At 42.1% G+C, this 288,358-nt stretch overlaps 3 protein-coding genes across 11 annotated transcripts; 2 read left to right on the top strand and 1 right to left on the bottom strand.

Annotated features, from left to right (window-relative positions):
* Positions 1-743: 743 nt before the first annotated feature.
* On the top strand, positions 744-55,675 carry AMN1 (antagonist of mitotic exit network 1 homolog). Of its 5 annotated transcripts, none has more exons than XM_077827737.1 (9): positions 748-996; positions 12,301-12,433; positions 15,352-15,484; positions 21,441-21,585; positions 35,302-35,519; positions 46,745-46,801; positions 49,936-50,008; positions 52,575-52,686; positions 55,381-55,675. In XM_077827737.1, the coding sequence occupies exons 3-9, from the start codon at positions 15,443-15,445 to the stop codon at positions 55,427-55,429; spliced, it is 696 nt and encodes a 231-aa protein (XP_077683863.1). In that variant the 5' UTR covers positions 748-996; positions 12,301-12,433; positions 15,352-15,442; the 3' UTR covers positions 55,430-55,675. The 5 variants fall into 5 exon arrangements, with proteins under 5 accessions (XP_077683835.1, XP_077683845.1, XP_077683863.1 ...); XM_077827745.1 differs by lacking the exons at positions 748-996; positions 12,301-12,433 and adding exons at positions 8,470-12,005; positions 16,060-16,243; XM_077827709.1 differs by lacking the exon at positions 12,301-12,433 and having other exon boundaries at positions 744-996.
* On the bottom strand, positions 52,680-81,655 carry ETFBKMT (electron transfer flavoprotein subunit beta lysine methyltransferase). Of its 4 annotated transcripts, XR_013347268.1 has the most exons (6): positions 81,517-81,655; positions 78,752-78,894; positions 76,287-76,745; positions 70,615-70,745; positions 66,666-67,326; positions 52,680-52,803 (listed from the first exon to the last, which is right to left on the bottom strand). XR_013347268.1 is itself a non-coding variant. In XM_077827759.1 (5 exons), the coding sequence occupies exons 3-5, from the start codon at positions 76,604-76,606 to the stop codon at positions 66,983-66,985; spliced, it is 795 nt and encodes a 264-aa protein (XP_077683885.1). In that variant the 5' UTR covers positions 76,607-76,745; positions 78,752-78,894; positions 81,517-81,655; the 3' UTR covers positions 59,607-66,982. The 4 variants fall into 4 exon arrangements, 3 of the variants coding, with proteins under 3 accessions (XP_077683885.1, XP_077683898.1, XP_077683907.1); XM_077827759.1 differs by lacking the exon at positions 52,680-52,803 and having other exon boundaries at positions 59,607-67,326; XM_077827772.1 differs by lacking the exon at positions 52,680-52,803 and having other exon boundaries at positions 59,607-67,326; positions 78,787-78,894.
* A 28,840-nt stretch (positions 81,656-110,495) lies between these two features.
* Positions 110,496-280,686, top strand: DENND5B (DENN domain containing 5B). 2 transcript variants are annotated; one of them, XM_077807514.1, is made up of 22 exons: positions 110,506-110,617; positions 183,587-183,652; positions 197,836-197,945; positions 206,329-206,995; positions 214,724-214,911; positions 220,413-220,949; positions 222,425-222,656; positions 226,011-226,161; positions 237,149-237,242; positions 240,835-240,966; positions 245,892-246,044; positions 246,548-246,626; positions 250,677-250,758; positions 259,261-259,389; positions 260,363-260,484; positions 263,647-263,792; positions 267,530-267,648; positions 274,986-275,173; positions 276,505-276,587; positions 276,742-276,868; positions 278,831-279,005; positions 280,181-280,686. In XM_077807514.1, the coding sequence occupies exons 1-22, from the start codon at positions 110,506-110,508 to the stop codon at positions 280,362-280,364; spliced, it is 3,876 nt and encodes a 1,291-aa protein (XP_077663640.1). In that variant the 3' UTR covers positions 280,365-280,686. The 2 variants fall into 2 exon arrangements, with proteins under 2 accessions (XP_077663641.1, XP_077663640.1); XM_077807515.1 differs by lacking the exon at positions 183,587-183,652 and having other exon boundaries at positions 110,496-110,617.
* The last annotated feature ends 7,672 nt before the right edge of the window (positions 280,687-288,358 follow it).

Here is a 288,358-nt window from a genome sequence, read left to right as displayed (position 1 = left end):
GGCTCATTACAAAAGCAGCTTTACCTCTCCTGGAATTGACACCTCCCCATCTATTGTTGGGAGTGGACTACATCCACCCTGATCGAATTGGCCCTGTCACCACTGGTTCTCCATTTGTGAGGTAACTCCCTTCCCTTCATGTGTCAGTATATTTCTGTCTGCATCTGTAATTTTCACTCCATGTATCTGAAGAGGTGGGTTTTTTACCCACAAAAGCTTATGCTCAAATAAATCTGTTAGTCTTTAAGGTGCCACCGGACTCCTTGTTGTTTTTTAAAAAAACAACAGGAACCCAAACCTATGTATTAGTTATTATGGAATCCCTGTTGCATGGAGGTTTTTAGGAACAGGTTAGACAGACACCTCACAGGGATGGCCGAGGTTTATGAGCCTACATTAGCGCAGGGGGCTGGATTTGATGATCTCTCAAAGGTGCCTTCCAGAGCCACATTTCTATGACTCTATTATTTCTACAAATCTCATTATTTCTAAACCAAGCTCATGATTTTGGGGGGCTTGGCTCATTGTTTCTGACCCCTGGGGGTTGGCAATATTGGACTGAGCACCAGCTGTGGGTCTGAGCCTGGCTTTCCCCAGAGCTCTGGGAAAACCTCTGCTCTCAGGAGCCCTCCTGCCATTCAGGGAAGAAGCAGCTCCCTAACAAGACTACATTTCCCATCATCCCTCAGCACCCCTAAGGGGATCGCTACAAACTCCTCGCCTTCTTGCGAAACGGGGAGCCGCGATTTCACAGCGAGGCAATGACCGCACGGAAAGCCCTGCGCGCTGGGGGCCTCGGTAGCTCGCCACCCGCTGGAGACGTGAGGCGAGGGAGTGAAAAGCGGCTCGGTTCGGCCCTGTGCGTCTTACGGAAATGGCGGATGGTCCCTAAAGAGCGGCTGGGCTGCAGAGCCGGGAGCGAGCGGCCTGGGCCATGAATGCTCCGGGCGGGGGCTGGGACGGGGCCTGCGGGGGCGTCCGGCTCCTCCTGGACCTGTGAGTGGCTCGGACCGCGGCCCCTCCCCGCGTTCTTCCCCCTCCCCCCGCGCTCCTTATGGCCCCGGTCCCCCCGCGCGTTCTCCCCCCCTTATTGCTCCCCTCCGTGCGTTATAACCACCCCCAGTTCTTATTGCCCCCCCGTCTGTTATACCTCCCACCTCCTCCCTGCCCCTGGGCCCCTGTGTTCTACCCCCCTTATTGCCTTCGGCCCCTTGTGTGTTATGCCTCCATCACCTTCATTTCCCCACTCCTTAATCCCCCCTGCCCCTTATTGCCCCCCAGTCTGTAACCCCCCCAGCCTCTTCATATCCCCTGCACTTTATATCCCCAGACCCTTAATGCTCCCCTGCATGTTATAACTACCCCCAGCTCTTATTGCCCCGGACCTCTTGCATGTTATACCTTCCCTAGCCCCTTATTGCCCTCCCCCATGTTATATGCCTCCGCCCTTATTGTCTCCCAGTGACCTAGCATTGTCCACACCCAGGCGTCGGTCGGTTGAACTGTGTTGCTTGAGGGATGGATTTTCATACCCCAGAGCGACATAGATCAACCTAGTGTCCTAGTGTAGACCAACCCTTAGTTACATACCATACCTTATCCAGTCATGCTTGTAGTGACAGCAGTAAGATAGTTTCAATATTTTTTGTTAATGCATCTGTTTGCAAGATCCAATCACGCAGCCCTTCATACAATTCCCTTTCTTAGATGGTAAAACTACTACTGCCAGGTCTGCATTATATCTAACTGTGGCTTCCCAAACAGTAATTTTCCACTTCACTTTTGTCCTAGCCACAGAGCCTTATGGGACTCTGATTCAGTTTGGACAACACCAGTAATACCCCCATCACTACCCTGCTTTTTAACCCCTCTGCCCTCATACCCATCCCCCCATTAAATCTCTACTACCATGCATAGTGGTAACCCTCTTTTCCCCCCACCTTAATCTGTCCATCTGTTCCCCACTATCCCCCATCTTCCTCTTTGGTGTTTGCACCCTGATGACTCAAACTGTTTGGATTTTAAACCTCCGATACATCTGGTACCTATTGCTCAATGGGGTGAAGCTGGTTTTAGTAAGTTTGGAAGGAAAAACTATATAAGGAGTAAACTTGCTGAGTGAACATAGCATAACATCTTGCACTTGCTCAATATGTTAGCATTATTACCAGTTCAGCATACTGAGCACTGGTCTACTCTTGAAACTTTTGCCAGTACAGTGATGTTGCTTAGGGATGAGATATATATATATTTTGACATTTTTGTCCTGGTAAAAGCCTAATATAGATACAGTTATACCATCGAAAAAAGTGTTTTTGCTGGTATAGCATATTTTGTTTGGGGAACTGATATAAGCAATACCAGCAAAAGCACACTCTTGTGGGTATAAGCTATGTCCATGCTATGAGGACTTGCTGATACAGCTCTTCCAACAAGGCCTGTCTAGTATAGGCAAAGGCTTAGGCTTGGTCTACGCTACACAGTTTTGTCGGCAAAAGAATAGAGGTGTACACACTACAATGCTCCTCCTGCTGACAAAACTCTCCTGCTTTGCCGACAAAATGAAACCACCTTGACAAGAGGCATAGAGCTTTTTGCGGCAAAGTTAGATCAACAATGCATCAGTGTAGATGCTGCGGTTTGTTACACTGCAGTAACTGACCTCCAGGAGGTATCCCACAATATCCACTGTGACTGCTCTACTCACTGTTTTGAACTCTGCTGCCCTGCGTCCAGCTACATGGGCATGCGCCCCTCCCATTTCAAAGCCCCAGGAAGCTCTGAAACTGCTCAGTGTGGAAAGCTCATATAGGACCACAACAACAGGCAGGGCAGGCTGCTGTTACAGGGGTTGGGGGGAAGACTGCTGTGGTGTGCGTAACTGGGGAGGGAGGCAGGGGCTGATGTCAGGGCTTCCCCTTCCCACTGCCGGCGTACCAATCTCTACTGAGCTGGGATGTGGGGACAGGGGAACACCAGCTACCTGTGCACCAGCTTCTGCCTCAGAATTGGTTACTTCTGCTTGCAGTCTGAACTTAAAGAGACAGCATGCCGACACAGTCACTCTCCCCCAACACACACACACACTGTCTTTCTCTCTTACATACACACTCCCCCAACACACACACACTCGTGTCTGTCTCTGTCTCTCTCACTGTTGAGCAATTTCAGTTTTGTTATATTACTGAGTGCTACTTTAAAAAGTGATTTAAAATGTGTTACTTTTTCGGTGCACACAGCAATCATTACAAGGTTCATAGCATGGTGCAAACAAACAATGCCAGGCTCAGCACACTATAGCCACATGCATTACTGTGGCTCAGAGTTAATATGCTCCTTCAAGGCATCCCGCAGCCACATAGTGCCCCCCCGCCCAAGTTGGGCTCCTCTTATAGCTTGTAAGTGTTTATAATGCACAGCCAATACTGAACAGCAGTGTGGGATCCATGCTTTCTGACAGAGATGGCTGGGTTGCAGGTTACCAGGGCAGTTGAAAAGCATCTGGCAATCTAGTAGAATGACCATGGAATAATGGGATTGAGAACCCTTCATCATGTGATGTACCTGCCCCCACGGGGCATTGCAAACCCTTCCGAAAGCACCCTGTGGCCAGTTGAACAGTGAGATAGTGCAAGAGCTGCTTGTGCGGGTGCGCTCCACTGACACAAGGAGTATAGTGTGGACATGCTACAGCAGTGGCTGTATGTCAACATAACTTGCATTGACAAAACTCTGCAGAGTAGATGAGGCCTAAGTGTAGATGCTCAGGCTGTCTGCACTTAAAATGCTTGTGGCATGGCTTCAGAATAGACACTTACTACCGTGACAGGAAGGGTTCTCCCATTGCTGTGGTAAATCCATCTCCCTGAGATGCAGTAGCTACATCGGTGGAAGAATTCTTCCGTTGACCTACCACTGTGTACATTAGGACTTAGGTTGACTTAACTACATTGCTCAGGGGCATCAATTTTTTTTCCCCTGGCTGTTCCTGGAACTCCAGTGTTCCCTGCACCAGCATAAATTGTTGATTCAGTAGACCTCAATGTTCATTATAAAGAAAGGCCACAGCTGGGTTTTGTGGCAAAGGCTTGGCTAGGTTTATTGTCAACAAAGCACCATCTTAGCATCCCGTATAGCAGGTTACGAGTGTGCTAACACATGTATGCTAGTGATAAGGTATCAGCTCAATCAACATAGCATTATCCCTTAGGCTAATACAGAGCTACACTTCCCATTACTCTCCTGTTATGCATTGATACAAACAAGTTACATATTACATTCCAGACGTTATTAGTTACCATCCTTGTACGCGATAATTTGAACAAAATCTCCTCATCCATTATCCCAGTGGTTCTCATATTTATTTGATTGTGGCCCCCTTCTTTGTATCTTTAGTAGTTTATGTCTCTCAAAGTATTTTGAAGATGAAAAATGCTATAGAAATGCTGGGTATTACTACTGGCCGCATCTAGTAAAAAAATAAACCTTTGCCATTGGCAGCTCTGACAATTGTCATCATGTTCCCTCCCAGTCTAGGGAAAGCGGGCTCCTTGTCCTACAGCATGAATGATTCAGTAATGTGGAAGATTAAAACATTTAAAGATTGTAATGAAAGGTGTTTCATGATTCAGAGTTTGAGAGGAAAAAGTTCTTGTACCTCTGCTTCCTTTTCATGTTGTTATTTATATCTTTTTTTACACTGTTATCTAAAGGACTTGGTATAAAAGATCAAAATGTTTTCATATATGAAAACAATTAAAAAACATAAATAGGTCCTGTTTCCTTCTCATGTTGCTCACTTTTTGTTTCTGGTAAGATTTCAGATGTAGATGGGCCCCAGCTCTCACCACAGCCCGGGCACACCTTGTTGCCTCCAAGAGCTATACACAATGCAATTGTATTCCTCCCTTCTTCAAATAATCCAGTATCCTTCAAAGAGGCTTTCCCCCCATCCTATTACTGTAGCTGATGTTTCTCAAAACATGCAAGAAGAACATTGCGGTGCAGTATGTCATTGTGCATAACAAGTCGGCAGGCCAAATTCTTTTTGTCAGCTGTACAAATACTTCAAAAAGAAAAGGAGTACTTGTGGCACCTTAGAGACTAACCAATTTATTTGAGCATCTCACGAAAGCTTACGCTCAGATAAATTGGTTAGTCTCTAAGGTGCCACAAGTACTCGTTTTCTTTTTTCGAATACAGACTGACACGGCTGTTACTCTGAAACCTGTAAATATGGATAGAAATTGTAATATAATTGATGCCACTTCAGATGTGTTTATTTGACTGTGCAGTGTCTAGAAGGACGACTTAATGTGTGGTTTCAGAGTAGCAACCGTGTTAGTCTGTCTCTGCAAAAAGAAAAGGAGGACTTGTGGCACCTTAGAGACTAACCAATTTATTTGAGCATAAGCTTTCATCCGATGAAGTGGGCTGTAGTTCACGAAAGCTTATGCTCAAATAAATTGGTTAGTCTCTAAGGTGCCACAAATACTCCTTTTCTTTTTACTTAATGTGTGTGTATTTGATTGTGTATTCTCAAATTTCTGCATCCTGATTATGCAACTGTCACATCAGAACAGATCCAGTGAGATTTGCTTGTATGCAGAGGGTTTATCATGAAGCTCAAGTTTTCTGTTGTGGTGGTGGTTCAGTTTTTTAAGAAACCAGGAAAATTAAGTGCAGGAAATTACATTAATTCAGCTTTGCAAAAATCAATTTGCTCTTATCTTGTGCAAGAAAATATGTTTAATGGGGAGGTAAAATATCTTTTATTATTTATTATTTTATTTATTATAACTTTTGCTGTAGTTTAGGGAGCATGAGGAGATTTTAATTTGGAGCTGGTAATTTTCATGAAAGCTGAGTTAGTGCAGTCTCATTAAGGCTTCTGTCCTGTAAACACTTAAGACCTGATCCTACAGTTACTCCTCAGGGCATTCTGCACCAAATAATTAAAAATTATGTGCACAATATTTTAAAATTCTGCAATATTTTATTTGTCAAATAAATGTGGAGGCTCCAGCATGGCATTGGGGAGCACAGGCCACTGGCTGCACAGAGGTGGGAGATCACTGTGTAGCTCTCCCCCAGGACACGGACTCAGTGGTGAGGCTGCACCCAACCCTGACACAACGCAAGGATCAGGCCTGCCCCAGAAACACCCCAGGGCCCTGCCGTTCCATGCCAGGTCCACCAGGTGTGAGCAGGCAAGATCCAAGTGTGGGGGGGATCCATTGTTTGTTGAGAGGGTTCTTTGTGGTACAATATGGGTGTGGGTGGCTCAGTGGTGGATCTGGGTGCGGGGGGGATCTGGATGCACAGGGTCTTGTTGGGGGGTCCTGGGTGCAACAATAATGGGACACTGTAGGGGGGTCCAGGTGAAGGTGGTTGGGGCTCAGCAGGGGGTGTCTGGGTGTGGGGGGGATAGAGCTCGGCAGAGGGGCCTGGGTGTGGAGGGCTCAGTGCAGGGAAGTCCAGATACTGGGTGAAGGATACCCAAAACATACTGCTGGGGCGGGTCTTATGACCACTCTTGTGGCTTCCTTTTGCTTCCCTGTCAAGAACGTCATTTTTCTGCAGGGAAGCAAAGAAATCTTCGTGGGACACAAATTCTGCACATATGCAATGGTGCAGAATTCCCCTGGAACTATACAGTAAGCTCTATCTGTATGTCTACACTACAAATAAACACCTACAGCTGGTCCATGTCAGCTGACTCAGGCTCGTTGGGCTTGGGCTAACGGACTGTTTAATTTCAATTTAGGCATTCAGGCTTGGGCTGGAGCCTGGACTCGAGCTGGAGTCGAGGATCTAGGACCCTGTAACATGGAAGGTTCCTAGAGCTGAGACAGCAGCCTGAGCTGCAACAACTATACCACAGCTAAACAGCCCCTTTGCCCACACCCTACTAGCCTGAGTCAGCTGGCACAGGCCAGCCATGGGTTCTTAATTGCAGTGTAGACATGGGCAGACTTCTAGAGCCAAGGATCTTCACAGGTGCTGGGGTCTGTGTGCGTGGAGCTTGTTGTAGGTTCAAAACCTTAAAAAGGTGATTAAGTTTTCTCATGCATAATGAGTCTGAGGTAAGGTGTCTGAGTTAATTCAAGTGAATTTCATAGCCTGAGAGCCATGGAGACTGAAACCTTCTATTAATCTGTAAAACAGGAATAGGTAATAGCAGAGCAGTTTCCTCTCCACAGTCCTGTCTATGTCCCTCACTCCTGATGAGGGTAATATTGTCTCTCACTGTTGATGGCTCATTGAATCCTTGGCTTCTCTGCTGTGACTGCTAACGAGACTGTCAGTTAAGTTCCACATATGCTGGTGATATTTGTAATGTGGATAATTGTTCAATGGTAACCAGACTGTAATCACCAAAAAACTATTAGAAGATGACTTTTTTGATCACTGCTACTAGCAACGTGGGCTTGATAGCAATTGATGACCTAAGGGTGACCTAAGGTATTCCATTTTCACTTTTGGAGTAATCAGACTACTTGGAAAAAGGCAGCAGAGTCTAGAGAGGAATGAATATAGGGATAGTCAAGTACCTCTGAGTTCTTTCTAACACTGGCTCTGATTCCAAATGATAACAGGATTTCCTCATAGATGACGTTAGTAAATACGTTGTCTTATCATTTCATGTCCTTGAGCATTTGTCCTGTGTAGCAACAATAGATATATAATTGCACTCAAAATTTATAATTATCTTGCCAGGGATCCTGATTACTTGTTTGAGACTGAAGATTGACTTGACAACAAATTTTGTGGATAATGTTCACTGAATTTTGAAAATTATATATTTAAACCTATCATTCTGTTTCCTTGGAAACTTAAATGTTTATTGTGCCTAGATATCACGTTTTGTGTTATGGGAGCTGGCCATTTCCAGGGAGTCAGGGACTAGTCTACCTGTGACAGGCTCCGCTAAGGAGAGTGAGCCAACCCAGATCCACCTGTCAGTAGTTAATTACCTAGGTGGCTGGGCTGCAGTTAATTAGCTATAGAACACAGGGCCTCATAGAGACTTATGAGGGCTCAGGCAGGGAGCCCCAGAATACTTAGAGAGGATGCTCCTGAGGAAAGAGACTTGTCAGGAGAGCTGGTTAGAGAGCTCACCAGAAAAGGGAATCTAGGGGAGGTGTTGCTGGGGCAGGGAGCAGGTTCCAAAAGGACTATGAGTTGCAAAGTCCTAGAAAGGCTTAGTCCTAGCAGAAGGACCTTTCCAGACAGTGACAAGAGATCCTGATCCCAGAAGAATAATACGCCACTCCAGAGAATAGCTGCAATGGTTTGACCCCTTTAGGGACCCTGAGTCTAGGGAAGGAACCCTACTCTTGGGTGTTGGCAGTAGGCCTGACTCCAGAATGGGTGTCCCAATAATGAGGTGAAGAGCCTGGGCAGAGGAGACAGGTGGACTTAGATGGGGAATACAAACTAATATTAACTTGCTCCTTTTATCTAGGATGCTGGGTCTGAAGACTTGCTTGCAGGTGTGTTCGGCCTTGGATTAAATAAATGACATCCCTGAAGGGGCACTGTTTGCTGTAGACAAGCCTAATTGAATTGTGTGTTAGAAGCCTGGCTGGAATGGTGCAAGAAGAGATGAGGGAGAAGAATAGCTGAAAAAAATGTAATGAGGGATTTTATAGTTTATCAGGTCATTGCAGTTGTAGAGAGTGTCATAGGAAAATGAGGGGAAAGGTTAATATTTTTACACAACTGTAGTTGTTGCCATTTTTATTCCTGACTCGTTCAAGTTCGTTTGGAAACCAAATATGGAAGAGGAGCACCTAAGTATATGTCACATGTAGGCAATGTGTATCCAAAAAGCCACAGGTCTTATCTTACTGACCATAACCACTGTTATAGGAAGCATCAGACAGCAACTCAGTGGAAGTAACAGTAAGAAATTAGCAAAGAGGAGCAGATACTTCAGTTTTTGCAACTTCTCCATACAGAATAATAGTATCTTCACTCTTTATTAAGAAGTTTATAAAAATATGGCAATTACTATATGTATTATTGTATCAGAGCTCCCCTCACTCCAAAAGAGGAGAGCAAATTGGCTATCAAAGAGATAGGGGAGAGAGAGAGTAATGAGAGATAATAATGAGGTCATGGTAACAATATTCTCTGTGAAACTCCAAGCTATGTTTTTGTCTTTGTGGTGTTCCTCTTAGCTGAAGTAGAACACAACTATCCCTGTAAAACACTTCCGTTAGAAAAAACAAACAAAGAAACTAATATTTAAAAGGATAGAGCCCAAGGGAAGATCAGGAATTTGAAGAATGTACAGGATAGAATAAGGTGGTGATGTGTTGCCAAAATTTTTAACAAGGGTGAAGGAATATTGATAATGCAAGATGGAACCTGATGTAAAAATAAGAAAGTAGGTAGTTGTTAAGTAAAATTGGTTATAATTAGCTTTGCTGCTGTTTGGCAAATTAAAGTTGTTTTTATAAGATTAAAGGAAGAGAGGGCGGATGTATCTGAGACAAGTGGAACATTGATTCATACATAGGTAGGGAATATGAAAGGGGAATTTGAACAATGAGTTTTTGCTTAAAGGGCCCATTTGACAGCCAAGACCATGGGACACCTCCTGGATGATGTGGTAGGTCCTCCTTCTAGCTCTGCTATAAGTAGCTAACAGTAAAAACCTTATACCCTTATTTTATAATCTTATATAGTAAAAATCTTAAATTAATCAAACTGTACCGTAGAATCTCTATGGATAGAAATTCCATGCTTGAATAATGAGTATAGCAGAAGGAATATACTATCAACTATCTGACAAGGATGGTGATTGTGAAATGCTCACAGAGATGGGAGAGGCTACAAAAATAGAAAAATCAATAATAACGTGGGATTTCAACTATCCCCATATTGACCAGCTGCATGTCACCTCAGGACAGGGTGCAGAGACAAATTTCTAGACACCATAAATGACTGCTTCTTGGAGCAGCTAGTCCTGGGCTCCACCAGAGGAGAGGCAGTTCTTGATTTTACCCCCTAAATGGAGCACAGGATCTGGTTCAAGAGGTGAATATATCTGAACTAGCTTGATAACAGCAACCATAATGTAATTAAATTTAACATCCTTTTTGGGGAGGAAATACCCAAGAAGCCCACCACAGTAGCATTTAACTTCAAAAAAGGGAACTACACAAAAAGATCGTGAATCAGACGAGCATCCAACCTGGTAGTTTATTTGTTCAGATATTTGGAGAATAAAAAATTAATTTGTAGGGCTGTTGCGCGATTAAAAACAATTGCACAATTTAAAAAAATTAATCATGTGATTAATCACACTGTTAAACAACAATAGAATACCATTTCTTTTAAATATTTTTGGATGTTTACTAAATTTTCAAATATTAATTTCAATTACAACACAGAATACAATGTATACAGTGCTCACTTTATATTTATATTTTATTACAAATATTTGCACTATAAAAAACAAAAGAAATAGTATTTTTCAATTCACCTAATAGAAGTACTTTAGGGCAATCTCTTTATCATGAAATTTAACTTACAAACGTAGAATTATGTACAAAAAATATTTGTATTCAAAAATAAAACAACGCAAAACTTTAGAGCCTATAAGTCCACTCAGTCCTACTTCTTGGTCAGCCAATCACTCAGACAAAAACAGGTTGGTTACAATTTGCAGGAGGTAATGCTGCCTTAGAATTCAGACATACTCTTTGTTGAAGATAAAGATTCTAAAGAATAGTTAATATATAAATGAATCAAATATACAGAAAGAAAGAACTAATAAAGCATTAATATTTACTAACAGGTACTAATGCTGGAGAACCAGGAACTCCTCCTAATAATAGGTCACCCACCACTCTTTTTCTTTCTCCCCCATATTCTTAAGCCTCCACCTGTGACCTGAAACAAGTTTGTGCTTCAGATTCTTATCTATGAAATGGGGGTATTGACTTTGACTTCATGGTGTGCTGTCATTACTGAGTTGATCTGGTTGAAAATCTTTGTTAGAACAGTTTTGTCACTGATTGGCCAGCAGCTAAACATTTTCTTGGAACATATGGATTTTGTCAGAATTTTAGACAGTAAATTAGGGTTGAAACATTTAATTTTATCATTTCAACTTTTGCTACTTATAATAATCAAAATGGAAAAGATGAAACAATGTTTTGATAAGATCAAAACATTTCATGAACAACTCTGAGATTTTGACTTTTTGGCTCAATTTGGCAATAAATGAAATTTCAAAATCTCAGAATTTCGTGCGGGATGGAAATTCCATTTTATTTTATTTTATTGGCCAGTTAGATTCACCCCTGGTTTACAGTGGCACACTGGACCTGAGAGGAGGAGTTGTGGTGATGCAGGTTGCTTACAACCTCTACTTCACTTGGGGTTTGCAGTCACCTGCTATATTCCAATCATCGGGTGCTGCTAGCTCTGGAGATGTGTAAATCTGGCCAAGATGGTCCAGAGATGTGTAAATCTGCACATGCGTAGGCCTGGTCTACACTGGGGGGGGATCGATCTAAGTTACGCAACTTCAGCTATGTGAATAACGTAGCTGAAGTTGACGTACATAGATCTACTTACCGTGGTGTCTTCACTGCAGTAAGTCGATGGCTGATGCTCTCCTGTCGACTCCGCTTGCGCCTCGCGCCCTGGTGGAGTACTGGACTTAACGGGAGAGCACTAGACTAGACACGATTAATCGACCCCTGCTGAATCAATTGCTGCATGTCGATCCAGCGGGTAATGTAGACAAGCCCCTAGCCTCTGCTGAATGGATTCTTAAAGGGCCTTGACTGCAATTTAAAATAACCTCTGGGAAGTTGGTGTGCAAATGCTGCCTGAACTGAACCAGGTGTGAAGCACTTCCTCAGGTGTAGGACATGTGCTTGAAAGTCTCCCCCTCCGTCTGCAAAATGAAGTTTTTACAGTTTCATGTACAGTTGATCTGGAACAGCATCACCGAAGTATTCCCTCTGGACACCATTCTAAAGGTATCTGGATAAGTGTTATCTGTTTGTTTTCTCTATGTGAGGGGATTGTTTTAAGAGAATTTTCCAGAAGATCCATTTCATTTGGAGACTCTTATCTTGCTGCATGTTTGAACTAAACTTGTCTTATTTAAAAGAGGGAGAAGTGATCCGGCCAAAATATAGGAGCCTTCCTGGTTTAAGATACTATTGAATTTTGCGCACTTGAGTATTTAATTCTGCTGCAAGTGTACATTTATTAATAAAGATGTGTTACACATTTTTGGATTTGATTGTTCTCTGGTCCTTCTATTCCAAGGAAGTATTTACCTGTGTGAATATATGGGATTAATTTGCACAAGCACCATTATTCCTCATCCAGCATTATTTCATAGATGTTTCAAAAAGCAAAATACAAGTCTACTCTGATTAAGACATGGATCTGGAGCAAGGTAAATTCATAAGTATTTGAGAACCCATGAAATTTATAACAGTAAATCTCTCAAAACAGAAAGCTACTGTGAGACATGGGTGGTGGGAAAGGTAGGGAGCAGTGAATTTACAACATAGAGAAAAATATCTCAAACGAGACATGTTGATACTGTTACTAGTACAAATATGCACTACCATGTGCTGCCTTCAGATTAAGAACAGCCAGCTGCAAGGACAAAACTGTTTCTTCAGGCCGGAATAATAAATCTGAAAAGTATGCATCATGAATAATATCCCCTTTGCACTTCTATCTAATGGAAAAGGACTACATCAAGAGCAACATCCGTTATATTTTCAGGCCTCTAAGTGGGCATTGCAGAGTAGAAGTTTTTTTTTTTTTTTTTAAAAAAAGGCTGTAAAAAGATCCCTTTTAATATTTTAAATTAGTGCTGTCAAGCGATTAAAAAAAATTAATCACGATTAATTGCATGATTAAACAATTAATCAAGATTAATCATGTGATTAATTGCATTGTTGAACAATAATAGAATACAATTTATTTAAATATTTTTGGATGTTTTCTACATTATCGAATATATTGATTTCAATTACAACACAGAATACAAAGTGTACAGTGCTCACTTTATATTTTGAAGGGTTCATGCACCTGGAAACATTCAGGGCACACCCTGAGTGTTGTGTGGGAGCAGTGCACACACTGCTCCTTCCAAGGACATGGACCATGGGAAGTCGCCCAGAGGACATGAACCGTGGGAAGCTTCCTTGGACTGGGCTCAAGGCCTGAGAGCAAGGAGTGTAGTAGATAGAAGCTGGTAAATAAGAATATTAATCAAAGTCATATTATTCCTTTTGTTGTTTCCTTTTGCGGTTGGAGTATGTAATGCGCATGAGTGGAGAAAGAATAAAGGAGAGGCTGGAAAGCCGACACAGCAGACCTTCCCGCTTGCTTGCTAAAAGCTTTGTTTGTCTTGCATTTGAACCACAACAATATTTATTTTTTATTACAAATATTTGCACTATAAAAAACAAAAGAAATAGTATTTTTCAATTCACCTAATAGAAGTACTTTAGGGCAATCTCTTTATCATGAAATTTAACTTACAAATGTAGAATTATGTTAAAAAACATAACTGCATTCAAAAATAAAAACAACGCAAAACTTTAGAACCTATAAGTCCACTCAGTCCTACTTCTTGGTCAGCCAATCACTCGACAAACAAGGTTGGTTACAATTTGCAGGAGGTAATGCTGCCTTAGAATTCAGACATACTCTTTGTTGAAGATAAAGATTCTAAAGAATAGTTAATATATAAATGAATCAAATATACAGAAAGAAAGAACTAATAAAGCATTAATATTTACTAACAGGTACTAACGCTGGAGAACCAGGAACTCCTCCTAATAATAGGTCACCCACCACTCTTTTTCTTTCTCCCCCATATTCTTATGCCTCCACCTGTGACCTGAAACAAGTTTGTGCTTCAGATTGTTATCTATAAGTCCACTCAATCTTATTTCTTGTTCAGCCAGTCGCTCAGACAAACAAGTTTGTTCACATTTGCAGGAGATAAGGCTGCCCACTTCTTGTTCACAATGTCACCTGAAAGTGAAAACAGGTGTTCTCATGGCACTGTTGTAGCCGACATTGCAAGATATTTACTTGCCAGATGCGCTAAAGATTCATATGTCCATTCATGCTTCAATTACCCTTCCAGAGGACATGCGTCCATGTTGATGATGGGTTCTGCTCAATAACAATCCAAAGCAGTGCGGACTGACACATGTTCATTTTCATTATCTGAGTCAGACGCCATCAGCAGAAGATTGATTTTTTTCCCCCTTTTGTGGTTTGGGTTCTGTAGTTTCTGCATCAAAGTGTTGCTCTTTTAAGACTTCTGAAACCATTTTCAATATCTCATGTCTGTCAGATTTTGGAAGGCATTTCAGATTCTTAAACCTTGGGTCGAGTGCTGTAGCTATCTCTAGAAATCTCACATTGCTATCTTCTTTGCATTTTGTCAAATCTGCAACGAAAGTGTTCTTAAAATGAACATGTGCTGAGTCATCATCCAAGACTGCTATAACATGAAATGTATGGCAGAATGCAGGTAAAACAGAGAAGGGGACGTAACAATTTTCCGCCAAAGACTTCAGTCACAAATGTAATTAAAGTATTATTTTTTTAATGAGTATCATCAGCATGGAAGCATGTCCTCTGGAATGGTGGCCGAAGCATGAAGGGACATATGAATGTTTACAGTATCTGGCACGTAAATACCTTGCAATACCGGCTATAACAGTGCCATGGAAACTCCTGTTCTCACTTTTAGGTGACATTGTAAGTAAAAAGTGGGCAGCCTTATCTTCTGTAAATGTAAACAAACTTATTTGTCTTAGCGATTGGCTGAATGAGAAGTAGGACTGAGTAGACTTGTAGGCTCTGAAGTTTTGCATTGTTTTGGTTTTGAGTGCAGTTATGTAACAAAAAAATTCTACATTTGTAAGTTGCACTTTCACGACAAAGAGATTGCACTACAGTACTTATGTGAGGTGAATTGAAAAATACTGTGTCTTTTATCATTTTTACAGTGCAAACATTTGTAATAAAAAATAATAGTATACAGTGAGCACTGTACACTTTGTATTCTGTGTTGTAATTGAAATCAATATATATGAAAATGTAGAAAAGCATCCAAAAATATTTAATAAATTTCAATGGGTATTCTATTGTTTAACAATGCAATTAAAACTGCCATTAATTGCGATTAATATTTTTAATCGCGATTCACTTTTTTAGTTAATCCCATGAGTTAACTGCGATTAATCGACTGTTTTAAATTAATGACTGTATTTAATTCAGGGTAGTACCAGTACATTGTGTCTCTGTGTGACTGAATTTAACTTACATTTATTTCAGGTGTCTTCAGTGTTTGACAAAGAACATTTCCAGATATGTTGCTGATATTAAGCCTTTACCTCCCAACATAAAAGATAAACTGATCAAATTAATGAGTATGCAAGGGCGGATAACTGATTCAAATATCAGTGAGGTAAGAACCTATTCAAAATTCACTTTTGCCTGTCTCTTCACATTCATGCCAGTTTATTACACAGCAAAATATTAAATAATGAGCTCAACTAAAATTATGTATACAGTTCAACAAGTGAGCCCAGGGCCTCGTACTATGTAAACTTCGCCTCATTGCTTCCTCCTAATTACTTCTCTTCCTATTTTATATCATGCCATGCCTAATCTTGATTGAGGGGGTTGTGTCTTTTATCTGTGTGTAAAGCTCCATAAATGCCTACAACCCTGCATAAAAATCAAGAAGATGAATATGGACACAAGTCAATGAAAAAGTTTTCTAGTTGACCTGTATATCATCCTGTTTTGGATCAGTTTAATCTGAGGGGATACTGTTGTTCATTGTACACACTTGAGTATAAGATGCTGTGCAATTTTTGAGGCGATTCAGAAATAGTAGCACTTTGCACTTCATGTTGCTATCGGTTTCTAATTAAGTTATCTAACTTACATAAATAAGTGTGTAACATGCAAATTAATCTCAGTTGCAAACTCAATGGCCTAATAGCCAAGCAGCATTGTTTTTAAACCTTTCTGCAGAATATCCCCAGCAGGAGTCGTGTTGGATTGCGTCTATTTCCTGAGGCTGTTGCACAGAATGCTTCCTTTACAATACAGCAGGATCAGCAGATTGACTCTTAGTGTTGGACCACACTGCTGTTTCTTCTGGTAGCAATGGGAAAGCACTATGACAGGAGCGGTTGCCAAAATGGGCTTCTACAAGGTGGTATTTAAATAATGTAAGGTTCTCAAGGAAAATCTGAGATTCTTATAATCTTAGGTGGGCTTTAGGTCTATGATTTAGGATAAAATTCCATTAAATCTTCAGTTCTTTGAAATATGATGGTGAGGTGAGGGCTATGAGCTCAGTGATTCAAAATTCTCTCATCCCAATTGCTCATTAATGCTTGTCAGTGTTCCGGGATGAAATATATTACTGACTTGGCCTCAGTTGTAAATTGAGATGTTTTGACATTTGTATCCTTTTATATCAACTCAGTCTCGAAGGGAGGTGTAAGAATTATGGAAAACGAAAGGTTGACCTTGGTGAAATAGGAATGAACAACTCCCCAGTTCATTCTTGCTTTGATCTGTGACTCATGACGGGCAAATACTATCAGTCCCTGAAAGTCAGAATAATGAGACTATGAGGTGAAGGGCAGCGCACCAGAATTGTTGGGAAAAACCGAACAACAAAAACTTCACCTTTAACACACAATATTTCTTGAACTGTAATAAAAAAGAGAGAAAAAATTAAAATTGAGTCAATCTTATACATTGTTGCTTTTAACATGCCCGTTGAATTGCTTTGAGCCATGCAAGGGTCATTTTTGTAGTGAACAAACATTTCTAAGCATCATAAGTGCTTTGCATAATTTTTTCATATGTGATCTGTGCATAAATTTGAGTAAAAGCAGTTTACTAAAACTCCAAGCTCCCTCTTTTTTTTTACCCCCATATTCTCTAACACAGTGTCTCCTTCTTTGCCTCTTTCTGGTCTCAGCCTTAATCTGCTTTCAATAGCTTATCACTGCCTTCTCTTGGAATCTCTTTTCTCCTTATACTTTCAGTACTCCCGTTCTCTTCCTTCAGCAGTTCCTGTTTCCCTTTCCTGCTCTGTTAATATCCCCAGGGTTCTGTCTTTGGTCCTATCCTCCTTGTCATGTAAAGTGCACATTAACCTTCAATGCTGACAGCTTCTGAATCTACCATTCCCGTCTGGTTTCAGAGTAGCAGCCATGTTAGTCTGTATCCGCAAAAAGAAAAGGAGTACTTGTGGCACCTTAGAGACTAACAAATTTATTTGAGCATAAGCTTTCGTGAGCTACAGCTCACTTCATCGGATGCATGCAGTGGAAAATACAGTGGGGAGATTTTATATACACAGAGAACATGAAACAATGGGTGTTACCATACAGACTGTAACAAGAGTGATCAGGTGAGGTGAGCTATTACCAGCAGGAGAGAGGAGGGGGGAAGGGGGAACCTTCTGTAGTGATAATCAAGGTGAGCCATTTCCAGCAGTTGACAAGAACGTCTGAGGAAGGGGGGTGGGAATAAACATGGGGAAATAGTTTTACTTTGTGTAATGACCTATCCACTCCCAGTCTTTATTCAAGCCTAAGTTAATTGTATCCAGTTTGCAAATTAATTCCAATTCAGCAGTCTCTCATTGGAGTCTGGTTTTGAAGTTTTTTTGTTGAAGAATTGCGACTTTTAGGTCTGTAATCGAGTGACCAGAGAGATTGAAGTGTTCTCTGCCTGGTTTTTGAACGTTCTAATTCTTGACGTCTGATTTGTGTCCATTTATTCTTTTACATAGAGACTGTCCAGTTTGACCAATGTACATGGCAGAGGGGCATTGCTGGCACATGATGGCATATATCACATTGGTAGATGTGCAGGTGAACGAGCCTCTGATAGTGTGGCTGATGTGATTCGGCCCTATGATGGTGTCCCCTGAATAGATATGTGGACACAGTTGGCAACAGGCTTTGTTGCAAAGATAGGTTCCTGGGTTAGTGTTTTTGTTGTGTGGTTGCTGCTGAGTATTTGCTTCAGGTTTGGGGGGCTGTCTGTAAGCAAGGACTGACCTGTCTCCCAAGATCTGTGAGAGTGATGGGTCGTCCTTTAGGATAGGTTGTAGATCCTTGATGATGGTTTTAGTTGGGGGCTGAAGGTGATGGCTAATGGCGTTTTGTTATTTTCTTTGTTGGGTCTGTCCTGTAGAGTTAACTTCTGGGTACTCTTCTGGCTCTGTCAATCTGTTTCTTCACTTCAGCAGGTGGTTATTGTAGTTGAGTGTTGTATCTTTGATGGTCTATCTCTTCTTGGATATCCAAATGCCAGTTCAAATTCCCCCAACCCCTCGCTCTCCATCCTCTATTATTCTTCTCATATCTTTCTCACTCTGATAATTCCAGTATTTCCCCATTACCCAGACTCACAACTATGGCTTATATTTGACTCCTCATTTTCTCCTTTCCCCACATCCAGGATGTCACAAAATCCTGCCTTTTCTTAATTTACAACATTTCTATGAGCTGTTCTCCCTTCTTCACTTCTACTTCTACATTTTTTTGCCCATAACTTGATCATCTTTTTTCTTCACTCCTATATCCCCCTTTCTGCCTGTTGCCTTGCTCCCCTATAGCCCATCCAAAATGTTGCTGCTCAGCATCTTCTCCCACCCCCACTCCTTTGCTGGCTTCTCATCTTCTCCATCAAGTTTAGACTTCTTGTCCTTGCATTTACAGCCCTTCAGTTTCACTTCTGTGTATTTTTCTATTCCATCTCTTTTCTCTCCGCTCTTCCTCAAGATTGGCTAACATTACCCCCATTGTGTCATCCTTCTGCTCTTGATTTAATCCGTCCATGTTGCCGCCTATGCTTGGAACAGTCTCTCATGTCATGTATGCCAATCTCTTCTTTCAGTCCCACCTTTACAATACACTTCTGTGAAGCCTTTTAGTGTTGCTTTATAAAATTAAAAATTTGTATTGCCTCAGGAATTAATCTTCATCTAGTGTATTATGTGGCTGAACTGTTTCTATCTAGCTTAGACCATAAACTGCCTGAAGGGAAAAGTGGTCCCTGCCTCGTGCATTGTATGGTGCTGAGCACACTCATATTCAGTAAATATTACCTAGTAAAGCTGAGTGGAAAGCAGAAACTGATATTATTTGGTTACATTTAAACATGCTTTACATGCAGAAATTTTCACAAAAACAGCCCACAATGACTTTTTGGTTTTCATTATCTCTTATGTGAATTGAAATGTCACCTATTGCATTTATCACTTCTCCAAAAATATGTCTATACATGTCTGTACCTGCAGTGCAGTAAAGGTTTCTTGGAAAAACTATAGTTTGTAGTGCAAAGCTATAAAGTTTGTTTCAAGCAGCAAAATAAATAATGCAACCAAAGAGGGATGGGGGCGGCTGGGGACAGAAAGGGGAGAGATACTTTAGGTACGATTCAGAAATCTTAATGATATAAGACTTCAATGCGAGTTAGGTAAGAGATTGTTCATACTGCTAATGTATGAAGAACTGAAAAAGTAAATGAAAATTGTTAACAATTTGTTGCCACATTTAGTAAAGTTTGAACTTGATAATCAAAGAGAGCTGAGGATCAGTCAGCTTGAATGGATTTTTTTAGATAATTAGTTAGCACATAACAGAGTAAGTTACCACAGTCTGTGAGAACCAATCCAGTGACAGGTAGACTGCGCTCTTTGTCTGCTTCTAAATTTGGATGAGGGCTTAACATGCTTATAGAGGAGCTGGGTATAGTTTCAGTCTCAGTATTTGCATACTTTTATTTTACAGACAGACATTATTTTCAGCACATTTTCCAATAAATTTCTCATTATACAATCCGATATCTGTTATTTAAACTTACATCTTTTCGTAAATCCATCAAATTTTGCTAATGTAAGCACCCACACTTCTTTTTTTAGTACAGTATGTTGTTAAAAGTACTTATTCCTTCTAACAGGCTAGCACTGTCTTGTCTTAGCGTGACTCCCAAGGCATCATGGAGAGGTATGGCTCAGGGGCAAGGGGTATAAAGTCTGGTTCAGAGGTCAACAAAACTACAGTAGTGGTATGATTATAGGTGTTGAAATCTAAAACCCAGTTTCGCCTGGTGGCCAACTAATAAAGTGTATCCTGGCCATGTCTGGGAATCAGAATTTGCTTATGTAATACCAGAGTTATCATACATGTCTGTGCCTTATCACTACAGATTGAAGAAAGAATAAGTTGATGGAAAAGTTGGGTAATCCTTCTTTTTTTCTTTTTCCAGTTTGAGTATTGGTCTGGATTACATCTCACCGTAGGTGCTGATTGTGTGTGTGGTGAGGACATTCTGATTGGAAGACCGGTGGTGTATCTTGTTAGATAGTACAGGTTGAACCTCTCTTGTCTGGCACTCTGGTCTGGCAACATCCGTGGTCTGGCATGATTTTATTTTTATTTTTATTTTATGTTTTTTATGTTTTATCTCCTTATTTCCTTGTGCCAGTACAGTAAAATTGTGTTACAACACTAACACTTTGTTATGAAGAGAGCCGGTAAGCCTTGGCTAGCGGCATTGCCAGCGTTGTTCTTTTTATTTGCCTCGGCAAGATAAAAATAAAGAGACCCGCTCACTACTATATTGACCTCCCGTGGTTCGGCAAATTCTCTGGTTCGGTACTGGTCAGGTCCCGAGGGAGCCGGACTAGAGAGGTTCAACCTGTAGTGATGTTCTGTGGGGAGTGAAATTTAAAAAGGTGGTATATGTAGCACCCCTCCCCCACATGAAGCTGATGTTAAAGTATCAGACCTTCCATTGCCTTGGATCTTATTTTTATAAGACCTCTGCTTGGGGCCCCACAAGAAAGCCAACCTACAGTCCTGTGGGATTGAGGAGGCTTAGTTAATGGGGAATGAATGCCTTTTGGTCCTCAAAATGTTAGCGGTTGTGTGTGTTTCTGAATGCATGTGAGTCTGCGTGCAAGAGAGTAAGACAGCAAGATCAAATGGGGTCAAGTATTTTGAGATTTTATTGGCATCTGTTAGACAAAGGGACTTGTGTGTCTGGGAGCCAAAGAGTGGAAACGTTGTAGCTGGTTGTTGCCAGAAGTGCCTGTAATGGGCTTTTGTGTGTGATTAGATTAATTTCTTATTTGAATGATAAGAATTGATCATACATAGAAACTGGAATGCTCTCTAACCCCAGGAGGTTGTTCGTCACCTCAGAGTTGTGTACATTCTGTAGAGAGGATTTCATTCCCCAGGCTGTTAACCTGGCACCTTTCAAAAGAACATTTTTAAAAGTCATATGTAATTTCTAACGCAGTAATCACAGATTCAATGTGCATATTTGTGCTACACCATGTATAATTTGATGGAAATACTGTGCTTGCATTACAGGTACTGCACCCAGCGGTGGAGACGCTAGATCTTAGAGACTGTGATATTTCAGATACTGCCCTGCTGCAACTTTGTAATTGCAAGCAACTGAAAAAAATTAACTTAAATTCTTGTAAAGAAAACAGACTAGCCATCACTTCAGAAGGTATGTTTCCTGTACAGATAGAATTTGAATCTACCTTCTATTTTCTTTCTTTTCGTTGGGAGAGTTGGAGTAAATTGTGAAAGCAATTAGAGTATATATGATATTAAATACACACGTTGGCGAAGTCATTTTAATCAATTACACACAGAAACACTACACTCCTCAGGAATTTGTTTAAGTTCATGTTGCTTGGTTAAAGTAAATTCTTAGTCGAGCTAGTAAAAAAAAATTTTAGCAGACTCTTTCCATCAGAAAATGCCGTTTTGTCAAAATCCAAATATTTTGCTGAAAGTGTCGATTTCAAAAAACTATTCCATAGAAAAGCGTTGAACTGTTTTGACTATCATTTTATATCCATAACATAAAAATGTTTAATTTTGACTTCTTTGTTGTATTTAAACTTTTATTTTATCATATTTGTATTGGTTTGACATTATCAAAATGATTCAGTTTCCTAAAAAAAAAATAAATTGTTTTTCTGTAAATTTCAAAATTTCAACCTTTTATTACAATTTAAAATGAAAACACATTTTGAAATGTCAGAATTCCCTGCAGAATTGAAATTTTGTTTTCTGACCAGCTCTAATATTTAAAAATTTTTATAAAGTGGTAAGGTGAAATTCTGGTTCCACCAGTCAGTGGCAAAACCCCCGTTGTCTTCAATGGAGTCAGGATTTTACCTGTATATTGCATTAATCAAAAAAGAATTTGAAGATAAATAAGAAATTATAGAATCTGATACACCAGATACTTTCTTTTGCCTATAGTCTCCCTCTGGTTCATATGACAGAAAGTCCAGTAACCACAGCTGCCTGTTTTTCAGTTTATTTAGAAAATATGGTTGCCCTAAGTTGCTTCCAGATAAGGTTATTAGCAGTTTCTCTTACTACTTGCTTTCTTGTTTTCCTGGATTTCAGCTACAGAAGAATCTGGCATCCTCCACATGTTTTTGTTTTCATAAGAGACTTTTATCAGAGGATGTGTTCCTGTCCAGGTTGTTCTTCTGCTTTTAGATTCTTTGTTGTCTGAAAGCCCAGTATAAACTGTATAACATTTTATTTAAGTTTAAAATGTAGCATTACTTAACATTTATGAACTAATAACCATAGAATTGTAGCCCAGCAATTGCTTCTGCATAATGGGTCCCTGTGTCTATGTGGGCCCCAGCATCTATTATGGCTAAGCCCTACCAAATAACATCACAATTTTGTACTTTGGTTGATGTATTGCAGGGTGACCCTGTAACAATTGATGAGTAAGTGATGTTTTTTTGAGTTTGAATTCATTCAGTAATTAAAGAGACCTCATATAACTCAGCTTGATTGAGTTAATAACAGTTGTTAGTCATTGCAAAACAGAAAGGTGTACCTTACCAAAATCTGGAAGACGAAGCCCTGTAGCCGATTACAGTCCGATTTTTTTATACTGTCTGGTTCTGTTATGTGCCTACAGCTTTGCATACTTGATAATGTGCTCTTCAGCCTAGCAGAAAAAGGTATAACATGATTCAATGGCTGGAAGCCAAAGCTAGACAAATTCAGTCTGGAAATAAGGTGTAAAATTTTAACAGTGAGGATACTTAACAATTGGAACTACATGCTCACAGTCCCTTCTGGCTTTGGAATCTATGAATGTTGTTTCTACCTTAGCTGTTTACATTCTTATTATTTCCACTTTTCAACATATAATTTTCATTATGTTTAGTAAATTATACTGTTTACTTGTGTCCTTTTGGTGGTCACATTACATTTTGTTAACTCAAACATTGGTTTGTACAATGTTTATAAAATTGCTTCCTAAAAATATTCTATTCTGCACATAACTATTCTTACAAAAATATTGCAAAGGCATAGGCAACACATTTTGGGGGGGGGCATGTGGAGTCACATCCCCCTCCCCCAGATTTCTGCCAGGGTGGGAGTTGGGCTGAGCGCGACTGAGAGGGATGTGCCTGGGAAAGGCACCGACAACATGCACTCCCTTTGAGCCCTGGTAGGTGGCACCCAGAGAAGGGAAGCAAGATCAGGCTGGCAACAGGCTCAACGGTAGAGCTGCCTGAGGTGCCGGCGAGGCTGCAGATGGGGGCTCAGGGCAATGGCGTGGGGAGGGGAGCAGTGGGGCCAGAGGGGCTGGGAAGCCCAGAGGAGGCAATGGAGGCCTGGGGCAGTGGGAGGTGGGGTGTGGAGCCCAGGGGAGGAGGCAGCAGGGGCCAGGGGTGGGGGCCGGGGGGGGCACCTGGGGGAGGCAGCAGGGCCAGGGGCAATAGTGAGGCGGGAATACAAGTGCAGTTCCCCTGAAACTCTACAATGATATTTTATTTCATTTTTTCCAAAGTACTTAAATGTTCTTATGTCCAAGGACTCTAGCCGTTGCCTGAACATAAGCGCCGACTCCATGGGTGCTCCAGGGAAAAAATTAGTGGGTGCTCTGCACCCACCGGCAGCCAAGCCACATACTGCCCCTCCTCCAACTCCACTGTCTCCTTCCTTGGGTTGCTTCCCTGCAGCCCCAGCACCTCCTCTGTCCTGAAGAAGTGGGGTTTTTACCCACAAAAGCTTTTGCCCAAATAAATGTGTTAGTCTTTAAGGTGCCACTGGACTCCTCATTATTTTTGTGGATACGGACTAACAGGGCTACCCCTCTGATGCTTGGTCCTCTGCCCTTGTATCAGGACCTCAGTTTAGTAGCTGTCAGCCTGGAGCTTTCTCATACTCTGCTGACCCTGCCCAACATTGCTCTGTCCATGGTGCTCCAGCCCTCTAAGCAGCCAGTCCACCTCCCTGAACTCCAGGGAGTGACTGCCTCTGCTCTGCTCAGCAGCCCCTTCTTATATGAGCCAGCCTGGCCCTGATTGGTTCTTCCAATAAACTTTCCCCTAATTGGCTGGCACTACAAGCCTTTTCTTTATCTGCTGCCTCCTGTGTAGCCTCCCTTACCTACCAGTGAGAGGCAGCCGCCCCATCACAGTCTGGATTCCAGATACATTCATTCTATTTCAATGTTAAAAAGAGTATTAGCCTTAACAAAATGAAAACGTATATAAAGAGCAGATATTAACAATATACAATTTAAAAACAAACAAAAAAAAAACTAAACCAAATTTCCTGTAGATGGGGGGAATGATGTGAAGTTGGAAATGGGCATAGGGTGGTCAGACCTAGATTGATGAGTTTTTTTGTTTTTTTTTTTAATTATAAAGAATCTGGAGTTCATGGGTAATGGATCCTGCTTTTTCAAGGTATCCCAGAAATTTAGTCCAGACTATGATAGATTTTTTGCATATATTTCATTCCCCCAAGAACACACTTTCTCTATTGCCACATTATTCCAAATTGTGAGAGGTCCAAAACGGAAAAGAGTTGTACTTTTCCACTTAAAGGTAAATTTTCCACACTCAGATGTTCAGTGAGAGTCAAGACAAGGACTAAGCAAAGAGGCAGAGGACAATATTTAAAAAAAAAAAGTTTTAGGACTTTTATATCGATTATCTTCGTGATATGTGGTTTGAACTGTTGAACAAAAAGGATGGAAATTGGGTTTCAACCACCACAGTTGAGACAAAAAGAAAAGGAGTACTTGTGGCACCTTAGAGACTAACCAATTTATTTGCCACAAGTACTCCTTTTCTTTTTGCGAATACAGACTAACACGGCTGTTACTCTGAAACAGTTGAGACAACAATTCATCGTGACCACAGCAATTAGGAGACAAGACTGGATTAAATGCATGAAGTCAGTTCGGGGAAGACTGATATCCAAGGTTTTAATCTGGTTATCAGTAATAGAATTAGAAATAGAACATGTCTTCCTAAATATTTTAAAAGAAATTGTATCTGTTTCAGTGCCTATAACTATGGGCTTTTAGATATATGTATAATTGATTTATAGTACTAGTACTCTTCTGCCTTCACTTTCCCCAACATGTTCTACTGTCAAGTGGCAATGGAATGGCCCCCTGCTCAGCGAAGCAGCCTCCTTAAATAAAGTCTCTTCACCTCAAATACACCAAGAAATCGGTTATCTACAGCCAGGCACTCTGGTACCATGGAATATGCTCCTAGGAGAAAGTCCAGTATACACACCTTAACACACTTTAAAACTGCCTTCACCAAACAAGGACGCTCAACCAGAGAGGTAGATCACATCATGGAAAGGGTCATCTAAATACCCCAAGAGAATCTGCTTCAGTACAGAAATAAATCCCTCATCAGCTGCACAACCTTAGTTGTCATCTACCACCCAGCACTGGAACCCGGACAGGGCATCATTAAACAATTACAGCCCATACTTGATGGGGACCACAACCTGAAAGAAATCCTTCCTGAACCCCCTTTTCTGGCAGTCAGAAAATACCCCAGCTACTACTCCATGCTCATCAGCAGAAGCAAGCTACCCACAAACAAGGACACGCCAATCAAAGCAGCACCAGACCCTGCCAGAATAATATATGCAAAACGTGTGTAGACAAATCTCTACTGCTAAGATGGTCAACACCCTCCACAACACACCATGCAAGATCTAGGAGTCCTACATATGCCTGCCACATGGGGTGGTGCACGAAATGCTCCAGTAATAACTATGTGGCTGAAACAAGACAATCAATACAGTCGTGACTGGACTCACACAGGGAAATGATAAAAGACAACCGCACCCTACTACCTGTGGATGAACACACTTTTCACTTTGTAGCTGACCCCTCACTCCTCATTTTCAAAGGACATTTGCAAAAATTGAGCCTGGGAGCTTACATTCATAACTTTGCGAGACCCTAAGAACCATGAACTGAACAGGGACACGGGATGTATGGCTTATTTCAACCATCTGTAACCTACTAACACTCCCCCATGGCTGGAGGGATGTAAATGGGCCACTTCGCCTTGAGTGGTCCCTTGAAATATGTGCTAATTATGGACGCTAAACGATCTGTTCCACGTTGTATTTTAGCTCTGACATTCTGAGTACGTTTCCCAGACCTGAAGAAGAGCTCTGTAAGCTCAAAAGCTTGTCTTTCTCACCAACAGAATTTGGTTCAATAAAAGATATTACCTCACCCATTATTTCCCTCTCCTCTCTTCAGTCAGGTTGTCAAATGTAGACTCTGCATCCCTCCCAGCCATGTGTTTATGCAGGGGAATGCTAGCCCATTCCTCCTTAGACTAGTTTCTGAATAAATTCCATTCAAAGTCAAAGGCTCTGTTGGTAGAAAACCCATTGTTCCAGCTGGGAAGAGTCATTTTGTATTGATTGGTGTTAATGGCTTGCTCCTTCTTAGCCCTCTCCTCCCATCCCTTAGGATGATCACACAGGATCCAGAATAGACTGACCCTCCCAACACCACCTAGATGTTTTAAACCAAGATGGAGGTGACAATGCAAAGTGGAGATTACAGTCACATGATGACACTCTCAAAACATGTCCCAGACAACTCCCCTCCCCCAGCTGTGTCACTAAACTAATTGGTTTCAGAGTAGCAGCCGTGTTAGACTGTATCCTCAAAAAGAAAAGGAGTACTTGTGGCACCTTAGAGACGAACAAATTTATTTGAGCATAAGCTTTCGTGGGCTAAAACCCACTTCATCGGATGCATTGAATGCATTGGATGAAGTGAGCTGTAGCTCATGAAAGCTTATGCTCAAATAAATTTGTTCGTCTCTAAGGTGCCATAGGTACTCCTTTTCTTTAAACTAATTGGCTTATGTTACATTCAGTGAGATCAGCAAGGAGAGCTTTTGCACAGCCAGAGACTTTCTGTGATCATGGTGGCTAAATGGAGTGAATAGGGAGAGGCATTGGGGAAGATGGATGCTTTATTTCTTGATTTTTACACTTAAGTTGCCATAGAATCATAGAACCATAGAGTTAGAAGGGGCCACAAGACTCCTCTAGTCCAGTCCCCTGCCAAGATGGAGAATTTGTTGTGTTTAAAACATCCAAGACAGATGGCTATCAAGCCTCTTTTTGAAAACCTCCAGTGAAGGAGATTCCACAACTTTCTTGGCAGTTTGTTCCATTGTCCTACTTTTCTTACTCTTAGGAAGTTTTTTCTAACATTTAATATAAATCTGCTATGCAGTAGTTTGAACGCAGCTTTTCAAGTATTTGAAGACCACAATGTGAGGGAAAATCTAGTTGGCCTAAACTTCTAGGCCTAAAACTTTGGTCAAGCTAACCGTGTATATGAAGCATAAGAGAAGAGTGAGGAAAATTCCATTGAGGGGCAATTGCAAAACAGCACAGCTTATGAAATGTAACCATAACCGCTAGAAGTTAGAAAAACCGTTTATCACAAAGGAAACACCTGTCAATAAAAGGAAAAGCTTGTTTTTCCTAGACTCCCAAGTAAGGCAAAGCTACTGTTGAAGCTTAAACTATATGCCAAATAAGGAACATGCTGTTGAAGGAAGTGGGTTTGGGAAATTGTGGTATATAAGCTTATATTCAGCCATATAAGCTCTTGTATTTCTGTTTACAGGAGAGTAGCTCTGGCTGACTCTCCCTGTATGCGCATGCTTGAATAAAGCTGGCGTCAGGCTTGTTCTGAACCAAACACAGTGTGTTTTTAATTTTCCACCACAACTATCATATCCCCTCTTAATCTCCTCTTTTCCAAATGAAACATACCCAATTCCTTCAGCCTTTGCTCATATGGCTTGCATTCCATCCCTTTAATCATCCTTGTCGCTTGCCTCTGGATCCTTTCCAGTTTCTCTACATCCTTTCTATACAGCGGTGACCAAAATTGGACACACTACTCCAGCACTGAATAGAGCAGTACTATCACCTCCTATGACTTGCATTATATGCCTCTGTTCAGTGATGAGCTGCCAAAATCTTAACAATGGGTTCCATCCTCACCCCAAGAGGGTGTCGTTGCCCACCCCCACCCCCTGGGACTCCTGCCCCATCCAACCCCCCCGCTTTCCTTGACGACCCCCCAGGATCCCTGCCCCATCCACCCTCCCCCCCGACTGCCCACAGAACCAGGCAGGAGAGTCTCGTGGGCCACCGTAGTGGGTGCCAACCCCACCCCTAAGAGCCAGAGGCACTTGCCAGGGGGCGAGGGGGGGGAGTCCCGGCGGTGCTTACCTAGGGCAGATCCCAGGAAGCATCCGGCGGGTCCCTCTGGCTCCTAGGGGTGGGGGAGCGTAGCTGAGCGGGAGTAGGGGGAGCGGCTGCTCCCCCCCACTGATCACATCAAAAGTGGCGCCTTAGGTGCCAACTCCCTGGGTACTCTGGGGCTGGAGCACCCACGGGGAAAATTTGGTGGGTGCAGAGCGCCCACCGGCAGCTCTCTGCCCCGCGCCCGGCCCCAGCTCACCTCCGCTCCACTTCCGCCTCCTCCCCCCCCCGCTTTCCGTGAATCCGCTGTTGAGCGGGAAGCTGGGGAAGGCTGAGAAGCAGGCAGCGTCTTCCAGCTCAGGCCGAGGGTGGCGGAGGTGAGCTAGGGCGGGGAGCGGTTCCCCTGCGCACCCCCCCCCCCCGGGTTACTTGCTGTGGCGCGGGTGGCCCTCCTCATGCCCCCCCGCCTGAGCTCACCTCCGCTCTGCCTCCCTGGGCCTGAGCCTGAAGCCGCTGCTTGCTTCTCAGCCCACCCCGGCTTCCCGCGCGAACAGCTGATTCGCGGGAAGCCTGTGGGGGTGGAGAAGCAGAGCGGGGCGGCGTGTTCAGGGGAGGAGGTGGAGGTGGAGGCGGAGCGGAGGTGAGGTGGGCTGGGGGTGGGGGTGGGGCGGGGAGCTGTCCGTGGGTGCTCTGCACCCACCAAATTTCCCCTTGGGTGCTCCAGGGCTGGAGCACCCATGGAGTTGGCGCCTAAGGCGCCACTTTGGGCCGGTTAAATTTAGAAGCCCTTTTAGAACCGGTTGTCCCTCGCAGAACAACCGGTTCTAAAAGGGCTTCTAAATTTAACAACCGGTTCTAGCGAACCGGCTCCAGCTCACCACTGCCTCTGTTAATGCAACCTAAAATAGTATTTGCTTTTTTTGCAACAGCATCAGATTGTTGATTCATGTTGAGCTTGTGATCCACCACAACTCCCAAATCCTTTTCAGCAGTGCTGCTGCTAAGCCAGTTATCCCCCATTCTGTGTCTGTGCATTTGGTTTTTCTTCCCTAATTGTAGCACCTTACATTTTTGTGTTTGTAGAATTTCATTTTGTTGTCGGTAGCCGAGTTCTCCAATTTAGCAAGATCCCTTTGAATTTTAGTTCTGTCCTCCAAAGTGTTTGCAGCTTTGTGTCATGCAGATCTGATCAGGATGCTCTCTTTTCCTACATCCAGGTCATTAATAAAGATGTTAAATAACACCGGATCCAGAACAGATCCCTGTGGAACTCCACTTGAGACCTTTCAATATAATGTCATTCCATTAATAGCTACCCTTTGTTTGCAGTTGTTTAACCAATTTTGTATTCACTTACTGGTAGTGTAGTTCTACCAAGCCTGTATTTCTCCAGCTTACTTGTGAGCATGTCATGTGGGACTGTGTTAAAAGCCTTGCTAAAGTTCAGGTATATTATGTCCACCTTATTTCCCCTATCCACCAAACCAGTTATCTTGTCAAAGAAGGAAATCAAGCTTGTTTTGCACGATTTGTTGTTAGTAAATCCGTGCTGGCTGCTAGTGATCACCCCTTAATCTCCAAATATTTGCAAATTGAATGTTTATATAGTGCTCTAGTAGTTTCCCAGGCAGTGAGGTCAGGTGGACTGGTCTGTAGTTCCCCGGAACCTCCTTTTCCCCCTTTTTAGAGAAGGGTACTAAAGTTAGTCCTTCTCTAGTCTTCCGGAACCTCATCTGTCATCCATGAGTTTTCAGTTATTATTGCCAGTGGTTCCAAGATTTCTTCAGCTAATTCCTCCAGCGCTTGGGGGAATAGCATCCACCCCTGCTGATTGAATTAATTCAAATTATTCAGAAGATCTCTGATGTGTTTTTTACTTATCCTGATCTGCATCCCTTCCCCTTCATTCATCTCTGGTCACATGTTATTTTTTGTGTGAAGACTGAAGCAAAGTACTCATTGAGCAGCTCCACCATCTTATCATCTTCTGTTTCCAGCTCACCTTCTCCATTGAGCAGCGGACACATGCCATCTCTGATCTTTCTTTATTGCCTGGAACCCCTTCTGGTTTGTGTCTAACATTTCTTCTTTGAGTGCTTGCTCATGTCCATGCCATATTAGGTGTCTGTGCTTGCCACATGCACTGGTGCTGGAAGATTTTCCCCTTAGCAGTGTCTGTAGGGGACTGGCTCTGGTGCCCTCTGGAGTGGTGCCCGCATGGCGCAGTATAAGGGGCTCCGCTGGCTCCCCCCACCCTCAGTTCTTTCTTGCCACCAGTGACGGAGCTGGAACGTCCGCTGCTTCGGCTAGTGTTGTTTTGTTCTCTGTTCTTGCAAACTTTGAAAATCTGTAAAATGGTTGTGTGTATAGTTTCTTAGTTAAACCCTTAGTAGTAGTTCTCAACTCTTCGTTAGTCCCAAATGGGACTCAGCTGGGGGACAGGGCATGCCCCGGTCCCCAGGCTTTACACCCTGCTATCGCTGTAAACAACCTGTGCCCGTCAGCGATCCACATGCCAGCTGCCTGAGGTGCTTAGACGAGGGGCACATGTGCCATATCTGCAAATGACACGTGCTGTGACTGAAAACCCTTTAAACCTAGGACGAAGAAGGAGCGCGAAACTCACTGAAGGGCGCTCCTAATGGAGTTGGCACTCACTCCGGCACCAGAGCAGTGGTCTGACTCTGCACTGAGCACTGTGGCCTCCATGCGCAGTGCTCCACCAGCGCTGTCCGTGGGCCAGCACTGGTCTTCCTCCATGGCTCTGGTCATGAAGGCGAAGAAGAATGTGACGGGATGCTCTCCCACCTCCCTCAAAGGAAAGAGAGGGAAGGGGGCGAGCCACGACCCATGCCGGGCAGCTCAACGCAGCCTTCAGGAAGTTGGGCCTCATCTCAAGTCGAGCGGTGCAGCCCATCCTGTACTTTGCCTGCAACTCCAGATAGTGGTGCGGGTCATGACCACCTTCAGATAGCATCGACACTTGAAGCGCTTCAGGCAACTCAGGTGATCCTGACACTCCCAGTGCCGCCCTTATTGGCTCCCGTGGTACCTTGGTCTCGGGGAAAACCCACTTTGGGACCTCTGTGTGTGTGTCCATAGGCACTGACTCCATGGGGCTTCGGGGTTGGAGAACCCACAGGGAAAAATTAGTGGGTGCTCTGCACCCACTGACAGCCAAGCTCCCCTCACCCCGTGCCCCACCTCCTTCTCCTCCCCTGAGTGTGCCGTTTCCCTGCTCCTCCGCCTACCTCCCAGCACTTCCCGCCTGGTGTTAGCATGCTCCAGGTGGGAGTGGGAGGAGCAGGAATGTGGCATGCTCAGGGGAGGAAGTGGGGAAGAGGCGGGCCCGGGGCAGGGATTTGGGGAAGGAGTTGGAATAGAGGCAGGGAGGGGTGGAGTTGGGGCAGGGACTTTGGGGAAGGGGTTGGAATGGGGGCAGGGAAGGGGGTGGGAAGAGGTGGGGTAGGGGTGGGGCCTCATGGAAGAGGTGGAGTGCGGGCGGGGCTGGAGGCGGCGGGTGGGGGTTTGAGCACCCAGGGGAAAGCGGGGAAGACGGCGCCTGTGTGTGTGTTCCAGCCTCAGTGGCACCGTTCCCCATCAAGAGAGACGTCCCACCAGCGCTTGCCTTTGTGAAGCTGTCACACCGCGGGACAAAAGAGGCAGGCTCAGCGGAGCCCCCTTTGGTCCTTGCACCAGGGGCATCGATTGAAGGACTTGAGCCATTCCTCACCAGTAGATTGGCGCAGACCCTCTGGGGCATGTGCCACCTGGCAAGATCTGTGGAATGGTCCCCGACCAACTGCAAGGGCCCGGTACTGATCACAGGACCGATCGGGGAGCAGAGCCCGCCAATTGCCCGATCGTCATTACCCGTCTCCTAGGAGGAGATTGCCTTTCTCAGGACATTCCTCCTGACAGCCAGCCTGTAATGGCTCCCGGTCCCGTTTGACATCCCGGTACCGGTTGAGCAGCGTGAGGCATGGATTGCCAGGTGTCTGACGCAGATCCACCGAATGCCATTGGTCTCCGAAACCCTGACCAATGCACCCGACTCGCTCAGACAGGTCAGCTTCGGATTGAAGCGACAGGCACCAGTTGGACAAGAGCCACCGTTCTGCTCGTTTCTGGTTGCCCGGTACTGACCGCTCAACTTACAGCTCCAGCATGGAGCAATGTTCACTGACTGCGGGACAAGCCCTGGTACCTATGGTGATGCCAGCATCGATGGCACCGAAACTGGTTTCATAGCGATAGCAAAGTTGCCGGCACCATGGTACCTGTGGAATCCTTGGGGATTCACTGAACCATCCCAGGCTGCCCAATCGGTGTCAGGAGCCTCGGAGAAACCAGTGGCCTCAGTATTCTGTCCCTCTTCGGTGCTCGAGGCTTCAGGGGTAAACCCCGCAAGTCCAGGAGGACCCGGGGGAGGAAGGTGCTGGACCACCAGTGAACGTGGAGGTTCCCACGGCACTGTGATAGCCTCGTCTGGCGACAACAAGGACGATCATGGGCCCCTTTACCCGGTTCCTCAGGATGACACCAAAGCGCACCAGGAACTTTTGAAGAGGGTCGCTTCCAACCTGGGGCTTCAGGCAGAGGAACTGGAAGAGCCTTCGGACTCTGTTTGATGTCCTCGGCTCCTGCCAGGGTGGTCCTACCCCTTCATGAAGGGGTTTCCAAAATCACTAATGCCCTGTGGCAGACCCCCTCTTCCTTGGCCCCTATCTCTAACAGGGCCGAACGCAAGTACTTTGTGCCAACCAAGGGGCATGAGTACTTATACTCCCACGCTGCCCCCAATTCTCTTGTGTTAGAGGCGGTTAACCACAAAGAGAGGCAAAGACAACCCGGGGCCACCCCCAAAAATAAAGACTCGAGGAGGCTGGATCTCTTTGGATGTAAGATTTATTCATCTTCCAGCCTTCAGCTGAGAGTGGCCAACCACCAAGCCCTTCTTGGCCGGTATGACTTCAATATGTGGCAAGCCATGGCCAAGTTTGAAGAGTCGCTCCCTGAGGCTTCCAAAAAGGAGTTCCGAACAGTCCTCGATGAGGGCACAACTGTGGCCAGGGCAGCCCTCCAGGCAGCTTCGGACGCTGCTGATGCTACTGTTCTTACTCCAGCTTCCGCTATCTCCATGCGGCCAGCCTCCTGGCTGCTCCTTTCTGGCTTTTCCTCTAAGGCTCAGCAGTCAATGCAGGATTTGCCCTTTGACAGCTGAGCCCTATTTGCGGAGCAAACAGACAGCCAGTTGCATGGCCTCAAGGACGCCCGCACCGCTCTGGGTCTTTTTACGTCCCAGCCTCGGTGCATAAGCAGTTCAAACCACAGCAGCCTCAGGGCCAGGGGAGCCAGCCTCGCCAGGACCAGCTCCACAAACGAGCCAAGGGCTACAAGCACCGTCTAAGCCAACCTGCTCAACCTGTGCCAAATAAGGGGCCAAATGGTCATTTTAAGCGTGCGCCCAAGGGCGACCTACCAGACTATTCCCACAATCCATCTGTCCCAGTGTTCTTAAACCACCTTTCCCTTTTCCTCCCTGCTTCGACCACTGTAACCTTGGACCGATGGGTCCTCAGCACAGTGGACCAGGGTTATACCCTCCTTTCTACCATTCCCCACACCCGCCTTCCCCATCCTTCTTCAGGGACCCCTCTCACAAGAGTCTCCCTGCACAGGAGGTAAAGGGTTTGCTACAGCTGGGTATGGTGTAAGAAGTTCCTTTCGAGTACAGCAACAAGGGGTTCTTCCCCAGTACTTTTTAATACCAAAGGCCACGGGTGGTCTACGGCCCATCCTGGACCCGCGAGACCTCAACAAGTACCTCCTGAGGTCTGTTCCAACCCTAAACTTCTATGATTCTATGGCTTCAACCATCCATTGTTTTATGAATTACAAAAGTATCTGTAACTGAGTCATTATGACAGAAATCATCTGTTAGAGTAATTCCTGATAAGCTAAAAGTATCTCTTGATAGATCATTATCTTATTAATCATAGAAAACAACTGCAACATATTGGTTACCAGTAGTCTCTTTCTGGGCATATGGACTAGATCATTTAAAGTTCAGTTTAGGTTCTGCTTGAATACAAAAAATTATAAATACAAGGCATGCTGGGACTTTGGTTCACCTACAAAGAATAAAAAGAGTTATGGTAGTTTGGTTCATTTACTAAGAAGTTAAATCAGTATAACCAGTTTTAAACCAATATAAGAGAGGTCAAACTCAAAAGTTGCAGTGGTTTAACTAAACTGATTTGCTAAACTAGTGCAACTTCTGTGCATACACATGCCCTTAGCTAAACCAATTTAACCCCAAGGTTATCTGATTGAATTGTGTGTGTGTGTGCTGGGGGCTTGCAGAGATTTAACCACTTACAAATCAGTTCAGTTAAATCAGTGCAACTTTGCGAATGTAAACTAAGCCAAAAGCCCACACAGACACTAGGGGAAATAGGTAAACCAACTGTATGCAAAATAAATAAATTGGAAAATATTCTCTACTTGTGTTATTTGTAAAAAAAAAAAAAAGCTCAGGCAGAATGTGACTTTTGAATTGACAGACTCATTTTTATAAAGAAGTGTTACACAATAAAATATTTTTATAGATTAAAGCTTATTTACATAAGAATGACTTGCTTTATTTCTTCAATAGGAGTCAGAGCTCTGGCCTTGTCTTGCCCTTATTTACGTGAAGCTTCATTTAAGAGATGCTGCAATGTATCAGACAATGGAGTTCTTGCTCTGGCGCTCAACTGCCATCTTCTACAAATAGTTAACCTAGGCAGCTGCTCAGGCATCACCGATGCATCCCTGCATGCGCTTGGACAGAACTGCAGATTTCTACATAGTGTGGATTTTTCATCGACTCAGGTAACTAAAACGGCACCGATAAAAATGTCAATGACAGTGATATAAATAAAATGAAGAGGTGAGTTTTATTAATTGCATTTTAATTTAGCTGTGTTTTAGCAGGTTTTTAAGATTCAAAATGCCAAAGGCACATATAGTTCCAGACACTCTTTCCCAATGAAATGGTATTAAACATGTCCTGTCTTCTGATAATGTAAACGTATTCTCTACAAGTGAGAGTTACTCATAATGATATCGAACCTGGAGCACAGATGCATTTTTTTTTTTTTATTAAAGCCTGTCAGGTATTCGAGTTTTCTTACTGTGCTGTTGGTGTTACTCTGTGCCATAGGAATATAACCTTACACCGGTTAGAAGGACTAATTGGTCTGTGTGGGGGATAACATGCTGAATTGTATGAGTCATACAACCAGTAAAAGCATAAGACAAACTATAAACACCTGATGATAACTAATTTTTCACTTCTCAAGGTTCAGTCACTCTTGAAAGAAAGAGTTGAATGTGCAAAACAAAAGGTCTGAGTGCATTGTACTCTGAGTCCTCTGCTAAATTTATGCATTATTAATAATATGATCAAGACAACACTTAATCTGTGCCAGGGCTTGCCCAGGGCTCAGCACCTCTTGGCTTGGCAGCTCATAGCCCCGGCACTTCTAGGCTTGCTGCGTCAGTTATGAAAGTAAAAAAAATTGCTTGAACCTCGGCACCTCTTTCATTACAAATTAAGCACTGGATTAAGCTGGGATTTTGGTCCTGTTTTGTGACTTTTTTTCTTCAAAATAATAAGTGTCCTGGCATTTTATGTTCCATGTAAAGCTAGTGGTTTTTTTCTTTTTCCTTTTTGAGAAGCTTCTTAGTGTTCTGAATCGTACAAGGCGTAGTGGAAGGCACTGTCTCAGACCCACAGAGTTAACTCTCTAATTTAGACAGACCTCATAGTTGAAATGGTTCCTTTGGTGATTTTTTTCATTTAAAGGCTTGTGAAAGAAGTATGTGTTAAGAGACAGGATTTGAAGGAGAAGAGGGTAGTTGACTGCTGCACAAGGAGGAGAAAATTGCCAATCAGAGCGGGGAGCATGGAAGAATACATGAAAACCAGAGTGGGAGAAGGAGTGGTTGGGGTGGTGCCTTGAATGGACTTGCAGGAGAGAGGTGGGGATGAGGAAGAAATAAGAGCAGAGCTGTATGCAGGAACAGTGGAGAGCAGAGGTTTGCAAACTACAATGGGGCTCAGCTCTCATGTGCGGCAAGGGATGTCTCAGTTCCCTGATTTCCTGTCCTTCGCCCTCTGCTGGAGCAAAGAGGAGAGAGCATCTCCTGGTCTGGCAACTAGACCAGTCCACCACGGGCCTTAATTTGATTGGGCATGGCGCAGCTGCCAATCGGGGGGAGGGAGTAGAGGGGGAAACCACTGCTTCCTTCCCTCCCTCCCTCCCTCCCTCTCTCTGAGAGAATCACCATACGAAAATAATTGGGTGAAGGGAGGAGAATACACTGTGATGTCTGGGGGGTGGAGTGGGAAGCCTACACTGGGGCTGCCTCAGAGACCAGGGGAAGGAGAGTGGTGACAGTTGACCCTTTGTCTAAACTTAACAAAAATTCATATGCTAGTGTGCTTAAGATAGTGGTAATAATTAAAGCTGTAATGCAATTAGGGGTATACAAAACATATTTTATTTGAATAGCTTTTGCAAAACAAGTCCAAAATAGTAGGTTGGGGGGGGGAGAGGGGATTTTTGGTCTGTGTAACAGCATTGATTTATTGAGACCATTGGGAAGTATATTGATGGGGCCAAGTGGGTTGTCTCTTTGCAGGAGAGGGAAGGAGCCTGCACTGAGAGCAGGAGGACGTTTGCCAGACCTGTGGGGAAGGGAGGTGGAGGCATGGTAGTCTGCACTGGAGAAAACCCATGCTAGGTAAGGCCTGGGAGGCCTGGGCATGCTTCTGATAGAGCAGCAGAGCAAGTCTCGTCAGCCTGAGAGAGAAAGAGAACATGGAGTGAGGAGAGGGGGCTAGGAGGAGGGAGAGCTGCTGCCAAGGCACCCTGCAGCCTCAGAAAGAGCAGTGGATGGAGGGATTCTGTGTTTTGGGGGAAGGAATTATTTGCTAGATCTGACTGAAAGGTGAGGCAAGGAGCCTGCAGTGGTTTTGCAGTGCAAGTTGCCATGTGATTTCCATTCCAAGTGGAGGGTGGGGAAGCCTTGTTACATCTAGATCATATTATACAAGTCAGATTATTGGTGTTCTAGTTGGCTGCTCACATTTAGGTTTGGAACATGTGAATTTCAGTTTGTGTTTTCTCAGTAAACTATGGGGAGGCACAATTGGTTTTTGTTTTTCCTTAGCTTAAGGAGACTCACTATGACAAAGTTTGAGAACCCATAGTGTAGAGCAAAGCCATGGACCAGAGTCTTGAAAGTGAGGGAAAGTCACTGAAGGATTTAAAACAGGGGAGTGACAGTCTGGGCAATGAAAGGGAGAGAGAGCTGCTTTTTGCTGCAGCATTTGTTGTGCAGACTGAGGGTGAAAACTGGAAATCTGAGTACAAGAAGTTGCAAGAGATGAGCAAACCGTGGACAGGGTTTTAGTGGAAGGAATGGACAAGAAAGGTTGGAGAGATTGTGGAGGAAGAACCAACAGGGTTTCTCAACAGCCTGGATTTGGAGGGAGAAGAAAAGAGAGGAGTCAGACATGACAGCAAGGTTTCAAGCCTTAGTGACTGGGGAATAGTGGAACTATGGTCTGTGATAGGGCATGATGCAGGGGGCAGAGAAAGATAAGGAATTCAGTCAACACTGATGTAAGGATTTCTTTATGTTGAGTATAAGCAAGTCATGGAGTTGAAATCTGAAGGCAGGTCTACACTACAGGGCTAAGTTGACCTAACTTACACAGCTCCAGCTAAGTGAATAACTGGAGTCGACGTAGCTTCAGTCGACTTATTGCGGTGTCTACACTGTGCTGCGGCGGAAGAAACTCTCCCATTGACTTACCTTATGCTTCTCTAGCTAAGTGAATAACTGGAGTCGACGGGAGTGCGATCGGTGGTTGATTTAGCGGGTCTTCACTAGACCCGCTAAATCATCCCCCGGTGGATCGATTGCCATACATCGATCCCCCAGTAAGTGGAGACAAGCCCGGAGATTTGAGACTAAACACAACAGGTTTTTATTTTAAATACCCTTCTTATCTCCTTCAATTTCACCAGAAGCAGAAAATCAGAAATCCTTCTGAACTTCTCTTCTAGTATCTTTATTAATACTGTTAGTACCTGTTAGTAGATATTAACCATTTTAGTCCCCTTTTCCTTTTTGTGTTTTTAATTCTTGACATATTAACTATTCTCCCAAAATCTTTATGGTATTAGCAAAAAGTGTGTTTGAACAATAAGGCCAGAGTGTCGGTTTATAACCTGAGAGTAACCCATGTTTAGGAATTTCACATGATTATTAGACTGCACTTCGTTAAGACTGGTGCCTCCAAGTTTGTGGTAAAATAGATGTCCAGGGAAGAGGTACCCTCAAACTAGTAAAAGTGTCAACAGAAATAGAGAGAGAGAGAAGGTGGGTGAGGTAATATCTTTCATTGGACCAACTTCTGTTGGTGAGAAAGACCAGCTTTTCTTCAGGTGTGGGAAACGTTTCTCCTCATCTCTCTAATATTCTGGGACTGACATGGCTACAACTCCTCTTCCTCTTTAACATTCATTGACTCCATATAAGGAAACAATTAGCTTTTGTTTATCACGCGTCAAAACTGTTAAAGAGGATAGTTCTTGGGAATGGTTTTGATAACTTTTCAAATAATATAGACACTGTCAGATCTGAAATTCTTTCACAAGCTTTCAAAGTGCTGAATCATTTCTTGGTTTGTCTTCACATACAGCTCTTTAGAAGAAGATGCTACTATACCAATGGGAGTCGGTGTAATTAATCTACCTCCTCAAGAGGCAATAGCTATGTCGAGGAAAGACGCTCTCCTGTCAGCATAGCACTGTGTACATGGGAGGTTAAGTTGGTATAACTACATTGTTCAGGATGTGGATTTTTCACACCCCTGAGCAACATAGTTATACTGATATGTCTGAAGTGTAAACCTGGCCTCAATCTTGGGAAAGCTGTGATTGGAAAAAATTTGTCAGTGGAGCTCCCTCACAAATGCTGTTGCTATGAAAGCTAGGGATTTGTGCTTTCTCTGGCTTCTGTTCAAGTTTCTACCAAGCAAAGTTAGTTCAAAAAGGCTAACAAGCCTGCAGTTGCATGGGACCGTGAGTCAGAGACAAGTTGAAATATGACGCTGTTTGTGTTCCAGTGCTGTGTGATATTAAGTAGGAGCTGAGTCCTACTGATTGAGAGATGTCTGGAGATAATAATTTGTCCCCTCAGGTATAAGGAGAATTACCAGCAATTTTCCCACCATTGGTCTAGCATAAGTGCAGCTCCATTTGTTGCTTAGTGATGGAAGCACTAACAAAGACTAGAACTACTAGTGCAGGAAGTGAAAACAGATAATATAGGGGTAACAGAAACAGGGTGGAATAGTAACCATGACTGGAGTATATAGGTATTGAAGTGTATGTGCTGTTCAGGAAAGACAGAAGTGAAGGTAAAGGTGGTGGAGTATCTTTGTATATTAATGATGAGGTAGACTGTAAAGAAAGAAGAAGCAATGGAATGGATAAAAAGGAACTCTATTTGGGTCAAAATTACTTTGGGGAAGACAGGTAACAGAGGCTGCACTGGGATAGTGCTTGTGGTCTGCTAGAGGCCCCCAGGATCCAATATGGATATGAAGAGAGACCTATTTAATATTTTAATGAAATAAATACAACTGGGAATTGTGTGATTATGGGAGATTAATTTCTCAGATATAGATTGGAGGACAAGTGCTACTACTAATGGTAGGGCCCAGATAGTCCTGCATGTGATAGCTGACAGATTTCTTCACCACATAGTCACTGAACCTATTTTAGATTTAGTATTGGTAAGTAGTGAGGACCTCATAAAAGATGGGACACTAGATGGGAAAAGCTCCAAGTTACTACAGAGAATTCTTTCCCAGGTTTTGGCTTCGACCCTGGGCAGTGGGACTCGGGCTTCAGCCCCAGGCCCCAGCAAGTCTAAGCCAGCCCTGGCAACCCCATTCAAAGCAGGTTGCAACCCATTTTGGGGTCCCGACCCATGGTTTGAGAACCACTGGACTAGATTATCACTATGGTCCCTTCTGATCTTAAAGTCTATGAGACTGGCTGGAGGTGTTGTTTTTACCACTGTCATCTAACCATGTATAAACTCCTTCACAAGAAACTGACTTCTACCTTTGCTATGCCAATGGTGAGAGAAATGCTGAATGTTACCAGTATAGATACAGCCTTAACATTGTCCCTGGCTGGAGCACATTACTGGTTGTTTCCTCCTTTTAGCAGGAAACCTATATGTGCTAACTCCTTAGCACTCTTTTCCCAAAACATCAGGTCTGGCTACCCCAAAATGCACACTTCCCATAATAGTAAGATTGCTCCCTTTCCCAGCCCAAGTTAGCATAGTAGAGAAGTTTCTTTCTCCAGCAAAATCAGGGAAGATTGGAGTTGACATTTATGATATTTCTAAGATAAAAAATAATTCCCTCATTTTAAAAACTGAATTCTTTCAAGTCTTCTGTAAAATTCATAAAGAATCAAAAAAGGCACAAGCCCAATTTTAAAAAAATCTTGCAGGTCACCCTTAAGAGCTATGGCCTACTATATTATTAGTTTTTTTATAAGCTTAATTCTTTTCCTTTGCTGTCCCCTCAGAGAACTAAAGGTATTCTTCAGTCCTCATATTGTGTATTTGCTGCCTACCGTGTTATACATTGTGGGTAAGATTGTTTAAGCCCTTATATGGGGCATGTAGGGAGGGAGAGCATAATAAGACATACCTACACGCAGCCTTCTGGACAAGAGGAGCTGGGACAAACTTAAAGGATGGTTCAGGATGTAAAGTTCCCATGTATGTGATGCCACTTGGATAGGCTCAGGGAGACACAGTCCCACCCCAAACTCTGCGTGGAGTTGGATGTTTCTGAATCCCTCCTATGCAGGCCAAAGACTAAAGGCCACAGTTTTGCCCGGTGTTATATGGGAAGTTTTTCTTTTCTTCTGGTGGGGTGGCTCACACATGAGCTATCTGTGTTGCCCTTGTGCCAGATTGCTTGGTTTCAGTTAGCTTTATATTTGTGTTGATGTGTCTTCATTTATTATTTTAATCATAGAATCATAGAACTGGAAGGGACCTCGAGAGGTCATCTAGTCCAGTCCCCTGCACTCACAGCAGGACTAAGTATTATCTAGACCATCCCTGACAAGTGTTTATCTAACTTGCTCTTAAAAATCTCCAATGGTGGAGATTCCACAACCTCCCCGGGCAATTTATTCCAGTGTTTAACCACCCTGACAGTTAGGAAGTTTTTCCTAATGTCCAACCTAAACCTCCCATGCTGCAATTTAAGCCCATTGCTTCTTGTCCTCTCCTCAGAGGTTAAGAACAATTTTTCTCCCTCCTCCTCATAACAACCTTTTATGTACTTGAAGACTATTATCATGTCTCCTCTCAGTCTTCTCTTTTCCAGACTAAACAGACCCAGTTTTTCCAATCTTAGAATCCATAGAATCATAGAATATCAGGGTTGGAAGGGACCCCTGAAGGTCATCTAGTCCAACCCCCTGCTCGAAGCAGGACCAATTCCCAGTTAAATCATCCCAGCCAGGGCTTTGTCAAGCCTGACCTTAAAAACTTCCAAGGAAGGAGATTCCACCACCTCCCTAGGCAACGCATTCCAGTGTTTCACCACCCTCTTAGTGAAAAAGTTTTTCCTAATATCCAATCTAAACCTCCCCCACTGCAACTTGAGGCCATTACTCCTTGTTCTGTCATCTGCTACCATTGAGAACAGTCTAGAGCCATCCTCTTTGGAACCCCCTTTCAGGTAGTTGAAAGCAGCTATCAAATCCCCCCTCATTCTTCTCTTCTGCAGGCTAAACAATCCCAGCTCCCTCAGCCTCTCCTCATAAGTCATGTGTTCTAGACCCCTAATCATTTTTGTTGCCCTTCGCTGGACTCTCTCCAATTTATCCACATCCTTCTTGTAGTGTGGGGCCCAAAACTGGACACAGTACTCCAGATGAGGCCTCACCAATGTCGAATAGAGGGGGACGATCACGTCCCTCGATCTGCTCGCTATGCCCCTACTTATACATCCCAAAATGCCATTGGCCTTCTTGGCAACAAGGGCACACTGCTGACTCATATCCAGCTTCTCGTCCACTGTCACCCCTAGGTCCTTTTCCGCAGAACTGCTGCCTAGCCATTCGGTCCCTAGTCTGTAGCGGTGCATTGGATTCTTCCGTCCTAAGTGCAGGACCCTGCACTTATCCTTGTTGAACCTCATCAGATTTCTTTTGGCCCAATCCTCCAATTTGTCTAGGTCCTTCTGTATCCTATCCCTCCCCTCCAGCGTATCTACCACTCCTCCCAGTTTAGTATCGTCCGCAAATTTGCTGAGAGTGCAATCCACACCATCCTCCAGATCATTTATGAAGATATTGAACAAAACCGGCCCCAGGACTGACCCCTGGGGCACTCCACTTGACACCGGCTGACAACTAGACATGGAGCCATTGATCACTACCCGTTGAGCCCGACAATCTAGCCAGCTTTCTACCCACCCTATAGTGCATTCATCCAGCCCATACTTCCTTAACTTGCTGACAAGAATACTGTGGGAGACCGTGTCAAAAGCTTTGACACAAAATCTTCCTTCATAGGTCATGTTTTGTAGACCTTTAATCATTTTTGTTGCTCTTCTTTGGACTTTCTCCAATTTGTCCACATCTTTCCTGAAATGTCATGCCCAGAACTGGATACAATACTCCAGTTGAGGCCTAATCAGTGCGGAATAGAGCGGAAGAATTACTTCTCGTGTCTTGCTTACAACACTCCTGCTAATAATCCCAGAATGATGTTTGCTTTTTTTGCAACAGTGTTACGCTGTTCACCCATATTTAGCTTGTGGTCCACTATGACCTCCAGATCCCTTTTCGCAGTACTCCTTCCTGGGCAGTCATTTTCCATTTTGTATGTGTACAACTGATTGTTCCTTCCTTCCTAAGTGGAGTACTTTGCATTTGTCCTTATTGAATTTCATCCTGTTTACTTCAAACCATTTCTCCAGTTTGTCCAGATGACTTTGAATTATAATCCTATCCTCCAAAGCAGTTGCAACCCTTCCCAGCTTGGTATACTCCACAAACTTTATAAGTGTACTCTCTATGCCATTATCTAAATAATTGACACAGATATTGAACAGAACTGGACCCAGAACTGATCCTTGCGGGACCCCACTCGTTATGCCCTTCCAGCATGACTGTGAACCACTGGTAACTACTCTCTGGGAACGGTTTTCCAACCAGTTATGCACCCACCTTATAGTAGCTCCATCTAGGTTGCATTTCCCTAGTTTCTTTATGAGAAGTCATGCGAGACAGTATCAAAAGCCTTACTAAAGTCTAGATATACCACATCTATCGCTTCACCCCTGTCCACACGGCTTGTTACCCTGTCAAGGAAAGCTATCCGGTTGGTTTGACAAGATTTGTTCTTGACAAATCCATACCAACTGTTACTTATCACCTTATTATCTTCTATTATCTGCAAATTGATTGCTTAATTATTTGCTCCATTATCTAACCAGGTACAGCTGACTGGTCTGTAATTCCCCAGGTTATCCTTATTTCCCTTTTTATAGATTGCCAGTATATTTGCCCTTTTCCACTCTTCTCTCCAGTCTTCCATAACTTTTCAAAGATAATCGCTAATGGCTCAGATATCTCTTCAGTCAACTCCTTGAGTATTTTAGGATGCATTTCATCAGGCCGTGGTGACTTGAAGACATATAACTTGTCTAAGTAATTTTTAATTTGTTCTTTCCCTAATGTTTTGTATTCGTTTCATTGTATGGCAGTTTTATGTCTGTTGATTTATGTGCCATATAAATGTTTCAAAGAAATGATATCACACTTTGAGAGTCTAACGGACAAATTGTGTGGTCTTTACTATTTCCTTCCTTAGGCAAGACTTTCACTAAAAATAAATTCTCATACTGCGAAAGCAGCTAAATGTCAGCTGAGCTAGATTTATTGTTTTAAATGGCAAAACAACTAGTGTTATTTGTAGACAAGCAAAAAAGAACAAATTCATTTAACATACACAGAATATAACATTATTGAATAATTCCATGAGAAAAATTCACGGTGTTATAAATTGGGTTAAGCCTAATTTAAACTTGGTGGGTCTTACCCCTGCACTTCCTTTAAGATAGTTGAAACAGTTCAGCTCCTTGATGAAATAATAGCAGTCCCTGCCCAAAACAAAGGTACATGGAAGGCCACTGAACAGTGTTGGCATTGTTAGCCTAGTAGCCTTGCTAGGTAATCTCTGAGTGTGAAGAGAGTGGGTGAGAGACAAGCAGAGAGGCACACAGAAACAAAGGAGGAAGCTCCAGATGCAGTATGGAAAAAACCCACTATGTGGCCTGAGAGAAGCATGGAAGGGTGCCTTTGGGTTGGATGCTGGCTACATGAAGTTGGGGGCTGTGAGCAAGGAAATAACCTCCTGGTGTTTGTTTCCTCTTGTGTTCAGGGAAACAGGACTTTGTACAGTTTTTTGTAAATAAGCAAAATTGCATTAAAGTAGTACCTGGCTCCATCACCAAGATATCCTCCCAACAGAAACAATCGACAAGATCCCATATTTTTGGCTAGTCAGTTGAGTGAAATGGGGGTAACATTAGGTTAATTGGGAATCAACAAAGCAAAATTTACCATTTTTATAAATATCTCTTTATCTCACTTCTGGTTTATGATGAAATATACATACTACTCAAAGCGCATTTCTGTGGTTCTTGTGGTTTGTTGTCATCAAAACATTCTGATTTAAATAAGTCAAGTGCAGCCGATATGGTTTTGTGGGCTGTCTTTTTCCTCTGTATTGTATAAATAGGTTAATTACATTGATTGAATGTATTACATTTTGCAAACTTCAAATTCTCATTAAAATTCTGAAGATTTACATTACACTGTCTTTCTTGTAAATGTCTGCTTATCTGGATGTAAAGAACTACATGGGCATGTATGTTTGCATTGGAAACATTTTCAAACCAGTTATAAAACTGATTAAAATTACAATGTACTCCTGGTTTGGGCAGCTGAAGGCAGCCTGACCCATTTTAAAAGATTGTTGTATGCAGTGTTGTAGCTGTGTTGGACCCATGATATTAGAGAGACAAGGTGGATCTTTTATTGGACCAACTTCTGTTGGTGAAACAGACAAACTTTCAAACCTAGAAGAGCTTTGTGTAGCTTGAAAACTTGTCTCTCTCACCAACAGAAGTTGGTCCAATAAAAGACGTTACCTCACCCACCTTGTCCCCCCATTTTAAAAGAGCCAGTTTCAAAACCGCAGTGGGCCAAATTCACCTTTGGTGTAAATGTCAGTGAAGTCATGCCTACTTAAACTAGCCTTGAATTTGGCTCTGTATTTTTAAAAAGCGTGCATGTCATTTGAATTTTGTGTTTAGTTCAAGACTAGCAGAAATCAAATTTTAAGCCAAGAGAAGACTGCAAAAATGTGCCTGGACTACCCTTTGTCAGAAAACTCAGCCATTGGTAGAAACCGGCATGACATGTTTCAACCCCTTGTGTTAAAAATGCCCGTGCTCCAGCTATACGAGCGCTCCTGTTGTTGCTACTTCTGGTAGAACTGCATTGGTGGCAGTTCAATAGCTGACGATTTCTGAACAGAAAGCTCGTGTAGACACAGCCCAAGTGTGGCAGCCATACCTGGATCAGACAGCAAGAACATGCTACAACAGGACGCCTATGTCGTCTAGATTTGAAACTACTAAGTAGAGTAAACATATATATTTGTATGACTCTCCCGTGTCAGTTCAGAGGAGAACTAAACGATTTTAGTGGCTTCCGGGTAGTCTAAAGCACGGGGCATGTAAAAAGTGTGTAAGTTTAATGACTGGAAATACGTTCCCTGCTTCTCTGGGATCAGTTGCATTACCGCACTGGATGCGTCATCGCACCCTCTCTGGTTGTCCTTCCAAAATTACTGCTTTTTAAAAAGATATGTACATGCTGTTCTTTAATCCAATATGCCAATAACCGATTTTTTTTTTCTAGGTGACTGATAATGGTGTCATAGCACTAGTTAGTGGGATGTGTTCGAAGAATTTAAAGGTAACTCATCTAACCTATTCCAAGCACAAAGCAATGTTAAAAGCAAATATGGTACATTTGTACATTTTTAAAATTCCAGAGGAAAAATCTTATTTATATTATCAAGTTACTCATTTACATTTACATGTACAATTACCACGACTGTGGGCATGAATCAAGTATTAGGCAGCCTTCGGGTCACCAGCTTTTGTCAGAGACATAGTTTGAGTGCTATATTTGGGGGGGTGGGGGCAAACACACATGCGTGGTTCACTGACTGACTCCCCCCGCCTGAAGTGATACCTGGGTTGCCAGTGCTGGGGGGGACAGGACGGCTTAACAGGGGAGCCCCAGCAGCTGCTGGCAGCCACTCTGGCACCGGCTGCTGCCGTGATGTCACTGCCCTGGTGCTGCTTTCCGTGAAGAGCAGCCCAAAGTGGAATAAAAAAAGCAAGTCATACAGCAAAAATTGTTCTTAAAGACTAAGGCCTTTTCTACAGTGGTCGTTTTTACATCAGTGTAGCTGCAGTAAGGTGCAATCTTCAGCAACACAAGGGTCAGCAGAGCAGGAAGAGTTGAGGCCTGGTTGAATTCATAGGAATGCATTCAAAACTTAAAAATCAGTTTCTTCTTTATAATTAACAACTCTAAGAGGCTATGTCACAGGGTGGCTGGCCCTTTAGGGGGAGTTGGGCCTAGCCTCATTTGTGACTGTTCAAGGGGAAAGACCCGTCGGCCGCAGCAGCCTGCTTTGGTTAGGAGGATAGCTTTGTGTGGGTGTTACCTTGTGAGTTTTACGTCTGAAGAATAAAACTGTGCCCTGAAAGAAGGGCCCGAACAGACTTTGGAGGTAGCGTTAGTCCTTTCTGATGTTGCCTGTTTGAATTTGAATAATGATAATAGGAGATGCCAAATAATTAGCTTAATTGGAATATATTTAATCAGAGATTATAGAATAGAGAGTAATACAGCAGAACTCAGATGAATGTATATGTCCTGTTGTCTGGAGTGGCTCACAACTGTGAGTGCCTACCTCAGGGCAGACTGTCAAAAGCAGGGCAGACACCCCAGTCTGGTGGTATGTTTTATAATTAATTTCACCAACCCAGTGAAATCCCTGAGTACTACAATAGTCTTATATACTATGTTGCCACCCAGGCAAGCTGGACTATGTGATAAATGGTTACTTACACCTAACATCACAAATATTCCAGGTTACTTGCAGTCCCAAGAGTCCTGAGTTGCATCCTAGATCTCACACCAAAGACAACACTGGTAGCCAGTTCTAAAGGTTTATTAGCTAAGAAAAAGAAAATAGAGTTATTGAAAGGTTAAAGCAGGCAAAATATATGTACAGGTGAGTCACAGTCTATCATTTCAAATGGTAGCTGAGATGTAATAATCTGCCAGTTTCCCAAAAGTCTTTTAGGGCTACCCAGAATAATTCTGGGGATCTCTGTCTTCTTGTTCCGTTATTCTGCCCTGTTTGAATCCAAACATTCCAGAGATGAAGGAATTTCCTTTATATCCAGATTTATATTCGTTCTCCTAGAACAATCTGACAGGATAGCTACCCTGTGCCGTGATTTCTTCTTAGATAGCAGTGAGAGAGGAATGCTTTTAGAGTCTTTGAACTCTGAATGCCCTCACAATAACCAATTGCTTTGAAGTGCGGAGATGCATTACCTTTCTGATAAAGAGTACTTTATTTGCATTACACAAGGCTTTTTCCATGTTTGGATTATTTAGATATTGGGGGTCATATACAATGCAAAAAGTTAAGATACGGGTACATGAAAACAGTACATACAGAATCTCATTAATTTTATGAAGTTTAAACACCAAACATATTCACTGACATTTAACAGCCTCCTTTGATTATCTGCTAATACACAAGTGGATTGGCCTAACTTCCTGTTTTCAGCTGAGCCAACAGTTCTGACCAAAGCTGGAGTCAGCCTCATATTGTACTTTACCAAACCGATCTGACAACCGAAGAAGTGCGTGCAGCACAATTCACTCCAAATTCAACTGCCTCAAAACTCTTTTCCTGTGAAGGGGTTTGAACAAAGAAATTATTTTCTCATGATTAAAAGAAAAGGAGGACTTGTGGCACCTTAGAGACTAACCAATTTATTTGAGCATGAGCTTTCGTGAACTACAGCTCACTTCATCAGATGCATACCGTGGAAACTGCAGCAGACTTTATATATACACAGAGAATATGAAACAATACCTCCTCCCACCCCACTGTCCTATTCTCTGTGTATATATAAAGTCTGCTGCAGTTTCCACGGTATGCATCTGATGAAGTGAGCTGTAGCTCACGAAAGCTCATGCTCAAATAAATTGGTCAGTCTCTAAGGTGCCACAAGTACTCCTTTTCTTTTTGCGAATACAGACTAACACGGCTGTTACTCTGAAATTTCTCATGATTGATTTAACTGAGAGTTCTCTCTTAGGTGTCTCTATTTACTTAATTGTAGAAGACATCTGTAACTAATACATTATTACCAAAACTATCCATGTAAACAAATGACTCTTATTGACTTGGAAATCAATCCGTGGTTCATTATCCCATCAATTAGAGAAAATGTGGCTGATAAGGGGACCTTGTTGATCATCAGACCAGCATCTGTCAACCACAGCACACATCTTTAGTAATAGGTAAGGCTGCGAGTCTGTCTTGGAGGTCAAGGAAGTCACGGATTCCGTGACTTTCTGGGACCTCTCTGACTTCTGCAGTCACAGTGTGGCTGACGCCAGGGCTGTCCTAGCAGCTGGGGCAGCCCTGGGGTCAGCCGCACTGGCTGCTGCTTGGGTGGCCCCAGGCAGCTTGCCCCGGGAGATGCCAGAGTAGCCGCGACACCCCGGGCTGCCCCCTCAACCCCCGGAACAGCCATGGCATGCCCCTCCCCTCCCCCAAGCAGCAGCAGCGCCCTGGAGTCCCCATCCCAAAAGCCGCAGCAGCACCCCGGCGCCCCTAAGATTTAGTCAGGGGTGTTTATAGTACACGTCCTGGACAGGTCACAGGCTATGAATTTTTGTTTATTGCCCGTGACCTGTCCATGAGTTTTACTAAAAATACCCGTGACTAAAACATAGTCTTAGTAATAGGCAACCTTTGTTAATCACCGGTGTTTCATTAATCACAGAACACGTGTGATCATCATTTTTTGCCAATTACCAGTGTTCCCTCTTTGGACATCTGGACACAATTCTTCACAGGTCAGTAGATTCTGAATAGAGAATAAGATTATACGAATTCCTTTATTGACTATGTATATTTCCTCATTTAATTACTGTGACGTTTTGGGGATCGCCCAGACCAGTAAGAGGTTATGTCACTGCCTGCCCTGTAACTTTGAGTGTCCTAATGCTGTGCTGCTATGTCACAGAGCCCGGACACCAGTATCCAGCCCACACGCATACAGGTCTCACGCTGCCTTCCACCAGCCTAGTTACCCCAGGCAGGGTGATCCAAACAGCCTGTCCAGTCCCAAGCCTCCCCAAATCCATCCATCCCAAGTTCTCAACTACCAGGCACTCGGACTTTTCCCCTCTGGTTAGTCACCCCCAAAGGTGTGAAACCAGCCCTGCAGACACCAGCTTGCTTTGGCACATACATTCCATACAGTTTGCACACCAGAGACCTGTTTGAGATAAAAACAAACAGTTCATTTAATAGAAAAAATCACAGATTAAAACATGAAACAGCAAGGGAAACAAATATAAAAGAGCAGAAAACAAACATAAAATGCAACTTTAAGCTTTACACTTTTAAATTACATTAATAATTCCTTTTCTAATACAAGTTACCTATTGGCTTTGAACAGTTTTTCATTATACCTCCTAACTGTCGGGAGGATCCAGCGTTTTACAGACAGCTTCCAGCCTACATGCTGTCCCTCAATTTCTGGATACTCTTCTGTTCAAATCCCTTCCACTTTTAATGGCTTGCAGGGTTTTTTCCTTCAACCACTATAGATACTCAAAGTGGGGAAAACTCCCTCCTTTCTTAGGCCTAGTCTACACTCGGAAGTTACATCTGATATAGTGAAAAATCCAACTGTAGGTCAACAGAAGGTGGATTACCTATGCCCACGGGAGGTGGATTAACTATTCCAATGGGAGAAGCCCTCCCGTCAGCGTAGGTAGTATCTACATTGAAGTGTGACCACAGTGCTGTAGCATTTTAAGTGTAAACATGTTATGCTTAAACAGAGCAGACAAGATCTTTTTTATAGGGGAAATGGCAACACGCCGCATTTATTGAGAATACAGCAATTAGCATATGCTTTTTAGTCTGAGTCCTGCCAGTTGCTGTTTATAGTTACCAGTTCAGAGTCTGGATCAATCTAGTGGCCAGCCAGATTGGTCGCAGAGGGGAGCCGGGCTCTGTTGGTCACGATCTGATGCTTTTGGAGTAGTGGCAAGATGAACCCAAAGTCCCATGGGAAAGCACTCTGTTTTTATAGTCCTTTTGTAGTTGAAATTTATGGATTTTGCTGTGTCAGTTTGTGACCAGTTACTTCTTAATTGGTGTTATTTGTTGATGGCCCAAAACACCTCAGAGAGGGTCATTCTGTCTGGTTTTGATTTAATTAATTATTTTGTGTTTTAAGGGTGCCAGCCTTTACCCCAGAATCGTCAGTCTGCCCCTCCTCAACCATGGATGTGCGTTGATGGTTCTCTGGCGTCTTTGAGTTTCTTCAGTCTCTTTAGTTTCTTCACTTTTTCTTCCTGGGCCATCTGGCTTCAAAAATGGCCTTTACACTTTATTTTTCCCTGATGCATACATTCCTTATTCACACAAACAGTTCTTTGCAGAGACCTTCAAAAGGTAACAAATAGCAGTGTTTTATGTTGAACAAGAAAGGCATTATAAATTAGACCTTACTAAATTTTGTAACTGTCCTTTCCCACACTGGGGCTTGGGCTTGCAAAATTCCTCTAATTTAATTAACATAGACACAGACAAAATCCTGTCTGTTACTTACAAGGCATAAAAATAAAATGGCTAATACTAGTATCCACTATCCTATTCATTTATTCTAATATCTTAATTCTTACTATAAAACATACACTGTATATAGCCAAAACATAAACAATTTTATAGCACGGTGCCCATGGTACAACAAACATACCCTTAGTTTTCCAAGACTGGGGTTTCTTTTCAGTTTCAGGTTGTTTCAGTGTTTTCCCATTAACTTGAATAGCCCATCATTTGTCTTTTGCTGGGTTGTACAATATTTGGTGCTTGGAGCTAGTCTCATCTGGCAGGGAAGCCCCTCCCTGTCTGACTTGCCTCACGATGAGGTGGCACTGAACGTTGCAGCACAACTTATTAACTCAGTTTTTATATGTACACAACTACATAGCCACAGTCTGTATACATACCTCATAAGGATCATCAAGTTCAAAACATTATAAGCTTTCATAAAAGACCTTGCTCAATACAAGTCTACAGCACAATAATACAGTGTGCGATTAGTTGGTTCAAGTGCTCTTTTTTGGAGTTTAAACCTTCTGTTCTTCTCTTGGGGTGTCTGGATCCTGACTGTCATAGTTACCCACTAAGGTTCAACCTAAGTACCAAGAATTTCTTATAAATCTTTGTGCATATATGTTTGTTCAGAAATCTTTGTGCACAAAAAAGGACTTCATTTTCATAGTTAGTTTACAGAGCTGGATATTTAACCTAATAATCACCATCTGTGCGGATCTATAAAATTAGAATGGACAGCATAAAAGTTGTGCTTTAGAAGTTACCAGGTTTTTGTTCTCATAATAGGAAATCCACATGGAACGCTGTGTGACTCTGACAGATGTAGCTGTGGAAGCTGTCCTTACCTGCTGTCCGGCGATATATATTCTGCTGTTTCATGGATGCCCACTGATAACAGGTTAGTCAAATCAAGCAGGTAGCCAGCAAAGTATTCACTCCAAAGTCAGCCCAACATATGACACAAGGAGCGTGCCTTTTTTCTGTCTTGAAAGCACTTACCAAGTTGTGGATGCTCCTGAAAACAAATAACAAATGATTATTAATGATAGTGATGTAAATATACAAGGGTTTTTCCAAAACAGCAAGGCAATGTTCCTGCCTGTGAGACTTGGCAGTTGAACAAAGACAAAACCAAGACACAACAGGTCAGGCACATGTTGGTGTAGCCACAGCATTGGTGGAGAGATTGCAAAAGTAGTAGGTTTTAAAGAGCCGTTCTGCTCTGAAAATTTACTGTGCAAAATCGATACCTTATTTAAAAGGCTTTCATGTTTAATGAGTTTCTCTTTGATTTGTTTTAGCTTTGTTTCCAGTCCTTATATGTAGCTGAAACTGTATTGGTGTCAATAGCGGTTGATATCCCCCTAGTGACTTTTTTTGATCCCCAAGCAGGCCAGGGAATAGGACATCAGGTTTTCTGATTCCCAATCAAGTCCACTATTCACCTGACTATGCCACCTCCCATTTGTTCTTAGTTTTCATATGTGACCTATCTGGTGTGTCCATGTACCACCCACCTCACACAGTGGTTGGCTCTGTAGAAACTGGTAAGTAAATACATTGCGCAGAACCAGATTCTAATTTCACACAGATGCAAATCAGGAGGAACTCCACTGAAGTTGTGCTAGTTTGAGAGGAGATTCAGGCTGCTTAAGAGGACTGTTGCAGCTGCTTTGGGAACCTGTAACTTTGTCTTTCCTGAGTCTTTTGTGATTATGAAAAGGCCAGTTTTTAACTGTGCATTAATATAGTGGCTTTGCATTTGGTAAAACTAATATCAAGAATAAACACTTAGTAAGCTATGAATAAACTCAGTTGGAATTGATGATGCAGGCAGGGGTGCATTGGGGAGTGAGCAGCCCCTCTTCTTGTCCCCTGACTGGAGCTGGAAATTTGGCCCAGCCACACATCTGTCATGACCAAGGAGAGGTGGCTAGACCAAATCTGAGTATCACTGTGGCCTCATGTGTCTGCTTTTCATCCCCCACATCCCACCCACCACCACCTTTGCAGTCCTTCCAGCACCCATGGGCACTGGGAACCCCCAGTCCCGTGAAGGGTAGGCAGATTGGATCTGGGCTTTTGGGGAAGTGGAGATGCAGAAGGAGGAAGGGATCCGGGGCTCTCAGACCTCTGGCCCCTGCTGGAGCTGGTGCTCCTCAGCCTGATCACCTCTCTGAGTAAGAGCTCAGTGCTGGGTGTGAGGCAGGGAGAGCTCAGCCTGGTGTGGGAGCAGCAGGGGGGCAGTGTGTGGAGCTGGGTGCAGGGCTGGGGAGGGAGAGCTTTGGGCATCTTCCTTAGGAAAAGTATGGTTGCACTCCTGGGTGCAAGAGTAATTGGTCATTCCAGCAATGTGAACTGAATTGAGTCAATGAAAAGATGGAAAAAGCAGTTTTCTTTGGGGATCAGACGCAAAGTATCTTAGCCCCCATTCAGGAAAGCGCTTAAACAGATGCTTTAAAATTAAACACCGGCTTAAGTGTTCTCTTTTATCGAGGCCTTAGTTAGGATTTACCCTGGAGGTGGTTCAGCTGGATTCAATTTGTAATTGTTTTGTTGGTCCTTTCATTTTCTTCTTGAGTTTCTACCTTAAAAATTAGAAGGTGGTGCTCTTTTCTTAGTGCTATGTGGCCTTCTGGTTATCATGGGATTGTTACTTTCTCCATTGTATGGTGCCTGGAACAATGAAGCCCTAACCTGCTAGCACAATATGAATGTTAAATAGTGATACAATGTTGGCCTTAGCCCAGGAATTACTTAAACTTTAAACATAGAAAAAAGCAGATCTTTTTTTTATTAGTGCACCAGAAAAGCCTTTTAAGGTGCTAAGGTTATCATCTTTGCCTATCATTCTGATCGTGTCATTCACACCCCTATCCTCTTCAATCTTCCACTGGTTTTCCTTTTTCCTCTGCATCAAGCTCAAGCTTCTTGTCTTCACCTTCAAAGCTCTTCTCAACTCTGCTCCTCACTACTTACCCAGAATTTTCTTTTATCGCTCTGCCCTCTCCTCTCCACCACAGATGATAGCCTGCTCTGCCCATTGGTTCATTCCTCCCATAACCAACTTCACACCTTCTGCCATGCTGCCCTTTGTATGTGGGATGCTATTCTTGAATTGATCTGTAGGCCACTACCCTCTTCTCTTTCAAACCACCTCAAGACCCACAGCTATTCAGATGCCTACCAAAAAAAAAAGGCCAACTAGTACTGAATAGGTTGAGGGGTAGTTGAGTGTATTTATTAAATAATAAAGGAAAAAAACCCTACCTTGCCAACATCTGTCCTTGTAATCTAGTGTCTGGTTCTTGATGGTGCTTTATTATTATTAGGTATAAAGAAGAAACTGCACAATTTTGAACGATTACAGATATAAAAGTATCTGAAATGTGATTTTTTTTCAAAGGTCCATTCCCAGAATATGGAGCAAACAAAAAAAAATCCATATTTTGTGCTAATGGCAAATTAAACAAATATGAAGAAATAAATTATTCCTGTATCTTGTTGTATTACAAAATTCTTTTGTTTGCACAGTATCTGTATACATTATAAACAATTAATAACGTTTGTTTTTCTTGTGCTTTTTTTACAGATCGTTCCCGAGAAGCCTTGGAGCAATTAGTTGGACCAAACAAAATTAAGCAAGTGACATGGACTGTTTATTGATTTGTATATAAAGTTTCCAGATGGTACAGCTTTTTCAGGAAACAACCATCTCTGGGGAACAGCTTTCTCTCTGGTATCCACTGTCTAGTAATACCAGATTCCTTCATTCTTTGTTTCTACTAGAGCTCTCTGTCAGCATCCAAGTCCTTTCATGTCTTAGGTGTGCCTGTCAATACCCTGTGAAATGATATTTCCTGTAATTAAAGCAACGGCTCTCTTTACATCACAAGTCTGATCATCTTTTTGGGTGAAAAACACAGTTCACACCAATTTAACGAGAATAATTAATTTTGAAGCTTTATGAAAAAATTTAGGGCAGTATATTAGCGCCTTAATTATAGCACAAAGCATATGTAAAACAGATAAAGCAGGAGAGGATCAGAGAGTGCTCAGTTCCCTAGTCCTAGTGCAGAGGTCTCCAAACTACGGCCCATGGGCTGGATCTGGCCCGGGGCTTCCGTTTGTCCGGCCCTCCAACCAACAGGGGCGGAGCAAACAGCTGAGTAGGCAGGGGGAGGAGCCGCCGGCAGCAGCTCATGCTGGGTGGCAGCACAGCTGAGCTGTGCAGAGGGGTGAGTGCCCCTGGGAGCCAGTGTCCCCACGAAAGGGGAGACAACTTGGGGAGAGTTGGTGCTGCAGCCGAGCAGGCACGGACCCCTGCCTTAGAGTAAAAATACAAGCCAGATGCTTAATTACATCTCCAATAAATGGAGGAAAGAAGATGGAAATTAACAATTTCATAATGGTTACATTTTAACTACAGCACTAATAGAACCAAACAGTCCCAACCAGCTGAGTAGAGTAGTGTTGTATTTTTAACGATTTTGCATATAATTTGCATATATTTAATGTCTTTCACAGTCGCTTCAGCCCGCGAAGCCCCTTCAAAAATCTAATATGGCCCTCATCTCATAAAGTTTGGAGACCCCTGTCCTCGTGCATAGTCGGCTGTTTCTTTCATCACCAGGGCTAGACAAGTTTGGCCTTTTGGGAAGGGTTCTGTGTTGCTCCAATCATTCTTAACACTTCACATCCTTTTATACGCTTACATAACCCCTACATCACGCATGCCCATATCTAATCACTCTTTTCCTTTGTCCATATTTAATATATTTCATGCTATGTACATGCTTCATTTTATACAAAACACCGTTCTAATTGGTTCCTTCAAATCAATCACATGCAGTTCATGCTTAATAAACACCTTATCTTGCCCATTCACGTTATTCAGATGTTTCCTGTTAATCTCAATGTATCTGTTCTTGTGCCCTGGATGATTTGGGTGCACAACAGTTTGTTTTTCTCAAGCATCCTATTATTTGATATTTTGCAAGCATCCATTTTTCTTTACTTTTAGTTAAAAGACACATTGACAATTTTAAACCAGATAGTACACTAACATTAAACAACTAAATTATCCACTCTTAATAAAGGCCACACAACTTAACATTATTATTACATATTATTCTTAAACCTTGCCAAGAGGTTGGTCCACTTAACAATAGATCTTATCTTAGTAATAGGCCCTTTGTCCTAGTGGTCAGCAGGTTTGGGCTTGGCCTTAACTCTTACTTAATATATGTAGTTAATATGACGTTACAATGTTTTGATTCTCCAACAGTATTTCATTAAGAAAATAGTTTAAAATTATTGTTATTTGTATTACAGTAATGCCTTGGGGCCCCAGGCAATAATCAGTAATGCCTAGCATCCCATTACACTAGATATTGTACAGACATGGTAAAAAGGCAGTTCCTACCCTGGAGAGCTTGCCGGCAAACACTTAACTTTCATTTGAAATCCCAAGCATAAAGTTAAGCACGTGCATAAGTGTTTGCAGGATTGGGACCTAAATCTATTACTAGATACAGCAGGTGGATAGAACAGGTGACTGTAGGTAGGGTGACCAGATGTCCAGATTTTATAGGGACAGTCCCGATTTTTGGGGCTTTTTCTTATATAGGCTCCTATTATCCCTCACCCCCTGTCCCGATTTTCCACACTTGCTGGCTGGTCATCCCAACAGTAGGGGACAGAAACAGTAAAACAAGCATGTTCTGCCTAACAAACAGTAGTCGCAGTTTGCCGCCTGCGTAGCTGCCGTTTTCCACAGGCCCAGCTATGTTCACCTTGAGGTGTTATTCCTTAAGATACGTTTAATGCTGCTCTTTTTGGCATTGATTTGAGCTTATTTGGTTTTTATACGCCCCAAAGCACAGCACGTATGCTGTTAAATGCGACGTTGGCTTGAATCAAGAATAACTCCACTGAGGCTCAATGGAGTTACTCGGTTAAAAACTTGGTGAGAGGTCAGGATCGGGCTCCGGTCGTACGTGTGTTTGAATAAAATGTGTTGCCCTGTCAAAGTAGTATCCTCAGGACCGGGGGGTGTCCTCGAAAGAGACTTTGCTCATCTCGGCGTGCAGGCATTTGTACACAGTACAAGTTGACAAGATATCGCCAAGTCAAATACTAGAGGTAGATGATAGAAGACCATAACAGATCTGCATGCAAAATTTAAAAGCAAATATAAGCTGCATCTTCCTTTAACATGACACCATGCCCCACTATGAGAACAAAGAATGGTGAATAATTTCAAACAAACCTATTGTGAGATTCGCAGCATTTCTGTCCCACTGGAAAGGAATGTTTTCACCCCCTTTGCAGATTGCTCCTCCTCTGTTTGAAGCTTTGAGGAGCTCCCATCTTTGGTGGCTTTTCACTGCCATCCTGGGGTTCTGTATAACAGCTTTCTTCCCTGGCTCAGTAGCTGGAAGAATAGCAGCCTCACAGCAGTTAGTGCTCCTTACTGCAGCTGCTCATTCTTCTAGGGAGCACTACTTTATGCAAGCAGAGATGGACCAATCCTTGTGCCTTACTGGTTCTCATGCCTGCTGAGCCTCTAAATCAGTGGTGGGCAACCTGCGGCCCATGGGCCGCACGCAGCCCGCTGGCAGGCCGCAAGACAGTTTGTTTACATTGACCATCCGCAGGCACGGCCACCCGCAGCTCCCAGTGGCTGCAGTTCACTGCTCTAAAATGCTGCAACCTAATCGGTTGCAGCAGTCACACAGGATGTATTGCAAGGCAATTCTAGTGCACATCCCTCCCCATCAGGGAGTATGGTGCCCAGATCGATGCCAGGAATCCCATGTGGCAGGGCAATAAACTATCAGTAGGCCCCAAAATAGGAAGAAACTCATTTTCAAGGTTGGATACTTAAATTCATGTGCCTATAGGGCCCTAAATGTAGATTCAGATGTCGAAGCACTTAGCTAGAGTGGAGATTTGCCCCAATTATAGCCATCCTGGTCCAGCCAAGGGTATAGCTGCCCGAGTGCAAATAGCGGCTTTACCTGCTTACACTAGTAGGGGGGTTTGCACCTGTGCAGCTATGCCAATGGCTGTAATCAGAGCAACTCCCCACTGTACACAAGGCCTTAGTGCTGATTTTGGTGAATAAATAGGGATTTAGGCGACAAACTTTGAAAATTGTTCCCTCAGTTACATATAAGCGAGTTATTGAACTGAACATGGTCTTCCATAACCTGTGTAACTAACACATTGCACAGGAACAGAGATCAGCGATTACACTATAAAATACTTGTGTATACAAATGTTGGTGTTTTGGGGCGGGGGGGAGGGGATGGAAACCTAGCCTACTGTCTGCACTTATATGAAGATTTAGTTTAATTCTTCATATTCTATTTTGTCCCTAGTTGTTGTTACTTATGATAAGTTGTGTTGGGTTATGCACTTTGGAGAGGAGCACTGCAAAAAAAAATTGTGTTGTATTGAAAACTAAATCCTTTAAATTAGATGGGCTGGATAAGTATTTTTTCAAAGTTTGCTTAAGTGTATTGACATTTTTGTATACTTCCAAGCAGTTGAAAGCAGTTCAGAATCATAGAAATGTAGGGCTGCAAGGGAGGGACCTTCAGAGTTCATCAAGTCCAGCCCCTTGTGCTGTAGCAGGACCAAATAAACACCATCCCTGACAGGGGTTTGTCCTGTTACCCAGGGTTCTTTCAACCCAAAGCTCTTGGTAACTTTTACTGTGTGTGAGGTGGTGTCAGGAAATAAATCAAGGGAGACATGGCCGTCCGATCGATAGATGGCTGGCACAAACAGGACAACAAAAGAGTGCTTTCACTTAAAGCTAAACTTTACTTAGTCTCAAGCACTTACACATGTGCACAACAGGTTAGTAAAACATCCCCAACCCTTGAGGGTGGCTCTCGAGTGACACAGCGGCAGGCTTCTGTTGGCCAAATCTTCCGTCTGCTGGTGGGGACCGCAAGATGTATCCAGAGGGAGAGTCCAAAAGAGTCCAACTACCTCAAACTTTTCGCCTTATTTCATTAGTAATAGAACGACATGTCCCTTAAAAGAAACTTAAGTAAGCAGTTTCAGTGGTCAGCAAGAGGTTTCCTTCTGATTATTGATTAACCAGGTGTGGGTTTTTCCAGAGTTTGCAGCCTTGAAGCCCTAATAGACATGGGGCACATCCTGCTTTTCTAAAATGCATGTATCAGCAACTTCAACACAATTCTTATCAGGAAGGACGCAGGGTCAAGCTGCCCTTTCTGTGGCACCCAAAACTCCCTCCCCTCCTGGCTTGGTTGGGCTGAGACTGCTGAATGGCCAATTTGCAGCCTGCTGACTTGGCTGCTTTTAGCAATAAGCCACAGTGGTTTCGGGCACTTTACTGGTTTGCTGACATCTCCCCATACAGTCCAACCTGTTTATAAAAACCTCCAGTGATGGGAATTCCACAACTCGTCTTGGAAGCACGTTCCAGAGCTTAACTACCCTTATAGTTAGAAAGTTTTTCCTAACATCTAACCTAAATCTGCCTGGCTGCAGATTAAGCCCATTATATCTTGTCTTGCCTTCAGAGGACGTAGAGAACAATTGATTATTGTCCTCTTTATAGCAGCCCTTAACATATTTGGAGAATGCTATCACGTTGCCCCCTCAGTCTTCTTTTCTCAAGACTAAGCGTGGCCAGTTTTTTCATCCATTTGTCATAAACCTTCTATCATTTTTGTTACTCTGCTCTGGACTCTCTCCAATTTGTCCAGATCTTTTGTGACGTGCGGCGCCCAGAATTGGACAGAATTGCTCCAGCTGAGATCTCACCAGTGCTGAGTAGAGCAGGCCAATTACCTACCGCGTCTTACATATAACACTCCTGTTGATACACCCCAGAATTATACCAGCCTTTTTGGCAGCTGCATCAGATTGTTGACTCCCATTCAATTTGTGATCCTCTATAACCCCAGAAGTTAAAATCGCCCATTACCACCAGGTCTTGAGTTTTGGATATTTCTCTTGTTTGTTCTAGATCTGCCTCATCCACCTCCTCTTCCTCATTTGGTAGTCTATTGACAACCCTACCATGACATCTATTTTTTAACCTCTATTTTTACCTCTTTTATTTTTAACCAGAAACTCTCAACGGGTCTGCCCCTCACCTTCTTCTGGACCTCAGAACAAGTGTATACGTTCTTGATGTATAATGCTACACCTGCTCCCTTTTTTACTCCGCCTGTCCTTATTGAACAAGCTCTACCCCGCTATACCAATATTCCAGTCATGAGATTTATCCCACTGAGTCTCTGTGATGCCAATTAAGTCATAATTTAGCTTATGTACGCTAATACTTCCAGTTCTTCCCATTTATTCTCCATACTCCTTGCACTGGTGTGTGGACATCTGAGATGCTGAGCAGCTTCCCCCACTGATTTCCTTCTTGTTGCTCCTATGGCCCTATTGTAATTTTCCATGTCCCACCAACAACTAACCTCCATTAACATCACTTTTTTATATTTACTTGTGGGCTTTGAACCTAGTTTAAAGCTCTCACTTGGTTGGTGAGTCAGTGCACAAAGATGCTCTTCCCTTTCTTGGTCAGGTGGCCCCCTGTTTCTTCCCAGAACAGCATTGCATGGTTGAGGAAGCCATAGCCCTCCTTTTGACACTATCTACAGAGCCATGCATTCATCTTCAGGATGTGTGTGCCCTTCCCTGGGCCCTTACCCTCATCTGGGAGGACAGACAAGAATACAGCCTACACCCTTGATCCCTTCTGTCTAGCTCCCAAAGCCCTGTAGTCTCTGCTGATCTGCTCAGGGACAGACCTGGCAGTATTATTAGTACCCAGGTGGATGAGCAGCAGCGGGTAGCAATGGGTGAGCCACAGCAACCTTTCCATAATATCTCAGACACAGGCTCCTGGCAGGCAGCACACCTCCCAGAACAGTGTGTCAGGTTGGCAGATGCTCCCACCGCAGACAGCATGGTTATCAAAATGACAAATATTTTCACCGCTTTTTTTAAACTTGCAGTAATCACTGTGTGGGAGCTTGAAACAGAAGGTCCATTTCCTGCTCCGATCATTGTTCCTCCACTGTATTTGCACAATAGTTTTATTATCGTACGGTTGCTCAATAGCGCTAGGCTTTCTTTGAAAATATCAGATTCCCCTTCGAGCGAGTATGTCCACTGACTCTTACTCACTGATCGGGTCCCGTCCTTGGAGACGCTTAGGGGCTAGTCTACACTAGTGTGCTATACCAGCCACTGTAGCGCATCTGGTGAAGACATGCTATGCTGATGGGAGAACACGCTCCTGTGGGCATAATTATTCCACCTCAAGGAGAGGTAGAAGCTATGTCGGCGGGAGGGTGTCTTCCATGGCTATGGCACAGTGTGGACACCACTTTACGTTGGTATAACGGGTGTCACTCAGGGGCACTCGCTTTTTACACCCCTGAGCAACTTAAGTTACATCTACTTAAGCGGTAGAGTAGACAAACCCCTAGAGCTGTCAGGAAGGGGTGTAGCCTATAGGTTTAAGCCGCTGACTTGCTTTATAGGGTTAATTTGCTGGCTTGCTTTATTATATTTTGCCTTCATTTACTAGCTTGATTATTTTATTTTATTTGGCTTGTATTTTTGTATTGAATTAGTCTGTTTGTCTGTAATGCAAGGAACTTGCAGGCCTGTATCCTGCATGATTATCTTAAGGAAGTTAACATAAGTATGGTTAAGTAGGCTTGTGACCTTTGGCATATATAACTGGCCTAACAGTCACCCTTTGAGATTTTGGGGAACTAGACGTGTTTACCTAAGAAAGTCGAGGCTTAACAGTGATCACAGAGTGTGGCGGTTCAATGATGAGACAGAACACAGCTTTATGCAAGCAAGCAGGCTGGTCAGCTGAAATGGGCTGCTGCCCCCCAGCTTTCCACGTTCCCCTTTTATTATATTTCTCCCCCCTATGCATTATGTACTTCTACCGCAAAAAGACACACAAAGGAATGTATGACGTTGATTAATATACTTGTTTACCAACTTTTATCTACTACAATCCTGGTTCTCAGGCCTTGAGCCCAGGCTAAAAAAGCTTCCCACGGTCACTGTCTTTTAATCAACTTCTCATGGTTCATATCTAGTCCTTGTCCTTGGATAGAGCAATGTGTGCATTGCTTCTACAAAACAGTCAGGGTGTGCCCTGACTGTTTCCAGGTGGAATAACTAAACATGAACCCTTCAACAGAGTACACTGCAGAAACACAGAAGTAACAAACAAAAATCAGTTCAGGCAAGATGTAACAGGTTTTGAGAATGAGCACATTTGACCTGTGATTGCAGAGCCATTGGCCATTATCTTTGAAAACTTGTGGTGATCGGGGGAAGTCCCGGACGACTGGAAAAAGGCTAATGTAGTGCCAATCTTTAAAAAAGGGAAGAAGGAGGATCCTGGGAACTACAGGCCAGTCAGCCTCACCTCAGTCCCCAGAAAAATCATGGAGCAGGTCCTCAAGGAATCAATCCTGAAGCACTTACACGAGAGGAAAGTGATCAGGAACAGTCAGCATGGATTCACCAAGGGAAGGTCATGCCTGACTAATCTAATCACCTTCTATGATGAGATTACTGGTTCTGTGGATGAAGGGAAAGCAGTGGATGTATTGTTTCTTGACTTTAGCAAAGCTTTTGACACAGTCTCCCACAGTATTCTTGCCAGCAAATTAAAGAAGTATGGGCTGGACGAATGCACTATAAGGTGGGTAGAAAGTTGGCTAGATTGTCGGGCTCAACGGGTAGTGATCAATGGCTCCATGTCTAGTTGGAAGTGCCCCAAGAGTCGGTCCTGGGGCCGGTTTTGTTCAATATCTTCATAAATGATCTGGAGGATGGTGTGGATTGCACTCTCAGCAAATTTGCGGATGATACTAAACTAGGAGGAGTGATAGATACAGTGGCAGGTAGGGATAGGATACAGAGGGACCTAGACAAATTGGAGGATTGGGCCAAAAGAAATCTGATGAGGTTCAACAAGGATAAGTGCAGAGTCCTGCACTTAGGACGGAAGAATCCAATGCACCGTTACAGACTAGGGACCGAATGGCTAGGCAACAGTTCTGCGGAAAAGGACCTAGGGGTGACAGTGGACGAGAAGCTGGATATGAGTCAACAGTGTGCCCTTGTTGCCAAGAAGGCCAATGGCATTTTGGGATGTATAAGTAGGGACATAGCCAGCAGATCGAGGGAAGTGATCGTTCCCCTCTATTCGACATTGGTGAGTCCTCATCTGGAGTACTGTGTCCAGTTTTGGGCCCCACACTACAAGAAGGATGTGGAGAAATTGGAGAGAGTCCAGCGAAGGGCAACAAAAATGATTAGGGGTCTGGAACATATGACTTATGAGGAGAGGCTGTGGGAACTGGGATTGTTTAGTCTGCAGAAGAGAAGAACGAGGGAGGATTTGATAGCTGCTTTCAACTACCTGAGAGGTGGTTCCAAAGAGGATGGTTCTAGACTATTCTCAGTGGTAGAAGATGACAGGACAAGGAGTAAGAGTCTCAAGTTGCAGTGGGGGAGGTTTAGGTTGGATATTAGGAAAAACTTTTTCACTAGGAGGGTGGTGAAACACTGGAATGCGTTACCTAGGGAGGTGGTGGAATCTCCTTCCTTAGAAGTTTTTAAGGTCAGGCTTGACAAAGCCCTGGCTGGGATGATTTAATTGGGGATTGGTCCTGCTTTGAGCAGGGGGTTGGACTAGATGACCTCCTGAGGTCCCTTCCAACCCTGATATTCTATGATTCTATGACCCTTCCGCTCTATTACTCACCATCAATCTTGAGCATTCAGGAACCTGGAACATCAGACTCAGTTGGCATGCCAGGGATGAGGCTGGTCCTTCGTCTCTTACCACCAGGTCCCCAAGGAAGGGTGTGAGTATGCTAATCTAGGAACTTCTGCAAGGTACTCCCAGAAACGTACTATTTCCTTTTGGTTCTGTGGCTTGGAACTTTGATAACCTTTTCACTTATTTTAATAAAAGTCTCTAAGGCTGTTTTGTCCTCAGTGTGAGTGTTCTTGCCATGCACCCCAAGGTTTAAGGCCCCCAAAGGGTCCTTACAAGATATAGAACGCAGTGTAGCCTGATTCTAGAACAAGAACCTTCCTATCTTCTGGTCAGATCAATTGGAGAGCCTATAACAATCTACTAATCTCTAAAAATCAGGCAACAGGGGCCAGACATGGTCCTGGAACCAGCCCCTTCATCTCTGGCCAGAAGTTCCTGCCTCTGCAGGATCTATGCAAGGCAGCACTTGTATGCTGACAAAGTGATTCTTCTGACATAAGAATTTGCCAGCTCTTCACTCATAAGAGAAGGAACACAGAAGTTCTTACCAGGTGCAGAATTATCACTTTAAATTTGGCAAAATCAAGTAGCTGCAGACTTCAAAGGCCCAATCTAGAGAGGCAGGCTGGGAAAAAAGTTCCTAGGAAAGAAGTGTCATGCCAAGACCCAGCAAGATTAAAAGTCACAGCTTATAAAATGGTGGCTTGTCCTGGCAACGAGTGTTGGGCAACAAAGAAGAAATGCGAATGCTGAGAAGGATGAGTGGGGAGGAGCAAGAAAGACCATGTGAGGAATGTGTATGCAGGCTCAAAGCAATATCCATACATGAGAAAATGAGGTGGGGGGGTGCAGGCACAGTAGGTTTGGTCTCGCAAAGTGCAGCTGTGACAATGACATAGGTGAGAGAGTCCAAGAGATCAAGACTGAAAGACAAAGACTGAGGCCGCCCCAAGAAGCAGTGGTGGCTGTCATAAAGGAAGACTGGATAGCATGTAGTATGATACAGGACATGGTACTGAACAGAGCACTTCAGAGGGAGAGGACTCATAAAGCAGACCCCATTTGATGGGATTAATGCAAGGAAGTAGTAGTGATGTCATGCCTAAAGCCACTTTACCACAGGTCAATGGGAGAGCTCATTTAAAAGAGGAACACAATTTACCAACGCTCCCAAGACATGGTGTTCCCATTTTTTCTACTTTCACCCTAAGCACAATCCAGAAGACGTGTGTAACGAGGCCGGTCTTCTCTCCAGCTTGTTTAGGATCCACTGCCATGCCCACAGGCTCTTTTGGGGCAGTTTTATTGACCAAACTTAAAACAAAAAACAAGCAAGCCCAATTCCTCAATTCACCCTGAGCTACAATCCCCAGGGGACTTTTCCCCTTCACTGCTCAGGCTTTCACTGTCTCTCCTGCCAGGGGACTCTGATAGTCTTGCTGCTTCCTGCAGCTTTTAGCTCTGACTCACCTGGTGTCTCTCTTTCTCAGGCCCAAGTGCCTTCTTTTAAAGCCTAATATGGGCCAGTTGATGCAGTACAGATGCACTGGTCTTAAAAGGGCTAGTGCCACACTGTTTGGACGTCTGCAGAGCTATTAACACATACATCAACAGGACTACGCTATTTTTATTCTCGTGAATACATCCTAGTTGCAGAGAATAGAAAGCTCACAAGAATGCTATATCCACCTGGATATGTATAACCGGATTACACACAGGAAGGAGATTTAAATCCCCCAGAGCAACTGCAGGCACATGCTGCTGGATAAAACTGTGACTTCTTGGGACAAAATAGCCTCATAATTAGCAAAGGAAATTTGTGAAGCAGCCAGATAGTTCAACACACTTATCTTCACTAACAAATTGCCACAAGTCCTCCTTTTCTTTTTGCGAATACGGACTAACACGGCTGCTACTCTGAAACTTATCTTCACTAGACATTGAAAACTATATTCTTATCAACTGGTGCAGCAGTGAGCAGGAACATTCTGTGGCAGCCCACTAAGCTGCATGCCGCTACACTGAATTTCTATTATCCTCTCCCCATTTACCTTTATTTTCTTTGGTTACATCCTGTTCAGCCTTTGAAAACGCACACTTAGCTTCCATTGGCTTCAATGGGGCAGGGCGGGGGGCATCTGCATGTCTAAGAGTGGAATTTGCCTGTAAGGCTTCTCTCAAACGATGGGCCAAATTCTCAGCTGCAGTGAATTGGTATAACTGTGTGGCCTTCAGTGGTGCTACAGCAGTTTACACCAGCGGAGGATCTGCCCAAATGTTCCATTTTCGTCCTTTATAAACACAGAACAGATTTCTTTTTTTAAAGGCCATACTTCTTCTAAATCCAGTTTTTGAAGAAACCGAGAGGTCAGGGCTGGTAACTCCAGACAATGCTTGAGGTTAATCCATTGTTTTCTTGCCTAGTGGATTCAGGAAGTGAATATTCTACCACTTGGTGCAATTGACTGTGAATGCGGTGGCCTAAAAACTGAGGCCTCCCAGGGTCACCAATTAGCACTTTAGTTCCATGAATACTGATGCATTTCCTCAACCAGTGATGAAGACTGTTTGCAAGTTGTTCATCATAAAACATATCCCCCAAAACAATGAGGTCCCAGTGGTCCAGCTCTGTATCAATGATGTTCTTAGTTAGAATAGGAAAGGGGTTCACATTGTTCAGCTCACAATTTAATACCATGGCCATTCCTGCAACTGAGAACAAGCACAAAGTACATGAGAAGTGATTTAGAATTCTATACTTAAATGCCATCTGTAGTGGTAAACTCTTCTAATATTTTCACAAATTCTTTGTTTGGATAATCTCTTAAATATCAATGTTATTCTACTAGGTATCTATATAGCCTTCATTAAGGTAGTAATTTAGTACCTCCCAACCACTGGTGAATTTGATTCTCATACCATCCCTGTTAGGTATTATCCCCATTTTACAGATTGGAACTGAGGCACAGCGCAGATGAAGTGACTTGCCCAAGGTCACACAGGAAACTGTGGCAGAGCCACGACTTGAACTCACTTGTGCAAGTCCCAGTTCAGTGCCTTTGCCACGAGACAATACCTTCTCCCCAGTCAACCAAGAATGTTAAATAAATTAATAAGAATAAATCAAATATAAAGGGTGCCAAGGGGAAAACAAGTAAAAATAAGACATGTAAATTGCTGTTAGCCACATAATCAGAAAATAATTATTAAAACATGTAAACATGGGACAAATCATTCTTGGTGTAACTTCCCAGAAATCAGAGTTTACCCCAGGGATAGAGACAGTATCAATGTGGTTTATTCAAAAATAAAATCCATAAAATAAATCTCATTAGTCTCTTTCCCTAAGTAAGGCAACTAAAAACACAGGCCAGTTGTCAAAATTTTGGGTGTGCAACCCCTTAGAAAATCAGGTCACTCACTTAGGTGCTGAATAAAGTGCATAAAAGTTAGGAATCAGGAGCTAAATGCTCAAAGGTGACTGGGCCCAATTTCAGAAGATGGGTACTCAGATCAGTCCTTTAAGGTGTCTCGAATTGGGCACCCCAAAACTGAGACACTCAAAATCAATCACTTTGAAAATAAATCAAGCCTTAAAGTATAAAAATGTTGTTCTACATTTTCTATGTAAAATGTGTTAATTTTTAAATTCCTCTAGAAGTTGTGTGTGTTGGCGGGGAGGGGAGCATGCGTGTGTAATCTTGCTTTAACTTTAATTTCTTGATGATTAAACTTTTTTTTGTTACAAGTCCAAAGCAGTGTAATCTAGCAGAATGAAGAGTGTGGGGAACGCTTTGGTAGTCATAATCAGCAGTCATCTTTCAAATATTAACTTGGATTATTTGCACATACTTTAGAAATTGAGTCTGGCTTTCTTTGACCTAAGTATGAAAAGAACAAATTGTTAAGGACGAGACTTATCCCATCCTAGAGGTGATAAGCTGTTTCAAAACAGATACAAAAAATATTTGATTAAGATAATATAGAGATAAAAACTGAATAGACTGTTTTCAGTAGAATTCGGAGAGAACAGAACTATTTCTTTACCAAAATGTATCAGCAAAGAAAGGTTCATAAATGCAAGTTCACCAGTTGACTGACCTTCTAGGTGAAGTCATTTAGCCGCTAACCAATGGTGTATACTGAGTGTTACACAAGGCTGAGGTCAGATACAGCACTGCTGTGGTTAAAAAGCTGCATACACAAGTTACCAGGGGAACGCAGACATTTAGGCAAGATCGCCAGAAAACAGAAGCAGACACTTGCCAAGGTATGCGAGGCAGGCAGGGAGGATTTTTGACATCTCTTATAAAAGAAATCACCATCCAAGTATCTGTCAGGTTTGAAGGTGACTGTGAAAAATCTGAAATAACATACTAAGTCTGACTTTTTTATTGTTACAAGAGGCTTTGAGCAAATTCACAGGTCTAGTTTTGCATCAAGTTGTAATGCCGCAGAAGATATTAAAGGCATCACCAATTTTGACATGATCCAGGCTGTTAATGACTTATACTTGTTATCCCATGACAGATGGTAGCAAGGGCCATTGTGAAAAAATAATAGAGGTGTGTGTAAAATTACCGTGCACTCATACTTCCTTTTTGGCCAGAGAACTCCAAGAGCTTTACAAACATTAAGCCTCATGGCACCAGTCTGATAAATATTATCCCCATTTTTACATCCAGGGAAACTAGACACAGAGTAGTTAAGTGACTTGCCCAAGGTCAATGAGCAACTCAATGCAAGTGCTGGAAACAGAACCCAGTTCTCCTGCTAATCCTATGATCTATCGCGAGACAGGCTTCCACTGCAGTCCAGTTCCTAGTGACTTGGTGCCCACAACACAAAAAGCAACACTTAAATTGGCAGGCTTGGCAGAGAGGTCAAGGCCTGATTCAGCATAGAGACTAAACTACCCACTTCCCCTGGAGGGTCTTCTTGCTAGGGACAGTACATTAGAAAATGTGCTCTCCCATTCATTTCAATGGGCATGAGCACAGAGTGAGGTCCTACTTGGGCCATGTCCACACTACCACTTATGTCGGCAAAACTTGTTGCTCAGGGGTGTGACTATTCCACCCCCCTGAACGACATAAATTATGCCGGCATGAGTGGTAGTGTGCCCAGCGCTATGTTGGCGGGAGAAGCTATCGCCGCTCACTGGAGGTGATTTCAGGCTGCTGATGGGAGAGCTCTCAGCACAGAGCTCTCTATATGAGAGACCGTACAGGGGCGCAGCTGCACCGGTACAGCTGTGCCGCTGTAAGCTCTGTAGTGTAGACATGGCCTCAGTCACATGAGTAAGGATGGCAGAATCTAGTCCTTAATGTTTGCCAAAGATGCTAGACTGATAGTCAGGGCCTTCCCTAAGGGGGTGCGGGGCCCGGGGCGGAAGTGACGTCACTTCCGGGACCGACCATGCCGAGGGCAGGTAAGGGAGGCTGAGGGAGGCAGTGCCTCCCCAAACAGCCAGGCGTGGCCCAGCCTACACTCCGCCCTGCCAGGGTACTGCTTTGGTAGCACTCCTGGGCTCCAGCGGGCTGGGGCCATGGCGCCCGCCTTCCTGGGGGTGGGGAGGAGGCTCCGGCAGTGCCACACACTCTCCGTCCCGGCGCTCTGGGACTGGGGAGGCTGCAGTCGCACTGCCATGCACTCTTCCCCTCCCGGCGCGCTCTCCCTCGGGTGGAAGGGGCAGGGCTGAGGGTAGCCTCCCCCAGCCAGCGGTTCACCTGCCGCCCGTGCGGCACCGGCCAATTGCACCAGCCCACAGGGGCCCCGAAAGCATGGCGCCCGGAGCGGTCACCCCGATGCACCATCCCCCAGGAACGGCTCTGCCGATAGCGCTGTAAACTGAAGCACTGGGCAGGACCTGCGTAACGTTTTTGCTTCCTTCTAATTTTATTTGAAACCAGGAATTTCTCCGAACAACTGAAAGAAACGCTACTCCTCAAATGTGCTTGAAAAATGTCCTTTTGCAGGGCTTGGAAAGAAGTATCTTACTGGGGTCGATGTCATTAGCAAGGACCTGGGATGCACCGCTCATCACAGCAGCGATTGCTGTTGCTCCACATCCACTTCCGAGATCTAGTACTGATCCCATTCTGACAGCATCCGGGTTATCTAAGATATACCTGAGTATAAAATGAAAACTGGGTGAGAGTCCACTTCATAGATGTAATGATGCAGGATATTAATTCAGAAGATATTCCATGTAAGCCTTGCACGCAGTCTCTCCTGCAAACCAGCATGTCTGTGCTAACACCAAAAACCACCAGAGGGTGCATGCAGTGCGAAAACAGCAACAAGCTACATCCTTCATTCCAATCAATCAGATCATTCTCTCCGTTTCAAACATGGAATGAATGGGTTAAAATTGGATGGTGGCTATGAAACTTGACACTCAAAGCAGGAAATGGAACAACTGTAGCTGATAGTAGTGACATTAAAGTTACAACTATCAGTACAAATATGAATGTTTTAACAGCAATGTCTGGATAGTTTGATGCAGCACTCAGCCTCTGAGAGATGTAAATTCTATAACTTCAAAGCAACTCATGTCTTGCCACATGATTTATCTGACAACTTGCAACACGAGCTCCTTTTCTGGTTTTTAAAGAGCCACATGCTCATATTCCACTGAAATGCTACACCGGAGTGACTGGAAAAATAAGACGAATTAACAGTGAATGTGAGATTATGCTTGGCACCATGACAGCCAGAACCATTGTGCTGTGAAGAGTCAGCAAACAAAGACCTCTAACCTGGATCTGAGGAGGAAAAGCCTGAAGACTATATAAGAGCCAGGTATTATTATTATTATTTATTATTATTATTAAATACTGCGCGTCATTTTCTCCCCCATGTGTGGGGGTGGGATGAAAGTTGTCCTAGCTTCACAGGGGCTATGACAATATACAACAGATGAGACTCTTCACTATTCTGCCATGGGGAAGGGGTTTAACCAACCCTCCTCCCCTTATTCCATACAATGAGCAGGCAGCACGACCCTCCTAATGTGCAGATGTTCTGAGATCCACAGGGATATTCTGTAGCTTAGAGGGCACCAACAAAAAGAGCAATGGAATTTATGTGGTGGCCCAGTAGCACTATTTCCTGGCACCCCAGGCCAGATTAACCCATAGGCTAATAAGGCTATAGCCTTAGGCCCTCCTATTTTTAGGCCCTACTTTAGGCTCTCATTTTTAGGCCCTCCATTCCACACTGAAGTAACAGCTGAGCGACGGTAGCGGGGCCGTCAGAAATTTTTTCTCATTAGATATTGCTTTGTACAAATTAATCTATCAAGATTGTGAATTCAATTTACGGTGGTTGTGATTTTGTCTTTGTGGGCCGAGCAACATAGAACTTTGTACACAGTAGGCCTACACTGGACAATAGAAGCCATGTTGAAGAAAGGAGGATGGTAGAAATTGAAGGAGGCCAAAGACAGACGGCAAAGACAAGATGCAGTACTGAAAAGTTCTCCTTTGCTCCTAACGTTTTTTCCTCCTGCTAAGTCTGGTGGTGAGGAAGTCCAGGCGAATACCAGCCCACGTGACCCTGTTGCGCCTGCGTCTGATGAAAAGGAGCAGCCTCCTGTGACTTCTCTAGCTGCAGTCTCACCCCACTCCTCTCAAGACTTTCCCAGTGATAGTAAGACAAAAATATCCTTCTCCAACGATCCAGGCGCGTGGGACGTGACTTCTCAAGATCTCATTGCATATTGGACAGAGAAGGGCCCACAGAAATGCCAGAATCTAGATGCTGACTTGTCATTGACAAAGCAAGAGTACACCAATCAGAATTGTTACCTGACCAAGTCAATGTTTGAATATGTGAAGTCTAACAAACAGATTGGCAAACAAATGGCTCATCTATTCACCTTCTAAGAAGAAAGTGTACTGTTTTTATTGCAGCCTGTTTTCTCATACCAAAAAGTGGGGAATGTTCTGCAAAGGCTTCAATGATTGGAAGAATACTGCATACATTATCAATCATGCAATGAGTGAGCAGCATACATCGCCAGCAGCTACCATGCCCGAAAGAAAGTAAGTGGCAGAATTGATACACAAATGGAAAATCAGTTTTTGGAAGCTCGTGCTTATTGGAAGAATGTTCTCAGATGCGTCGTTAAAACCATAGTTTTTCATGCTGAGCATGGTCTGCCATTCCGTGGCTCAGATGAGACTGTTGGATTGAAACACAATGGCAATTATCTTGGCATTCTAGAGCTAATCTCTAAGTTCGACCCTTTCTTAGCTCAGCACATCAATGAAGATGCAAATTATGGAAAAGGCCATACATCATATCTATCAAAGACTATTCGTGATTAATTCATTGCGCTGCTGGCAAAGACACTATCAGTGATTATAGATGAGATCAAAGATGTGGAATATTTTTCAGTGTCTGTCGACTCAACACCGAATGTGTCACATGTAGATCAGCTGACTGTCATCTTGTGTTATGTGCTACCCAGCGGACCAGTTGAGCGTTTCATGACCTTCATAAACATCACCAGCTACACAGGGGAGAAACTTGTCTCGCACCTACTCAATTTCCTTACCAGAAATGGGATTGACATCCGCCTTTGTCGTGGCCAAAGCTATGACAATGCAAGTAATATGAGTGGCAAATATTCAGGGATGCACGCAAAGATAAAAGAGCACAGTGCTTTGGTTGATTACATACCTTGTGCTGCTCACTCACTCAGCCTTGTTGGCCAATCTGCCGTGGATTGTTGTGTTGAACCAGTTTCTTTTTTTGGATTTGTCCAAGAATTGTACAATCTTTTTTCTCTGCATCAACCAGTCGCTGGATGATTCTTAGAGATTCACTACCAAAGTGGTGCCCAAATCACTCTCAGGGACACGGTGGAGCGCTAACACTGAAGCTGAGAATGCAGTTGTTCTGGGATACCCCAACATCCTTGAAGCACTAGAGAGCATCGAGGAAGATGAATCTCAAAAATCAGCAATAAGAAAAGATGCGACGATCCTGAGTGATGCAATGCACCCTTTGGAAACTGCTATTTTGTGTGAGGTCTGGAATGATATACTTCAGCCATTCAGCAGGTGCAGTCTACGCTTGCAAAGTGCTCAAATTGACCTTTCCACTGCGGTAAACCTAATGAGGAGTCTTGGAACTGTTTTTCAACGAATGCAGGATAGTTTTGATGTGTATGAAATTCAGGGGGCTGCAAAGACTGCTAACCATGAGTAAGAGTCAGCCAAACGCCGCAAAAGACAGAAGACATGCGACGATGCAGCTTCCCACTCATTCAGTGACAAGGAGGCCTTCAGAGCTAATAACTTCATCACAATCACTGACAAACTGAAGAGTTCATTAGGACATTGGATCGAGGCTTACGAAAATATTGACAAAACTGTACTATAGTGTACTGACAAATTTTTTGCCTAACGTTTCAAGTTCTGAAGTCAGTGAAGGTTTCAGACGTCTGTGTCAGAAGGACCCAGACAATCTCCCTGTCGATTTTACTAAAGAATTTCTTCAATTTGTTGAATTCGCATCACTCTCAGATTTAGAGAGAAAAGATGATGAAAGCAAATTGTATTTGGATGTACTGAGTTATCACTGAAACCAATGTGACAGAATGTTTCTGAAATGTTGAAACGGCATTACGGCTGTATTTGTCATTAATGATCACTAACTGTAGTGGAGAAATGTTCCTTCTGTCTTCTAACCAGGGTCAAAAATGTCCTCCGATCCACCATGACTCAAGAGCATCTCAGTGCTTTGTCCCTCTTGAGCATTGAGAATGAAATCATCAGGTCTTTGAATTACAATGACATCATTCATGACTTTGCCACTGCTAAAGCTGGGGGGGGGGGTTGTTTGAAGAATTGAGCGTAGTTAGAGTAGAACAAACTTGTTAATTTTACATAAATAAATAAATATGTAAATATGTTTGTCGATAAATGTTTTATGACTTCATAATTGTTCTTGCAATATGTAATTCATACTTAGGCCCTTCCCTCCCATTAGTGTCAGGCCCCTCATAACCTTAATCCAGCCCTGCTGACACCCTTTCCTCTATGGCAGCCTTGCTCTCTCTCAGATGAACCCATAACTTATATATGGAGGGGGGGGCATAGAAAAGGAGGAGCGTGCAGCAGAACCCTGCTTGGATCTGAAGTAATGCAAGTAGAGAGGGTGATTGTGCCCAGAATATTTTTAAGTACCTTAATTCCAACTCAGTGTTTCTCAGATTGCCTGTAATATTGATGTTCGCTTTAGAAGTTCAGAAAACAGTTAGGGCCTAAATGCTAGCCCAGCGTGGAAATAGATTGCCTTAGTGCTGGAGACAGTTGTCTGCAAGGCTAGGTTAATAAGGTCTCTCAGGTTATATTGAAAAGGGTACTCTGAAACTTTGTCATCAGAGAGCTCAGATGTTGTGGGAAACAGACATTGTTGAAAGAGCATACAATTGCGGAAGCAGCATTTCCCCCCCCTACGCACCGTCCATTTTTCACTTTTTCAGATTATGCAATTCATTACTGAAGTTCTCAGGTCAGCAAAACAGCAAATCGTTGTTAAATCTGCTGGTGAAATGCCAGAGCATTAATTAATGTTGCTAACCAAATGGTTAGGTAGCAAAGGCACCATTTGATAACAAACCATGGAGATGAGATTAACTACAGAACCTAATTGACTTACTGTTTTTAGCAGCACTTTAATTGTGTTGAAGGTCCATCTAATCACCTCTCATAACTTAGCTGTGAGACTCATATTGTTTCCAACTTAAAAAAGCCTCTGATTTTTGCTTTCTTGCAGACAAAAATAAATAAAATGATAAAAATTTAAAGTATTAAAAACCCAACCCAACCCAACCCAACCCCAAATCAAACCTTTCCCTTTCAACTTAATGGGAGATGGCTGAAGGTTGGCTGTTTGCAGTAATGACTCATGACTTCTTAGGTAGGAGAAGATACTTCTGGGTGATATAAGAACATTAACAGCCCCTGGGAATCAGAGACAGCATCTGCATTTTGACTGCAAAATTGTCAGAAATAAAATATGGCATACAGTTTGTAAATGAGTGCAACACGGTCAGATAAATATAAAATAATCCTGTCTGTGTACATTCCCGCCCCCTTATTTAGGATTTTAGAACCAGTCTGGATATAGGTTAGGCCTTGTCTACACTCAAAGGTTGCACCAGCAGAATTCTACCCTTTTCAGTGGACACAGATATGCTTCCATGAGCATGTTTTGTCTCCTCCTGGAATAACCCTGAGTTATTGTGAACTAAGTATTCCCCTCTTGAAGTGACACTAAATGATGTGATTAAATACCTTGCAATATTTTTGTGGAAAATGCAAAACTTTCCCACACATCCAAATTCAGCCCTGGTGTAAACACATGCTACTCCATTGAAGTCAACAGATTTAACAGCCAACAGTTATTCTACATACAGCAGCTGCACAGACTTCATAGTCATCAGCAGAGATAGTACTTGGGACCTTCTATTCCAAAGCCACAGGCTTCTATCACTTGAGCTGAAGGAGAATCCGTGTTAGGTGTACTTGTACTAGGGCTTACAAACCCCTTTGGCTGCAGCCACTAGAGAGCAGTACTATCACAAGCAAATCTGGTATCCAATGCAGCATGGGGTGATAGTACATATTTACTCTAGTGGTCACTGGGCACTGTACCTGGACAGGGCTTGGCCTCCTGGCCAGTAGATTGCCCAGAAGGGGTCGCCATAGGGCCACAAGTCAGCTCTTTCCTGCCAGAATCTGCAGCGAGGCGTCAGAAGTCGCAGTCGTATCTCTGGTGTGAGGTGCCCACTGCTACTGACTTCAGTGTTCTCCTCCAGAAATGCTCTCATCTCAGGATCCAGGAAGCTTCCTGGAGTCCTGTGATAGCAGCATCTCCATACCAAAGAGGTGCTTCTGTTACTGCTCCTTGAAGCTTTTGTGAGGACATCCCTACTGACAAAGCCTATAAACCACTTCAAGTAGCAGAATACCATGCCTCCCCTTTGGTAAAAATCCTTCCTGATCTGAATTCAAAGCAGCTGCACAGCGAAGGTTGATCTTGTAAGTGTGTGAGGAGACGTGTTTGAAACCAACTCAGAAGCGGTCTCGTTTTGTAGCAATGGATGGCGATTCCTGAAAGCAAGAGCAACGTATTAATGATAAAATATCTATTTCAAGGTTAACAACCATCAATGCTGCAAGAGGCGGCAGCTGGATAGGAGTTGCTATACGTGGATGAAAGATCTCAAGTTTGTCAGGCTCATATTTCCCCATGTCACAGGTCTACAATGTAGTTCCAGAAAAGGCAAATCCTACACAGGGGTGGAGAACTTAGAGGACAGTGGGGTGGGTTTCTTTGGATGGAAAGCAACAGTTCATGTGACAGCTCATTACTCTAGTTCTGTTATGGCAGGAGGAGACAAAGTCAACCCAATGGGCCAAACCATGGCTCCACTAAAGTCCATGGCAAAACTCTTATTGACTTCAGTGGCCCTAAGGAAACATAAACATGCACTGAGCATAAATTACACCACATACTGTTACTGCTGGGCTTGCCGTTTAGATGGACTTGATTTCTAATTTCAACTTTAGGCCTTGGATGGCAACTGGTACTGGCATAGCTATGTCAGGCAGGGGTGTGAAGGTATAATCTCTGACCGACAGAGCTGTGCCAGCAAAAGTCCCTAGTGTAGACGCAGTTCTACCAATAAAACTGTGGTTTTGCCACCATAGCTTATTTTACTTGGAGGGGGCAAGTGGAGGGGGCTGCGTCCAGTATAGTATGCTAGAGTAGCTATACTGGCAGTGTGCTCTTAGCATAGACCTGGTCTAAGGCTCGGCTACTAATCTCACATTCTGCAGCAGGTATTCCCATAGGGAAGGCGAGAGAGTGAACATGAAATGGCACCTTTGCTACAAAACCGTGAAAAGGTTTGGGGAAGGGTATTACTTTGAATTGTGCTCTACTACAGTGTCTTTGGATACTTAAAATAAAATCCATGACGGGAGTGGTGGCGTTCAAGGGAATGAGCCATTAAAGTCATCAAATCAGGGAACTGCATATGGGGAAGTGTCTCAAACACTTCCAAGGACATACAATGTCCGTGATTGAATTGACAGATTTAAAGATTAAATACACACAGTTTTTAGCGTCTGCCTCCCTACTCCCCACAGATAAACACAACAGCAGGATGTTCACACCTATTGCTTTTCAGTGAATGTTCAATCTATGCAACTATGCACAGGCATGGCAGAGAGCCCACGTTGTTGTTATATGTGGCATGAACTTTAAAGTGGCTATAGAAATGCTAATTAAAGGTTCAATGGCTGCTTTGAATTTTGTTAAGATATTTATAGTGCAGTACTTAACTAATCTACTCTCCAGGGGTGAGTAAGAAGTATTCCCTGGCAAGTGGGGGGGCATTAAACCATCAATTTCTGGGGACTTTAAGCTTTCACTAAAACAAGAGCAGGTTCCAACCCATAGGGTTGTGGAGATAGCCATATGTGAGCTGAATGAAAACCACTGTAGTGCGGTCTGCAAAGGGAGGGCTTCAGCACTTGTGCTGAGGCTCGTAGCTTTACCAAGCAGCAGCAGAGTACAATGAACAACACTGCTGCCAATCAAAACACTGTGGGGGTAGCAGCAACACTGTCGTGACTCCAGTCAATTTCACACTGCCCCCAAGTGGGACAGATATGAACTACTCATTGGGAGGAGGACCCTAAAAAAGAGGCTGTGGCCCCAATTCATTGATGCTCCACAACCACCTTACACCAGCTCTGCCAGCAAAAAGGGGCCAAAAAGCTGCCTTTCTGTCCCCTATGGAATTTCAACAATGTAGAGGAAGTCCCTGGCAGGCGGAGAACAGGCATTAATTGACCCAAAATGTACACATAGGGCATGATTATCCATTTCTGCTACACCCAGAACACTATGTGTGCCCAGGGGTGCCACTGGAGTGCAAGACTGGGCCCTGAGTGCATCTTAATTCATGCCTTAAGCTTTTTTAACCTCCGGTCAAAATCAAATCAGGACACTAAGGAGAGCAATGACTATGCTATTATCACTTAGCTCACACCTCTGCTGAAAATTCTTGCTGCCTTTGAAGTTGATGGAAATCTAAAGTCTTTCTTACCTCTAATTTTTTTTCCAGGTGTAGGAACAACGCACCTTATTTTCCATTCAAGAAAGAGCTCTATTATTGAATCTCCTGTGGATTTCCACGTAAATGTTGCTTAAAATCCTGCACTGAGTGGGCTGTCAAACGGTGGGAACAATCTGAATGAGCGAGACATTTAAAATCTCTTAGTTTTAAAACTATCAGTGTAACACAGGCCAAAAGTTTAATCATTAAAGGGACATTGTTAACTTAAAACCTACATTCCTAAAATATGTTATACACATAGTATTGCAATTTACGGCTAATATTATTACAAGTGGGATGACCTGGTAACTATAGGCTAGTTAGTCTGACATCAACACCAGGCAGAATAATGGGAAAGCTGATACAGTATACAACCGATAAAGAATTAAAGGACAGGAATATAATCAGCACCAGTTAACATGCTTTTATGGAAAATAGGTCTTATCAAATTAACTGATTTTATTTTTTAAGAAGATTATGTCTGGATGATAAAGGTAACTATATAGGTATAATATACTTATACTTTTGTATAGCATTTGCTTAGTACTGCATGACATTCTGATTAAGAAAGAGCACTAAACAATATCCATAGAGAACACATTAAATGAATTAAGCACTGGCTAACTGACAATTCTCAAAAAGTAATTGTCAATGGGGAATCATTATTGAATGGGATGTTGCTAGTGAGGTTTCATAGGAATCAATAGTAGGCCCAATGCTATTCAACACTTTGCTCGATGATCTGGAATTAAATATAAAATCACTGCTGATAAAATTTGCAGATGACACAAAAATTAGTGGAGCACTAAATGATGACAACACGACAATTATACAGAGCCATCTGGATCACTTGATAACCTGGGATAAAATATGCTTTAATACAGTCAAATGCAAAGCTATGTATCTAGGAACAAGGAATACCGGCGATGCCTACAGAATGGGGGACTGTGTCCTGGAAAGCAGTAACTCTGAAAAGGATCATTGTAGGCTAGTAGTGGACAAGCCACTGAACATGAATGAGAAGCTGTGGTTAAAAACAGCTAATGCAATCCTTGGATGTATACATAGGGGAGTTCCAGTATTGCCAACCCCAAATTGTCAAATATCGTGAGCCAGGCTCACCAAAAATCATGAGATTGGCTTTAAAATAATGAGATTATGTAAAAATAATACATTTGATGTTGTTTTTATTTGCCTCCCGCTTTTTGAGCCTTTAGGATGCAGTGTACTGGGGTCACATTTTGAAGCTTTCTCCATAGCCACGAGGACTAGAAACGTCCTTTTCTTTAAGAATGAAGGCTGAAATCATCACATATCCACCTGAATCCAGAAGCTGGGGCTTTAAGGAAAACAATTATCATGAGACCCATGACAAAATCATGGGAATTGGCAACACTGGCCACTACTGAGATATAGGGAGGTAATTTTACCTCGGTATAGACAAGGAAGTAGTCAGAAGCAGGAAAGTGATTTTACTTCTGAATACAGCATAAGTAAGACACATACTGTGTACATGTCCAGTGTTCACATTTTAAAAAGAAGGTAACAAAATTGAAGAAGATTCCAAAAAGAGCTGCAAAAATAATTTGGGGGCTAGAGACTTAAATATCCCAACCCGTTAAGAATATCAAAAAGAAGATTGAGAAGTGAGTTGATTACTGTGTATAAATACCTTCATGGGGAGAAAATACCAGGTACCAAAGGGCTCTTTAAATCAAGCAGAGAAAGACATAACAAGAACCCATGGCTGGAAGCTGAAGCTAGGTAGATTCAAATGAGAAATTAGACACAAATTTTGAATAGTGTGTGTGATTAATCACTGGAACTAACTACCAATGAAAGTGGTGTATCCTCCATATCTTGATGTCTTCAGACCAAGACTGGATGCCCTTTTGGAAGATATTCTTTAGTCAAACATAACTTAAGCTTGAGACAGACACAAGTTATTGGGCTCAGGATAAGGGTAGCTGGGTAAGTGTTAATGGCTCATATACTGGAGGTCAGACTACATGACAATATGGTCCCTTCCGGCTCTAAATTCTATGAATCTATGAAGCTGAGAGACAGTACACAACTATGTGAAATTCTGTGGTCTGTGTTGTACAGATGGTCAGACTCACTAGATGATCTAATGGTCACTTCTGTCCTTAAAATCTTCGAATCTATCAAAAAGAGAGGACTTTTTTTTTTTTTCTCAGTTGGTTTGTATTTCAAGTCAGTGCATTTGACCGCACTTTGTTTTATGGTCAATTTCATGATTTCCCGTTTAGTCAGTTTTCCAAGTTGTATGGGTTTCTCCTACAGCAACAGGAGAGGGAAAATATCGGTTTCTAAATATAAGAAATGTGAGCGTAAAACCACATACGCTGACAGAAGGACTCAAATAGCACGACCTTTTTTTTTAACTGATTAGATTTCAAATTAATTGTGTTCTTCGGATAAAATTAATCCAAAAATAAGGGATTCTTAAAACTGCCTTAAAATTAATCCAAAAGATTGAGACTTGCCAGGTCTGTATCACTGACCATGTACCTCTCTTCCCAGCCTCTCTTAAAAGACTCACGGCTTCGAGAGCAGCGAGCCTGCTGCTCAGCAGAGCTTCGTACAGTCTTCTAACAGTTCCACCCCTGTCTTCGTGGGCCAGGGGAGTAGGGACTGAGCTAGTAAAAGCAGTCCTCCTTAGGAAGGTGCTGCTAACACTGTGCTAACGCTAGTGCAGAAAAGATTTTAACTTTTAATGTTTTTTAAAAGCCTACCTTTGTTATTACTGTGACAGCTTAAAGCTGGAGTCCGTCTGCCCAGTGAATCTGTCCTTCTCCATTTTGTTGTTGTTGTTGTTGTTTTGCAACTTGTGTTGTTGCTGTGGTTAGCAAATAGCATTTGCCTGGCTTTCTGTTTCCTGTTTCACGTGCACCAGCACGGTGAGATCATCAGGCTCGTGCTCTGCTCTGGAAGCCACGTGCATGATTTTTCCCTTACATCCCTTAAAGGGGGCAGTGTTTGATATAGTAGAACTGCTGCTGGATCTGCCTTGAGATGCCTGTGTAAAGGAAAAATCCTGCGATGGCAGGGAGACAGATCAGACAGGCCTCTTGCCATCTCTAAAGTTCTGTGATTCTTGGTGAGGTTAGATTGGGATTATATATAGGAATAGTCTGTCTAAAAATTGCATTTTTTAAAAAAGCCAGATGTTCTTCCTGATGTGAAAGAGAGCAACTGAGATTACAAAATCAGTAATAAGAAAAGGAGGACTTGTGGCACCTTAGAGACTAACAAATTTATTTGAGCATAAGCTTTCGTGAGCTACAGCTCACTTCATCGGATGCATGCAGTGGAAAATACAGCGGGGAGATTTTATATACATAGAGAACGTGAAACAATGGGTGTTACCATACAGACTGTAACAAGAGTGATCAGGTAAGGTGAGCTATTACCAGCAGGAGAGCCGGGGGGGGGGGGGGGACCTTTTGTAGTGATAATCAAGGTGGGCCAGTTCCAGCAGTTGACAATATTGCCGGCACCCAGTGCCGAGAGGCTGAACAACAGCTTGAGTTGGTTTGTTACCCGGTGTGCTACACCCAATAATCACAATGGGGTGGAGAAGCAGAAAAGTTTATTTGCAGCTGCAAAAAGGTACAGGGAGAATAAAATCTCAAATCCTGCACACCGAGCAGGAAGTTACACAGGCTTTTATACATCCTTTTTCCCAGCATACTTATCCAATAGCAAGCTGCCCCAAGTATCCATATAGCCAGCCAATCCAGTTCCCAGCTAGTTCCCTGATTCTCTGTATCATTTGTTAAACTATACATAAAGCTGCTTTATTCAGCACTGTTCTTCCATATCTGCCCTGTGTGGACTTGCTTAGTTTCAGGCAGTCTGACTCTGCAACATATTGTTGCAGATTCTCAGCATAACTGCTGTGTGTGCCTCCAGGCGGGGGGGCCAAGGACACTTGGGCCTAGTACGCAGAACTGCTGCAAGTGCCTCCAGGCAGGAGGGGGGGCCAAGGACACCTGGGCCTAGTGCGAGGGGGCTTCATCGACACTCGTGGTCTTCCATCCCCTCGAGTTACCTAGTGGCCATGCCCCAGTGTCCCCAACAACAACAACGTGTGAGGAACAGTGGGGGGGAGGGAATAAACATGGGGAAATAGTTTTACTTTGTGTAATGACACATCCACTCCCAGTCTTTATTCAAGCCTAAGTTAATTGTATCCAGGTTGCAAATTAATTCCAATTCAGCAGTCTCTCCTTGGAGTCTGGTTTTGAAGTTTCTTTGCTGAAGTCTCTCAACAAGCATTCTTACAACGACAATACCCACCTGCTGAAGTGAAGAAACAGATTGACAGAGCCAGAAGAGTACCCAGAAGTTACCTACTACAGGACAGGCCCAACAAAGAAAATAACAGAACGCCACTAGCCATCACTTTTAGCCCCCCACTAAAACCTCTCCAACGCATCATTAAGGATCTACAACCTATCCTGAAGGACGACCCATCACTCTCACAGATCTTGGGAGACAGGCCAGTCCTTGCTTACAGACAGCCCCCCAACCTGAAGCAAATACTCACCAGCAACCACACACCACACAACAAAAACACTAACCCAGGAACCTATCCTTGAAACAAAGCCCGTTGCCAACTGTGTCCACATATCTATTCAGGGGACACCATCATAGGGCCGAATCACATCAGCCACACTATCAGAGGCTCGTTCACCTGCACATCTACCAGTGTGATATATGCCATCATGTGCCAGCAATGCCTCTCTGCCATGTACATTGGCCAAACTGGACAGTCTCTATGTAAAAGAATAAATGGACACGAATCAGACGTCAAGAATTATAACATTCAAACCAGTCGGAGAACACTTCAATCTCTTTGGTCACTCGATTACAGACCTAAAAGTGGCAATTCTTCAAAAAACAAACAAACAAACAAACAAACAAAAAATTTCAAAACCAGACTCGAATGAGAGACTGCTGAATTGGAATTAATTTGCAAACTGGATACAATTAACTCAGGCTTGAATAAAGACTGGGAGTCGATGGGTCATTACACAAAGTAAAACTATTTCCCCACGTTTATTCCCCCACCCCGCTGTTCCTCACACGTTCTTGTCAACTGCTGGAACTGGCCCACCTTGATTATCACTACAAAAGGTCCCCCCCCTCCACCACCACCCCCCGGCTCTCCTGCTGGTAATAGCTCACCTTATCTGATCACTCTTGTTACAGTTTGTATGGTAACACCCATTGTTTCATGCTCTCTGAGTATATAAAATCTCCCCACTGTATTTTCCATTGCACGCATCTGATGAAGTGAGCTGTAGCTCATGAAAGCTTATGCTCAGATAAATTGGTTAGTCTCTAAGGTGCCACAAGTACTCCTTTTCTTTTTGCGGATACAGACTAACACGGCTGCTACTCTGAAACCTGTCAAAATAAGAAACAATCCTTGCAGTCTAATTTACTTTTCACTCTTTGTGTTTCGCTCAACCAGGACAGTGAACCTAAACTAGTCAGTTTCATTTTCGCGTCCTCATGTCCTAGCACAATGGTGCAATGTCTAGGGTGCCCATCTTTTGTTGGTTTTTTGAGACTGAAATTCTTATAATTCCATGGCCCTTCATACTTACTGATAACAAGCATTTCCCATACCAGTGTTCTAATTGGTTTTTAGTTCTGCATTTGAAAGTAAAGAACAAAATGAAACAAAAATAATTAGAGTGATCCAATTTATAGTTGATATGTTCCTGTAGGGAAAAAAAACATCAGTTATTAGTTATCTGTTATTTGGAAGAAATTCAGCATGTGAGATAAAAACAAAGATAGAATTTGGTAACTGAAAACCATATTATTTTGAGATTGTTTTGCTATGTGAATAGTGGCTTCTAAGAAGTAAAGCGCTAAACCTCCGATCCTGCACTCACTACAACAAAACTACTCACAGGGTGAAAACCTGGCCCCATCAAAGTTAATGGGGGTTTTGCCATTGACTTAAGGGGGGGCCAGGATTTCAACCACAGTGCATCAAGTTAAGCATGTGGATAAATTTTTACAAGATCAGGGCCTGAATCTTCAATGGCTGATACAGGCTTTAACCACACTAATGTCATTGAGTGTAATAGGAGTTATCAATCTAAATTCCATCAAAGTGGAGTGGAAAGTGTAACCTAAATTAATGCATATGAAATATCATTGTTTAATGATATTGTATTTATTTTTGCTACTATTACTATGTTCTTGTGTTTTATAAGATATCTATATTCATAAAACTCAAAATTATCAGCACCAAATTCAGTAAAATATAGTATAATTTTCTTAAAAATCTGACCATCTGTCATACAGATGTGAGATGAAACTTCTAACTTAAAAAAAAAAAAGATTTTGTAAAAACTCTTGCAAACTGGGGTAAACTAACCCTAAATTTAAAAATGTAAATAAAAGAAAACCAGATGGGAAATGGATTTACACCCTGTACCTATTTTTAACAATAGTGAAGTTTAGTTGTTTTTTTTTCTTTACTCACTCATAGAGCCTCTGTGAAATAAAGTTAACTCAGTCTAGATCAGGGTTTCCCAGCCTTAATGTAACAGCAGCCCCTTTCAAAGGGATTTACTGGGACCATTCCCTCCCCTTGCAAACAGATACTGTATCTGTCCCTCAAGCAAATTTATAATATGCTTCCCCATTTTCTACTGAATGCATCCGATGAAGTGAGCTGTAGCTCACGAAAGCTTAGGATCTAATAAATTTGTTAGTCTCTAAGGTGCCACAAGTGCTCCTTTTCTTTTTCCCTCTCACAGATTCCCCTCTGCTTTCAAACTCCGTCTCCTCCACCTGTGTGTTTCCCTCCCAATGGATTTCCTCTGCCCCACCACCAATTTCCCCTAAAATCCCCTCATCTGTCTTCTCCTGAGATCTGCTCTGTCCTCCCCAATCTCTCTCCCAGCACTGCCTTTGTGCTTTGAGACTGGGAAGAGGGTGGTGTCAGGAATAAGGGTCTGAAGCAGAGCCAGTCTCCAGGCATCCTAATAGGCACAGCTGGCCTGCAGTAGGCTGCCTGATTGGCTACATCCCCTGACTGCTGGGAAGAGTCAGCAGATCAACTTTTCAGCCCAATAGCAAGCTGGCAGCTGCTCATAGCATTTACCCATGTCTGTGATCTTGCCTGTGTGACTAGCCCTGCTTCACTCCAGATAACCTTGCTCTGACTCTTGATTTCTTACTCCAGTTCTGACTCTAGGCTCCCATTCCTGGCTACTGACTCCTGCTCTACCCACAAGGCCCAACTGCCCACATCTCAGTTACTAACAGGCAACAGGCCTCCTCTCTTCCTTCCCCAGTCAGTCCAGCCATGTGGTGGAGCGGCAGCTTCCATTTACCAATCCCCTTCTGTGCAACCCTAGGGTGAAAGTTGGACTCTTGTCTCTTGTTCCCCCTGCTGGCTGAATTTGGTGCTGCCTCCTTGTGTGGCTGATCAGCAACCCCCCCCCCCCCCACCCCCAGAGGAGAATGGAAGGAGTGGTGGTGCTGCAGCACATCAGGGCTCACTTGAGGCTGTGACCTGCCTTTTTCTACCTCCCTTCACACATGTGCATGCCCCGTGAAGCTCCCTGGTGATATGCTTTGGGAGTCTCAACTGACAACCTGGGAATCATTGGCCTACATCATAAACTGAGTTGCTGAGTACAAAAGCACAAAAAGTCTCTTGTTCTAGAATCCTTCTGACACTCAGTATGACATTTAGCAAACAGCCTTTTAAAGGGAGTCTTGCTTGTCCTCTGAAGTGACAACTATAAACCCCAAAGTTTTTAAAAGTAAGGCTGGTAATCGCACAATGTCCTAAACCTAGATCTGCCCGAATCTCTTAGGTTATGAGGCCATCTAGTGATCAGCTGGTTTAGTACAATTAAAGTGTCCTCTGATGTGAAAGCTTCTTACAGAGCTGGGAGTTTCATTTAGACATGGATGATCCTTTTGGATATTTTGGCAGAATGTGGCATGTCCTTACTGCACCTCACCTCTGTCTACTGTGCAGTGAAGCACAAAATGAGCAATTTACGATTGAGGCACTTCACTGTGGATGTACTTATACAGGCAGATTTCATCTTGCAGGTCTGTTACTAGATGTGGCAAGTTAAAAGATCCAACATTCACATTAAAGCAAGAGGTTTAGCTACACATGAGATATGATCTAAAAATTCCTAAATGCATCCTTATAAGGAATAATACATTCCTACACGATATTATTCATTCTACAGCTGAAATGAAACTGCGGCGTTTTGCGTCCAAACTGTTGAAGATGCTGCCTGACAATGCAGAAAGAAATTTGACAAGGAGATCTTGCCCATTTGCTCAAACAACAAGAATAAAACAAAAAGAATGAGACAACTTCTCAGGTACAATCATCCTAAACTTCTGACATGAGGCCGCTAAGCTTCTATTTGAACCTTGGTGAAATGTTTTAACATCTAACACGCACGCTTCAATAACACGTTGTGGGAATTCAAAAATTCTTCCACAGTCACTATCATCTCTGTGATTGGTTGACTGAGAAAAAAGAGGATTGATGACACAGCTTCACAATACTGTCCAGAACTCCCAGAAAGACTGTGTCTCTACATTTATAAATTTAGGCTTCTGATGTGATATAAATAAAACATCAAACACTAACACATAATTTTTAAAAAATATATAAAAATCATAAACTAACCAGCCGATGATCTCCAATAAAACTTCCCTAACGCATAAACATCATCCCCTATTAAATCTGTCCCACTCCAAAAGATCAAATAAACTGATTAGACTTTCAGGTCATGCTGAAAGACATTAGTCCTGGGTTATTTGGGACCAAGATAAGGAGCAGGTTTCAAAACTGATAGGCCCTCATTATCAGCCCCTTCTCACTTAAACTGAGATTTCATCTTGAGGGTCTCTGCTGATCACAGCTGTCACTGTATTTGTATTTAACTAATGTAACTATGCTGAAATTTGCACGAAGGATGAGGAGGACTTTGAGCAAAACATAGCACAAACTTTGTACACCAAGGGACGGTACCAAGAGACACTAAATTTACAAAAGCAATTGAAGGAGGTTTCAGAGGGATTTGTTGGATTACTGCCTGACGAGGAAATCTAGCTCAAGCTAATTAACAACAAAGAAATGGAACCACCATTAGGATGGAATAGTTCATTCCTTCTCTTTTAGAATTTAAAACTGATGTTCCAGTTTTGTATCTCAAATCTATGTTTGCAAAGAAGGTTATCACAGTTTATTGCATCAAAATAGTAAAAAATGATGGGAATAAAATCACAGGGGTCAGGAAATTTGAATTCAGAACGTTGCCAATTTTTAACAGACTTGCACTCTCATCCAGCCAGCTCCGAATAAGTCGACTGCGTTTTTAGCATATTAGGATCAGTTCAAATTTCATAGTTGGTTAGATGCTAAAAAAGCAGTAAATTTGCAAAACAATACTGGTAGCTAAAGGCAAATACAAAAGATCAGGGGGTAGACTAGGACTAGAGTCTTATGTTTTCTTTCATTTTACTTACAAAATTGCAAATTCCACACTTTAGACAATATGTGTCTTTCTGTGTTTTTGAGGAATTAATATACTGACATAGTGAACCACACAACACATGATTCATTTAATTTTGTGTTTCATTTCACAAAAGCTTTGTGTGTTGTCAGTATGCTTCATGCCCCCCTCCCCCAAGAAAATAACAAATGAGTTCTAAAAAGTAAAGGAGTCCTTGTGGCACCTTAGAGACTAACAAATTTATTTGAGCATAAACTTTCATGAGCTACAGCTCACTTCATCGGATGCATTCAGTGGAAAATACAGTGGGGAGATTTATATACACAGAGAACATGAAACAATGGGTGTTACCATACACACTGTAATGGGAGTGATCACTTAAGGTGAGCTATTACCAGCAGGAGAACTCCTTTTGTAGTGATAATCAAGGTGGGCCATTTCCAGCAGTTGACAAGAGTGTCTGAGGAACGGGGGGGGGGGGAATAAACATGGGGAAATAGTTTTACTTTGTGTAATGACCCATCCACTCCCAGTCTCTATTCAAGCCTAAGTTCATTGTATCCAGTTTGCAAATTAATTCCAATTCAGCAGTCTCTCACTGGAGTCTGTTTTTTCTAGTAGATTATGAACATTTGCCTGAAAGTCTGAAGCAGCAGGGAGGGAGGGAACTTTTAGGATATGACTACGCTGCTAAAAAACCCCACCTGTGGCAGTGTCTCAAAGCCCAGCTCTCTTGGGGCTCATGGCTCAGTGCTAAAAATAGCTGTGTACATGTTCCAGATCAGGTCCCAGAAGCCTGGTAGCGGGTGGGTTTCAGAACCGAAGCTCCAGCCCAAACGGGAATGTCTACACAGCTATTTTTAGCACTGTAGCGTGAATCCCACCAGCCCAGCTCTGTAGAACTAGGCTTGGAGATACTTCCGTGGCGTTGTTTTTTGCAGTGTAGCTGTACCCTCAGTGGGCACCAGCAGGGTCTACATGGGCCAATTAGTGCACAACATGTTGCTGTGCGTTAGAATTTACCTGTAGTGCTCATTCCTGCACCAGGTAGACCAGCTCTAAGGCACTGAGGAGCCTACATCTCACTGACAGTCAATGATATTTAGGCTCTTAAGCACTGAAGCCACTTTTTAAAATGGAACTTAGGTTCCTAAATCCCATGGGGGCTTTAGACCATTTTATCCACAGTCCCATTGAAACTTGTGGCAACTCGCCAGCATGATTTTTGCCTCCCCTTGGGCTGACCATGGAGAGAGGAGACCACAGAAAATGATCAATCCAGGCAGCCAGCAAGCACATCCCTGGTCAGCCAGACAAGGTGAGACCTGTGTCCTTTAAAAGAGGCTGCAAAACATACTCCAACCACTCCTACATGAATTTCTTGCAGGTGTGGACTCAAAGTGCTCTCAGCTGCAGCATGGGGCTGTGGCTGTCAAGGAAGCAGCTTCAGACTGAGGCTTAGCCACTTCCATGCCACATAGCTACTTGTACTACTATGTTGAGAGACATGCTGAGAGATTTCACTAGGAGAGTGAGCGCTAGGTTGCCATCTGGCTTCCCCTGAATGTACCTGTCCTAGCTGTATGGATTTCCCAGTCAGTCCTCCATTGACTCCATCTTGGTCTCCTGGGTCATTTGCAGAGGGTCCCCTTCCATCAGGCTCAGACTGGATGCAGGGGTGAAAGTAATTTAAAGGACTTACTGGTACGCAGGGCCGGGGCCCTGAGCAAGGGGGCGGGGCCTCAACCTGAAGAGGCAGGGCCTTTAAATCCCAGGGCCTTTTTAAATTGCTGGCCTGGGGAAGCTGCCCCCTGCTGGTACGGTTGGTTGTATACCAGCTTTTGCTGGTACACCATACTGGACTGGCTTACTTTCACCTCTGACTGGATGCCTATGTATCCAGGAGTTGCAGGGGCATTTAGTGTCACAGCAGTTTGCAGAAAGCAGCTGGTTGGGTGAATGGAGAAGCTGCAACTCCCCCCGCCCCCACCAGATGAACACCAGTGCCCTAAACAAAGCAGCTCCAGCTGGAGCAGCAACAGATGAAGTGGAGGGGGGCTCTGGAGCTGGGCCAGGGAACGGGGGAGAAGAGCCTGGGGAAAGAAGGAGGCCTTGCAGCTCAAACTGAGTGACAGGAGGTGGCTAGTGCAACGGCTTCTGTGTAAATAGTACAGTACAATGCTGTGGCTGCAGCCACACCAATGCTTCAGCAGCATGATCTGTCCACACTGCTTCTACAAGGGGAACTGTGCCCCTTAGGAGGCCTCTGAGGAAGGGAAAGCCTCTGGAACTTGGTGAAAGTGGGGTCTCCACGGGAAAGGAACATCTCACTGACATTGGAGCACCTCCAACTTGCCCTCCAGCCGTGGACTTGCCACCTGGCTTCCAGTTTACATCTGGCTGAAACGTTGTGAAATTTAGCCAAAAAACTTCACTATCTTTCAATCTGCTCTACTCCATGGTCTGTCACCAAGAGGTGCTCACATGGAGCACAGCCTGGCACTAACCATCCACAGACTATAGGTTCCCTTGGCCACATATGAATGGAGCCACAAACTGGCCTATACCAGCACCTGGTCTGCAGGAACAGGCCCACAACCACAAAGGATCCATATTCAGTGGTATACCTGCCAATGAGCCTGTAGTAAGGAATGCTTTCTAGGCCTTTGTGTTACAGATTTCCAGGCATGGCTTGTGCCTAGCAAGTTTTAAAATATTGTTGATTCTTTCTCCCGTTTCCAGACAGAACAGTTACCTCCAGCTGGCTCAGGAGGCAGAACGGAGCCTGAAGCAGTGTGGAAGACTCCATACACATCTTTGTGCAAAAGGGTTCATAGGGTTTGGGTTCATGTATGCTGTCCTTGACTCCAGGAACATGGCAAGCATCTCATGTTGTCTTTCAGAAGTTTTAACAATTCTGCACAAAAGCAGAGTTACTTCATAATTGGCCAGTGCCAGAGAAATACGTGGAATTTTTCAGTGCCTTTCTAGCTACATAGGGCCTGGCCCACAGTGGTCACCTGACCACTTGGTTTTTACCTTCACATCATAGGCTGGCAGCTATTCTGACCCTCACTGGGGCCTTCGGGCACAGAAAATGATAAAGGGTTGGGCCAGATGCAAGACAGGTGCCACCCAGTCAAAACAGAGTTACTAAGGTTACTAAGCCTTGCCCAAGGTGGCCAGTTCTAGTACAAAGTGTCTCCTTTGTAGGGCTGTGTTCACTGTTACACTGCTGGAGGCCTTTGAGGTGGGCAGTATAGCTGCAGGCCCATGAATCAGGGTTAGGCCATGACAGGGGCTCTGCTCTTGACTGATTTTCAGTGGAGTCCAGAAAGCATGGACTCTGATGATGCTACTCTAAAGATGGCAGAACGGCTCCATAGTGTCACCAAGCTAGCCTGCTTGGCAAATGCCTTGAAACTTATTTTCAATTCAACCAAGCATGAAAGGGCTGCTGTTCATGCACATAGACATGGGGGTAGCCTTCTAACTTGCTCTTAATTTTCAGTGGTATTTTGCAAACCATTGACTTTTCTGGGGGTTTCTCTCTCTCTCCTGCATGCACGCCCCCTCCAAAAATTAATTTAGCACCCATTACTCAAGGATAGGGGCAGCTCTCTCAGCCTTATTAGCCCGTTTCAATGATGCACATGTTCCATATCCAAGCTAATAGGAAGTGCTTTTCAGACTGCTGAAAGCTGATGTTCACCTAGACGGCATCTGACCGAAGCATCATATCTTATGTATGTGCCTCAAATGTTCCAGAAACTTTCATCCCAGAAGAAACCCTCCAGTTCAAGTATGGATATGTAGTCACAGTATTGTTTTCTGGACATAAAAACAGACAACTGAAAGGAAGAAGCGTTCTCAATGGAGGATTTGAATTCACACTCTACATCTTCCGATGTATGCACTGGGAATATTAGATGTCACTGGTGCACCATGTGAGGTTGCATTGCATCCGTCCAGGCTACAATGAGTGTGCCTGTCAGTGAAAACCAGCAAGGAATTGGAATGAGCATCCCTTGAGAAGATTCAGTGGGAGTGTCTCAACGGCTGTACTGGTATGCTCCAGCCTTCTTCCCTAGCAAGTACAGCCACATGCCAGAAATCCAGTGGCTACTGGGAAATGAAGCTATTTGCATTTGAGCATGGGTGGAAGGTTCTGGGCCATAAGAACATTATGTTAGAGTATCTCAAGCTCTTCCATCCCAAAGGCATGCATTTGTCAAAGACTGGTTCGGATTTGTTCAACCTCAACCTTCATTCGTGGTTTAAGGAATTCTTAGCAATTGGTTTGGGAGAGGATGCACTAGCTGACTCCTGCTAGGTGTAAACCTTGCAGATTGGCCTGCTTGGGCTACACTACAAAGTCATAGGCTTGGTCTACACTACAAAGTTAGGTCAATGTAAGTTGCCTTGTTTTGACCTATGCCTGCATATGTCTAAACTTAAATTTGTCTCCAGCCAATATAATAGACCTGTTACAGCAACACGGGAAAACCATCTCCCTGAATAGCGTAGAGCCATGGTCAACCTACTTTGGTCTACACAGTGTAAATGTAGACACTGCATGACCTATGTTGACCCTAAGAGTTCTTCAGCCATTGTCCCACAATGCCCCAGTCCCATGACAGTGACAGCTCTGCTCACAGTTTTAAACTCCAGTGCCTAGGGTCATAGAAGCCCCTCCCACCCCTACATGTTTTTGTAATGCCTTTTCCTGATTGCCCACCTTGGCAAGCACTCCTAGTAGTTGAGCCTGGTTGTGTGCAACTGCCCAGCCAACTATGCTGGCTCCATGCACCAAACATGCTCCTGCCTGGAGCAGACAGAAAGTACTGGATCTCCTGAGCCTGTGGGGAAAAAGAATCAGTGCAGGCATAGCTATGACCAGCTGTAGAAACAAGGACATCTATGAGCAGATTGCACAGGGGATGCAGGAAATGGGGTCCGACAGAGTTCAGCAGCAGTGTCACATGAAAGCAAAGGAATTTTGCCAGTGATATCACACGGCAAGAGAGGGCAACAAGAAATCTGGTGCTGAGCCGCAGACCTGCCGCTTTTACAGTGAACTGCACACCACACTTGGCGGCGACCCCACCAACACCCCACAGACAAGTGCGGATATCTACAAGGAGACCAAGACCGAGGCTCCTTGCTCTGAGCAGTGAGGAAGAGGAGGAAGGGGGAAATGCAGTGGGGGACTCCAACTGTGTTACAAACCAGGAGCTGTTTGAAACTCTGCAGGAGTCTAGCGAGTCCATCAAGCATGGATGAAACTGCTGATGAAAGAGCTTGGTTAAGGAAAGGAGCTTAGTTATGTACATGCATTTTTCCTTACAATGTTTTATTTGTTTTTCCTTCCTCCTTCCCCCGGGCATTTAAAGATGGTGCCTGGTCAATCTCCAAGTTTACAAGACAAAGGTATCAACCACACTGCTTTACTGGTATATTGTGAGAAACTAAAACGTTAGGAAGTAAATTCAAAACAAATTATTGACCCATTATGTTGGATCATATTAAAGAAGTTCTGTATTAAAATCACAAATGAGTTTGATTCCCCAGAGTTTAAATTCCAGGGTATTACTAATTAAGAGGTCTCTTGGTTTTTGGTACTGTTTCTCTCCCTCTATGTGTGAAACTTGCAAGCTGCTAATTGTGTTAGTACATTCTAAGACAGAGTTTATTCTCAAAGCAATTCACAGAGAGAGAGACTCAAAACAATACTCTAACAACAGAAACAGCACCCAGAGACTCCCCGCCCTTTTGTTGTATTAACAATTGTGATTAAAATAGAGATAGAGGATATATGTGGATGGATGCTTGGTGTGGATAATAACTGAATGATCAGGGAGGTGAGGTGCCAGCCTAAGAATCCAGTGTCCATCGGCTGAAGAAGGCATCAAGTGGAAATAACCAGAGGACCCCCCCGAAGGGCAGACTGGAATCCACCCAGCAGCCTCAAGAATGGGAGAACCAAAGAACAAGATAACATCTTGGAGCCGTCAGGAATGTGCTATCTGCTGATTGATTCAGCAACAGCATGATGAAGCAATTCCCATAGACTGGCATAGGAAGAAATTCCTATAAAAATAGACTCTAAAAAGTGAGAACTTTGGGGTCTGATTCTGCAAACCAACTTCCAGGAGCATCAGATGAGCATCTGACAAGGCCCTGCTCCCTCCTCATGTCCAGGCCACCTGGCCAGTGGCTTGGCATGAGCAACTCTAAGGCTGGTAACTATGATAACAACCTTGCAGAACGTGTGTGTGTGCGTGTGCGTGTGTGTGTGAATAAATATGAGATTGAATGGAATGTTATAACTATAACTAACTGCTTACTATGATTCTTTCTGTATTCACAATAAATGTGGTATTTTGCCTTTTTCCCTTTAATAAGATCCTGCTGGTTTTTATTTTATTGGTATAACAATAGTAGGGAAGTCCAGTTACATGATCTGCATCATTTTGATGTCCTGAGCTCAGGAAGAGGTAGAGTCAGCATTTGCTTTTCATTCCCTTGTTGGGTTAGGTGACGGAAGCAGAGGGGCATGTGGAGCACTTTGTTTATGTGAACAGGGATGTGCCTTTTATCCTCTTGAGACATCTCCATTCAACTTCCAAGGAGATACTCCACAATCCTCTCCTGAAGGTTTCTAGGGATGGCAGCCTCCTCTTTTAGGGTAGGACACTTTCCCATGCCACTCTGATGAGTTTGGCTGGCACCACTGCAGAAAATAGGCTAGCGCCACATGGGCCCAGGCAGCTTTGGTACACCAGTAGCAGCTGGATGCTCTGTGCTTTTGTGAACCCCCAGGAGTGAGAGATAAGCCAAAATCACCTCTGCCCGTGAACAATAGTGCCAGTATTCACTGCTATTGCCCTATATTTGTAGCCATGGATTAGGGGCCAGAATTTTACAGCTTCATGCAACAGAAAACCCTACCCAATCCCACCAGGCTGTGTTTACCAGGGTTGGAGCTGGAGTGTGTTGCTGTGCTGAGGTGCTCCAAAGCTGAAGTGTCAATAAGCATTTTTTGTTTAAAGTATTTAAGGGAGTACAGGCAGGGAATTTTGTAACTTACTTGTCCCTTTCCGCTGTGACTATAAATCCAGTGATAAGTCTGTCTGTTTTTAACAGAAGCTTCTGGCATGGTGGCCTTGCAGAGGGCCCCCTCCACACCCACAGAATGCTTGTTCCTGATGAGGATGAGGGAGGAGAAGTTCTAGGAGTTCCTACAACCCAATGAGAAAAACAGAAAGGACAGGTGAAAGGCCTGAGAGTCCCAGCAGCACAGGAGGGGGAAATGCACCAGGACGTAATGGGTCCTCTTAGGCAGCACACTCAAATGCTGCAGACCCTGACTGACATACAGGTCCAAAAATCCTAGACTGCCCACCTGTTGAAGTCCTTGGAGAACTCCATGCTTGCTGCTCTCTATATCACCTACAGCATCACAGACTGCATCCTTCCCCTACCCTCCATGCTGGGGTGGGAGAGGGGCAACAAGGAAAACCAGAGCTTCACATACATGGACCTGTGAAAACCACAGATTGGTGTGTGTGTAGCCACAACAGACTACATTGGACTACCTTTTTGTTTACACAACTGGACATCAATATTTACTTACTTTTCAATAGGAATGTTAGAAGGTCATGACGTTTCTATGTACATGTTTCTTTGCACTTTGATTTTGTGCACTGAATTTTTGTTCTCAGATATCTTTATTAGTTCACAACAAATATTACAGAATGCATAGCAGCAGCCACGAAATCAAATGGTACTTATAAATGCATACCAAGTACCACAGACTTCATAGCATCAGGAAAACACCCAGCCATCTTCATAAATGTAAAGCAAGTGACCCCACCCAATTCAGGGCAGGACGCAAAGCCCCAGGCCCAGCAGTATTTATATTTTGCAGCAGGCGCAACAGAATAGATAGAGCAGGGAAAAAACCCAAAATACGTAATTTAAATTACACAAGGTAGACACTATCTCCAGACAGAATGACGCTGGAATATGCTTTTGTAGAATGAAGTGTTGTTAACATCGCTTACTCACTAGATTAGATCTCAGCGAGAAAAACATCCCAATGGTTTTAGCTGCATATTGTGTACTGCATAATACATTTTGCATCTTCTGAGCCAAGAGCTGAAGCTTTCCTTGGTGCTGTCCAGATGGCCAATTCATGAGAGAGTGGAGGAAGGAGTAGACCGAGTTTAGCATTTCCTCATCGCCAATTGTCATAAATATAAAGGGAAGGGTAACCACCTTTCTGTATACAATGCTATAAAATCCCTCCTGGCCAGAGGCAACATCCTGTTACCTGTGAAGGGTTAAGAAGCTCAGCTAACCTGGCTGGCACCTGACCCAAAGGACCAATAAGGGGACAAGATACTTTCAAATCTTTGTGAGGGGAAGGCTTTTGTTTGTGCTCTTTATGTGGTTGTTCTCTCTTGGGACTGAGAGAGGCCAGACAGAAATCCATCTTCTCCAACCCATCCTAATCCAAGTCTCCAATATTGCAACCAGTATAGGTAAGCCAGGCAAGGCAGATTAGTTTATTTTTTGTTTTATGTGAATTTTCCCTGTGTTAAGAGGGAGGTTTATTCCTGTTTTCTGTAACGTTAAGGTTTTGCCCAGAGCGGGATCCTCTGTGTTTTGAATCTGAATACCCTGTGAAGTATTTTCCATCCTGATTTTACAGAGATGATTTTTACCTTTCTTTTTTAAATAAAATCCTTCTTTTAAGAACCTGACTGATTTTTCCATTGTTCCAAGATCCAGGGGTTTGGGTCTTTGATCATTTTGTAACCAATTGGTTAGGATATTATTCTCAAGCCTCCTCAGGAAAGGGGGTGTGTAGGGCTTGGGGGGATATTTTGGGGGGGAAGACGTCTCCAAGTGGTCTCTTTCCCTGTTCTTTGTTTAAAACGCTTGGTGGTGGCAGCATACTGTTCAAGGACAAGGCAAAGGTTGTACCTTGGGGAAGTTTTTAACCTAAGCTGGTAAGAATAAGCTTAGGGGGTCTTTCATGCAGGTCCCCACATCTGTACCCTAGAGTTCAGAGTGGGGAAGGAACCATCATTCTGGCACCAATGATAATCTGCCTGTTGGGGGAGAATGTCCCTGCATACAGCAAGCGCTCATGATGAGTACATACCGTGCTGATGCAGGCAGCCAAGTATGCACAAGCCCAAGTGATATGCCAACTTTGGTGGCTATACGCTGCTGTAGCTTGTGTCAGCCAAAGTTTGTAGTACAGACACGGCCACAATCCCTTTTTTGAAGGTCTGAGCTCTAAAGCACTGACTACTGATAACCCAATTCTGAAATCAGGGCATGAATTAAATAATCCAGTACAGAAAGTGGAGTGCAGTTTGAATTGCAATTGACAGTACTCTAGGAGAGAACACTAACCAGCAGGTATTTTCCGGCTAGTTCCCTACGAAGAGCATCCAGATGTCTTGGTATGGAATATGAATGGCTAACCTGATGGATGTTAAATTATTAGGCTATTGGCCAACAAACCATAGCTCTGATAGTAGAAGGGGGATGCGGTTGTAGAATTTATCTTGGGAGTTTTTTCTGGAAGGATTTGATGATATTCTTAAATTCCTGGGTGAATTGTGGTGTGGGGTCTTCTTTGAGTTCTTTATAGAAGGTGGTGTTGGAGAGTTGTCAATTGGCCTTGTTAACATAGTCATCACGAACCCATCCTAGGGACCTTCTACTTGCTTCCCAAGATGCACAAACACAGGAACCCATGATGACTCATCATATCTGGTCATAGCACTCTTACTGAAGGAATATCATTCAAGACTCACAAAAAAAAAAAAAATCCTCAAACCACTCATCGCACAAAGATTCAACTTCTTCCAGGACACAATTGACTTCCTCCAGAAACAACACAACATTAACAACCTTCCTCAGAATACCATCCAATCTCACCAAGCCCGTCAGGAGAAGCAAGTTTCTCACTAATCAGCACTCACTAACTCAAAACAGCAGCAGAGCCTGCCATAACAACTGATGCAAAACCTGCAGACATAACGCCACTGCTACCATGATCAGTACCCTACTGTCCCCGTCCCCCAAGATACCTTTCAAGATCTATGGGTCCTACACATGCCTACCACAATATGTGGTATACCTCATTCTGTGCACTAAATGCCCCAATAATAACAATGTGGGTAAAACCAGACAATCAATATACTCTCAAATGACATCACACCAGAAAATTATAAAAGACACACAAAAAAAACCCAACCAAAACCAAAAACCCAACTCTGTGGGCAAACACTTTCCACAACATGATCACTCTATATCTGACCTCTCAATCCTCGTCCTCAAAGAAACCTTTACAACCCCTTTAAAAGATGAGCCTGGGAGTTTATATTCCTAATTTTGCTAGGTTTCAGAGTAACAGCCGTGTTAGTCTGTATTCGCAAAAAGAAAAGGAGTATTGTGGCACCTTAGAGACTACCCAATTTATTTGAGCAGAAGCTTTCGTGAGCTACAGCTCACTTCATCGGATGCATACTGTGGAAAATACAGAAGAAGGTATAAAAACATCTTCTGTATTTTCCACAGTATGCATCCGATGAAGTGAGCTGTAGCTCACGAAAGCTTATGCTCAAATAAATTGGTTAGTCTCTAAGGTGCCACAAGTACTCCTTTTCTTTCTTCTAACTTTGCTAGACACTAAAAATCATGATCTTTCTGAAGACACTGAATGTATGGCTTTTTACAGCAATCTGTAACCCACTAACCTCTCCCTCCCTTTTTTGTCCTATGACTGCAGAGGTGTTAAAGGCCACTTGACTTTGAATGCTCACTTACAATATGTGAGAGACAAGGTGGGTGACGTAACTTTTATTGCACCACTTTCTGTTGGCCGGGGAGACAAGCTTTTAAGCTTTCACAGAGCTCTTCTTCAGGTCTTACAATATGTGTTAACTGCCTATGCTGAACAATCTGACAGTCTGAGTGCTTTTCCTAGAAATCCTTTTGTCTCTCTCACCAACAGAAGTTGGTTCAATAAAAGATATTACCTCATCCCCCTTGTCTCTCTAATATCCTGGTACTAACACGCCTACAACAACACTGCAAATAGCTATGACAGTACAGTCAGAATAGGATGTAGGGGCCCCAGAAATCTTTAATCTGCCAGGATTATCTCTAGGTTTATAACAGTGTTGTTACAGTGATGTGAATATGTGTTTGCCAATTATGGAACACAGAATAAACAATGGCCTTCTGCCATTTGATTAAAAATACCATGTTGAGTATTCATTCCACTATGTTGTTCAGAACTTTCATTCATCTCATTTTTGTGTATTTGCTATAGATTCTGGGACTCCTTAGCAAACCTCTTGTGCTTTTGTAACTGTGCTGTGTTGCATTGTAATGTAGATGCCCGGCACTTCTCCTTGAAATCAAAGTGCACCAGTGGGAAGCCTGATCACAAATGCTGAAATCACACTTCAGTTTAATTTGCATCCAGACAGAAGGCATTGAGGTGGTCAATTTTTAAAAGTGCCTAAGGAGAACTCCTGTGTGACTCACTGATTTATTTTGTCCAAACTACATGATAATATTCGGCTGAATGCTGCTCCCACTAAAGTCAGTGTATGCGGGATAGGAACTCTCTTTGGGGATAGCAACATGGAAAAAACATGTTTTAACCAGGTTGAAACACCATGTCTTTGCTCAGCTATACATGAAGGCTAGAATGAATTTTTTGATTTTTTAATTCCAGATATCCATATTGGCTGGCCTTATTATGTTAAACATTAGTTGTCCACAGCCAAATATAAATAGTCTGCACTTAAGCTTGGCTTAGAATACTCATTTTGATAGTGGGGATACTGCCATACTCTATTACTTCAATCTGAAAAAATATGCATGTCTTTGTTCCTGTGTCACAAGACTTCTGGCACATTACTGCTTTGGATCTTTCCCACAAAACCAATTCTGTGACATCAATGCTAGGAATGTCCTGAGGCCTTGATGTCAGAGCTGTAAATGGTTATCTGTTTCCACGCCTACACCGACAGTAGTATATGCTAGAAACAAGCCATAGGCAGTATACTCCTAACAGAAAACACGTGATCAGTTTCGGCCTAGATAGCCACTGGAGAGTCAGTATCATAACTAACAAACCTGAGCGCATCCTAAATCCAGCAAGAGTTTACCTTCATCAGCCGGGAGCAATGCTGAAGTGCTCCTGAGGGCCCACATTGAAATGACTCAGCAGTGTCTGCCAACACCAAGAAGAAAAGGAGTACTTGTGGCACCTTAGAGACTAACCAATTTATTTGAGCATGAGCTTTCGTGAGCTACAGCTCACTTCATCGGATGCTGTAGCTCACGAAAGCTCATGCTCAAATAAATTGGTTAGTCTCTAAGGTGCCACAAGTACTCCTTTTCTTTTTGCGAATACAGACTAACACGGCTGTTACTCTGAAACCTGCCAACACCAAGGTTTAACTCAGGGGTCAGCAACCTTTCAGACCAGCAGGACAGTGGGGTGGGAGGAGGTATTGTTTCATATTCTCTGTGTATATATAAAGTCTGCTGCAGTTTCCACGGTATGCATCCGATGAAGTGAGCTGTAGCTCACGAAAGCTCATGCTCAAATAAATTGGTTAGTCTCTAAGGTGCCACAAGTACTCCTTTTCTTTCAGAAGTGGTGTGCTGAGTGTTCATTTATTCACTCTAATTTAAGGTTTTGCGTGCCAGTAATACATTGTAACATTTTTAGAAGGTCTCTTTCTATAAGTCTATAATATATAACTGAACTATTGTTGTATGTAAAGTAAATAAGGTTTTTAAAATGTTTAAGAAGCTTCATTTAAAATTAAATGAAAATGCAGAGCCCCTCGGACCGGTGGCCAGGACCCGGGCAATGTGAGTCCTGCTGAAAATCAGCTCGTGTGCTGCCTTTAGCATGCGTGCCATAGGTTGTCTACCCCTGGTTTAACTTAATGCCAAGTAAAGGAAATGTCTGCATCATGGTAAGACAGCCGCAGGGTTCGCTTTACTAATAACTGTGCAGTGCACTTACACGGCACTTTAGCCGCAGATATCAAAGCAGTTTCAAAGGTGGATAAGCATCATTATCTTCATTTTACGGAAGGGGTAAGAACAAAGAGCTTAATGGCCTGATTTATGGGAGCTGAGCGTGCTCAATACTTCTGAAAATCAGGCCTAAGCAACTTGGCCAAGGTCACACAGCAAGTCAGTGACTCCGTCACACAGTGACGGACTCTCCACTGTGTGGGTGATTTTGGTTGATGCCCACAGAATAATGTCTCCATTGGTATGTGACAATGCTGGTGATCTGTCTAGTCAGGATACTTGCAGAGGGTTTGTCTCACCGGTGGTCGCAAAGGACTTTAAATCTCCCATGACCTGAGCATAGGATGAATACTCTACCTGTCCTAGAACAGCACTTTGGTCTCCATGATTTGGGCACCAACTCTATTGGCGAAGGCCATTGGTCTCACGTGGCTTCGCTCGTGAGTTCACTGTGTTCAACCGGATGGCCCAGTCCCCAGGCAGTGACAAGAACGCACTGCGCAGACATATCAGATTTCATTAATCCTCAGCACAAACAAAACCTATAAGTACTACTGCAGTAGCACAAATCATCCTAGCAGCAATCTCAGCTAAAGAACATCATGCAAATATTACTGGATGTGTCTGAAACAAACAAAATGCAATGAGTTCAAACTGGAACTGACTTTTATGAATTCGTCATACATGGAAAAAGCCACAGAAACTCTGGTAAGATCATTATAATGTAAGAGGTGACAATGGTAAATCACAGATAGAACAGTAATAATTTTTGAATGCATTATGTGTACCATTGCTCAATGAATAATTATGCCAGAGAAAAGCACTATGTTTCTGTTCAAGTTTAATCTTTTACAGCTATGAGGCTGGTACTGAAGATAAGACATTCACTTGATTGGTATTATAATTTGATTTAGTTCAGAAAATATGCCTGCAGTATCTTCTTTCTCAGTAATTGTGAATTTGTGCAAGGGGAAAATCTATTAGTTGTGTGTCTATTCCTACCAACTTGGCTTATTCAGTTTTAAACTCCAAAAGCATACTGAAGTCTCCAATCTATTATTTTTAAAAAGTATGTTTGTTTCATGCACTTTGCCAACTCTTCTTCTCTTGCTACTTAATTTGTCTCCTCCCACTTTTGCCTTTGTGTTTTTCTTCATCTTTCCCCCTGTGCCTAGAATGATCTTACTCTGTCTTCAAATCCCTCCTTAAAACCAACCCACTGCTTTCAGCTAGCTCTCCAGTCGACTCCTACACTAGTGTGATCTATTTAATTTTCTCATGATCAAATCTAAAAATCTGTTCTTTCAAGCTTTATACACATTTATTTGCATCTTATTTTCTGTTAGTGTTGTCCCTCCATCCCGTCCCTTATGGCACTATCTAAATATTTAGATAAAAATAATAAAGACTTTAAATGGAAAATCAATGTGGCCTTGGCAGATGCTGAAAATTCTATGCAAGAAATTCTGGACCAATGTGAGAGATTCAAGAGCAGTATTTCACGGGGAACAGATGTCTTTCATTGAAGGATTCTGAAGCAAATGAAGTATGAGACAGCAGAGTCACTGACAAGTATGTGCAATATATCCTTACAACAGAACATTTTAAAAACCTTTCTCTGAAGCACTGGCCACTGGCAGAAGTAGGATGCAGGGCTTGACAGAGCAATAGTCTGATTCTTTATGGCAAATCCTAAGAGGAAAAACTGAAAAGCGTTGTTAGCAGATGACCAGATTTTGAAAAGTAAGACTTGCTATGAGATTAAGGAAAGTGCAAGTAATGAAAGCAAGAAATGTTAATAACTTGAAACTGCTGAGAATTATCCATTGCGAGCAAACACAACTAACTGGAGAAAAGAGTAAACCTGCCCAGCCAAAATCTTCCCCTATGACGTCCCACAAATAAGAGAGGAACTGGTAGTGGGACAGAGCTGTCACTATAGGGATGTGGATTAGATGGGGGAGGGTTCCATATTCTGCCTTGGGCCTGGTTCTCTATTGCCTTTCCCTTTGTGTAGTCATTTATGCCCATACAAAGTGGGGATAAAATGCTACTAGTGATTTGATCGTGTTGTACAGCCACTGTGCACAGGTGTAAATGACAACAAATAGTGCAAGGCAATGGAGAGCCAGGCCCAGGGAAGAATACAGACAAGAAAAGCTGGGCATAAACTGAATCTCCAGGCCAGACACTGATGTGAAAAAAGCTATTGTCACAAGATCTAAGGAAAAGCGTCTGGTTATAATTAGTACCCTGCACATTGCTAGCTGTGCTTGCTACTGAATATTTTTCTCATCAAAGATCTTCCAAAAAACCTACAGACTCCTATCAGGAGCCAGGGTAAAGAACAACGAGTAAATCACGAAAGAAAGCAACTTGCTGTGTCTCAAACTAGACGAGTCTGGAGAGAATCAGACTGGATAAGAACAACTTATATGGGGGGATTTGGACAAGAAAAATCCTGCCCAGAGGGGGCCATGTCACTACTTGCTAGTTCACAGACACTTGACCCAGTGAAGTGCTTGTGAGGCAGCTGGGTCTGCTGGGGTTACTGAGGATGAATTGAGTGGTTTTGCAAGGGACAATGTGAGGCCTGGGGCTTCCTCTTTATTAAAAGAAGAAGTGAATACTCGGGTGAAACTCAGAAGGAAGTACCTGGCTCTTCTATTGGTTTTGTTGAAGCTATACTTACAACAACGGGAGGGAAGGTGTGAAGGAGGGCTGACCCTAAGGGTAGATCAGGAAGAGTACTGGTGACAGAAACCTGTGTGTGTCAAGAGAATGGGTTCGTTGGATATTTATAGTTACATTCTAAAGGGTTCTATTTTACAATTTTATATTTATTATTAGTGTGATTGAAATGTCTCTGTATATGAGTAGTATATTTGAATAAAAATTATTGCTCTGTGTAGGAGATGGCTAAAACACATCATTACAGAATTGCCCCTTACATAAGTGAAAAGTCAGAACTGAAAAGTTAAAGCTTTTGAGTACTTCTTTTGGGAGGGATCTAATTCATATAGCTTTAAATATCCTGTATTTACTGCTTTTCAGGGATGCTATATAATACACTCATCTCCAGCAGAGAAGCCTGCAACAAAGGAACAAGTATTAGTATTATCTCAATAAAAAACAGTTTGGTTTGGATGAAAGTGAGGGCCTGAGTGAACTCTAGGCATGTGATCTAGAGCTGAATGGTCAAACAGAAGTAAGTTAATAAACAAACCAAACTACATAAAGTAACTTAGCTCTTGGTGAGATGTAGGGAAAATAAAAAGCCACTCAGCTGATCCTACTTAGAACTGGCAAAAATCCTGATAAACTCCATGCTGCAGACAGAGAAATGACGCGCACACGAGCAGATTTTAATTTTTTTCTGTTTATAGAAAAAATATCTGTTGACAGTATATCAATGTAAGTAGCTTAAAAGCAAAAAAGGGTGAGCTGGAATGCCCACCATTGAGAGATACTTGTGGCACCTTAGAGACTAACCAATTTATTTGAGCATAAGCTTTCGTGAGCTACAGCTCACTTATGCTCAAATAAATTGGTTAGTCTCTAAGGTGCCACAAGTACTCCTTTTCTTTTTTGTGAATACAGACTAACACGGCTGTTACTCTGAAACCTGTCATTGAGAGATAGTTTGACACTGAGAGCAGATATAACTTGTGGTCATTAAAAAAGGCCACTGTAATTTGGGGCTGCTTACATACAAACATCAAATCACATCTCCACTTCTCCCTCTGCATATGGCTCTGGTGCTATCACACCTGCAATACTGAGTTCAGTTCTAGACACTTCATTATCAGAGAGAAATTGCTAAATTTGAGGGAGTTCAGAGAAAAGCACAGCAAATTATTAGGCAGTTGGAGGAGATGATTTATAAGGAAAGATTTAAATGTCTAAATGTAGAGAGCTTTTTTTTCTAAGTGAAAACTGAAAGGGGACATAGTGGTCAACAAATAATTGAAAGGTATAAACACCAGGATGGGAGAATATTTATGATGGTACAAGGACCATGAGTAATAATGGGATGAAATGAAGAAAGATAAATTATGTGTTGAGTATTGGGAGAAACTTCCTTACAAATAGATAGTTTAGATGGTGGAATGGTTGTCTAAGACACATTGTGGAAGCCTGACATTTTGAATATTATAAATTAGACACAATAAAACTCTAGAAAATACAGTGTAGGAAGCAGTCCTGCAAGGGTAAAGAGGGGGGCATATCACTACTGGATAATGGGTCCTTCAGTAGGTATTTTAATCTCTAATGTCTTTGAACCTCAGATTCCATCATCCAAAGTGGGTGAACCGAACAATTGACCTTCCTAAGATTTTTCAGCTATCATGTAATACTAAAACAAGGGGATTAAGGAAATGGGGTGAAAACCAGACTAAACTCATTCCTGGAACACGTCAGAATGACTATAAGCCTCACTGCCTTCACAGCAAAATATAAAACACTTCTTTATTCTCACTCTTCAGCAATAACAGTGCATGTAAACAAACCAAAAAATTCCCTCCTCCTAGATTCTATAGGCCAGATCCTCTGCTTTTGCAAATTGACATAACTATGTTGAAGTCAGTGGAGCTAAGTGATTAAAACGGGGTTAGGATCTGTTGCTATGCAGTGTTGCCAATCCCAAGCATTCAAAAATAATGAGTCAGGCTAAAAAAAAAAAAGTGAAATCCTGGCCCATTGAAGTCAATAGGAGTTTAAACAATCACTTCAATGGAGCCAAGATTTCATCCCATATGACTGCCTTAGAAAAATCATGAGATTTTTAAAATAGTACCATTTTTTATCCTTTTTATTTGCCTTCTGGTTTTTGAGCCTTTGGGGTTCACATGTTCAAGCTTGTCACCTCAACCATAAGGAATAAAAATGTATTTTTTTATATATTTGAATGAAAGATGAGCCTTTTACACAATCACAGGAATATAGGAACTGGGACTTTATGACAAAACAAAAAATTGTCTCATAAAATTTGTAAGGCATTCAAACAATACAGTGATGGGCATACTATAAAACCCTAGACAAGAAAGAGAAGTTAAATAAAAATGTAGGTTAAAATCAAATGTATCAATAAACCTTAATTGTCATTTATGATCAGTGCAATCCCACAGAGGGCATATCACCATTTTTAAATGCAGTCTTTTTCAGGTGTACATGAGTACACTATTATTCTACTATGATTGCAACCTCATAATTAATGTTGTTTCTAAATTTGTACACAAGAATTTTTGCTAGCATCCTACCTAAATTTAATTTGGATAACTACATTCTACTGGCATACAGTAAATTCCTCTTTTTTCCCATATGGATATGATATTCTTGCCTTCTTTTCTTATGCTGTTGCTTAACAACTGCTACAAACTGCCACCCTACAGATGAAGTGAGCTGTAGCTCACGAAAGCTTAACTCAAATAAATTTGTTAGTCTCTAAGGTGCCACAAGTACTCCTTTTCTTTTTGCGAATACAGACTAACACGGCTGCTACTCTGAAACCTATCTTTCAATGTTGACCTTAGTAATTCCTATATACTGTGCCACAAAGTGGGTGAGGTAATATCTTTTACTGGACCAACGTCTGTTGGTGAAAGACAGAAACTGTAGAGCTACTATTGAGGCCCAGTCTACACTACAGTTAGGTTGATGTAAGGCAGCTTACGTTGACCTACTTGTGTCAGTGTCTACACTACAGCCTTGCTCCCACCTATGTTAGTGCTCTATTACACCAACATAATAACGCTGCCTCAACGAGAGGCGTAGAGCTTATGTTGGTGTAGACACTGCATTACTTACATCTGCTGTTAGCTGTCATAGATCATAGAATATCAGGGTTGGAAGGGACCTCAGAAGGTCATCTAGTCCAACCCCCTGCTCAAAGCAGGGCCAATCCCCAATTTTTGCCCCAGATCTCAAATGGCCCCCTCAAGGATTGAACTCACAACCCTGGGTTTAGCAGGCCGATGCTCAACCCACTGAGCTATCCCTCCCCCTAAAACAACTGTCATACAGAATGGCCCCCTCAAGGATTGAACTCAAAACCCTGGGTTTAGCAGGCCAATGCTCAACCCACTGAGCTATCCCTCCCCCTCATTCTTGTCAATTTCATGGCTCCCTGCTAGAGCCCTGAAATTGACAAGAAAGACTGGTAGGCTACCTGCTGTGAACCCTAGGCCTGGCTCACAGCTCAGACTGTCACCCTGGGGACGGTGGGGGCTCCAGCTACAGCCCAGCTCTCCTTCAGGTTCCCGGCTCCCCCCTCCCAGCTGGGCTGCTGCCTGAGCTCCCTGCTAGGAGCCTGGCTGCCCCCAGTGGCTCCTGGTTCCCTGCTCCCTGCTGGGAGCCCTATAGCTGCCCAGGCTCCCAGCGGGAGTGGGGAACCAAGAGCCCAGGTGGCAGCTGGGCTCCTGAAGGGGAGTGGGGAGCCCGGGTGGTAGCGGGGAGCTGGCGGGCAGTCCAGTTCCCACCAGGGAGCTCCGCAGTGAGCTGAGAGCCCCGGCGGTAGCTGGTCTCCCAGTAGGGAGCAGAGCTGAGAGCCTAGACTGGGCTCCCAGCTGGGAGTGGAGCTGAGAGCCTGGGCAGCTTCTGGGCTCCCAGTGGGGAGCTCTGTGCGGAGCTGAGAACCCAGGCTCTCAGCCCCCAAAACTGCTCAAGTCGGTGGAAGCGCTCCTAGTGAGGACGCACACCACCGACAGAAGGAGGGCAGTGTGGATATGAAAACAGCAGTAATTACTGCAGTGGCTGTAAATTGACCTAATATAGGTCGACTTAAGTTGGTAGTATAGACATGCCTGCAGAGCTCTTCTTCAGGTCGGGGAGAGGTAGTCAGAGTGTCACAGCTAAATAGAAGGTGGAAAGATTGTTTAGCATGAGGAGTTAACACATATTGTAAGAGACCATTCAAAGTCAAGTGGCCTTTAACACCTCTGCAATCATAGGGCAAAAACGGGGGGGGGTGGGGTAGTGGGTCACAGATTGCTGTAAAAAGCCAATAATTCAGTATCTTTATTAAGACCATGATTTTTAGTGTTTAGCAAAGTTATGAATATAAGCTCCTAGGCTCATCTTTTGAAGGTGTTGTGCTGTTTTCCTTTGAGGACAAGGACTGAGAGAAGTGATTGTGTTGTAAAGTGTTTGCCCACAGGTGATATGGGTTTTTTTGTCCTTTATGAAAAGGAGTACTTGTGGCACCTTAGAGACTAACCAATTTATTTGAGCATAAGCTTCTGTGAGCTACAGCTCACTTCATCAGATGCATACTGTGGAAACTGCAGAAGACATTATATACACAGAGACCATGAAACAATACCTCCTCCCACCCCACTCTCCTGCTGGTAATAGCTTATCTAAAGTGATCACTCTCCTTACAATGTGTACGATAATCAAGTGGGGCCATTTCCAGCACAAATCCAGGTTTTCTCACCCTCCCCCCCCCCACAGAAACTCACTCTCCTGCTGGTAATAGCCCATTCAAAGTGACCACTCTCTTTACAATGTGTATGATAATCAAGGTGGGCCATTTCCAGCACAAATCCAGGTTTTCTCATCCCCCCCCCCTTTTTTTTTTCCAAAAACCACACACACAAACTCACTCTCCTGCTGGTAATAGCTTATCCAAAGTGACCACTCTCCTTACAATGTGTATGAAAATCAAGGTGGGCCATTTCCAGCACAAATCCACTATGGATGTAGAAGCCCTATGAGAGCCGACACAGCTTCTGCCTCTCGCAGGGGTGGTTTTATTATGCTGATGGGCAAGCTCTCTCTGGTCTGCACAGAGCAGGCGTTCTCAACATGCGGCCAGCGGGTCGCTTGCGGCCCAATCAGCACAGAGCTGTGGCCCACGAGACATCCTCAGGGCCACAGAGATAGTATTGTATGTGGCCCACAATAGTAAATTGGTTCAGAACCACTGGCATGGAGTGTCTTCCCCAGATGTGCTACGGCGGTGCAGCTGTACAAGTAGAAATTTTAAGGCTATGGCTACACGGGCAATTGAATGACAGAACTTTTGTCTTTCAGAGGGGTTTAAACCTCCTGCCGACAACACAAACACTGCTCCTTGGGGGTGGAAGTTTTTGTTGGAAGGAGTGAAGACAAACAAAGCGGCTACACTGCGCATTTTTAGCAGCACGGTTGTAGTGACGCAGCCCTGTCGCTAAAAGCTGTGTAGTGTAGACGTACCTCAGTGTACACCAGGCCTTTGGCTCCAAAATCAGTGAGCTGCTTTTTAAAACGTTGCCAAAGGTCTCAATGGGCTGAATGGGACAGCTGGCACCTCTGGAGCTGAGCGCACACCCCACGCTGCATTGGCTGCGGAGCTTACGGGATTGTTTTCCCTCCCAGGAGAGCCTGCCATAGGCTTTTTCTAAAACGAAAGCTGAGACTGTGGAGCACAACCGGGCAGCCAGAGGTGAGCTCCAGGACTAGGCCGTGAACTGGGCCGTGAGTCTAAACAAACCGTGCTCCGCCTTCACCTCTCCACGGCCTGCTCTGGAGTCCTGCTGGGAGAGACCGCAGCTCCTTGGGGGGGGGCTCACGTTGTCAACCGTGACCTGCGCAGAGACCTGCGCGCCGCGCCGCGCTGCAATACGGCAGCCTTGGGCTGGGGGGAGGGGGCCGAGTGTGCCGGGGCGGGAGGCTCCCCGGTACCCGCCCCTCACTGCCGTGCCGTGATTTAAATGTCCCGCTGTGCCCGCCCCTTCCCCTCGCTCTGACTGGCTGCGGCAGCAGGGCGGACGCTCAGCCCGGCCGGCGCTTGCTCCCCCCCCGCCCCAGCTCCGCTGACAGCGGCTGGGGGCATTGCACGCATTGCCACCGCCTGGGCGCTCGCTGCTGGCGGCGCGAGCCCTTCGCTGCGCTCTCGTGCCCGGCGGGGTCCTGCAGGAGCGCGAGCCGCGGCCCGAGAGAGGCCGGGAGCGGCGCGAGCCGCGGTTGCTGCGCGCCGCCCCCGCCCCCAGGCGCCGCCTCAAGGACCCGCGCGAGACCCTGCCGCTGGGGATGGAGACGCCGCTGCTGTGACCAGCCGCGGGAGCGCGAGATCCCGGCCCGGCCCCCGCGCGCCGGGGCTAGCGCAGAGCAGCAGCAGCAGGGATGAGCGGGAGCGCTGCCCCCGGGGCCGGCTCGGCGCCTTGCCGCTTCGCTCACTACTTCGTGCTGTGCGGGACCGACGCGGACAGCGGGCTGGAGCCCGACGAACTGGCCGGTAAGCCAGCGGGGGTGGGCGCTGCGCCGCAGCGGGCAGGGGCCGCCGGGTGGTTCCCGGGCTGCATTTCATTGCCCCTTCATGCCTGCTGCAGCCTTCTTCTGCCGTGTCCTCCCAGGCTGCGCCCTGGAGCCCCTTTCTCTGCAGCTCCCCCCCCCTTCCCCCCCCCCCCCCGGATGGCGGTAGCGTGTGTTTGCCCGCACTGTCATTGCGATGTGTTCTCCGCTCCGCAGCGTTAGCAGGCGGGAGTGCGTCGGGGGGGGGGCAACTGGGCGGGTGCGTTTGCGCGCTAACAGGTTAAGAGCGGCTATTAATATCCCGGCGAGAGCAGCGCACCCAGGGGATGCTGGTCCCGCGGGGCTGCCTGCCTGTGTCTGTGCACAAACCCCTACAGCAGGCCGGGGCACTCTCTGCCCTGCACCTCGAGGTGCACAGGCTGTGCGGCGTCTTCACTGCGTTCCTCGTCCGCTCCCGGGGAGTCGCTCGCAAGGGATTTGCCTAATAATCTGGGGGGAGGCTGCTTCTGAACTCAGATTTGGTAATGTCTCCTTGTATTGCTAGAACGCTCCCCACCCACCCAAGAAGCCTGAGTTCCAGCCACTAATTGCAGCACAAGAAACCCACTGGATGCAAAGCACGATTGCATTCACCCTTCTCTGAAAAGGCTTCTGGCTTCCCTCTGCCCACCGCCCCACTTTCAGTGGCAGTGCTTTATAGAAACCTGCTGCAGTGGCTAGGACTGGTTATGTCAGTGGGAGTAAGCAGATCACATTTAGATGTGCTGCTGTAATCTTATTACTGCTTGGACTTTATCCTTTAAGTTTAGCTGCATTTGCCTCATGCTTCAGAGGTTGCTGTGAAGATGTAATCAGTCAGAAACGTGTGCATTTCATGGTAACTTGGGCTCAAAGAGCAGGAAAAGCTACCTTTGGACCTTCTGGCACTATGAAACATCTGTTTCTGTCCCTGCCGCGGTTCTCCCTCTTGAAGGTTTGGGTTTTTCCACCATTAGTAGAAAATCAAAGTAAATTGTTTTGGAGGGTGTGAAGCACACTTGTATTTCACTGCAGGTCTGAGTTAGGAGGGGGTAAGAGAGGTAACTGTTGGAGGGGGTGTAACTCATGTAGAGGGATACAGGGAAAACTAAGAGGCCTTCTCCATGGTGGTGAACCAAGAATCTTGGGCTGCAGTTGTATTTTAAGTCCTCCAATGCATTCAGCTTCAAACAGAAAAGGAAACCTGTTTAAGAGGGTACTGTTAATTTACCTCAGTCCTCCTGTATCAAAAAGTTTTTCCTCTTCTCTCCTCCCCCTTTTCTTTTTTGGGGGAATGGGGGTGAGAAAGTGATTAAAAGTGTCTTTTTAAAAAGACACAACTTGTCCAGCCAGCGTGGAGGTGGTAAAATTGTATTAGAAACTGGTTTATGTGGAACCACTTTATATACTGTTTCCATACTCAATTTGACGGCCAGTGCAGAAATGATTAAAATGGGCTGTTTATCCATGAATCTTACTGATGAAAATCAAAAAGTCTGCATTTATTCACTGCTGGTCTGTATGTTTATAATGTACTGTGGCTGTGCTTCACCCAGTGTGGTGGGACTCCCTTAGGTGGATACTGCAAAAAGAGAATGTTTCAAATATAAAAATAACTGAATGTTCTATCAAATGTGACACCATCCCCCCTCCCATTTCCAATTTAAGTCAGGAATAAAAGAAAAAATCTAAGGGGATTGGAAATGTTGAATGGAGTAATAAAATGTTGGAGGGAGAGGGGGTTTGAAAGACTGGGTGCAATAAAGAATACTTTAATTACTCTGGCAGGATGTTCCCCACATTTTTCATAGAATCCAGGAGGGAATATCCCAGTGTAAAAGTGACAACATTTACTGCACATTTATAGAGACCCAAATTTTGACTTTCTGAAATAACTTTTGGAGATGAGGTTACTCATACTTGTTCTTAGCATTGAGTTGAATATCTTGGGAAGTTAATAGAAAATCCATGCAACTGTATTTCAGGATTGTACATTCAAATAAAGGCAGGTGAAGTTTAGGGAACAAATAATAAGAAAGAAAGTTATTAAAAATTGAATTTTAACTTTAAAAAAATACCAAAACATTAAACCAGCCACAGCTTTGTGTGAGGTTTAATTGCACATAGTCAAGAAATTCCACACTAGACCCCTAATTCTGCAAACCGTTATGCACATGTATAATTTGACTACTCTCATGAATAGTCCCCATTGCTGTCAATAGGACTATGTATTTGAGTAAAGTTACACATGTATGTAAACTTTTACAGGATCAGGGAGTAAGGTTGCTGTGGGAGGCTTATATCTGCCTGAAGGTAAGCGTGTGCTGCATATGGATTTTCATTATATCACAGATCTTGACATACTGGACAATAATAGAAAGAACTTCATTTTCTGAATTTTTTTAGTGAGACAATACAATTTGAATTTCATTCTCTTGATTAATGTATTTTAGACTAAGGTTCAAAATAATTGCATCTGTCCCTTTGTATTAATGTAAATTGTGTAATCACATAATGAAAGACCCTGTGTGCTGTGCACTAGGCGAATAGCTAAGGTAATGCTGGGACTGTTAATTTAGAATTTCTTGGTTTAAAGTTGAGACTTTAATTGCACACCTTTTGAACTTTTTGCTTTTATTGTGTAGCATTGCTGTCATTTGCACATCTAAATTCTGCTTGTTTCAGTAGAAAACTCCTGGTTTATGTGGCATCTCACCACTGAAGGTGAACCGTGTACTAAATCTCTGAGTTGCATAATATGACCTTTTAAGGTTTTAACATTTGTCATTTCTTATTCCTATTTCTGAAAATAACTTGCTAGCCAACACTGTCTTTGGAAGAGTTTATCACCACCTCAGGTAGGAATTAGCTGACTTACTATGTGAAACCGCTTAAGTAGAAATTGTAAGACAAAATGAGGACTGTTCGTGGGTGAATATAAATAACATACTGTACTTCTTTGAGGTTTCAGTTCATGTGTTAATTTAGTGTCTTCAGTTCACCAGTTCTAACACCACTAGTCAGACTTTTTTTTTTTTTTTTTTTTCAATAGGAAGAATTGGCATTGTCAGGTCAAGGACAAGATAAATATTTGAAACAAATATTTTAATACATCCCCTATGAGTTCTTCAGGAATATAGTTGAAAACCTGAACTCATAGGGGATGTATTAAAATATTTGTTTACAAATAAATGACTTGAAAACACTTTAAAAAATACTGTCTTTACCTCTTTTGATAAAACAGGCATTAGAATAACTCCAGTTTTAAAGTAGTCCAATTCCAACAATATTGCTTGAGTAGGTGCATTACTGGTACATTGCTGTTTAACTTAGTAACAAAATGTGTAATCATGAAAGTAATATACTTTAACTCAATAATTATGTTTACAGTAACACTGTAAAAACATCCAAGGACTCCTTTGCCCCCCACCCCTGGCATACCATACTAAACAAAATTGTATGGCTAAGCAATAGATGTGTTGCTTATTGTGCCAAACTTGTTTGTCTCACTGTTACCTTGACCTTCCTCTGCTTACTTGTTGCATCCACCTGTTTTCTCTTGTCATGTGCTTTGACTGTAAGTTCTTTGGTGTAGTGACTGTCTAGTACATCTGTGCATAGCGCCTAGCACAGTGTGTCCCAGATCCTCAGGACCTCTGAGTGCTGCAGCAATACAAAAAATGCTCTTATGTAAACTGATCGAGGTTCTTATTGGACCCTTTGCATCTATTATAAAGGTGTAATGAGAGCACAGTAGTAGGGATAATGTATCTTATTGCATTAAAATGTAAATTACTCTTCACATTTTTAATTAGATTTATGATATTGGAAAAATATTGCAAAGCCAGCAGCGTGGACATTAGTTTGATTATGGTCTGGGCAATGGTAATGGCTTCTTCCTTGGGTATGATTTAATGGCAAGTGAAGTGGCTTGTTGACTATTGTATGATGGAGATAGAGGGGCCTGAATAGCAACTTACTTTCTTCCTTGTTCATACAACATAAAATATGTGTGGACTGGCCTGGGGCTTTGAAGCAGTTAAAGAGAGAAATATATTCATCTCTATATGTATAGATTGTCATCTTCTGTGTGTATGTTTAAAAATTTTTTAAAAAATTAAATACTGGCGTAATGGGATTATGTAGCTTTGATCGGGTTCCTGTCTCTTTGTTAAGGACTGCAATAAACCATAGGCTTCCAGGAGAAGGACAGTTACTCTAGTGACAGGAAAACTGTCCCCCAATCCAGCAAAGTAATTAAGCACATACTTAACTTTAAGTATGTAAATCCCGTTGAAGTCACTATTCACATGCTGTTAAGCACATCTGTAAGTGCCTTGCTGAACTGTAGCCTTAATAGAATTGAGTTATAGTTGAGAACTCAAAATATGTCAGAAATTGGAAGAGGTTAGCTCTCCTGCTATGTCAGTAGTACTGTATTTTTTTCCCCCCGAACGACTTTTGAACGGAATTTAGAACAATTCCCCCCTCCCCATGAGACTCAATTGGGATCAGCAGTGAACCGCAGACACTTCACTAAGTCATGGGGCTTACAGACTAGTTGCCAAATGAGTCAGCATTCCAACATCATCTGGAATTACATGACCTATGTGTTCCCTTTAACTAGGGATAGCCTTTGTAGTATACATTGCCTGCATTTAAACCTAAATTGGTCTTGTGTGTGTGAATTACTTGTTGCTTAATTTTGTGGAGACAACCTAGTGACTTATTTTGTAAACAAGTGTTTATAAACAAGCTGTCTCGTAAATTAAATTTGCCATCGCAATGCAACAATGTCTTATTTTGCTTAGTTCCTCTCTGCTCTCTTTAGTATTAGTTCAGTTTGAGTGCTTCTTTATCAAATAGGAAATGGATCCAATGCCATAATATCCAATTAATATTTTTTATCATAAGGGTAATTCTTTGGCAGTTGAACTTACTGAAAATGTGTCTCTAATTACCTGGCCTTCAATGTGTTGAATACTGGAGGTGTTGCAATGTAGTATATATGTGGTTTCAAGCCAAGAAGCTACTTGGCACTAGTACAAAACTGGTTTTGAGGCTGGAAGAAAATCTCCTCGTATTCAGAGTTTCAGAGCTAAATACAAGATTAAAGAGAGAGTTTTAGCATAACACTGTTACTTCAATCTTGTATTTAGCTTTGACACTCAGAGTACCTTTTCCAGAGCTGAAGAAGAGCTTCTCGCTGAAGAAGAGCAAGACAAGCTCAAAAGCTTGTCTCTCTCATTAACAGAAGTTGGTCCAATATGAGATATTAGCCCATCCACCTTGTCTCTCAAGTATCACAATAAAACTTCAGAAAGGTTCCATTGTAAGCAAAAGAGTAGATTGTAAATAGGCCTGTCAAGCGATTTAAAAAATAAAATAATCATGCAATTAAAAAAATTAATTGCAGTTAATTGTGCTCTTAAATGGTATTCTATTATTGTTTAAATATTTTTGGATGTTTTCTACCTTTTCAAACATGTTTTCAATTACAACACAGAATACAAAAAGTGTACAGTGCTCACTTTATATTTTTGATTACAAATATTTGCACTATTAAAACAAAAGAAAGTATTTTTCAATTCACCTCCTACAAGTATTGTAGTGCAATCTCTTTACTGTGAAAGTGCAACTTACAAATGTGTGTGTGTGTGTGTGTGTGTATATATATATATTTTTTTGTTACATAACTGAAATCAAAAACAAAACTGTGAAACTTTAGAGCCTACAAGTCCATTCAGTCCTACTTCAGCCAATCGCTCAGATAAACAAGTTTGGTTACAATTTTCAGGAGATAATGCTGCCCTCTTCTTGTTTACAATATCACCTGAAAGTGAGAACAGGAGTGTGCATGGTACCATTGGAGCCGGCATGGTAAGATATTTACATGCCAGATGCACTAAGATTCATATGGGGGGGAGGGATAGCTCAGTGGTTTGAGCATTGGCTTGCTAAACCCAGGGTTGTGAGTTCAACCTTTGAGGGGGCCATTTAGGGATCTGGGGCAAAAATGGGGGATTGGTCCTGCTTTGAGCAGGGGGTTGGACTAGATGACCTCCTGAGGTCCCTTCCAACCCTGATATTCTATGATTCTATGTCCCATCATGCTTCAACCACCATTCCAGGGGACATGCTTCCATGCTGATGACAGGTTCTGCTCGATAACTATCCAAAGAAGTGCAGACCTTCACATGTTTATTTTCATCATCTGAGTCAGATGCCACCAGCAGAAGGTTGATTTTTTTTTTCTTTTCTTTTTTGGTGGTTCAGGTTCTGTTGATTCTGCATCATAGAGTTGCTCTTTTAAGACTTCTGAAAGCATGTGCCACACCTCGTCCCTCTCAGATTTTGGACGATCCTTCAGATTCTTAAACCTTGGGTTGAGTGCTGTAGTTACTTTTAGAAATCTCACATTGGTACCTTCTTGTTGTTTTGTTAAATCTGCTGTGAAAGTGTTCTTAAAACGAACAACATGTGCTATAACATGAAATGTATGCAGAACAGGACACCCAATTCTCCCCCAAGGAGTTCAGTCACAAATTTAAGTAACGCATTACTTTTTTAACGAGCATCATCAGTATGGAAGCATGTCCTCTGGAATGGTGGCCAAAGCTTGAAGGGGCATATGAATATTTAGTATATCTGGCATGTAAATACCTTGCAACACCAGCTCCAAAAGTGCTATGCAAACACCTGTTCTCACTTTCAGGTGACATTGTAAATAAGAAGCAGGCAGCAGTATCTCCCATAAATGTAAACAAACTTGTTTGTCTTAGCGATTGGCTGAAATAGGACTGAGTGGACTTGTAGGCTCTAAAGCAGGGGTGGCCAACCTATGGCTCTAGAGCCACATGTGGCTCTTCAGAAGTTAATATGCAGTTCCTTGTATAGGCACCGACTCCGGGGCCGGAGCTGCGGGTGTCAACTTTCCAATGTACCGGGGTGCTCACTGCTCAAGCCCTGGCTCTGCCACAGGCCCGGCCCTGCCTCCATCCCTTCCCGCCCTCTCCCCTGAGCCTGTTGTTCCCCTCACTCCTCACCCTACCCCCCAGAGCCTCCTGCATGCCACAGAACAGCTGATCGGGAGGTGCGGGGAAGGAGGAGGTGGTGCTGATCGGCGGGGCAGCCAATGGGTGGGAGGTGCTGGGAGCAGGGGGGTGGAGCTGATGCTGGGTTGCTGACGTATTACTGTGGCTCTTTGGCAATGTACATTGGTAAATTCTGGCTACTTCTCAGGCTCAGGTTGGCCATCCCTGCTCTGAAGTTTTACATCTGTTTTGTTTTTGAATGTGGTTATGTAACATATATTTATAAGTTGCACTTTCACAATAAAGAGATTTCACTGCAGTACTTGTATGAGGTGAATTGAAAAATACTATTTATAATTTTTACAGGGCAAATATTTGTAATAAAAAATAATATAAAGTGAGCACTGTATACTTCGTATTCTGGGTTGTAATAGAAATCAATATATTTGAAAATGTAGAAAAAATCCAAAATATTTAATTTCAATGGTATTCTATTGTTTAACAGTGTGATTAATTGTGATTAATTTTTTTGAGTTAATCACGTGAGTTAACTGTGATTAATCGACAGCCCTAATTATAAGGTGAGATATTTTAGTAAGGAAACTGCCTCAATGTCTTGTAGGAATAGATGTTCGATAAACAAATGGAAAATCTTCCTTTACTCTGTGGGTTGTAAATTGAGTAGAGGGCCATTAAAATTCTCACTTAGTTTCCCAGTTTAGACACAGCCTTACTGGCCCTACTATAACATAATTTCACCATTACAGTTATGTTGGTATAATTCCTCATGTGGACCCCCACGTTCAGAATAATAGTGGCCTTCTTTCAGTTTGGTTTGTTGAAGTATAATGATGATGATGCTGGTTAACTTCTTTGTGTAGACAAGACCATAACAAGGGATCTTGTCAGAGTTGCAGTTCCTGTTCCTGAATTTTTTTTTCTTGTTAGAATTGTAAATGAACACACAGTCCAAAGGCTTTCTTAATTCCAACTCTTTTTTTTTCTTTCTTAAAATAAAGATGCAGAGTCTGGGCCTTTGTAAATTTAACATGGAATTGTTAAGTTTAAACCATCATGATGTGACTTTGGAAAGGACAGAGTAGCTTGGTTACTGACAACATACAAGTCAATTAACTTTTTCTTGCATCTCAAGAGCGTGGGGTTGTGATGGAATTGTTTGGGGACTTGGAACTCCGTCAGAGCTCTTGGAAGTGATGGAGTTTTAACATCATCGCTTGAACAGAAGGGGACGCTTTCTCAAATGAAATGCTAGGAGAGAAGGTCTGCAAGAGGAGTAATGGGTGATCTCAACAGGTTTTATTGAGTGTCACACTGTCATAAATATAAAGGGAAGGGTAAACCCCTTTGAAATCCCTCCTGGCCAGGGGAAAGCTCCTCTCACCTGTAAAGGGTTAAGAAGCTAAAGGTAACCTCGCTGGCACCTGACCAAAATGACCAATGAGGAGACAAGATACTTTCAAAAGCTGGGAGGAGGGAGAGAAACAAAGGGTCTGTGTCTGTCTGTATGCTGGTCCTGGCCAGGGATAGACCAGGAATGGAGTCTTAGAACTTTTAGTAAGTAATCTAGCTAGGTATGTGTTATCCTTCTCCAGGTACCACTTCCCATCCCAGAAAGTTCCCCACCTACAAGGCAGGTGATGATACTGAGGCCTTCTTAGAAAACTTCGAAAGGGCCTGCCTTGGGTACAACATCTCTACTGACCAATACATGGTAGAGCTGAGGCTGCAGCTCAGTGGACCCTTAGCTGAGGTGGCAGCTGAAATGCCTAAAGAACACATGAACAAGTATGAACTGTTTAAATCCAAGGCGAGAGTCAGAATGGGGATAACCCCCGAGCAGTCTCGTCGGAGGTTCAGAGCCCTAAGGTGGAAACCAGACATGTCATTTACCTGACATGCCTACCACATTGTGAAACATTGGGATGCCTGGATATCAGGACCAAGTGTTGAATCTCCAGTAAATTTGCCCTTCCTAATGCAAATGGAACAATTCTTAGAGGGTGTTCCTGAGGAAATAGAAAGATACATCCTAGATGGGAAACCCAAAACTGTAATCGAGGCAGGAGAGATTGGAGCCAGATGGGTGGAGGTGGCAGAGAAGAAGAAAACTGGTCGCAGTTGGAGCGGAGACCAGAAGGGACCACCCCAGACCACACCCTTTTCCCGGGGGCCGCCCAAAGCCCCACCTACCTCCCAAAGAACCCTCCAGACCCCTTATCGTCCTGCCACCCCGTTCTCGAGCAACCCTCCTCGCCCCAGTGACCCGTCAGCTGGATGATGTTTTAAATGTAATGAGCTGGGGCATGTAAAGGCCAACTGCCCCAAGAACCCCAACAGATTACAGTTCATCGCACCGGAATCACACCAGAGGTCCACAGGCCCAGATACCTCCCAGATACCCTTGGAGCGGAGGGAAACTGTGAGTGTGGGCGGGAAGAAGGTCACCGCGTGGAGGGACACCGGAGCACAAGTGTCAGCTATCCATGCTTCCTTAGTGGACCCCAATTTAATCAACCCAGAGATCCAAGTGACGATTCAACCCTTCAAGTCCAACTCTTTCAATTTGCCTACAGCCAAGTTGCCTGTCCAGTACAAGGGCTGGTCAGGAACATGGACTTTTGCAGTCTATGATGATTATCCCATCCCCATGCTGTTGGGGGAAGACTTGGCCAATCATGTGAAGCAGGCCAAGAGGGTGGGAACGGTCACCCGCAGCCAGGCTAAAGAAGCTGTGAGGCCTAGCTCTGTTCCGGAAACTTCTATCAGGGCCCAGTCAGAGGTGATGGACCTGGACCCCAGGCCAATGCCTGCAACAGCAGTAGTGGATCCAGTCCCAGAGACCCAGACGGAACCAGTCCCAGAACCGGAACCAGCCGAACAACCAACACCAGACCCCGTGTCAGCACTGAATCCAGTACTTGCAACCTCAACACCAGAGGGCCCCACTGAACTGACAGCAGCCCCACTGAACTGGCAGCAGCCGATAACCCTACACAAGAGGCTCAGCCGGAGCCTGAATCCCAACATAGTGCACCAGCGGAGAGCGGTTCACAGTCAACAGAAACAGCTCCATCCCCTATATCGCTTCCAGAGGGACCAAGCCTAGGTCCACAATCCAATGAGGGACTGATGTCTCCCGCCTCAAGGGAACAGTTCCAGACCGAACAGGAAGCAGATGAAAGCCTCCAGAGAGCTTGGACGGTGGCACGGAGCAACCCACCGCCTCTCAGCTCTTCTAATCGATCCAGGTTTGTTGTAGAAAGAGGACTTTTATACAAGGAAACTCTTTCTGGTGGACACCAGGAAGACTGGCATCCTCAGAGACAGTTGGTAGTTCCAACTAAATACCGGGCCAAGCTCTTGAGCTTAGCCCACGATCACCCTAGTGGCCATGCTGGGGTGAACAGGACCAAAGACCGTTTGAGGGGGTCATTCCACTGGGAGGGAATGGGCAAGCATGTTTCTACCTATGTCCAGTCTTGTGAGGTGTGCCAAAGAGTGGGAAAACCCCAAGACCAGGTCAAAGCCCCTCTCCAGCCACTCCCCATCATTGAAGTTCCATTTCAACGAGTAGCTGTGGATATTCTGGGTCCTTTTCCGAAAAAGACACCCAGAGGAAAGCAGTACATACTGACTTTCATGGATTTTGCCACCCGATGGCCAGAAGCAGTAGCTCTAAGCAACACCAGGGCTAAAAGTGTGTGCCAGGCACTAGCAGACATTTTTGCCAGGGTAGGTTGGCCCTCCGACATCCTCACAGATGCAGGGACTAATTTCCTGGCAGGAACTATGAAAAACCTTTGGGAAGCTCATGGGGTAAATCACTTGGTTGCCACTCCTTACCACCATCAAACAAATGGCATGGTGGAGAAGTTTAATGGAACTTTGGGGGCCATGATACGTAAATTCGTAAATGAGCACTCCAATGATTGGGACCTAGTGTTGCAGCAGTTGCTCTTTGCCTACAGAGCTGTACCACATCCCAGTTTAGGGTTTTCCCCATTTGAACTTGTATATGGCCGTGAGGTTAAGGGGCCATTGCAGTTGGTGAAGCAGCAATGGGAGGGATTTACACCTTCTCCAGGAACTAACATTCTGGACTTTGTAACCAACCTACAAAACACCCTCCGAACCTCTTTAGCCCTTGCTAGAGAAAACTTACAGGATGCTCAAAAAGAGCAAAAAGCCTGGTATGATAAACATGCCAGAGAGCGTTCCTTCAAAGTAGGAGACCAGGTCATGGTCTTAAGGGCGCTCCAGGCCCATAAAATGGAAGCATCGTGGGAAGGGCCATTCATGGTCCAGGAGCGCCTGGGAGCTGTTAATTATCTCATAGCATTCCCCACCTCCAACCGAAAGCCTAAGGTGTACCATATTAATTCTCTAAAGCCCTTTTATTCCAGAGAATTAAAGGTTTGTCAGTTTACAGCCCAGGGAGGAGACGATGCTGAGTGGCCTGAAGGTGTCTACTACGAAGGGAAATGTGCTGGTGGTGTGGAAGGGGTGAACCTCTCCATGACCCTTGGGCGTACGCAGCGACAGCAGATCCAGGAGCTGTACACTAGCTACGCGCCAACGTTCTCAGCCACCCCAGGACTGACTGAACGGGCATACCACTCCATTGACACAGGTAATGCTCACCCAATTAGGGTCCAACCTTACCGGGTGTCTCCTCAAGCTAAAACTGCTATAGAACGGGAGATCCAGGATATGTTACAGATGGGTGTAATCCGCCCCTCTGAAAGTGCATGGGCATCTCCAGTGGTTCTAGTTCCCAAACCAGATGGGGAAATACGTTTTTGCGTGGACTACCGTAAACTAAATGCTGTAACTCGCCCAGACAACTATCCAATGCCATGCACAGATGAACTATTAGAGAAACTGGGACGGGCCCAGTTCATCTCTACCTTGGACTTAACCAAGGGGTACTGGCAGGTACCGCTAGATGAATCTGCCAAGGAAAAGACAGCCTTCATCACACATCTCAGGCTGTATGAATTTAACATACTCCCTTTCGGGCTGCGAAATGCACCCGCCACTTTCCAAAGACTTGTAGATGGTTTCCTAGCGGGATTAGGAGAATATGCAGTCGCCTACCTTGACGATGTGGCCATATTTTCGGATTCCTGGGCAGACCACCTGGAACATCTACACAAAGTCCTTGAGCGCATAAGGGAGGCAGGACTAACTGTTAAGGCTAAGAAGTGTCAAATAGGCCTAAACAGAGTGACTTACCTTGGACACCAGGTGGGTCAAGGAACTATCAGCCCCCTACAGGCCAAAGTGGATGCTATCCAAAAGTGGCCTGTCCCAAAGTCAAAGAAACAGGTTCAATCCTTCTTAGGCTTGGCCGGTTATTACAGACGATTTGTACCGCACTACAGCCAAATCGCTGCCCCACTGACAGACCTAACCAAAAAGAAACAGCCAAATGCTGTTCAGTGGACCGGAAAGTGTCAGAAGGCCTTTAACAAGCTTAAAGTGACACTCATGTCTGACCCTGTACTAAGGGCCCCAGACTTTGACAAACCGTTCCTAGTAACCACAGATGCATCCGAGCGTGGTGTGGGAGCAGTTTTAATGCAGAAAGGACCTGATCAAGAATTCCACCCTGTAGTGTTTCTCAGCAAAAAACTGTCTGAGAGGGAAAGCAACTGGTCAGTCACTGAAAAAGAATGTTATGCCATTGTCTACGCTCTGGAAAAGCTATGCCCATATGTTTGGGGACGGCGTTTCCACCTGCAAACCGACCATGCTGCACTAAAGTGGCTTCACACCATCAAGGAAACTAACAAAAAACTTCTTCGGTGGAGTTTAGCTCTCCAAGATTTTGATTTCGACATCCAACACATCTCAGGAGCTTCTAACAAAGTGGCTGATGCACTCTCCCGTGAAAGTTTCCCAGAATCAACTGGTTAAAATCGTCCTTGAGATGTGGAAAATATTGTTAGTCTTTATGTACTTGGTAGTATATTTAGAGATGCATGTGTCTTATTAACTCTGTTTTTCCTAGAGCTCCAGGAAGAAATCCCAGCCAGTGTTTCACCCTAGCTGAGATTTGGGGGGCGTGTCATAAATATAAAGGGAAGGGTAAACCCCTTTGAAATCCCTCCTGGCCAGGGGAAAGCTCCTCTCACCTGTAAAGGGTTAAGAAGCTAAAGGTAGCCTCGCTGGCACCTGACCAAAATGACCAATGAGGAGACAAGATACTTTCAAAAGCTGGGAGGAGGGAGAGAAACAAAGGGTCTGTGTCTGTATGCTGGTCCTGGCCAGGGATAGACCAGGAATGGAGTCTTAGAACTTTTAGTAAGTAATCTAGCTAGGTATGTGTTAGATTATGATTTCTTTAAATGGCTGAGAAAAGAATTGTGCTGAATAGAATAACTATTTCTGTCTGTGTATCTTTTTTGTAACTTAAGGTTTTGCCTAGAGGGGTTCTCTATGTTTTTTGAATCTATTTACCCTGTAAGATATCTACCATCCTGATTTTACAGGGGGGATTTCTTTATTTCTATTTACTTCTATTTTCTATTAAAAGTCTTCTTGTAAAAAACTGAATGCTTTTTCATTGTTCTCAGATCCAAGGGTTTGGATCTGTGGTCACCTATGCAAATTGGTGAGGCTTTTTATCCAACATTTCCCAGGAAAGGGGGGGTGCAAGTGTTGGGAGGATTGTTCATTGTTCTTAAGATCCACGGGTCTGGGTCTGTAGTCACCTAGGCAAATTGGTGAGGCTTTTTTACCAAACCTTGTCCAGGAAGTGGGGTGCAAGGTTTTGGGAAGTATTTTGGGGGAAAAGACGCGTCCAAACAGCTCTTCCCCAGTAACCAGTATTAGTTTGGTGGTGGTAGCGGCCATTCCAAGGACAACGGGTGGAATACTTTGTACCTTGGGGAAGTTTTGACCTAAGCTGGTAAAGATAAGCTTAGGAGGTTTTTCATGCAGGTCCCCACATCTGTACCCTAGAGTTCAGAGTGGGGGAGGAACCTTGACACACACACAATGGGGTGTACATTTGGATGGAGTGAATAGACTTTCTATTGTAATAGCTGATAAGGACAAGCTGGTGTTCACATAATAAAACACTATGTACAAGAAAACATGGGGAAATATATATGGTAAACAGTGTTCCTGGTATGTTTAAAAGTTCTATCTTAGGTTTTTGTCAGTGTAGATGAGAATTGCTTTTTTTTATTTTGATCTACTTATGTGATCTGTCACCCGTCTAGTTAAAGGGAATATGGTGATACTCTTCACTTTCATCTTCTTGTGACAGTGCTACAAATAGTACATAAATGGGATCATGTAGTTCTGTTCCCCTGAAACAGCGTCCAACTTAAGGGTAGATGACGGCAGTAACACCTTGTTCTGTAACTTTTTTTTTTTTTTTTTGCTATTAAATTACTCTTATGCATGTGATAAGCAAATGCCCAGGCCCAATGAATCTAAGACCATCATTAATTCCCAAGTATTTTCAATCAAATTTAAAGAGACTGTCAAATACAATGAAATTAATTTGAGCCTATTCCACATTATACAGAAAACAGCTCCCCCCGCCCAAAACGCCTTCCTCAAAAATGACCTGTTTTCTAACTGGCCAGTTGCCAGTAACTAATTCCAGAGTTACTGGGAGTGTCCTATGTCAATCTATTCCTGGCATAATGTGGCCGCTCATAACAAGAGTTAACAATCTCAATATCCTTTGACCCCAAAATCTGCCTATAATATATTTTTGATAGTGAGACCAATGGCCACTTTAAAATGAAAAAATTAGGCAAGACTTTTTCTTTCAAAATACGCAATCCTAGAATTAGTATATAATGGAAAGTCAGTGCACTGCTTCTTATAACTTTCTGAATTACGTAGTAAAAATATACTCCCCTAGGAAAAATCTTGATGCCAAAGGAAACAAGGGATCCTTTATTTATATTTGTCAATGTTATTGACAAGCAGAGAATCCAGCTACACTGGTCTCTAATAAGGAGACTGGCTTGTTTGGGTACCCAGCTAACTTATCACTACTGGTGTCACGATTTGTTGTACTGTATTAATTTATTCTAACCATAACAGTGAGTTCTTTATTTTCAGTTATACATACTGGGAGATGAACTCTTACTATGTTTGACCATATTTTTCTCTGAAACAGTTTTAACCATTCACTTGCATTTGCCTATGAAAATAAATACCTCCTACACTAATAATATTTTAAAATGGGGAAGCTAAAAGTAACCTGGAATCATTCACACTACACAAAAGAGAACCTAATGTACTTCTCACCTGTTGGGTTTCTTTTTCAGTCTTTCTACTTCACTCAGAACTGAAAATGAACAAGTCTAGTATCTTCAGAGTCTAGTTTAGTTCTGCTGCACTAGCACAATAGTGTAGTGTTGTGTAGAAAATCTCATAGAAGAACCATGTGACGGACATATTAAAAGAACACTGTTGAACAGTAAAGACCTGGAATGTAGTTTGTATAAAGGCCAGGGGTGGGGGGAAACGGACTTGTAGACATTCCCACCCCAAAATTAACAATGTTTTCATAAATGGCTTTTTTTAACTAGCTTAGGATACAGAGGTCCTTGCTAGGATTCATTTTAAAAAAAGAGAGCTCGAGGATGGTAGACAGGCTGAAAGAATGGTAAATGTTGCACCCTACCTGATATGTCTCTTTAATGTACCACTATTCAAGAGCTTATTTACAGGGACTTGACTGCATTGGCAACATTGCTCAAGATAAGGTTATCCTTGGCACCTGCAGCAGACAGTTGGAAATAAGGATTCATCAAGCTTTTTCATAGCTGCCTTGTCAATAGTGATGTTCAGGTTGCATACCAAATCAGTGACCTAGTTGGAAACGGATGTCTCTTTACTATGCATACTAAAAGCCTCTGTTATGTCACCTCTTAATGTAAAACTAAATCTTATTACTCGTGGATTTAATGTAAAAACTTCAGCACTTCAATTTGGATATTTGAAGTTTGAATTTTTGAAGGAGCATTCCCTGATACAGAAGTTACTTTTTTTAAAAATAAGCTTAAAGATCTTCTAGCTCTGAATTCACCCTGCTCTGAGTGATGGTGTAAAAGTTAACGTAACTTTTATCAGAATGTGCTTGATGGATCTGCAAAGAATATATATTTTAATACAAAAATAACCTTTTAAAAACTCGTATGAAAAGATGCTTCTGAAAACAAAACAAGAACCAATGCGAAAGTTCTCTAAAATTCACACTGGGGGGAAAAAAAAATTATTCACCTTGGAATATGTATGCTTAATTTCAGTTAACTAGCAGCTTGCTTGTCTCTCTTTTTTTTGTTTTTGTTTTTTTTTTGTTTGTTTTTTTTAAAGGGGGACTGAAATGATAATGTGAAGTGTCTAGGGCTAGCTAATCTAATTATTTAACAGGTTTTAATTCAGCCATAAAATGCACCCTGCTTCCAGGCAACCTACATAATATTTTCAGGACTTGAGTGGACCTTCACAGTGGGGAAGCCAGAATGACTCCTCCTCCTTGCCTCCCCCCCCCCCCCAGCTTTTCCCTATTCACTTGCATCCTGTAAAAGGGAGAGATGTGGGGAGGGATGAAGGATTTAATCTGCAAAGCCCTATAAGGCTTAGTGACAGCCATTCTATGTTGACAATGGCAGAATTTTTTTTCTTAATCTGAGGTGTCATTTATATACATTGGCTGCTGCAGATAGTTTTACCTGCTAGTGACATGTATATAATTTCCATTATTTTAAAAAGTAAGTATTTTGTGCTTATCTACACGTTCATGCATGTTAATATTTTCTTGCAAAAAATTACCAGCTATGTGTCTTAACTGCACACTTGTGCGTACAATTGCATGCCTGACTTCTATATGCTATTCCTACAGTCACACATCTCTGAAATTTGGGCTCTCCAGCACTAAAATGCTTCGGGATTCTTATCAATGAAAGAACAGATGTAAAGTGTTTATAGTAGAATCATGACGCAAAGCATTAATTTACTCAACTACTACTATCAATGAAATGTACTAAGATATTTATAAACTTGGTTAGGGAATGAGCTTAGTCTGCCCATTGAAAATTGGGAGACAGATGGAGCCTCCTGTAGTAGTGTAGGAAGAACACACATTGACCTTTTTTTCTTGATTAATGATTGGATCTTTTTGTTTTACATCATAAACTAATATAATAAGACCAATGAAAGCAGCATGCAATTGGATAAATCTTTTTTGCTTTTAGTTGTCAGTGGGTTGCAAGAAAGGACTTGCTGCTCAATTATTTAATCATGTGATAGTATATTTTTTTCTCTGCAGTCTCTAACTGCTAATCTTTTTTTCTTCCATACTAGGTGGTGGTATTAAACAAGTTGTAAAATGTTAGTTTTCAGAATTTTGTATTAAAATAAGGAAATTGATTTCTATCTCAGAAGCTAGCATTACAACGAAGTTATGAGTATAGCTAGTTCCCATGTATGAAACCTTTTTTGTTAATCTGTATAAATATTAATTCTCACAACTGAGTACTGAAAGAGGGCAGAACATTCAGAAACGGCACAATACTGAGTAAAATGAGATGTTGATGGATGGAAAATGAAAGGATATTCGGAAGAAATGCAGAAGAGTGACCATTTTGACAGATTATCAGGAATGTTTTGTTTCTCATTGGTTCTCTGTGAAAATGCTGTTGCTCTACCTCTTAAAAACAAACAAATGAGTCTTAAAATTTCTAATGGTGTATTCTTGTGTGGTTTACTTATTTCATTATATTGTTAAATATGAATCATTATGAACAAGTTTTTAAATGTACTTAATGCACCACTTTTCATTTTGTGACCTTCGGCTGCAGTCACTACAATTATCATTCAACTAAGTGTTTGTCTACAAAGATCACAATGACTGGCAACTACTCTGCACAGATGGGTTGTGTGATCAGCCTTTTCCCAAGATAATACTACTTTGGGTGGATTGTCTGCTCTACTACTGGCAGATATGTAGACTTTTTCAGGCTTTAAAGATGTGACACCAGATGTTGTGCAATTTTTAGTCCAAGCAGGAACATTCGGATTTAATATTGGATTTTTTTTAAACTGAGGAATGACTAAGATCTAAATATTCTTTGTCTAAGGAATGTTACTAAGCAGTCATATATATTGTAATTTAAATGTGGACCTCTATCTTGGCTGGCATAACTAAAAAGTGTTATGTCCTATATATAAACAGAAAGTGCCTGAAGACTGTCTCGTAAATCCTCTATCAGAGTAGTGACTTTTTAACTATATTGATCTTTAACCATAGCACTGTGAGATTCCAAGTGCATATTTGGTTGCTTGTTTCGTCTTTTCCTTTTGAAGCGCCTAAGAAAAATGTATTGTGCAGCATCCCGTGGTGTGTTGTGTACCATGAAATAGTTTTCTACTCTTCTACGTAATACAGGTTGGATGTGTCTCAAACAGTTTTCCTGAACTACTCCTGTCCCCTCTTCTGTGCTCTTTTGTCCTAACCAGCAGGTGAAAAAGAGCAGAACTTTCCGATGAGGTTGCCCTAATCATAACCTCAGAAAGCTTAGTGCCCGTTTTTGTTCCTGCTGGCTGCACAACAGCTGAACTAGAGTGAGCCAATGTCTTACATTGTGTGTTGCAGTCTGGATGTATGTGGATTTCCACACCTCTTTCCATCAGAATTAACGCAGTTGAGAGAGCTGGTATAAACTTGGAGCAGGAATAAAAAAGCACCAGTTCAGATCTCTTCTGTGGACTCTTTTTTGTGCTTCTAGGAGTTGCCAGTTCCCTTGCAGATGCTCAATTAAGAATTGGCTAAAATACGTCAGTTTGGTATTTCTAACTGCTCCATAACACTTGAAACTGTGATAATCAGTAATTTCTAGGGCTTTCAAGCAATTAAAAAAATTAATTGCAATTAATTGCGCTATTAAAAAAATAGTGTGATTAATCACACTGTTAAACAATAATGGAATACCATTTATTTAAATATTTTTGGATGTTTGCTACATTTTCAAATATATTGAGTTCAGTTACAACACAGAATACAAAGTGTACAGTGGTCACATTATACTTTTGGTTACAAGTATTTGCACTATATAAAAACAAAATAAATAGTATTTTTCAATTCACCTAATAGAAGTACTTCAGTGCAATCTCTTTATCATGAAAGTTGAACTTACAAATGTAGAATTAAGTACAAAAAAACTACATTCAAAAATAAAACCATCTAAAATTTTAGAGTCTGCAAGCCCTACTTCTTGTTCAGCCAATCGGTCAGACAAATAAGTTTGTTTACATTTGCAGCAGAAAAGGCTGCACTCTTCTTGTTTACAGTGTCACCTGAAAGTCAGAACAGGCGTAAGATATTTACGTGGCAGGTGCGCTAAAAATTCATATGTCCCTTCATGCTTCAACCACATTCCAGGGGACATGCGTCCATGCTGATGATGGGTTATGCTCAATAACAATCCAAAGCAGTGCGGACCGACACCTCTTCATATTCATTATCTGAGTCAGATGCCACCAGCAGAAAGTTGATTTTCTTTTTGGTGGTTTGGGCTCTGTAATTTCTGCATCATAGTGTTGCTCTTTTAAGACTTCCGAAAGCATGCTCCACACCTCATCCCTCTCAGATTTTTGGAAGGCACTTCAGATTCTTAAACCTTGGACCAAATGCTGTAGCTATCTTTAGAAATCTCACGTAGGTATCTTTGTGTTTTGTCAAATCTGCAGTGAAAAGTGTTCTTAAAATGAACAATATGTGCTGGGTCATCAGTTGAGACTGCTGTAACATGATATATATGGCAGAATGCGGGTAAAACAGAACAGGAGACATACAGTTCTCCTCCAAAGAGTTTGGTCACAAATGTAATTTAAAAAAAAATGCGTTAAACGAGCATCATCAGCATGGAAGCATGTCCTCTGGAATGATGGCTGAAGCGGCCTACAAATGTTCAGCATATCTGGCACTTAAGTATCTTGCAATGCCAGCTACAAAAGTGCCATGCAAATGCCTGTTCTCACTTTCTGGTGACATTGTAAATAAGAAGTAGTTAGCATTATCGCCCGTAAATGTAAATAAACTTTTTTGTCTTAGCGATTTGGCTGAACACAGAGTTGGGCTGAGTGGACTTGTAGGCTTTGAAGTTTTGCATTGTTTTGTTTGAGTGCAGTTTTGTAACAAAAAAATCTACATTTGTAAGTTGCATTTTCACGACAGAGATTGTACTGCAGTACTTGTATGAAGTGAATTGAAAAATACTTTTTATCATTTTTACAGTGCAAATATTTGTAATAAAAATAATATACACTTTGATTTCAATTACAACACAGAATACTATATGAAAATGTAGAAAAACATCCAAAATATTTAATAAATTTCAATTGGTATTCTGTTTAACAGTGCAGTTAAAACTCTGATTAATCGCGATTAATTTTTTTGAGTTAATCGCGTGAGTTATCCGTGATTAATCGACAGCCCTAGTAATTTTCTCCTTGGATTTCAGCTACTGGTAAATATATTCTGTTCTAAATTCTACATCACTGATTTTGAAGGAGTCCCGTGTATTTGTACTGTTGAATGTATCAACACCCAGTGGCTTTTAGACTAATGAATGGTTGTGTAGAAACTGAGTCATGGTAAATCTTAATTAACTTATATGGGAAACTATTTCTCACGAGACTATACTGAGTCAAGAAGTATGCTCCCTCCTTTGTTTAGGAGCAATAGACCCAGTCCCATCCCCTCACAGGTGGAAAGGGTTTTACTCAAAGTATTTTCTTGTGCCAAAGGAGGATGAGAGGGCAGGGGTGCCAGAATGGGAGAGCCAGGGGACCATTGCCCTCCACTTTTTACCAGCAGTAAGGGTGAGTGACAGGGAGGGCATGGAGAGGAGCAAGCCCCTCAAGAGGGGAAGGAGTGGCACTGGAGGGCTGGGTCATGGTTCAAGTGCCAGTGGCCTCTCCACTTTTAGGGAGTTGCTGCTGCTCCTGATGAAGGATGGAGACCGACCTTAGATCTAAGACAACTGAGTAAATTTTTGAAGTTTTAAAAGTTCCACGTGGTGACTCTGGCAGCTATAATCCTTTCTGTAGAGGCAAGAGAGGTATCAGTCTGAAAACCAATTTCCATACGGCGATACATCCCCCACACAGGAGATACCTGCGCTTTGACATGGGCCGGGATCATTTTCAGTACAAAGTACTTCCCTTCAGCCTGTCTTCATCCCCCAGCAATGTTCTCAAAGATTTTAGAGGTAGTAACTGCTTACCTTTGGTGAGAAGCAAATTTAATCTTCCCATAATCTCGCCGGCTGGCTGCTCAAGGGTCACTGTTATAAAGAGAGACTGACTTCCACCCTGATCGCTCTCTACCTTTTCCAGGAGTTGGGTCTTGGCTAAACATGAAGTCCAAGTTAGCCCCTGTACAAAGAATATAATTCATAGGGGCATATTTGCTGGCAGCCAGGGCCTGCCTTCCCACAGATAGATTCATTACATTGTCAGATCTGGTCAGGGCAATTCAAGGAAGACCTGTATTCTAGCAAGGCACTCTTTGTGGCTTCTCAGTCATGTGACAGCTTCCACCTTCATTACTGAGCATGCAAGATTATGTCTCGGCTGGAGGACCTATTCCTCAACCAGAGATAGCTTGGACAAACAGGTTATGGTTCCGTTCCAGGTCAAGAACTCCCTTAATTGGTGGAAAGATCAATAAAATGTCTACACGACCATCCCTTTCATTCACCCAGCTTCAACAATAACTGAGACAGTGGATGCATCGCTGTTGGGGTGGGGAGCACACCTCAGCACACTCAACTCAGGGCAGATGTTCACCTCAGGAAACTCGTTTCCATATGAACTTGTTGGAACTCAGGGCAGTCAAGAATGCCTGCCTTCAGTTCCTACCCCTCAAGGGCAAATGAATAAGAATCATGATTCTTAATGTGGCTTGTATGTTCTGTATCAACAAACGGGAGGTGCGAGATCCCACTCTGTGCACTGAAGCTATAAAATTATAGAACTGGTGTATAGCCCATCAGATTCAGATCTCAGCCTTCTACCTTCCTGGAGTCCAGAATGTCACAGCCAATATATTCAGCAGGTGAGTCTCCCAGGGCTACAAATGAGATGGACTCTCCAATCCCTTCTTGGGATATTCCAGAGATGTGGACTTCTCGAAGTGAACCTATTTGCCACATACAGTAACAGGAAGTTCCCCTTATCCTGCTCATGAGGAGGCTTAGGTCCCCTCTCTTTGGGAGACTCCTTTGTCCTTCCTTGAATAAAGGGCCTTTTGTACACATTCACTCCAACACTGCTAATTCTAAGAGTGATGAGGAAGGTCAGGCAGTATAAAGCCACGGTTATCCTTGTCGTATTGACCTGACTGAGGCAAGCTTGGTACCCTGACCTGCTTTATCTGTGTGGCCAATTGGAGCTCCAGAATCTTACTGTCCCTCATCTCCTCTCCCAGGACACAGGTTGTATGCTTCAACCCCTAGTTTAGGGTGTCCTTCTCCATCTCCAAGCATGGGTTCATGGGGTTAGAATCCACCTGCTTGTCAGGAATACAACAAGGTTATTAAACAGTAGAAGGGAATCCACTCCAATTACTTGCCTTCAGAAATGGCAGAGGTTCAACCACTGGTGTCACCGTCACCATCTTGTGCCTGAATCTTTTCTGCTGTCAGCCGCCTTGGATTATCTGCTGGACTTAAGCCTGATTTTTTTTTTAAAAATATTTATTTTATTCGTTAGCTCTGTTAAGGTTCATCTTGTTGCAGTATCAGCTTTTCATTCCTCACAAAAGGGTGTTTTTTGAAGTTTTTTTTGGGGGGGGGGGTTGTTTTTTGTTGGTTTTTTGTGCACACCCTGTGTCCTCGAGATTTATTAAGAGTCTGGGGAATCTTTACCCCAGATTTAAGATCATACTCAGACTTGCGGTCTCCTCTTAGATACCTGTTTATGGGACCTCTGTTTGAGCATATGACCACCTGTTCCTTGCTCCACTTATCTGTGAAGACTTCCTTTCTAGTAGCTATCATGTTGGCTTGCAGGGATGGAGAAACTGTAGCCTTAGTGGCACACCTCCACCCCCCATTTATGATCCCCCCCCTCCCCTAGGACAGGGTCTCCCAGTGTCCACCTGCAAAGTTCTCACCGAAGGTGCTGTTGGATTTCCATCTTAACCAGTCTGTTCATTCACTGGGATTTTTTCCTAAACTATGCAAGTCTCAGCAGGAGATTTCCCTTCACATATTAGGTATATGGCAGGTATTGACCTTTTCTGAAACTGCTTGGTCCTATTAAGATAAATCACCTGGATGCTTTGTCTCCAACACAGAAAGATCCACGGGGTCCATGATCTCTTCAGAGTCTGAGATGGATCTCTGGGTTATTTACTGCTTGCTATGATGCAGCTGGTGTGTTGCTTCCCCAGAGGATTATAGCACACTCTGCCAGATCACAAGCAACTTCCACAGTATGACTCAAAAGCTTTCAAATGCCTGAGATGTTCAGAGCAGCTACATGGATTTCAGTGCACACCTTTTCTAAACACTGCGCCTTGGTCCACGCCATCAGATCTGATGCCGAACTTGGTTCTGCTGTACTGTCTTCAGTCTTGGACTTGATTCTGAAGTGTCCTCCCTGTGAGGATGCTGCTCAGGAGTTACCTGACATGGAGCACCCATAGGGACACTACTCAAAGAAGAAGAAAAGCCTAGTCACCTTGTGCAGTAACTGTTTTGTTCAAAATGTGTGTCCCTATGGGTACTCCACTACCTACCCTCCTTCCCCTCTACTTCGGACTGTTCTTGTTGAATATTGGGATAGGTGAACCGCCCGCAGTTTCTTCTCTATGTAGCCCTCTGTACCCTCTGAGAGTGGCACGAGGTTGTATAGAGTGCATGCTCGGGCTGAACAGATGCTGCTAAGGGAAAATCTCTGATCCCAGGCTTGAGGCACGTGTGCACCTGAAGTGGAGCATCCATAGAGGGATGCATCAGGAAGAACCACAGCTACTATATAAGGTGAGTAACCCTTTTTTCTTTTGTTCTGGATGGTTCTGGTATAAAATTTCTAGAATTATTTCAGAATTTTTTTTTAAATTTGTTTTACTTGTAGGCATATGAGAGACCGAGTGGAAGGTGAGCTGAGAAGTGAGTGTTAAGAGGAACTTGAATGGTCTCACTGAGGCAGTGGTTCTCAACCAGGGGTACGCGTACCCCTGGGGGGGTACACAGAGGTCTTCCCAGGGGTACATCAACTCATCTAGATATTTGCCTAGTTTTACAACAGGCTACATAAAAAGCACTGGGGAAGTCAGTACAAACTAAAATTTTCATACAGGCAAAATGAGAAAGTAACCAATTTTTCAGTAATAGTGAGCTGTGACACTTTTTTTTTTTGTATTTTTGTCTGATTTTGTAAACAAGTAGTTTAAGTGAGGTGAAATTTGAGTTAAGCAAGACAAATCAGACTCCTGAAAGGGGATGCAGTAGTCTAGAAAGACCTGAGAGCCATTGCTGTAAGGGATGGTGTGTGGGGGGGGAGAGGGGGACGGGAAACTGGCTCAGACTTAAGTGAGGTCTGAAGGATTCAGTAAGGTGGGAGAAGATAACTGAGTATATTGCATGGGCCGAGATGAAGCGGAGAACAAGAGCGGCTACAGTGCTACCGGTGGTGCTGTAGGTGTTTATCTAATCCTGCATCTAACTCTTAACTCACTGGAAGGATTCAATAAGGTGGGGGAAGGGAGTATTGTGCTCACAGGGGAGGGTAAGTATAAGAACATACCCCTCAGTTTAATAGAAGAAATTTTATTTTCGGATAAGCTTGTGATTGGAAAACACTGCTCAAAAAATAAAACACATGGTGTAGAAATGTTTTTTGTGCCTTTTCCTTCAAACCACCTCCCCTACCCCTCACCACCAAAAGCACTTTACTATAGTTTTAAATGTAGTACCTAGAAAAGCTGTTTTTCTCTCAGACTCTTAAAAGATTGAGTCAAAATTAATATAATAGGAATTGCTAAAATTTCGGTAAGTGGTTTCAAGTTTGTGTTAAGTACATTTTTTTACTTTGGAAAACTGAGTTTCCTAGTAGAAAACATGAAAGTGAATGGCTAATCATGCATTATATATTTTCTAAATAAATGGCAGTGTTCAACTGAATTTGTTTAGCCTTAAAGATTACAGCCTTTGAACATTTAATCAATGTACTACAGTAGGATATTGGTGATTCACATTTTTACTATCCACAAACTTCATAATGGGTACGTCCCCAAAATAAGTCTTCCCGTTTTACAGCAGAGCTCAACAGATGAGTGCAGTAATGAGCTCTCAAATTACTATGACTACATTTAATTTGACAAAAATTTTACCCCTTTTCCTACAATTAGACTGGCATAAATGAAACCTTATGCCCATGTGATTCCCTGTTGAAGCCAAGAGGACACTGTAAATGTGCAAGGGTCTACTCCATGTAGATCCAATCACGGGGATTCAGGCCTATATTGCTGAACATCTACTAGTGTAACTGAGGAATTATAAATTCAAGCTTAGTTAAGCTAGATGAATAAACCAAAACCGTGTAATTCATCAAATTTTGTAAACTGCTATGGTTGTACCAGTCTTCAGAATGAATTTGTCATGTTATTTTCAACACTTACAGTAGATCTTAATTGTCTACTCTGTTTCACTTCTTCAAAAACTTGGTTTGTATCACACAATTTGTATGTATATAGCATTGAAAAACATTTACGTATATCTTTCTTGTGAGAATGTCCCTAGCAGGCCAGCTGCATATTCTGCCTTGTCAGAGACCCTAAATTGTGGGTGTAAGCAAAAAGTCAGGGAATTCCAGTTAACAGTCTAGTGGTACTGTGCTTACGAATACTAAAATGTCTAACGCCTTTTTGAATTGATTCACCACCTCTATCTACTTGTCCCCAAGCATGGCTCTAAGGGCTTGTCTACGCTTACCGGAGGATCAACGCTACAGTGATCGATGCATCGGTGGTCAATTTAGGAGGTCTAAACCTGGTAAATCGACCACTGATTTCTCTCCTGTCGACTCCTGTGCTCCACCTGATGGAGAAGCATAAGGGGATTTGACGGGAGAGCATCTCCTGTTGACATTGTGTAATGTGGACCCCGCAGTAAGTAGATCTAAGCTACATCAATTGGATTTACACTATTCACATAACTCAAATTGCGTAGCTTAGATCGACTTTTCCCTTTATTGTAGACAAGGCCTAATAGTTTCATGCTGAAGCAAAGTTCCTTAAAATAGTCTCGTAAAATAGCCCCTTTCAAATCTCTAATTGTAGCATATTTAAATTGTATAGCCTTCATCGGTGGGGTTGCGTGTTGTGGGGTGTGCTTAAAAAAACAAAAACCAACTCATTTCTCTACCTGAAAATGCAGAGTTCATCAGCTGTGAGAGACTGAGGTTACCATCTGTTGTCATTCATAGACTATTTGGAATCCTAATGGTTTAGAGAAACAAATGAACTTTCTGGAGACTTTGTTTGGCAGAATTCCTGCAAATTGTGGTAATTTTCTGAAGTGTCAGGTGCATTGAAGTAAAACAAGATCTCTTTTTAAAATAAATAAATTTAGAGAACTTTCACTTTATGGTTATTTAAATAGATGTTTTCCTATAATAGTCCTGAAAACCTGTTATGAAGTTTATTTCATGTCACCAGTTTAACCATGCTGTTTAAAATGGAAACTAAATCTTTCCTTCGGTCTACAGCTGCAGGTTTAAATAGAGCATCATTGTCATGTGATGAGCATGGATGTCAAAACATTTGAGAGAAATTGGTAACCTGAACAGTTCCTGTACATTAAATATTTATAGAAGAAAATGAACTCCAGAGCACCCTGCTGTGCAGGTAGTTATAAACTGTTCATGTTATTACCAACACAGCAGCGTATCTGAACACCCATGTTATGGATTTAGGAGGAACATAACACACACAATTGTTCACTTGTGTTCAATTTTAATGGTGTACCTTTCATGCATCTAAAAGCTGACATATGAAAGCTTATAAAAAGGGAACTGAAAAACATCCAAAACTGTAGAGAACCATTTGGTTTTAGCTAAACTAATTGCTAGTCAGCTGCCACAGAAATAGTCCATTATCTCTGCTTTCCAGTCCTCTGGTAGGAGAGCCATAGTAAAATCTTTAAATAAACAATCTCTTGCATGTCTAGTCCTGAGCTCCAGCATATCTCTGTTTCATGTCCTCTGGTACAAAAGAAAACATGGTTTGCCCTTCACTGTCTTAATTAAATCTAAAATTGTAATACAATAAAAATTTATTATGCTGGACTCTTTCAGACCAATGCACAATGGCCATGATTAATAAAACTTGGTTGTACGATCTTCATTTATGTAATAAGCTTGAGTTGTCAGGCAGGTAATATAATACAATGCTGTGATACAAGTGTCAAACTCAAATGTTTGATTTAAATGCCTCTAATTTCAGCTTCATTGTTGCGATTTCCTTATTAAATCAATTTAATGTGTAGGAAATCCAGTAGAGGGAGTTTAATTTCCAGATGAAATCTGTTCGCTTTACTGGAGGAGTCTGAAAAAAGGTCCAGCCAGTACATTACTGTGAAAACATGACACACTTCTTGTTTTTGTTAATATGAAAGCCCTAACTATCTCACCATTGGATCTCTTATGGCTGGGCTTATTCATGAGTATTAACAAAGACTTTCCTTTACAAATTAGTTTTTCCTTTCTGTGATACGGTTGCAACCAGTACAGATGTTTTGGGTATCCCTTGTCAGTCAAGTGGTAACAAATCCAGATAGAGCATTTCCATGCCAAGATTAGGTCTTTGTTTCTTCACCCTGCCCCCAGTCTCTGCTAGCAGGCTTCCATGTTTCTTCCTGCCTCATTTGGAAGAAGTAATTAATGCCTTGATGAGTCACCATCTTCCTCTCCCTCCCCCCCGCCCCCATTTTAGTCTAAGCTAAGCCAAAAAATCCTGGGGAGAAAGAAAAGGAGTAACAAATTAGTCTCTAAGGTGCCACAAGTACTCCTTTTCTTTTTGCTAATACAGACTAACACGGCTGCTACTTTGAAACCTGTCATTATGGGGAGAAAGTGTTCCACATGTTAATTTTCCCTGCAGCTATTTATAAAGAACTCTTATCATATGAATTTGCTGCACATCAGTGCAGCCCTGCTGCAAAACTGGGTGGGAGGGCAGAGACTAGATGTAGGAATGGGTCTAATGTGCTCTATAGTACACCGGGCCTTGTCTTACAGCTCTGGATGTGTATGCTTGACCAAATGGGCAGTATGGTTGACATACATTGTGCAGCTTCATTAAAGTCAGTGGGGCTTCATAGGAGGCAATCAGTTTTAAAGCAAAATAGTGTATCATTCCTGACTGGCTGCTCCTGAGAGTGAGCTTTAACTTTTCTTCAGTGAAGGATCTGTTAAGAACAATCTGCTTTGTAGTTTGGACATATAGAAAATCCTTCCCACCCTTTCCCATTAAGTCTGACTCACTTGTCTTGTTTAGCATTGTTGTAGAAATAAGCATAATGGATTTGTTAGGGTCAGTGCTTCACAATGTGACCATTGACTTCGATGGGCAATGGAACCTAGTTTGCCACTCTCTAGACAAAGGATTTGTAGGTCTTGCAGGCTGCCATCTGTTTCTGGAAACAAGTGTTTATGCCGGAGTGATGCAGTGTGCATGCAGAAAGTTTTTGCTTGAGGTATGGAGAGAACTACTGAGCCTTTGTTTTCAGGCTTTTCATTTCTACAGGAAAGTAATCCTAATCTATTAAGGGAGAGATTGTTTTTAAAGGCAAGTTGGACATCCAGCTCCACTGAATACTTCCTTAATTATTTGCTAAAGTATCTGAAATGTTTACCTTCAAATAGCTAGGAAAAGGGATAAAACAACTTAAAACAATTTAAAACGTAATGTCAGATTAGACTTAGCCTTCATGCTTTGGTTTATTGTTGAGCAGGAGCTCTGCATCCTGCTTAGAGTTTCCAGAGAGGAGGAGGAGAGATTACATGCTCTGGAGAGTAAGGTAGATATTAACGATACCTAATTATGCCAATGGAAGCTTGTCGTGTTACACTGGTGAAATAACATCTCCATGTATTATAAAACTCTAATTATAAATGAATGAGGGATGCGCACAATCTTCATTTCTATTTATCAAAATGTATAGTCAGTTGTGTTGCAGCTCTCATTAGAAGCTGTGCATACCACTGAAGTTCTACTGCCTTTTTCTGAAAATAATGGACTCTGAGAAATTAAGCTACTTGGTATATTTCAACATTTATCTTGTAATCTGTTAATGTTGGGAAAATAAATGCTGATCTCCCTAATTTTAGTTTGAATTTTTTAAAATATACCAAAGTCTCTTGCAATACCATATGTTGCAGAAAATTAGAAATGTGTAGTCCTTGAAAACATTGCCAATAAGTGGTGGGGGTTTTTTGTTTTGTTTTCTCTGCTCTTGGATAACAGTTGGGAATAATGTGCATGCCAATGGACAATTGGATGTGATCGATGTGTCAGTGAATCTTTGAAGTGATCCATATGCTGGGTCCTCTTTTCTACGATTGGATTTTGTCTTGTGTAAAACAAAAGAGCTGCTTTTTCTCTTACCTAATTGCTTTTAGACCTCATTCAGTTGGGATTACTTTCCTAAATTGACTTTGTACTGTAAAGACTTGTTAATAAAATGGCCTGCCTATATGTAAGGCTTAAATACACTAATAAGCGAAATACAGTCCTTTCATATGACGTGTAATCTGGCTGCTAGTGGATTGCATTTCTTTGCATAGCTACACTAGATATGCCTGTCCTGCATTGTGAGGAAGACTCTGAAATCTAGGGTCACAGGACTTTAAAAGAGGACTATACAATGAATTTAATAAAGGCCCTACAATTCTTGTTCTCTCCAAATAAGAGAGTCCTGCCAGAGGAGAATGTGTCTACGGAGCTCTGGCTCTATGCATGCCCCTCTCTGTGGCTTAGCCAGTTGCTGGCCTGATGGAACCATGTGTCCAGGAATGGCTTTTTGGCCACCCGGTGGCATGGCAGAGAGGAGCTGAGATTCGGGAGAGTTGAGTCCACAGTTCAACTGCATTTGAACTGGGGCATGGATGAGGCAGGGGTTTGGAAGGTCATGCTCCTGTGCTAAAAGGAGGCAGAGCTACTCTCTCTGCTTTCCCTGATTTGGCTGAATAGAGCTTCCCCTTCTCTTTGGTCCCTGTGGTGAGAGTTTCTCCTCAGTTCAGACTACGTAACCACTGGATGTGACTCGGCAGACCTCTCTCTCATGTTTTTATCTTGTATGTTTCTTCCATGACACAATAGGAAGGAGAAGGCATTTTGATGGATAGAGGCCTTTGCTTCTCTGCTTAGCTCCACTTACGCCCCCAAGCTGCTGGTCTAGAGTTGCCTTTTCTGTCTGGTGTTCATTACAGCAATACTGCTCTAGTAGCTTAGTGTAACAGGATGGCAGCATTGGGGATCCAGATTGGAACTGGTTTGGGGTTGGAGATGGAGGCAAAAAGAAACATTTTGGGGGGAGGGTCGGGGGGGATAAATGCCAGGGGGTGTAGGGGAAGATAGCAAGGGAGATCTAAAAAATAGGGCTTCAACTTTCAGAATTGTATCTAATCTGTACAAAGTCACTTAATCTGTAACGTCCATGAGGGAATTGGATCCTTAGTTATAACCTAGTATTAAGTCAATAAGGCAGCCCCGGTACCGTTTGATTGTGGCCCGTGTACGCTCAGCAATACACAGATTACAGTTTGAGAGCCGCTGACTTATGCTACAGTACCACTTACAAGGGTTCCAACGTTTTAGACACTGCGCGCACACAGTAGACTGTGTCTGCCTCAGATACCGTATAAGCTGTACCTGTGATGAGATACAACAGGTGGATGAAATAATTAACTGGGGGATGGACAAGGTAAACCATGAAACACTGATCATTCTAATATGCAGCTGCTTACTTGGACACTAGACTCTCTTTAGCAGGTTGGGGAATCAAATTTTCCAAATAGTATCAGACTGGCAGTGGCTTATCAGTTTTAACATGTCTCTGCTATTGAATAGTTCTTCACCTTCCTCTGAAGCTTCGAGATGTAGCATGTACAGCATTGCTCAGTTGTCTCCATACAACAGTCAGTATTGGGAGTGGCTTCTTGACACTGGTGCAATCTGCTTATCCTAAGCCCCAGAAAGAGGTGGTTGTGCAATATGTGGAGGTGGGGTACCTTGTCAGTAGAAGAACAAGCTGGCTTCTTGTGACAGCAGAATAGGACTAAGGTGCACGCCCTGTCTCTAACTGGCTTTGCCATTTGTGCCCCAGCAATCTCTTTCTGCTGGGTTTGACTGGGGGGTGAGCACAAATTGTGTGAAGTTCACAACTGGCATGACTGACGTTTTCATGGAGAAGGAAATGCAAGATTGGTTTTGGGGAAGGGAGGAGGAAAAGTGTTAATGCTTCTAAAGGAGAGGCATTGTGGTCTGGAGGAATAAGCACATTGTTTGGGACATGAAACCTGAGTTCTAATCTAGTCTTGCCATTGACTTGCTTATGTGGCTTTTGACAGATGACTTTCACTCTCTAATTCCAGTTTCTTGTGCGTGAAACAGGGATTCTTGCTTCTCTGGCAGGGATATTCTGAAGGTTAATTGTTTTATATTTGTATAGTACTTTGAAAGTGTTAAGTGCAATTTAAATATTACTGTGCACACAAATTACAATACTTACACTCTTTTTTTGGTAGGGTGACCAGACGTCCCGTTTTTACAGGGATTTGCAGGGGTGGGGGCAGACCGCCTTTTCTTTATATAGGTTTCAGAGTAGCAGCCGTGTTAGTCTGTATTCACAAAAAGAAAATGAGTACTTGTGGCACCTTAGAGACTAACCAGTTTATTTGAGCATAAGCTTTCGTGAGCTACAGTTCACTTCATCAATGAAGTGAGCCGTAGCTCACGAAAGCTTATGCTCAAATAAATTGGTTAGTCTCTAAGGTGCCACAAGTACTCTTCTTTTTCCTTATATAGGCACCCATTACCCCCACCCCCTCACCCCTGTCCCGTTTTTTCACAGTTGCTATCTGGTCACCCTATTTTTTGGTGAGGTATGCTTAAGTAAGGCACTTTGTGAGCCTTAAAAGTGTAGAATACTGGGAACACTACCACAACAATGGTTATCGTTGCACACTATAATCTATTGTATACGCAGAAGGCAGCTTAGTCTGGGGCTGGTATGAATGAACCCATTTAAACTGACCCATTTGGATTAGTGGACATAAAGAACTGATAAGTAGGGAGGAAGAGTGGCTACTTTTCTGCCTGATGAACCTATCCTACATGATAGGAAAGCAGCAGTTTGGCTCCAGGCCAGGAAGAAAGCTTTATTGATGCCTTTTAGATAAGAGTTACAAATGTACATTTCTCGCGGAAGATGCACTAAATGCAAAAGTTACCTAGAATGACTACTACTGCTCTAATTTAAAGGTTAATCTGTTAATTTACTGTATGTACTGTATTCCTCAGTGTCTGAAGGAGACATTTTTGCACAGAAAAATTATATGCAGTGAAAAATGCTTGGTTAAAATTAAAAGGCTAAACCAAGCAGGAAGGGAGTGGATCTGTTCCTTTTATTCTTATCTCTTTTTTTTGTTTAATTTTGTTTTTGGTCTGGGATTTGGATTCTATTTCTATGCACATTCTCACTTCCTTTGAGCATAAGAGGGAAATTATTTTATTTAACTGGCCTTCTCTGGCACTGTGAGTAATAATGTTTACTAGCAAGATTCTACTTGTGTGTGGCATTTATAATTCACTTGGTATGTTAGGAAACTGACTCAAGACGCTTTACTTTACAGTAGTAAAACAGCTTTATTTATTTAAAATAAAAAAATCCTTAAAAGCTTTTCATTTAATAAAACTGAGATCTTAAATCACTTAACCGAATATATGTGTAGACTTAAAAACTGTAAAATTATTTCCTGTCACTTGCCAAATCCAGAGATCATGCCCTCTGTGGTTGTGGGGTTTTTTTTTGTTTTTTTTTCCTCTGCTCTCCCTTTTCTTTTTTCTTGTACCTGGCTAATGTCATGGAATGCCTGTAGCAGTATAAGAAAATGTAGCTTTTTGGTCTATTTTTAGGTGGTAATTTCAGTTGAACAAAAAACAAATTTGAGGTGGAGAAGGAAACTTCAGGGCTCAAATTGAAGTCTTGTCAGGAAAGACTTTTCAGTGACCTTGTAAAATGCATGTTCCTTAATTTTTTTTTTATATATTATATATATATTAAAGAAGAGAGCTGGCAGTATATTTCGATCATTTGCAGTCTGTCTGCATGTTCAACCAAATACAGGTCAACCTCCACTAGATTAGTGTTTATGCTCTCAATGCTGGAATTAGAATTTTCTGGTAATATTAGTCAAAATACTTGTAGGTCAGGCACCCTGGTATTAGTGATTTGGGAAAATTTAATACTCTTATAAACCACATTTTTAGATAGAGGCATAGTAAGAGATGGGGACCCAATTCATTTGTGGGTGGGCATGAATATGTCTGTCTGGGATTCCCATTTGAATAAGTGGGAAGTATACATGGTTGGGGTCCATAGGAAAAGACTTGTGTTTTTTATAAGCAGTTAGCTGAAGTGAATGGGATTTTGGAGATTAAGAATGAGCGGATGTATGGAGCTCCTCTTCTAACTTGTACCGTTTTTAAAAATTACTTTCAGCTCCACATTCTTTGTTTTAAACTGGATAGATGTGGAACTGAACATTTAAAGTACATTATAAAATTGGAATACAGAATAGTATTGGAGAACATTCAGTGCTTTTCAAACCAATGTCTCTTGGCCTAGGAAGTAAAACCCAGTCAGTACATAGCAAGAGGAAAAAATACTCCCAAGAATCTGGCCAGAGTTTACTGCTACCAATGGGTGTGCTATAGAGACTTTTACAGAGCTCTGTCCTTCTTCTATTCCACCAAAGACAAATTTCAGAATAACAGCTGTGTTAGTCTGTATTTGCAAAAGAAAAGGAGTACTTGTGGCACCTTAGAGACTCACCAATTTATTTGAGCATAAGCTTTCGTGAGCTACAGCTCACTTCATCAGATGCATACCCGATGAAGTGAGCTGTAGCTCACAAAAGCTTATGCTCAAATAAATTGGTGAGTCTCTAAGGTGCCACAAGTACTCCTTTTCTTCTTACCAAAGATAAAGGGACCCTAAAGACCATTTCTGATGTAATTAAGTTTTTGCGCGTTCTCAATATTGTAGTGGCTGAGATATTCAAAGGGGTTGAATATCCCAACTCCTGCTTATTTTCATGTTATTTGTTTAGAAGCTCCAATTAATAGTGTGGGGGCAGAGGGACAAGAAATTCAGGTGACTAAAAATTTGCTAAATAAGTTTTAAGTTTCTTTTTCTGGAATGTATTTTTTCCAAAGTTGTGAAGCCTGAGTAACAGGACACCTAACTGCAACATTAATTTTGAGAAGATTAACATCTATCTTGGAAGAAATGGATTAGACAAGTGGGAATTTTTGTCCGGGTTAGTGAAGAAACTTCACTGTGTGGGTTTTTTGTTTTTAATTTTAAAATAAAATTTGCATTCAGATAGCAGCAAGTGAGGCTGAAGTTTTTTAGTGCTCATAAATGAGGTCCAAATGGATTTGATACTGAGCAAATAGTGGTTTATGGTCATTGGCTATTTAATTGTCTCCTTATACGCATAAGCTTACTCCACTGGAACCCTTGGATAACTTAATTTGATTTAACACCAGTGAGTGTGGAGTGGGCCTCCACAAGCAGGATTTCCAGAGACAGGTTTCCTACAAACCTTTCAGCACCTTTCACTTCCATTACTAAAGGTGTGGACATGGGTGACCAGTTTCTTCACTTTATCCCTCCATTATTAATCAAAAGTTCATGGGTGAGTTTGTGGAACAGCCAGGCATGCTGGAACAATTTGTGTAATGGGGGAACTGAGAGCCATTGACCCAAACTATGAACTCTGTATATCAATGGTTCTCAAAGCTGGTCCGCCGCTTGTTCAGGGAAAGCCCCTGGCGGGCCGGACCAGTTTGTTTACCTGCCGCGTCTGCAGGTTCGGCCGATCGCGGCTCCCACTGGCTGCGGTTCACCACTCCAGGCCAATGGGGGCTGCGGGAAGGGCAGCCAGCACGTCCCTTGGCCCACATCGCTTCCCGCAGCCCCCATTGGCTTGGAGTGGTGAACCGCGGCCAGTGGGAGCCGCGATCGGCCGAACATGCGGACGCGGCAGGTAAACAAACTGGTCCGGCCCACCAGGGGCTTTCCCCGAACAAGCGGCGGACTGGCTTTGAGAACCACTGCTGTATATGATGGAAACCAGTTCAAGTCAGTGGGTGCGGCAGCGCCCATAGTTCCAGCACCCATGGAAACAACAGTCTTTTTCGGATCATCAGAATTTGGGCACAGCTTTTAAAATAAGACACTGTGCCCAAGTCACTTTCTGTGTTTTTGAAACTATGTTCGTGGAACTTCAAGGTAACATTCTTACCTTAATTCTTCTAATACAAGATAAACATTTCTAACTTCATGCTAATAGGTGAGAAAATAAGAAAAGGCAAATGTGAAGTTGCTCTTTTCAAATGTTTCTAAGAGGATTTGTCGAGGGGTAGGTGTGGTACACGGGTTACCCCATATATTAATGCTACTTGACTGACTAATGCTAAATCTCTAGAGTAGGCTGCAATATTCTGTAAGTTGGGTTCTCAACCTTTTTCTTTCTGAGGCTCCCCCCCCCCATATGCTATTAAAAATTCCACGGTCCCCCTGTGCCACGATAACTGGTTTTCTGCATATAAAAGCTAGTGCTGGCGTTAGCAGTTAGCAAGCAGGGCAATTGCTCGGGGCCCCACACCACAGGGGGCCCTGCAAAGCTACATTGCTTAGGCTTAAGCTTCAGCCCTGGGTAGTGGGACTCAGGGCCCTGGGCTTCTGCCCCATGCAGTGGGGCTTCAACTTTCTACTCTGGGCCTCAGTGAGTCTAATGCTGGCCGTGCTTAGAGGCCCCCCTGAAACCTGCTTGTGGCCTCCCAGGGGGCCCTGAACCCCTGGTTGAGAACCACTGCTCTAAGTGAATGTAGAATTTCCATTTCTGAATGGTATAGCATGTTTTTGGTTTTAAGAAGTGCCACAAACTTATTTTACAAAGGATTCATTTTCTGTTTCTGTGAATTATACAAGTTCTACTGATCAGTATTGTACATCACCAAAATGTGTAGTAAACTTAAGGGTTCAAGAGACTCATGGTAACCTTGGCTTCTAAATCAATAGATATTGTGTCATCAACCAAAAAAGTATAGCTTTTCATCTCCACGGTTATTTGTGTGTCATGGCCAGTCTCCACAGTGTGTCATATATGGTTTGTCAAGACAGGCCGTCGTCGGACAAAAGTGTGGTCTGAAATAATGCTAAGGCTGCTTATGAGTTGCCTTGCTGTGGTAATCTTTGCAAAAAGGACTGAATCACCCACTGCGATATTAATGTATTGTAATGAGTGTCATGGTGGTAGGCCTAACAGTTTAGTGAGTGTAAATTATAATGGATTGTTTTAAAAAACAAACAAACAAAAAAAACACCCATGGAACTTAGCCTTCCCGTGTAGCTAGTCAGGAGTGGTCAGGCTCGTGATAGGTGGATATCAACGATGTTCAGCTAAATCAAAAACAGCTGTTAAATCTAGCCTTTGGGAGCTCTGTATGGATTCTGACATTCTTCTGAAGGCTTGGGTTCAGAAATCAGTGAATGGATTACTTTGTTCCATAAACTTAGTCTTTAAAATACATTGACTGACCACTCTAGCCTTTTTCAGAACCTCATCCATATTGGAGAATGTGACAAAATGGAAATTGATCGTACAAAGTGCGGGGAGATGGGGACATTGTCTTTGGACTCTCATGACATGCGGCATCTGGCTGATCTGCTTTGGAATATCACCTTGGCTGTGTCTGGCCAAAGCTTAGATGGTATTTCTTGGCCAAAACACCATGACATGAAGTGTTTTTTGTGTCCCTGAGAACACATCCTAAGATACTAATCAATGTTGCAGTTTGCACTGATTGTGTGTTGTTACTGGGTTAGATGTACTTAGTAGGCTTAGTCCAAAATTAGGCTCTCATATTTAGGTGTCTGTCTGAGTCTGCTAACAATTAGGTCATGCCTAGGCTCGGAAAATAGGCTGTTTTTAAAAATCAGTCTTTGAACATGTGTGTTTACACTAATGTAGGTAGAGGTTTTTAACACCACTTTAAAAACACATTTAGCTAGTCATGTTCAACACGTTGGCTTAGTATTTAGCAGTTTTTAAGTGCATCTGCTTGGAAAAACGTTACACTGCTTTCATTAGGATTAGCTGTGAAAGGATCCAAATGTATTCAAAACAATGGGGGTAGTACAGCTTGTTCATACGAAACAGTCGATGTTAAGCTGAGTTCACAGTGAGCTCTTTATCATGTGCGTGCACACACGCACAATATGGGCTTGATGCTAAGAAGTACTGGTTGCCCATTTCCTCAAATAAAGTCAATGGGAACTCTGGATATTCAGCACCTCTGAAAAATCACACTCAGTGTGTAACTGTAAACCTCAAGTGACAACAGCTAGTATATTTTTACAGGTGTCAGTCTAATACAAAGTTAGTTAGCTATATTCAGTTTTGTTTTGTTTTTTTCTGGCAAAAATCTGCAGCATGAACTTGCATGCTATAATTTATTCCAAAGCACCCTCACAGAATACCAGAAGGAACTCGTTCAAATTTTAACAAAGTAACCCACCATCTGTGCACGTCCCCACCCCCCATTTTGTCCTTCTGCTGAAAGCTGCTCTTCCCCCTAAAATGGAACAACATCACATTATGCTATTTTGAAGTTCTGTTTGAAATGGTACACCTGTTTCTCAACACATGATTAGTCAGCCTAAGAAGCCAGAGTCCTTCAAATATAATAGAGAAACTTTTAAACCACATAAAAAAATCAGTAGACTGAAGTTTAATGTAATCACTGCGTAAATCAAAACTATCCTGCAGTTTAGCTTGGAGTTGGAGGACACCTGTATAATGACAGGGTAGCTCAGTCTGCTTGTTTTAATTTTTGATCATCCTGTGGAGTCTTCTGACAAAATGTTAAGAATGTTGCTTTTGTCAGGCTTGGATGGACATAGCGAAAACTTCCTGGGTGGCCTCACAAGACCCCTCTGGGCCATAGCAGGTTAAGCACAGATTCGATCTAATCTTTGGTTAGACATCCTGGCTAGCAGAGGGTCCAACAGAATTTTAATCCATAGTTGGGATGTGGGGTCGACCAATGTCAGAGTGAAGTCAGAGGCATCGGAACTCGGGAAGTCACATAAACTTCCTCTCCATAGCACCATCTCCCTACTAATTTCCCTCAGAACCATTTTTTGATAACCTTCCACACATGTATGTCCATGTGGACTACTCTATGAAGTAAGGCGCCGCTAAACAAGCGAAAGAATATAGGAATTTTGCCTTTTGTGAGGATTGTACTGAGTGTATTTTGAGAGAGGGGAAAACTTGACTTGACTTTCTGGGGAGGGGAGGAACAAAGTTTGCATTTAAACCAGTGGCCCCCAAACTGTGGGGTGCTCCCTCCCACAGGCAAGCCTGCGTGGGGGGTGGGGAGGAAGCACACTCCGAGCTCTGCTCTGGCTGCAGCCCCTGGCTCCTGGCCCAGCTGCAGCTTTGGCCCCAGCCTCGGCCCCCTTACCTCCGTCCGCGCACCCCCCTCCCTGGGGGCCACGGCACCGCTCCTGAGGGGGATGCAGACGGGGGAAAGCGGGGACATGACTGAAAAGTTTAAGGACCACTGACTGACCCTACTCTGAATTTTAAGGGATCTCTAGTATTCTCTCTACTTTTAAAGTGCACTTTAGTCACACTCAGTTTAATATGAGCATAAGCTTTCGTGAGCTACAGCTCACTTCATCGGATGCATAAAGAGCCACTTTATGCATCCAATGAAGTGAGCTGTAGCTCACGAAAGCTTATGCTCAAATAAATTGGTTAGTCTCTAAGGTGCCACAAGTACTCCTTTTCTTTTTGCGAATACAGACTAACACGGCTGCTACTCTGAAACCTGTCAGTTTAATATGGCTACCTACAGAAATTTTTGTTCAAGCTGTTCCAGCTTTGGAATCTGTATGGCCACCTACCATGGGTGGGACTTGCATGATGTTGTACCTTAGGGTGCATCCACACAGCAGCTGAGAGGTGTAATTCCCAGCTTGGATAAAGATGCATGCATTGCTAGCACCAAAAAATAGCAGTGTGGCTATGGTGATAGGAGTCCCACCCTACCCGGGTAAGTACTCGTGCAGCTAGCCCAAGCTTCTGCCTGTGGCACCATGGCCATACTGCCGTTTTTAGGTCCTTTTGTGAGCAGAGCTAGTGCATGCACATCTACCTGAGGTGGGAATTACACCTCCCAGATTCTGTGTTGATACACCCTTTGAATGACTGCTCTTCAAATTGCCTCGCTTCCTGTGGTCTAAGTACCCTTCGACATAATCGATATAAGAATACATAATCTTTCTTCCTAAAATATCCGCAGTCTAATACTTCTCCCTCCACTCATTTCAAAATAAATACTTAGTGCCCAATACTTAAGGCTGTATGAGCTATTCCTGAGCCCAAGAGTGTGTGAAATGACTGAGAGTTGTGGCCTTCAGTACTAAGCTTGCTTATTGTCAAGTTTTTTGATATGTAGAGTACTGGAGATGATGCGTACAACTGAGTCTTTTATCTCTTAAACCTGAATAGTATGTTAAAATAGCCCCGGGGGAAAATGTATTGTATTCTATTACTGGCTTGAATATATCCTGTGCCTTGCATATGGAAGGCTACCTTCGGTTAAGTAGGCCAACTTGAAGTCTGTGTAAGTACTCAATTGCATATAATTTCATTTATATAGTACACCTTTGTAGTTTTATGTGCAAATCAAGGTAATGAGAAATGAAAGGGATTAATCTTCTGACATTAGCTGCTGATAAAGAAATGGTAAATTAATTAGGCTAGTTTTTAATTACCATATATATTTGTTCATAAGCCGAATATTTTTGGTTAAAAAAAATGATGCATCAAAGAACAGGAGTCAGCTTATAAATGGGTCTGACGCCACTTCCTGCAGCTCCCATTGGCTGGGAACGTCAAACCGCGGCCACTGGGAGCTGAGGGGCTCTGTACCTGTGAACGCTCCAGGTAAACAAAACGTCCCAACCTGCCAGCGGCTTACCCTGATGGGCCAGGAGCCAAAGTTTGCCAACCCCTGAAATATAGGGTCGGCTTATGAAAGGGTCATACAGTTTTAACTATTTTGACCCCCCAAGATGGATAGGTAGACTTATAAACGAACGGGCTAATGAACGAGTATATATGGTAAGTTAGTCCTAACTTGCTTAGACTGAATATGGATGGCTAAAAAGCCACAAAGCTTAGTTGTTAAGCTAGTGCATGAACAAAGATGAAAGAATGGAGAGAAGCAACATTTTCAGGTAAAACTCTGTCCTCTATCCTTCAAATACCTACACCATCTCTTCCCTAGAATGAATAGCTCTGTCAGGTGACCAGGTCTAGTGGGAACAGCTCAAAACATAAGTGATTAAAGTTCACTTTTGTCCTTTCCTTACCCCGAGTTACAAAAACTGCCAATACAGCTAACTCAACATTCCAGGGAAGATACTGTACTCGTAGTCCAGATGGTTCTCCTTCTGTCCCTTGCTAGATACAGTGCTGTAAAGCTTAGTTGAGCATGTTCAGAAAGTATTTGTCTGACTTCTTGAGATGGATATCGTTGGACAATATTACCTGCACACCGTTTTGCTCCTGAGCCTTTTCATCTTCTTTCAGTTTTCAAATGACCTTTTGTGTGTGTATCATCGTTTCTCAATGATTTACCATACCTCCTTCCTGTCCTTTGAGTCCTCTTCTGTGATGGCCCTTCAGTACTTTCTTCCATACCCTGTTTTCTCCTCATTGCAGACAAAACTGTGAGACTATAGACATAAGATTTCTCTTATAAACCATTACCCCATTACCTTTCTCACTGAACGGAACCCCTTCAGCTGAACAAGCTTTGTCGAGAAGACAGTTTCCTGTGTCGCCTTTGTTATTCACTGCTCACAAAACTGGAGAATGTTGTCTCAAATGTGAGGCTTTAGGGGGTGATCCAGGTGTTACAGAAAGAAATATCCTAGAAGGCTTACATACAAAACTTCTTATTTGGAGGACTTTCTCAATTCGTTAACTGTGTTTGCTCCTCACTGACCTTCTCCCTTAGTTCTGTTTCCAAAGGCAAAACATTCCAGTTTTATTATAATTACTCTAATCTTGTAGTAGATGGTTTTTGTTAATAGGCAGACTGTTTCAAGGTTGAGTCCTTCCTATGATCTTTGGCTGCCTTTTTGGAGCATTTCAATAACTGGCTTTATAAAAAACCCTTTTTCAAGTTGGGCAAATCATTTGTTTCGTTCTGGATTCAAAAATACCTGCCATGTTTTTTCTTCAGTTCACTGGCTAGTACAGTACATTATGAAATATTAAGAGTGAGCCTAAAATCTTGTTATAGAAAAAGGTTAATTAAATTTAATTTAAAACTAGCATCGCTTGGAGCTCAGACGTTTTAATGAGGCAGCCATGTACAGTGTGCTTAATACAGATAGCAGTAGATCATGATGAAATATCCATGAACTGTCATAACCTTCTTCTTTTCTCCTCCTTTTTTTTTTCTGGGGGGTAGAGGAGTGGTGAGCAATAAGAACTTGGTAAAGCATTAATAGTGCCAGTTAAAGGAATTCCACTGTTCTAGAGTCACTTAGTTATTTACATACCACATGGCATCTTCAAGCATGACCTTCTTCATCACCAGAATATTGTCAATGATCTGTTAGTGCATGAAGTAATACATAATTCCCTTACTGGAAGCTGTCAAAGACTTTATAAGACGATTAGGCTTCACGACATCCACAGTGATCGATCCCTATTTGACAGATGAGCTGAGGCTCAGATTAAGGGTTTTGCCCATTTCCTTGGGTTAATCTCCTAGACCACACTCCCTCCCTCCATTACCTTACATTAAAGGAATCCTGCACAAATTTGGTAGGCTTCCACACGTGGTGAATGGCTTTCTTGAGCAACCTAACAATAGCAGACCAATGTGTTTGTGATTTAAAGAGGAAAAAGACCTGTCTATCAAATAAGAGTTGGAAATTGAGTTAATCACACTTAAAAAAAAAATTGCTTATATAAGGTAAATATGGGAATACCTCTAAAATATCTGGTAACTTCAAACTATTTTATTTTTTTTAAACTTTCTCTAGAGTACTGAAAACAGACTAGTTTCCATTGTTCCTTTTTTGCTTGTGCACTAGCTTTGACGTTTTGGACTTTCAAATACTAAAAATGAATATTTGTTTACATCAAAACAAAACCGCTGTTTTAAAAACATTTTTTTCTTTTTAATTAACACTTCCATTATATTGGAACTTGGACAAAATTTAAGTTTTGTCCAAAAAAAATCAGTGGTGGTTCTCTAAACAGTTTTAGGTGAACACTGCTGCCTTTTTCTCTTTTTTTTTCTCTCTGCATAATTCTTCGAGGTTTTAATATCAGAATTAACTCACAGATGTTTGGCATGCAAATTTAATATGCAAACCTGAATGCTTTGTGTCATTTACCATCTGTAAATATAGCAACTGGCGCTTTTCACCAGCGAGGAGACTAGTCTATCAAAATAAGTGTGAAAATGTGAATATGCATCAGATGGAAAAGAGGAGGTTCGTTCACAGAACCATTACTAGAGTAACTTAATTGATTAGTCAAATAGAAGGTTAATTGAATTATAAAATGTTTTTTTTTATGAGTTGAACAAGGCGTAGAATGACCGCAAGAAATGGAACTAAAAAGTGAAAACTGTGGCTTTTCTGAAATTCAGATTTTTTTTGAAAACCTTGAATGGAAAAGCAAATCAAAACAGTTATTGTTAAATACAAAGTTTGAAATGTGTTCATTGCTTGGTGGCTGCCATTTTGCCTGTGGAAAAAGATAAATTGTGAGTAGGATCTTATCCCATTGACATCTGTGAGTGAAAACTCTTAAAACATTCAAAACTTTGAAGTAGTGCTTCACTAGTAACTTGTTATAAGCTTATTTACTATTGGTATTATAGTGCTACCTAGGGGCCTTGATCTAGCATCAGGGCCTCCTTGTGCTAGGCATTGTACAAACGCACAAAGGTGCTCTGAGGAAAAACTGGATTAGAACCTGTTAGTTGCAGGATAGGTGAAAATGTTACCCTTGTTAAAATGATTAATCTAGCACTGTGTGACTTTAAATGAGAATAGGAAAGTTACAGGTATTCAACAAAGCACTTAAAAAAAATAAATTAAGGTATAGGTGGTTAGGTCCCTATTTTTTATGTTTGAATGCAGTTTTTCTCTCAGGCTAGAGAGAGCATTATCCTAGCAAAGCTCTCTAGAGCCTTCTTTGAGATAAACTTTATACCAATTGGAGGTAAATTATATTGAAGTCCATTGAACTTAGGCCAGACTTTCACAATACTCAACACTGCAGCTGGTTTTTCAGAAGAAGTTTTTCAGATTTTTCAGAAGAGCTTAGCATCGAGCCATCTTTGATGGGATCTGCTGGTTGCTGAGCACTTCTGAAAATATGTCCCCTTGATTTGAGATGTTTCTAGAAGCTAGAGATAAGAGCAAATGAGTTGCAGTTACAAAGCGCAAGAATTAGTCTTAAAGTGAACCTACATGTTGAAAACAATGATCAAACAGCTGGTCTGGGCAAAAGTCCCCCCCCCCCCCGCACAGATATCTTGGACAGTGATATAAAAATTATTAAACTAATTGTAAGCAAGATGAAAACTGATTAGTGCACTTATGCAAGGTTTAGAATACCTTGTCAAGTAATTTTTGAACAGGTTCAGAGAGATGGGTACTCCACAATTTTTTTTTTTTTTTTTACCTTGAGAGCAGTGGTATGGATGCCAGAGACAACCGTAGCCACTTTTGCTACAGCTTCACCAGTTTAGATCCCCACCTGCTCTTAGATGCCTTGTCTCATAATTTCAAGGTGCATTACATTTTTAGAAACCATTTCAGATCTTATTTCAACACTTTTCCTTTAAATTGTTTTGCCGTGTACAAATGTGTAGATTTAAAGATGAATATAGAGTTTATCTGTATTCTCCTAGCAATCTGCATATACTGTAAATCTAGAAGTATTTGCTTTAAAGTAACTGCCATTATATTTATCTATAACCTCTGAGAATAAGGTCAGTGTTTCTAATTGACAAGCAATAGCCCTTTCTGGCAGAGACTGGCTGGGGGGCATGAATGTGTGGCCACCTCTCTTGCACCAAAGTAAAAATGTATAGTATTTTAAAAAGCTGTTACTGGATAATCTGTATCGTGTGTCAAGTCTTAAATATGCATTTTGACAATTCTCACTGCTTTGTGTTTTAAAAATAGCTACTATAAATTCCTGTTGCTTTTGCTTACTTTTACTTTATAAATATGAACACTTTCTTCTTAAAGTCCTGTTTACAGGATTAACACACTTCTCATCCATATACTTTATTTAGTTTTCATTAACAATGACATAAAAGTTCTAGGCTCTTCCACTTCTTCTTTATAAAATAATTGTAGATCATAGCTGGTTCCAGTTCTTTAGTGTACTATCCATTTAGTATATGTTCCTCTTGTTTTCTTCTGTAACTGGCTTCATATATCATACCCTAATTTTTGACTTAATAATAAATCCACACACCATTTTTACATGATTCCATGGTATACCTTTCTCAGTTCTGGAATTTAGTCATCTTTAAATCCTTTATCATATAACATTCAGGATTGAGTGCTAAATAGGTTATAATTGAATGTAACAGTCATGTTACCAAAACCTTGCCCTATTTGGGGTCTTGCTCTCAGTCCCCCTCCCTCCTGTCTGTAATATTTTGCAAAGCAATTAAAGGGTAACTATGGTAGTTAACAATCTCTCTCTCAAAATCAGAACTCTGTGCTGCTCACAGTTGTTTTCTATCTCTTTTATATAAATTGTGGTTGTATTCTTAATCTATTATTGTGCCTACTTGTAGAAACCTGTTGTGAATTTGTTTTTGGTTTGTTGGTGAAATGGCTTGAATGGGATTTGTCACTCTCCGACTCACTCTTGTGGCAGTTGATATAATGGGATAGTATGTTCCCTTCACAAGTGTCTGCCTTCTGTGGTATGATGAGACCTCCTTCAGTTAAGTCTGGTCTTTCTGGTGCTGTAACAGTGTTTGACTGTTAATGTTCTAGCCCAAATGCAATCTCATAATTTAACCTACCAGCAGAAGTGAAGACTCTTAAATTAGATTCTTCATTACAGTTTCTATGGTTACATTAGAGGAGAAACCTACTAAATGCAAGCCAGAAGGCCATAAAAAAATGTGCTCTGGTAACCGTTGCTATCGTTATTGTCGCTTTACAGTTTCCAGTTTAATTCTTTAGTTTCTCTTTAAAATCTATTCCATTTAAGTGGGAGTCTGTATTTCTGAAGATGAGCTGCTGCTACTTCTAAAAAATATTTTTAATGTTAGGATTTAAGTTTTACAAACCAAACTGAGCATCTCTAACTAGTAAGCTATGGCAACAAAGATTTTTCTTGTGCTTTTTGAATAGAGATTTCTCTAGCTGGCTCTGCAAAGGATAGTAGACTTGACTTAAATTGAACTGCTTTTTTATGTATGATTGAATTACTGATCTTCATTGAAAGCCAATTGTCTTTTTATGCTAGTTAAAACTGGTTTGTCATTAGTTCACATAACACCCTGTAAAAAAAAAAAAAAAAAATTAGCCCATGTTTTATCCACATATAGTTGCTTGTATTGGCTAACGTTAATATTTAATTTTTAAAAATCAGTACCTACCTCAATGCACACTATCTGCTTGAAAATTGGCTTTTTGACTCTTCTCCTGGTTACTGTTAGATGTTGCCCTCACTAAAATGACCTGTGGTGATAGGATTCTGAAGACACTCTTACAGAATGTAACCAGGCACTGATAAATAACAATAGCAAGAAAAAAATTAAAATGAAGTATTTTTCTCCCCTTGTTGCTTTGTGGATATGGGAGGAAAGAGGCCCAGTGGTTGAGGTACTGATGTGAGATATGGGAGACCCAGGTTCAGGTCCCTGCTGTGCCAGACTTCCTGGGTAACCTTGGGCAGGTCACTTAACCTCTCTGTATCTCTATTCCCCATCAGTAAAAAGGGGGATGATAATACTTCCCTACCTCACAGGGGTCCTAGAGAAGAGATGGGCACTGTTGGGATACTGCCCGCTGAAAGGTCACAAAATGGTGCCACTACAGCTAAGTCAATCGTGGAATTCATAAACATAGGTCTATGGCCACTTCTTGTCTGGTCTGATCTGTTCTATCGTCGGACTGTGGGGCTGGAGGGGGAGAGAGACAGATACTGGGCCATCATGGAGGAGGAGCAAAGAAAATCAAATTATTTTATGTAACATACACTTTCTGTGTGATTTTGAGTTATGAGTAGAGAATATGAATAAGCAGGTGGTAAAAATTCTAAAGCAGGAGAAAAGGGAAAAACATTGTGTAATATTATAAGGTGGTGGTGGGGGAGTACAAACTGTGAATTAAGGATTTGTTTCCCACTCCTTTATTAAACTAATGCTGGAAATAATCAAAAGTGGCTGCAGACTTCATTTTAACTTGCCAGTAGTCCTTGCTTCTATTTATGTTAACATGCAAGAATAAATTATGTTGATCCAGGAGCATAAAAAATGGCAATAAATAGCCAATGGGCAAAAACTTCTATAAACCAAGCAATAGAGATGGCCAGGTCTACAGAATTCAACGTCCTTTTGAAGTTATCACTAAACATGCTGGGGGGGCACTGCTCTGTTTCTGCATTCAGTAGCATAGATCTTGATACATAAACATTATGTGGATTAATACAAATCTATTTCAATGCGTACTTCTTAACAAAGAGATGACAGAACCCTAAGCAGACTGCTAGTCCTGTATTAAATTTGAGATTTATACTTTGAATAATATCTTTTTGGCAGAAGTGAATTTCAAATGCCATTGTAGTAAATAATGCCATAGCAACAAATCCACTATGGAGTCAAATGTTTAATTGTGGCTGTTGACTACTAGATTAGTAACTGGGATTGGCTTCTTTCCACTCTGCAAACCTCTTCTATTTTGCATCAGCAAAATTGTCATTCCTGAAAGGTGGTCATGGTTGATTTTGAGATGCTTAAAATCTTCCACAGTACTTGCGTTTTATATAATTTATAAATAATTTGTCTTGGATATAAAGTTGGAGAGTTTCTCAGTGGTAACCACACAAAGTAGTTTGCAAACGTAGAATTTAACTGAAACTTAGAGTTCAGGTAAATTTCTCTATTTCTAGGCTTTCTATACAGACACCTAGGTGCTCACTCTGATTTGCTCTGTGTCCATAACTGAACATGTGGCTTCAGATTTTTATCTTTTTAAACAAGAATTTCTTCTCCTTTCATTTTGCATCAGTGGAAGGGCTGGCCTTTTCTGTGTGAGTAATATTGTCCAGCAAGAAGGTTTGGTGGCAGAAGGTATCTTCAGCAGTTGCTAGGTCATTCTGCCCTGTCTGTGCTGCTTACTTTGGTGCCTCCAAAGCTAACTTCAGATGCCAGATTTCTTTGCTCCATAGCACCAGGCAGAGGTTCGAGGACATAGTGGAAAATGTCCCAATTCGTCTCCTTCCTTCCAAGATGCAAATATAGGGCAGCACTATCCACAAGTAAGCAAGCAGAGAACTCTGCCAAACTCTCAGTATCAAAATTTCCAGTCATACCTTGTTAGGCTCTTGGGTGTTCATTTGTTTATAATCTATGTGACCCATACAGTTGCATTGTCAGGCTCTTGTCCTCTACCTTGGATAACTTCACCAAAGCGTGACACTCCTTCCTCCTTGGCAGACACCCAAAGGCTGGAGGGTTGAAGTAAAAAATATTGGCTATCTTTGTAGACAAGGTGGGTGAGGTAATATTTATTGGATCAACTTCTGTTGGTGAAAGAGACAAACTTTTTTGAGCTAAACAGAGATATTCAGGATCTTGCATCAGAGTGCAGTGGATAAGACTGTATGCCTGATCCCTTATATACTGTTTTGAAATGCATTTGATGCAGCTCCTTAATTTATTCGAAGACTCTAATGGTAATGGCTCAAGAAGCATTGACTTGTCTTCAGAAATAACCCATGCCTGCTGATAGTGGGGGGGAGAGTCAGGGCAGCCAGTTTCACCAGTGTTACTTTTTCTCATAGATTCCAAGGCCAGAAGGGACCACTGTGATCATCTAGGCTGACTGCCTATGTAACACAGGTCATCGGACTTACCTGAAATTTCTGTTTGAACTAGAGCATATCTTTTTCTAAACAGTCCAGTCTTGATTTTTAAAACTGCCAGAAATGGAGAGTCCATTCTTGTCAAGTTGTTCCAATGGGTAATTGCCTTCAATATTAAAAATTTGCAACATATTTCCAATCTGAACTTGTTTAGCTTTACTTTTCAGCCATTAGATCTTTTTATACCTTTTGTCCGTCTGATAAAACGAAGAGTCCGTTATCAAATATTCGTACTCTTAGACTGATAGTCACCCCTTAATTTTCTATTTAAGCTAAATAGATTGAGTTCCTCAAGTTTCACTGAAAGGCCCATTTTCCAGTTCCTTTAATAATTCTTGTGGCTCCTATTTGAGCCACAAGAATTTATTAACTATCACTCCAATTTATTAACATCTTTCTTGAAGCATTGACCTTGGAACTGGACAAAGTATTTTGGAACTAGTGCAATCTTCGCAACCTGGAACAAAGAGGTAAATATGATTTTTCTCTCTTCCTACTCAAGATTCCCCTGTTCGTACATCCAAGGATCACGTTAAACGTTTTGATACATTATTGCACTGGGAGCTCATGTTCAGCTGATTTTTGGCTTTTCCTGAATACAGAAGAGAAATATTCATTGCTTTAAATAAATAAATAAATTCAACCACTTCCATCAAGTAATGGACAAATACCATTGTTAGTATTCTACTTGTCCCTAAAAAATAAAACAAAAATTTCTTCTTGTCCTTTAACTTTATTGGCCATAGAGGTCTGTGTCCTTTTGCTTCCCTTATCAATTTTCTACAGTTACTAGCTTCTGACTTACATTTATTACTGTAAACTTCCCCTTGCTTTCATCTGCTTTTTATTTTTATAGCTACATTTGCTTCGTCTAAGCCAGGTTGGTCTTCTTTCAAATCAATGTGACCTTCCTTTTTTTGGTTGTGGGATTGTGGATTTTTGGCCATCTAGTAAAATTATCATAAACCATTTCCAATTACCATTCACATACTCACCCCCCCCCCCTCCCCCCCGCAACTCTCTCTTCCAGTGGATTTGTCTCAGAATTGCTGGCAACTTTGTGGAACTGGCCCTTCTAAAGCAAATACACACATTACCAGTTTGAACTTTATTTCTATTTGCATATAAGTGTGATCAAGTCACAGGTACCTAAGCTACCACTACTTTTAATTTATAGCTGAAGCTATGACAACTTGTGCTTAAGTGTAATTCCACCTCTGCTAGGGGAACTTGCTATATTGTCACCTGGAATTTGTTCCATGTTGTCTCCTAAACTCTACAGATTAGATACGGATGCCTGATTTTATGTGGCCTTTGGCTACAGGGTGCATGCATTGGTAGCCTCTGCACAGAAGGCTTAGTATGTGGCTTTTACCCAAGATTTCATTTGGTGTTACTACCTAGAGTCTAGGTCTCCATATTGAAACTTATCTTGAGTCTTCATAATTTCTTCTTCTTTGTTCCACCAATGTAAACTGTTCATGTTTTGGGTTATAACCAGTGTTTTTATGTCTTTTGTGGTGTTGTGTTGGGATAGTTGATGAAATTGTTCTGACTGTTGCTGAATTAATATTTGCGTGCGCATGTGGTGTGTGTGCATGCCTGGGAAAGGGAGTCCTTGTCGCACCAAGTCTTACTGGTTTGTGTGCCTACACGTCTGTAGTGCAGAGCCGGGCTTATTATTGGAAGAAAACAAACCTAGGAGTATATGGCTAGACTTCCTCTTCTAAAGGTTTTTCTCAATTATTGGAAAGTGGGAAAATCTCCTTTATGATAGCACTATTAAGATTATATGTTAAGATTGCAGTTATGTAAAGTAAGTGTGTGTGTGTGTGTGTGGGGAGAGGCTCTGCTTGCTGACTTAGCAAGATGTACGTAGTCTGAGGCAGGGAAAGTAGCTCATGTGGTGCATGGCTTTTTTTCTGGGTTTGCAGTTTTTTACATATGCTCAAAGAAGAACTCCTCCAATCTAATCAATTTAATAGATAAGTTCTTCAATAAAGCCTCTCTTCTCTGCTGCTTCCAGGCAGTCAGGTTCTGCTGTAACTGATTGGGAGGTATCCATATTTCTTGTCACTGGCTGAGTTTCAGCTCTGCATAATTTCTTCCAATGAAATGAGAGCGATAGGAGGAGGAAGAGGAGTCTCAAAAACCCTTTGCCTGCAAATAGACAAATGACTATATTATTTGCCTAGCTATCGAAGTATGCATTCTCTCTCTGACCCCAGGAAAACTGCAGGATTACTACTGGAGAAGAGAATATGCTACTATAGTGAGCTGTCTGTGCACGTTGTACAAGAATAAAGGTTTATTGGGAAAGAGGTTACATTTTGGGGTTTTACCTTAAGCAGCTAAAACTAAAGTTTTAAACTAAGTGGGTTGAGGATTTTTTTTTTATTTGCGGTTTCATAAATGACCTGAGCTCATGTGAAACTGGTGAATTTAAAATATTAGAGAGGAAAAAGAATAAAAATATGATGAACTATTTTTAACTAGGTCCGATACATCTGCGAATAAATATCAGTCATTTTTGTGTTCTCCACTCCACACTGGGGCCGTCTTATTGCTGATAAAGCTGTGAATAGATAGAAAAATCAGATGCAGCACATTTGGTTTGTGACTTATTGTCAGTGTGGCTCATTTTGCCTCTAATTTGATCACCCTGTAGGTGAAGGTCTCCATAGACTGAACTCTTCCTCACTCCCATGTCACACATTGTGGAGTGAGTGATGAGCAAGAATACCAGCCTCAGGGCAGATGGTTAAGAAGCTGGAGATGAGCCTCCCCTCCCCCCACCCCCACCCCCACCCCGCAACTGGTTGTGAGTTATGTGCTTAGATTTCACCAACCAAATAACAAGTGTAAACTTTTCAGGTACCATACAGCTATAACATGGAGTCGGATGGTCTCCTTGGACATTCTGATCTATCTTGCCATCCAGGCAAGATGGATTCTGTGATAGATGGTCACTTTATGCTAAAGATCACAAAATATTCTGGTTACTCCCACCTCCAAAGGACCAGTCACTTACCCCAAGTCAATTTGCCCTTTAGAGCTCGCTTCAAAGAAACAGTTTTGTTACAGGATTGACTACAAACTAAAGATTTATTAACAAGGAGAAAGAAATAAGGGAGTTACTTACAAGGTTAAAACAGATAGGATTACATTTCATTTGTGTGTATGCTCAAGTTCAAAAAGTAATAGAAACTTCTATAACAAGTAAGCTTTTGTCCTTTGTGGCTAACCCAAGCCAAACAGCTTGGGGGTCTCTTGCTTTTGTTTAGGAATCTTTGCCCCTTAGAGTCTAAACAGCATAAAAAGACCCAGATTCCTTCTAATCAGGGATTTGTATCACCAGCTCCCTAGAGCCCAAGCTGATGGGCTGAGCGCTTCTGCATATAACTTCTTCATGGGTAGGGTGGAGGGGAGCAACTGACAGAGTCTCTCTTCCACAATGGCCCGTTTGGATTCAATAGTGTTTGTGTTTTGGAGAGACAGGAGATTGCATTAGGTTAAGTTTTTTCCTGTTTGGTGAGGTGAGTTTTTGAACAAACATTTTACCATTGTAGAGCAAACACTTAAATGTTACCTTTATAGCATGGGATTCAGATACTAGAAGTAGGATTAATACCTGCAGCATCCTACAAGCATTCCATTAAGTCTAAACAGTCTTAGAACACGAATATCTATTTTAACTATACTAACCCACTGGTAAGCCAGACTGATTTCTAGCTATGCCCTTGTCAGTATTCAGTGAGGCTTGGGGCGTTAGCATGAGCTGGCACCTGATCTGCCAGCATCATATTCCCTTTCCTCCCTTCCGTTTTGAGTCACTTGGAGCAGTTAGGTCAATGAGATAAAGAATAACAAAGCTCATAATTGTTTAATTCAACAAACACTGAACAATTTTCTACCTCCTCTCTGCAGTCTGATATAAAAATTAGCCAATGTGCTGTGCAAGTTAACTCTTCTTTCCCAAATTGTTTTCAAGAGTGCTGAGGGAAAAAATCTGGGAGCTGGAAAAGTGAGGAAATGAGATGGCTACAGAGAGCCAAAGAAGGCGAATAGGAGGAAAAACAGACTCAGACGAAGCAAGTGCTCAGCTGGAAGAAACAAGCTTGGTGCTATGGGGTGGTGGGAGAAGAGGTGAGCTTGTTGGTGAACAAAGGAACAGTTGGTGGCCAAAAGGGCTACAGGGGTGTTTGTGATGAAAGGGCTCAGTGCTTTGAGCATCCATGGTCTTCTGAGCTGCTTTCAACATGATGCATTGGAACTAAAATACTCCAGTGTTGCATCCATTCAAACATGCTACAGACATTAATTTAAGATGATTAAAAGGTCATATGGTCTGGCTGTCTCATCCAGCTGCATAATCCTGACTTATTAATTGAACTATAAACTGCTGTTTGTGTCATCCCAGCATATGACTTGGGCAAACTAAAGTCCAAGTGGCCAAAATTCTTCAATCAGTTCCTCTGAAGGGGACACCAAGTTAGGATGGATTGTGCTATGGAACACACACTGCTTTGAAATTCTTATATATCGGTGACATTGTAATTGGTGTGGTGGGGGAGAAAGTTTCATTATTGGGGTCACGGATTTTAAGTTGTAGAGCACTTATGCTTTTTGAAGGGCTAAAGAGAAATGTAACAATCCTCCCGTTAATATATACTGCAGTAGACTGGGTAACCTCAATCGTTTTTGTAAAGCTAACCTGGCTCATGCAATTTGGGTCTGCACATGTGGATGCATACTGTAAAGACTAAATTTGAATGCAGTAGTGCTTGAAGAGTATGATTGTAATATCTTAAAATCAAAAGATCTCTGCATCATTTCATAATTCAAATAACTATCTCAAAGGTAATATTTCATGCAACTATAACCCTTTTCAGAGCAAAGTGTATTTTTAAAAAACTAAATATTTTACCATGTTTGTTTCAACAGTCTGTATCTGTTTAGGCAAATGTCCCCTGTCACATATCTGAGTCTCACCATCATTAGTGGCTTTTGTCTCTCAACATCCCTCTGATGGAGATCTGAGGCACAGGGTAGATTGAGTGACTTCCCCAAGGTCACATGATGAGGCCATGTCTACACGACAAACTTTGGTCTGCGGAACTTACTATGGCGGCGTTATGCTGGCGTAAGTATGTCGTGTGTGCTGCACGTAATCACGAGCAGTGCTTGTGTTGATGCAAAGCGTGGTGCATTATGGATAGGAATCCAAGTGTGTAATCCACCACCCACCCATTGGTGCCATACAATTTGGCGTATTTTTGCAATGTGTTGTGGGGTGCACACAAGTTTTGCAGTGGGGCTGGGAGCAAGGGATCAAATTTCCATCATGGAAATTTCTTTAGCCAATAATGCCATTCCTATCCCATAACTTCCATGCCTTTTTTAAAAAAATCCCATAAACCCATATGGCACTTGTCACTGTCTGCCATCTCTGACAGAAGCATGGAGCCAATACAGCTCTGCATTGTTGTCATGAACGTTGAAAATACAGGATGAATGATCCTCTGGTATTTGCAGAGCCACAGGAAGTACGACACAATGGGGGAACATGACCATTTCTTTGAGGGCAGATTGCTACCGGACATAACAAAAAAACAACAAAAAGTTTGTTGGTGGCATTCACAGAGTAGTTGCACATGGTCAAGTGCTGCTTTGGGGCCTGAGAAATGAGCAATGACTGGTGAGATCGCATCACAATGCAGGTTTGGGACAACAAGTGGTGGTTGCAGAATTTTTGGATGTGAAAGGCCACATTCCTTGATCTGTATGCTTAGCTCACGCCAGCCCTCCAGCATGTAGACATCAGAATGAAAGGTGCATTGACAATGTAGAAGCGAGTCGTGATCGCACTATAGAAGCTTGCAATGCTGTTTTGCTACAGGTCAGTGGGAGATGATTTTGGAGTTGCAAAAAATACATTGAGGGCAGCTGCCATGCAAGTTTATAGGGCTGCTGATTGTTTTTTGTTTGAGAATGTGACACTCTGCAATGTGTAAGAAATAATGGATGGATCTTCAGCGATGTCATTCCCAAAGTGTGGTGGGGTGATAAACTGCTCGCATATCCCCTTTTTTTGGCACCAGCCCACCTTGTCGCAGAGTAAGTCAACAGAAAGGGCTACTTTTCTATGGTTAATGCAAGTGTTGGTGGATCACCAGGGATGCGTCACAAAGGTCAGTGTGTGCTCATCAGGGAAGGTGCATGACTCTCTCATCTTTAAGAACACACGACTGTTCAGGAAGCTGCAAGCAGGGACTCCTCCTCCCGCCCCGAGTGGCAGATTACCACTGGTGATGTTGAAATGCCAATAGAAAGACAGGAAAGATTCAGCTACCAGTTTAGCAAATGCAGAAAGACAGCTGAATGTGCTTTCAGCAGATTGAAGGGATGTTAGTGGTGTTTACTTGCTAGATTAGATCTCAGTGAGAAATGTATCCAAATGGTTACAGCTGTCTGTTGTGTCCTGGATAATGTGTGATTCAGAGAGGGAAAAGTTGCTGCCAAAGGGAAGGGGGAGGTGGAACAGCTGTTTGCTGACTTTGAACAGCCAGACACGGGCCATTCAAAGAGCTCAACACGGAGCTATGGGGTTGAGGGAGGCCTTGAGAAGACATCTTTAATGGACAGCCACAATAACATATGGTGGACTGTGCTCTATCTGGCCCTAAAGTTTTGGAGGTGGTTAGGAATTGTACAATATTTAGTGTACATTTATGAATATCACATGATCTTTTATTAAATCTATGAACTATGCTGTGCTTACTGTACAGTTATGATTATTACATTGTTTTCTGTGATCCTGTTGTATTAGAAGCAATGCATACTTTGAGTAGCACTGGGCATTCTGCAGTATATGTTGTAATGAGTTTATTTTAAAAAAAAAAAATTTGCGTACCAAAAAGGTACAGAGCATTATTGTACAATTAAAAGCCCAAACTGTGCAAACTTATAAAATTAATGGAACAGAATTTTAATCTTAAAATGCTAGAGAAGGTTCATGTCCATTTTAGCTAAATATAACCCTGACCTGTGAGTTCCACAGTTGGTGATGTGGTATGGAGTGGTAACTATGAAAACACACCCCTGTATTCACATCCTATATACTATTGCAATAATCTTTGTACAAAATATGCCTTGTGAGGGATCATTTGAAAACTAGTAATGCACTGGTCAATAATATCATGATGTGTGTAGTAACATTATATGTAAAGTTATAAACATGAGCTGAAATTAAGTTTGAAATGTGTTCAGCAGTCAGTTCTGGGTAAACCAGTTTCTCAAAGACAAAAGACAAGCTGATACCTCTGCCCATCAACTTTGATGACACCTGGTCTATCATCTATCAAGTGGCCCTTCTTTGGCAAGGAAGGGCCAAAGAAATGGTTTTTGGACTTTGGGGAATTTGATCAGCAGTGTTACTGGGAACATGTGGTAAGGGGCTTAAACTAGACTTGGTTCAAGATGAAGTTTTAGCACTAGGAACCATTTTCTTTGTTTCTCTTGTAACCATTTCTGACTTTAATGCCTTATACTTGTTCTCCCTTAAAATCTATCTCCTTGTAGTTAAATAAGCTTGTTTTATTCTCTAATCAAAATTAATCCAGTGTTTTGTGTGTAAACTGAATTATGTGGGTAACTCCTTTTAAAGTAGCAAACTGTTGGCTCTCAATCTACTTAGAGAGGCAATAGGCCTAACATAGCTTAACTGTCCAGGAAAGGACTAGACAGTGTGGAACACGTTTTGCGGGGAAATACAGTACTAGGAGTGCATTTTTTGGGTCACCCGGCAAGTAGTAACCAACGCTGGTGGAAGCCGGTGTTGCTGGCAGGCTGCTGGGGTCAGAGCTGCTGGACTAGGGCTGCAGCTATACACAACACTCAGGCTGTGACCTGCATGCTTTTTGTGACAGACCCAGATTGGAAGCTACAGCAGCAAAGCATTGTAAGGCACCCCCGATTGCAGGGCAAGGGTGACACAGCCCCTTGCTCGTCTGGATTGCACTCAAAAATGTCATAGTAGGGGTAGGGATGTGGCCCCAGGATGCCATATGGAATGTTGGGGGAGGCAGGGTGAAGGGAAATTGAGCTCTGCAAAGGGAGGTGAGCCTGTGACTGCTGGACCTGTAAGCATGCATGTGTGCTGCCTGAGAAGCCCCATTATGTCCTTGCGCACTTCCCTGCCCTTTTCCTATTGGGGCTCCTGGACCTTTCTCCTGTCTGCTCTTTCCTTCTCCAGCCCATCTGCCATATTCGCCCTCCAGACCCTCTTCTTCGTGGTCTGATGCAGCAGTAGCTTGCAGGATCTCAGTGAATGTCTCCCTAGCTCACGGCTTTCTCTCCCTCATCAGTGTCAGGTGTTCTCTAGCTGTGGAGGAGGCACTTCTCAAGGCTGCAATGGCAGCAGCTACAGATGTCTTATTGTATTTACAGACATAACAAAAAGTGAAAGATAAGCCTCAGAACTCCCTTCTCTTATTCCCAGAAGAGTTTTAAATAAGACATGCTTATTGACACTTCAGCCTTGGAATAGAGGAACTCCAAAATATGCCTGACACACTAGCTGCCCCTGGAGTTGATCCAAATAATTCCCATTGGCTACTGCCAGCTCTAGGAAAACAGAGGGAAGGTGGTGTGGGCAGCCTCCCGCTTTTGTCCTTTAATATGTTAAATGGAATGCTGTGGGTTGTAAAAGGAGGTGAAGAGCTTGTATGTTTCAGCAGCTGTGGGGTTGGGTATGTGTGTTAACAAGACATTGTTGAAAGAGGGCAGTGTAAAGTTGCATGGGCAACCTTTAACTGCATTTCCAGTCTTTCAGAAGTTTGGTTTGCTCAACTCAATGTTATGCAAGGGGATGACATCCCACCTTAACTCTCTGCATTAATGTAGTTTTTTATCATTTGAATTTCTTAGGATTTTTTTAATAGGAAAAGATATGTTGCTAGGAGTTAATAGTCATTTAGGCAATTGTACATACCATGACCTGCAATCTGCTTGTCGAGACAGCCACCCCTTTCTTCCCCGCCACATTAGCTGGGCCCCACCAACCGGTGCTGCAGCAGACCTTCCCAGCCATTCCTTGATCCATTCACTGCATTCCCCTCCCTCCAACCTGGATCCTCTCCACTATTGTACCCAGGCCCCACTCACTGCAAGCAGTAAATGCATCTCCCTGAAGTCTTTATTTTCTGGTATACAAACATTTCTCTTCCTGTTGCTTCCCCTGCCTCCTATAACCTGACTCATATGCAACACCTGAAGTGAAGGACAATTATGTTACAGGTTTCAGAGTAGCAGCCGTGTTAGTCTGTATTCGCAAAAAGAAAAGGAGTACTTGTGGCACCTTAGAGACGAACAAATTTATTTGAGCATAAGCTTTCATGAGCTACAGCTCACTTCATCGGATGCATTCAGTGGAAAATACAGTGGGGAGATTTATATACACAAAGAACACGAAACAATGGATGTTATCATACACACTGTAAGGAGAGTGATCACTTAAGATGAGCTAATATCAGTGCGGGGGGGGAGAACCTTTTGTAGTGCTAATCAAGGTGGGCCATTTCCAGCAGTTGACAAGAACCTCTGAGGAACGGGGGCAGGGGGGGGGGAAATAACATGGGGAAATAGTTTTACTTTGTGTAATGACCCATCCACTCCCAGTCTCTATTCAAGCCTAAGTTAATTGTATCCAGTTTGCAAATTAACTCCAATTCAGCAGTCTCTCGTTGAAGTCTGGTTTTGAAGTCTTTTTGTTGTAATATTGCGACTTTTAGGTCTGTAATTGAGTGACCAGAGAGATTGAAGTGTTCTCTGACTGGTTTATGAATTTTATAATTCTTGACATCTGATTTGTGTCCATTTATGTTACAGTGGAATTGTGTTCCTGCCTGTGTTTCAGAATGGCTGGAGGGTGGAGTTTGTGGCAGGGCTAGCAAGAGAAATCACAAAGCATTTCTGTTCTGAACGACTGACTGTTTTGTGTTTCTCTACAAGAAATGTGGGGGGGGAGGTGTCAGACATGAAACCTCAGATTTCCCCCCTCCCCCAACACTCAGTAACTTTCATACTGTTGCTGTAGCAATTGGTCTGATGCTCAGCCAAATCAGAGAAAACTATTGTAGCTCCTGGAAGCAAATCTCTGACATTGTATGAGGTGCACAGCAGGAATAAGGCCCAGATAATTTCTTCCCAAGTGAATCACCACAATGTCTGGTAGATCATAACCTCTTACGTCAGCAGTTAAATGCTGCAGAGTGGGCAAAACATGACACCAACATGGGCCACCTCTCTTGACCCAAACCAGCCTGTTGTCAGCAATCCCCATGTTATGTTGTACCCCACACCTACGGGCTGGTAAAGAACAGATTTTTCTCAAGCAACCAAGCCAAGGCTTGCCTACTACCAGCCTTTATTTCCCTCTTCTAGCAATCCCTCTCGCTGTCATCGTCCCCCACTCAGCTCCCACTCCTTGGTCTCCTCCACACTGATGCAACAAATTTTTTTGACTGTTGTGTTCACAGTGAACCTCCCAATAAAATAGAAACACACATTATAATCGAGACAACTTGTAGCAAGCCGTGTGAATTATTAAATCTTTGTTGCACAGGGGTACAAAGCTTCAGCCTAGAAATGGCCCCGGTGGGGTGTTCACCGGTGTAGTAGTGGTTGTTTCCTTGAACTACCCATGCAAGTAGAATGGCTGCACATAAACCCTTGTTTTTTTCTTTATTCGTGCATATGCACTGTAATCCTTCCAGACTCTGCACTGTGCGAGTGAAGTGAACGCATTCTTAAATATCATTCTCCGTTTGGGTCCCCCAAAGATGTAGTGGGTGCCATGCAGTTCCTTGTGTACAACGTGACAGAAGGAGACCATTTTTGACCTTCATTACATCAGTAGTTAATACCTAGATCTACGTGTATATGTAAATAAAACAAAACAAACAAAAAAGCCCTCTCATGGAAACTTTTAAAAATGGCTCTTCTATTCAGGGCTTATATTTCTGTAACCTGTAGATGGAATGACCCCAAATTTGAGTCTCTAACAGTAGTCTTCATCTGACTGTGGCATACCAAATGTCAAAGGAATCCGACTAAGCATGTTGAATTTAGAGGACTTAGAATTGTTTGTTTAAACAGAAGTCGTGATGCAACCTTAACTACAGTGGCACTGCTGCACCACTATCATTTCCCAAGGTGTCTTGGGTCTTAAATTTTGGCATGAGACTTATTTTTGTTCTGCAGATCCCTTCAGTTATGCAAGACTCATTCTTTCTTATCCTCCCTCCCTCATCTTTAAAATGTTTTTAGTAAATATCTTGAATTCTTCAAAATCTCAGGGCAAGAGAAAGCAATCATCATATATCCTATTAAATCAACCTTTCCTTGCATTTTTTTTATCCCAGTTGTGATTGTCCAGTTCTTTCTGTGAGCTGTCCCAGCACTTGCTAATGCTACTAACATTCTGTGTTCCACTGTCTTGGTGTAGATTCTAGTCAGCCCTGGGGCAGGGTAAAACATTGTGAAGTCTGTCTTCATTAATATGTAGTTTCATAGTTAGGTATAAAGTTTTGTGTTTTAATATTCGGGTGTATCTTTAGATAAAATACAGACTGGACGTGCCTCTATTCTTGTGCGGAAGATGCTCCGGGTGAGGGGTGCCAGTATAAAATGCTTTGATAGATGCTTTCTTAGGCTGGAGCCAACTTGTAACTTCCCACAATATTTATAGTGATTCCCCCGCTACTCCCACAAGACTAGAGTGTGCTTATGGCGTTATGGGAGCCTGTGGTGCATGGTGGAACTAAACAACTGGGCCTATAAAGGGAAGAGGAAATAATGCATGCTTGATGTAAATCCTATGCTGGAAGTCACTCTTGCTTTGATAATTGAGGGCATTCCACACATATAACTGATAAGTTTTTGTTACTTACACTTGCAAGTCCTCTTTAAATAATTAAGGAAATAAAATTGTTCCAGCTTGAGGGTGCATTTGAAACAAAGCTTTTGAACATGCATTTTGTACTGCTTACCCTAGGGTTTATTTCAAGCCAAAAATTATCTCTTCCTCATACCATGTCTTATATCACACCTTTAAACTAAGCTAGGATAGCTGGTTTTCAGCAATTGTTTTATCCTTCTGTCTCATGCTGAGCTAATTTAGCCTCATCTTGGTAAACAAGAAAATGGTTTTCATTCGACAGATTTTGAGCTGGAGTGACTGCAGCTGTCGTCTGGCCTGTGTGCAAACCAATTTTGTTCATTCTTTTGCCTGGCAGGGAGCCTACACCAGAATTGTGTCAGGACTAATCAGCATTAATCCAATGTCAGGATAGCTGCAGAAAGCTTCCCTGCAGGGAGGCAATAGCAACAAGGCTTTTCAGACAGTATTAGTAGGAACACTGCCTAGACTACAGCTGTGTAAAAAAATCTCTGAAGTATTTCACTCATGACTCATTGTTAGGGATTCCTCGCCTGCTACAGAAATGTGGCTGCACAGTGGCTAATGCACTGAGGAATCTAGCATGATCTGTGGAAGGGGGTGAGAAATGCTGCAAGACCTATAAAATAGAGCTATTGTTTCAAAACTTGGAGCACTGGGTTTTTTTCTTCTTGGGGAGTGAATTCAGTTCCTGGTGTCTGGCCAAGGGATGTTACTTGTAATGCTCATCCTAATCTTGTACTGGGCAGAAATACCAATCATCTTTGACTCAGAGATCACAGAACCTTTCCTGAACTGCTTGGATCTTGCTTTACCAGTTGCAGTTTCTAAAACATCCTTGGGCTCCTTCCTGACTTTGACTGGTGGGGAGGGTTGCTCAATAAGGGCCAGATTCACAAGAGTTCAGGTCCCATCTAGGCAGAACAATGGGTGACCACATTGTCAAAGGAAAAAAGGCGCATAGACAAAGAGTAACTTTCTTCAGTTGTGGCTGCTGGGTCCAGTTCCAGTCCAAAGTGAAAAGAGACCACCTCAACAACCTGTTTCTCAAGGCCTCTCAGTCAAAAGTTAGCTCTAGTGAATCCATCTCCACTATGCAGAAACCTACAGACTCCGCTCATTCTGGACTCCTGATCCCTATTGCAAATGGAGAGCACAGGACACTAAGACTTACTTTCTCCCTACTCGGACCAAGTTCTTTACAAGGTCTGAGCTGAAAAGTGAAAATGGTAGATCCAGTACAGAATATAGACTTTTTCCAATGGCCTCTTGTGCTGGCAAAGCCCTCTCTACTAGAGAAAACAACTGCATACTTTCCTTGGCCCTCATGGTACTGGGTACTTGTGAGAGAGTAGTGCTTGAGAAAACGAGGGTTGGGGCTAGTTACAACCCAAATTGGGACCTTCAGGAGTGACGTGCGTAATGTGATGACAGGCGTAGGCCACGTCTACTGGGCTCTACAGTGGCATGCCTATAGCACTGTAGCTATGCTCCTCTAGCATTGTAGTATCAACTTTCTGCAGTGACAGAAGGGATTTCTCTGTTGATGTAGCTAATCCACCTTCCTGAGTGGCTGTAGCTACACAGAATTGGAAGAATTCTTCCATTGACCAAGCTGCCTCTACCCTAGGGCAGGGTGGGGTGAGGTGGGGTTGATATAACAACATAGTTATGGTAGCTAACTTTTAAATGTATACCAGGCATTAGATGCACTTTTTTTGATTCGTGGTGTTGTGCATAGTCACCTGCAATATTATGCACATTCATTCTGCCCAGTAGCTCCCCGAATTATCCTGAAACTGATGGCAACAGCTGATGGTTTACATAAGGCAGGCATGACCTTGTACCTTAATTGAGCAATTAACAAGTTTGAGGAAGGTCCTTGTGGGAAGTGCAGGTCACAGTTAAATGGGCACTGGCATAATTTCATTCTTTTTCTGGCCTAGTGGTGACCTAGGCTTTGGTCTCCCACCTGGAACTTGTTGCACAGAATCTGTTTCAACAGAGCAGAGAACAGACTCCCTTATCCCTGGTGAAAGTGGCCAAGATTAGTCACTGTGTGTCATTCCAATCCCAGCAATGCAGTACAGACTGAGGTTTTTACCTGCTGACTCCTGATACCCTGCCATGAGGTTATGTCCTGGGCTCCCTTCCACCCTGCATCTCCATCTGTTTACAGTGCTTTCTAGAGTCCAGCTATCAAGCTTTAGGCAAGCCCTTTTTCATTCCTCTCCCCAAGCAAGACTCTTTGGTGTTTAGTGGAGAGTTGCCTATTTAAAAGGGATCCTTGTGCACTGTAAACACCCATGCCAGTCTTGAAGTGAAGGGAGGGGGGTTCATTTAGGATGATGCAGGGACTAGGTCCTCTTCTAAGGAAAGAAAAGGAAGACCTGTTCATGCCCTAGAGCTCAAGACTGTGTGGAACGGGCTAGACTACATGATTGTAAAATACCCTAAGAAGCTACGGCGATGTTTACACAAGAAAGGTAAGTTGACCTTTATTAGGTCAAGGTGCATGTCCACACTAACCTCCTTGGGTTGGTGGTGTGTGTGCTCACCAGGACTGCTTCCACTGACCTAATGGGCAGTGTGGGGAGCTGAAAACCCGGTCTCTCAGTTCCGCTAGCAGCTCCCTGCCGAGAGCCCAGCTGGCTCACAGGCTCTCGGTGAGTGCACTTGTCCATTCTGGTCACATGGAGGGAATTGTGGGGGGGCATTGGAGGACTGTCAGCACTTGAAAGACTTATTCTATGTCAACCTGCCAATTTCTCAGTGAGATCAGACCGAGGGAAAGTAGCATCAAACTCTAACCAGCACTCCTAGCTATGCCAGCTACCCTGGGTTGGAAGCACCACTGAACTTGGGATAGAGGTTCTTGTGTGTGGACATACCATGACCTTATGAAAGGCAAAGCTGCAAGAGAATGTTTCCTAGTCTCCTTATCATGTGGTTACCAGGCACCAATGCAATGCCAGAGAGTTGGATGGAATATTAATTTAGTAAGTCTGATTACTGAAATTAAGCAACTCACGTTCATCTACAAAACATAGTGATGAATGGAAAATTCAGCATTTTGAGGGTTAAAATGTACAGTATATGTAATATATATGTAACCATAACAGTTTTATTTTTAACTGGTGTGAGCAACCTCATTCAAATATTTTTTAAAAAAATATTTTACTCTGAAGCTTGACTGTTTTTGGTTCACAAGTGATAGTTTAGCTATAGAGTTTTAGTAGAACTCTAAATTCCATCAGGTCTCTTGAATTTTGTAGCTACAAGCCTTCTTTTATGTAAGTGCTCAGATTTCTTCACTATAGTAGGAATGCATGTATCCTTTTTCGATTTTTTTTTTTTTTTTTTGAAGTGGGAATTCTACTCCCGGTATGCACTAGCACAAATTCGCAAAGGCGTCTGGCAATAACCTGATCTCATGATGTTTTTCCATATACCTGTGGAGCCCTTGATATCTTACTTTGTAACAACATATGGTAAGCTGATGTTTAGTGTGTCCCCTTCCAGTCTTTTTACCAAAGCTGCTAGCAGCCAAATAATGAAGGGATGGACATGTTCTCAATGTCCTTTTGTCAGCTAGCCAGTTACTACTACTTTGTCTTAAATACAACAGAAGAGTTGCAGATCTCAATCTCACAGCTGTGTGTCTGTTACAGTTGCTGTGGCTGACAAATATTTATGGTCTGAGACTTCCCTTTGATGTGCCTTTAAAAAACAAAAGGGGAAATCCCTCTGAAAATATCTATATACAGAGTACATTCATTTCCTCTTTTTACAATTTAGAAGTGTACACAGGTGTATATACCATCTTCCCTTTTTGTGTTGAGAAGAGCTGATATACGTCGGAGGGACCTTTTGGTTTCTTTGTATATTGCAGAATAATGAATAATACAGTACCAAGAAAACATGTTAATAAAATACTGTTTCCCTGCACAAGTTAACTCTGCAGAGTGTTATCAACTGGCTGGTAATTTATGATGTCCATATTGTAGAAGCATCCTTACTTTGCTTAATGTCTTCTCTGTTCTTTCAGAAGACTGAAGAACCTTGATTAACTGGTAAGGGTAATTTCTTGACTCGTTGAAATGTTCTATTACAGTGCCCATCTTTTTGGGAGGGATGTGTGTGTTACATGTGCATGTAAGGTATCCCACAAGAAGTGGAAATGAACTAATTGCTTAGGAGGCGTACAAAAGAATGGCACAAGCATGCAGGGCCAAAATTAGAAAGGCTAAGGCACAAAATGAGTTATACCTAACGAAGGACATTAAAGAGCCTTCTTATTGCGTTTTAACACATTTGGAGCAAAAGAATGACCAAAAAAGTATAGTCCCACTACTTAGGGCAGAAAGAGAGCTAATGACTGACGACAGCAAGAAGAACTGGGGTGCTAATATCTCTCCTGCTCCAGTCTTCACTAAAAAGGTTAATGGTGACTAAGTATTCAACACAATTAATATTAACAACAAGAGGGAAGGAATGCAAGCCAAAATAGGAAAAGAACGGTTAAAGAATAAAACTTAAACAGAAACGTTCCAAGCCTGATACAGTACTGTGAGAGAAAACGTCAAGTCCACACTTACCTCAACTCTTTGTGTTTTCCAAGAGAAGCAGAGGTGGGCTTCAAAGAAAGGGAAAAAACTGCTGGACTTCTGGAAACCTGTATCAGGCATCTTTGCACTCTGTGTGAAATATTCATCTTTAAGATAACTGATTTTATTTATTTTTAAGACAAAGAAAATGCAATGGATTGAATCTACCTGGGTTTCAGTAATAGTGATACAGTTGCACATGGGAAATTATTAGTTAAATTGGAGAAGATAGGGATTAATATAAGAACTGAGAGGTGAAAAAGGAATTAAAGGGGAGCCTATAAGAGGTCATGCTGAAAGGTGAGCTCTCAGGCTGGAGGGAGGTTGCTAGAAGAGTTACTTAGGTCCCAATACCAATCCCTATTTTATTTTAACATTTCTATTAATGACCTTGCCACAAAAAGTGGGAGTGTGCTAATACAATTTGTGGATAACACAAAGTTGGGGAGGTATTACTAATATGGAGGAGGACCAGAATATTATTAGAAGATCTGAATGACCTTGAAAACTGTAGTGGTAGTAGAAATGGGATGAAATTTAATAGTGCATAACTTTGTACTAACAACAAGAATTTTTGCTATACGCTGGGGATTTATCAGTTGGAAGGGACAGAGAAGAAGAAAGACCTGGGTGTATTGGTTGATCACAGAATGACTGAGTTGCCAGGGTAATGCAGCTATGAAAAAAGGCTAATGCAATCTTAGGATACATCAGGTGAGTTATTTGAAACGTCATCTGGAATACTGTGTGCAGTTTTGGTCTCCTGTGTTTAAGAAAGATGAATTCATACTGGAGCAGGTACAGAGAAGGCCTACTAGGATGATCAGAGTAATGAAAACCTACCTTATGTGAGGAGACTCAGTTTGGCTTGTTCAGCCTAACCAAAGGAAGGCGGAGAGGGAGATATGATTGCTCTCCATTAGTACATCATAGGGATGAATATTAGGAGAGAGAGAGAGAGAGAGGAGTTATTCATGTTAAACACCAGAGTTGATACAAGAACACATGGCTGTAAACTGGCCAGCAACAAATTTAGGCTTGACATTAGATGAACAATCAGAGGGGTGAAGTTCTGGAACAGCCTTCCAAGGGGAGCAGTGCGGATGAAAAACCCAACTGGCTTCAAGATTGAGTTTGTTAAATTTATGGAGCGGATGGTGTGGTGAAACTGCCCACAATGGAATGTGACTATCTGTGACTACTAGTAGCAAATATCTCTGATGGCTGGTGATGGGGAGGGCTCTGAGTTACCATATCGAATTCTTTCCCAGATGGTCTTGCCAAAACGCGCAGGGTCCAACTGACTGCCATAGTTTGGGTCAAGAAGGAATTTTCCTCCAAGTCAGATTGGCAGATACCCTTGTATCTTTTTTGCCTTCCTCTGCAACATGGGACACAAGTCAACTGCAGGTTTAAACTAGTGTAAATGATGGACTCTCTGTAGCTCAAAGTCTTTAAATCATATTTGATTACTTCAGTAACTCAGCCAGAGGTGATGGGCCTATTACAGGAGCGGGTGGGTGAGGTTCTGTAGTCTGCAACATGCAGGATGTCAGACTAGATGATCGCTAAGGGTCCTTTCTGGCCTTAAAGTCTGAGTCTAGATCAGTATCTGCAGGATAAGTACCAAGGCCCTGAAAATATCCAAATTTAAAAAAAATACCACCAAATAGAGGTTTTCATTCTGAATGCTGGGCAGCTTTATTCCTCATTGTATAAAAAGTTCATTCTTCTACTATATTTTTTTGCTTTAGGGCTTTTTTTGTATTACAAGGAAGACATATTTCTTCTCCCTTCCACTTGCATAAAATAAAAAACAAAACCCTTTCATTGTAGAAGACTTCAGCAGGATTTTCAGATTGAAGAATTCAGTAGGAAAATATTTCCTCCTATTTCCCTTTTAAAAAAAAATTAAATGGATGCCTTCAGAAATCAGAAAAACAGATCTTGAGATAAAGCACTTAAGTAAAGCATGAACCAGTCCTTACAGAAGCTTGACTCTTAAATGTTTAGTTAGCAGCTTAAGTTTGTTGGCACTTGCAAAAAATGAACTTGGAACATTTCATTATGTTTAACCCAAACAATACAACTTTACGGTGAGCAAATCAAGTGCATGACTCATCTTTTGTTGTAAGGTAGAAACATCAAGCATCAAAGGAGTACTGTTCAGAATTCTCTTATGCGATGCAATTGTTCCGGGATGGGAAAATATAATGACGTATTATAATTTTAAAAAACTGAATCTTCTCACATTATGAAGAGCAAATTAAAAACTTCAAATTGCTTTTAAAAATAAATAAATAAAAAGCTCAAGTATAGCATGTTAATATGAAGACCTAATACTTAAATTTCTTGTGCTAGTACTTGCAGAAGAACGGCCATATTTGGTCAGACCAAAGGTCTATCTAGCCCAGTATCCTGTCTTCTGACAGTGGCCAATGCCAGGTGCTTCAGAGGGAATGAACAGAACAGGTAGTCATCAAGTGATCCATCCCCTGTCACCCATTCCCAGCTTCTGGCAAACAGATGCTAGTGACACCATCCCTGGCTAATAGCCATTGATTGACTATCCTCCATGAACTTATCTAGTTCTTTCTTAAACCCTTTTATAAGCTTGGTGTTCACAACATCCTCTGGCAAAGAGTTCCACAGGTTGACTGTGCGTTGTGTGAAGAAATACTTCCTTTTGTTTGTTTTTTTACACCTGCTGCCTATGAATTTCATTTGATCATTCTTTATATTAAAAAAAATGAGAAGTACTTGTGGCACCTTAGAGACTAACAAATTTGTTTGGGCATAAACTTTTGTGGCCTAAACCCCCTTTCATCGGATGCATGCAGTGGAAAATACAGTAGGAAGATATATATACACAGAGAACGTGAAAAAATGAGTGGTGCCATTCCAACTGTAACGAGACCAATCCATTAAGGTGGGCTGTTATTAGCAGGAGGAGAAGAAAAACTTTTGTAGTGATAATCAGGATGGCCCATTTCAAACAGTTGACAAGAAGGTGTGAGTAACGGGGGGAGGGGGATTAACATGGGAAAACAGTTTTTACTTTGTATAATGACCCATCCACTCCCAATCTTTATTCAAGCTTAATTTAATGGCGTCCAGTTTGCAAATTAATTCCAATTCAGCATTTTCTTGTTGGAGTCTGTGTTTTTTTTTTTTGAGAATTGTGACTTTTAGGTCTGAAATTGAGTGACCAGAGAGATTGAAGTGTTCTCCGACTTTTTTTGAACGTTCTAATTCTTGATGTCTGATTTGTGTCCATTTATTCTTTTGCATAGAGATTGTCCGGTTTGGCCAATGTACATGGCAGAGGGGCATTGTTGGCACATGGCATATATCACATTGGTAGATGTGCCGGTGAACGAGCCTCTTACGGTGTGGCTGATGTGATTAGGTCCTATGATGGTGTCCCTTGAATAGGTATGTGGACACAGTTGGCATAGGACTTTGTTGCAAGGATAGGTTCCTGGGTTAGTGTTTTTGTTGTGTGGTGTGTGGTTGCTGTTGAGTATTTGCTTCAGGCTGGGGGGTTGTCTGTAAGCAAGGACTGGCCTGTCTCCCAAGATCTGTGAGAGTGATGGGTAGTCCTTCAAGATAGGTTGTAGATCCTTGATGATGCATTGGAGAGTTGGGTGCTGAAGGTGACGGCTAGTAGGGTTCTGTTACTTTCTTTGTTGGGTCTGTCCTTTAGTAGGTGACTTCTGGGTATTCTTCTGACTCTGTCAGTCTTTCTTCACTTTGCAGGTGGGTATTGTAGTTGTAAGAATGCTTAATAGAGATCTTGGAGGTGTTTGTCTGAGGGGTTGGAGCAAATGCGCTTGTATCTTAGAGCTTGGCTGTAGACAATAGATCGTGTGATGTGGTCTGGATGAATATATTTATATTGACTCTCTGACTTGAGTTGGGAATGAAGAAGGGAGGGAGATAGTGAGGTAGAGGACAGAGTTGTAATTGATTTGGTTCAGTCAAAGTGACAGCAGGTCCCTCTGTTGCTATCAGGCAACAGAAATGCTACAAGTTGAGTAGATCCCTTGCATGTTGTTTAACCCACGTATCGCAGAATAGGCGGTATCCTGTTGGAGCTGCTAAAATTCAGTGAGAAACTAATGCCTTGATTTTAATTACAGTCTATCTCTGGGTTGATTATAATTGGTAGCTTACTTTATAGTGTTGTGCAATACTGAGCTTCTAGGATTTTGGTTTGGGGGACTTTTTTGTGGTGGTTTATTTTGTTTTTTGTTGTCACAGCTTTGATTGGCAACAGAGTGCTGTGCAGACCCTGGGAACCTGCTAACTTACTGAACTTTCCTCACAAATTAATTTTGTTGCGCTTCTGTCCATTTTCTGATATTGGCAACAGAATTCATATATCATTGTTTCAGCTGTGATTTTTATCAAGCTCTTTTATGTAGAGGTACTGGCCAAGACTTTACGTGACTAGTGATTTTCAGTGATTCAGTTTTAGGGTGTCCAATTTGAAACACCTTGAAGAGGCTTGACTTGACTAGGGTTCAAGTACATTCCCTCCTTCTCTTCCCCATGTCCCCCAGAGGTCAGATTGTCTATATAAAGAATAATAGGCACTAGCAAGAGAAATGGAATACGTTGTCTCTACATTAACATGCTGCACTTTGGCTGTTTTCTTCCCAAGATGTCTACATCCTTTACAATACGATAAAAAAGCTACTAAATGCTGTACCAATCCACCATACTGAAAGTGTATTTCATGCTGTATAAAGAAGGGTTGGAAAAACCTCTTTCTGCCATTGAGCAGCTACTCTATTAGCTAAGGGACAGATTTTGATGCGCCTCACTCCTGCTCTTTGATATTTCTGTTTTCCAGTCCACTTCAGTGGCACTTCTCATGGAGAAAGGTGCTATTCAATGAGAAGTAATTGTGTCAGAATCTGATCCTGTATTTATGTATGTTTAGGCTAGTGAGACATGGATGGGAGGTTGGAGTAAATATGGACTAAAGATGAGCATGAACTGAGGAAAACACTGAAGAACCAATTTAAATCCCATTGGCAAAATCAGTGGGACTAAAGCAGTGGTTCTCAAACTTTTGTACTGGTGACCCCTTTCACATAGGAAGTCTCTGAGTGCAAACCCACCACCACCATAAATTAAAAGCACTTTTTTATATATTTAACACCATTCTAAATGCTGGAGACAAAGCAGGGTTTGGGGTGGAGGCTGACCGCTCACGACCCCCTCTCCCCCCCGTAATAACCTTGCAACCCCCTGTGAGGTCCCAATCCCCAATTTGAGAACCCCTGGACTAAAGCATGTACTTGAAAGCTTTTCTGAAGCAGGGCTGAAGACAGCAATCCGCATCTATTTTGGGGACTTGATCAAGTATGTAAAGAATGGGAGGCTAAATCCTTTTAGCTCAATATGCAACTACTTAAATAGCATGGTGTGCTGAAAGATGTCAGGAGAATGCATTCAATAACGGTGTATGAAGCTTAAGTTAAAAATTCACTTAAATCTATCACTCAAACTCTGCTTTTCAAGCTAGTACAGATGCTTATTCTTTTTGTGGTTTCAAGGATTCAGAATGCTCACAAGCTTAAGCATAGGGGTACCTCAAAGGATAAAAGAGCAGCACTTTTTTGTTGTTGGCCTTTTAATGGGACAGACTAAAGATTTGTGTCCAGATGCTGCCTGTAAGGATACATCTTCACTGCCCACCGGATCGGTGGGCAGTGATCGATCCAGCTGGGATCCATTTATCGTGTCTAGTCTAGACATGATAAATCAACCCCCAAGCGCTCTCCTATCGACTCTTGTACTCAGCGCCACGAGAGGTGCAGGCAGAGTCGATGGGGGAGTGGCAGCAGTCAGTTCATCACAGTAAGTCGATTTAAGTACATCAACTTCAGCTACATTATTAACTTGTGTAGCTGCTTAACCGTCTGATTACATAAATCTTTGTACTTCGGTTATACACTCCAGGATTTAGATACATGTGTCCATAGCACATTGGGTTGCCCCATTTTCCCCGTTATCCTGTGTAACTCCATTCTTCTTGCTATCTCTTCCTGCTGAAGATAAGGCAGATAGTTTTAAAATTGTTGGTAGTTGAGAGCCTAACTCCCTTATGTCCATAGGGTATGATTTTTTTAAAAACTGTTTAAGTTAGGAGTTTTGATGGTGGCAGCCAATCAAAGCAGATACTTGTAGAGTCACTCTGGTTATTTATTAGTGTACAGTGATTAGACATCCTGGATTTAACCGAGAGCTTGGAGCACTGGGAATTTCATAACTGAGAGCTGACTGTGGTTATGTGTCTACTTGGACAGCCTCCTTGTGCTCTTCCTGGAATAACTGAGTTTTTAGAAGAGGCAAAGAACCCCCCCCTTCCCTCTCTTCTCCCCCCCCCCCCCCCCGGACTCTTCTGCCACTAAAGAGGGAGAACTTGTGGGCAAAAGAATCATACACTTTTCCTAGCTGGTGGTCTCCCTAACTAATTTTCTTCCTTTGTCTGACCCTAGGAATCCCCCAGGCAACAGGTTTTCTTAAGTCCTCTATTCTATTTAATGATTAGATTCAAATAAGTGTTGGGGTTTTTTGTTGTTTTTTTTAAGGTGTCTCAGAACTTGGGAGTGAAATAATTTAAGGTTTCTGGAGTAGAAAACCATTGCTTTACAGGTTGTAAGTGTAACCAGTATGCTGTAACTGATGGAGAGAATTAGAACCCGCTGTCAACCCGAGGAACAAGAAGTTTTCTCCTAAAAACCAAAAATTCCATTCTAGATCTCTTTATTAAAAGCACTTCTCTCAGTCATCTGCAGAGGAATGTCTTTCCAAGTGATAGACAATTAGGAGAAGCGATCGTTCATGAATAAGATTGCCAACTTGCCCATTTTTCAAAACTGGACACTACAGGCCACCCCCATTGCTCACTCTCCACTCCTCTCCCTTCCTCCCCATTGCTCACTTCTTCTCCCGCCTCCCCCCCCCCCCGCCCCGAACTCAGCTGCTGCCTGCAGAGCTGGTCTGGTCTGAGCTGTTGCAAAGCCTGCCTGCCTGCTCACTTTGGGCAGGGCTGGGGGACCTCAGTCCCTGGAGCAAGGGTCTGGAGAGAGCCGGGGCCCTGGGACACTGAGAAGGTGGGATGGGCTCTCATGGGCGGTGAGCCCAGCTGCCTGCCCTGCTCCTCAAATGCTGCGTGCTGTCTGGATCCCTCCTCCTCTAGCAGCAACTGTGGTTACTCTGGTAACCAGACTTTTTTGGTGTCCGGTCAGTGGTGCTGACTAAATGCTGCACAGATCCCCTTTTGAGCGGACTTTCTGGTCGAAAACCGGACACCTGGCAACCCTATTCATGGACTCTTAAGTTCCTGGTGCCATAGACAATTGACCAACAAGGAGGGCAGTAGTGCGAATCTATTTTAATTCACTTTTTGGAGCCAGTTGAATTGCATTACAGCACTGAATTACAAGACAAATTTATATTTCGGTTTTGTGGATTTGATCTGCAGTTCATTTATCTAGTGCCCAACACATGATGATCTGTGTTCTCATCTTGATTTTTATTTCTGGGGTTGCATCTTTTTTACCTGGGACATGCTACTTACCTTTAAATATTTTTCAAACAGTTTTCTATGGAAGGGTAACAAAGCATCTGCTGGGAGAGAGAACATTTCAGTTAGACATGTTGTAAAAACTTTCAGAGAAGGGCTGGGAAGGAAAGATTTTTTTTTTTCTACTTCACATTTTTGAGTTTTGTGTATCTTTTGTTTGTTCATACATGCTTTTTGTTTTTGTTTCTGTTATGTTATATAGTCTTATACCAGTGGCTAGAAGCAGATCGCCATGGCAAGAGCTCAGATACTGCAAACAGAACCTCAGGTAAAAAGGGAGTTTAAAAATCAGAACTCCATGCCCTCTGTGCCTTTTTTTTTTTTTAAATATTCTCCATCTTATAACTTCCCTTGAATCAACTCAAATTAAGGATCAAAATTAAATATTGCACCTTTAGTCTATAACTTAACTTGAATCAATGGCTATTTAAATTTTATTCTTTCCCTAAAGCTCTCTTGGCAGATATGCTTCTCTCTTAGAAGAGAAACTTAATTTCCCCTGAAGTCTAGTTGGTGGAAATCCTTTCATGTGTATATTAGATATATTTTGTCTGCTTAGTGACAGAATCTAAACAATTCTTTTATGTGAAGTTACTATATCAATAGATACTTTATCACAGATTCCAACTCTGCCTAATATGCAGGTATAAAGCAATGTTTTTGAGTGGTGTCTTTTCCCACTAATTCCTGCTACAGAGGCTCATATGGGTTGCTGGGTTTTTTTTGTTTGTTTTTTAAGATCTACATTGAAAAATGTGCTTCATTAGATTACAGGAAATAGCATGTTTGAGGTTAACAATTAAAAACTTTCCAGACAGAGTGGAGAGTCAGATGCCCTATCAAAGAGTCGCTTGTACTCACTCAACTAGGATGTTTACGTATTTCTATTAAAAATTGGAGAGCAAGTGTTGCACTGAATATACAACCCCACGTACACACAGGCATCCTGTTGAATAAATTCATTGTATATTTTTAATTTTAGTTCTAGAACTCTTTATCGTCTGCCGTAGCCCCATCTAAAACAACTACAAAGCAATAGTCTAACAGTAACCAGAGTATTTGATGGGAGAGGTGCCCTATAAGTATTCCTGAATATTGAATGGTTAATGGCATGTCCCTAAATATAACGTTAAGAAGCTATGCACTGCTGTTTTCAGCTACATCCGCTCAGTTCTAAAACCCAGCAATTAACAGCATAGTTGCTCCCTTTCTGAGCATTACTCTTCCCTGCTTCCGCCCTCCGTTCAGCATTCTGTGTACTTAACTTCTCATGTAATGTGATACAATTGTCCAGTAGACTTCGGTTCTAAAGTTCATTCTGCTGGGAGATAGCACAATCATTAGGACATGCTGAACCAATTTAATGAGAAATGACAGCTAACAAAGGTTGTCAGCATGATGTGCAGTATTGTGCACACTCCCAGTAGGTCTCTCTAAAGGAGTTAGAATATATTTTTATTTCAGTAGTCACGTTCCAGAATTTGTAATCAACTACACAGTTAAAATTCCTCAGGCTACAGGGTGTGGAATGAGGGGACTTTGCCAATTTAATATGCATCTATGTATGCCTCCTCTAGCTGTGATAGCTAACATTTAAATGTGTTTGTTTAAAATCCCAACACTCCTCGTTTTAGTTTGTGAGCAGTCACTCCAGAAATGAGACTGATCATGGATGACAGTCTAAAAACCTTTTGCCTTTCACCCAGGTAATTTTATCCTGCACCCTAAACGGACAATAATATTTTATGTAACAGCTTCATGGAGTCTACTTAACATTCTAAAATTAAATTAACACAGTTTCACTTTATTTAGCAGCAGCATTCATCACCTAGCCCCTCACTTGTAAATCTGAACTAAACTACATTTAGCAGAAAAAAATTAAAATTTTATTTGTTTTAAGCTAAAAATTGCAGCATTATAATTCTGATACAAGTATCACTAAGTAGAATTAAGTATCCATTTACAGTGGAACTTAATCGGACATATTATCATTTATTAAAATATGCGAGATACTATAAATATTAATCTGATGTATTAACCTAATAGTTCAAGGGCTTAATTTAGGGCTAGATGGCTAACCTTGCTAACCTTCGTCTGTGAGTTTGAAGTAAATGGAATCTGTTGTGGAATACTGTGCAATTAATAGCATCAGTATCTGGCTCCTGGTGATAAGAAGCTGGGTTCCATTTTAAAAGCCAGGCTCAAATATAGTACCTTCTGCTAATGACAGTTTAGAGATGTTCGCCTGAGAGATTCCAAAAAAATTTACATAATTCACTTAGTGCCTGAAAATACTGTCAAGGTAAAGTCTCTCTCCATGCTAGGTGTGACTCAGCAGTCCAATACCACCAATGGTGGGAGTTCCTATCATAAAGAGCATTTGTATTCAGATGGGTTTCAGAGTAACAGCCGTGTTAATCTGTATTCGCAAAAAGAAAAGGAGTACTTGTGGCACCTTAAAGACTAACCAATTTATTTGAACATAAGCTTTTGTGAGCTACAGCTCACTTCATCAGATGCTGATCCCTTCATGTTTGCCAAGAAGGTTCTGCCTGCTGTGACTTACCTTTCCCATTTTCTTTCCAGAGTGGATTTGATTATTCTTTCTGATTCTGTCATATCATTTGGGTGGGAGTTCCTTTTTGTAGGTTGATTAAATGATGACATTTCACCCTCACAACTAAGAGCTCTATTAGAAGGCACAATCCCAGACATGCTTCTGCTGTGCCCTCCTCAACTTAATTGAAGTTACTTATAAATGTCCTTGTTCAGTCTCTCTGGTGCCCCAGAACAGCCTTTTGTGGAGGGTGCAATGTTCTATGCTCTGCCTTGCAATTGATCAATCAATGAAAATGATTTTGGTGTGGCTTCTTGGCTGCTTCCTTCTGTCTTTCAATTCGTGGCTAAGAAAACTGTATTTTTTTTTGCTTTAAAAAAACAAAAACGTTATCCTAATAAATTGTAGGCATTGCAGACTTTTGATAAAGGTAAGTTTTATCTGTGCCATCCATTTTCCTGGGTCATATGGCCTCAGTCTTCAATTTCTGAACATTTCTATGGACACTGACTTTTTGAGAAACTGGGCTTTCATACACACAGATGGCTTCAAGAAGCTCAGGTTTTGGCAGCAAAAATGCTAGGCTTCTTCATCACTATCAACATGTAAACTCTATCTACTCCCTGAATAGACTGGTTAAAAAAATCCTGAGCTTTCATGATCCACTTGGTTTGGACAGAGGCAAATTAGTGTTACCCTTCTCACTAGCTTCTGATTATGTTGGACCATTGTGTGCTTCAGACTGTGGAAAGGAGAACTTAAAAAAAAAAAAACAAAAAACAAAAAAACCCTGTGGTTCATTTTTGCTGTTGAGTCCTTCAGAAGTTCATGCAAATCCTCAATGACAGAATCTCTTGGTTATTTCTGAAATAAAATTGATAGCTATATTTGTTCCCATTTGTTGGGTGGTGATGGTGGCTTGGTAAATCTTTTACCACCAGAGAAGGAAAGAATATGTGGTGTTCTGGCTTTTTGAAGGAGGAGCATTCTGCGATCATACCCTCCACCTTCAATGAAGGTCCTAGTGTGGCTCTTGCCAGCTGAGGTGTTGAATGTTGCAGTTTTGGACTCAATCAGTGCCGCTGTAAGCGTTGGCCAGAATAGGATTTGATAGTGACGCTAGGTGCCTCTACAATAAAAGCTGGGTCAATTGGATAAGGACCAGAGCTCAGATCTGTCTAGTAGGGAGTGCCTGAGGGAAATGAGTATTACACTACATACTGTATGTGTCAGATACCTTTAAGTAGATAAATAGACACACAGGAAGCCTTCTACCTGTAAAATGCCTTGATAAACTTAGGTACAAGGTGCTTCAGAAGAGCTGTGTATTGCTCTTTGTTCCAGGACTGGCAGATGTCAATGTATCAATCGTTAATTAACATAAACCTCTTAGCTACAGAATTGGGAGGTACGTAACTTCTAGTACAGAGGTGTATCTTCTGGAGATAAATCCAGCTCTGGCTCTGTTGATATGGTTAGCCATGTGTGGCCTTTTCTTGTAAGTGACAGATCCAATAGCCTTTTGAGGATGCTTCCGAGTTACTACTCTGAATCCAAGGAATTTACATATATGGTTCTGCAAGATGCAATGGATATTAAAACGGACACTTTCTGTAGCACAGATCGGAAACACTGTCACAGTGCAGAGAATGGGCTGAAGCTGGCAGATATCAGGACTATGTGAGGAAAAAGTAATCTGATCCTGGCTGTGTTAATAAATTGTGTGAGTATCAGTTTAATGTGGCTTCCCTTATTCACATGTTTTCATCCACATCTTCTAAAGGCTCACTCAATCAATGGCTCAAAAGTCTCTAATTCATTCTACTTGTGGCAAATTTCCTTTATAAAAACGTTTTATACTCTTTCATTGATGACTACTACAGGAAACACTCTATTAAATGTTAGACAACTTTCTCAAAAGATACAGGGACTGATCTTCGAGGTGCTATAGACCAGTAGCTCCCATTTTGAGTCAGTGGGAACTATAAACATCCAGTACCTCTGAAAATCATGTCCAAATTTTTTTTATTAAATTGGCATCATAATATGGTCTGTATCTTCTGAATGATTTGGAAATCCCAGTTCAGTAGGATTGCTAGTTGTTGTGACCACAGATCTATACAACTAAATAAGTTTCCATATTCATAACTAGTTTCCTCCAAGTATTACTGCTACTTGTAAGCCCAAAAGTTTCTTTCAGCTGGAACTTAATGCAACAGGAAGTTGTAAAACAGACTTCTGCTTGTGGAAAACTGCTGTGGCTCTGTCCTCCATATACCTTATCAGGACTAACAAGATGACCCAATGCAGCATCGTAACTGGGTATTTTAGCACCCGGCCAAGCAAACATATTTGCGTCCCTTCCTATTTTTTCCCCCATCATTTTTTTCCGCCCCATTTTCCCGCCCCTGCAACTTTGCGCCCTGAGCAGCTGCGCTACTCATCCCGCCCTGGTTACGGCCCAATAGGAGTGGGCGCCTTCCTTTCAATAGGCATAGCCAAATGCTGACCATGTGGGAGTCCATTCCTTATCAGTGAACTGAAAGCTTCAATACAAGATATCTACAGATTAGGACTAAACTCCGGGTTTGCTTAAGGTTCCTATGACACCCTGCTCCCTGGATTAGTTATTCTGCTAGTGATGTTTCCTCTCTGGTTCTTTTCTGTTTCTGAATGGAGACATTTTTCCAGGAGTTAGTTTCTTTGTATATTTTCCCCATCTTTCACTTGCTCTTCATTCTTGTCTGTCTGATGAAATGAAGCCATGTGGCTAGATGCAGCATCACCTCTGCTGGAGGTATTTAGTGCATTGGACAGATGGGATGAAGGGACCTACAAGTGGCTACAGATGTAAAAAAAGTACATTTTTCATTCTCAAGTAGTTACTGTCAAATGTACTACTAAATCTCGGAGACTATGATTCCAGTGTACTAATAAGTCTCTGCCAGCAGGAGACTGTCGTCTGTCACCTTTGTTGATGGACATGGCTGTAGCCTATCTTGTTGAATCAGTTTCTTTTTGTTTGTTTGTTTTTTATTATAATCAGTCATCCCCTCATCATCGTGGTGTTTTGTTCTACCACCATTTCTTTCTTTTGGGGACTAGTTTTGTCACCCAAATTGTCTGCAAAGGACTGATTCTATCACCTGTACTCCCGCTCATTAGTACCTCATTCCGCAAGTAGTCTGGTTAGTTTCAGTGGGATTACTTTTGTGTAAAGTATTACTAAATATGAGTCAAACTGGCAGTATAAGACCCATTGCAAACAATTCATTCTACAGGTTTCAGAGTAGCAGCCATGTTAGTCTGTATTCGCAAAAAGAAAAGGAGTACTTATGGCACCTTAGAGACTAACCAATTTATTTGAGCATAAGCTTTCGTGAGCTACAGCTCACTTCATCGGATGCAATAATGAGAGCCCAATGGCAGACTACCTGGCTCCAGTCAACAGCCATCACAACCAGAACTCTTTCCTCACCTGTAAATGTGACTGCTTCATCTGTCACACTTACATCTTCTAAGGCTTTTTGTACACAAGTGCAGTAAATGCAAAACAAAAACTCAAGTGAAAACCTTAATTTCACATTTTTCATTGGAGATCTTGTTTTTCATGGCAAACAGTCAATTTTGTTTGCCTTGAAAGTGCTAATGAAAATAATGGAGCAGTACTGATTAACTACTCAGGGTACTTAGATGCCACTCTGAGTGTACTAGAAATGCCATTTGTCTCTGGCACACTCTTAGAAATAGGAACTTTCTGTGGAATAATGCTCATCCACATTTTTAAAATCACTCTGACAGCCCTTCCCCTCTGCATGAGCCAATTATGACTCCATGATTCTCTGCCTATCCCCTGGGACCACTCCCATTGCTTTCCCTGAGAAGTCACTGTGTCAAGGGTGGGGGGAGAGGGAGTTGTAGGAGCTGGCTATGCCAACTCTATTTGCTGGAAATCCCCCATGTTGGAGGGATTTCAAGCTAGGTGTTTGTTCCTTTTGTGCTGCCAGTGTGAGGCAAATGCAGAACAGGTGCCTCTGCCCATGCAAAGTGGTTGAGTGGCGGCAGAGCTATTTGAGAGTTGGCAGCCACCCTTGGGCCAGTTTCATCAAATCTGCAAAAACTTTAAGTGGCTGCTTTGCAATCTAGAATCCTGTCTTGACATATAACTTACACCTCGAATGCTGCATGTTGGAAGAGCTTTTTATTATATGTATAATTTTTAGCTACTTTCCCTTTTAACATTATTTCTTTAAGCTGATTCTACACCATTGTTTTAAGATAGGTCATTAAGTAGTTAATATTTTAACCCCAGTTCTGTTCTGGAGATTCATGTATGGGCTGTCTTAATTATTTAAACATGTTTCTTTCCTTGATCCATCTTAAAGGTTCCTTGTACCCTTATTCTTTTTGTTAATTAAATTTCTGTTAGTCTGAGAGAGGCTCCTTAGTATGAATCTTAGCTCTGGTCTACACTACGAGTTTAGGTCAAATTTAGCAGCATTAGATCTATTTAATCCTGCACCCGTCCGCACGACGAAGCCATTTTTGTCAACTTAAAGGGCTCTTAAAATCTATTTCTGTACTCCTCCCTGGTGAGGGGATTAGCGCTGAAATTGACATCACCGGGTTGAATTTGGGGTCGTGTGGACGCAATTTGACAGTATTGACAGAGCCTCTGAGCCATCCCAGAGTGCTCCATTGTGACCGCTCTGGACAGCACTTTCAACTCAGATGCACTAGCCAGGTATACAGGAAAAGCACTGGGAACTTTTGAATTTCATTTCGTGATTGGCCAGTGTGGCAAACTCCTCAGCAGAGGTAACTGTGCAGAGCTCATAGCACAGGTGGCCGTGTGGTCCCAGAATCACAAAAGAGCTCCAGCATGGACCAAACGGGAGGTACTGGATCTGATCGCTGTATGGGGAGACGAATCCGTGCTATCAGAACTCCGTTCCAAAAGATGAAATGCCAATACATTTGAAAAAATATCCAAGGGCATGATGGACAGAGGCTATAACAGGGACTTGCAGCAGTGCCACGTGAAAATTAAGGAGCTCAGGCAAGCCGACCAAAAAACCAAAGAGGCAAACGGCCACTCCAGGTCAGAGCCCCAGATATGCCACTTCTATGGTGAGCTGCATGTAATTGTAGGGGGTGTCCCTACCACTACCCCACCCCTGTCCGTGGACACCTGCAAGGGGGGAGTCTCACGCAATAGGGATGAGGATTTTGGGGACAAGGAAGAGGAGGAGGATAGTGCACAACAGGCAAGCGGAGAAAATTCTCCCCAACAGCCAGGAGCTGTTTATCACCCTGGAGCCAATACCCTCCCAACCCTTCCAAGGCGGGCTCCTGGACCATGAAGCCGGAGAAGGCACCTCTGGTGAGTGTACCTTTTAAAATACTATACATGGTTTAAAAGCAAGCGTGTTTAATGATTAATTTGCCCTGAAGACTTGGATGCATTTGTGGTCAGTACAGCTACTGGAAAAGTCTGTTAACGTGTCTGAGGATAGAGTGGAAATCCTCCAGGGACACTATTAAGGGGACATTCAGAGGTGGCCATTCCTGCTGGGCTGTTTGCCTCTGGCTGAAAAGAAATCATCCCCGCTTTTAGCCATGCAGTGGGAGGGGCCCATTCACACTGAGCTGTTCGCATTTGGCTGGCAGGGATCTTCCCTGATACTAGTCATGCGGTGGGAGGAAGAGGTGAAGCGATCATCCCAGAGAATTGGGTGGGGAGTAGGGGCGGGCATTAGTTGGGTTTGTGCTGCACGTTAACCTGAAAACCGCAGCCCTTCCTTTTAAATGGCCAACCCAACGGGTGCTTGGTATGGGAAAGGAGGGCACTGCTGTCTGAAACCATTCTGACATGTTATAAAGATTGTGGCTTACCATGGCTGCCTGCAAACTGAATTCTGTTGCCCAGCCCAGAACCAAACCGGCAGGCCCTCCATATAAGAGGCAAAATGCGACCTTATACCGAAAGCACACATGCTATGTAATGTTAACAGCTTGGTTCACTGTGAAAGTCCACCCATTGTTCTCTAAAATGTCTTTTTTTTTTTTTTAAATACTACTCTCTCTTTTTTCCCCTCCCGCAGCTGTAATTGTTTTAACGCTCCCCCTATCATCTCCGTCCCAGAGGCTAGCGCAAATAAGAAAGCGAAAAAACCGCACTCACGATGAAGTGCTCTCTGAGCTCATGCAGTCCTCCCGCATTGAAAGAGCTCAGCAGAATGTGTGGAGGCAGACAATTGCAAAGTCCAGGAAAGCAGAAAATGAACACGAGGACAGGACGGACGAGCAAGATGAGAGGTGGTGGCAGCATGATGAGAGGAGGCAGGGTGCAATGCTGAGGCTACTGGGGGATCAAACTGATATGCTCTGGTGTCTGGTGAAGCTGCATGAAAGGCAGCAGGAGCACAGACCACTGCTGCAGCCTCTGTGTAACCACGCGCCCTCCTCCCCAAGTTCCATAGCCTCCTCACCCAGATGCCCAAGAACGCGGGGTGGGGGCCCTCCGGACACCCAACCACTCCACCCCAGAGGACTGCCCAAGCAACAGAAGGCTGGCATTTGATAAGTTTTGAAGTGCAGTGTGGCCTTGTCCTTCCCTCCTCCCCTCATTCACCACCCCACCCAGTGCTTCCTTCCTCCCCCACCCCTCCCAGGCTCCCAGGAATTAATAAAGAATGCATGGTTTTGAAACAACAATGACTTTATTGCCCCTGCAAGCGGTGATCGAAGGGGCTGCGTGTAATCAGCGGCCAGGTGATTTGCCTCAACCTCCCACCCCACCATAAACATCTCCCCCTTACTCTCTCAAAGATTGTGGAGCACCCAGCAAGCAGCAATAGCAATGGGAATGTTGGTTTCGCTGAGGTCTAACCAAGTCTGTAAACTGTGCCAGCGACCCTTTAAACGTCCAAATGCACACTCCACCACCAGTCTGCACTTGCTCAGCCTATAGTTGAACAGCTCCTGACTACTGTCCAGGGTGCCTGTGTACGGCTTCATGAGCCAGGGCATTAAGGGGTAGGCTGGGTCCCCAAGGATCACTATAGGTATTTCAACATCCCCAACAGTTATTTTCTGGTCTGGTAAGTAAATCCCTTCCTGCAGCCGTTCAAACAGACCAGAGTTCCTGAAGACGCGAGCATCATGTACCTTTCCCGGCAATCCCATGTGGATGTTGGTGAAATGTCCCTTGTGATCCACCACTGCTTGCAGCACCATTGAAAAGTACCCTTGCGGTTTACATACTGGCTGCCAAGGTGGTCTGGTCCCAAGACAGGGATATGCGTTCCGTCTATCACCACCACAGTTAGGGAATCCTATTGCAGCAAAGCCATCCACTATGACCTGCACATTTCCCAGAGTCACTACCCTTGATAGCAGCAGCTCAATGATTGCGTTGGCTACATGGATCACAGCAGCCCCCACAGTAGATTTGCCCACTCCAAATTGATTCCCAACTGACCGGTAGCTGTCTGGCATTGCAAGCTTCCAGAGGGCTATCGCCACTTGTTTGTGAACTGTGAGGGCTGCTCTCATCTTGGTATTCTGGCGCTTCAGGGCGGGGGAAAGCAAGTCACAAAGTTCCATGAAAGTGCCCTTACGCATGCGAAAGTTTCGCAGCCACTGGGAATTATCCCAGACCCGCAACACTATGCGGGCCCACCAGTCTGTGCTTGTTTCCAGGGCCCAGGATTGGCATTCCACGGCATGAACCTGCCCCATTGCCGCCAGGATGTCCAAATTGCCGGGGCCTGTACTTTGAGAGAAGTCTTTGTCCATGTCCTCATCACTCTCATCACCATGCTGCCGTCACCTCCTCGCCTGCTTTTGCAGGTTCTGGTTCTGCACATACTGCAGGATAATGCACGAGGTGTTTACAATGCTCATAACTGCTGCGGTGATCTGAGCGGGCTCCATGCTTGCCGTGGTATTGTGTCTGCAGGAGAGCAGAGTTGCAGCGGTAGCAGTGGCTGATGACAGATGCCACGAAAACAGATATTCATAGAGAACGACGAGAGGACCTGCAAGGTGGATTCAGGAGAGCAGAGTTGCAGCAGAAGCGGTGGAGGACGACAGTTAGCACCGCACACATTTCCCGTGGGGGAACACATGTACCCGGGAGCTCATGACAGACCACATGGAAAAATTTGCTATTGAGACAATAGCCGCAGAACAGAGTTGCAGCAAAAGCGGTGGATGACGACGTTAGCAGTCCTACTACACCATCTGCTGAAAGTAGTATGGTGCCCGCACGGGAAAAAGGCACAAAATGATTGTCTGCTGTTGCTTTCATGGAGGGAGGGGCAACTGATGACATATACCCAAAACCACCCACTATAATGCTTTTGCCCCATCAGGCATTGGGAGCTTAATCCAGAATTCCAGTGGGTGGCAGAGACTGCTGGAACTGTGGGATAGCTACCCACAGTGCACCACTCTGTAAGTCGATGCTAGCCACGGTAGTGAGGATGCACTCCATTGATTTAATGCGCTTAGTGTGGACATACGCAATAGACTGTGTAAAATTTCTAAAAATCGACTTCTGTAAGATTCACCTAATTTCATAGTGTATACATACCCTTAAATACCTATCTTCAGAGAATCACTTTATGTAAATAGTTCTCTGAATGTCAAAATATCACAGGACAAATACTGGTTGTCAGGTATACCTTGGAAAATGTTCACTCTGCTGCTGCATAGTGCATTGATTGCAAAGGACCAAATAAACTCCATTTGGGGGGTGGGGAGAGTGTTCATACAGATTATATGCCTCAAGGTGTACAGGGTGCAGACCTGATTATTGTTGTACCAGAAAGCTTTAAGCTGAATGTAACTCTTTAGCTGTTTATGGGAATCTTTTACCTGGGTAACTTCTCATCCTCTCTGATAATGAATTTGAGCACCCAAGTCTTAAATCTAGATTATACTATCACAGTCCACAATGCCTTTGGAAAAGTCTAAGTGAAAGTAAGTAACTCCATGTTTTCATTGCTCTTGTAGGAATAGATAGTCTCCAGTAGAGCTGGCTGAAATTAAAAAAAAATTTTCATCCAAAAAATTTACATTTTTCCAAAACCAAGCTTTTTTCATGGAAAAACATACTGTGCATTTCCCCCCGTATTTAAAAACAAACTTACAAAAACAGGTTTTTGTGAAACAAAACATTTAACTTTCAGTAACTTTTTGATATTTTTGATAAATATTTTGAAAATATTGAAAAACTTCAAGATGAGTCTGTTTTTGAAGGCTTTGGAATTTAAACAACTTAAAAACCTATACTTTTTTCATTTTTCTTTCAGCCCTTGTCTCCCAGATAAGAGATTAAATAGAATATTTACCTCAATATCAAATGTTGAATGTTCATAGAATCCTAGAAATATAGGGCTGCAAGGAACCTTGAGAAGCCATCAAATCCAGCCCCTTGTGCTGAGGCAGGACCAAATAAAGCTAGACCATCCCTGACAGGTGTTTGTCAAACCTGTTCTTAAAAACGTCCAATAATGGGGATTCCACAACCTCCCTTGGAAATGTATTCGAGGACTTAACTGTTCTTTATAATTAGAAAGCTTTTCCTAGTATATAACCTAAATCTTGCTTGCTGCAGATTATAAACCTATTACTTGTTGTCCTGCCTTCAGGGGACACAGAGAACAACTGATCACTGTCTTCTTTATAATAGCCCTTAACATATTTGAAGACTGTTTATCAGGTTCCTCCTCAGCCGTCTTTTCTCAAACTAAATGTGTCCAGTTTTTTTAACCTCTTTTTCGTAGGTCAGGTTTTTGAAATGTTTTTTATAATTTTTGTTGCTCTCCTCTGGGCTGTCTCCAGTTTATCCACACCTATCCAGAATTGGTCACAGTATTCCCGCTGAGGCCTCACCAGTGGCGAGTAGAGCAGGACAACTACCTCTTGTCTTACATGTGATATCCCTGTTAATACACCCCAGAATGATAACCTTTTTCACAATGGCATCACATTGTTGACACGCATTCAGTTTGTGATCCACTATAACCCCCAGGTCCTTTTCAGCAGTACTACCACCTAGCCTAGGGGTTGGCAACCTTTGGCACCCAGCCTGTCGGGTAAAGCCGCTGGCAGGTCGGGCCAGTTTGTTTATCTGGAGCTTCCACAGGCACGGAGCCCTGCAGCTCCCACTGGCCACGGTTCACCGTTCCTGGCTAATGGGAGCTGCGGGAAGTGGTGCAGGCAGAGTGGTGTGCTAGCCACTGCTTCCCACAGCTCCCATTGGCTGGGAACAGCAAACTGCAGCCAGTAGGAGCTGCGGACGCTCCAGATAAACAAATCAGCCCGGCCCACCAGGGCTTTACCCTGACGGGCTGGGTGCCAAAGGTTGCCGACCCAGACCTAGCCAGTTATTTCCCATTTTGTAGTTGTGCATTTGATTTTTTTTTTCTTCCGAAGTGAAGTACTTTGGCATTCAATAAAGACAAGTGCATCTTCTTGAATTCAGACTAATTCTCCAGTTTGTCAGTCATTTTGAATTCTAATCCTGTCCTCCACGGTGCTTGCAACCCCTCCCAACTTGGTGCCATCTGCAAATTTTATGAACATACTCTACTCCATTATCCAAGTCATTTAATGAAAATATTGAATAGTACCAAACCCAGGACTGAGCCTTGCAAAATATCACTAGATGTGACCTCCCAGGTTAACAGCGAACCATTGATAACTACTTTTTTAAGTAATCTTTCAACCAGTTGTGTACTCACTTTATAGTAATTTTGTCAAGATCATATTTCCCTAGTTTGCTTTCTGGGAATGTCATGTGGGACTTTCTGAAAATCAGTTACGTGCCAAAATATGGATTTAGGAGCTCAACTTTTTAGGCTTTTAACTTTTAAAATCTTCAAGAGCTAGGGCTAAAAATGAGAAACGCTTTGGAAGAGTTGAAAATTTCATCTGGGAAATCAGTGCTAATTTCCTCAATCATTTTCTTAATTTGTTTGATTGGTTAATTATCTGACTACAGGTATATTAATCATATTTCTGTAATGAATTAATCTTTTTTGATTCAGGAAGAAGGGAGTTTGTGGCATTAGACCTTTGACCTGATGTCGAGTTTGAGAGAGCTCTCCTGGAACTGTAATTCATAGATCTAAACAAATCTTATTTAGATGGAATTTTGTTGCTTACACAATAGCTTTCCCTGATGCTCTGCTATAACTCCACTGGCAACTACGGCATGACACTTATTTTATTTGTAGTCTGTTAATTTGGCTAGATTTTACTAATTTACTAGAGGTTTAACTTCAATTTTGATATTGATACGTATGGAAACTATCGCAAAATCTGTCACTCTGAAGTTCGACATGTAGGAAATAAAGGCTTGATCTTTGTGTCACTTGTGTGTTGATAGGAAAAATCCTTTAAATCGATCCCTGAGTAATTTTAATAGCCTTAAGGTGCACACACTTTTCTCAATAGCAAGAGGAACTCAAGTGAATTGTTTTTTAGTGCTTTAGTAATAACTGTCAGGTCTTACTAAAATAGCTGTAAAAGATTGTAGGTTCAGCTGTCTTGAGGTTTTTCTTCAACAAACTCAGTTAGTAATTCTAAAAACTCTAATACAATTTGAATTCAAGGCAATAAATACTGAGTTATGTATTATGTTTGCATGTGCTATTTTTTTTCTTGTAATACAAGTCTTGATCCAAGATAATGAAGGTAAGGTTTGAGTCTCCCATTCAAAATCTCTTCTGCTTCTCTTAAAGAAGTGAGCCTATTAAAATGAATATACACTCTACTTTTTCCATAACTGTGATCATTCAATTGCAAAATAAAATGGCACAGACAAGTTATCTTGAAATGACTTTATTTCTGATAAGCTGTTGCTTCCTAATCTCTTCCAGGAGAGAACTTTGATCAGAGCCCCTTAAGAAGAACTTTCAAGTCCAAAGTTCTGGCACACTATCCTCAGAATATAGAGTGGAACCCCTTTGATCAAGATGCAGTGAACATGGTATGTATGCTGACTTTCTTCACAACCTCTGTTTCCTGATGACTATATTTAACTCTGGAACAGTCCTCTCATTTGTTAAAACAGCACAGATAATATGGAGAATGCTGGGCAACAAAGAGTTTGAGAAGTAACTTGCTAAAGATGCAAAAACTAATAGTCAGAATTTTTTTTAAGTACTTCAGAAGCAAGAAGCCTGCCAAACAGGCAGTGGGGCCCGTACATGACAAAGGTGCTAAAGGAGCACTTAAGGAAGTCAAGGCCATGGAAGAGAAGCTAAATGGGGGATGGGGGGGGGGGTGTTTTTTGCATTGGTCTTCACTGCAGAGGATGTTGGGGAGACATCCCAAAAGAATAGCTTTGACGCTGCACAGTACTTCAGATTTGTTACCAACACTGATGTGTCAACAGAAGAAGTTTAGAACAAATGGATACATTAAACAGTAATAAGTCACCAGGACCAGATGGTATTCACCCAAGAATTCTGAAGGAACTCAAATATGAAATTGTAGAACCCCCTAACTGTCCTATGTAACTTGTTGCTGAAATAACCCTCTGTATCTGATGACTGGAAAGTAGCTAATGTAACATCAATTTTTAAAAAGGGCTCCAGAGGCAATCTGGAGACTGGTAAGCCTAACTTCAGTATCAGGCAAATTGGTAGAAACTGTAGTAAAGAACAGAATTATCAAACACCTAAATAAACATGATTTTTTGGGGAAGAGTCAACACTGCTTTTGTAAAGGAAAATCATGCCTCACCAATCTATTAGCATTCTTTGAGGGGGTCAACAAACATGTGAATGAGGGTGATAGTGTACTTGGATTTTTGGAAAGCCTTAGACAAGGACCCTCACCAAAGACTCCTAAGAAAACTAAGTAGTCATGGGATAACTGGGAACGTCCTCTCATGGATCAGTAACAGGTTAAAAGAGAAAACAAAGGGTAGGAATAAGTGGTCAGATTTCACAATGGAAAAAGGTAAATATTAGGGTCCCCCAAAGATGTGTACTGGGACCAGTGCTGTCCAACATAATCATAAATTATCTAGAAAATGGGTAAACAGTGAAGTGGAAAAGTTTTTATAGATGATACAAAATTATTCAAGATAGTAAGTCCAAAGGTGACTGCAAGGAGTTACAAAGGGATCTCACAAAACTGGGCAACAAAGTGGCAGATGAAATTCAACATTGATAAGTGCAAAGCAATGCACACTGTAAAAAATAGTCCGAACTATATATACAAAACAGTGAGTTCTATATTAGCTGTTACCACTCAAAAAATAGATCTTGGAGTCCATTGTGCCTAATACTTTGGAAGCGTCAGCTCAGTGTGCAGCCTCAAAATGGCTAACAGAACGTTGGGAACCATTAGGAAAGGGATAGAAATAAGATACAAGTCAACATTCAACGTTCATTTTTTCTTGAGACTATCTCAAGATTAAGAGGGATCATTGAAAATTCCCCAAATAATTTGGTACTCCAAGGACCTCTCCACGGTGATCAAAGCTCTGTAAGATTCTGTTGGTAAAGACTTCATATAGAAATGGGCTTTGATAAGAACTAAGAGTTTGTTTTTATTTGAAGCAAGCTTTCCTGTGAAAAGATGCTTCCTTCTGTTTTAAAAATAGGCACAATCTATAAGGCAACCCCTGCTTCTGTAAACTCTTTCAAGCATACTTAGCCTATAGTGTGTCATAGTCTGTAACTTTCCTGCAAAGTACTCAAGGAGTAGGGAAGATGAACAGTAAGAACATGTTCTCCCTCAAAACACGTTACCATAAAAACCTAGAGAGATCAGGGGACAACCCTTAGGAAATAAGAGTACTTTACTGTTAAGAGTAATTGTGGTGAATTAAGTTGCCATCAAATGTCAGTTTACCTTTTTATAGATGGGTTGTAGGGTGGCAGAAAATGGCTGTAACTTGGGCTCTGTGAGGCTGGATGTTGGAAAGTCAGAATCTGTCAAGCAGTATCCTGAAGAGATGTGTATAATTAACTCTTTTATTGTTCCCTACTGGTATTGTTTGTGCCTGCTAAAGTTTAGCTTCTGGAATGCTACTAGTAGCAGCAATTGTGCATTCCTCTATTTGCTTCCTCCCATACCTCCTCCCTGTCTTTTGGAAAGTAACTTAACGTGTGAGTACCGTGGTAGCAGTATTGCCAACGCCAGCCATTCAAAACCCATGAGTGAGGCTACAAATTCACGTGTCTTAAACTACACTCGGTTCTCTAGAAACTTCAGCTGAATGTGCGGCTTCAGAAGGGCTAGTGGAACGTTGGGAAGCATTAGGAAAGGGGTAGAAATAAGAGGAAATGTAATGCCACTTAATAAATCCATGGTTCACCCACACCTCGAATACTGTGTCCGGTTCTGGTTGCCCAAGCGAGATTAAAAAGTGAGGTGCAGTTCAGCTTAGAAAAGAAATGCCTGGGAGGAGGGGGTATGATAGAGGTCTATAAAATCATGAATGGTGTGAAAAAAAGTGAGTAGAAAATTGTTTGCACTTTCACAAAAACCAGGGGTCACCTGATGCAATTAACAGGCATGAAGTTTAATAAAAACAAGAGTACTTTTTCTCTCAGCGTACAATTAACCTATGGAGCTCATTGGCATCACAACATCCCATGGCAAAAGTATAACTGGGTTCAAAAAAGAACTGGATAAATTCATGGAGGATGGGTCCATCAATAGCTATTAGCCAAGATGGTCAGGGATGTAACCCCATGCCGAGAGAGACCCTAAACCTCTGCCAGAAACTGGGTGGGGAATACAGGTGGATCACTTGAATTACCCTGTTCTGCTCACTCTCCCTGAAGCTCTGGTATTGGCCACTGTCAGAAGACAGGATACTGGGCTAGATGGACCCCGTTGTAACTGGCTTTCTAGATGGACTACATGCAAACATTTTATTTAGAAAAAGTAAGAAGCAAATTCTTGATAAAGGTAGAGAAATATAGTGAAATGGCATATGTCAGCCAAGTGGAGGGGAGGAATCCTTCCTAAAAGGCTGTAAGGTAGGAGTGTTGCAGCCAATAGAATGTGAGAATTCTTAATGGCATCTTGTCACAGGGTGCACCACTCACCGTTGTCCTGGCGCCGCCTGCTGGTACTCTGGGGATTAGCTTGAGCTGTTTCCAGGTGCTGGGGTTTTAAAAAAAAAAACAAAACCAAGTGTGCAAGATGCATGATAAAATCACAGTAGTTGTCAACACTGATACCATGGTAGCAACTATCACTGTTAATACTAAGCAGATACAGACAGATATGAGACTGATGATGCTACATTAGACATCTTGCATACTGTATGTAGATTTCAATATCAGCTCAGCTCCTAAATGCAGAGCAATGGGAACAGTGCAGTAGTTACAGTAGGTCTGTGCAATATCTTGCATCTGCATTAGATTGAAGGAGGCAGGACAGTTTAATGTGGTAATACCTAAGCTACTGCATAGGCCACTTCTGCCAGCCAATTTACAGGAGAGGTTGTTAATGTTCATCTCTGAGTAAGCAAAACATGCAAGAAGATGCAATGAAAAATATTTTCAGAATATAATGGGTATTCATGAGAAAGCTGTGATGGTATTAGCGCACAAAAATTGTATCCGCCTACATAATTTTTATTGTCTCCTTATAGGAGCCTGGTTAAAACAAAATAATTGTATGAAACAAAATCTTCTGGGGGGAAAAAGTCATTTCAGAGCATATTTACCACACATTATATGTTCTGACAAAAGCAGCAATATTTACAAATAGTAGGAATACCTGCTTTCACCTTATCCCTTGAAAACCTTTATCATTATTTTGATCTAAAATGTCACTTAAAGTAATATTTTTTCCTCCTCCTAATCACTTGAGCCAATTATCGGCCTTCTTGATCTCTCCTTTTGTTTTGTCATCCTTTGCCTCCGTCTGCTTTATATAAGCTGCAAAGGCAATTTCCTTGGAGGAGAAAATGCACAAGTCTTTGAAGGTTAATCTGAAAGTATTCTGTTATTGCTATATGCTTAAGGAATTACAAATTCTTTATGAAAATCTTCTAACAAAACAAAAGCAAAAAACTCAAACTATACCATTCTGTCTTTAGATCAAGTTTCCTTTCCTATGTTGCAGTGTTTCCCAAACTTGGGACACCGCTTGTTCAGGGAAAGCCCCTGGCAGGCCGGGCCCTGCCGCATCCGCAGGTTCGGCCAATCGCGGCTCCCACTGGCTGCGGTTTGCCGCTGCAGGCCAATGGGGGCTGCGGGAAGTGGCGCAGGCCTGCAGTGGCGAACCGCAGTCAGTGGGAGCCGCGATGGGCCGAACCTGCGGATGCGGCAGGGCTTGGCCCGCCAGGGGCTTTCCCTGAACAAGCTGCGTCCCAAGTTTGGGAAACACTGCTGTATTGAATAGTAAAGACATTACTTGCATTCAAATATTAAATACCTTTTATTTTTTCCATATTCACTGCTTTCTGGGTTTATCCCACCTAAAGTCATAATCTTCTCTAGCACTTCCTTAGCATCCGGTTTTGATGTTACAATCTGGTGGTTTTCAGGCTGAAGTTAAGTACAGAAGACAGTAAAAACTTAAGTACGTTGCTGAACTGGGCCCAAAAATAGGAGTTGTATTTCTTACGTACATGTATAGCTCCACTGAAGACAGTGGGCCTCCTGGCATGTTTCAAGTTACACATGTGCTAAAATACCTTGCTTAACTGGGGCCTTAATGTAAGAAAATATTAAGATAATAAGAAAATATAATAAGAAAAAGAAAGAGAATGAAAGGCAGAATCGCATCTAAATTATTTTGGTAGCAATGGGTACATTAAAAATGCTTATACAGATGGCAGAATTACTTGAAAACCAAGAACACGTCCATTGTTCTTTAATTTTAGATTCTTGCATTTTTGTACAGACCTGCAATAAAGATGACGTTAGTCTCCCAGAGAAGAAAGTAAAGTTATTCTGCCATATCTAGTCTGTTTACATGTCGTTGGCAGATCTTTAAACAAAGTACTTTCATTGAAAGTTTTTGTAAACGTAAATTGAAATAATTACATGGTTACAGCCTGTTCATGTACTTGCAAAAACAGTGCTTGGAAAGGAGTAGTGAGGAGCAAAGCTTTCATTAGACAGTTTCCCTTTTATCTTGTGGTGACTTGTCTCTGGTACACCAGTCATAAGGGTGTATTTCCATAGCACTGACACATCCATCTGTCAGCTGGACCTTGTTGATTAGGTGATGTTGCATTGAAACCATCTAATGCCTGGTCTCACTTTCTGGTGACATTGTAAATAAGAAGCAGTCAGCATTATCTTCTGTAAATGTAAACTAACTTGTTTGTCTTAGCAATTGGCTGAACAAGAAGTAGGACTGAGTGGACCTGTAGGCGCTGAACTTTTACATGGTCTTGTTTTTGAGTGCAGTTATGTAGCAGAAAATCTACATTTGTAAATTGCACTTTCACGACAGAGATTGCACTTCAGTACTCGTATGAGGCGAATTGGAAAATACTATTTATTTTATCATTTTTACAGTGCAAATATTTGTAATCAGAAATATACAGTTTGATTTCAGTTACAACACAGAATACAATATATATGAAAATCCAGAAAAATATCCAAAATATTTAATAAATTTCAATAGGTATTCTATTGTTTCAGTGCGCAATTAAAACTGCGATTAATCGTGATTAATTTTTTTGAGTTAATCGCGTGAGTTAACTGCGATTAATCAATAGCCCTAGTTGTAAACTTTTGAAAGAACAACCAGAATATTTTGTTCAGAGTTAAGAACAATCTCTGTTCCCCGGGGCGGGGGGTTGTAACACTGAGGATCTACTGTATAATTAGTTGTTTTAATTCCCCCTCAGAAAGACGTAGTCAGGAGGTAGGCAGCTCAAGACTGCTGAATCATCTGGTTTAAAAAAAAAAAAAGAAAAAACAAGGAAATTATTCAGGTCCTGCCTTGAGAGAGTCTTCCACAATTCTTCTAGTTCGCTCAAACCTATTTTAGAGTTGAATGTGAATTCTTCTCTTCAAGAACCTTCCTTTAGGATTTAGACTCTGCTTTGTGATCCATATGATAAACCTGGATGAGTGTATGCTATTGACTTTCAGGGTGCTTACCTGAATATAATATCCCTGTGCATCAAGACCATAACATGTTTACGGCTTTTCTTTTTGGATTAATGTTAACACTTGGCCCCACCATTTTGGCTTATCTATAGGGTTCTGCAATTTAATAGTCCCCTGGTGAGCTCTTCCCTCATTGCAAATCTTCCTGTCCTGCCCCTCTCCTTTGTCTTCTGCTCCCTTTCCTCCTATCCTGTTCCAAGTAGGGTGACCAGACAGCAAGTGTGAAAAATCAGGACGGGGTGGAGGGGTAATAGCAGTCTGTATAAGAAAAAGTCCCAAATATCGGGACTGTCCCTATAAAATTGGGACATCTAGTCACCCTAGTTCCAAGCCTAATAATATTTGCAGTGTGTTGGCACTCTGTTTTGCAACCACTGAGTTGAAGTGTTGGTTTACTGTGTGCTGTAGGGCATGCAAAAGATAATGAAGTTTAATAGGTGTTGATTGTGGGGGAAGGTCCCCTACTGGAGGATTTCAGAGAGAGACGTTTCAGAGTAACAGCCGTGTTAGTCTGTATTCGCAAAAAGAAAAGGAGTACTTGTGGCACCTTAGAGACTAACCAATCTATTTTAGTCTCTTAGGTGCCACAAGTACTCCTTTTCTTTTTTTAGAGAGAGACGTATGATACTTAAGTGTCAGACAGCGGTAGTCTAAACACCCTGTGGTCAGACTTAATAAAGCTATGCCCATTGTCCCCAGTGTCAAAGCCCAGTTTTCAGAATTTAACGTAGTTTGGGGCAGACTAATCCAGTAAAAGTTATGGGATACGTATTATGGAGACTAAATTCAATAATTAAAACATGAAATAGAGATTTTACTCCTCCTTTCACAGAGAATTTGAATGCAGCTGTAATGACAGAGCTACTATTAACACTTCAATAACAAAACTGCAAACCTTTTCAGTTAATATGTGGCTGCTGTTCAAAAAGTGGCTTGAGCTGCAATTTCATGGTTTATGTCAGGAATGCCCATCAATTGAATGAAATCCTTTTATTGACTCCAGGTCATTTATTACCCCATGCATTAACTTTTACAGTAACATATAAAAATAGGTCTGGATGATTCATGGGATTGCTAACTGGATGTGAAATCTGGCTTCTATGCCATTGAGCTGAATCCTGCTGAGGTCAGTAGCAGCTGAAACTTGTCGCCATATGACTGTTCACTGGTCTTTCAATGTGAGCTGGTGTTGATTAGGAATGGACGTGTCCATGCTTATAAAATTATCCCTGTTTACCTCTTCCAAGGAGAAGTGATTACTCCTGGTCCAGGTGAGACATTGCAGGGGGGGTCTACACTGTCACTTTTTAGTCAGTTCTATGTTGTGGATAGACACTGATCCTTAACCGCGCACCAAGCCAACCTTTCTCTCACTTTTCACTGTGCTCTTTGAAGGTTCCGTTCCTTTCCTTTCTTTGCACCTTCCAATTTAAAAAAGTTTTAGTTCTTGTTTTAAAAATATTTATAGATTGTTTTGAGCATAATATGGTTTCATGCTGTAGCATGATTTAAACATGTTTTGCAAAATTGTTTCACTATTTTGTATTACATGGCTGATGGTTTTCATAAAAATGTCTGGAAAATACCTTGGGTTATCATTCTAGGGCTACATTTCAAAGAAGTACTTATGCAAAATAGAATCATTGTAAAATAACTTGACTGATGAACCAAAAACTACGTTTACATTGAATTCCTCCCCCAATCAAACTAATGTTTTACTATTTAGGTAAGAAAATAAACTTTCTCCTGTATAAATGTATTTATTAATGGATTATCAGTTATTTATTCAGTTTATTTTTTTAAATTAAAGATAAGCATATACCATAAAGAACTTTTTGTTGAATTTTGGTTTTGATGGTATGTGATTTTTTTTTTTTGCCCATTTTCATTGTGCAGTTCAGCAAATTAGAAGTGATATCTCATTGGAAAGCAAAAACTGAAGGCGTTTGTGATGCTTAAATACATGTGATGTATTATTCATTATTAAGAATAATTATGTGAAGTGGTGCTTCTGAGTTGGTAAAATAAAACCAAGTCTAAAAAGATCTTTCTTTAAGCAACATTATTTTGGGTATGAGGCCAGACTGTTCATTTTCAAATTTATTTTAAGAGTGCATCTTTTAATCTAAACTGTTAATAAATTAGAATTATTAGCATATATATTAAATTTTATTTTTTCATTGCCTGATCTGCTCATGGAAGCAAAAAATACAAAATCTTAAATGATTTCAGGTTAAATACTGATATGATTATCTTTTTCTTACACAGCTGTGTATGCCTAAAGGGCTGTCTTTCAGGACCCAGACTGACAACAGAGACCCGCAGTTCCACTCATTTATAATAACCAGAGAAGATGGTTCTCGTACTTACGGATTTGTGCTCACTTTCTATGAGGAGGTCACAAGCAAGCAAATTTGCACAGCCATGCAAACTCTTTACCAAATGCACAATGCAGAGCAATACAGCAGCGTCTATGCCTCATCTTCTTGCAGCATGGACTCACTTGCAAGCAGCATTGATGAAGGAGATGCCACTTCCCTGGCCAAGCTCCAGCAGTACAACTCATATGACATCAACAGAGACACATTATACGTATCCAAATGTATATGTCTCATCACTCCTTTGCCCTTCATGCAGGCTTGCAAGAAGTTTCTTATCCAACTTTACAAGGCAGTTACCTCTCAGCAACCCCCACCTTTACCACTGGAGAGCTATATCCATAACATTCTCTATGAAGTGCCCCTTCCACCCCCAGGGAGGTCACTGAAGTTCTATGGGGTTTATGAGCCTATCATTTGCCAGAGACCTGGACCCAGTGAACTTCCACTGTCTGACTACCCTCTTCGAGAAGCCTTTGAGCTGCTGGGATTGGAAAACCTTGTCCAAGTTTTTACATGTGTTCTCCTGGAGATGCAGATTCTTCTGTATTCACAAGGTAGGCTATCTTTCTGGATTTGTGTCTGATCTAATCAGACAATTCCTGAACTACTGCAGTGCTGAAACGTCTGTGAACTATTCGATTTCAGGGGATTAGTGAGACACAGTGTAATAAAAATAAATGAGGCTTTGCTAGTGAAAGGGCTAAGTAATTGTTTCCTCTAGGCATTGAGTGTCATTTGTTTAATTATGCATCATATTCATGACAGCTAGTGATAGAATTGACTTAATTGTCATCTTTAAACTGCCCTTGATCAGCTTGCAAGACAGCACAAAACTAACCCTCCCTTCTACAGGAAATTACATTAGGTAATATGTCTTGCACAAAACTCACATATTTTCTTTTTGATGTGACAAATTTTATTAAGATGTTGATGTTCTAACTTTTGAGGCCAAACTTTGAAATTCGTCTGGGGGTTATAAGTAGAAATGAAGTTGTCTCCTTATGGGCCTACTGGCCTCTCAAAGTAATTACTTTCATGAGGATGTAGTTGGTGGCTTCTGCTTGAGACACCTTGGGACTGCACTCAAAGGGCTGGTGCAGGTTAAATACGTTGGCAAAGCTGTCAGAGAGACATCTTGCACAGATCCTGTCTACTTGTAATGTTTTAATGAGCTTTTGGGAGTTAAGTTTTTCAGGAGAGAAGGTTCAACACTTCCTATTGACTGTACAAGGACTCTGATACAGGTTTCAGAAATGTCTAGTTCACAGTACGTAGGCTGCGAGGCTTAATGCTGGAGCACTGCTTCTTATATACTACAGGGCTGCTGACGAGGGCCTAGATTTACAAAGCTATTTAGGTGCCTATGATGCAGATGGTCTCATAATGTGATTTACTTTCAATAGGAATTGGGTGCCTCACCTGCTTTGTGCGGGAGGGAGAGCTCAGTGGTTTGAGCATTGGCCTGCTAAACCCAGGGTTGTGAGTTCAATCCTTGAGGGGGCCATTTAGGGATCTGAGGCAGAAATTGGGGATTGATCTTGCTTTGAGCAGGGGGTTGAACTAGATGACCTCCTGAGATCCCTTCCAACCCTGATATTCTATTCTTTTGTATTCTATCATTTTGTAAGTTGTACTAGGTGCCTATTTGCAACCTTAGTTGATCTGGCCCTAAATTAAAATGCATACTCTGGGGAGAAGAGAAGTTGGGGCAGGTTTTCAAATAAGAGTGAGTAAAGTTGGGCATCTAAATAGGTGTCGTATTTTTTGAAGATGCTGAATATCCACAACTGCCACTAAAGTCAGTGAGAACTCCAGTTGATCAGCACCTCTGAACATTGGGCCATGTTTGGGTGGGCGGGGAGAGGCTGCCTGAATATGGGTATAGATGCTGAACTTCACGTATCAAGTCTGAAAATGCTGCCCTTGTCTTAGACAAAGTGAAAGTTACTAAACGTTCAATAGTGACACCATTTTAAGTATACCAGAAGGGGAAAAGTGACACTGTCACCTTAAATAGTTTGAAAAAGATGAAATACAAAATTTTTTTGAATTTTCTGATGGAGCATCTGCAGTGAAATTTTTTTTTCTCCCCTTCCCCTTCCATCCCCACTCCCAGAAAAGTCTGAGATATCCTTGACCCAACTTTGTTCTTTGTCAAGAATTGTCTACATTAGACAGTGTGGTGGTGGGGAAGTTGTACGGTATGTTTTGTTTGACAAATGAAGCAATTGTGTAATTATACTGCATCATAATTCACATTTCTAAATGTGCAGAGTTGAGGCTAATGTGCAGCTTACATTTTGGTATGTTTGACTTTTTGTCACATAGTTTTTTCATATTTCCAAGAGTTGAAAATGAGATTTCTTTTTTGTTTAACTAAATACCACTGAACCTCTATTGTACTAAGCACCTGAGATCTAGCAGAGAAAGCTTCTCTCTAGTAAACTCCTGTGAAGCTTTTATCTTGAAAGAAGCTCTTGCCTTGTTGGTGTCTTCTTACAAAATAAGCAGTTACAGTGCAGTGTCATGCAGACCTGTGCACTTACCAATGCTTTTCACTGTGCAAATAAATTAAGCCACACTGTGCGCATATGCATGGCTTTCTTTCATCTGCAAACTTCACAAGCTCAGCTGGAGAATCCAGTGCCAAATATACTTCATGTGCACGTGGTGCAATTATCAAGAGGACACGACTGTCAACTCAAAATCAGTTTTCACTGGAACACCTAAATGTATTTCTCAGGGAGGTTATTGGTATGTCAGAATTTACCTTTCAGCCCCCAACCATTTCAGAAGTAAAGCTGCTGCTATATACCTTTAAAACAAACTGATCTTTTCCCCCTCCCACTGTTCTCAAAAATGTCTGAACCTTTTTTTGTTTGTTTGTTGATTTTTTTCTAACTTGCCAAAAAGTCAGTTCAATTCACTTCAGTTACAAGGAAACCCTGAAAACTTGAGCATGAAAAAGGAGCTTTGGACAGTTAAGTAATGTTGTAGGGAACCTACATAGTTGATTACTGGGCACTGTAATCCCCCCATTAATCTAACAGCAGAGAAGACCATTACCTCTAGAGTGCAGGAAAAGGAATTAGTATAACCTGAGGTCAGAAGGACACCGCATAAGAACAAGCAGGTGGAGAAGGCAACAGCTTGGGAGCTGGCTGCAGAGGGGAGGTTTGTGAACTGGAAGACGGGTGGAGGGCCTGAGAGCCCACCAGAGATACACCCAGTGTCTGGTAGAGACCAGTAGTAGCTGCGGCAGGAGGACAGGGGATTTAACAGAACACTTAATTTTGTATTGGGGGACACACAGACATACCCAGACACACATTCTATTAAAAGTTGAGACCCGATATATCAGCTTAACCATCTGAGAAACAAGTGCAGCTCTGTGTTTGCTATCATGCTGCTCCTCTGTTATACTCTGAATCCAGATTTAAACACAAGTGAAGGCTAGGGCACCAACTGTAACAATTTCAGAGTGGTAGCCGAAATCAGATGTTAAAAAAATTATAACATTCAAAAACCAGTCAGAGAACACTTCAGTCTCCCTGGACACTCAATAACAGAATTAAAAGTGGCAATTCTTCAACAAAAAAACCTTGAAAAATGGACTCAAATGGGAAACTGCAGAAGTGGAATTAATTTACAAACTGGACACCATTAAATTAGACCTGAATAAAGACTGGGAGTGGATGGGTCACTACAAAAACTAATTTCCCCATACTAATTTTCCCCTACTGTTACTGATACCTTCTTGTCAACTCTTTGAAATGGGCCACCCTAATTACATTGGCCTCATTACCACTACAAAAGTGATTTTTCCCTCCCTTGGTATTCTACTGTTGAGAATAGCCCACTTCCACTTCAGTTGAATTGTCTCATTAGCACTGACGCCCCTCTTAATAAGGCAACTCCCAACTTTTCATGTCTTGTGTTTGTATACTTGCCTACTGTATTTTCCACTCCATGCATCTGATGAAGTGGGTTTTAGCCCACGAAAGTTTATGCCCAGATAAATTTGTTAGTCTCTAAGGTGCCACAAGTACTCCTAATTGTAACAATGTAATTTGCTATTCCCAGGCACTTCTAGCCATTAGGAACAAAGCAACTCACATGGACTCAGGTTAAGGCTTTCTGGATTCAGAGTAGCAGCCGTGTTAGTCTGTGTCTGTAAAAAGAAAAGGAGTACTTGTGGCACCTTAGAGACTAACAAATTTATTTGAGCATAAGCTTTCGTGAGCTACAGCTCACTTCATTGGATGTGCAATTAACACTTTCAGTGTTGCCAACCCCAACCATTTTAAAAATCGTAAGTAAGATCCACCAAAATCATGAGACTTAAAAGAATTCTTTTATGTACCTTCTGTTTTAACATTGTGCTTGAGTCACATTTTTAAGCTGTTCTCCACAACCCTGAGGACTAGAAACTTTTGATTTTAAATAAAAAAAAAAAAAATAAAGCTGAGATTCTTATGGTCAGATGCCTTCAAGAGCTGGGGCTTTAAGAAGCACACCAAATATCACAAGACTTGGAGAAGAAAAAATTGAGTTGGCAACACAACTCTTCTAGCTACTGAACTAAAAACACAGTGTAACATTGTAAAATGTAACAGTGTAAAATATTTTATAATACAAGACTTTATGCAAAATTTTTCTTCTTTTCTCTATAGTTTAGTAAATAAGATTTGTCTCAAGACTTTTATTTTACTTTCCCTTGTGACTACAGAGAGGCAATAGTATTGTAAATGTATGGGCTTCCAACAGTTTCCAAGTAAATAACATTCTGTGATAGTTGCTATAATTTCCCAAGGGTCAGTAACAAAATGCTACTGGCGTGAGATCTCTGCTGGAGAGAGATGAATTAAATTGTGGGCTCTGCAGAAACCTAGGCAATCCATTTTGTACATTTGCCTTCCAAGGGATTTAAACATGAGAACGTGTGGATAAAACAAAGATTAATTTCTTTTAGCTCAGGCTGTTTCTGCTTACTGTAATTTTGAACGTTTCCCAAGTTGTTTTTAGAGGGATTTGAGTAATTGCTTCTCAAAGATTAAATATATTTGTGTATGTTGTTTAAGCTTGGGGAAATAATTCTGAAGACCGAACTTGTGTGTAAAACTGTTCCCTAAAAGAGATCTTGGTTCTCAGTATACTGTCTCTGTGGTCCAGCATATATTAATCTTGTGCAAGCATAAGAACGGCCATATTAGGTCAGACCAAAGGTCCATTTAGCCCGGTATCCTGTCTTCCGACTGTGGCCAATGCCAGGTGCCCCAGAGGGAATGAACAGTAGCTCAGTGGTTTGAGCATTGGCCTGCTAAACTCAGGGTTGTGAGTTCAATCCTTGAGGGTGCCATTTAGGGATCTGGGGCAAAAATTGGGGATTTGTCCTGCTTTGAGCAAGGGGGTTGGACTAGATGACTTCCTGAGGTCCCTTCCAACCCTGATATTCTATGATCCTATGAGGAGAACAGAACAGGTAATCATCAAGAGATCCATCCCCTGTCGCCCATTCCCAGCTTCTGGCAAACAAAGGCTAGGGACACCATCCTTGCCCATCCTGGTTAATAGCCATTGATGGACCTTTATCTAGTTCTTGTTTTGAACGACCAAGTGACTTACATGAAAATCAGTCCATCTAGGATATAGCTTTTAGTGCGATTAAAGAAAATACTATTTTCCATTTTAAAAAGATTAAGAAAGTTCACTAAAATAAGTGACACACTGTAACTTGCTGGGTAAAACAAATTTTACATGAAACACATCTGTATAAAATATTTATCTTTTAATTCAAGAAATACCAAGAGAACAGTTTCCCAGAGGAATCTGTGAATGTTCCCTTCCATCCACCAGGCCTATGTTTTGCTGATCAGGCACTTTCATTTTTTTCCTCATGCTGCTATTCACTGGAAAATGTTGCTAACTCTGGTAATGGTTAGGCTAGTTAGCAGGTCACCTCTTTGTTTTTTATTTAAACAACACTTTGCCTCCCAATTAGTTGCATACAAAGTCTGTCCAATGGAGCAGCTGTAAATCTATAAGACAGCTATACACCAGCAACAGAAGACAACCCAAATCCCTGAATCTGCCCTTCCCCCACACTCCCAGAGTGGAGACAGTGGCACTCTTCCTGTGAGGGCCTGTCATTTCACCTATCAAGACTGCCAAGCCTGTTCACAGGCTCCGTAGATTAGACATAACCTAAGTCTTTTTATATAAAAGATTGGCATTTTCTGCATCCCTTAAATTTGACCTCTAAAACTTGTATGATTATTAATAAATGTATGATGTGTCTACATAATACTGCCCTTGGTATAGAAGACTTCTTGTGATTATCAAGAGGCTTGACTGAGTTTTATTAGTAGACTAAATGTTACAAGTTACTGTTTTAAACGCTTCTTAACACAATAGACCTAGGAATAGAGGAAAATATACTACAGACATACCAATATGTATCTTTGTAAAGGTAAACACTCACAAATAGGTATCTTATAAATATGGCAGCTCCAAACTTTTACTTTGAAGTGTTGGTAGGTATGGTTTTGAGACACAATTTTGAGACTCAAACTAATAAATACTTTAAGACATTCTGGCTCTTAGCATTATGGAATGAAAATACGCTTTTGGTGAGGGTGAGCTTCAATAAACCAAGGCTATTTTTCCACAGATGTCAACAAGAGGTAGAAAACATTATGAAGTTTCAGATTGTATTCCCATGCTTATTCATGCGTATCATGCTAGTGAGCTCCTGAAACCAATGCAGTTTCAGGGTGCTAAAGTTTCTGATATAATTGTGATACTTTTCAGAGTCAGTGGTTGGCTTATTTACCAAATGGTGTTGACCAGAGTGATGGCCTGTCTGCCCACGGTCAGTCAGTGGGACTGTAGGAGAGGTTTTACACAGGACTGCGTGAGATGTGAAAATTCTTTTTCTGTGAAGTAGAAGAGAAGAGAAGAGATAAGAAATTAACTGAGCCTGGCACAAATATGAGGCTGGTGGCTACAGGCTTTTTTGACTGTACACTTGAAAAGATGTTTAGTTGCTTATTGTTTCCTTATGAGAAAACGTGATTCTTAATTAAGTTTTATCGTGTGTTTCCATGTTATAAGGAAAAATCTCCATAGAAGTACAAAGTATTTATTTATTTATTTGGAAGTTGCTGCAATCTGGGGGAGGAGCAATAAGCCTGTTAAATATAGTGAATGGCTCTCATGAGTTAATGGCCATTTGCCTATATTGGTAATGAACAATTTTGCAGGTGAAGATTTTCCATAAATGTGGCAAACCCTTTGATACCAACATACACTCTTTAATACATTGCGCAGCTTAGATTGTCCCATTTATATAATGGATATCTAGTGGCATTAAATTAATCACTTTGTTTGAATATTAAAGAAAAAAATAACTTACTATTGAAGTTGAAATAGTTACCAGCTTTATTTTTAAAATGTGGTCATGGATTGGTGACGTAAAATGAAATTTTACTTGTATTAGTGCACAAACATGTCTATATGGACAGTAACCGTACACGGGACTAAAATCTCTCTACTCTGACTTATGAATTTGGAAAAGGAACAGAACATAGGTGTGCTGCATGAACAGAATGTTTCTCTGAAATTTTAATTCTCATTAGAGTTTTATCCTCTAGGATTTTACTTGATAACTCAGCCCAGCAATTGTTCTTATCTGGAAACTACTGTTAATGCGTGATCTAGATTTCTCTCTTGGAAAATGCTTGAAAAACTTAAGCAGTTGTGAAAAAGGATCTGACAGCAATTTTTCCATACTGTTCATTCCTTTCTCCTCTTGTCCCCTGCACAAAGATTATGCTGTTATTAAACTGAACCAAATCTTTTTTTTTTCCTGCTGTACTATGATTAGGGTGACCCAGGTGTCCTGTTTTTAAAGGGACAGTTCAGTTTTTTGGGACTTTCTTATATAGGCGCCTATTACCCCACCCCCTTTCCCGTTTTTTCAGTTGCTATCTGGTCACCCTAACTATGATGAGCAGTCCTTTAGTGGACTGGTTTTGATTTCAGGTCACAGTGGAACAGATCTAGATAAAATATCAGTGTTGTGTGCAACAATTGCTTGCTGGGATAATATTTTTTTAAATGTGTATTTTTACTGCAACACTTTAAAGAGTGTGGTTTATTTAAAATCAAATCTGAAGTATTGCAAACTATACTTACATTGCTTTATAGTTCCCATCTCCACAAAGCTGATTTCAAATCTTAAAGCCAAGAGATACTTGAATGCCTTTTTTCTTTCTCTTTAGATTATCAGCGTCTGATGACAGTAGCAGAGGGAATCACCACACTGCTGTTCCCATTTCAGTGGCAACATGTATATGTTCCCATCCTTCCTGCCTCTCTCCTGCATTTTCTTGATGCTCCTGTCCCTTACCTGATGGGTCTTCAGTCCAAAGAGGGAACTGACCGTTCCAAACTAGAACTTCCTCAAGAGGTAATTACTGTATGGAATTGTCAACCTTTGTATTTTACTAACCCAACTTTAAATATTTTATCATTATTCACGCTAGTCTCCACTGGAAAGCTGCCACAACATAAACAAATGCCCAAAAGAACTTTGGCACAGGTAAGACTCTGCTTAGAGAGGCTCTAGGCTGGAATCTTGCAGGACAAAATTAAGAGATGCTATGGGAAAGCCTGCACAACAAGTACTAGTCTATGTGGGCCTGACTTCAACAATTGCTGTTAATCCTTTTAACTGCCAAACTCTTGTCTTTGCTCCTCCAGAGAGATAGATTTACTAAAGTAAAAAATCAGTAACCACAGTAGAAAAGACTGTTCTGACAATCTTTTCTCCACCAGCTTGTGGGTATGGAGAGAGTATGGAAAAAGACTTTTGTACCTCTGAAGCTCAGGAGGTTCCTCCTCTTCTCTGCTTCACGTGCCACCCCTGTAACTCTTTTATCAAAGTCACAATCCTTGATGGAATTTCTTTTAGGGACAATGCACTGGAATTGATGCAAGGATTGCTGTTAAGTGGCACAGGGCCTTTATGTGCACTTCCTCCTCCCCACAACATGGAATATCCTAGCTGTTTCCGGTGTACTCCCAGACCCTACCTGCCCATGGATGAGCTTTTGGGAATTGTGGCTGGGTCTGCCACTAGACCACCTGCCTGGCCTTAAATGAGTTATATTTAAAGTTTATATTTTTAGCTAAGGTCTCTGCATGAGTGCATGTCTGAGTACTTTAAAAACATTTACGTGACTTTAGTAACTATTATAGGTGCTCGAGTTACACCTCTGTAGACGGAAGATCTCTCTATGCAATACATTGTGGAAAGTGCAAACTTACACCCCACTCCCCCACGGTGCCTTATCAGTGTGCCTCCTCTGACAGTGAGAGGGTAGTTGAGTCTCTACTTGCTCAGTCCTTGGCCCCTCTGAGACTGCTGGCTAGTGAGTTCTTCATTGACAGTGAGGGTAGGGATGGAGTGTCGGAGTAAGAATTGGAGTACGTTCATTTCAAATAAGCCCCGGACATCCATCGTAATGGTAGTGACTTGGGTTACTGCTAGGCTGAGCCATATTTGAGGTGGTGATCAAGAAGTGAATGGTGGTAGGTTAAAGAGCCTGTCTTCTGAACTGTCGATAGGCTTTTTTTGGATTTCCCTTCACAATAAATACATTTTTCTAAAGACTTATTTGTGTTGCTGTAACCGGGGTGGCGAGTTACAGGGGCCTGTGGTGCCTGGGCTCCAGCAATATTCAGGGCCGGGGCCCCAGCTCCACCAATGTTGGGAGCTGGGTCTCTCCCCTGGCCCCTCCCTGCTGCCCCCACCCCTGCGCGCCTCCCCTGTCCCCCTAGCGTCCCTGCCTGATTAAAAGCAGGCACCACTCCACACTGCTCTGCCTTGCCTGAGCTGCTGGCTGCTGCTGCTGCCTAAGGCTAGATTACAGTACAAGAGCAGGCTGAGGCAGCTGGTTGCTGCTGCACCAGAGGAGGGGAGGAGGTGCACAGGATTGGCAGCCCTCCCCTCGCCTGACACCTACCGGGAGGCGATGTCGAGGGGGTTTCCAGACGGGATACCTCTGAACCTCACTCACCTGAGCAGCTGCTGTGGGTTCCTTGAGTGTCTGACCCTGTGATCCTGCCCCCTCTCCCCATGAGCAAGGGGCAGCTTCTCTCCCTCCCGCCCCGTGAGGCTTCACTGTGGGGCAGCAGGGGAGGAAGCCACATATGATGGCAGCCCCCTCCCCCTCCCCCTCCAGCACCTACCTGCCATAGGGGAGGTGAGGGGGCTTCCTGGACCTGAGCAGCTGGGGCTTGGGTGAGTGTTGTGACACCCTGTGCCCCCTGCCTGCAGTCACCAGTCCTGCCCCACACTGGGCAAAGGGCAGCCCCATCCCCCACCCCCAGTGAAGCTATGGTGAGGGGCAGCAGCAGTGGGGGAGAGGGTTGGGGGGTGGGGGGGTCCTCTCTCTCCCTAGCCCAGGGGCAGCCTGTCTGCACCCCAAGCTCCTCATCCCCTGCCCTGCCCCACCCCAGAGCCTGTGCCTCAAAGCCAGATCCCTCACCCCCTGCACCCCAGCCCAGACCCCTCACCCAGTGTCCCTCCCAGAGCACATCTCCCACACCCATTCCTCCTGCCCCAGCCCAGACCCCACACCCCAGTGCCCTCCCAGAGCCCGACACCTCCCCCCTCCTGCACCCAAACTTCCTCCCATACCTTTAGGGAGGTGGAGGGCGGGGGCGCGACTTGGACGCATTCTGGGCACCACCAAAAATTCTACAAACCTGCTGCCCCTGGCTGTAACACCTAGTCAGCACAGTGCCATTGTCCCATGTCTGTGGGGTTCCAACGGGGATGGAGCTCAGCTGTTCTCAGTGGTGGCAGATGAAAGAACAAGAAGCAATGGTCTCAAGTTGCAGTGGGCCAGGTCTAGGTTGGATATTAGGAAACACTATTTCACTAGGAGGGTGGGGAGCCCTGGAAAGGGTTACCTAGGGAGGTAGTGGAGTCTCCATCCTTAGAGGTTTTTAAGGCCTGGCTTGACAAAGCCCTGGCTGACATCATTTAGTTGGTGTTGGTCCTGCTTTGAGCAGGGGATTGGACTAGATGACCTCCTGAGGTTTCTTCCAATGCTAATCTTCTATGATTCTATGTGACAAAGAGATGGTTCCTTAAGTGCTTGAGGATAAGTACTTCAGTAAGAAACCAGGCAGGAATGGGGCTGGGAAATGTTCAGTGCAGAATTTCTGCCTAGAACCAGAGGCAGAGAAACGGTGCTGGGATAATATTGCTTTATAATAAAGATCCTTTTTCAGTGTTAGGAGGAAGTGACTTTGATTCTTTGCATATGATGATAAGGTGGTTGTCAATAAGTCTTCTCTTGAATAAAGTGTCCTAACCATGTGAAACTTGCTGTGTTTTAAACACAAAGAAATTATCTAGCCATGCTTTTCAAAAAGGTTGTGTGAATACAGTGTAATTATTGTGCTCTTTTTAGTTACCAGATAAATTTAAAAAATTACATCTTAATGTAGTGGCCTGGTAATACTAATGTTATGCCAAGTTAAATGTCTCCAATGTAGAGAAGGTAATATTTGGGAGGAAAAACTAACTGTTAATCAACTTAATAGTTGGAAAATGCCAGCAGTTATAAAAGATATTGAGTGCCAAAAACAGATACTCTGAACAAAACAGTTGTAGAGCTATTTCTTCTTTTTTTCTAAATATGCACCACATATTCTGGGGAAGTACTATATTAAAGGGTATTTATTTTTTGATGCTTTATTATGTTCTCCCATTCTATATGTGGGCAATGGTTAATCTCATTTGAAAAGTAGCTATAGTATGTGGTTGATACAGTATGTCATAACAATTATGGGGGGGAAGAACCTTGAATTTAATAGAGAAGGTTTTGAATCTGGACTTCATGCAGATTAAAAAAATAAAAAGCAAGCAGAAAATCCTCTTAACACATGAGTGATGATGAAATACTGTTCACTTTAGCATTCCTTTATTGTTCAGGCCAAGGGACAGCTTTTCAAGCCCTTGGTCTAAATATAAACCATTTGTGCATTAGAGATAAAATTCTAACAACTGGCCATCATGCCGCCTTAAGGTTACTAATCTCCTTGCATTTACTTTAATCGTCAGATCTTTTTTGAAGAGGAAAGTGAACAGGACACCTTAAGGGATTTCTGAACCCAAATGTCATTTTAAAATTTTGTAAATCTTATGCAGAGCTGAAATTAAAAAGCCTTTGAAATGCAATATTGATAGATAAGACCGTCTTTGAGCTAAGAGCATAGAAAGAATTGTGCTACTGTGGGTCATTAACCATTTCATAAATATATATGTTAAGAAAAGCAGATTGCGCTTTATACTGAGCAATAATTTTATTTGCATGTGTTCCAACTTTATTATAGTGCATTATCACTGTTTTCTATTTTAACCAGCGCATTTTTATATCACAGAAAGGATTAATGTGTAATTAATGTCAGAAATGTCCTTGAAATTAAAGAATATTTTCTAAAACAACTCTAGGGGTTTGGTTTTATTTTTGGTTTGGTTCATTGTTGCATTGAATGTTGTCCTGCTGAAAATTAATTTCCTTAACCTGGTCTGGGGATTAGCCTATAATAATATATAATCTAATTTTGTTAGAAATGGAGTGGATATTTAGGATGCACTAGAGAAACCGAAGGCATCCTGGTAACCAATTAAATATCAGTTCAAAGCCTAACAAGGACATGTTTCTGTTACCCTGTGAATATGTAGGTCTCTTGTTCCATAGATTTTTACGTCCGGCTGGAACATTTTAGAACACGGTACCCTTGAGAAACTGGTTTGTTTTAGCACTTGCTTTAATCAGCACAGTGAATTCATAGGCAGTGAATTTCAGATGCAAGCTGCAGTTCAGGATTAAAAAATCAGTTACTGTTTTCATTGTGCCATTATTCCTTAGGGTGCATTTGCAATGTAACTAATTTATATATAGGATTTTCTCTCTATGAAGCTTCTGAAATAAAGTGTCTACTAAAGTAGACTGTTAACTGCACACAGTTTTAAAGTCCATGGTCCAAGATCATCCCTGTGTTTTTAAAAGCTGCGTGAGGGAAATAGAAAATCTCTTCCATGAGGAAATCCTCATGGAAATTTCCCTGCATGACACATTGGGAGCCAAATTTTGTTCCTCAGTGGGAATGCTGCCATTAAAATAATGCAGATCCCCAAGGGTCTGTGTGGAGGCGCTGCACTCCCACATTGTGGCTCTGATCCCATCAGGATCCTCTCCCTACCCCCACTTCTTGGTAGCCTAGCTCCAGAGGCTCCCCTGGGTGAACTGGCTGCCAGGAAGAATCCTCAGAGAAGTTATAAATGCCTGGAGCTACGTTGACTCTTGTGACTAATGTTCAAGTGGGCAGAGGGAGCAATGTGATTTTTCTCCCCCCACCCTCCGCCTCTTTCATAGACCCTGTGGGGGGGACCCTCCAGCAGTGTCTGGGTGGCAGGGTAAAGGGAGGTGTCCCTTTGTACCACAGACTCCCCAAGCCCTTTTCTACATAGGAGACCATGCTCACTCTGTCCCCCACCCCACATGGATCTAAGGAGGTGCAGTCTACCTCCTTGATTTATAAAGTCACACATTTTTAAGTATTGCCATCAGTAAGTCCCTAGATTTATTTCAGTAAGGCCATACACTAGTGGACTCCCTAAGTCACTTTCCTATATGGCTGCTATTCTTATCTAGCACTCAAACCCAATAAATATAGTAAGAGTGGATGTCACCAGCTGGTGACGTGGAAATAATTCCTCATTCTTGATATGTTTTTGGGGGGTTTTTTGTTAGTTCATTTAAAAATCAAGTTGGAAAACACAAACTAAGATCTGGGATTATATTCTAGAGGTTGAGAAATAAATTTGGAGCCAATTTCCCATTTTCAAAAATGTATATGTAATTTTTTTAATTGTTTTTGGTCTTTCAGGCTAACTTGTGCTTTGTGGATATTGACAATCATTTCATAGAGCTGCCAGAGGAATTCCCCCAGTTCCCGAACAAACTGGAGTTTATTCAGGAAATCTCTGAGGTTCTCCTTCAGTTTGGAATCCCTCCGGAGGGTAACCTGCACTGTAGTGAGAGTGCCACCAAACTCAAGAATCTTGTCCTTAATGACTTGGTCAATGACAAGAAGAACGGAAATATACCCAGCAACACCATCAACATGTACGAGTTGCTGAAAGGCAATGAAACCATCGCCCGTTTGCATGCTCTAGCAAAGAGGACGGGAGTGACGGTAGAAAAAATGACCATCACAGCTCCTATGGCAGAGAAGGAAAGGGACATAAAACTGCAGTGTGAAGAAGAGGAGCTGAGGGACTATAAACTAAATGTGCAGCTTCGTGAGGTCTTTGCCAACCGCTTCACTCAGATGTTCGCGGATTATGAGGCCTTTGTCATTCAAGCTGCACAGGATATGGAGTCATGGCTGACCAACAGGGAACAGATGCAAAACTTTGACAAAGTAAAAACAACCAGAAGCCTTTTGGTTTAGCTGACTGCTATTGGGTGAAATAGCTACATTTTAGTTATTTATTCATTGTTCATCTACTCCAGAGTCCTGTGCCTTTTGATATACAGGGTTAGAACCTCAGTTGGTGTAAATCGGCATAATTCCATTGAAGTCAGTGGAGCTATCAGCTGAGGGTCTGGCCTGCACATGCAAATATAATTCTAGCTGGTGGCTAAGCAGTTGACGGAGCATTACCTGTGACTTTGTTCAAAGCGTAGTGATATATAAGCACTCGCGTACTGTGGGAATAGGTGCATTCATGGAACTTAAAATATAAATCCTTTTATAGTGACACTTTCTTTAAAGCAATACTTCCCTTGCTTTCCATCTAGACTTCCTTTTTTTCTTACATGGCTTTGCAGTGAAACTGACCATTCTTCTTCTCTAATATCAAACTATGGAAAGAGATGTGATGTCAGAAACCTAGCATTGTAACTTTAGCTTTGTGAAGAATGAAAAGTAGGCTGTGAGAGGTTGGGGAGCCGATGAGGAAAATCTGACATGTTAGTAAAAGAAACACAGACTGACTAGTCACATCACTTGATTTCAGTGTGGCTTTTTAAAGGAAGCAGTAGTGCTCCTATAGCATCAGCTTTGTTTTTTATATCCAAATCCTACGCTAAAATGACACGAGGAGGATTAACATCAGAGAAAAAACAAAAATGATTTTATGTCAGGTTTGACAAAAAGTAGAAATGCCACCTCTAATATGGTCTTTAGCTTATCAGTATTTGACATGAGGGTAGCCTGTTCCACTCCCCCCCTCAAAAAAGTACACGTTTTACTAGGCTACTTTCTCTAGCATTTCTACAGATGCTGTCCATTTTGGTGGCTTGTCAGGTGAAACCTGAGTAGAGGATTTAGCCACACAGCTCAATTTTAACAGAAGTTGTGTAGATAATTACCTTCGTCAGGTTTAAAAATCTCAGCCTAGGTGTCTTCTCTTTCGTTACAACCGGAGATTGCATAAATGCGTTGAGGAGCTTCATCTAACCTTTATCCATGTATCAAACAGTTGTTTCCTTGACTCTAATAGATGCAGGTAGTTAGGTGGATGCTAATTAGCCTTGTAAACACAATAGAGTGCTGACAAGGAGACAAAGGATATCTGAGGTTCCCAAACTGTATGCACTTGATAGTGGTCCAGAGGGAGATGAGATGTCATGTGATGCTGGCTCTTCCTGTTTCCAGATGCTAAATTGCACTAAAAGACGCTAAACAATACACTAAATACTTCTCCACACAAGTAATTGCTGTAGCTATCAGAAAGATGTTAGGATCCACCCTGTGAGTATGTTTGGGAACCTTTGGATACATGAACTAGTAAGTCTTTTCTGTCTCTGTTCTGTAGTATAGGAGAGGTTTGTTTAATAAGTGTCAAGACAAAAAATAACGATACGGCACTAATTATCTGTCCCTTATTGCAGGCTTCTTTTCTGTCGGACCAGCCTGAGCCTTACCTGCCATTCCTCTCACACTTTATTGAAACCCAGATGTTTGCAACTTTCATAGATAATAAGATTATGTCCCAGTGGGAAGAGAAGGACCCTTTTCTCCGGGTGTTTGACTCCAGAATTGAGAAAATTAGACTGTATAACGTAAGGGCTCCTGCACTCCGGACATCTATATACCAGAAATGCAGCACTTTAAAAGAAGCAGGTATGTCCAGAGCTGCTAATGTTCAACTTCAAAAAATAAAATTCAAGGGTACAATGGGGAGAATGAAGACCTTTAAACAAATTAATTCTCAGCCATTTGAGAGAGAGATGAGCAGCTTGTTGAAGTGAAAGCAGTACTTAGCAGTATCACTATTTTGGCTACCGAAGCTTTTTTTAAACACTAAAGGTGTAGGGAGAGTAAGCCCAGGCCGCCCTCCTTCCCTCCCTGACTCTATTTCATGAAATTTTGGAATTTTAGAATGAGTTTCAGATTTTTGTGGTCTCTGTCTCTCTTCCTGACTTTGAACAGCTTTTGGTGTTGCTCGGATAAGCTGAGGGGCAGCTGCTCTCAGGAGCAGCACTGGCTAGAAAGGTTGAGTTCCTGGGCCAAGGTGTGTGGCAGCACTCCCCCTCCATCTACTCTCATGAGGAGCCAGTTTTGGACAGACTGAATCACAAATTCTGCTTCGGGTGGGGTGAAGGGCACAATAATCAAATGGGGAGACGTTAATAGAAACAGTCCCGAATAGAGCCTTTGGGGATGTCGTATCACTCCACAATGTGCTGTGTACTGGAGGCTGCTTTTTAATTCTTTACGTTCACAGGACACACTTTTTCCCCTCAAAATCCTGCACAGGGATTTAGCCATGCAGCACCTGTTTGGGGAATTTGTGCAGCTGAATTCCACCGTATCCCTAAAGCTATTAGGATGCTAAAGAAATTATTTTCAAATGTGTTTTTATTTATATAAAGCTTTTTAACTGTTGCTAAAACTCAGCATGCTCCTACCTTACAGAAGAACAGTAGGAATGTCTGTCTTGATTAAAAACCTTTCTAATTTGCAGGTCAGCTATCTATCCAACGGCTTATTTCTGTTGATATTGTGGCACCAGAACCTCATATTCTGTCTCGTGAAAGGCAGCAAGATGATAGTAATAGCAAGTCTCCTTCATGTTTTATCGGTCACATGAATTGTGAACCCAGCACCAGTCGCTTGTTTCTCTAACCAGCTATTTCTGGAACCGTCAGAGCAGGCATTTAAACTTCCATTCTTGGGCCTCCCAGTATTTTGTGCTATCAACAATAGAAGACACTAAGACTAAGTGAAACTTAATATAAAAAACCCATACTTTCTAATACAGAGGTTCTCAAACTTTTTTTGCTTGTGCCCCCCCCTTTGAAAATAATTCAGGTCATGACAACCCTCCATCCCCCAAAGTGATAGCAAATTACTGTACATGCTCATAGGGACATACTCCTAGTATTGCCACCCTTATTTATGTGCAGCTGCTGTTGGCAGTGCTGCCTTCAGAGTTGGGTGGCCAGAAAGTGGCGGCTGCTGTCCCCGTTTCTCCCTCTTCCCCTCCCCGCGCCCCCAGCTCTCTGGCAATATTTTGTGTGATCTCATGAGCCCCCCTACAGTAGCCTTGGGACTCCTAGTTTAAGAAATGTTGTTCTAATAACAAAATACCAAAAGATCCGCACCCTTTCAATCACAACTCTCTAAAGTAGAATACGGGTTGTGGGATGTGCTCTTCACAAAATAGTCTAGGTCACAGCTGTAATTTCTCCATCTTTCATATTTATTCATCTTTAGAATCATTAAGACTAAAAAATCCATTTACTTTAGTGTAGTGCAGGGGTTCTCAAACTTCATTGCACTGTGACCCCCTTCTGACAACAAAAATTACTACACGACCCCAGGAGCAGAGGCCGAAGTCTAGGCCCCGCTGTCCTGGATGGAGGGGCCAAAGCCCAAGGGCTTCAGCCGCAGGGTAGGGGACTGTAGCCTGAGCCCCACCCCCCAGGGCCGAAGCCCTTGGGCTTTGGCTTTGGCCCCCACACCCGGGAAAGTAAGTCTAACACCAGCCCTTGCGACCCAGTAAAATGGGGTTGTGACCCACTTTGGGGTCCTGACACACAGTTTGAAAACTGCTGGTGTGGAGGCTGTGAAGAGCTGAATAAACCAAGTAATGTTTGGCAAATACAAATTTCTCCACTTATGTTCATTGCTCATTGTGAATCAATAAATTGAACTGGTTTGGAATTTTTGGTCCCATTTTACTGGAGACTTGAGATGAAATCCTGACCCCATTGAAGCCAATGGCAGAACGCCTGTTGACTTCAGTTGGGCCTGGATGTCACCCTTTGTTTTCTAGTGAGTCTTTCTGCCTCCCTGTCATAGCCTTGAGGGCTCCTAGTTTTTTTCACCTTCTTTACACTCCCCACTCTTCAGGCCTCTTGATAGTCACCAACATCCCTTAATCCTCATGAGGATTGGATAGGACTTTCTTCAGAAGTGGTTATCAGTAACAGTTTATTTAGATTCAGGAGAATGACTTTGTAATCAGAGGACACTTCCAAGACCAGAGTATGGCCTCCTGCGTGCCCAAGGAAATAGACTGAGAATACAACCTGGGCCTCTGGTGTAATAACACAGGGCACTGCTAGCCTTTAGGTGACTGAGCTAGTCTTTTTATTCTAAGTTTTAGGGATAAAGATGGTTAAATCTGACCCATTGACTCAGCTTAAGTGATCATCCTTTTCTCAACAACGAAGTGTCTTTTCCCTCAAATATATTTTTGTTGCCAGTAGTCTGCACTAAATGCCTGCTTGTTTCATTTTTGTCAGTAGTAGTTTTCCTAGATCTAAAGAATTATTTTAGCGGACGTGTTCATGTAATAACTGGTCAAGTGTGACATTAAAAATGAAATAACACCACAAACATTTTCTCATTTTTCATAAGTGAAGCATGTGAGAGAAGTTCCTGTGATCACACTGTGCTTCTGCTTGCCCCTCCCTCAAAATAAAATGTTGTCCTTAGCTGTCAGTCTGCGTATTAGTGAACTGTATTCCTGGCTTTGTCGAACAGCCAATAGGTTGAATAACCTAGTGTCGCACACTACTCTGCATTTCAGTTTTAGAACTCTGTTCATGCCACACTCTGGGCCTTAATTTTCCCCAGCTGACAGGACTGAGAAGTACTGCAGAAAGAGGATGCTTACACAGTGATGATTATGTTCCTCTCATCACTCCACTACAGCAACTCTTTCCTTTGAGCAGTCCCATAGAGTCACCTGGTAGAGTCACCTGGTCTTGGGGGTGTGTGGAGTGAGGGAAAGGAAAATGTCTCTAATTTAGTGGTGGAGAGGGAGCTCCTCAAGATGCATGCATGTCCCTCTCTACATTAGTATGTACACATGCTTTAGAAAGTTTCCTGCTTGCTGTATCTAAAATGATCAATTAATTAATTGTAGAACTTAACCATGCTCTGATTTTGTGCAAGTTCCCTGCTGTGGCGCATGCTTCAGATTAGGACACTAAAGTAGTTACTCATTTGTCCATCCTTTTGCAGCCCAATCGATTGAACAGCGGCTCATGAAGATTGATCACACTGCCATCCACCCACACTTACTTGATATGAAGATCGGTCAAGGCAAATATGAACAAGGGTTCTTCCCAAAGTTGCAATCAGATGTGCTGGCAACAGGACCTACCAATAACAAGTAAGCCCCCTCGTTATTTCCTGGACTTCTGAAGATATTTTACTAACAAGGTTGCTCTTATGATTGACTCACTCTATGGACAGAAGCCAAGAATTATTGGTATTTCTTTCCAGTCCAGTGAAATGGAGGCAGCTTTCACCATTTCTGTCTTCTCTGAAGTGACAGCTTTTGAGTTCACAGCTAGCTGACTTTATGGTGTCTCTTTAAGCTAATCCTAGTTTTTGAGATGGATACAGTGATCATTTTTTGTTTGATTCAGTCACATCATGTACTTACTGTGTCCACCTCACACTTGGCATTGTTTAGTTTTGTCCTTGATTTAATATAAATTTAAAATGCTACTTACACCATCAGTTAGAACTAAGACTACATACAAGTCCTGGCATTTAATATGTATTAATTTTTAAGGGAAGCAAAAGGTCACAAGAAGAAATCAGTGGTCGGCCAAATTAAGGTCATTAAGGAGTTTAAATATATTAGGAACAAAAGAAATTCTACTGGTCCATTACTAGATGAAAATGGTAGAATTGTCAATAATAATGCAGAAAATGTAGAAATGTTAATAAATACTTCTGTATTTGGGGAAAAGCCAGATTTTGTATTCAGAGCATAGGATAATGGTGATGAACCACTTTCCATTCCAACAGTAATTCAGGAGGATGCTAAAGAACAGCTCCTAAAGTTAGACATTTTTAAATCAGTAGGTCTGGGTAACTTGCACACTAAAGTTTTTAAAAATAGCTGTCAGGGGAGCACTCTAGACCATTAATGTTGATATTTTTCTATAAGTCTTGGAACACTGGGGGGAGGAGCGGGTTTCAGGATGACTAGAATAAAGCTAATGTGGTGCCAATATTTTTAAAAGGGTAAATAAATACTATACCAAGGTAATTAGACCTGTCAGCCCGACTTTGGTCCTGGACAAAATAATGAGATGGCTGATACAGGATTCGATCAACAAAGAATGAAGAGGGTAACAGAATTGCCAGTTAACATGGGTTTATGGAAATTAAATCTTCTCAGACTAATTTACTTTCTTTTGAGAGATTACAAGTTTGGTTCAGAAAGGTAGTAGTGTTTACATAAGAGACTTCTGTAAGGCATTTGACTTGGTACTGCATGGCATTTTGATTAAGAAACTAGAAAGATCAAAGTCTACAAGGCACAAATCAATTGGATTAAAAACTGGGTAACTGATGTGTCTCAAAATAGAACTGTAGGGAATGGTCATTGAATGGGTGTGTTTCTAGTAGGATTCTAGAGTACCTGGTCCTATGCTATTTAACATTTTTATCAATGACCTAGAAAATATATATATAAAGTAATCATTGATAAAGTTGGTAGGTGGCACAAAGACTAAGGGAGTGGTAAATAACAGAGGATAGGTCACTGATAAAAGTTGATATTACTTTTGTTTTTGGCACTGGTGTAACTGCTACTGGCATACAGTACCCAGTTCTAGTGTCCACAGTTCAAGAAGGAGAAATTTGGAGAGAGTTCAGAGAAGAGCCACAGGAATGATTAAAGGATTTGGGAAAACTTGCCTTCATCGGGAACAACTCAAGGAGTTGTATCTATTTAATTTATCAAACAGAAGGGTAAAGGGTGATTTAATCAGCTTGTAAGTACCTATGTAAGGACTTGTCTACATGTAAAATGCTGCAGTGCTTCAGTGAAGGCACTATCTATGCTTTCTATGGTTCTCCCATTTGTGTAGGTAATCCACCTCCCCAAGATGTGATAGCTAGTCAATGGGAGAATTCTCCCATTCACCTAGTGCTATCTGCACCAGGGGGTTAGATTGCTTTAACTACATTGCTCAGAGGTTTGGATTTTTCCTGAACAATGTAGTTATACCAACTTAATTTCCTAGTGTAGACCTAAGGAACAGAACTATGATAAGAGAAGACTCTTCAATGTAGCGGAGAAAGTATAACAATTCTTGGAAGCAGAAGCTAGACAAATTCACACTTGAAATAAGGTGCACAGTTTTATAATGAGGGTAATAAACTGCAGGAACAATTTTAACAAGAGTTGTAATGGACACTCAATCACTAGAAATTTCTTAAATCCCCAGCCTGGAGCCCCCTCCTGCACCCTGAACTCCTCATTTCTGGCCCCACCCCAGAGCGCTCACCCCCTCCCACACCCCAACCCCAATTTTGTGAGCATTCATAACCCCCCATATAATTTCTATTTCCAGATGTGGCCCTCTGGCCAAAATGTTCACCCCTGAAGTATGATGTTGAAGTTCTTTAGTTTCTCTTGTTTCGTTTGAAAAGAGAACTTCCAAGTTTATTTTAAGAATTCCATAACAAGCTAGTGGCTACTCATGATCCAAACTCCTCTATCCATATCTATTGCAATAAAACAGTGGCCATCTTTAAGGAAAAGTCCATTTAATTTTGATGCTCCTTGAAATCGACCCACCTACAAGATGATAGTATAAGTTTTCTGTTTCAAGATCTAGCAGGTTTTACAAGCTTAATGGGACTTCTAATGTTTGCCATCTTTGTAGTAGTAATATGGTAAAAGAATCCTAATAACAGAAAACAAAGCTATGTAAATGTTTCATGCTTCTTGATTAGTCCATTGTTAAATTATAGTGAATCAAATATGCTCACAGCACAAAGTAAAACAATTTAATAAGCCCTTGCTAACATGTTCAGTCTAAATTGATTGTTGTAACTCTGTAACATGAAGCTTGATACATGAGATTAAATATTATTGAGGAAAACGTGTATCAAGGTTGGGAATGTATGAGCATCAAAGCAATTTGCGGAATGAGCAGTGAGTGCCTACAAAGAATAACTGAATGGATTTTTGCCCCAGAGACTTTCCGTCCCTGTTCTTTCCCCTAAAGAGGTTGGTCAGTGAGAAATGTTTTGCTTATATGTTAATTGTTGTTCCTCCACTCTACATGTTTGGCCCTGTTTCTCCTCTCTTCTTCTGCCATATCTCTAATTCTCTTACCTTCCACCATCCTTTCCTCACTGGTCTCTGGTCTGTTTTTTCTTCCTGCACCACTTCCTGCTGACTTCATGCTCTTATCTCTGGCTCCTATTTCCTATGTTACTTTGTGCACCCCTTCTGTAACAATCTTAGACAGAGGTGTGATCCAATGGTTTGAGCACAGGCCTGGGAACTGGGATAATTTTTGTTACTGTATCAGCTTTGCCATGGACTTACAAACTTGGTGCCTCAATTTCCCTGCCTTTTAAAATAGGAATACTGCTTGCTTACTCATCTCACTGGGATACTGAGGTTTAGTTAATGGTTGTAAAGATAATGTGAATTGCTAAGTAAGTACATAAGTATTATCCTCTGTCTAGTTTCTGCTCAGTGAATGGTCTTCATTCTGGTTTTCTTAAACTAAGTTTTGTAAGCCTATTGGGGCAGGGACCATGTGTTCTGTATCACTGAGTGCTCAAGAAATATTAATGTTTCCTTGACTTCCCTTTCCACACGTTAATAGCCACTTTAAGGATGGTGGCTTTTATAAGGCCTTTTTAAAATGACCACCTAAGCAGCCACACTGTCACTTTTTGCATAGAATGGGGCATCTTTGCACTGCATCTAAGTAAAAGGCAGTTAGACTCCATCAGCCTGAAATGCAGATCTTGCGTAACCCATACAAATAATAAAAGAATGCTTTCTTTTATTTGAAGTGTAAATAACATATATTGCAGATTTACGTTTTGTTAGCTAATATGGCAGAGCAGTGATAAGAGTAACAGGAATGCTCTATTTCAATGTTTTGTTCAAATGCTTTTCATTAAGACTAGAATTTGACTTATTCTGACTCTATGTATGCAATCTGATTGAAAGTGAATCAAGGATGGTTTAGAGGATTCAAAATCCAATACTTGAGCCTTTTACTTTTTGCTCCCTTGGTCAACCCCAGTCTAAAAGCATAATGATATGGTGCCTCTTGCTCTACCCTTTGAGAAATGGCTAGATCTACATTAATAAAATGGCTTGTGAAATGTCATGCATGAAGAACTAAAGATGACATGAAAAATATGCATCCCCATTCCTACAGTGCCCCACAGCACCATGTACTTATTATGTCTATACCGTGTGTGTGGTGTTTGTCACCTTATAGACAAAGCTCCTGCCTTAAGGAGTTTGCAGGCCAAACACCACATGGGAGAAATGGTTTAGTACTAAGACGAAGAGAAAAGTGGCACCTGTGGAATTGTCATCACCACTTCCTGCAGCACTAGGTGGTTTTATGCCATTCCTCCAAATCACTTCCATTTATATAATCTGACAAGATTACAGTGCAAAACAGAATGGCTGCAGGTCATTTTACTTAGCTTTTTCTCCATATTAGCTGTTTAAAAGATCTCCTGTTACCACCAAAGCAATGAAGTCGCAAAAAAACCCAATCTATTCTGCCCTGTAAAAACAAAAACACCTCAGCTCCCTTTATCCTCCAGAGAGTTGAATGTAGAAATCTGCTACAGAAATCTAGTACAGAACACACCTCAAGCCCCAAATTGTCAGCCAAGCTGTTTATTGCAAGATACTGATCTTGGTTTTGACCTTCCATTTGGTGCTACTTTGATTTGGCGGCTACTAGAGCTTTTGTTCTATTTGTTGATATTCTAACTCTGTATAGAAGTATACTGAGCTGAGCAAATCAAATGCAGAATTGTTTACATATACATATCTATCTCTCTCTCTCACTCACACTCTCTCACACCCCTATACTGTGTGTACGCACGCATGCCTCCATTTGTTCTGAAGGTGTAATAAATCTCCTTGCTAGTAAATGAATACAAAAGCTGGAGAAGTTGATTGATGGTCACCAGTTTATGGCATGATGATGCTGGCAACAAAAGATCAAGTTATTTCATGCACATGAGAAGGTTTAAAACATATGTAACTTGTGGGTAAAAGGTGAACTGCCAAGGTTTGTAGGCCTAAAAAGCAACCTACCTTCGCAGCTGCTCTTCGTCGAAGGGCTTATCTTCTATGGTATAGGTGAATGTATTTCTTGTCTCCTTCCCCTCTGTGTTCTGAGCATGTCCATCTTAGTGGTGATGATGGGGAGTTACATGAACATGTAACATTAAGTTAACATTAAATGCAGTTTCTTCATGTTCTTGTGCCCTGTCAGGATGTTGTATACGCTGCAGCACGTGCCGTAGCTATGAATCGTAAACTGCTTCCACTCACTCCTCTCCCCTTTTCATCTGTTGGAAAAGAAAAATATGCCTGACTGCAATATTGAAGTTTAGTCCTTGTGTATGTGAGACAGCTGTAGAAATATATTGTTTTTGTTTTTAGGCCTATCAAACTTGACGTTGGCTTTCATGCTATTTTATTAGAGAAATTAAACACCTCAGGTATGTTACCTTTAGAAATGGACATCGTTAATCCCTTCCCACCACACACATCCATACCTAAAAATTGTTTAAAGTGCTGAAGAGTAGTTTATTTACTTTCTACCTGCCAGGACTCCCTTGTCAATAGACTTCTTTTCAGGGGCTTGCTCGTATGGTTCCCCATGTTTGAGTGGAAGAATCATTTCTCTGGCTCCTCCTCTGAAATAATACACTGACAGGAGTTCTTCCTTCATAAATACTGTGGAAGTGAGATGCCAGGAGCATACCAAAGTGGCCTATTGTTCCCTGCTCATATTTACCATCTGTTCCAGGGCATTCCACAGGACAGTCCTCAGAAGTAACCAGAACCATGTTAGTAGTAGCATTTTCTTTGAGGAAGAACAAACAAAATAGGTCACTCATAGATACACTGACCTCCATACTTTCTGTATGTATGAAGAAAAATTAATTTTAAATCTGATCTCTGCCATTAAATATTAAAACCGCTTAATTTTTCAAGCAATGAGATTTCAGGCAAGACCTATGTGGCCCAAGAAGAGAGAGGCTGAAATGTTCTAAAATTCCTTCATCTTCCCTGCTTACCTCCTGTTAATTCTTCACAAAATGTTCCAGCCAGCTCCCCCAAGAGATTCAAAATCCCAGTGGGTTGCTCAGACTCTTTCCCCTCTCCTCCCTCATTCGTCATCAAGCTACCAGGAGTTTGCATGGCAGTGTAGCTGTGGTAGAACGGTAATGGCAGCCGAGGCATAGCTGAGCCATACAGCGTAAATACCCTCTGGTTTCAGGTGGGTTTGTACTGTGCACAGTCCAGCTGTGCCTCGGCTACCAGCACCACAGCCGTTTCACTGCTAGTTAGACTCGCGCTAGCTTGATGAGAGCTTGCATTAGTCTGTGCCCAAGAGAAAGGGAGTCTCACCCCTAACTTGTAGTGTCGACATAGCCTTAGATGTTCACTCAGCTCAAGCATGCTCCATCTTGACCACTTTGATTTTCCAATAATTGCAACAACAACAAAAATATGAATATATGCAGGTGGAGGGGAACTAAAGCGCTGTCCAGAGTTCAGACTAAATATTAAAAATTAAGTCGGGCTAAAAAGCAAAGCCAGATACTGACAGGAAGTAAAAATTATTTCCATCCTATTTTATTTTGTTGGGGATTTTTTCCTCTACTATATCTTCATTGGCTGAAGATCTTCAAAGTGTAAAATTGCTGTTAGTTATGTAAGGTAACACTGGCTTTAGCTTTGAAAAATGGTGGTGACTTACTAAAATCACAAGATTGTATATTTTAAGGTTTCTGGGAAGGTGTGCCTCATTGGGTTATTAATGTATTCCTTTGAGAAAGGAGTTAGCGCTTGCTTCTCACCACTAAATCATTAGTTCAACTCCAGTCTAGGGCTGGAGCAATGGAAAGCCATGACCATTTTGCAGGTGTTGGAGGGCTTTCCCATTCTTGGCTTTAATAGCTGCCTTAACTAGCAGTACGTTTAATGTGCATTTATAAATTGATACAGTAATCAACTCCCTACCCCCATTGCGAAGATTTGAAATGAACAAGAATTGAATAGTACCATGAGAGAACTGCACAGCTACTTTTTTATTCTGTATTTTGTACAGCGCCTAGCACAGTGGAGCCTGGCCCTCACCCATGACCTTAGCACTACTGCAGTACAAATTATTAATAGTATGTTGCAAAGACAGAAGCCAGTAACTGGTTTCCTCTAGGCCTGCAACAGATTTTGGAGTAAAGAAGGCTTTTACAGTTGTCCCCTGGGTTTGGAAGCTTTAAGGCTACACAGTTTCTAAGAACAGTACTGGATAGCTATTTTTTTAGATGAGAGAACTCCACTGGATATAAATGAAAACATGTACAATTTTCCGAGACTCTCTAAAAATCTGAAGTAAAGATATATATGGTATTTACAATTCTAAATATTTTGTGTAAAGTTCATCAAGCTTAAATACCCTAGTTCATATTCTTGGTACTCCTGGTTCCCTGAAGAAATCTCACAATCAAATATTGCAGGTCCCAGAAGTCTCATTGCTGCAAGCCACGTAACTAAAACTATTTTATGATAACACAGAATAGGGCATTCTGGAATGACTTCAGTGGACCTGGAAGTACCAAGGAGATGTACAAATTAGGGGGAGGAAGAGTGTTTTAAAGAGGTTAATAGAAATGTATTACCATGCTTGAATCCCCCTGCCATCCCCCCCAGCTTGGGGCATGCAGCAGAAAAATTGGGGTTTAACTGTTCTTTATTTTTGCTTTGCAATTTCTCTCTCAAGGCATTAAAATATAAAATATTGATAAAATATTTTCTTACACTTCCTCCAGTGTTTAGATACCTAGACCTAAATTTTTCTGGAGGATAGGTGTAAAAGATACAACACCTATATGGTGTAATTATGGCTTTTAGTCACAGCCCTGATTGTTTGCGGGGGGCAGTTTAGAATCGCCACCTTTCCCCCAGCAGTTCTAGGGAGGGCTCAGGATGCATAATACATCTCTGGCCAGCTCTGCTGTCCTGTATGGAAATGAGACCATGGCCCATCCTCTTCTCTGCCTCCTTTAAGGTGACTATCTCCAGCGGCACTAGGAGGAAGCAATCACTGCATGCTCCTGAACACATACTGCACTTGTTGATAGCTCCTGCATTAAAAGTTCATGTTGAAGGAAGAAAGAGGAGTCGCAAGGAGTTCTCTCACCTTTTATATGTGCCTCACAGTTTCCTACCCATACCCCATTGTGAGCACAAACAGGGACTAGTCAAAATATGGCCTGTTGGGGATTGGCCCAACCTATACTATTAGGTAGGCATAGATGTACATTTTTCTTCTAGCTCAAGCTTCTAAAGTATGGCAGTGGCGTGTTTCTGAACTGGAATGCCTAACCAATACATTTAGAAACAGAGTTCTGGACAATCAGATTCCGTTCTTTGCCTGGGAGTGGGAGCATCCAAAGTGTTTACAAAGATGAACAGCACCTTTTGCCTAGGCTTTCCCACAATAGTACCTTCATGCCCATGAAGAGAAATCATTATTACGCATATTCCACAGAAGTGGGTGCCATATGTGAGTAAATAGACACTTTGAAAATGAATTGCCTTGTGGATTTAAATGAGATGTCCAATGAGCTTGTTTAAAATAGACTATCTTGTAAAGAAGCATAGAAATATATCTTGCCCCCCAAACCATGCTGAGGCAGGACCAAGTTCGCCTGTTCCCTACGTGATAGGGGTTTGTCTAACCTGTTCCTAAAAACCTCCAATGGCGGGGATTCAACAACTTCCCTTGGTGACTTTATTTCAGTAGTTAACTATCTTTTTGGATAAAGTTTTTCCTTCTATCAAACCTAAATTTACCTTGCTGCAAATTAAGCCGATTACTTCTTGCCCTATCTTCAGTGGAGGTGGGGAACAAATTGATCCCCATCCTCTTCATAACAGCCCTTAACATATTTGATGGCTGTTACCAAGTCCCCCTTCTGTCATCTTTTCTCCAGACTCAGCATGCCCAGTTTTTTAAATTTTTCATCATAGATTTTCTAAACCTTTTATCATTTTTGCTCTCCTCTGGACTGTCTCCAGTTCGTCTACATCTTTCTTAGTGTGGCACCCAAACCTGGACACAAGCCTCCAGCTGAGGCCTCACCAGTATTCAGTAAAGCGGGACAATTATTTCTCACATGTTATATTTGACAGTCTTGAGTTTATCTTAAAAAAAAAAAAAAAAAAAAGAAAAGAAAAAGCAGCAGTGATATTAGCCTTTTTCACAACTGCATCTCATTGTTGGCTAATGTTCAATTGGTGATCCACTATAATCCCCAGATCCTTCTCTGCAGTACTATTGCCCCTCTCAACCACAGAAGTTGGTCCATTAAAAGATATTACCTCACCCACCTTGTCCCTTGTGTTATTGCCTTGTCACTTACTCCCCATTTTGATTTTGTGCATTTGATTTTTCCTTCCTAAATGTAGTACTTTGCCCTTGTCTTTATTGAATTTCATTTTATTGATTTCAGACCAAACCTCCAGTTTGTCAAGGTTGTTTTGAATTCTAACCCAGTCCTCCAAAGTACTTGCAACCTCTCCCAGCTTTGTGTCATTCATAAATTTTATAAGCATATTCTCCACAAAATTATCCATGTCATTAATGAAAATATTGAATAGTGCTGGTACTCAGGACAGACGCTTGCAAGACCCCTCTAGATACTCCCTCTAAGATTGACTGTAAATCACTGGTAACTACTCTTTAAGTATGGTCTTTGAACCAGTTGTGCACCCATCTTGTAGTAATTGCATCTGGACCACATTTCCCTAGTTTGGTTACGAGAATATCAAATGGGACCATGTCAGAAGCTTTTCTAAACTTGAGATAAATCACATCATCTGCTTTCCTGCCCCCCATCTACTATGCCAGTAATCCGATCAAAGTAGGAAATTAGTTTGGTTTGGCATGATTTGTTATTGACAAATCCATATTGGCTGCTATTACCTGATTATCCTTTAGGTACTTATAAATAGTTTAATATTTTGTTCAAGTTTCCTTCCAGATACCGAAGTTAAGCCGACTGGTCTATAAATCTCTGGGTCCTCTTTATTTCTCTTTTTAAAATTAGGTACTATTGTCTGCCCTTCACCTGTCCTCTGTGACCTCACTCATTACAGAACTAATCAAATAATGAAGTTCTAATTAACTTTTAACATTACTTTGGCCCACCACTGGTTTTTCCTTGTATTTCTTTTGATTGAGGAAATGCACAATATCAGTGCCAGGAGGTTGATGTGAACTAATGTAGTCCTGTGGGCAGTAGTAATAGTCAGTTTTTGTTTGCTAGCATTGTGAGGAGGAAACTGAATCCTGTAATTCATTATGTAAACTGCTACAGCCCCGTATATTTTATTTTAGCATGTAATCCATCTGCAATAGAAGTGTCACCAAAGATGATGATGCTAATTATATTCCTGGTTGGTTGTTTTAAAATAAATAAACCAACAAAACTACACCAAATCCAACTCAATGAGATGTGTTGTAGAATGTTCTCCCCCCCCCACCCCCCCAAAAACTGTAAACCTTAAATTCAGTCTGCCCTAATGTAATTTTCCTGGTGTACTGTGCTGTGTGTCCTGTATACAACATTACACAGCATTTTCATTCAACTTGGCATAGAAAGGTTGTTAAAAACATGCACGAGGACAGGTAGTATGAAATTAAACCAATGTTGAATGCCATTGTTGGCAAACAAGTTAATTACAAAGGAGTGGAATACAAATTGAATGTTCAAAAACTTCAAAAAACACACACTTTTGGTTAAGGTAAATAAATACTATTTCCGCGTGCTCTGATTTTATATACCCTACTCTGTACACAATCATCAGCCAGTCACTAGTAACTTGTGCTGTATTACGTGAGACCCGGCAAGCATCCTTTTTTTGGGGGCTTTGCTGGTTCCCCATCTGCCATGAAGCCTTACCTTTAGGGTTGTCAGAAATTCATCAACACTAATACATCTTGTAATTTACAAATTTTTATGCACATGTGCTGCTTTGAAATGCATAATTCCTTCACGCTTACTGCAGCGACTGACAAAAGCTTTCTCTTCTGATTTCTCTTATTACATAATTTCAGTCGGTGGGTCAGTCGAAGTGCCACAACACAGCGCAGGAAAGATCGCCTTAGACAACATTCAGAACATATTGGACTGGACAATGATTTAAGAGAGGTAGGTGATATCTGCAGGCACCAGGGGGCTTAAGTCAAAGAACATAGACTTAACCAAAGTGTATTTTGCTGCCTTCGGCAATGTTTGATGCCATAAGGTTTTCATTCATCTTTGTGACCATTACATGATGTACATATAATTTATACATCTAGTATGTAATTTTAAGATGTTCAAAATTGTGTCCGTGCACTGTAGAGATTTTGTATTTTCTAAATTGAACTGTAAAGCAGTGTATTAGTGTAGATTGTTTAGACTACTACCGTAGCTGAAAATTCGTGAATACCTATACTGCAAAATGCAAATGAAAGTCAGACTTAATATTTTACACCAATTTTTCCATCTTATAACAAATCAAAGTTTTAAAATACTAAACTCTGAGGCTCTGCATCGTAATAAAACAGACTGTTTGCCATAAACAGACTTTTGCTAATATAGACCCCAATCCTACAACTATACTTATGCAGGCAGACCCATTTGTGTGGATGGAGTTCCCAGATTTGGGCCAATAAAAATTATTTGAGTTTTTCAGAGATGTTATGATAAACACTGACCACTTGGCGACAAAAAGGAGGAGGATTTATTGTAAGCGTTCTCTTTTGTGTTGCCTAGATTAGAAACTTTTACTAGTTAGCCCATTTAAAAGGGAAGTATTTGGTGTGGATTTATTTGGGGTTTTTTTGTTTTTTGTTTTAACTTGTATCCAAAGCTTGGAAACTTCCACACATCTTGTAAACCTCAATTACTTGTGTGCTTTTTCCTGTCTCTTCAGTTTCTCCTTTTGATTGTTTAAAAAAACATTTTCTGCCACATTTTTCACTGTGACTGTATTTCTTGTGCTATTTTTATCATTAGAAAAACAAACAAAAATTCACCAAGCCTTTATACTGTTTTGCCATTGGCCTTACTGAATAAGCTTTACCAGGGTTGCTCTTTGAAATTAAAATATTAAGTAAAATTGAATTCTTCAGTGACAACTTTAAAATTCAGTTTCATTGAAACAAAGCAAAACAGCCTTTATAAAAGTTTGTTGCTATTTTTGTTAATGTGACTTTGTAAATATAGCTTTAAACATTGCATTGTGTATATCTCAGCATAACCCTTTCAGTGCTTCATCAAGTATTTAATTTTTTTCTTTCTTTTTTGTTGTTGTGGATCATATGCATGCTTGTTTTGCTTTGTCTCCTCTCTTTCCTTCGGGCTTTTCTGCCATTGGTATATCTGGCTCCTCTTAGCCATCGGAGGAGCTTTTGATTCATCAGAACTCAATGGCATTCTGGGAGTGGGATCAGGGGCCACCCCCTCCTGCACGACCTCCTAAAAAATCCTTCTCTGAATGCTGCCTGGTATGTTTTTTTTGTTGTTTTGTTTTGTTTTTTTGCTGAAAGCTGCTTTGAGTGGTCTTACTAGAATAAGGAATCACTCTTCAACATCACTTCAATCTCTCCTTTTTGTAGCATATACGCACACCCCTGCAGTTACTGAAGTGTGGTTACAGTCAGAAAAGTAACACTGAAAATGAAGTCATGGGATTTCATTTTAAGCCTCTGACTAAGTTTATGCTCCTAAAGTTGCTTTTTCACGGCTTAGGATCTCAAGTTCAAGCTGTGTCCTTCTGTGTTGTGATATTAGGCCACAAGTAAAGATTCGGCAGTGAAAGCTTAGGTAGCGATGGTAGTTGGTTGATACTGATGCACAGGCAGAATAGAATCCAGCTTGCTCTTTCTGTAGCAGACTTGCTCTTCTGTAGAACTTGCAGGACCAACAGAGTTAGCAGGATTAAAAATGTTTTTCGGTATGTAATACATTATGATTTGACGACATGCTAAGGAGTAGAGCTCAGTTGTCTAAATTTTTTCACTCTTCAGACTATGACTGCACTTTGATTTATTTTCTTTATCCTTTTCCCTTTAAAGAGAAGTTTTATATCTATCCCTGTTTAGTTATTCCCCTTTCACTGTTCTCATAATGTTTATTATTTTGGCACAAATTAGATGAAACTACTATTGTGAGGCTGCCAGATGTTGAACAGAATACTTTCATTTCATTATTGCCTAAAACAACTTTTTAATGTTTTTATTCCTTTCTCATCTTATTTATGCATAACAATGTTTTGGGTTCAATTAGAGATGATGATAACCAGGCGTATGTGCGTAATAGCTCAGATCTATTGAACAGGCTGTGAGTTAACTTGTCCAAATTTTGCATTCTGCCATGATCTTCCAACATTTTTTTTTCATGCTCAAGCAATTTTGGTCAACTCACAGCAACACAAATTTTGGAATTTGTTTTCATTAAACTAATTTAAAATTATCTCCTCTCCAGACAGGGAAGGTCTGAAAGTGCTGCAGAAACAGTCCCTGTGCATTGTCTAGCTCTAAGTAAGCCCTGCAGCCCAATTAAACAGCAACACTATATATCTCTGAAGGAAGTACCATCCAGTCTTTCTGTGGGGCCTTAAGTGCAGACAGAATTAAGTGGATGAAAACAAGTGGGAAATTCTTGAATCTTGAGACAACACCTACCCATAGCAGGAGACAGTTCATTACAATATGGGGACATGAGCATCATACTTTTAAATTGTTTTATTCAACAGCATTCCAATAGAGTATCAAACTTGTAATCATCAGACCTATCTTTAAGTACTTGTCTGCTGAGTTTAACAACATTTTATTTAAAAAATGGGTGCCTAAAGTTAGGCTTCTAACTCCACATTTAAGCACCTACATCTGTGGTCTGACTTTTAGAAATGCTAAGCACATAGCGTGCTCTGTAGTGTGAATAAGTGTTCAGCTCTTCTGAATATCAGACCACAGATTTAAATGAACTTTAGGCACTCATGTTTTTAAAACCTTGGCTTTACACTGTTTGTCTGTCTACCTTGCATTAATGCCATTTTCCAAAATGAGTCCAAAAATGGAGTTTTGTTTAAAACAAGTCTAAGAATTAATAAACTCCCCAGTGATTAAGAAAGCTTGTCAGTAAGGACAAGAGCCAACTTGTCCCACATCTTTTTTTTCCTAAGCCAAAATTCTTTGAAATCAATGAGTCCAGCTTCCTTCCCCTTTCCACACACTTGTTTTTCTAGTTCTTCCAAAAGTATTTTTCATTCAACTCCATGCTAACTTCTTTAGATTATTCAGTGGGCTTTTTCATCCCTTTTACTCGTGAAAATCAAATAACAATGGAAAGAAATGTTTAATGCAGGTTTAGACTTTTATGCTGACTGAAACTATCACTTTGACTAACTCTGTAGTAGCTGTAACTCTATAGTAACTCTGTAGTAGCTGTAATACTAGCTAATAACACAATCCACGGGCTAGTTCTGTTTGACGTTTTGATTGCACATACCACACTGGAGTGAGTGAGTGAGTATGTATGTTTTTATTTATTTATTCCCCTCCCTCCCCCGCCACCCCTCTGTTGGCCTGTGGAGTGTTACACTTCTCCACTCCTATACGTAAAGCTTCAGATAAATCACTACAGTGCATAGATTTACATGCTGAGTCCTTTTTATATCCGTGCTTAGCTGTCAACAGTTAAGGAAGCCAGGGAATCTGTCGTGTCAGACTAATGCTAATTCTGTTTCTTTTAGAAATACATGCAAGAGGCAAGGAGTTTGGGGAAAAATTTAAGGCAACCCAAACTCTCTGATCTTTCTCCAGCTGTAATTGCTCAGACAAACTGGAAATTCGTGGAAGGGTTACTGAAAGAATGTCGCATGAAGGTAAGTGTTTGTTTTTTAAAAAACATGTATGTTTTCCACCCTTCTATAAGCAGAATGAAAACCTCTTTGAGGAGGAGTTGCAGGAAAGATCCATAACAACCAAACTCCCATTGGTTTCACTGGTAGTTCTCTGCTTTGAGACCTTACAGAATCAGACCCTCAGTTGGTCTCCTGGTATGCAGGGCCAGATTAACCCATAGGCTACTAAGGCTATAGCCTTAGGCCCTCTTATTTTTAGGCCCTACTGGTCAGGAAGGGGCCACAGCAGGGGCTGGGTGAAGGGGAGCAAGCTTGCTCACGTAGTCCTGCTGGAGCGCTCCTGCCAGCAGGAAAGGCAAAGCAGTCCCCTGTGGCTTGGCAGGAACTCAGCTCCCAGCCAGCTGGAAGCAGCAGACCCGTCTGAGTCTCCCCACGCTGCAGGAACATACTGTCAGGTATCCAGTTAACCCTGGTGACCGGACACTAAAAATCCGGTTACCACAGGAACCCGTGCCAGCCGTGGGTGTAGTTTCAGCAGGCATTGCCCCCACCCGCCAGTTTCACCCACCCCGGATTTCTTCGGAGTTCTGCTTAGCTGTCAGGGAGGGAAGAAGCTCCCTCTGTCCCTCTCCTCGGCTGAGGCTGGCAAGCAGCTCCGGGACGCTGGGTCCTAGTGCCCATCACAGTCATCTTCTGTGTGTGCTGGGTCCCATCTCTGGACAACTGGTGAGTGCCTGTGTGTGGGCAGGGAGGGCAAAGGTGTGCCGGGGGCAAGAGGCAGTACCAGAGGGGTAGGATGGGAAGTTTGCACAGAGCCTGCACACAATCTATCCAGCTCCAGCCAAAATTATTGCCCTCCCATGTATAAGGAACCAATTCCCACACATTTGTAGGAAAAACAAAACATCCCATTCTGCTTACCAGTACTTTAACTTTTAAAGTACCCCCCATCAAGGGGCTTCAGATTTATGATGCACTATGTTCAATATTGTATTGAACTGTAATAAAATCAAAGAAATCCAATTTTTTTCTGTGATGTATTTTTTGTACTGAGATGCAAGAACTTGGCTGCCTTTACCTTATGCTCAGCCTAGTACAGAGGTGGGCAAACTACAGCCTGCGGGCCACATCAGGCCTGGCCCTTGAGCTCCTGGCTGGGGAGGCCAGCCCCCGGCCCCTCCCCTGCTGTTCCCCCTCCCCTGCAGCCTCTGCTTGCCTTGCCACCAGCGTTCTGGGTGGGGGGCTGTGAACTCCTGCCGGGGAGGTGCTGCGAGAGGTGCTGGCCTGCCCTGGTGCTCTAGACTGGGAGGTGATGTGGTCCACCCAGGCATCATGGCTCCAGCCAGGCATCGTGGCTGCCAGTCCTCGTGCTCTGAGTGGCATGGTAAGGGGGTGAGGAGCAGGGGCATTGGATAAGGGGCATGGAGTCCTAGGGGGCAGTCGGGGATAGGGAGCAGGGCAGTTGGATAGGCATGGGAGTCCTGGGGGGCCTGTCAGGGGGTGGGTGTGTGGATAGGGGTCAGGGGACAGGGAGCAGGAAGAGTTGGATAGGGGGTGGGGTCCTGGGGGGGTGGTTAGGGGCAGGGGTTCCCAGGAGGGGACAGTCAGGGGACAAGGAGTGGGGGTGGGGTAGATGGATCGGGGACTCTGAGGGAGGCAGTCCAGGGTGGGAAGTGGGAGGGGGCTGATAGGGGCCAGGGGCCAGGCTGTTTTGGGAGGCACAGCCTTCCCTACCCGGCCCTCCATACAGTTTCGGAACCCCGATGTGGCGCTCAGGCCAAAAAGTTTGTCCAACTCTGGCCTAGTTCCATAGACCAACACATCTTTGTACTTTTAAGGGGTGGCAAAAGCACTGGAGGAAGCTCAACACACAATGTTGTAGGTTTCTCCCTCCCCTCTTCAAGGATTTTAAATCCACTTCTTAGCAGGCTGTGATAGAAAGACTGGCTGATTAGGCTAAAGGTGGGTTCTGTCCATTTGCTGGTTACCTAGCACTTCAAACCATCATAAAAGTACCTCACATTTGATTTCTTTTGAGTTTCATTCCAAAAACTTAAAGCTAAATAAACCTGAAGTTAGTCCTAATTTTTCTGCCCCAACTCAAACTAACTTCTCTCCCAAGTGAAAAATGTTGGGTGAGCATGGAATATGTGCGATTTGAGAGGGGAATGAGAACACAGGCCAATTCCTGCTGACAGTTACACCTGTGTAGCCTTGTTGACTTCAGGGAAAACAGATTTTTGCACAAGAATAGATTTTGGTCCCTTCTGCTTTTTCACACCTGGTATAAGCAGAATCTCATTAACTTTCCTCCCCTAAACTCTGAACACTTTAAGGGGAAAAAAATAAGCAAGGTCTGCTTCATTTACACATGCAAATGAAACCGGAAGTTCTCCCTTCATTCTACACCAGCCTTAAACACCCAGACCTGATGTAATCAGGGTGTCACTACAGCAGCCTTGGTTGGACGGTTCTTTTGAAAGATCCTTAATGGTTCTTTTAAGATGCTGATTTTCAATGAAGTCTTTTTGTTCAGAAGGACAGAGAACACGAGGGAATAGCTCAGTTTTGTCAACTCCTAGTCATTCAAAAGGTGAAAGTCTTTAAATTAAGTTTGTTTAATGTTTGTCTAGTGATTTTGAAGAGCTAACATAGTACAGAAGTGCTAAATATTGTGACTGGGCAACCATCTAACGATTTGTGTCACTTCTAGCTGTTACCTTTTTCTTACGGACAGCTTAAAACAAACACAAACAAACTGGGGGCCTGGTGTACAGAGAATTCATGTTTAAAAACGCTCATGTCAGAGCGCTCATCACAAATTCTAGAATAGTGTGATGGGGCAAGGCCAGATGGCTATAGAAAAGTAGTGGGAGATAGATATATTAGCTCCAGGATAAACAAATCCCTGGTACCAGGATAAATGAAACGGCAGCTGCTCCAGGTCAATTAAGACACCTGGGGCCAGTTAAGAACTTTCCAGAATGCAGGGAGAATGCTTGGTTGATTGGGACACCTGAAGCCAATCAGGGGCTGGCTGAAACTAGTTAAAAGCCTCCCAGTCAGTCAGGTGGGTGTGCATGTCAGGAGCTGTGGGAGGAAGTTGTGCTGTTGGAGAGGCTGAGTAATACACACCATATCAGGCACATGGAAGGAGGCCCTGAGGTAAGGGTGAAGTGGAGCTTGAGGAAGTGAGGGCTGTTGTGGGGGACGTAGCCCAGGGAATTGTACATGTCATGTTTCTAAAAGGTCAGCTACCATAGCTGATACTATTAGGGTCCCTGGGCTGGAGCCGGGAGTAGAGGGTGGGCCCGGGCCCCCACCTTTGCCCCCTGATTAATTGCTGAGACTGGGAGACCACAGAGACTGTGCAAGGAAGGATAACTTCTCCTCACCTCCCTTGCTGTCTTATGATGAAAACGGCTCAGTAGACTGTGACCCTTGTCTCTAGAGAAAGAAGGGTTACGTGGAGGGTCACAGTGAGCCTCTGAGGCTCGCGAAATCCGCCAGGAAACACGGGACCCACGGAGACATGGACAGAGCTTTGTCACAATAGACAATACTTAGTCCTGCCATGAGTGCAGGGAACCAGACTAGATGGCTTCTTGAGGTCCATTCCAGTCCTATGATTCTAATTGTGGAAGAGCTTGGTGACAGAATGGCCTGATATGGTGAATCTGTGGAGATTAACTACACAAACTGGGTATCATCCCACAAATAATATTTGGGTTCACTGTGAAAACAGTGATTCATTGTCCTCAGCCAGTGCAACACTGGGAGGCAGCTTTCAGAGCAAGGCAGCCTAAAATACAATGCCACCCAATGTAATTTTCCCACTATTGCTTCCTCTACTACAGTGAGTTTTACACCTGAGTGATTTTCTTTTATATAATAAAAGCTGGCTGCCTCCCAGACTGCAGACAGAGTGAGACAGGCTATATGGTGTAGAGGCCATAGTTTGGGGGAAACACCTACAGGGCTTGGCTTTGCACTGTGCCATTTGGAGAGCTGAGGGTAGAAGCACAAGGTTGAAAGAGGTGAGCAGGATGGGGAATGTTTCAGTGTTCATCCTTCTTCAGATGAGCACTCTACTACCTAGGAGGGCTAAGAGAAGGACAGGGTAGCATACCTCTTGCTACCTCTTACTCAAAAGTATCTGTTTGTTCTACTCCCACTCAATTCTTCAAACTTGTTAATTTTACATAAATAATATGTAAATACGTACGTAGATAAATGTTTGACATTTTATTTTTTCGCAATATGTAATTCATACTTAGGCCCTTCCCTCCCATTAGGCTTAGGCCCCTCATAACCTTAAATCCGGCCCTGCTGGTATGCCAGAGATAGTTACCGGGCAGAGGACCCTCTCCCTTGGTATGTCCAGCTGCTAAATTGCATTAAAAGAAATACATTTCTTTTCCAGGCATGTTGTAGAGATTTTTATGGCATTGGGAATGGGGGAGAAGAGGTGGTATGCATGATTGCAAACTGGAAAGAAGGTGTTCATATAAACTCTATTAAAATGTTCACACACTGACAAGGTTTTGGGAGCCTCTACCAAAAAGGAGCAGTCCACAGAGTGTAGTGACCATTGTGTATGCTACCCATGAAGTCCTTGTTTCCAGTATAGAGCACCTCTTCCATGAACAATAGAAAAGCCCTCCTGTGTAGCTGAAGAAACACAATTTGTTGATGTCTAAGTATAATTGCATCAGTCGTAGTTTATGCAATATCAAATTCCTTATGTTATACATTATATAGAAACTTACCTAAAATTAATAATATTTTGACTGTAGACATTATGTAATCAGAACTGATGTTTCCGTGGCCAGAATTCAAGGGATACTGGATGATTTTAAGCCAGTAGATGCACTCCTGAAAGTTTACTAATCTGTATATTTCACAGCTTGCTGGATACATACTCTGTAAATCTTGCTGTTTTATAGACTAAACGTATGTTGGTAGAGAAGATGGGCCATGAAGCAGTAGAGCTGGGACATGGAGAGGCCAACATAACAGGACTGGAGGAAAATACATTGATTGCTAGTCTTTGTGACCTGTTGGAAAGGATTTGGAGCCACGGTCTACAAGTCAAACAGGTTGGTAACTTGAAACTTGGTCAGGAAAAAGCACATGTACACAATACCATTTTGCACATATTAAAAGTATTTCCTATAATCCATCCCTTTAAACTACTACTTAGCTATATCATTTCTCAATAGACCTGAGGGTATCTAAATGCTTCAAGGCGCAGCTATTCATTTCCTAAACTTTTTGTGAGGCTTTCAAGAGAAGCCTTTCCACAAATTGTAATAATAAAATAGTTTTTTCCATCCTCGAGCAGTGAAGGACTGGGGAGGGAACACTGAGGAGAAAAACAATGGATACAGGGAAAGCTTCATGATCACAGGAAATTACTTGTTCTGTGAGGTGGTCCTTTCCTGTTTGGTTGGTTTCTTTGCTCAAGAACAAAGAATTGAAGCAAGAACCCAAAGTTACGTTCTGGATTCACTAAATCACCAGGCTCTAATCCAGTATCTAGCTTTTTAATTTGGCTCCTTTCTCATTTATTTTAAACTTCTCCTATATGTTCTATTTTCAGGGGAAATCTGCTTTGTGGTCCCATTTGCTTCAGTACCAGGAAAGGGAAGAGAAGCAAGAACATATGACAGAGTCCCCAGGTGAGTATTCAGGAGTTTGCTTTCCATATATGGTCTCTAAGATTCAGCAGTAAGCAATCTTGGTTCTGGTTGGCCTAAGGCCGCAGAACTTTGTGGTGGATTTTATTTTGTATTTTCAACGTCCGTGATACTGACATCACACTTGTAATTTGAGTTCTTTCAAATATTTGATCTCTAGACTAAACAGATGGCTTATTTGCGTCAAATGATGCCATAACTATTACCATCTTCAGGAAAACAATGGCATGTGTCATTTTGCTTAGTTTCTTCCATTTAAACTCTGACTAAGCTGCAACTAAGGTATGAAAAGTCGGTATGTTTTCTGAAGTGGTTTACAGAAATGTAGGGCTGAAAGGCACCTCAACAGGTCAAGTGCAGGACCAAGTATACCTAGACCATTTCTGACAATAAGGAGCATTTTGTAAATACTAGACAATATTACAGTGTGCCAGACTTCAGTTGCGTCCAGTTGGATTTATTGAAGACATGAGGCCCAACTTGAGGCTGCAAATCTTCCATCAGTGAGAATGGTCTGTCTTAAAGCATTCCTCAAATAAACAGAGATGTACAAATTTTTATTGTTATCTTCTATAAAATATTTAGAAGTCTTTAATGGATTTGTACAAAAAAAGATTTAAGCTGTTGAAACTTCAGTGCAAACATTCAAGATGCTTTCCTTGCATCAATAACCTGCTGGTTACCCATCCTCACTTGAAGATTGAGTGTATTCAGGATACACAAAGGACAGACTTTGCTCTTCTAGGATCATCAGGCTGTGATGAAACTTATTGGCCAAGAACATACCGAGTGTATGACTGAGCTTTTAACGGATAGGAGACAGATTTTGTAGACTATTTCCAGAAATGTAAGTTAGTCTTAGAAAGAGGGATTTTTGTGCATCACTTCTGAGATCTAGGTATATCAGGGCATATAAACAGGAACATTAATCTGGGCTCTCATGTGTAATGGAATTATTTTTTATAAATTTGGTATTCATGCTTATTAATCTAGATCATTATTCTTCAGACAGCAAGGTTTGAATTCCATGGCATGTGGCCTATACAAGCAATCTCAAGCTTGGAGGGAGTGAAGCGAACACTGCATTCAGTAGTTACATAGAACTGATCCTCGCTCATTGGCCCAGGCTCTCAGTTCATGCCTGGTGGGAATTCCCTTTGGTTTGGCATTCTAAAGCCATTAAACTACTTTAATGTAAAGTAATGCATGATTCTTTTGGTATGGCAGTGAACTCCCCTGCACTGCAGCTGTTGCTCAGCATTGTTTCTGTAAGACTTTTAGCTGAATTAGATGGTCTTCCTGATTTGCCTCTGATTTTGTTTTTTTAATATATCAGATGTCCCTGGGTATTTCCAGTTTATGCTGATAGCAGTGTTTGTGTCAGGAGTTAATTGAGGATTGTGTCTTGGTATTTCACAAAATTCATTGCAGTCATAATGGCACACTTACACCAAATGAGTGTGTATGAATCTTCCCTGTCTCTCAGCAATTGGCTAATCAAGGAGAGCGTTTTGGAAAGGATTCAGCACTTTCTCAATGCCCTCATTCAGAGTTCTTGCTGAAATCCCAATAGTAGGATTTGAGAGAACTCAGCATCTCACGGGATCAGGCCCCAAGTATATATCTATGGATAAACTGATGTTTTGAGTCATGACAGCTTTGTAATAAGCATCAGTGACCAGGGACATGTCATCCTGCATTGCAAGCCCCAGAATTAAAATGTGGTCCAACTGGTGGCCCCTGAGATGATTCCATTTGGCCCTAGAACTTGCATGGGGATACCATTTTGTAGAACAAAATAGCATCTTCTGCACAGTGTGACCTTGCACACACTGTGTGCGTGAGATCATGCTGCATGGAGGACACTGTTTTGTGGAATGTCACTAAAAAGGCATGTAAGTGTAGAATTGAATACATAATGGCAAGTCCCCTTAAAACTTTATGTAAGCGAAGAGGGAAACTTCTCTTTTGCATGAGTGAGTGATTCAGTAATCATTAATGAGACATTATATCTTTGTACATTTCTGGCAGATGATTAATTTATGTGTGCCATAGATGATTAGCATAGCTCTTTGAGGTTTGCATTCTCATACCATGTATCTACTAAAATTTCACACATGTGGCTAAGATCTATTAGATTATAGCTATATGGAAACATTTGTTGAGTTCTTAAGGTGAATTAACTAAGTGCATTTCTGTATGAAGGACTGAAAAAAGGCATGCAAGTGTAGAACTGAGTTGTCCATGGTAGACCAGAGCTAGCAGCACAAACCCTTCATCAGGGTGGGAAGTTTATATCTGTAATCTAAGAAGTAGTTGCATGTCTCATTAATAATGTCACCGCATGCCACTGTCTATGACTAATGGACAGCCACTAAGTAATCTGACTGGCAAGCATAAATTCCAGAGTGCAAAATATGTAATGGCAAAGTCAGATTATAATACTAGAGTGCAGAAATGCTTGACAGTCTCAATATCTAATATGCTAGTTTTACTTCCTCTAAATTTATCAAATGGGTTTCAGATTGAGATTTCAGTAAAAATAGTTTTATCAAGTGTGAAGGCCTTATGCAACAGATTTACTTCTGTGTATTTCATATGCAAAGAAGGACGCATTTGATGAATCATCTGAAGTCTCCAAGTTTAGCCCTGAATTAGCTAAAGGAAAAAGGGACCTAGATTATGTATTAATGTGGAGGCAGACAAACTGAAAAACACTTTGCCTGGCAGTATTCCTGAAACTGCATGTAACTGTTGTAGTTCTCAGTGTTGTATGATTTCTTCTACAGATGTGTAGATGAATGTGTGACGGGTTGGATCACAGAAACCCCCTTGGGGCTGCCAACTGATGTGCCAAGACTACTTCTGCCCCTGCTTTCCCTGCCAGCTTGGGACTTCAGCACTCTGTCTTGTGGAGCCAGACACACCAGTCTGCTCCAACACAGACCCAGGGTCTGAACCACATGCCCTAAAGCTGCGGATTTAACTGAAAGCAAGTTAAGAAGTGTTCCTGTCTTTAACACTCAGATGCCCAACTCCCAATGGGGTCCAAACACCAATAAATCAGTTTTACCCTGAATAAAGCTTATACAGGGTAAACTCCTGAATTGTTCGCCCTCTATAACACTGATAGAGAGATATGCACGGCTGTTTGTCTCCCCCCTCCACCCCCCCCCAGGTATTAATAGATACTCTGGGTTAATTAATGAATAAAAAATGATTTTATTAAATACAGAAAGTAGGATTTAAGTGGTTCCAAGTAGTAACAGACAGAACAAAGTGAATTACCAAGCAAAATAAAAACACACGAGTCTAAGTCTAGTACAGTAATAAAACTGAATACAGATTAAAATCTCATCCTCAGAGATATTTCAACAAGTTTCTTCCACAGACTGGACGCCTTCCTAGTCTGGGCACAATCCTTTCGCCTGGTACAGCCCTTGTTCCAGCTCAGGTGGTAGTTAGGGGATTTCTCATGATGGCCACCCTATTTGTTCTGTTCCACCCACTTATATATCTTTTGCATAAGGCGGGAATCCTTCATTCCTGTGGGTTCCCACCCCTCCTTCTCAATGGAAAAGCACCAGGTTAAAGATGGATTTCAGTTCACGTAACATGATCACATGTCACTTCATTATCCACTTGCCAGCCCACACTATACAGGAAGACTTACAAGTAAAACAGAGCAATCTACAGTCAATTGTCCTGGTTAATGGGAGCCATTAAGATTCCAAACCACCATTAATGGCCCACACTTTGCATAACTACAATAGGACCTCAGTTATATTTCATATTTCTAGTTTCAGATACAAGTGATACATTTATACAAATGGGATGACCACCAGACTCAGTAGATTATAAGCTTTGTAATGATACCTTACAAGAGACCTTTTGCATGAAGCATATTCCAGTTACATTATATTCACACTCATTAGCATATTTTTATAAAATCATATAGAGTGCAATGTCACAGAATGTACTGCAAGCTACTGTAATTTTTTATTTTAATTTTATGTATTTTTTTCTATACAGTTGCTCTTGGCCCGGAAAGAAGGAAATCTGACACAGGAATTACATTACCTACACTGAGAGTCTCACTTATTCATGATATGAGGTACAGTATTTTACTCTTAAAGCATTTATTATGGCTTTCATAAGGAGCATTACACAGAGATTCCCATTAACACAAATGCTTTGGATTTATTCAGGTTGAGCAGAATTCATCATTCTTCTTCTATGTAAGGACCACATACTCCAATCCATGTGGTTTACCTCTTAATACATTTTATAAAACCTTTAGTTTTGCACGCTGCTTTGATTTACTTCAGCTAAAAAGTCATGAAAAGAAAATTTGTACACAGTATTGGAAATGGTTATTGCTGATATATTTTTTGCTACCTAAAAGTATTTTAATTTTAAGTAGAGTTGCGGAAATACCTGGTACGATATTTTATTTGTTGAAACAGGAAAACCTAAGTTCGCCAAGGAAAAACAGAAAAATTAGAATCCAGATGGACATAAAAATCTGCCAACAATGGCTGAGCTATATTAGTTTCTAAATGGATATTTCATCAAAAATTGCTATTCAAATGTAATAGGACCTTGAAAACATACATCAAGCAAGCACATATTTTAGTGGTTGCTGTCAGTGAAATATTATTCCTGACATGTGGATTTATCTGTAGGTTAGGGTACAGAAAGCTATATAATATCTGCTGTGTTTTTTGAGATGCACCATATAACATTTATAAGACAAATGTTTTATTACAAAATTAATCAGCTGATAGAAAATTACTACTACTGTTGTTATATATACTGACGGCCCAGAGGAACTTAAATCATGTTAAGTAATTTGGGGGCTTAGATGACTCGGGGATCAGTAATGAGATTTAAGACTTTTCACTGCTAGGTCACTAGTTCAATTTCAATTCAGGTTGGTAGTGACCAAAAGTTGTTACCATCTAATAGCAATTGGTCTCAGTCATCTCCCCTATGAACAAATATTCATATCATCAATAATGCCATTACTACTACTAACTAGCAACCTTGTTAATGTTTTTATGTTCAGAAAGGTCAGTGGATGAATGGGCCACAGAGACTTCTACCATCTCAAATGTGGATGTGCTCCCTCCAGACCAGAGTTCAGGCACACTGACATAGACCATATGGAGGTACAGCTTAGCAGCTTCCATGCTTGCTGTCTACACTGTACCTATTCTGTGACTAAAGGGCTTCAGTCTCCAGGGCTCTCAAGCCATCATCTTTCAAAGATGCAGAATTTACATACCCTGTGTTCATGCACATGTTGGGTGTGAACCGTGAACACTTCAACGATAGCTTCAGATCCAGAGAGATCCCCTCTGCAGATGAGACAGTAGTGTTGACTCCATGGCTCATTCAGTCGTTGGCTTCTCTTGTCAACCAAGTTGCTAGTTACTGCCATTTGTGGTGGGGGGTTGTGATGTGGCCATCTGTCAGTGGGACAAGGATGGAAACTAAATAACTGTGTGTACAATTGACAAAGCACATGCGTCTTTTTTTACAACTAAACCAGTTTAGCTGCTCTGGGCTTTTTGGTTTATGTGGTGTTTTTTTTTGTTTGTTTGTTTGTTTTGTTTTTTTTTTTTTTTGTTTGTTTGTTTTTTGTTTTGAGACTCTTGTGTTACTGCATATGTTGGTGACTTTTAATTGCTCAGTGGATTAATTTATTTTTTTCTCTGGAGAGATCAAGAGTCAAAGTAAATTTTATATCCCTAGTAATCAGTAATGTCATCACTTTAACAGGGGATAGTTCTGACCAAATGGATGAATAACCAAGATGACAAAGAAAGAGTTCTTTCTAACAAAAGTAGATCGTTCTAACATGACTTATCATTTGTTGCCATGAGGACTCAGTTGCTGCTTGTACATTTTTTTTTTTTTTTTTAAAGGGATCTCAGGATGGTACTGGGTTGTGAATTTCTACTGGAATCCTACTTTCTGCTCCTGGTGGATTACCACCTCTCCAAATCATTGCTTAGAAGGAAGTAGTAAAAGGTCATTCAATTTAGTTGTTGGACTGTTGGTCTTAAAACTGTCCCTTTTCTTCTGGAAGGCTTGCTGATTGACTGATCTTTGGCAGGTCAGTTGCTCTTCTAAATCATCAACCAGTCAGCAAGTCCTGAAAATTAGCCCAGCAGTGGCTACCACATGTCTTTTATGTTACTGAAAGAACTTTAAATCCATGCCACTGGTGTTTGGCTCAAGGATTTGTATAGATTGTACACTTGAAAAACATACAGCCTAGCTAAAATATAAAAAGGCTCAGTAATCAATATCAATGTTAACAAACGCAAACTGTAATAGGTAAAATAGAACATTTGTGGACTTTGCAAATGAAATAAATTGGCAGCAACGGTGGGAATCTGACTAGCTCTTACAACTTATTAAAAATCAGTTTAAAAACGGGGATATATGTACAGCATTGCCCAGCATAAATACTGATTCCCATTATTGTCAGAAAAACACTGAACAGAAGATTTACTGTGAAGATATTGGTAATGGCTTCTAACCTACTCAGTAACATTTCAGAAACAAAAGCTACTCTTTCACACTAATTTTGGTTTACTATAAATCAACTGGTGGCAGTGGTACAGCCTATACTCCCCAACTCAGATGAGGTCTTATAGTGGGCTAGGTGCTGTACACACACAGAGAGACTCCTTCCCCTGCAGAGCTTACAGTCTAAGCAGACAAAAGAAAGGGTGGAAAGGTAAAGAGAAGCGAACTGAGGTGAAGAGACTTGCCCAAGGTGTCACAGCAGGGCAGCGGCAGAGCTGGGAAAAGAGACCACAGCTCCTGACTCTCAATCCAGCAGCCTATTCTTTAGAGACCATCCCTACCAGATACTTGGACAATTCTCTATATATCAGGCAAGAATGGTGTATAGGTTTTTTGTAAAGCAAAATACAGTAGAAAATTGCTTTTTGCTTTTGTCTCCCTATTATGTTTAAAGCACAACTTTGTGTCAGGGAGGCAGTGGGCACAATATTGGACATATGCAAGAACTATCACCTTGTTCAAAGTGATAGAAAGCAAGGCTGAATCATTGTAAGATGTTTACATAACCTTATAACTATCAAAACAGGCAATACTTAGGGCACTGCTTAATCTATTTCCTATTAGTAGATTTAGGCCACGTCTACCCTACAGACCTCTATCGGTATGACTACATCGCTCAGTGGTGTGAAAAATCCACACCTGAGTGATGGGAGTTATACTGACCAACCTCCCTGTGTAGACAGAGCTATGTCGATGGCAGAGCTTTTCCTGTCGGCAGAGCTACTGCCTCTTGGGGAGCTGGATTAACTGTGTCCACGAGAGAAGCTCTCCCATCAGCATAGCAGCGTCTTCACTGAAGTGCTACAACCGCGCAGCTCCACTGCTGTATGTGAAGACAAACCCTTCATGCCACATGACACTCAGTAGTACTTCAACAATGATCCATCCTTTTGATGTCACCATAAACCTTTGTGTGTAGTTAAACCGTTAATCACATCTTCACACCTCCCTTATGGTGGGAGGAAAACATGCTGGAGGGTTATGTACGTTAGATTCAATTTATCGTCCAGACTTTAGCTTGTGGTATGACCAGATATCTATGTGAATATTCATGGGGGTACAGAAGTTGAAGGGGGCATTTTGCCTCAATTATTTTTCCCATGGAATAGGAAGTGATCACGTGATTCAAGCAGTGTAGCTAGGACATGCTTTCATTAGTCAACTCTGCCACCGTTTGGAAAACACACATCCTGCATGCAGCGTTCACCATGCTGCCTCGTATGCCTGAAATAACCTGCCTAGTCTTGTACAACACGCAGGCTTCCGTTTCAAGTCTCTTGTGCTTCAACCGCTTCCAGTAGTCATTGACTCCTTCCATGTTTGCCAACTTAAGAGCTACATTTAGACAAACCTATGTCAGCATCCATACTGTGACAGACGTGAACATGACATGTTGATACAAAAACAAGTAACCTTATTACTTTATATGGTGTGGGTCTACCTCCTGTTCAGCGTTCCCATTCCTTTATCGGTCCTCTTATTTCTAGGTGGCATATCAAGTTGTCTAACTTGGAACACAAACCCCTCTCTACACAGGCACATCTTTTTTTCTTTTGTTTGTAAAGCACCATACGCACCAAATGTACTGTAAATATTCCCTGCCCTCTAACATTACTGCAGTGAAACGAGACCAGGTGAGTGAGGTAATGTCTTCTATTGGACCAACTTCTGTTATTACTTCACCCACCTTGTCTCCAATATCCTGGGACCAACATGGCTACAACAACACTGCATACAAGTAGTGAAACAAGTTAACTATGTGCTGTAGGTAAGATGAAATGTGTTGTTTTGACTAAACTACGTGATCTCGTCACTGGAGAGTGTTCTCAATAGTCACCTGGTAATTCATGTTGCTACTACTGTTTTGCCAGAGAAATGCAGTTAGCTAACACCCGACTACATCTGGCTTTTATATGGACAGGGAAACACTCTGCAAGACGCTTTGGTTTGCTTCTATCTGTAAATTGGTGGCAGCCCTCCAGGAAAGCCATCATCGTGTCATCTTTTTATCCTCTTCGCTATTGCACTTTTCTGACACCAGCACTCTCACTGAAGTCACCTGAAACATCAAAAGGTTGGTTTGAACTGGCAGTAAGTCAGAGCAGTCCCTGACACCTCAAATGAAAACATTCCCTTCGGAGGAACTGCCTGGCACAGTCACCTCAACCTCCAAGCTTCCTTGTCCCCTACAGGCTTTCAAACTTTACTACATGAGTGAGATGCACTGGAGTACAGCAAGACAGTAAATGAAGTCATTTGCTCTGTTTTTAAGTGCTACCTGGGTGTCTTTATATTGTATCATCTCCACTTCAATTTCAAAGTTCCTTAAGTTTCCTTCCTTCCTTCCCCCACCCCAAATGTATGAGTATTCATGACGCAAAGCACTGCCGATGCATCTCAGTCCAGACCAGGAAAGCCTCTTTTTGTTGTCAGTAGCTGAACCGCTTTAGGAAAAAAAGACTACAATTTATACCAGGCTGTGGGATGTTTAGAGTTACCTCTTGACTGGTTTTCAACTAGAGCTATTGCACACCACATTACAACAGATGAACACCATGCAGTCATTTGCTTGACTGTTGTCCCATGAGGTCAGTTTATACCACTGTACCAGAACCAGACAGCTATGATTTACAGAAGGAGAATAAATTAAGGTTTAGGGACATATCTATTTGAATTTTCTCTTCAGAAAAGAATATATTCTATTTAGTGTTTCATATTAGAGGCAATTTAAAATGAGCACTAAAAAAAAGAGATTCTGTGCTATGATCTTCTCATCTCAAAGGACTTTAAATAACAGCAGTGTGCACCTCAACATGCTGTGGAGGAATAATGTGTGCATCCTATTTCTCAAGGACTTCTGATTACATGCCCAGTTATTTGCGTTGGAAGTCCTAACTGCTAGCTGTCCGTCTGATCCAAAGAAGGGGTTTGCTTCACAGAGTGCTTACTAGTTCCAGAAGAGGGCAGGGACTCAACTGATACAAGTCAAAGTGTTAAAAGAGGGAAGCCGTGGATGTGGTAATAAAGGACAAAAACTTATATGTAGCTGTGGTCTACTCTTGCAGACAGGCGGGAGTTATAATTAATCAAACAGTAAAAACATTTCGACTTGGTCTATGCTAGCAGCTTATGTTGGTATAAATACATTGGTCAGGGCTAGAAAATCCTGAGCAATGCAGTCAGGTTGGTATAACTCCAGCTGTAGACAGTGGTATGTTGACAGGCTCCTCCAGTCAACATAGCTACCACCTCTTGAGGGAGATGGAGTACCTACGTGGATGAGAGAAGCCATTCCCCTCGGTGTAGGTAGCGTTTTCACTAAGCAGCCTCTGCAGTATTCTATGTTTAGACAGGCCCTTAGTCTTGTCCCTCTTTAGAACTGTTCACATTTCATATCATGACGTGTTGGGAAATTTTCTTAAAAAATGTTTTTAAAGTGTTTCAGCTTATTGGGTTTTGCAGTCACGTGGCATTGTTATTTTTTGTTTGTTTTTGTTGCAGCACTTTGTAGGCCCCAGCCCTATTATGCTTGACACTGTACATACATAACACAGTCCCTTCCCTGAAGAGCTTACAACGCGGATTTGGGGGTGGGGCTGCAGGGGCAGAATACAAAATAATAATGAAACTATACTAGTCAGCAGCAGTTCAGAAAACTGATGAAGTTGTGCTGCGAGTATTTTGTAGAGCACATGGGACCTTCAAGGGTGTTACGTGAGTTAGAAAGCTGGTGTTAAAGCTCACTTCAGTCTTGGTGGATGAAGCTTAGAGACTTACACAAAGGGATGGAGCATTGTGAATTGCCTGTGTACTTAACATGCAAACTGAGTGAAAATTAACCAGTTTGCAGCCACTTTTTCCATGCACTGAAAACCATCTGCCATGGCAGTCGTTTTCTATTCTAAAGCTACATGTATCGTAAGATTTGCAGCCTCTATTTATTCTTTCTAAGTTGGACCATGGGAAGTTTTTAAAAAAACTGTTCAGAATAGCTCTGCTTTCTTCCAAATGGACATGTGGAAAACCTACTTGGCTTGATTATAATTTACACAAGGCCCTTTTTATACTTCTCTGGAAGTGTGAAGGGGCATTAGTGTAAATACCTGGGGGGAAACTAGCATTTTACATACCAACTGCACTGGTGAAAGCTACTTTTGTTGGAGGACTCTGTTATAACACAATAGTCTCCTGACAAGGTTAACACAGGTAGGCCTAACAGTGTAGGTAAGTCCGAGTCATGCGTTCAGTGCTCCTGGAACACGTCAAATCTCTGTTGGCTTTGTCTGTTGTAGGCCTCTTTCTTAAATATCCAAACATTGCTACCGCCAGTGATAGTTACAATGGGGAATGTCAGTGGCAACTGGCATTTTAACCACTGTTCATTCATCTAGACCTGCTTTTAGACTATATCATAGTTTAGGAGTCAGAGTAGCAGCTGTGTTAGTCTGTGTTTCCAAAAGAAAAGGAGTCGTTGTGGCACCTTAGAGACTAACAAATTTATCTGAGCATAAGCTTTCGTGAGCTACAGCTCACTTCATCGGATCCATGCAGTGGAAAATACAGTGGGGAGATTTTATATACACAGAGAACATGAAACAATGGGTGTTACCATACACACTGTAACGAGAGTGATCACTTAAGGTGAGGTATTACCAGCGGGGGGGGGGGGGGAACCTTTTGTAGTGATAATCAAGGTGGGCCATTTCCAGCAGTTGACACGAATGTCTGAGGAACAGTGGGGGGTAGAGGGGAGAAATAAACATGGGGAAATACTTTTACTTTGTGAAATGACCCGTCCACACCCAGTCTCTATTCAAGCCTAAGTTAATTGTATCCAGTTTGCAAATTAATTCCAATTCAGCAGTCTCTCGTTGGAGTCTGGTTTTGAAGTTTTGTTGTTGAAGAATTGCAACTTTTAGGTCTGTAATCGAGTGACCAAAGAGATTGAAGTGTTCTCCGACTGGTTTTTGAATGTTATAATTCTTGACGTCTGATTTGTGCCCATTTTATTATTTTACGTAGAGACTGTCCAGTTTGACCAATGTACATGGCAGAGGGGCATTGATGGCACATGATGGCATATATCACATTGATAGATGTGCAGGTGAACGAGCCTCTGATAGTGTGGCTGATGTGATTCGGCCCTATGATGGTGTCCCCTGAATAGATATGTGGACACAGTTGGCAACGGGCTTTGTTGCAGGGATAGGTTCCTGGGTTAGTGGTTCTGTTGTGTGGTGTGTGGTTGCTGGTGAGTATTTGCTTCAGGTTGGGGGGCTGTCTGTAAGCAAGGACTGGTCTGTCTCGCAAGATCTGTGAGAGTGATGGGTCATCCTTCAGGATAGGTTGTAGATCCTTGATGATGTGTTGGAGAGGTTTTAGTTGGGGGCTGAAGGTGATGGCTAGTGGCGTTCTGTTATTTTCTTTGTTCGGTAGCTTTTGAGGCATACCGTATTCGTTTATGCTGTCAAGGGAGCTGCTGTTGCGTAACTGGGTTTCCCAACGTGACTGTATTTCTTTTTTGAAGTGTATTATTACCTTAATCTCTATGCTATAGATTAGTGGTAGCCAGTGTTCAAACATAATTTTTTTTTTTCCTAGCAAGGTGCTAACTGCGTTCCTCTGCTCAACACAGAGAGTGCCAATGCACAGTATAAACCATTCTAAATGACTTTGCAAAACTGCTCTATACACTTTCTAATTGGTTTTAAAACTATTTTAACAAGGTTTGGCCCTGTCTCTGCTAGCTTTCAAAGACGATTTTAAAAACAGCTTTTTTTTAATATTTTTTGACAGTTGTGTGAACTCTGTATTACTAGACTTCTCTAATTTGGGGTGGGGGTGGGAAATGTGTTTTTGCATATCTTGCAAGCAGTTTTAATTTCCAGGGATATTTTCAAATTTAAATTCAAGTTCTGCAACAGATAGGATGCTGCCATTTTAAATTATCAGGATTTTGTGATTTTTTTTTTCTCTCCTTCTTCCTCCTCCCCCCCCTCCATCCCCCCGGTTTCAGGCATATTCAGAACATGAATGAGATAAAGACCGATGTGGGTCGAGCTCGAGCATGGATAAGGTTGTCTCTTGAAAAGAAGCTTTTGTCTCAGCACCTAAAGCAGCTTCTCTCTAACCAAGCACTTGCAAAGTAAGAGTAACTTACTGTTCTTAAGCTTAATTATCACAGTATCCTGATTAGGGTTCTAAGGTTGCCCTGTGAACTAAGCCTTATGAAAAGCTATCTGCCTCTGCAGCTGGTCTGGGCTGGAGCTAGCTAGTACCAATCAGAGAAAGGGTGTTTCCTACATGGGTCTTGGACAGACTACTTCTTGACACCCTCTATCAACACCCTGTCAATTTTTGGGTTGCTGAGGACCAAATACCTCCCAAAGCTAGAAGATTGAAGGGGAGCCACCCAGCACCACTTGTGGAGCCTGAGCAGAGAACCCCAATCAGAGTACAGAGTGGGAAGAAGGTTAGGACATCACATACTCCCCAAAAGAGAAGGTCTGAGGAAAGCCTGAAGGATGAGAGGCTCAGATGGAGTGCCTGTACTTTTTGAATAGCATTAGTTCAGATCCATTGATGTTAGCAGACTTAGCTAAGACCTCAGCTCACCTTAGCCCAGTTGGTCTTGGTTGGAAACAAATTATCCCAGTGCATTTACAAATGCTGGTATGTTAGACTTCACACACACATCAACTTACAGCCAGTGGTTGAACTGGTTTGAAATAGGAGGGGAAGAACTCTGGGTCCCAGCTGCAAAGAGGGTGGAATCCCCTCTGCCCCCACTCCCCTTTATTAACCCTTCATACTGTGTATATACAATATGTATAAAAATTGGAATTGGTGCATATCACCATTGGGAGTACCTGCCTTTGTATAGGAGTTTATTTACTGGTATTAAACACGTAGGGTTAGAGGTTTAGCTGGTGTAAATCAACATAGCTGCACTGACTTCAATAGATTTCGGCCAGTTTACACCAGTGGCACATCTGGCCCAAAATACTTTCTCTATATGTAGGTTAGCCCTTAGTTTGGTGTTCTGGGGGTTCACAGACCTTTTAATGTTGGTTTAGTGTCTGTTTTTAAAGAGACAGCAATATTTTTGTTTCTCACAGGAAACTTTATAAGCGTTATGCTTTCCTACGCTGTGAAGAAGAACGAGAGCAGTTCCTCTATCACCTTCTTTCGCTCAATGCTGTGGATTACTTCTGCTTCACAAGCGTCTTCACCACAATCAGTGAGTTGGAGACTCAAACTTTGTCCTGAATGAAAAATAGTCACTGTCATGGTGACAGAGGAGTGATGCTGAGAACACTTTGATGAATGATCAGTGTAGCTGGGCTCTTCCCAAGAAGCTTGCAGTCATGGGTACTGAGATCGGCACCTCTGGGTGTTGCTCTGGGTAACCAGCGAAGTGTAAGATCATGTGTGAGTGCTTTGGATAACAGAATGGGATAGTGGAGGAGAGTAGCATTCAGATAATATTATAGCACCTAAGTGTCCTAGTACTATTTCCATATCTCAGTTATGTAGCCCTTCATCTATTTTTACCCAGAAAAGTCCTCCACATCTCAAGGCTCCCCCATATTTCTCCACTACATGTACACCATCCTTGTAGCCTCTGAGAAACAGATAGGACTCCTTGGGGCCTGTTAACAGCACGCTTTGCAGGATGAGGCACTTTGTGTCTGGGTGTGTACACTACGTATTGTTGCCCCTTTTGACCCAAGCAGCTAATAAAGTTTGGGGCTTTGGGAATGTTCCATTTGAAAGTAGAAATTGGGGATAATCAGGTATTTCTTCAGTTCAGTTTTGGTTATTTATGAGGAGTGTTCAAAGTTATGTGTCTCTGAATGAAGAAGGAGCCAAGAACAGAAGGAACCATTTCTTAGCTTACAGCCCCCAAACCTCTGTAGCCAACGCCAGACCCAAAAGTTCTCTCTAGCTTTTTGCAGGGTCACGCTGTACTTAAAGGCTCCTGCTTGGCTTTTCTTGCCAGTTTTCTTCTGCTTCTCCCTCTGATTTTTTGTCTGTCACCTTGGTTTCTGTGTGCACTCACTCACTCGAACACACCTATCACAAAGCAATACTCAGCCCCAAAACTCCTGGGTGGGTTCACACACACCTTTTGTCTTAGGTGGGGCTTAAGCATAGGTACTGAGTTTTATTTTTCCCTGGGGGTGCTCAGTCCCCACTCTGCCCCCTCCCCGAAACCCCAGCCCATCTCCGCCCCTTCCCTGAGTCCCGGCCCTCACCTCGCCTCTTCCCACTTGCGCTCGGCCCCCTCCCCCAAGACCCTGCCCTCACTCCAACCTGTGCCCTGAGGCCTTGCCCGCCTGCCACTCACTGCTCTCTGTCCTCCTCCAAGTGCCTCCCCCAGTCACCAAACAGCTGATCGGCAGCAGCTGCTGATCAGCTGTGGCTGGTGGGTGCCGAGTACTGTTTGTTTTGTTTTGTTTTTTTTTTCCATGGGTGCCCTGGAGTACCCACGGAATCGGCGCCTGTGGGCTTATATTTATAGTTATGTTAACTGAAGGGTGAGTTCACACCTGTCAGCCACATGGACTTTTAACCCACCAAGCTGTTTCAACATTTTCATTGACACGGACTGCATGTGCACTTGTGCAGCACCTCTGCAGGCCACCTACAGAATTTTATGTGCAAGGTCACTCCATGTGGTGGAAGCCATTTTGTAGAGCATGTCTGCTTTGGGGGCCCAGTGGAATTGTCCCTTTGGCTGCCAGTGGGACCAGTAGCCTTCCCATTCTCTTTCCTTATCCCTCCCCACATGACTGAAAGGCTTGTTTCCCTCTTTTTCCTCCTCCTCTCCTATATACTTGAGGAGTGACAGTGGGCCAAAACCTAGACATGAACTTGTTTTCCCCTCCCTAACAGTGGGGAGTTCTACTATTAGGTTGCTGTGTTGACATCGGTCTCTTTATTTTCACATCTTTATTTCTTTAGGAGGTGAAGTAAAGTGAATCTTTACCGAGTCATCAAAGTTTGGGCTCATCTTTTAACTTTTCCTCTTCTTAAGCTTTCATTAGGGAAATGAGTAATTACAAAAGAGCGCAGTGTCCATGGAGATTTTACTGTATCTTGTTTTCTGGGCCATCAGTGTTGGCAACTTACTCTTCTGGGACGCAAGAGTGAATTTGTGGCATTGTGTGTACAATATTGAGATGATGCACACACCAGTAAAAAGGGATGATTTCCTTAATCAAAGGAAATGGCAGGTTTGCAAAACCTTAGGAAAGCAACTCTTGCAGTACAAACAAGTGTGATTCCACACTGTCCACTGCAAGTTGGGATGGGTGGCCAGCCCTGTTTTTCTCACTCAACTATGCATTAAGCATCAAGGCCTACTGAGATTCCCATAGATTTTAAGTGGTGCTGAGAGAAGAGTGTCCACTGAGAATGTGCTTCATAATATTTCCACTCAGCCAGAGGTTGAAGCCTCCAAATCTGTGTCTTCAGTCTGACAACCCTGTATTAGCAGCATTGCCAGTATTCTGATACATAGGGGTATAATGATGTATTCAAATTATAATGTTCCACTTTTAAAATGGAGATGGGATGAAGCAGGCATTTTCTGAAGTTCTTTATTGCTTTGAACTCGTTTTACTGCAAGGTGAATGCTCCTTGTTTTCATTGTGGTACAACAGCAACACCTGGTGGCTATTCAGATTAATCTCAAGTACATTGTTTATGCACAAGTAAGGGAATGCCTTGCCATCTCATTCTTTGACTTTAAATGTGGGAGACGATCTCAGTTTTATACTGGGGTCTATTTTCATAGTTTCTGACTTAGTGGTTTAAGCATCATGTTTGGCGCATATACCCACTGGAAAATGTTGGCAGGTTTTCATTTGAGTATATTAACTCCAAATGTTGCAAGAGAACAGCAGAAAAAACTAAAGGACATTGTTTAAATTTGAAGGGCAGAATGCTCCTGGTCTCTTCAGTGTGCAGATCTATGAGAGCATTTTGTTTGCAATGGCAGAGATTTGAGAAACTGGTACTTGAGGCTGCTCTTACAGACAAGTAATAATTGGTTCCTGGGTTGAAACCGCCCAAAAGCTGCTGTGCAGATCAGCTTTATTTTAACATAATTATTCTTTTTCTATCTATAAGTGAGCTGTCTAGACTTGCAATGGTTTCATGACCTCTTCCTTTTATGATCAGAGTATCTGTTTTCATAGTTGGTGCAAATACTGCATGCTGGATATTTTTATAGAATTGTCTCATTTACCTTCGGTATTGAGAAGGATTTTTACTTGTAATGCTACCGAGATACAGCACAAGAGCGAAGTCCTAATTGTACTATATTGTGTAAACCACATTTTAAAAAATGCAGTTGTTTTGATTCTGGGTTTTGTTTTGTTACTTCTCCTTTTAGTGATTCCATATAGGACTGTGATAATCCCTATCAAAAAACTAAGCAATGCAATCACCACATCGAACCCCTGGATTTGTGTTTCAGGAGAACTAGGAGATACAGGAGTAATGCAGATACCTAAAAATCTTCTAGAAATGACATTTGAGGTGAGTGCATGCTCTTCTTTTTTCAGTACTCAATATTGAGCACTACAACCAAGAAACATTTATTTTGCTAGGTTTTTTTTGTACAGAGCACAACTCTTTTTTTAAATAGCGTCTGAGTGTCCAAGGTCACTGTGTAGATTTTAAATAAAAAGCAGAAAACTAGTGCTTGTGAAGTTACTGTCCTCACTGACGGACAGAACATGTCACTCTCCTGTCAGAACTTTTTCACTGGCTTTCACTTACCCACCGTGTCTAATTTATACTTCTTGTCCTCATCTGAACTCACCTCAACCTACACCCCTCATCAAATTTCTTACTGTTCCCTGCTTTCCCTTTGCTCTGCCAATGACAACAGCCTCGCTATGCCACTCCTACCCCCTCTTCCATCTTCGAGTTGCCTCCCTGCTGCCCCAAATCTATTTGAGTTCCCTGTGCTGGACACTCAAAAGGCTGCTGTGGGGAATCAAAATGCTGAATCCCACATGTCCTTAGCCTGCTGGGGCAGGGCAAAGTTTAGGCAATGTGCATGGTAGGGGGCTTCTAGGCATGCATTTCAGTTGTACATCTTGTCTGACAATCCTCTTGGCAGTGGGGACTCCGCAGACCAGTTGCCTAGATCCTGAAACTAGTGCCATCTCCCCAGGCCTAACAGCAGCTCTTGTATGTTCCCCAGAATCTCACCAAAGGTGGATGTCTGCTAGTTTACCTCTTCAGGGGGTACACAACAGTGAAAGCTACCAGAGAGAGAGAGACAGTATGCACAGGATTCTAAAACATCATTGCTCTTCTTGTGTTATTAAATGAAACACACATCTATACAAAATAATACACCCCTAAATACATTTCTCTGCCTCTGGTTCCTCACCACTCCGGAGAGTTCTTTTGGACTTGGGCAGAGTCATCTGGGGTATCTAGAATCCTTCCCCTGGGGTTCATGAGTCTTTCCAGCCCAGCTGGCTTTCCCTGACCATGGTTAGGGTGCGGTTAAACCAACCCCCCTGCTAAGAAAGTCTGCCCATCTCTTCCACACTCCTGCCAAAGCTTCCTGTCCCTCCAAAAGCCTTCCCCCTTTTGCCTTCTGAGAGTCTTTTTTAAATCCTTGCTTTGTCACCTCTGTCCCTTTGTTCTGTTTGGGGATTTTCCACACTCTCCACTTCCCCTTTCTTGAAGACAAGTTGGAGAAAGCAGCTTCTCCCAGCTCCAGCCAACTTCCTTAGCGTGCCCGTTAAATTCAGAGCACAGTCATTACACTTAATGACTCTTCATTGCCCCTGGTCTGGTAAGAAGGTGCTGCAACCCAAGTCAGCGAGCTGAGGATTCCACAGCCACCTTAGGGTACTTCTACATTGCAGCTGGAGGAGTTGCAGTTCCGGTAGCTCTGGCACAAGTGGCAGCTTGGGCTAACCGCCCAAGTACAATCCCTTCTGATACCTAGGTGTGTACTCAGGCGGCTAGCCCATGCCACTGCCGCTATGCTGCCGTTTGTAGTATATGGACTCGCTCAAAGCCAGTGTGGGTACATCTCCCCGAGCTGGAAATTACATCTCCAGGTACAGTGCAGACATACCTATAGAAACAGTCCGAGATCCAGCAATTTCATAAGTTCATAGCATCAGACATAATTAATACCTTGATTTCATCAATTGACAGTTATGGACTGATAAAAACATTGCATTTGGTACCAAAGTGAAAATTTATCATACCAGCCTACTAGCATTATTACTCCATGTTCTGGAATCAGCTGCATTGAATTAAAGCAGAGGTCAGCAACCTTTGAGAAATGGCGTGCCAAGTCTTCATTAATTTAAAGTTTGGCGTGCCAATAATACATTTTACATTTACAGGGGCCAGCGGACGGAACCCTGGGCCAGCAGCGGGCTGAGTGGGGCTGACGGCCGGGACCCGGGGCTGACGGCCGGGACCCGGGGCTGACGGCCGGGACCCGGGGCTGACGGCCGGGACCCGGGGCTGACGGCCGGGACCCGGGGCTGACGGCCGGGACCCGGGGCTGACGGCCGGGACCCGGGGCTGACGGCGGGCTGAGCCGCTCAGCCTGCTGCCAGTCTGGGGTTCCAGCCCCTGCCAGGCAGGGTCCTGGCCGCTGTCCCCGCTCAGCCCGCTGCCAGCCCAGGGTTCCGTTCATCTAGGCCAAAAATCAGCTCATGTGCCGCCTTTGGCACACGTGCCGCAGGTTGCCGACCCCTGAATTAAACGTCAGAAGGCTGGAGGCAATAGAAATGGAAGATTGCAGGTGTGAATTGGAATGATTTTAAGACCAATCCTTTTTAAAAGAGAGTAGAATGTGAAATGAGGGTACTGGATTGGTTCCAGCAACAAGATTTGATGATGGGGACACTGCAAAAGACAAACAAATGATAGGATGCCAAAGAAAATAATGCAACCACAATCAAGGTCAGTCTGACCTAGAGGCCAACCACTGATTAAATACTGAGGGCTTGTCTACAATTACCGGGGATTGATGAGCAGCGATCGATGCTTCAGTAGACCCACTAAACTGACAGCAGATTGCTCTCCTGTTGACTCCTGTCCTCTACTGGATCAAGAACAATAGCGGAAATCGCATAGCGTGAACCCTGTGGTAAGTAGATCTAAGCTACGTCGATCTGAGTTACGCTATTCATGTAATTCAAATTGCATAGCTTAGATCGAATTTCACCTGTAGTGTTGATAAGGCCTGAGAGAACCTACATGCGGACATGACCAGACTAGACTTAATGGAGGAACAGGCCCTTGACAGGAATGAATGGTGATGTAGTACATTGCCCTGTGATGGCAAAGATGCTCTGGAATGAAAGACACTGAACATCCCTCCTTAAATGGAGTGATTTCCCAGTATGCCAGACCTTTTATCCCTCATCACTACAATCCCTTCTAAAGACCCCACCTCTTCTGCAGTGCTCACACATGCTTGTCCGCATCAGCTATAAAACATTAGGGTGAATAATGTATTTAATGGGGTAAGTCTTTGTTGACATCTAAGGCACTGTTCCAAAGAACACTTGTTCATGTGAGTAGTCCCATTGAGTTCAATGGGATTACTTGGGTGTAAAGCTACTCATGTATAAATGTTTGCAGGATTGGGACCTTAGATTGTAACATCTTTTGGAGAGGGACCTGCCCTTTATATGTTGTTTAGCATCTAACAACATGTTGCCTGGTCTTTACTGGGGCCACTGGTCAATACTGTAATGTAAATATTAAATAACATTGCTCTGGACTTTGCATTGTCATTTTCTACTTGTCTGTCTTTTGTGGCCATAAGCTTCTCAGGGTGGGTACTTTGTCTTATGAAGGACAGAGCACATTGGTATTTAATAATAATTGATGATAATGACTAGTTTCCTGCCACAGAATGATTCCTTATTCAAAATTACAAGATATTTTTGAGAAGCTGAACATACTGAAAACAAATTTCATAAATAAAAGCAGCTTTCTTCCCTATTTAGCTAAAAAACAGAGTGGTTAACATGACTCATAATTATACATCATAAGCTCTCACTGCAAAGAATATACATCTGTTAACGAGCTATAAATTTTTGAGGGCCTAACTAAGTAAAATAGGAACAGAAACAGCATTTATGCTGTTTTTTAGCTGTATTTGCTTGATTAAGAATCCATGCTTCATAAAGCAAATGAAATTAAACAAGTTAGTGAACTAAACTATTGTGGGCCATCTTTCTATAAAATTGAATAAAATCTGTTTCTTTCATTTGCAGTGCCAGAATTTAGGAAAGCTAACAACTGTTCAGATTGGTCATGACAACTCAGGATTATTAGCCAAGTGGCTGGTAGATTGCGTCATGGTAAGAAATGAAATCACAGGACACACATACAAGTAAGCAACAAGTTTCAAATGTTCTAACTCCCTAAATCTGAAATCCCTGCCTGAGCCATAAAACCCGAGAGATCTCTGGTGTCCTTTTTGGGTGTGCTGAACTATGATGTAGACAGGCGACTCCACTTAGGCTTTAGAGATGGAGAATTTCAGATTGAAATTCTCTAGGTTTCAAAACCTACAACTGAAGCTGAAGAATCTGATTAGATATACATGGGGAGCCTTGAAAGTATGAGATTTTATTAGTCTGCTGGGACAGGGCAGACTGCATATTTTTAAAGTGCTTATCACCATTGCCTCTAATAGCCAAATGAATGGGCTTATGTCTGTCCGGCACAGCTGTACATAAAAAAAAAAATTCCATTTTTATTCCCAAAATCTTGAATGGCAGTTTTATTTTAGGTAAATCTTTGTAATGGAAGTATGAACAATTGGTTTAAAAAAATGGTAATGACCAAAAAAAAAGCCATTAAACGTCTGAATATTTGAACAAGAATACAGAAGTATAGCTTTCAAGAAAGAGTTCTTCAGATGACTGCAAATGTGCATACCACTCCAGTGTGCACATGCCTCGTGCACTGAAACCAGAGAACTTGCTTAAGAGTGCCCATCGGGGTGTTGCCCGTGCCTTCTGGCCATTGTAATGCCTTCCATGGCTATATGGGTTGGCACCGCCCGAAACCACTCAGGTCCTTTTCCCCGTCCACAGCTTGATCTGGAGCATTCAGTGTGGTGTCTCACCCCACGTTCTTTGTCAGTGTTTGTGGTTTTTTTCTGTAAATAGTTAAGTTGAGTAGTACCTTAAGATTTAATTTAGCTTAGTATATTTAGCAGAGTTTAAGCCCAGGGTGATGCCTTCTCTGGGTTCTAAACATTGTTCATCATGGGGTGTTGCTATCCCTACTACTGACCCCCCCACACCCAATGTTCATTGTGTCTTGGTGAAGGGCACCCTACTTAAGGCTGTTCTACCAGTAAATTGTTTAAGAAGAGAACACAGGTGGCAAGGGACTTGTGTTGGAAGGCAGTAAATTTGCGGAGAAAGCCATGAGCCTCACTTCAGCTCTGGGGATTGCCTCAGATCATCAGGCCCTCCAGAGAGTGCCTGAGCTAGAATGGACAGGGGCTCCATGTCCAGACTTGGATTATTCACCCAGCAAAAAAAAATCATTCTCCTTCCTCCAGTACTCTAAGGAAAATGGACAGGGGCAGGTCCAGTGTTCAGAGAGAGTTATCCTCCCTGTCTAGGAGGAGTGCAGACTGACACCCTGAGTCTTTTGGGATGTGGCTAAAGCTGGGCCTTCAACCCACTCTCCAGTACCAATGGCTGATCAACTAGACTGTACCATCAACTCCGGTACTACTCTGGGGGCATCTGCTGAGATGGGCACTGGTGGTGGTGGTGTCCACACAGACACTCTACATACCACTGATGTATCAGGCAGCAGCAGACTTGCTGTGCCTATCTGTTCCTGACTCACCACTTGACTGCAGTGGCTTCATCTTTGGTGTCCTCTGCATTTCCCGGATTGGTGGCTGACTTATCGTCTGCACCTCTTCATATCCAGGGTCCTGAATTATAGTCTGCTTCGTGTTCAGTAGCTATGGGACTGCTGGTACATATGCTATCTTCAGTACTGATGACTGTTCCAGCACAGTGTATATCTGCAGGTCTAGTACCCACTTCACCTTCAGTACCAGCTGTCCGGTTCAGTACCCAGTGCAATGCCTTTACCGGTAGTCAAAGTGCTTTTGACTGTACCACTGTTGGTGCCAATGAGGCTGTTGTGTTGGACTGCGGATGATGTGGGCCATTTATTGGCCCCACCTGGAGTGGCTCCTGCATTACTGCCAGACTACTTGGAAGAGTCTTCAAGATCAAGTGCTGAAGCATCTTACTCTGCTTTGCCTTCATAATACCGCTCTCCAAGATCGTCGAGACCTCCTGGGGGTCACCATCAGTATTGCTCCCACAATCTGCTTCCTGGCCTACCTCCTACTGGCCACCAATGCCACATCCACAGTGGCCTCCTTGGAATCCCTGGGAGGTTCCTCATTTGGTAAGGTCCCAATAGTCCTCTCCGTCCAGAGCCAGATCACTTGTTCCTCTGGTGGTTTCTCCACATGGGCCAACTGTGCTGTAGCCATGGGCTGAGGGGCTGTCTCTGACCTGGTGGAACTGAACCCTTGGTACAGTCAAATGCATTGCCACAAGAGCAGTGGTCTCAAACTTTTGTACTGGTGACCCCTTTCACATAGCAAGCCTCTGAGTGCGACCCCCCCCCCCAATATTTTAAAAACACTTTGTTAATATATTTAACCCTATTATAAATGCTGGAGGCAAAGCAGGGTTTGGGGTGGAGGCTGACAGCTCGCAACCCCCCATGTAATAACTTGACGACATCCTGAGGGGTCCCAACCCCTAGTTTGAGAACCCCTGCACAAGAGATTCCGGTGGTTCCATTTCCCTCGTCTTCCTCTTCACCAGACAGTGCTACCATGTCTGAATCCTCATCTCAGGATCAAGTCCTCCTGAGACAAATGGCATCTCCATTGGATGTTCGGGCTGTGTGCTCAAGAGAACAGTTAGTGGTTAGTTAGTGGATGTTCTTCAATCCTCAGCTGCTGGGGAAGTGGCTCTCCATATAAATGAAGCAATATTGGATCCTGCCAAATTTCTGGAATACCCCAGTGTCTATAACACCCACAGCTAAGCTTACTGACTAGATATTATGTTGCCATGGAAGGGTTTGAATATTTCCCTTCCACCTCCTAATTCCTATGCTGTGACTGCGACAAATTAGAGTATGACAGAGGAGGTATAAATCTACTCCTAATCAGAGTTTAAACGTTAGATTGTGAGGATAAAAGTGTATTCAACTTCCTTGTTACAATTGCACATTGCCAACCTGTAAGCATTGTTGTTTAAATATGACTGTAAAATGGGGTGCTATGTCCAAACTTACAAGTAAGTTACCAGAATCCTCCAGGGAAGAGTTTAAAGCATTTATTGCAAAGGCCCATTTGGTGGCCAAGATGTCTCTACCGTCAGCACTGGATGTGGTGGATGCTTCGTCCAGACATATAGTTGCAGCTGTGATAAGGCCCTGATGGCTACAGAATTCCAGCATAGCTCCTGAAGTTCAGCAGACCAAAGAGGACTTAGCATTTGGTTAGTTTTTGTTTTCTGAGAAAACTGGCAACTTTACTTTATCTTAAGGACTCTCAAGCTACTTCAGTCTTTGGGATTTACACAGACCACAAAGAGACATCATTTTATGGGTCATCAACAACGCCAGCAATAATTTTGCCAGTCATCCTACGCTGCTGGGCAGCAAGACTTCTCTAGAAAGGACTTAAGTCACAGAGAAGATGATCTTCTGGATCTAGTTTTACCCGACCAGCCCATGCTCTATACCTTCGGACAGGCAGCCTATTCGACTTTCATATCAAGAGCAGCATGCCAGCTGTGAACATTTCAAACCCATTCCCTCTGGTTTGGGGACAGGCTGTCTTGCTTCTACAGTGCAAGTTGGGAAATAATTACTGTGGATGGATGGGTCCTAAGCACTGCGGGATTGGGTTATACCATACAATTTCTGTCCATTCCCCCAACCCCCATCCCATTTCTTTCTAGGGAACCTCTTGTGAGCTGGTGCTGCTTCAGCGGGTCCAATCTTTTTGTGCTCTGGGAGCTATAGAGGAGGGTCCTCCTCTTCACTGGGGAAAGGGGGAAGGGATTCTACTTCTGGTACTTCCTGATCCCCTAAGTCCAAGGAAGAGGTGAGACTGATCCTCAGTTTCCATGGTCTCAACAAATACATCAAGTATATGAGATTCCACATGATTACCCTGTCCACTATTCTTCCTTCATTGAATCAAAGCAGTGGTTTGTTGCTTTCAATCTACAGGACACCTATTTTCATGTGGCAATTTTCCCAGGCCACAGGAAGTTCCTGAGATTCCCTGTCACTGGTCAGTGCTATCTGTACACAGTTCTCTCCTTTGACCTGTCATCAGCCCTACATGTCATTACCAAATGCATGACAGTGGTAATGGCCTGTCTCAGAATGAAGGAAACTGATATCTTCCTGTACCTAGATGATTGGCTAGTGGGGGGCAGAACCGAAAAACTAGTCTTCAATCATGTCCAGTTCACGCTGGACATCTTCAATCAACTGGGGTTGATTTTGAACAAAGCAAAGTTGGCATGGACTCCAACTCAAAAAATCAAGTTCATTGGGGCCCCATTGAACTCTACAAATTAGAGAGCCTTTTTCCCACATGAGCAATTCTGGATAACTTGGCACCTTTGAATCTATCTCCAATCTCATCCTTCACCCATGCCTGAAGATACTAGGACATATGGCTGCGTGGTTCAGCATGTGCGATTTGTCTTCGTCCTCCCCAATCATGGTTGAAGTTGGTCTGTCACCTGAGTTGCCAATCAGTGGACCAGTTTGTCCAAGTGCTTCCAGAGATACTGGACTCTCTACAGTGGTGGGCAGAACAGAACAATGTGTGACAGGGAATTCCTTTTGCCTGTCCTCCAGCGACCAGAACTATAGTCACGGATGCCTCCAAAATAAGTGGGGAGCACATCTAGGGATGTTAAATGTTATGGGTTTGTGGTTAGATCAGGAAGCATCGTGTAATATCAACGTACTGAAGCTTTGAATCATTTACAATGGATTGGATCAGGGAGCAGCCATTCACATACTCACCAACAATATCACTGCAGTGTATTATGTGAACAAGCAGGGAGGAGCCTGCTTCTACCAGCTTTGTCAGGAAGCAATCAAGTTTTGGCACTTTTGCATCAAGGAAGAAATCATACCCAGAGCGACATGTTTACCAGGCTCTCAAAACCAGTTTGCCAACCATCTCAACAGGACTTTCTCCAGCAACGAGTGTTCTCTAAAAAATAGCATGGTGAGGTCCATTTTCAGAGAATAGGTCAACCAATGGGATACCCCTTTAGCAATAAAGGACAACAAGTGCCATCATTTTTGTTGCCAAATGGGACTCAGTCCAGGGTCTCTAACCAGTGCCTTTCATTTGAACTGGGGAATGGACCTTTTCCCCCTATCCCTCTCATCTTGCAGGTTACCCTCAAAGTTGGACCATGCAAAACTGATACTTATTTTGCCAGCTTGGCCAAGACAATATTCATTCTCCGACCTTCTCAGTCTGTCTGTTAGACCTCCCAAATCTGTGCCTCTTCTTCCCGGCCTGCTGACTCAGTACCATGGCCATGTTGTTCATCCTGTACTAAGCAATCTACACCTCACAGTGTGGATAGTACATGGCTAGATAAAGAGGAAGGGCAATGCTTGGAAAAAGCTCATAGAATCCTGCTTAAAAGTAGAAAACAGTTTACTTATTTGGCTATATGGAGTTTTTTAGTTTGGTCAGTATCTAAGGGAATTCAGTCTGTCCGCTCGTATTCAGGACGTTTTGGATTATTTGTTACATTTGAAGTTCTCGGGTCTTTGAGGGTTCACTTGGCAGCAATCTCATCATTTCCTCCTCTTATTGAAGGAAAGTAGTTTACCCAAACTCCATAGTAGCGAGATTTCTAGAAGGTATTGTCTATTTTTTTTCTACCTGTGAAGGAAATGGTCTCTTTGTGGGACCTTAATACTGTGCTGGCCACCCTCACCCTTCCTCCATTTGAGTTGACAGCAACTTATTTGTTGTGTCTCCTCTCCCAAAAGACAGCCTTTCTTGTGTCTATAGCAGAGTCAGTGAGTTACAAGCCATTAAGGGCAGAACCTCCATATTCTCAGTTCTTCAAAGACAACGTTCTTAAGACCACATCTGAAGTTTTTGTCCATTGTAATCTCGCAGTTTCACCTTAACCAGGTTATTTACTTGTGTATATTCTTTCTTAAGCCACACTCAAATGCAGATGAGCAGCGTCTACATGCGTTAGATGTTGAGACAGTGCTTGGCATTCTTTTCTGGAAAGACCTAAACCATTTTGTTCATCTCCTTGACTTTTTTTATCTCCTGTGCGTATTGGATGAAAGGTCAGCTTGTCTCTGCAGACGGTTTCTAGGTGGATAACTTCCTGTATTACCACGGCTTATGGAGTGGCTCAGACTGTGCCGCCACAGACATTATGGACTCATTTGACAAGAGCTTAAGTGATATCAATTGTGGTTCTCTGTGACATTACACGTTTGAGGGCTACGTGGTCTTCCGTGCATACTTTTACCAAACATTCTGCTATTACCGCAGCATCTCTGTCAGATGCAAACTTTGGGAAGGCAGTGCTGTGGTCGCTGTTGAAGTAAACTCGGAGCTCTACCACCTACTGGAATTGCTTGTGAGTCAACTGAATCCATGGTGGTTATAAACATAGATTCAGTTGACTCGCAAGCAAAGAAAATATAGTTATTTACTTATATTGTAACTGTTCTTCAAGATGTGGGTGCAGACATTTATGCCACAACGTGCCTTCCTTCCACTCTGCTTCAGAGTCTCCAGCATTGGAATCTGGGGCAAAGGAACTGAGTAGGGTCAGGGTGGTGCTGTCCTTGCTGAGCCATGGGAGGGTATATTGGGGTCAGAGGGTGTAAGTGTACCCCGAGGGATAATGCTGAGCAAATTTTTCTGGCTTTGGTGTGCTGGGTGCGTTCATACATGAGTGGAATACACGTCTGCGCCCCATCTCAAAGAAAAATAGTTACAATATAGGTAAGTAACTGTCTTCTTTGTTGGGTCTCTTAATCTGCAGTTGCAGCTTTACATGCTTTCATTTTGTATATGTAGAAACCTAAAAGAGCCCTATCAAATACTTTTGTATAACACACTTCTGTCTTCTACTGTCTAGATGCGTTAGATGTTGAGACAGTGCTTGGCGTTCTTTTCTGGAAAGGCCTAAACCATTTTGTTCATCTTTAGCTTGAAAGTTATACTATACTATACTATATTATATTCTATACTAACTTGAAAGTTATTTCCTTTTGATCTGACAAATGTAGATTTTTTGTTTTGTTTTTAATGGTGCTAAAGTTAACATTGCTGTGTCTCAATTACGTTTTGCAGTCAAGAAACATGGATGGTTAGCACAGCTCTGAAAAAAGGGATGGCTTGTTGCACAATCAACAGAGAGGTCTCTCACTTTTTCTGAGACAGACATTTTTTCCATTTCTTAGAAATAGAGGGGTTTGTTTTTTTAAGTGGCAGTTTTTTACTCTGGAGATTATTTCCCACCAGCTAACAATGTTTAGGTGGGCCAGAGAGGAGCCTGAAATACTTATGTCCCTTAACTTTGAATTCAAGTTAGAGTGTTCAACTAGTTGAAACTTTTCTGTTGGGTGGTACCACAGGTTCCCATGTGGACGATGGCTGGGGAAGGGAGTTGATGATGGCAGTCTGGAGAGAATTCTTATTGGAGAACTGATAACTTCAGCGTCGGATGAAGATCTTGGGAAGCAGTGCCGTACCCCTCCTCAACAGAAATCCCCAACCACAGCTCGCAGACTGAGTATCACCTCCCTTACAGGAAAAAATACAAGTAAGCCCCTGCTATTTCCAGTGCTCACAGCTATAACATGGTGGTAGTGACTACTCGGAAATAAAGGCATCTTTGTTAACAGGATTGTAACCTCTAAAAGCTAGGTCCAATCTGAGGGAACGATGCTTTCTAACCCTGACTCTGCTTCTATTTTGCTCTGTGACTTTGGGCAAATGACTTAATCTACCTGAATTTCCTCACCTGTCAAATGTGGATAAAACCTCTCACTCAGAGCACAAAATATTGAGGCTTATTGTAAAGTATTAAGTATTTTATTTCTGTTTCCAGTGTCTTTCTCTCCAGGAAAAACATAATCTAGAGAGAGCAAGATGAAATCAGTGATGCTTTCCATGAGTGTGGTTCCATATCTGTGCACATGTTCGGAACATTTCCTGAAGGGTGGGCACTGCAAAGCTCAGTGATTCAGTTGCCTTTCAAGTCACATGAGGCATTACTTTTGACATGTGGAAGGCCATCAGTATTTTTAAAAACAAAAACACTGAATTGTATTATGTTGAAAAATTGGCAAGTGTTTGGGGGGGGAAAAAACTCTGAAAATGATTGAGTGTGTTAAAGTGAGAGATGAAAGAAGCTCTATCTATTTAGCTTATCAGAACAAATGTGAATAAATTACTCGATGACCTCCTGTAAGTACCTACATGGGAAGAAGATTTCTGATAGCGGAGAGCTCTAATCTAGCAAAATGCAAGGGCTGAAAACTGGAGCTAGACAAATTCAGACCAGATATAGGGCACCATTTTTTATTTTATTTTATTTTTTTTAAAGTTAGAGTAACTGACTATCGGATCAACATATCAAGGGATGCTGTGGATTCTCAGTCACCTTGAAGACTTTAAATCTAGATTGGATGCCTTTTTAAAAGCTATGCTCTAGCTCAGCAACGAGTTGTGGACTTGATGCAGGAGTTACTGGGTGAAGTTATTTGGCCTGTGTTGTACAGGAGGTCAGTCTAGATGATTGTAATTGGTCCCTTCTGGCCTAAAACCTGTGAAGAACTCTTAGCAATAAGAGTGCTACGTGTATGTGTGATGGACAGATCTTCATTAGCTAAAATAAATTATTTATAAAGGCAGGTCCTTGACCTGTGCGGTTTGTCTGGCAATTAATTTGGTTAGTTTTGATGATGTTCCCCAGTCATTTACAACTGAGGTTCGTAGATTTGCTCAATGCAAATAACTCCATGAGCTCGACTCATATTAGAGAGAATGTTTCCTGCAGTTTGAACCAAGTCTGGTAGTGTGTGAATTTGATTAATGTGCATTGTCTTAATGTTGTCATATTCAGCGACTGTGCTTTCTATTAATTTACAGAACCTAATGCAGGGCAGATCCAAGAGGGAATTGGGGAAGCGGTGAACAATATTGTGAAACATTTTCACAAGCCAGAGAAAGAGGTACTCTCAATCATTAAATATACTGTAATTAGAAGAGGAAATACATGTAAACCTTTTTATAACCAGGGAAACGGGAATCAGTGTCCCAGTAACCAGTGTTACACCTGGACTTGAAGCTGCTTGTACTTAAGAACAGTATCTTTTTGTTCCATAGAGAGGCAGCCTTACCATTCTACTATGTGGTGAAAATGGCCTGGTTGCAGCACTGGAGCAGGTCTTCCACCATGGATTCAAATCAGCTCGGATTTTCCACAAGAACATATTCATCTGGGATTTCATAGGTAAACTGGTGTGTTCTGTTGGGGTGAGAGGGGAGAAAGGGTTAGAGGGAAATGGCTACAAGTGTGCATACCTCAGATTTTAATAAGCTTGGGCTCCATTCAGTTCCTACAGGACCGACTTTCAATCTCCTGAGCTAACCCTATGTGAGTGTTTAAGTGCAGTTGTGCTCTGTGTTGTAAAAAATACAAATACACTCCCTACCCTGAGCAGCTTTGTCTAAAAGACAGGCACAGATGAGATGAAGTGAAGTGGAAAACCCAGGTGAGGTGTTAATTTGGGATATTAACCATTTTTTTTCTTTGTCAACAACACATATGTAACATTGGGTGGAGTGGGGAAGGTCTTTAACTGATGTGGATTAATAATGTATTTCAGCTTTGTAGAAGAAGCGGGTGTTAGGAGGTGTTTGAGGGGAATGACTGGCACAGTTTGGGAGATTACCCAAGCAGAGGGGGTAGCATAAATGAAAGCCCAATGACAAGAGTTGAAGAAGGAAACAATGTGAATGAGTCCAGTGTCTTTTGGCAGATTCCAGTAGTGAGGATGGGAAGTGTTAAGTTTGATCTAGTGGGCAGAGGTGAGCCAGTGGATGGGTTTGAGGGAGGGGAGTGATCTGGTCTGCTCAGGAAAGAATGAAGATTTTAGTGGCTGCTTTCCTTACTCAGTGGAGAGGAGTGATATGTGGCAAATGGGGAGGCAATACGGGAGTCACTTTTAATAATCAAGGAAGGGGGAGGACAAAAACGTCACAAAGCAAAGGAAGGAAAGGGGTTTTTTGTTTTGTTTGTTTTTTGTTTTTTTCCATATGTGGCAAAAGAAGCAGTAGCAAGACTTGATAATAGTCTGGATGTATGAGGAGAAAGAAAAAGTAATCAGAGATGACCCATGAACCCAAGTCTGAGCCACAGCAATGATCATGATTGTACGCAGCAATAGCAAAAGGCGGGTGTGGGGAGGGCTTGCTGGGAAAAACAAGGAAGAATTTACGTAGGATAATTCCAGAGCTACATCTTTTGAGACAGCAAAAGATAAGAGGTTTCAGAGTAGCAGCCATGTTAGTCTGTATAAGAAATGGTTTTGGGAAGGAGGTGACAAGGAGGAAATATACAACTGCAGCGTGTGACGAGAAACAAGCTTTGGAACTACTTTTAGAAATGGGTTCAGGTTCTGATTCAAATGAAACTTGGGTCCCTCAAATCCAAATTTGTCCACTTCACAAGAACTGCCACATATTTGACAGCCTCTTCTCAAGAGACAGCCAAGACATGAAATGATAGAGGATTGTGTTCTCTCAGGTTGAGGCTTATTGATACAGGCATATTTGTAGGGGTAGCTTGCATGCCACCTATTAGAACTGCATTTTCCTAAACAGTAATTCACTAAAATATTTTGATAAGGAAAGAGGAAAAATCTTTGGCAGTTTCACAAGATACAAATGTAGTAAAGGAGGTGTTGGGAAATGGCTTTCAACTACAATCTGATGGAAAGCGATACTGGTTGGAGAATAGTCTTATTCATTTGATGTTCTACTGGTGATTATCTATTGGTCCACACTGCTCAGCCCTTGGGTCTCAGGAATATATTTTAAGGGAATAAATAAGTTAGGCCTCTTAGCCTGAGGGAAGATCTCACTCAGGAAATCCATAACTAGTAGCTAATGACATTTATAAAATGGGAGTAATTGAACTATTTGTAGGCATTTTTGTGGTGCTAATCACTAAACTAAGTCATGATGCTAATTTACGTTACAGTATACAGTGACCACATTTGCCAGCTGTCACCACAGAGCAGTTTCTGAGACTACTACGCTTTCCCCTACATTTAGTAGGAGATATAGTCACCATGAGGTAGCTTTTGGCACATGCTGACGTTTTTTTAATGGCTTCCTTTCCGTAATTGTGCTGAGGTGGCTTCAGAGTATTTTGTATTAACCATTGCATGGTTTTACTTTCTCTCCGCAGAGAAAGCTGTTGCTTACTTTGAAACCACTGACCAGTTTGGGGACAACGAAGAGGACATCTTGCTTCAGAGATCATCCTGCAAAACATTCTGTCACTACGTAAATGCTATCAGTACTGCACCAAGGAACATTGGGAAGGATGGCAAATTTCAAATCCTGGTTTGCCTGGGGACTAGGTACAGAGCAACGTTCTTCACTGTGGCGTTCTCTAGTGTTGGAGTAGTCAGTTGAACAACAGTGTGTCACTCTTATTGGACACCTTAATTTACCAGCTTAAAATATTTTGGACATATAAATTGCCCAGTTCATGCTTTTAAATAAATGTCCTTAAGAGTGGAAGAAAAATTTAAGTTAGATATGTATTATTCCTGATGATTAGCATATACATTTCTGCAAGTCACTTTTTTCTGTTTTAATGAAATTCATGGTAATGCAGGGAAACTGTGTGCATGATCTTATCTCTTTATGTGATATTCTACACAAAGTACAGGCCTCAGGAGTTCAGGGTGCCCTCAAAAGAGAAATCAGTCCACCTCTTCCTTCCCCAACTCTTTTAATTATCCAAATGAAAACGGGCACATGGCTATTTCTGTCTTTGTGAAACCTTGTGGGGAGAAAAAATCTGCCTTTCCTAATAGGATTTTTGAGTACTTCTATCAATATTTTTTTCCTTTTTCTCTTCCTTTGTCTTATGTATCTAGATATTTTTATTTTTAAAACTGTATTTCACCAATACAGAATTCCTGGACTTTTCTTTCCTTGCTAGTGGCCTAGGAATTAAACAGAATCTTTCCCCATGGCATTAATCTGACTTCCTTGATCTCTTTCCTGCCTTTACTCTCCTGTGTCAGTCCTCAAAAAATTGAAATTATTATGCCACCTACAGTGTGGTCAGGGATTAATACTAAAGTAGGTTCTAGAAGTTTTCTTTTTTTTTTTTTTCCTGTTGACCCAAATACAACAGTGTACTTCTGTTTCTCGGAACAGAATTAGGGAAGTAGTAAAACAAATCAATTTGTACTGAAAACTGGGGTGGGGCATCTCTTATTACATGATTGTGCAACACCTAGAACAATGTGGTACTCACCTGATTGGGCCTGTAGATGCCACTGCATATAAATAATATAATATAAACAGGATCCCAATTATTATATGGAGAGCTTTTGAGTGCAAATGACACGTCACCTTTGCAAAAATGGACACTGTGTTTTGGGGTGTGTTAAAGGCGAGAGCTCAGATTAAGCTCAAAGATTCATAGATACTAAGGTCAGAAGGGACCATTATGATTGCCTAGTCCGACCTCCTGCTCTGGACACAGCATATTGCATTCATTCCATTCTTCTCTTGGTAGGGATCACTTCCTTCCTCAATGGATTCCATTGCTAGCAGAGTGTCCTGCCATCACAAGGATGTATGAGGAGAACGCCCTTCTGCGGGACCGCATGACAGTGAATTCCCTCCTCCGAGTCCTACAGACATTACAAGATTTCAACATTATCCTAGAAGGGTCACTCATTAAAGGAGTGGATGTTTAGCATGGCTTTGATGAGAACGTCATTGTGTCTCTGCTAAGCAAGCAAACAAACAAAAACTGGGGACCTCTTAGAACTTGAATGCTGCGGTAGTGTATCACTGTAAAGTAGAGCACCCGGTTATCGGGTGGGAGTGGGAAACCCAATTTACACCAGATTCAGGACTGTCCTAAAGCTGCAGACAAGCTAGAATGCGGTATTGTCGTTTATTTGAAACAGAATAAAATAGAGTATTTTCATGTGTTAGATGTATGTAAATATGCTATCTTCTTTAAGAAATTATATTCCTCTTAAACTTTTCTTAGACAATGTTCTTGTGCTGAAAATAAGTAGCTTAAAACTGTGGGACAGCTGTGGGGGAGGGATGTTGCTGCTTGATAGCAAGGAAGAAGCCAGTCAATGTGTAAATACAGTGCAAACTCAGCAGGGCTTTTTTCAGGTGTTGCAAAAGAACACAGCAAGTATCAATATGTAGCCACTGCTGCTATCTCGTTCTTGGAAATGTTGTGAATGTGTACTGTTTACCCTACTGTACATGGTTTCCCTTATTTTATGTTTTAAAGATCCAAGCCTCTCCATGCGTATAAGCTGTGAGTCGTCCTATTTAAGATCTTTTGTGTAATTTTTATTCATCAGCACAAGATGAGGTGCAAATGAAATGTTTAAACACGGGACATGAGGAATTGTTGAGCCTTCAAGAAAACCCACCGGGACCAGATATCTGTTCTTTAAAAAAACAGTACTGCACCAGGCTATATTTGGGAAATGTCAATAGCTTGATTTGTCATTTTGTCCCTCTTCTGTCCGGGTTTTGTTCAGATGGTTTTTTTCCCCCGGTCTGCGTTTGTACTGTGGATGATGATGTATGCTTCAAGAGGTTGTCTGCTTTTATAGGTTTGTTGAAGAACTTGGTTCAGAAGATGAACCAAACTCTGTTTCTGTTTTTGAGACGCATATGTTGCTATAGAGCCACAAACACCGACTTCGCTGTGCTATAGGACTGTTTCAACCAGTTGTGAAACACTGGCAAGTTACTAGTCTTCCTTTATCCTGGGGAGAAAGTGTTCCTGGGAGGCACAGGATCACTTTGGTTTTGAATAATTCAGCTATAGAAAAGAAGTGAGGCAAGGGGAATTGGTGTCAAGGCTTCTGTTTCATACTGTTTCAAACTAATAATGTGTTAAAGAAACAAAAGTGTCACAGGCACGGAACTCGGAGAAACCGGGAGCTGCTGAAGTTCCACATGCTAAAATAAAAACTAGATTATTTAAAATAATTTGGGTGATACATCCCATATATTTGCTGCATGCTATCACTCAGTTTTCCTTCCACCGAGATTTGATTTATGCAAAGCTGGGGGTATGTTAACTCTCAGCCATTATTAGCCTTCAGAGATGGGTTCGAAATCCTTTTGTTTGTTTCACTGGTTTAATCAATTTGATTACAACTTATTCTTCAGTGGATGCCTGGGGACATCACACAGCTTGGTATAAATAGCAATCTTTGCTTTGGAGAGGCCCTTTGCTAAAATAACAGATTACATTGTAGGTCAGAACTGCAGTGCATTACAAAAGATTTTGGTTGAATGTTGAACATTGCTTCTTATGTCTAGAAAGCGAGAGAGTCCCCCAGATAGATAAATATAATGAAGAGAACAAGATCCATGGAAGGGGCTTAGAAATAGTGTCTCTTTCCTGCTTGCACGTTGCCACCTTCAGAACAGTATTAGAAAATTGGCATTTTAGTCACTGCCAGCTTGTAGACAAGGTTTAATATTTCCAGTGAGCTATGGTGAGGCAGAATGATGATAGTGTTCCTCCCAAGTATTGGAAAAGATTAGGGATAAGGGCAGGTTGAGGGAGATGGAGGCAAAACAAAAATTAGATAATACAAAAGTATTAAGTTTTGATAGAAAGGAGTTGGCAGCAGCTTTTGGGCATGATGGCAGTGTAAAGCGCTGTGTATGATGCCTGCAACAGAAGGATTCACTTCAAAGGCTGCTGAAGCTCATACATGTTGTGACAGTGGTATACTCTCTCCTTTTATAAGCTAGTAAGAAATATTCACTCTGCTACTGCCCTCCAACTGGGCAGTTCTTGTAATAACATTCATTTTGGTGTCAGGAAGGAAGTCCCACCCCACATCTCCTGGACAGATAAGAAGCAGTCAGGTGGCATTCGTCTTATTTGAAGAAAGGGTTGTAGTGTATAAATAGAAAAATGCTGACCAAAAGCAGAGGAGCCCAGGACGATACAAGGATCTCATCTGAACTGTACCACTCTGTGCTCAACAGAGCTATTTCAATATCTGAACATTTATGTGCAAAACCATCACGCTGTTGACACGCTATTCAGATTGCTCTCCTCAACACCCAAGGTTGTCATGGGAGGGATTCTGTGTTGCTTCTTGATTTAACCAAGGTACAGCTTTTACCAAATTGAAGCTGTTCAGAATCCATGAATCTGCTCTTGCTTGAATAGACCAATACCATCCAAAATGTTCTGTGCAGGACTGCAGTATCAATATTAGAGTTGTGGAGAACAAATCTGGGGGGCTATGAACAATGCAGTGGGTGTGTACCAAAAGTTCACATCTGTGCATTGACTCTAAATTAGTCTTTACATCTTGGGAGAGGGGTGTATTTTGGGGTGGCCATGCCACTCCAGCTAAAGTCAAGAGGAGATAAGACCAACAATTGAAAATTCATCCCTAACACTTGACTTTTTGAATGAATTATAAACTGAGTATCAAAAACCATACATTGCAAATCAATAATTTTATGTCCTATAATTAGTATTAATGTTCCCTCCCATCTGACCTCCCAATCTTCTAAATGATCTTCATTTCATCATGAAAAATTATCCATTTTGTCATTGATCTGTTGGCTTTTTGCATGTGGATTACATTTCCTTTCCAGAGCAATCTGCATCCTGGTAGTTGTGCTTTGTTTTTCTAAAAACTTATAGCTGATGCAAGAACATAGCCGTGACACTGGGCCACAAGGAAATTAAGTGGAAAATATATGCAGCTTAGGGTAGAAATGAAAATGGAGGCATCCTTTAAGGGCAGGCATAGACGGCAAGGACTGTCCATAGAGGGCAAGTATGAGAGAAGGACTTCTTAAAGGTAGTCTTTTTAATCTAAAGAATAAATCAACACCTGATTAATTTAAGACTTTAAATATGGATTTTTCCATTCTAAACTAGATGTAAAAACCCATGGTATTTAACTTAATATAGAACGTCACATGGAAAACGTTAACTTATGGGACACATTTATTTTGGTCAAGTTTTCATACCATGTGAATGATATGGGAAGAATATTATGTCTAAAATTCCCTTGTATGTAATAAAACACTGTAGGAGCCCTAAGGTATTTTGAAGCATGGGGCAGAGCTGAGTGCCTCTCATCCCTAATACACTAGTTACTTGATATCCTTGGTGGTATGGTTCTTTGCAATGAAATTTTATTCTTTCATGTGGTTTTTGGGTTTTTTTCGTAGATTACTTTGATAATTGGAAACGGAGTATTTTTTCTGTGAGCTCTACAGAAATCAATCAGGATTCTCTTAAACTAACAACATTTTTACTTCAGTATTAAAGCACCTTCACTGGTTGAAAAATGGAATCTTGGGAAAAACCTCAGCCCTCTGGCGCCTACTTTTTACAAAGCAAACTCTTTAACCAAATTTTGCCTGTTTCTAGTGTCTGAGTTCTGCATAGTATTATTACACTAACATTCAGTATACTAGCTTGAAAGAGTCAGAAAATCAAATGCATCACTGAGTCTCTATAAAAGATGTAGTTATAATTCTCTGAAACTAACTGGATTCCATTGTGTTCAGTGAAAATCTGTTTATTCTGAGCTGACATCTGTAATTAGTTTATCTTTGTTCAAATTATCTCTCTTTAAAGTAGTTGTGTGAAGGCATATTTAAGAAATTTCTGTCTTTCAGTCAAATGAAAGTGTGCATCTCATAGGGAAATGTTCAGTGTTACACTTCAAATGTACAAATGTGCCCTGTATAGTTTTAAAAAAAACCGTGTGTCTCCATAGTAAGTTTTTTTTGTGTTTTTGTTTTTTTTTCCCTTTACATTATTACTAACTGAATCAGAACTGGATTATTTTCAGAAAGAAATTAGTAAAAAGTATTGTTATATCAAGCACTTTAACATATCATAAACTGACATCAGTTTTTCAGGTTTTGAAGTACATTTAAATACAGCTTTTCATGCTATGTTCTTTACAAATAAAACTGTGAAAATAAGAATGTGTCATTTTCTCCTTGCAGAATAGCAACCAAAAGATGCCTGAGAAAACTTAATGAGCTGATTGAAAACTGGAACACAGGTTCTGTAGATAGGACAGGTTGAATATAACAATTCTAATGGTATCTTTCTGTGACATTGTAGAGAGGAGCTCCTGGGTATTCTGTATTTGTATTCTCCTTGATATTTAGCTCCCCCCAAGCAACAAAGTGTGACTAGTCCTCCTTTTGAATGCTTAGGCTGAAATGTTTTTCAGATCAGAGGAGAGAACCTGATCATGGTGAAATTTAACTCTTAGAACAAGAGAGACAAGATGGGTGATGTAATACTGTTTATTGGACCAGCTTTTGTTGGTGAAAGAGACAACCTTTCAGGCTACACAGAGCTCGTCTTCAAGTCATCTTAGAACAAGGGCCTTTTTTAGATTGCCATCTGAACTGACTGCCTTGGGTTGTGTTTTCCCTTCACAGCTAGCCTCTGAATCTTTTTGGATAATGGGATTGCACTTTGACTGGCAGTGTCCTAGAGTTTATGTTTTGTTCCCTCTGGCACTGGGCGGCCCAAATGCTTTGATCCAAAGGTCTAAAAATCTGAAGCTGACAAAGTGCAACGTGTAATCTAGCTCGATCATATATTTTGTATAAAGAATGCAGTAGTGTGTGAAAAGGGGAAGATGAGAAGCACTATGGAAAAAGGTGCAAAATAGTAGTGACAAAATGGTTCTCCTTCATTGTACTGTAGAAAAAGATTAAGGTTTGGATTTTCAAAAGCCTTCAATGTTGGCCGAACCCTGCTTCTGCTGAGATCAATGACAAAACCACCTTTTGACTTCTTCAGTGGGAGCAGTTAGTGAATTCTGGGCAGTTCTGAAAATTGTACCCTTAAAATACACCTAACAATGTCTATAATATATATAAAATTTTGCAATTGGAAATGAAGAAATAAACCCAGCATCACTAACTCTTAATTTTTTTCACAACACTAGCAAATTTGGGATTTTTTTCAGTGTCTCAAGAAAACATCACAAAAGGCTGAATTTTCCCTTAGTCAGAATGGCCACCATCTATTACTGCCAATGGGGCAGAAAGATAGCTGCCATCTCCCTGCAGTCTGTCTGCATGTGGAAGTGAAGCTGCCCTTAGTAAAGTTGACTGCTACCTCCTACTTTCAATTAGATTGAAGCCCTGCCCACTGGCAAAATGGGTGCCACCCTAGGATTCAGGGGAGTGCATAGCGTATGGACTGTGAGGAGCAGTAAAGACACTGCAAAGTGAATGGGGAGTATGAGGTGAGCAGGCATGAGGGTGGTTCAGAAAGCTTTGTGGAAGATTGAGAGCTGTGGGGGACACAGACCTGCCCTGCCCTCATGTATGGCCCTAGGGCAGTGAAGGGGGAGGTTAGGGAGCAGTTGCTGCTTGATCTGGGTCCTAGGACCCAGTAGCAAAACTTCCTGTCTGATGGCTTGGAACGTCTCCTTTACTTGGGATCCAGGCAGCGAAGCCCCAGAGGAGGCTGGGGAAGTGGTGCTGCTGGGACCAGGAAAGGGGAGTACCCCAAGGCCAGCAGGAGACAGGGGATGTGGGGAGTCAAGTCAGTAGTAGGGGAGCTGCCACCCAATTCCTATCTTAGGGATGAAGAGCGGGTACATGGAGTTTCCATCTGAGCAGCCAGGGAGAAGTGTACATTAAAGGTGGACTTTTCAAGCTGAAATTCTCTTACACACTGGTAGAGGAACTGGTTTGACACTTTTCACTCCTGATTTGTAAGGCCAGTCTCATAGCTTTTTGGGATCAGAGTTGTGATTTTTGATCTCTTGAGGCTGGTAAAACTGCAGACCCAATGAAAGGTTGAACCTCTCAGTCGGGCCCATTTATGTGAAAATCCCCAGCAAAACACTGATCTGTGAGATCTTAATGTTTACGTCAACAGCAGGCCTTTGCTGTACCCTCCACACCTGCAAGATCTCAAGAGGCAAATTTCAATAGAAGTGACAATATGTAATCCTGTTTTCTTACTATATGTATGTCTAAAACCAGATTGTGAGGGATCAAGGACTGCCAAAAGAGCAACATGCAGCTGGAGCTGTTCTGATGCCATGTGTTCGGTGACCTTCCTCAAAAATGAGGGAGGAGAGAATGAGCAGTAGTTAGTGAAACTGTTAGTAGCAAGAGCTTTTTGTTTTGAAGTAGGAGCATCGGTGCAATCTTTCATGGTCAGCTGCAACATTATCTTCCTTGTGGGAGACTTTCGCAATCCTCTCCAATAACGGGACCAAGAATAAGCCTTTGCCATCTGTGATATAAGTATCCAGATCACAGACAGTGTAATACAACTCCCCGAACACGGTGTATTTTTTTAAGTAAAGCAGGGCTCAGCTCAGCCAGATGAAGTAGTGCAGATAACTTCTTTCCTCATATCACAGCCCATGCTGCCATCCAGACATGCCCAAAGCCCATCTATATTGTCAGCAAAGTAGATAGAAAATTCCCTGTAAGAAACTCACTCGGAATAGCTAATGCACCAGACACTGGTTGTTTTCCAGCACGTTGAATAATTGTACCAGGTCAGACTTTGTAAGGAGAGAGGGAAAGCACTTTTTCTCCATCTGTCACCATCACAGCATAAAAACGTAAGTTGTCTCCACTTCAGTCACTCTGACACTGTGTGAGCTTTTCTGCAGCAGCACCCTTGCTTTCTCCCTTACCGCTTCCTCAGGCAGTGATGAGCCCATTTGATCTGAGCAAATGACGAGAAGAGAATACATATTTGTGCCCCAAGCTGTCATTCAGTGGTGGTTCCACTAAGCCACTGATAAAGCTGATCAATGGCAGAAGAGGATAAGCCTTCAGGAAGATCTGGCACCCAATAGGTCTGACTATATTCTACGGCCCACCATTAAAGAATAGCTCCTCCACTTCAACAAAAAGGTGGAGGGGGAGGCTAGGCCCTCACCTCTGCCAGCAGATGTGGCTATCACACTGACACAAGTTTTTTCCCTTTCCAGGTCCATCCCTAATAAAGATCTGAAATACATCCAGGAACTTTTGGCTTAAAACCCTCACAACAGCACTGTATTTGTCATGGTGCCCCTGAAGTCTCAAGTGTAATGTGTAAGTTATTCTTGACATGAATCCTGGAGATGTTACTATGATGATTTTCACATGCTGAGTGTTTTCTGTCAAAGTCTGAGCATTCCTTGCACATACTATTAAATGATGCCTCTAAGCACTTCTCTGTGCCACAATGGCCTGGTAAGACTTGGATAAATCACGTGTTCTAGGGGTAGGAATAGAACCCAAAACTCCTACTCTTTTTGCCTTTAACTAGAAGACCCATTGTCCACTTCCCAGTTTGGACCCATCCTTGCCTTTCCTCCTGTGATCCATTCAGTCTGAAGTCTAACAAGAATTCCAAGTTAATGTCAATGAATCAGTGTAATGGAACGGTCTATACACCAATATTCCTGGGTTAACATTATCAGGACTCCGCCTAAATGAACATGTTGCAATGACAGGTGTCAGAGTAGCAGCCGTGTTAGTCTGTATTCGCAAAAAGAAAAGGAGGACTTGTGGCACCTTAAAGACGAACAAATTTATTGGCGCATAAGCTTACTTCATCGGATGCATTCAGTGGAAAATACAGTGCGGAGTTGTATATACATAGAGAACATGAAACAATGGGTGTTACCATACACACTGTAACGAGAGTGATCACTTAAGGTGAGATATT

Source organism: Eretmochelys imbricata, chromosome 1 (genome assembly GCF_965152235.1).
Source record: "Eretmochelys imbricata isolate rEreImb1 chromosome 1, rEreImb1.hap1, whole genome shotgun sequence".
NCBI lineage: Eukaryota > Metazoa > Chordata > Testudines > Cheloniidae > Eretmochelys > Eretmochelys imbricata.
Note: the sequence above shows the minus strand (reverse complement) of the source record. Positions and strands in the feature narration are given on the sequence as shown.

Coding starts and splice junctions, on each gene's coding strand:
- AMN1 (XM_077827709.1), top strand. CDS start 935: ATGAATGCTCCGGGCGGGGGCTGGGACGGGGCCTGCGGGGGCGTCCGG. Junction 15,485..21,440: donor CTGATTCAAATATCAGTGAG/GTAAGAACCTAT, acceptor CTTGCATTACAG/GTACTGCACCCAGCGGTGGA. Junction 52,687..55,380: donor TGGATGCCCACTGATAACAG/GTTAGTCAAATC, acceptor CTTTTTTTACAG/ATCGTTCCCGAGAAGCCTTG.
- ETFBKMT (XM_077827759.1), bottom strand. CDS start 76,606: ATGGTATTCTGCTACTTGAAGTGGTTTATAGGCTTTGTCAGTAGGGAT. Junction 70,746..76,286: donor GGAGGCCAAGCCCTGTCCAG/GTACAGTGCCCA, acceptor TTTTATACTCAG/GTATATCTTAGATAACCCGG. Junction 67,327..70,614: donor TGCTAATGACATCGACCCCA/GTAAGATACTTC, acceptor GCTTGTTCTCAG/TTGCAGGAATGGCCATGGTA.
- DENND5B (XM_077807514.1), top strand. CDS start 110,506: ATGAGCGGGAGCGCTGCCCCCGGGGCCGGCTCGGCGCCTTGCCGCTTC. Junction 206,996..214,723: donor GATTCTTCTGTATTCACAAG/GTAGGCTATCTT, acceptor CTTTCTCTTTAG/ATTATCAGCGTCTGATGACA. Junction 214,912..220,412: donor AACTAGAACTTCCTCAAGAG/GTAATTACTGTA, acceptor TTGGTCTTTCAG/GCTAACTTGTGCTTTGTGGA.